The following is a 244,072-nucleotide window of genomic DNA, read 5'->3' as shown; positions in this document are numbered from 1 at the left end:
TGATCACTCCTTAGCTCCTACTGTGTGCAAACCCCACGCTAAGAATATTAATGCTCTCAATCCTTTGAGATAGAAATCACTCCCATTTCACAGATAAGGAAACAGACTCCAAAGCTCTTTGAAGTCCCTTTGCTAAATATGACTAGTCGACTTTCTGGGGTTCAAACTCACACATTCTCGGCTCCAGGGCTGGGGTTCTCAACCGTGGCTGTAATTTCTTTATTGAAACTTAAGCCTCCAGTGGCTGTGTTCTCCTTGGCTAGTCTTTTCCTCACATTCTTCCAATTTCCCTACCCCTTGAGGTAACGACCAGAACCTTGCACTGTCTCTATCCTCTCTGGAGAGGACTCAGCCACTATTCTGGCCAGATTTTTCTGATTGTCTGATGTGCAACACCTGAATGGTCAGTTATTCTCTCTGGAACCAAACAGTCCTCCCCCATCAGTGAGCTCCTTCTCCTGACCCACCCCTTTCTGCCCAGTCACCCTGCCTAGGGATCATCTCTAATGCTATTATTTCCTTACACACACACGCACATACACAACCTGTCGCTAGCTTCCTAGTGCCTGCCTGGAGCATCAGTACCTCAGCCGTGCATTCAAACCCCTACGGTGTGACTTCAAGACTTTCTGGCCTTGTCTCTCCACACCCCTCCCAGTCCACACACTGACCCTAACTGGAACCCACTTGAACCACTCACTGTTCCATATGCTTCTCCAGTGCCTTGAAGTGCCTCTTCTCTTACTTCTGCTTCATGCAAACCTACCAATCAATGCCTCATGGCTCTCCTACTTAGTCCTTCTTGAGCCTCATAGACAGAAATGACAGAAATGATCTTCCTGTCTCCTGGTTCCTCTCAGTATTGGCTTGTTCCACGTCTAGGGATACTGACAACACTCTACCTGGCATTTAGTTTTCTGAGTCCCTGTCCTAGCTCTTCTCCCCCGTTAGACTGTCACCTTGTTGAGAGCAAGACCTGTGTCTTACTCATCTGTTATTGTTGTAGTGCTTAAGAAAATGTCTTGCACATTTATTGTACCAGTGCAATAAATACAACCTGATTTGAGTTCATAAAGAGCCTCTCAGCAGTTGGTGCTGATCCGCATCTCCTGGGTAGGGGCCTCCTGGCGTGGTAGGCATCTGAATTAGCCCCATGACTCACTTACTTTTTAAAAGCGAAACTTTCTGATCAAAACCTAGTTTTGCTTTGTTATGTGTGTGTGTGTGTTTTTTCCATCACCTGCACTTACGTTTCAAAAGTAAAGCTTCCTGGTGAAAACCTAGTTTTGCTTTGTTTTTGTTTTTGTTTTGTTTTGTTTTTTTCCATCTCCTGAAACTGTCTCCTTTCCCTTCTCTGCCAGAGCTCCAGTATCCTCCACTGGTCACTGACTGCTGGCTCCCTTTTTTCATCCATCCCTCTCTCCACATTTTTTCTTTTCTCACTCCTTTTTAGTTCCTGGCCCTTTCCTGCTTCCTCTGACTCCATCTAGTTTCTTTCATTTACCCGTTTAACACATAAGCTCCTGTGGCACACCCAGGCTGCAATGGGCAGACACTCCAAGAACTATGAGATAACAAAAGAGTAAGATAAGTTTACCCATTTTTAAAAGCATCTAAAACAACCTCTATCTTTAAGCAAATTACCTCCAAAAGGACCTCTTATGAAGTAAAATGTTTACATTCTTTCTACCTTTTATCTCAAGGACTACCCATAATCCCTGGCATCCCAGGACCCACCTTAGGGAAGGCCTCTCTAGTTGGATGTGGTTGACCAGTTTGCAGTCAGGAAATGCAGTTCTAGTCCTAGCTCCCTCACTAAGTACCTTTAAGAACTTCAGCCCCTCTTAGGACCTCTATTTTAACACTAGTAAAATTCAGAAATTGGGCTCTGATAAAAGTTCCCAGGATATTTTCCAAAGAACATGAATTTTGTGGAACTTTAGTGGCTATGACTTTTTAAATGGGAGAAGGATGGCTCCATAATCAAATTGACTTGGAAATCCATTGTTTAAACAAAGTTACAGCTGGTTTTCTGTTTTGTTTTGTTGCCCCAACTCATCAGTATATTTAATAAGCTGATGTGGGGTGGGAAGCATGCACAAGGTCCTGAATTCAAGCCCCAGTACTTCCATTAAAATAGATAGACAGACAGACAGACCGACAAAATGACCTTCCCATCCTCAAAAAAATAATAATAATAATAAGCTGATGTGCCTTGAGAATCTGGAGAGACCAGAGTAGGAAGCTCAGTAACGCTTTCCCAATTTATTTAAACACAGAACCTAAGTAGGAGAATCAGTGTTACTTAGAAACCAGTTCAGGAAATATAGATGACAGTTGCTGTACCTTCTGTCCAGATGTATTGAAAAATGACCACCTGTGCCTTTGCTAAACATTTTAAAAGAATAAAAAATCAAAATAAGCTGAAAAATGGAAAAGTATCCAAATGCAAAGAATTTTTGCCCACCAAATCAATCCACAAATATTTATTGTGTGCTAATGCTGTGAAAAAAAATAGAGCTGATCCAGCTGTGTTCTTGGCAAAAGGCACTGTATTCTCTACCTCAGAGTAGGTAACATTTGAAGCGTAGAGCTGCCCAGGCTTCTGGGCCATAATGTACCTTTATATTTCACATTAGAACTGCTCACAAACTGACTTGTTCATTTCTTAAATCCCTGTACCTATGGGTTATGTTAATTTAGCTGTTGGATGAGAGAAAAGGAGAAAGTACTTCCCCTTAATTCATTCTATCCAGAATGATGGAATTACAACTTCCATTTTCTTTAAGAGTGACCCATGCCAGGAGCTTAGGAGATGAAGGCCACCACTGTGGCCTGGGATGAGACAGCTGTTCAGAAGTGGCAACAGAAGCTCTGTGCTGTGTGGTCAGATAGACATTATGTTCCTCGTCTTCCCTGGAACCCTCAGGTTTAAGCACTGTTGATACCTAGAGAGGCACAAGGAGTGTTTAGTTTGTTAGGGTGTATGGGGGCTGAGGGTGGAGGATGGTTTCTGGTCTTTGCCTCTTGAGACAAGTTATTGACTGTGTCCCTAATTAGCTGTGTTGCTTTGGGCGTTTCACTTCCCCTCTGAGTTGATCAAATGTCTTGATTTCTTGCACTGCAAAGGAGTTTGGCCCCAGCAGGGAGACTTTAAGGAGCCATTTCTCTTCTGACAGCCCTTGATGCTGGACAAGGCACTGAAATGACAGCCTGTGGTCCTGGTAGTGGAGGACAAGAGATGTGGGGGATTGCCACTGGTGGCAGGGGAGAACTCTACCAGGTGTGATCAGAGGAATTGTCACGCTCAACCCAGGGGCTTCCTCTGAATGCAAAGCTCAGATAATATCACTTTCCTCTAGCCCAAAGGCTGGTGTAGGGTTGGGAGTGCTAGTGAGTTAATGGGGTAATGTAGAAAATGCACAGAGTTAGGCAAAGGATAAGCACCTCAAATTACTGCTATTGCCTGTGCATTTCTCTAAAGCTTTTTCGTTCTTTGGGCAAAGACCCATTTGAGAACGTGAGTTTCTTAGTAAGCATGGTTTGTGCCTTTGAATGAGATCAAGAAGGGGCCACCTCTGGGGACTGAGGGAGGCCTTAGCCCACTTCCTTCCGAAGAACTATCAGATGCTTGTCACTTGCAACAGCTTTATCTGTTTGCGCTGATGTCTTGCCTCCTCGTCAGTCAAACCAAGGACTGAATTTTAGGAATTCTTGTAAGGCACTGAATTGCTCTTTAGCACAAATGGTAAAAGACATGAAACATGCTCTGAAGAAAGAGAGAACTGCATAAAGAATTCTAATATTAATGACAATCACTGACATTTGTGTTGTTCTGACACTTACTGATCACTTTCACATACACTTTCACCCTTCCCTATGAAGTAAACAAGCAGATATCACTCTCTCTGCTTTAAGGATAAGGAAAATGAGACAAGAAAATCACTGGTAACCAGGGGATTTTTATACTAAAGGGAACTTTGGAGATCTCTGTTCCAAACCCTTCATTTTACAAACGGAGAAACAGAGACTCAGAGAAGTTAAGTGAGTCGCCTAAAGTGACACAGCTAGTTAGAAGCAAAGCCAGAGTACAAATGAGGTCCCAGTGTCTCAGCCTTGCACAGGCTAGGGAGCATGTTGACAGGGAGAGTCCAAGATCTTCTGGTACCCAGGAGTGGGCTGGATTCTCTCTGCCACTTAACTTTGAGTCTCCTGGATAAAAATTAAATATATGAACCCATTTCTGGTCCTCAGAGCCTCCTGCCATGAGATGAGTCCATTTTAAGGTCCTGGAAGTGAGAAAGGAGCGGGAATAGGGCCTGGGGAGTCTTTGTATGATGTTTAGAAGCTGTTGACAGGGGTATTTTCAAGAATGTCTTTCCTAGAGTAAAGAGCATAAAGTAATATGAAGCATAGCACAAAGAAGTATATGCAGTGTTTAAAAATAGTGTGTCCCAGGGTGTACCAAGAAAGGCTAATAAGGTTTTACTTCCCCAATTCAAGTTTTGAGGGGTTTTCTTGGTGCATTCATCATTGTGTTTCCCCCACCACCAAATGACTCCTGCTACCTGAGGATTTAGAACCAAGCTCAATTAGGGTTTAGGAACTCCAGCCAATCATCTTTTCCCAAAGAGCCCATGAATTTTAACACATCTCCAATATCTGGCCTGAGTTCTAAGCCTGTGAAAACTACAACTCTTTAGAATTGTGCAATCACGGGACCGTTCAGCCCAGTGTGTACCAGTGCTTATGACAACTGCCACTCCCTGCATCAAATTAATTGTGTTGGGTCAGGGTAGAGAAGAACTCCTCTAGATGTATCTCTGAAGCTTTCTTTTTTTTTTTTTTTTGCATTCTTCTAGAACACTGGGTTCTCAGTTAGGCTTCACACTTCCCAGAATTCATCTCCTTTTCTCCAATAAGCCCTGAGTGCACATAAGGTGCCATTATGCCCCACTTGTCTATGTCCCCACAGTTTCTGCCTACTTCCCAAATGAGGCAGTGGAGCCCAAGCAGCCTGGTATGGAAATGGTGGACTCTTTGTGCTAGAAAAGAAGGGGAATGAATGGTCATGGGTTGTGATCAAGAGAGCCTAATCTACAAAGAAACCCAACCAGGGAAGGCTGGAGAAGGCTGGAGAGCAGGCTCAGGAGGTCATTGCTGGGCAGAAGGAGACACACTAAGAAAAGGAAGTTGATGGAGGGAACTAATCCAACCTCTGTTTGTTTTGGGAAAAAAGAAATAAAAGAAGTGGAAAGTAAGAATAGGGGTAAGCCAAGAGAGAGATTGCTTTTTATTATGAACTGTTTATAATAAAATGAAGTTAGCTGCACGGAAGGTCGGAAACAGAAAGTCTTAGAAGATGGCCAACTTGTTCAGAATACAAATGAAAAAACTAAGGTCCTGAAACAGGAAATGGTCTGGGTCCAGGCAAGTTATAGACAGCCATAACCCCCCTCCCCGCTGCATGCAGCTGCCCTCCTTTCTCCACATGGGTCTCTGCATTGTCTTGTCCTTTAGCCCATACTCTTTCTTCCTTCCTCTCTTTCCTTTCCTCCCCTCCTTCCCTCCTTCCCCTCTTCCTCCCACCTTCCCTCCCTCCCTCCCTCTCTCTTTCTCTTTCTCTCTTTCTTTCCTCTTTCCTTCATTCTCTTTCCAAAAAGGGCAGCTTCCAGAAAGAAAAACAAGGACTGACATTTTAAAGCAGCTCCAGGAAATCCCCAAACTCCACATTTAACACAGCATGATTGGCAGCCCTCCAGCACAACTGACAAAGCCAGCATCGAAATAGGAACTAGCAGGCAACAAGGCACTAAGAACCAAGAATTCAAAAGAAAGAAAAAAATAACTCCTAAGGGGTCCACTTAAAATCTTACCATTTCTTGTGTTGTGTATGCATATGTGCACACATGTGCATTTGTTTTTAGAAAGGTCTGTTTGACGGGGATGAATCTATGTCAGTGATGTATTAATGAGCTTCAAAGGTTGCAAGAACATTCTAAAATTTTATGCAAATTTTATTATGGATATGTATTTTCTGGCCCAAAGGGTCTGTAACTTATTAAAATAAGATCCCCAAAGGAGTCACATCCCAGGAGGATCAAGAGCTTCTGGAATACAGCATGCTTTTACGTTTAGGCTCATCTTCAGAGTAGATGTTCCACCAAAGAAATGCCAACAGACCTTCCTCTGTATGTCAAACCAAATGCAGAATCAAAGTCACAAAACGTTATGGTAGCTCACAGAGAAAAAAATGTGACAATGAGTGTGTATATGTCCATGTATGACTGAAAAATTGTGCTGAACACTGGAATTTGACACAACATTGTAAAATGATTATAAATCAATAGAAAATGTTAAAAAAAAATTCAGAATCAAAGTGCCTTCAAAGTAACCACAACAGGGAAACAAATCAAAACAAAATTGTTTTTTTAAGATAGCAGTGGTCCTAAAAAGAGCTGGAATGACATTTGGGAACATCCCAATGGTCATTCCAGTCCAGTAGGCAGCTACCTTCCATGATGTTGACCTCAATAGGTCAGATATATAGACTGAACCTCCTAGTATTTCCTAAATGAAGGACATAGTTCCAATACCCATGAATTTATCTCTTAAAAACTCTTGAACTTATTTAAGAGAGGAAGCAGTACATCTTGTCTCTCAAAATATGCTCCACAGATGTTCTACCACGAAAGGGTTCTAAGATGAAGTAAATTGGAGAAAACTGATCATCTCCTCTCTTGTAGGATCACAATAAACAGTGGTATTTTAAAGGTTCGGGGAAATCCTAACAAAAGTCAACCCATTTAATTTTCTTTAACCCAATGTTTGCTGACCTTACTTGACCATGACACTCTTTTTTCACATAATATCTATTCACTCTAATGGCCTACACACAGGAAAGCACTGATACAGTAGAATGGGACCTGGGCTAGAAGGCAAGAGGCCTGGATGCCAATCCTAGTTCTGCTACTAATTGGATGTGGGATCTTAGGCCATTTGACTTCTATAAAGATGTGGAACTTTCAAAAGTCTCCCAGATCCTTTCTGGGTTTGTGATCTATCCAATATGATGTCTTGGGTTCTGCTCATGACCGTTTTCTATGATTATGCATATTTTCATCAATGTGGTACTAAATGGCACCTGCTACCTTTATAAGCCACAGTCTCTTAAGAATCATTTGGAGAGATAAGGTAAATATCTAAGCACTAGAACAGGATGAAACAACACTGCAAAGGTGGGGTGGTTTTATCACTGTGATGAGTGCTTGTGGGAAGCTCAAAGCCATAGACCTCAGTAAACAAGAAGGCCACTGACAGGAGGCCATGTGCGTTTGATGGGGCTGTCTTTTTTTAAACTGTATCACCTCTTTGAAGGCAGCAAGATCTTGCCAAGCATGATCACATGGCCTTAAAAATGAATGCCTCTTTTCAAAGGACTGAAGTTATTCCCCCAGGCGTTATTACCCTCTGGGAGAATGCTCTATCTCAGAGAAAAGGAGTGCTGACTCTAGCTCACTTTCAAAGGTGTTTGAGTCAGTAACAACCTTGATGGCAAGCTTTCCCAGGGACTCCCAGAGGCCTGGGAACACTAAGTACCACCTGTGAAGGTCTTGGGCTCTTGCACAATCAGTGGGGAATTAGCCCAGGGTGATGCATTAAGACTACATGTGCTTTCTGCATCCGAGGCACAGGAAGCTCTATAAAAATTTTGCAGGCATAACATAGGGAAGATGTCATAAAAAGCAGGGGCCCAGGGCTGCAGGGAACAGGGCCAGAGATCAGTTGGAACGTGTTCCACAGAAGGGCTTTCCCCAGCCACCACCGTGGCAGTGTATGTGTCCTTGTATCCAGATAGGGCCACGTGTTCCGGCTCGCCGCACTGTTCCTCTTGCCTCATGTACGGAATCTTTCAAAAATAAACCTATCTCATCACCCCTTTGCTCCTTGGTGCCCCTGGAAATTTAAACAACTTAGCAAAGCACACCCACATCTTCCCAGCTGGGAACACACTGCCTTGTCTTTGAAAGGTTAGGATCAACAAATGGAGAACTCTACAGCTGTAGAAAAGAAGATCTCTATATGCTGCAGTGGAGAATTCTCCAAGACTGCACCAAATGCAGATCAGGGTTAATATATGCCACCTTATGTGACAAGAAAGAGAGAAATAAGAATCTTTATTGACTTGTATAAATTTCCATGAAGAAACACTGAAAGGATATATAAGAAACGAATGTAACTGTTTACAACTATAAGGGCAGTGGGGAGATGGGGTAAACAGGGAACCAGGATGGGGGCAAGATTTCTCAGCATATACCTGTTTGTATTCCTGTAATTTTTGGATGTATTAAAAAGTCTATAAGCCAAGGCTCTGGAATCAGTGGCACTGGGTTCAAATGCTGGCTCTTGTGTTTCCTAGTTTTGAGCAAGTTACCTCATCTTCTCTGACCCTCAGTTTTCTCATCTGTAAAATCACCTGCATCATTACACTGCCTACTGCATTAGGGTCGCTATTCAAAAATAATGTTTATGGCGGAGGGTATAGCTTAGTGGTGAAGTGTGTGCTTAGCATGCACAAGGTCCTGGGCTTAATCTCCAGTACCTCCATTAAAAAAATAACAAATAAACCAATAAATAAACCAACCTAATTACCTCCCCCTCCCCCCAAAAAATTTAAAAAAAATAATTAGACCAAAAAAAAGAATAAGCCTCTGGCAAAAACCAGTGTTTGTAAAGGATGCCTGACATATTGTGAGTACCTAGTTAATAATAATACTTTGGTTGCTGTTGATATTATTTTTACATATTGAATTCTGGCCCATCCTTCAAGACTAAGGTAAAACAGACCTCCTGTGAAACATTTTGCCCAGGCCAGGGCAGAGCGAACTGTTTCTTTCTCCATCACTCCCACGATAGTCCTGTCTGGTTTCGTGCTGGTCTCTCAGGCTCGGCTTTTTGTTTTCACGTTGGCTTCCCACTGGACTGCGGGCTCCTGAGGGGCCGAAACCCTTCTCCTGCACCAGGCACCGAATAAGTGCTTGTCAATAGATGTTTGGTGAAAGAATAAAGGAACAAATACAATTTCGATCTTCTGTGTAAGAGCCCATCTGAGGCTGTCAGGGGGAGTTTCACTTCCCGGTTTGGCCGAGCAGATGCCTGGCTGTCATTCGCTGGGTCTGCAGGGAGTTGCCTGGGAGAATAAACTGTAACAGGCAGCCTTCAGCGCTTGCAGCTGAAGCCTGGCTTTGCTGAGAACGTGCCAAGAAGGGGAACTGTGGCGATTTGTAGGGGCCTCCAGGAATGGCAGGAAGCCGGAGCTCTCCCAGGAGCCCAGGCATGCCGGATCCAGGCAGAACGTGCCGAAGAACACTCCAGCTGTCCCAGGAACACGCTGACCCGATGGGCTGAGGCAGGATTGATGTTTCTGCCTCAGCCCAGGGGCCCAGCCTAACAGCCCCTGAGCTATTTCTGCTCTCACTGAGGCTGCTTCACCAGGGAGAGGGCAACGCAGAGGAAGAACTGACAAAAATAAAACCAGAGTGCTGAAGTCCCATGCAGGAAGTTGCAGGTCTGGGAGCCAGAGCAGAGCACAGGTATTTGGGTGACACACCACAAGAAAGCTACCCAAAGATCAGACCTTACAACCAAACCCCGATTCAATTTGCATCTGGGTGTTTCTTCTTTCAGTAGTCAAGTCGACAACACCCACTGTTGTCAGGCAGATCTGGATGTAGGGTGGGCCTCTGCCACTAACCAGAGGGCTCAGCTTAGTCAGGTGGCCTCTCTGAGCCTCATGTTCCTTGTCTGGGACCCTTTGGGAGACTTAAGCCAAAAACCCATACGAAAGGATTAAGCATTTACATAATAAATATTTCCTTCCTTCGCCATTGAGCACAATTGAAGGTGAAAGACAAGGCCTCCAGTAAAAAGGTGAAATCCTACTGTACAGATAACACATACCCCGCATACACACAAACCATGTATGCACACCACACACATACACATTACACACCACACACATACTCCTGCTAAGTTTAAAACACTCATGAATCAACAATTGTAAATTTTGCAGCTCTTCCGGTGGTTGCTCCCTAATTGGAAACAGCCTGTCTTCCCCCTAACTGTTTCTGGGGCAGAGTTCCTCTAAATGTGGGTCTCCTCCTGGTGATTTGTTTCCTTTTCTCAGTCAACAGTCATTTGACACCACTACCCAGGTATTCTCCACAGCTTTGTCCTTTGATGAGTTTAGAAACCTTGGAACTGAGGGAATGCTTACAAAAACTCACAGACTCCCCCATTTACTGAGTGACTACTGTGTGCCTGGGCATACTTCACGGTGTCTGAGCCTACCCCAGGCCAGCAAGATACTTCTAGAATCCTCTCTCATGGCAGATAAGAAAATTGACGCTCAGAAAGATTTTTTAAATGGTCCGAGGCCTTCTAAGCAGTAAGGGGCCAGATTTGAACCTAAAGACCCATTAGCCTGAGCTGTTGCTACCACCCACTGTAGCCTGGCAACACAAAACCCAATTGGAGCCCTCGAGGACTTCCTACTCCATGGCCCTAAATACCACCCAGGCTGTTTCTTGCCTAAGTTTCTACTTGGGTTCCTCTTGGCCCAAGTTCCCTCTCCTCCTCTCTTCCCTCTTCCTTCTTGGGAGCCGCAGGCTTTGCCTTCTTGGAGCAGTGCCCTGCGGGAAGCAAGCCGGAGGCCTCCACTTCTCTTGCCCCCATCAGCTTGGCCAATGCAAACTTCTCACTGGAAAAAAACACTGCGCCCTCCGGACAAAGGCTCTGTGTGATGTTCTAATACCTGCCTGATGGGTCTTCTGTGAAAAGACCCATCTGGGGTAGCTGGGCTGCCAGGCCTGGGACAAGCAGAGTTCATAAACAGCTTCTCCAGCCAAAGCTCAGACGGGACTACAGCCAGGTGCTGCCCTCAGTGCCTTCACCCTCCCTGGCCTTGACCAGCCCAAGCCCTTTTCTGGGAAACCAGCATATCAGCTGGATTTTCAGGGGCAGAGTCTGGGGGCCCCTTCACAACAGAAAATGATTTTGGAGTCAGGCAGACCCAGGTGTAAATCCCAGCTCTCCCATCTTCTGCCTGACTTTAGGATGGGGGCTTCTGCTGGCTGAACCTCAGCTCTCTTAGCTATAAATGAAATGAATAGTATCCACCATCCTAGCCCAGTGCTTGGGTCCATCTTCCTGCCTCTGAAATGCAAGGGAAGGGCTGGGCCCCATGACTTCGAGGTTTCTGTCTAAAATGCTCTCCATCAGGCTGGGTTGAAGGTGTCCTTCCTGCTCACGGGACAGTAGGGGCTTCGATGTCTTGTTTGTCTCTCTCAGGGTGAACTCAGCCCTGTGGGAGAGTTTTCGGTTTAATTCAACCATTTTTACCGAGCACCCCCACAACATCCTGTACCGTTTTAGGGACTCAGGGTACAAAGATAAGCATAGGCCCTGCCCTTTAGAGGCTCACAGACGAGACCAGTAGGGGTGATAAGACCCATAAAAATAAGTATAATATGTTGTGGAAAGTGATAAGTGTACTAGGAGGGGTACAGATAAAAGACTATGAAGGCTGAGAGCAGGAAGAGGGTGATTCTAGGCTGGGTGGGAGATAAAGCTGTGGACAGTCCAGGAAGGGTATTGAATGGTAGTTTGGATGTTATGGGGCCAGATGGTTGGAAGTCATTAAAGGCTGCTGTCCAGGGCAGATGGCAAATCAAAGCCGTGGCGACTGGAGCCTTTTCTTAGTCCTCTGCCACCTGGAGCAGCCAGTCTATGGAATTTCTAAAAGGGAAAGACTCAAGTTCCACCATTTTCACAAGGGCTTTATTCCTTGAATGAAATAGTTCAGGATTTGCATAAGCTGTGCAGGGCTCAAAAGCTGCCCTTTGTCCCTGGTCCTGAGTGTTCCACAGCCCAATGTCCACTCTCTCTCTGTCCTCTGTGCCCACTTACCCAGGCACCTCCCTGCATGAAAGACATGAGAATGAGACATATGGGGCAGGAGGCCAGCACCCAGCTCAGGGAAATGGTCCTGGCTCAACAGGGAAGGGCCCTGGGACCTTTGCCACCCTACCAGTTTGCCTTGGCTCGGCTCACAGCCTTCTGGGAAGGAGCTGGCCTGTTGAGGAAAGGATGTGTCAGTGAGTTGCTGTTGGCTTAAGTTCCCTGAGAGGTGTGCCTGTGCTCACGTGTGTGTGTGTGTTCAGGGCTGTGTCTGGCAGCTGATTTCAATCTGGGTCAGAAATGTGCAGCCCTCAGCACGTCCCTATCTAGAGACAATAAGCTGGAACAGTCCTCTCCAGGACCAAGCAGCAATCAACTAGCCCTCTGGATGTAAACACAGCTGTTTGCCAGGCTCTAATTTCTAATGATGAAGGGGTCTGCTTCATTACCAAAAGGGTTCCAGGTGGATCACAGGTTTGCTTAAACCTCCCAGAGAGGCCAGAGTCTGCAGCAGGCCCACTCTTCTGGCAGGAAGCAGAAGAGGCCATGATGAATTCTGCCCCAGCCAAGCTCCGGCCCCTTGGCTCATCAAAGAAAGCATGTGCAAGGCTGGGCCTGCTAGGGCCATAGGGCTGAGGACGACATCCAGCATTTATTGCTTGTTCTGCCACTCAGCTACTGTTGTGACCTTGACCCAGAAACCTTGTCTCAGTGGCATTTGTTTCCTCATTTGTAAAGTGGAACTAATGCTTTCATCAATGCGAAAACCAGGAAGAAAATCCCAATGGCTTCTGAGTAATCAAAAGAAATTAATCCATCTGTCAGTCTATTTCATTCGTTACTCAGAGAAAAGCTCCTTAGCTCTTCTCTTGGAGTCTGTGTTTCCTTAGTTCACGTATGCTTGGTTTTCTGGCTCCCTGGCCTACCACAGACAATAAGCTATTGATTAGCAGGGGGTTGGTCTGTTAAAGATAGGCATACTGATGACTGACAGAACACAAAGGGCAGGTGAGGGAGCAAGGAAGGAGAAAGAAAAAATTGTTAGGCAGAAACAAGGTCTTTAAAAGCAACACAAGCCATGTAGTACCAGGGCAAATGAGTTTACACATGTTAATGGCTCCAAAGGCCATCACACCTTTAATCCTTCAAGGACATCCCAAGGAAATTTCTAATGCCTGCACTCTATACTGTTTAAAAAGGGACGGCTTTACAGAATATTATTTTAGAAAAATTTCCTTGCAAGTCTACTTAAAGGGGTAATTCTCCAATATCCTGAACAATCAGACGTCAGAAAAGACACGCATATTCCACAAGTGCTCTGCGGGAAGGAGTCATGTATGGTCTCTGCATATCAGTGTTTGGCCTGAGAAGCAAACCGGAAAATAAGAATGGAGAAACTACTGAAAAGGTAAGGTACTATCCAAATTAATTTTGGGGATAGTGAGGGATGATCCCTTGGCTTCTAATTGTTTTTGGAGACTGTTGAGGAATGATCCTAGTGAGCATGCATGTTGATGAGCTGGCCTGGAAAGTAAGTTTGCTTTGCCTTTGCTCCTGTTTGGACTGTGAACTTTCCCCAAGACGTACGGCATGCCCATGATGGGAGGAGGGACAAGGGAACCAGGAAATAACCTTTCTGACCGGAAGGAATATCCTTTTCAATGAGCCAAGCTGTTGTCTTCATATCTTTGTGGACACTGTGGGCTTGTAGAGAAATTTAACCCACTGAGCTGCACCTTCTGCAGCAGGTCAGGCCCAGTGCCAGATATGGAGGGGGGGGACACCCAAGAAGCCTGGGGTTGCCCTCAAGAAGCCTACAGTCTTGTTGCCTTCCGTGGATAGGGCCTAGATCAATGTGAGGTACTGCGTTAACAGCACTCTTCCTGATGCTTGTTTCTTTAAATACATTTCAGTGCACAAATAACAGTTGTTTATGTAGAAAAACAAGAAAATACAGATGAGAAAAGAAAAAAGAAAAATTAATAGCATCTTCACTCCTATCACACAGCAATAATCAATATTAACTTTTGTGTTAATAACCAGTGTTAAGAAGTCGTAGAATTGTTCATATGAATGAGTGCATTAATAAGAGCACACTGCACCTGGGGGTTTTGCTCAAACAATTATGGCTCCCTTAGTGCATAATATTCAAAATATTAAAGATATAAATGTAAAGAAGCCATAAAAGCATTATGAGGAAACAGAGTAGACTAATTATGTAACATCAGAATGGGGAAGACTTCTTGAGACAGGAAACCCAGAAGCCAGAAAGAAAAGATAACAGATTTGAATACTAAAACATTTAAACACCTACATGATGAAAGACAGCATAAAGTTTAAAAGCAAATGGTAGACTTGGGTGAAATATTTACAGCATTTAACAAACAGAGAATTCATATCCCTAATGTCAAAGACTTCTGGCACCCCATACCAGACACCCTATCCCCATCCTTAGATGCTTAAAAATATAGTGTTTTTTTTAATACAAACAGATGTCCATGTTGAATGTACAAAGAGTGCCTATAAATCAGAACAACTCAAACATCCAAACAGAAAAATGGGCAAGGAGTATAAACAAAGAATTCACAGGAGAAAGGCAGATGGCCAATAAACATAAAAAGATGTTCAACTTCACTGTTGTCAAATAATTGCAAATTTTTTTAATTAATAGAAACTAATGCTTGCAAAGATATGTAGAAGTGAGTATTTTCGTACACCACAAATTCAAGTATAAATTGGCACAACTTTGAGAGGAAGGTCATTTGGTAGAACCTGATACAATTACTTTTTCTGTTCTTTACATTGAAGTATAGTCAGTTTACAATGTTGTGTCAATTTCTGGTGTACAGCGTAACAGTTCAGTCATACATATACATACATACATTCATTTTCATACTTTTTCATTATAGGTTACTACAAGATATTGAATATAGTTCCCTGTGCTATACAGTATAAACTTGTTGTTTATCTATTTTACATATAGTAGTTAGTATCTGCAAATCTCAAACTCCCAATTTATCCCTTCCTACCCCCTTTCCCCTCTAGTAACCATAAGTTTGTTTTCTATGTCTGTAAGTCTGTTTCTATTTTATAAATAAGTTCATTTGTCTTTTTTTTAGATTCACATATAAGCAATATCATATGGTATTTTTCTTTCCCTCTCTGGCTTACTGCACTTAGAATGACAATCTCCAGGTCCATCCATTTTGCTGCAAATGGCATTATTTTATTATTTTTTATGGCTGAGTAATATTCCATTGTGTAAATATACCACAATTTCTTTATCCAGTCATCTGTTAGTGGACATTTAGGTTGTTTCCATGTCTTGGCTATTGTAAATAGTGCTGCTGTGAATATTGGGGTGCATGTATATTTTCAAATTAAAGTTCCCTCTGGATATATGCTTAGGATTGGGATTGTTGGATCATATGGTAAGTCTGTTTTTAGTTTTTTGAGGAATCTCCATACTGTTTTCCATAATGGCTGCACCAACGGTGGGAGGGTTCCCTTTTCTCCACACCCTCTCCAGCACTTATGGTTCATGGACTTTTTAATGATGGCCATTCAGACTGGTGTGAGGTGATACTCATTGCAGTTCTGATTTGCATTTCTCTGATAATTAGTGATATTGAGCATCTTTTCATGTGCCTATTGGCCATTTGTCTGTCTTCATTGGAGAATTGCTTGTTTAGATCTTCTGCCCATTTTTGGATTGGGTTGTTTGTTTTTTTATTATTAAGTTGTATGAGCTGCTTATATATTCTGGAAATTAAGCCCTTGTCAGTCTCATCTTTTGCAAATATTTTCTCCCATTCTATAGGTTGTCTTTTTGTTTTGCTTATGGTTTCCTTTGCTGTGCAAAAGCTTGTAAGTTTAGGTCCCATTTGTTTATTTTTGCTTTTATGTTTATTGCCTGGGTAGACTGCCCTAGGAGAACATTGCTAAGGTTTATGTCAGATAATGTTTGCCTATGTTTTCTTCTAAGAGGTTTATAATGTATTGTCTTATGTTTAAGTCTTTAAGCCATTTTGAGTTTATTTTTGTGTATGATGTGAGGGAGTGTTCTAACTTCATTGATTTACATGCAGCTGTTCATTTTTCTGAACACCGTTTGCTGAAGAGTAATGCAAATACTTCCAATGTGTGCACTTAACCCAGCAAAGACCTCACAGACATAAGAAAAGAGAAATTCTGGATCTAAAGGAAGGGGTGAATCTGTAAATTGCCCAGCCTTCCAAAAGGGCAATCCCTGTGTCCTTGCTGTGCTCTGGAACCCTGAGCCCATAAAAGCTAAGGCACCCCTTCAGCTATGCTCTGCAGAGAATGTATAAGAGCCCTCAGCACAGGCCGCTTAGCTCCAGGCACTGCTCACCTTGTTTTTCATCCACTGGTGCTGCTTTTGACTAACCTCTCTGGCCTCTTGCCTGAACCAATAGGACAGAGCAGCCCTATCCTGGTTGACTTTCCTGGACTTAGCTTCTCCCCGCAGGTCTCATGGTGCTCACCTGATCCTGCCTTCCTCAAACACCCTTCCAGAACTTCTCAGAGCATTTCTGTGCAGCCGTGCCCTGGCCAAGGTGACCCACTGACAAGCTGACACATTTAAAACTCCAGAGATGTGAGGTGTCACTTTCACTTATCATCCTACAGACAGGCACACAAAGGCTGGTGAATTTCCAGTGACCTGACTTTGGAGTGTACCAAGATTTGTACACCAATTCGGTACACTCAGGACTTAGTACGTACAAGGTGCCCACAGGTCCCCATGAGGACTTGTTGATTAAATGAATACTGGGTGAATCTACTTACATTCCCTTCTCCCCTGCCGCATGTGACAGTTTTAGTCATTACAACACAGTGGATAATCCACTTGAGCAGGGATCAGAAAACTTTTCCTATAAAGGGTCAGAGAGTAAACAGTTCAGGCTTTGCAGGGAAAAGGCAAAATCAAGGCTATTACATCTCTCTTAAAAAGCAAAGAGAAAACAAATTTCTATGAGATATTTCTTGATGAAATTCAAAATATAATAATAGTAATTAATAATAATAATACACATTTTTAAAATAACACAGGTCTCCTGATAAGAAGAATAAAATTCCTTTTTGACTTTCACTTAATTGGGGTTCAGAGTTACGCCCTCTATTATCAAAAGCTATAGCAAATATTCATCTGTCAATGCTGATGTGTAATGAGATTTTATGGATTTCATCTTTGAAAATGAAAGTTGAATTTCGTATAATTTTCACATGTCATAAAATACTATTCGTTTCACTTTTTGTTCTATGAAGCTCAGCTCACAGGTAGAACAAAAAGAGACAGGGGGCTGGGTTTAGCTTCAGGCTGTAGCTGATTAACTCCTGCGCAGGAGGATAATACAGAGGAGATTTTCATTCTTTTTCTTACCTCAGCCCCCAAACCTTACATTTTCTAAACCTTGGGGTTTCTAAGACACTTTCATCCCTTTCCTTTTCAAAGAGCACGTAGACTGAGCCTGGCAACTCCCAAGAAGGGGATCTAGGAGCTTCGTTATTGCCCAAGGGCCCCAGAATCACAGAGTGAAGTTGGAGCGGCTGTGGGCCCTTCCTTTTCCAAGCCTGGCGTTAGCTCTTTACCAACCGCCTGAAACCGCGGGGAAGGGCTTGCCTGTGCTTCTTCTCCAGCTCAAACCACAGAGGGAGGGGAGGCCCCAGAGCGGCTGGGTTAATGGGAAACTGTTGTGCTTGCCCAGCCCTGTGCACACAGGGAACAAATTTAAATGCCTAAATCTCTTTGCATCCTGAAAAACATATCATTTGAAAAAGGCAACTGACCACAGCACAGAATTCAAAATGACATAGCTAGCAAAATAACATAGCTAAGGCACTCAAAGGATCTCACTTTATGTAAATATAAAGAGTACCAAAGAGATCAGGAACTTGTGAACGCTTCCATCATTCACTGACTCATTGATTTATTCCACAAATAATTTTCTAGGGTCTACTATGTGCCAGGCACTGTATTAGGAGGCCCTGGCATACTGCAGAAAATAAGACTTGACAGTTTCTGCTCTCAATGGAATTTGCCGTATTGTTCAGTGGCCTTTGCTAAAGTCCAGGATTTCATGGTATATTACTAAGTATTCCTTGAATTAAAGTGATTGCATAGTAAAATAGTTGTGGAAAAAAGTGATTAATTCAAGCCGACTAGGCTACTTTATTGCAAGAATCTTTAGTACACAGCTTTCCGTAGAGACTCTCTGAGCGAAGGATATACGGAACGCAGCCTCCCAAGCCTTATTTTGACTATGGCATCGTTTTGTGAGTTGCATGTTGTGGCACCAAAGTCACATGGAATATAGTTTGGAGAGTATGGCTCTTAGGACAACTGGGTTATGACCATGTAGGTTGTTCACTGAACAGCTTTAGTGGGACCACTCACATAGACTATCAGTCCATGGTGCCCTGGAGTTTTATGACAGTGGACCTGATCTCTGGAACTACAAGGCAAAGCATGGATAACAGGGTTCACATGGCTATCACTTAGCTGCCTGCCATTTAGCTGTTTCGCACAGAATAGGCCAGAGACAGCACGCAGCAGCTGGGAAAACTGACCTGGCTAAAGAGGTAGCCTTAGGGAAGGTCAAAGTATAGCATTCATGTGAGTCTTTGAGTAGAAAGCAAACAGCAGAATAAATTTAAAAAAAAACCACACACACACACACAAAGTTACAATGCAGTTATGTGTAATAGAAGACCCTAAAAACTTACACAGGGCAGGAAAAAACAGGTCACAAACAAAGGAACATTTATAAGAACGGTACAGGAGTTCTCAAAAGAAACACTGGAAACTAGACGACAACGCAGCAATGCTTTCAATATTCCGAATGAAAATGATTTTCCGCCCAGCAATCTCTACCTGACCAGACTCCCAATCAATTTTGAGTAGAATAAAGGCATTTCAAGACTTGCCAAGTCTCAAAACTATTACTTCCCGTGCTTTTCAGGAATTATTTGAATATATGCTCTACTGAAAACAAAAGTAAATAAACAAAGAAGAGGAAGATCTGGGCTCCAGGATGTAGGAGACACGACACAGGAGAGATGCAGGGGCATCTGGGATGATGGCGGTAACAGTCTAAGAACCACAGCTGTGTGGTAAGTCTGGAGGGTAACTGGTTCTGACTGAAACTGAGTGACAAGCAGAAGTGGGGAAGAAGGTCCGGGCAAAAATAATAGATAGATAGATAGATAGATAGATAGATAGATAGATAGATAGATAGATAGATAAATAAATAAATAAAGGAACCAAGAGATTATCTGACCCTGTGAAAAATTCTACTTACAGAACTGGGTTCAAAGGAAACCAACAACAACAACAAGAGGTAATTATTAACTAAAAAATAAGGTGCAAAGCAAGACAATGTGATCACAGCTTACTATTTGACTTGGGAGTGATTCATATCTATTTAGCTTTAATAATAAAAACACAAATATTGATTGAGAATGGGAGGAAGGGAGGTTGGGAAAGGGAAGTATAAACAAGCTAAAATTCTCCTCTACTATACCAAGAAGTCAATGGAGAGTGTCTAAGATCCATTCATCAAGAATGAATGCATATTGGGGGAGGTATAGCCCAGTGATAAAGCATGTGCTTAACATGTGTGAGGCTCTGGGTTCAATCCCCAGTACTTCCAGTAAAATATTTTTAAATTAAAAACAAAGAATGAATGCATTGTATGCATATTATTGAGAAATGTGGAGGAAAATACTAGAAGGACTAGCTGAAACAGTAGGGAAGGGTTAGAAGCTGATTGTAGGTTGTGGAAGGGTAAGCAGGGAACATGCAAAACCACCATTTTTAAAATAAATCTCTTAGTGCTATTTGATTTTTTGTGTTAAGCAAATACATGACTTTGATTTTCAAAATGGGGTTGGTAGGCTATTAACCAGGCTGTCACTGGATAAGCGGCTTACACTGTTTGTCATTTTCAAAGCTTGCCCAATTAAAGTTCATGGATTAATAAAATGACAAACCAATGCATGTTCTGGACCTTTGGGACTCCTAGGGAAGAGTACAAACTGTGAATGTCACACCCAAAAATAGTAAGTGTTTATTGCCCCAATACTTCAAGTGCTACCCACGGACCAGAAGCGTGGGTATCACCTGGAAACTTGTTAAAAATGAACAATCTCAGGTACCATCCCAGACCTGTTGCATTTTGAAAGATCCCTAAGTGATTCATATGCACATTAAATTTTGTCCTGGGAATGATGGATGGTAGCAGAGTAAATGGACTGGGGGCAAGTATATAGACCATGACAAAGTCAGTGGTGATAGATCAAGAGGATAATTTGGGGGATGTTTTAAGGGCCCCCTGCTTTACAGGTCCTAATCCACATTATAACATTCGCACATTGAAATAAAGTGTGTATATCTACATACGAGATGGGATGAAATATAGGAGACTAGTTGACATATGACACATTTTGTAGGCATTTAAAAAATAAACATTTATTGATTACAGTCAGCAAGTACAATGTCCAGAGGCTGTCCAGTATAGGCACGGGCCAAGGACAGAGAACACGGCCAGCTCATCAGGCAGATGAGGCTATTGTCAGTACCCTTGTTGCAAGTGACAGAAACCCAACTCAATTAGGCTGAAGCAAAGAAAATAATTTATTGTCTTTCATAACTGGAAAGTCTTCTTCAGGTTTGCGGGCACCTAGAAATTTAGTCCAAATGTTTGTATATATCTGGACTATGACTCTGTTTCTCAGTTCTGCTTGGCTTCCTTTTCAACAGCTTCTTGCCACCTAAGCTTCTAAGCAGTAGTCCTCTAACAGCTCTTAAAAATAACTGAGGACCCTAAAGGACTTCTTTTTTTTAATGTGCACTATAGCTACCAGTATTTAACTATAGAAAATAAAACTGAGAAATTTTTTTAAATATGTATAATTAATTCATTTCAAATAACAGTAATAAACCTGTTACATGTTAACATAAATAACGTGTTTATATGAGAAAATTGTATTTTCCAGAACAAAGATTATAAGAAGAATGTCCTTGTTTTACATTTTTGTGAATCTCCTTAATCTTAGGCTTAACAGAAGATAGCTGGAGTTGCATTATCTACTTCTGAATTCAATTTGTTGCAATATATTGTTTTTGTTGAAGTATTTGAAGAAAATCTGGCCTCATGAAGACTTGTAGGTAGAAAAGGGAGGAACATTTTAATAACTTTTTCAGATAATTCTGGTTCTGCTTCTTTGATACTACACCAAAATTCAAAACTGGTAATTTCTTAAAAGGTTGTTTCAATGTGGAATCTAAAACTATATCAATGAACTTTTCCCATGCTATTACATTAAAATCCATTCATCTGTCCTGCATTTTGAATGGATCTTTTACCCATGCATGATTTTAAAACATCATGGATTGGTCATTAAGAAAGTATTGGTTCACTGAGTTTTGCAGATCTTCTAATATTAACTCCTTTCATTATACAATATCTCCAGATCACATGCTTTAATGTCACCACCAGTCTCATCAGAAGCCTTTAGGCATTGGGAAGCTGGTAAGCTCAAGGTAGAGAATATGAGTCCAAAATTCCAATTTTTGCTTCAAAGCTCATATTTTATCATCGACAACAAAACCATCACTTGTTTTCCTTGAGATGGCAAGCTCATTTCATTCACTTCTGAGGAAATGTCTGCCAAATACCAAGTCTGAATAACCACAGGTTGCCAGTCAGTCGCTCTTTGCAGTCAAAATGGGATTCCATGAGAACAAGTAGCTAGCTCAGCTCATGGCTCAAACGATCACGAGTGTTTTTCTTGAGACAACCATGAGATTTTGTTATGCAGTAGATGTGCTTTGTGTACATATAGAAGTGCTTTATGTACCTCCCAGAAACAGATTCCAAGACAAGATGAGATGTGCATGATGGGGAAACACCTGTGAAGGAAAAGGGGGAAACAGCTAGAGATGTAAGGAGATCCTTCAGACCACGATGCTGGTCTAACCCCAGGGGCAAAGAGAGGTGAAGAAAGAGGATCCGGTAAGAAAAGTCTTGGACTGCAGAAGAGTTCAATAAAGGCTCAGCCAGGCCAGTGAGGAGTCCTCAAGCCAAAGTCACCCAAGGTAGGAGTCCCATATCTCTCAAGAATGAACCTGCGTTAGTACTCACACCACGATCAATCACTGGCAGTGAGCAGACTGAGGGAAACATGGCCTCAACACAAGTGTGGCGGTGGGTCCAGAGGACAGCAGATGCTCCCCCAGCAGATCTGAGTGGCGCATTTTCATGGCTACCACATGCATTATAGACACTTTCCATTTCATCACATCACACTTTTATACAGATATATACCCAAGGGTTGAGATTTAACAAAAATTAATCATTTTTACTGCCTCATCAAGACATTTCTTAAGTGAAACTGGCTTTGTTTTTTTTTTCCTGCAAGTGTGTGGCAGTGAAGAACATATACAAGTTCAACTTGGTGCCGCTGCCTTAATTCATACCAAGGTGGTAATCATTTTTACCCACCATTGCTTTTGCACTATGGGTGCAAACAGCAACATAGTGAAAAAGACACATGAAATCTCAATATTATTGTAAAAACAGTTTTGCCCTCATGGATCCCCTGAAAAGAACTCAGGTGCCCCAGGGAGCTATATGCCACACTTGGAAAGAACCACTGACTTACAGTAGCAACCCCAGAATTAGAGTGGTTTCTTTTTATTGTTGTTGATAGTTCTGGCAAAAGTCACAGGGAAGATTTTGATGGTCCCATGTCAACCATATTTCTCTCCCTGAATCAATTACTGTGAAGGGGAGGATTAGGCACTCTGATTGGCCAGGCCTGGATCATGTGAACACTTCTCTGAGAAGGAAGGGACAGATTTGTCCAAATCACAAAGGATGGGTTCCCATAAGAAGTGTTTCTCTTGAAGGAAGATGAGGGAAGAGATTCTACACAGGCAATTACAGCCCACCGTACAGTAATCTGGTAAGAGAAGTTGACAATAATCGTGTGGGCTATGGGACTAGGCCTGTTCCTGAGGGAGCCTGAGGCCAGCATCAGGCAGGAGGAGGGATCAAAGCTGAGGAGGAGGTTCCCAGAGAAGGAAGAGTCCTGCCCTTGAGGGCACCAGCTCCTGCAGCCAGTTTGGCAGCACATTAATTCAGCCCAACAGGCAGGACCAAGTGACTTCAGGTTTAGTCAAACTGTGTGTGTGTTTACCAGGGTGGTTGCTTCATTCATTCTGTGGCTCCCTCCAATGACAGTGGAGCTGTAACTGTTTATATGTCTCCTATCTTGGTCAGGCTTGACTCAGGAATTAGAACCCAGTGGGCCCTCAGGGGTAAGGGATGAGGCAAAGCAGAGGGGATTCAGGCATTAGAAGCTGAGGATGGAGAATGACTGTGTAGACTGCCTACAAGTTAAAGGAAACCACGTCACATCAGGCACTGCAGTTCTAAGATGGCATTTGCTCAAATGCAATTCTACCTGTCTTGGTTTTTTCACATTTACCATTTAACACTCTACCTCTTCTACTTGTTTATGCTCAGAATTACTGAAGCACTCAACTAATATAATCTATCAAGATAACAGATGATCAATTCAAGTATTCAACTCTAGTGACCAACTCTTCCCTTTGGAAAGACTCTTGCTTGGGTCTCCTCTATGTCACACTGTCTCAGGTTTCCTCCTGATTCCCTGGCTGCTTTTTCTCAGGCTGCTTTGCACATCTCTTTAGTGACAGTAATCTTTGAGGACTCAGCCATAAAACTTTCTTTCTTCTCAGTAGGCAGTATGATCTGTCCCCGTGCTCTCCATTCCTGCCACATTTCTTTCTTAAAACCCTCCTCCTTTCAACATGCACAAACACATTCTTTGTGTGCTAAATCCTCATCTATAGTTTCTTCAAGAGCCTAGGATAATCAGAGCAATTGGTAGGCTGCTGGCACCAAAGCCGTCATAAACCCACACATATACAGGAGGACTGAAAGCAGGTCATCTGGTTAACCAGATGTCCAGAGTGTGGGAGGGAGGGAGGGAGGGAGGGAGTGTGTGAGTGTGTGTGTGTGTGTGTGTGTGACAGAGAGAGAGACAGAAAGGGACTGTCTGCCTGCCTATTCATCTTTCAGATTGTTGTTTAAGTAAAAAAAAAAAAAAGTGTAAGACATTTGGAGAGGACCTAACTGCAGCTAGCCCCTTGAGAATGTGATTGCTCTATGAAATTTAATTGAGTAAATACATGAGTTCCTATGATGTGCCAGGCACACACAGTAGATGTTGTGAAGGTTATAAGGATGAGAAAGTCAGTGTCCCTCCCTGGGATGGGTTAGGGTGGGGGCACAAACACATACATGACTGTAGTCAGAATAAACCAGAATAAATTTAAGAGCCTCACTCTCCAGTCCCAGCATGTTGGTGAAATTTAAAGAATCTAAAAGTACTGTATTCATAATTTTAATAGGCACAATTTTTCACATTTTAACATTCCTGAAATCAAGCTGCATCTAACAAATGATTTGGTAACAATATACGTGTTAGGATTTAATTGACAGTGTTTTTTTCTTTCCTAGTTGTATGGAAAATAAAGATAAAATTTATAATTGATGCTGTCTTAGATTAGATGAAAAATATTATTTGAGTCAAAGAAATTTGAGAACAAATTTGTTATACACAGCAATGTCTTTAAATGCCTGTTTCTACTGCTTTTGGTTTCCAACTCTCTAATACCCTATAGCCGCCCAGAAGCCTCTCTTTCTCCATCCTGAACACTCTACTCTCCATCAAAACACGATGAAACTTCCCTGACATCTTCCCCAGAGAAAGTGTATTCTCTTTCTTCCTCTCGCTCCTGCTGTCTCTCCCTCCCTCCCCTCCTCTCCCTGGGAGTCAGTCTTACATGGCCCAGCCCCACTCCACTAGTTCTTCCCCAACCCTGCCTACTGACACATTTGTTTCTAATAAGAAGGAGGGCAAATGCCTGGAAGTTAGGATTTTCTTTAGCAAGGAAGGGGAAAGGCAAATTGGCTTTGAATAATTCCACAGAAATCATTCTTGAGGCAGGATCGAGAGCACAGGCAGTTAATCCCAGTGTGGGTTAAAGCAGAGCCGGTGTCCTGGGCTGCAGCAAAGGGCAGGACTGGAGTGTCGCCCAAGACGGAGCATCCTGGAAGGGCTCAGATTTTAGAACCTCCAACTGTGAGTGCTGTTCTCCAGAAGCTTCACGTACACACGCAGGCAGACCGGCACAAACACGTGCACACACGCACGTGGGCTTAAATAACTGCCCAAGGCTCTTCTGTCCCCCCTCACAAAACACCAGGAGGGAGGAAGGTGGGGCCAGGATGGCTGCCTGTTTTCCTGGGATGAAGAGGCCTGGGGAGGGAGGTTAGGCTGGCTGGCCTGAGGCCAGGGCACCCCAGGGGCAAGAGCCCTGACTCCTCCCCACCTCTTCCCAAATAAAAACTAACCACAAAAGGCTGAACAATGCACTAAAAGAGTGGCCTCCACTAGGTGGGAAAGGCCTCTTAGTTCTGGGGAGATGTGGAGCTGGAAGGAGGACGGATGGGCGGGAAGGTGACCTCTGGGGAGGAGATGATGCTTCCTTAGGACCTTGGAAAAAATAAGGGACCAGCTAGGATGATTTGCACGAGGAGTGGGGGGAGAGAATGAAAGGGCACCACTTTGGCCACCTGGCTAAGCTCTGGTATGTGGGTCCTCAGCTTCCAAGTTGTCCAGCAGCCACCCTCAGGGTTCTTGTGGCCAGACAAGGACCACTCGAGAGACTTTAGGAGGCCCTGATGATGAGGGCAGAATGCAACCTGGTGACTGGCTCCCACCTCCCGGAGCTGGATGCTGCTTCTGTGCCAGGATCAGACAAGATGCTGAGTGTGCCCTGCCCTTCGCAGAGCTCTGGGCAGTGGGAGTGTAGATAAGAAATGGGAGAGGCAGCAGAAGTCAAGATGGAATTGAGGAAATCAAGTGTCAACACAGGTGGAGCCAAAGTCCAATCTAATCTGCAAACCCTGAGACAGAGCTGCAGCCTAGGAATGGCCCAAGTCCTGCTCAGAGCTCGGAGCCTGTGGGAAAAGTCAGGGAGGCTTTATTTAGGAGTGGACTTGCAGGACCTTAGGTAGGTGAGAAGGAGGAGCCCTGAGAACCTCCCAAACCCCAAGGGATGGGAGCTGGGCCCATACTGTTTCCAAGCCTCCTTCTCTGCCCCTGATCTCTGCTGATTCCTGGCTGCAGGGTGTGTGTGTGGCTGGGAACAGGTCAGGTTTAATTATTAATCATCTGACCAGCCTAATCAGCCTAGATCAAGGCCTCTCTCTTCCAGGGCTGTGAAATCCCCACCCACTGGCCAGAGCCCCCTGTGCTTTCTAGACGCTAGGAGAGAGGGGTGTTGGAGGCTTCCTGCCGCCCCTGGGTCTTTAGCAGGCATTGATTAGGTGTGGGCACCAGGCAGGCAGGCATGGTTGCCCAGATGCAGGGTGAACCGAGGCCATCCACCCAGTGTTGACACAACCATCATAAATCGTGCTTTGTTCCCAGCTCTGCCCGGGAAGGTCCCTGAGAACTGGGTGGGCCTGGCTAGGTGGGGATGCAGAGTAAGGACAGATCGGTTTGGAGAGGGGATGCCCCTGGGGACACAGAGAGATGAGGCTGGCATAGGAAGCCCCACTCTGCGGCTGTAGAAGAATCCTACTGTTAAAAGGCTGAGCTTTGGGCAACACAAGCAGTCTGTGTCACCAACTCTCAGAGCCACCTCCCAGTCCCAGGTGGGCAGGGGGAAAGAAAAGATGGACAGGGCCAAAAGTGTGGTAGGGGGTTGGGGGAAGTTCTCCCTGGCTCTACACCAAGGACACACCTGCCTCCTACAGCCAGCTGGTGCCTGGACAGACACCTGGGGCTCAGGCCTCTGCTGCTACAGCCTGTCCCAGGGATGGCCAAGGGGGGTGCTTAGTCCTGTGATGGGCACAGGGCAGCAGGACACACTCCGTCTTGGTAGACTCAATGGCTAATGCAGAGACACACCTATAAACAGACCACAACAAGGCAACCTGATAAGGGCCATAAAAGAGAGGCCTCTGTGTGGGTGTATGGGCTGGGGAACTGTGTCCTGGGAGCAGCGTGGGAGCAGTAGCACACCTCTGGGGGGAGAACAAAGAGGGTCAAAGAAGGCTTCATAGAGACGGTAACACTCACCTAGAACGAATGTTTAAAAAAAAAAAGTGATAGTTTCCAAGTAGAAAAGAGAAGGGCGTCCCAGGCAGTGGGAAGACCATGGGCAAAACCTAGGCGCAGAGAAGGGGCCTCTTTGGGGATCAACACGTGGCCCGACCACAAGTGGAGGCCGTGGGGGTGCTGAGGTGGGTGGAGAAGAGGCCGGCGTTGAGAAGGTGCAGCTGATGCCAAGTTAAGGCACCCACACCAGAAGTGGGACCATAGAGGCCAGGATGGCACATGAGTAAGCCTGCTCCACGGACGTACCCATGTTTGCTCCTGAGTAGGGCTTGTCCTCCACAGACGGGCCCCAGCCAGGGTGGGAGGGTGGAAACAGGACCAGACTGCCCTGCAGGCCTGAGGCATGAGCACTGGGGCTGTGGGAAGTGCGGGGACAGAAGCCACCACCCCCGACTGTGACTGACCTAGAGTCCCGGCTCACGTCCCGCTTTCCTCCAACGGCCTCCGGCAAGCACAAGGACAGCTCAAGCACAGAGGGAGAAACGAAGTGGAGGAGGTGGACATTTGCCCAAGCTTGAGTGAGTTCATTGTGGGTTTGACACAGGGACTCAGGGGTTGTGAGGCCCAGCACAAGGACCTGCCCCTAAACAAGAAATTTCTGTCTCTCCTGGCCTGGCAGACTGCGGGCGAGGGTAAGAGATCTCAAGGGCGGGTCCTCTGCTCCCCTCCTCCCCAGGGCTGGTCCTTATCAGACAGGTTCGAGGTGCTTTCCCGGCTCAGCCTGAGGGAGACAGTGCTGCCCCATCTGGCTGGGATCCCTCCTGGCTGCGGTTGGCCCGTGGGGGAACCCCAAAGAGTAAATGCCCTCGAGATTTTCCTAGAACCCAGATTAGCAGGGCCCCCACCCAGAGTGCTCTATTCTCAGGTGGGTATGCCAAGCAGTCAGGTGATAGTGCTGACAGCAGCCTCCTTATCTTTATGGACATGGCTCCTGGAAGCTCAGCCAAATAACCAGAGACAATTTTAAAAGTTTAAAAAAAACTAACCAAAACCCCACCAACTCAAGCCAGTACACCAGCTCAGGTGGGCTAGGCAGGCACGAACAAAGACTGGGCCTTTGGACGCTGGTAGTGTCACCCTGACATCAGGAACCACTTTCACACAGACCAGGAAACACCCTAACGTCCTCTCCACAGGGGTCTCCGCTATGTTCCTCTCCAATATTGGGCTGTCAGCTACCCAAGGGTTTTCTCCAAGTCTCTCAGTGCCCCTGCTCATACCACAGGATAACTCTTCTAAAATATGGAGTCAAGTAGAACGACTTCCCCAGATATACTTGAATGCTCTCTCTCCTAACAAGGAGAGCCAAGTAACACAACAAGCTTCCTATTTTTGCCTTGGCTACCAGGAGGCTCCTGGTCATATCTCATTCTTACTCACCACCACTGTATCAGCCCTTACTGCTCACAGACTTGCTGCCTCCAGCCTTCCTCACCCCTCACTTAAAATTTGTCTGTTGCCTTAATCTGGTCAAACATGTCCTGTATTGCATTATCTCAACTTGTTGTTAAGCAGCGGCAGGTAGATAAAACGATGAGGTTTCACTCTGGAAGGAGGCGTTAAAAGTGCAACGTCTGGCCGGCATTTTGAGGCCGTGGGAAAGCTCCTTTTGATCACGTCCTTACACCTCGAAATTCCCCAAGAACAGAAAACAGGGTGTTGCCCTCCCCCTCCTGGAAGCAGAAGCAGCCCCTCAACCCCTGGCCCCCACCATCCTCTCACCCACTAGATCCAGCTCCCCTGGTGAACTGCTCCTGAGTGAGGAGAAGGAGAAGGAGAATGAGAAGGCCTTTCTCCAGCTGTATTCTAAGGAGGGGAAATGTTGAGATCCCTTTCAGGAACTTAACAATCAGGAGAGTCAGTCAAAAGCACCTGAGTCTGGCTAAATTAGGCTCTCCAATCCTCCCGAGCCAGCTGTTCCTGGCAGACCCAGGGTCTAGAGGTTTTAGGAAGAAGCAGGAAGACCCCAGCCCTGAGACAGACAGTAGAGCACAGTTGTTATAAGTGTGGTTTGAGTGTCACATGGACCTGGGTTTGAATCCCAACTATGCCACTTACTGGCCCGTCTCATCCTGGGCAAACCACTTTGCGTCTCTGAGCCCCGTTTTCCCCAACTATGAAATAGGAGAATAACAGTGCCTGTCTCTCAGGGTGTAAAGAGGCCAAGAGACTGTCCCCATAGAGTGCACACTGAGTGTGGTGTGCAGATGGGTTTAATAATCTGCAGGGCTAATCCTGGTATTCATGGTGGCTCATGGAGAGCAGGAGAGAGAATATGTGTGAACCCCATGGTTCCCTGCTGGCAGTGACATGCCCCTGGGGAATGCCCTTTCCCTGTGACTCCAGTCCCCCCAGAAGACCTGCTGACTGCACAGCGTTCTGCCCCGAGGGACCAGCCCACCACTGGATCTGCAGGAGTCTGCTTAGTAATCACAACGCATTCAGCCATTAATGAGCATAAAGAGACCATTGGAAGACTTTTGCCTAAGCACCGTAAATCTGAATTCAACTAAAAAATCCTGACATGTGTCCCAAACCCAGTCTGATGACCACTCCCCTACCAGCTCCCCCATCTCCATGTGCCACGGCCAGACTGTCTCCTGTCTTTAAGCCTTTTCCACACTGGAGTCTCCCCCACCTTGAATAGTCTCTATTCACATCTGTCCTGCCCTTCCCCCCAGTAAAAATAAATGTCGCTTCTATTCCAGGAGCTGCTGGGGAAGTCCCTGGTTGATTTGACATCTACAGCAGCATTTTTCAAACTGTGAGCAGTGAACTCCACCTGCACTGAGTCACTCACGAGGTTTGCTAAAATGCAAATGCCTCCCGTGACCTACTGAGACACGATCTCCACGGAGGGGGCTGGGAATCTCAAGTTCTGACAAGCTCCCCAGGTCACTCGGATCCACACAAAGCACAAAAACCAATGATTTGTCTTGTGTCTTTGCTGATTGCTGAAGTCCAGCTTGGGCTAGACCTGGAAAATTCATGGAATAATTTAACTGAAAGAATCTAAACTCCCCATGTGTTCTCAGTAGGACCACCCAGGAGACCTGGAACCTGTTCTTATCTTATGCCAATAAGGTGTGTTGCCTTAGGCAAGTCACTTCCTCTCTCTGGGCCTCCGTTTTCTCATCTGTAAAAGAGGAGCCAGGATTTGGGAGTTTGGGGGCCCATCTTGCTCTAATATGCTTGGAAAGCCACTTGGGATAGGCCTCTTTGTAGGACAGGAAGGGCTGGGAAGGAGGATGGGGAGCTGTTGGGGGAGAGCCCAGATGTCCCATCACCACCCAGGTGGACAGCCAACAGTTGCTACTGATGTTCAGAAGGGCACAGAGATCTCAGGCCAGGTGGGGCCAAGGTCGGTATCTAAGTGGCCCCACCTGAGGGGGACTGTGAGGAGCAACACGAGTGTCTAAGCCATGGCAGAGTCAGGCCGGGGCAATCTGGCACTGACCCCCGGGGAGAGGAAGGAGCCTAGAGAGTGGGTCTGAGTGTCAGGGCTCTGGCCGGTGGACTGGCTCAGAACCAGGTTCTAGGGCTCTTAGGAACATCAGAGAGAAATGGGAGTCCCCAGGCATGGCAGGGGACTGCAAGTCAGGGGGCCCCAGTAGGATGCCTCCACTGCACAGTTTCAGGGGTTCCATCTTACAGAATACAATTTGCATGGTGACTCCTGGAGTTGTGCCACATGGCAGGACATGCTGGGACTAGGCACTTAGGGCCACCCCCAGCCATCCTGGATCCTGAACTCAGGGCAGCAGGACACGCTCTAGGCCCACTCCCTGCTTTGGCCAGCTAGGGCGCAGCCCATACTGGCAGGGAAGGATGTTTCTCCACCCCTCCTGGTTGGCAACTGGAGGCCTGAGCTCAGCCCTTGATGGCCACAATAGGCGGGGGTGGGGTGCGGTGAGGGGAGCGGCAACAGGCTTGACGGGAACTTTCCTCAGATCTACAAATCTGCTCCCACTAATTACAGGCAGCCCCACTCACTTTGCCCTCTGGGGCCAGACTGCCCAGCCCCTCTCGGTTGACTCAGGAGCATTGCCAACAGGCGGGGACGGCCCAGAGCAGGTTCCAGGCCAGTCAAAGGACTTGCCAACTGGTCCCAGGAGACTGGCATTGTTTTACCAGAAGAAACGGTTGAGAAAGAATTTAAGAACCACTGAAAATTGGAGGGTCTTTGGCCTGAGCACAGATTCCAAAAACACCAAAAAAAGGTTCAGAGCTGAGCAGCATAGCAAGTACTTTCACCAGCAATTCCCCCTGGAACAACCGAGGAGGCCAATAGCATCACCCACTCTGCGCCCAAGGAAGCAGGACTTCGGAAGTCACAGGGCTAACAAGTGACCAAGCGACGCACTGACCACCTTACAAGGGGTGCAACCACCAGAACCAGCCTGACCCTGGGGCAGGACAACAGGGTTCAGCTACCAGAAGCCCCGGGAGCACTGGGTGGGTGGGCTAGGGGTTTAAAAAGGCCAAGAGATTTTTCTATCTGACCCTTCAAGAGGAGCAGTGGCCCCCCACTTTCCTGGGCCCAGCTCTTCTGGAGGGTCACCCCTGAGAAGCTCTGATCCCCCTAAAGGCCTGAGTGGAAGCTCGTGTCCTCTCTTCTCAATTCTTTAGAAACATTCTAGATTCAGAGAGGGAACCAAACCCCAACGTCTGTGCTTGGGGACATCCCCCAGCCCAACGTCGCGGGATCCCTGCGTGACAGATGGCTACTCGTGCACAGGCTCTCAAATTGTCTTTATTAAAAATCTTCCCCCCCCTTTTGTAAAAACAAACACTTGCGGCCAGTTATACAGATCAGGAAAAGTGGCAATTTATAGGACACTCGACAAATTCCAATACTTTACAAGTTCAAACTTATAGGAACTAATGTTCTTCTTTTTCTCATAAGCTCAAAAATCAAACTGTGGTCCAGTTCAAGTATAATCTAACAGGTCACAGCCTCAGACTGTCAAGGGAAACCCTGACACTAATGGCGGCTGCGCACACCAACATCAAATTTACCAAATTCTTTGGAAATACTCTCTGGATACACTTTATTTCAGGTGTTTACAATAAAAAGAACATGACCCAGGCCTTTTGTTACGTTAACCCAGGGTACAAATCAATCTGTTGCTCAAGGTAGCAGCTGCTCTTAAACAACATTTTTGGGGAGACACTTTGAAATGGTTAACAAACACTGAAGAAAAGCTTTAAAAAATAAATCAATATTTTCCTGGTTGCTTTTAATATTGCATTGTGTATGACACACGTAGGAAGAAGAAGTGCAAATTATGGAGTGGATGAAATTATGCCAATGGAATTGTATAAAAATAAATAAAAATAAATATATATATATACACACAAATATGGGATCTTAGATGAGTTTTTAAACTGAAGGTTCTGATTGAACGCAAAGAGCCTCTTCTCTCTCCTTCCCAGGGCCCTTCTCCAGCTTTAAAATATGGAGAAGATCAATCCATCAGCAACGGAGCCATTACATTACTAGGAAATACTGTTGTTTGAACAGCCATCCTTGGTTTCCATGGAAACACTGTTGAGTGGGGACAAGCTGGTGGGGTCAGGTTCCACTTTGCTGGGAGAAAAAGACTGCCAGCCTCTCTGAAAATGCAGTTTTAGCCTCTAATGGAGGCAGCAGGCTTTTCCCAGCAAGATTCAGTGAAGAGGCCATAGAGCTGGCCCTTGACTTCCCTCTCATGGGAGGAGAGACACAGAGGGTTAAAGGTTTTCCGAGAAATGGAGGAGGCTGGTTTTCAGAACACCAGGTGAAAAAACCGAAGGAGAGGGCCAGGGGATCAGGTCTGGGCTGAGTCACCCTTTTCAACGTCTGCTCTCTTTGAGACACTAACCCTCCTGAGGCTCCCCCTCTGGCCTGATGCCAAGTTCAGGCTTCCCGCTACCTCCAGCCTCTCCGCCCCACACCTGTCCAAGCTGGTCTGCCTGCCTCTGGTGCTTCTCGCTTCTCTCTCACAGGTTCCTGGCAGTTCTCTCCTTGCCGGTGACCACTTGCCCCAAGGCTTAACACCTGATCATTTTCTGTTCTATCTTTCTTTGCTATGCCTCAGTTTCCTCACTGATAAAATGTCAGTGTCGAACTCAGACAATCTCTCTATACTTCTGCCATGAGTGTGGAGAACAAAATGAGCAGTGTAGTCTTATTTACCATAAAAAGAAAAAAAGCAAAGAACTTAAGTAAAATAAACAATCCCGTCCGAATCTACCTTCCTGTGGCCAGGAACAGAAATAACAGGAACCGTCTTCCAGGGGCTGAGCCAGGGAGGCCACCTCCAGGCAGGTGTCTCAGCTTGAGGAAGCAGCACCAGGCTCCCCTCCGACCTTCTCCAGGGCTCCTCCAGGGCTGCAGCTGAGCCTCATTTCCCCAGCACCTTCTCCCAAACTCTTCCAATGGACTTCCGGGGCCCGAGGCCCTGACCTCAGGATCGCACAGCCCGACCGGAATAAGTGCTCTGTGCTTCCTAACATTTGACATCAATGTCTGCACCTGGGGTCAGCTCTGAGCTACCCTGACCTTCTGCCAAATTGAAAAGGGCCCACCTACAAACTCCCGGCAATCCTGAGGTGCTCCTCAGTCCTGCAGCCTTCTCCTTAGCTTCTCTGGCCTCAGACCATTTGAAAGCATCCACTGTGGGGCTGCTGGAGCCCAGAGTGCAGACACCAAGGGTGAGTCAAGGACAGATACCGTTTCCTTGTTTTGGGGTCTCTCAAGCCAACCACGTGCAGCCAACATTCGGCCTAAGCCCTGACCGGACTGCTGTTTTAGCTGGAGGGGGAAGATGCTTCTGTTTTCATTTTTAGTTAAAGTGAATTGAGACCAATTTAATGTCCAGAGTAGAACAAACCCTGGCACCTCCTGCAATCAAGAGGAGGGAAACATCAGAGATTCCAAAATGAAGGGCTCTTCTCTCTGTAAAATTCATTAAACTTTAAGGCATGAATCTGAGAGGATGAAAGAGGTATGACAATCAGGGCTTTTCAAAAAGGTGGTCCAGCTGGAGGAAATCCCAGCCTCTGCTCACTGACTGTCTAGGGTGCTCCCCTCCAGGGCTGTAGGCACCCTGCTCGCCCCACCCACCTTCCCGCACAAGAAGCCAGGCAGAGAAACTGTCTTGGTGCTCTGGGCTCACTGATGTGGTTCTGGACCCAGGAGTCTCCATGAAATCTTTTCCTTGGAAGACTCAGCCTGGCATGGCCTGTCCTATCCCATCAAGAATTTGAACACTGTGAAAATCCCTGAGAAGTTGGATTTTTATGAAAATGAAATGACCCTGGGCACAGAAGGAGGGAGAGGGGAGAGGGAGGAAGAGAGAGAAAGGAATTGAAAGGCTGTCTGAAGGAAACAGGAGTCAACAGGGGGAGAGCAGGTGACCCTCAGCAAACTGGACACACCAGGGTGCTGGCGCTGGAGCGCTCCAGCTCCAGAGGCAGCGCTTCATGAGTGTCTGAGAAAACCAGGCAAGTGGCCTGCCTGGTCTTCCTTCCTCTCTGGCGTTGGTTCCTGTCCGGGAGGTCAGGAAGGCCCCACCTCGGCAGGCCCTCGTCTCCCTGCTTCCAGCAGCGGCAGAGGTGTCAGAGCTTTTTCCTTTCAAAGTGCGGCACGATTCCGCTGTCCTCGGGCCTCGGGCTGCCTGCTCCCTCGGTCTCCTTCAGGCCCTCCTCAGCCAGCTGGGACAAGTACTTCTGTGGTGGGAAGAGGGACAAAGGGAGGGAGAGGGTCAGTGGTGAGCTGGCGGGAGGGGAAGGGGGTGCGTGCCTGGACCGGTGGCTGAGACCCCCTCTTCTCCCTCCCCAGATCCTTCTGAGGCTCCTGGACTCAAGCTGAGCAATGAGCTCCAGCCCCCCCCACCCCATTCTGTCCATTTACAAACAATGCATGAAAGCATGGATCCAAACAATAGCGAACACTTCCAGAGCTCTCATCCTGTGCCAAGCCCTGTTCTAACTGCTTTCCTTACACAAACTAATTTAATCCTCACAGCAACTCTACTTGTTTTCCAGAAAGAGCCCCAGTATCCAGGCAGCACGTCCACATCCACATGTAAGAGGCAGGGGGAGGAGAGGAGACTGGACGGGCGGGGAGGGGAGCAGCTCTGTCCTATAGCGATTGTGAAAGACAAAACTGCAGCCTGACATTGGAGACTCAGGCAGGCTGGCCGGCTGAGTGTCCTGGAGGTCCCATAGTAGGGGGGAGGCGTTCCTCCACCCGGCCCCAGAGCACTTCCTGCTCCCACTGGCCCCCAGCCCAACTCAGCAAGTCTGTAGGGCTGCTCCTGGAATTCTGGATTCAATGCGGTAAGATGGAACTAGAAAAGCCCTCAGGCTCTGTCCTCTGATTGCTAGGGCTGCAAGGAGCAGTGCAAAGAGCACTGGACTAGGAGTCATCAAGGTTAAGTCCCCCGCAGTGGTCAAGTGTGTGGGCTCTGCCATCAGACAACTTGGGTTCAAATGCTAGCTCTCAGCAGACAAATTCCCCACCAAGTCCGACATCTGTATAGTAAGGTAATAATGGTAACTACTGTGTAAGGTTGCCATGAAGTCCAAGAGAGGTACTATAAATAAAGCATTGAGCACGGAGCCTGGAGCCTGGCACGGAATAAACACCCAGCAGAGTTGCCCCTTATCATCAGTGGCACCAGCCCATTGGCTTTTGGGAAAGTCACTCCTTCTCCAGCCTGTAAACTGTTAGATGGGAGAAACCGTGTCTTCCTTCTTCCTCCTCTGGGGTGATTTTGAGGGTCAGACAAGACGATGGTATGAGATGACGTGGTCCACCTGCTCTCTCTAGGAGAGACTGTGGCTGGCTTTGAGAGGTGGGTGAGCCCGCTGGGGCGAGGGGCAGACCGTGAATCCCTGCGGGCCAGGCTGCTAATGGAGGGCGGGTCTCTCCTCCACCTTGTCTCAGGGAAGGAAACGTGCTCAGGAAGGCGAGTGGGTGAACACTGTGTATAGGCCTGATCCTCCCTGGGCCGGGGGCCAGGCAGACGTCTACTTTCCCACCTAGCACCGGCCCCACCTGCTGTTCTGGATCACTCTGGTGGGTTCTCTTGGAACATGACCATCAGTGGGGCACAGCCGGGGTTGCAGAGAGAGAACGAAGCTTCCTTCTACCCTGCCTCAAAGAACAATTCCAACCCCCACCTCAAGGCCTCCTGGGGGTGTTAAGTTTACAAGTGGCCTGACTTGGGTGTCAGCCAGCTCCTGTTACTTGGGTCTGAATTCTTCCCTTTTCACATGTGTAATGTGGAGTGGGGTGGGCACGTCTGTGTGGACAGAGACATTCTGTCAAAGCCACTGGCAGAAACCCTATCTGGGAGGCTCGCCGTGAGGCTCCCAGCTCCCCGACAGGTGCCCCAGGGAAACCTGAACTGAGGCTGGCGGGTGTGAGGGGCTTAGCCAGTGTCTGGACCTGACGTGCCTGGGCCCACAGGAATGGCCCTGGCCTGCTGTGGGGAGGTGAGCCTTCCTGGGGGTTCGGCCCAGAGGCTGGGAACACGGTGCAGTCCACTGCCCTGCAAAAACACAGAGTTTAGAATGAAAGGCCCTGGCAAGTCTGCACTCTTCCTACCTTCCTGGGTGACCTTGAGCTGTGTGGCCTCCTTGGGGGCTACACGATCCAGCTGAGAATGCCGGATGAGATCAAAGTTTCTCATGCTAAGGTGTCAGAATCTGCTACAAAGACTTAAAATGCAGATTCTCAGGCCCTGCCCTAGAGAGAATGGACAGCAAGTATAGGGTAGGTCCAGGAAGCTACATTTTTAAAAGATTCCAGCTGGTATGAAGACCAAGGTTTGGGAAAATCAGGACAAGATGATTATCTCTAAGACTCCTTCCAGCCCTGCCATTCTAGAGGTTTCATCTTGTTGGAGGTAGAGGACGATGGTGTCTTCAGGACAGATGGCTACCCTCAGCTGGCTCTGCGGAGCACAACCTGAACCCTTCCTTGGTCTGGCCAAGTCGGGCCTTCACTGCCCTCTCCCAGGAGCGCCTGTGACCTGGGCCCCAGACTCCCCCGTGGCTGTCTCAGTCACAGAGCAGCTGCTTTCCAGGGGAAATCAAAAGGCTTAAATGACCTGAGTTTGCGCACAGCCAATGGTAGTCCCTTGCAGATGGTAATGCAGGCCAGGGCATGGGTCTCAGTATGCAAGTCCAGCTCAGGAGAGTGAAAACAGAAAAGTGATTAAGAATCAGGCAACCTGGTCCCTGGCCAGGTAACTTAGCATGTGCATGGCCTTGGACAAATCACATGGCTTCTCTGGGCCTCAGTTTCTTCAATTATAAAACAAGAGAGTTGGCCCATATATGAATTTTCTTAACTAGGGGTACACATTCAAGTCATGTGGAGAACTTCCCCAAATCACATATTCCTAGGTCCCTCCCCCGCTAAATTCTACTAAATATCTGACCTAAGTAGTACATACACTTTTAAAACACTGTCTAGAGGATTCTGGTTCACATTGCTGGTTAAGAACCACCAGAGCATCTGTTCTTTAACAATTTAACTGACAGTAATGCCTGCTCTGGAGTTAGGGCACGCTCTACCACAAGGGTCTTCCAGAGTCAAGGCCTTGTGCCTCAAAAAACTAGTCTGATTCACCATAGAAAAAACAGGAGGTGCCTTGATAGACTCACCCCAGGGGGTCTGCCTCCCATGCTTTCTATTACATCACGAGTCCCCAGCTTATACCAGAAGTTAATTAGGAAAATCACATTCCAACACACTATATTCTAGTTAGGTACATGTTATAGAATATATTACTATATCTCATTGATTTTAAAAAGTGTTTTTTCCACACATTAACATCTCTGAAATTGAGATGCATTTTACAGTTGATTTAATTCACCATTTAATTTGCAACATTTTTTTCCCTTTTGGTATCACAAAATAGTGGTGTGCCTTACAATTAATGGCACCTCAGATTGGATGAAATACGGTATACAAAGTATTTTTATACGTCACCTGTTAATATACTATGAAACATACTTATTTTATTACTTATCTCCTATGCTACAATGAAAGCTCTAAGAGGAAAGGAATTTTTGTCTCTTTTTTTGTTGTATCTCCAGTGCCTAGAATACTGTCTAATCCACGGTGTGCCTGTGATGAATAGTTGCAGTATGGACGAACATTTACATAGAACAGAATAGGGGTTTTTCTTCTAGCAAACATGGATACTGCACAGGGAAAGAGACATATAGAGAAATATCTGGAACATCCAGATCTTGTGAAAAGGGGTCAGCCCCAGGCACGGGCCAGGTGAATACTGGCTTGAGTCACTCAGTCTAGATGGACAGGCAGATGCAAAAACAAAGTAAACGTAACCCAAATAGAATGTTTTGTACGAAGGTGGAGACGGATGCTCTGAGAGCACATGGGAGGCAGCCACCACGAGGAGCAGCCTGTTGGAGTCAGGTCGGAGAGAACAGCAGGAGTTTTCCATGCAGTGGAAGGAGATGAAACACATAGAAACAGAGCCTGGGCAGCCCCCTGAGCCTAGGCAGTGAAGGCCGATGGCTACCTGTAAGTTCCTGTAGTGGACGGCACTGCGACAGTGGCTCATCTTCGCCATCTCCTCGCTCGTATAGAACAGCCCACACAGCTTGCAGTAGAAGCCGGTCCTGGGCACCACGAACTCCACCCCTGCAGCAGGATGGGGGGTGGACAGGGAGGCAGTTAGGAAGGTGGAGGGAGGTCCCTGGGGTCCAGACAGCAGTCTGGTAGACAGAGGAGCCATGCCCTCCAGCCCTCGTTTGCTGTTGACTTTGGCTGGTTACCCAGCTTCTCTGGGCCTCAGTTTCCCCATTTGCAAAACAGGGCAGAGAAGACAGCATCAGCTTCCATCACAGGCGGCTGTGAGCGTGAGGGGTGTCCCCCCTGAAGCGAGACGGCATGCTCAGCAATTATACGCCCTGCAACCCACTTCGGGAAGTAGGTCCAGGCTCTACTATGACCAGCCTGCTTCCAGGGAAAGGAGGAGGAAGGAGCTTTCTTACATTTCACTGGGTGGATTTCGTTTCTCCACACTGTACCCGTCCCTGCAGCTGTTGTGGCCAGGACTCTGGAAGGATGCACTCATTTTTGTTTATTTATTCTAGAATTATGTCCATTAAAGAAAATTCTAAAAACAAAAGTGAAGAAAATTCACCCAGGTTCATTCCAATCAAAATATTTCCTTCCATACTATTTACAGAGAGAGCCTTTCTGGGCGGGGAGGGGGCAGTTTTAATCATTCCCTAAGTGTATTTCTGTCTCCTCCCTCTTTTGTGTGATGGTCTGTCATAAATATTTCCCCATCTTTCTCCAGTCTTTACATCGGAACCACCAATTAATAGCATCTTATTTATGATTTGTTAAATAAAAGTCCCAGGATTCTGGGAGGCCTTTTGATTGTAAGGAAAGGAAATAGTGGCCCAACAGCCAGGGAAGTAACACTGTCGCAGCCCCGGGGACTCATCTCTGAAGGCCAGCCTCCACCAAGGTGTTCTGGGGGTCACGGTCTCCTCTGGAAGACAGTCAGCAGAGTGGAAAGAGCCCAGGACCGAGAAGGGTCAGACCAGACACTAAGAATCAGTGGAGCCCGGGGAGAGTCAGCGGAGCCCCTCCTGGGCCTCAGTTTCCCAGGCACCCGATTGTGAAGCCCCAGCTAAAGAGCAGGGTGTAATAAGGGCTATGAAGCCCAGACTCCCTGCAGAAGTAAAGGAGAGGGGCTGGCCATGAGGGATGCCCGGACCCCGCTTTCAGAATGGGGCTACCCCCTGTGTGAGCTGACACACTTCAGCCGGGCTCTGCTGAGGTCCATTTGGTTAGTTCTGCTGGGGGTGGGGGATGTGGGAGAGCTGGCCGCCCAGTGGAAGGGAGAGAGGGGCTGGGGGCCGCACACCAGGCCAACAGCAGCTTCCTGCAGAGAGGGGGGCAGGCAGGGTCTCCACCGAGGCGCTGCGTGCCTGTGACCACGAGTCTGGGCCTCCCTTCACTTGCCTCCTCCCGCCTCCCAAGAGACAGAGCTAAGCACACAGGAGACCCTGTCAGAGAGAAGCAGCTTAGACTTGTAATTACAGCTTTTTTTTTTCCATTTCAAAAGAGCCACTTATCAGTGTGGAGGGGCAGGTCTCGAGGGCGGAGGGGGCCCGGGAGGCCTGCACTGACTGATTGCTCCTCTGTGGTCTGGGGCCTGGGCAGTTCTAACTGCCACGCAGCAAGCCCACCACCGAGCCCTCAGCCGTTTCCAGCAGTCTCCAGAGCCAGGGGGCCTCGCTCAGACCCAGCTGCCCAGGGGGAGGCTGAGCGGCCTTTCCCTCCCCACCCTCCTCCCACCCTCACTGCAAAGGATGGGAAAGCGGCCTGGCTTTGCCTGTGGGTGGCCCGCCCGCCCCGCCACCTCACAACAGGCCCTGGCTCCTGGCTGTGGCTGGCAAACGAACATTAAGTAAGGCCGGCCTTCATCCTCTGTTTCTACAAAATACTTCTCCCCGTTGCTGCTGCTCTGCAGGGAGCGAAGGCCCACACTAGACAAGAGAAGGGCAACCAGGAAAGGAGACGCAGCACCCAGAGGCCACGGGGAGCAGAGGCGGGCCTGCCATCAGAGCCACTCCCTGGTTCCCGTCCAGACCCTGCAGGATCAGCCAACTGGGTGGAATCAGGAAAGAAGTCTTGGGGTTTTCACTGAGACCCCACTAAGGCCTCCAGGGTTCTCCAGGTTTCCCAAGAGGCCTTCTGGCCCCTGTTCTGGGTCCTTCAGAAAGGGTGCAGCTGCCTCAGAAGCCACCACAGAGCATGAGGCAGGGCCTGAGCTGGCAGCTGTGGCCCCTTTCAACCCCAGGGGCACGGCTACCAAAAAACAAAAACAAAAACAAAAAAACCAAAAAAAAAAAAAAAAACCCGAAAACAAAACTTGGAAGCCACAGTATACTGGAATACTGGAGAGAAAATGGGAATATTTAGAGGCAGGTACACCTAGCTCTTTGATGTAACCTCAGGTATGTTACTTAACCTCTCTGAGCTCAGTTTCCTCACCTGTAAAGTAGGAATCATAATATCATAAACAGGGTCACAGGGAAGCACCTATCATTTTGTTTGGTGCCCCGGAAAATATTAGTTTCCAGATATGTATTAAACATTTCTCCACAGAGGCCTTCCCGCCCTCCAGCCTCTCACCAGAGCCCCCTGGAGAACCCAGGTTCCATGGTTTGGCAGCAACTCTCTTCCCTGACCCAGCCTGGCTCGGCCTGCCGGGGGGATAGTCGTGCAGTACCCAGGGGGTCAGAGACAGCACTGAGGAAGGAGAAGCCGGGGGAGGATCCCCAAACACCTGGGAACTCACCCCTGAGTAACTGGGAGTTGCTGGGCACCAGGATGCCAACACCGCCTCAGGACACCTCTGGAACGTGAGGGCTGGGGGAAGTGGCCGTGCCAAGACAAAACTGCCACAGCCCATGAGTTCTGCAGCAACCTGGTCCTCCCGTTTTTTAGCCTCTATTAAGTACAATAATTAAAGCTGCATTTGCCTTCTAATAATAGCTCCTGGCACGGGTAATTACAACCCCATCATCCCAGCAAAGCCTCGGATGGGTGGAGGGGGAGCTCGTGTTTTGCAGGCAGAGCCCTTTGGTTCTGATAAGAGCAGGCCTTGGCAGGCTTGGGCTTGCGGGGGTCACCCAGAGCTGGCCTGAAACGAACGGTGGGGGGTGCCCTTCCCCAGCCCCTGAGCAGCGGGGCTTAGCCTCCCTGCTCTCCATGGGGACCAAGCCGGAGTTGCCCCCCACCTCCCTAGGAGTCTCTCTGCAGTAGCAACAGACCATGGAGGGTGAAGGGTTATGCAGCCCCAGTGAGAGGAAACGCAGTAGGTCTCAATAACTGTTTCATAAACGAATAATAACAATAGACAACCCTTACTTAATACCTCCTACCTTGAAGACACTGAGGCCTGACAAGTGCTCGTTCGTCTGATCCTCAAAATCACCCCACAGGGGAGGCATCTGTTACCATCCCTGATTTACAGATGAAGAAAGCCAGGTAGAGAGGTTAACTAAGCAGCTCTCTGTCCCCTAGACAGCTGGGATTTGAACCCAGAGAGTCAGAGTCCACAATCTGTGCTCTTAATCACTGCACAAAAATTGCCTTTCCTCCACTGTGCTGCCTCAACTGGAGGAACAGGAGGGCGGGGTGGTCTCAGATTAGTAATCCTGAGCTCTGACCTGAGCTTGCTGTGAGACCTGAGGTAATAAGTCTCTGGGCTCCAGTTTCCTTACCTGTCAAATGCAGAAAATAGTGCCATACTCCCTACCCCTCACCGAGATCAATGAGACAATGGGTCTGAAAGCTAATCGGAGACTATAATCAAGCACAAAAGTACAATCTGTAATAGCCCCAAACCAGAAACAACCCAAATGTCCGTCAGCAGCTGAATGAATAAACAAAATGTGATCTATCCACAACCACAAGGCGATCCTCCTCAACAAAAACCAGAAACCAACTATGCACACACCCAACAGTTTGAAAGAATCCCAGAATAATGATGGTGAGTGAAAGAAGCCAGGTAACAAGAGTACATCCTGTATGATCCCCTTTATATAAAATTCTAGAATGCAAACTCATATCAGTGACAGGAAGGAAGGCAGTGGTTACCTGGGGACTAAGGTTGGGAGGGAGGGATTACAAAGGATTTGCAGGAAATATGGGGGATGATGACAATGTTCACTCTCTTGACTGTGGTGGTGGTCTCACAGGTGGATACATATGTCAGAATTGATCCAACTGTGCACTTTAAATATGTGCACTACATTAATGTCAATTATACCTCAACAGAGTTGGGGTTTTTTTTTTTAAATACAATGAGCCACCATTTTTCTCCTAACAGGTTAGTAAAGATTAAAAACTGATAACATCTGATGTTGGCAAGGATGTGGAGAATGAGTACTCTTGAGGTAGCAGTGAAAACTGGTATACTCTTTCTGATGTGTAATTTAGTGGCAATTATGAAAATCTGAAATGCAAATATATATAACCTCACTACCCCCTGGCGAGGACGCTGTCCTCCAGAAACACTGGCTAGCACACAGGTTAGGGTTACAGCATGTTTGGAAGGCTGAGCACAGAGGTCACATGGAGCTAGGGGTCAAAGGGCTGGGGTTTCAATCCCAGCTCCAGCCTGGACATTTCATTCAGTTTGTTACTCTGCATCTCAGATTTCTTAGCTGTAAGATAGGGATAAAAATACTAGCTACCTCACAGGTGTTTTGAGAGTTAAATGAAATATGCACTAGAAATGGTGCCTGCCTGATAAATGATAAAAATAAAAGCTTAACTATTATAGCATTGTTATAATGGGAAAAAAACTGAAAACGTCCCAAATGTTCACCAGTAAAGGAGTAGGTCAGTCATTTACGGTACACCTTTTAAGATGGAATAGTAGTTAAGAAGAATGCATTCTCTATGTACCGACATGAAGAGATCGCTAAGACCCCTGTGAAGTTAGAAAAGCAAATTGCACAGCATTACATACATAATGTGATCTTATTTTTGTGGGAGAAAAATTCTCCATGGGTATGACAGTGGCTACTTCTGAAGTTGAGCAGACACTGGGGGGAAGAGATACAACATTATATGGTTTTAAACATTTGTTATAATAATCTTTTATACTTTTTGTAATAAAAAATAATGAAAAGACAAGAATTATAAGGTAGCAGAATTTATTCTTAATTTTTGCCTGTGTGTGTCATACAGATTCCAAGTTCTTGGATGCCAAGAGACTTGTGTTCCATTTCTAGACTCTCCCCAGTGCCTCGTAAGGTGCCAGTTATCTAGGAAAAGTTGCTGACTGAATGAATGCACGAACAATTCCTAAACGAACTGCCTGGCACCCTTTCCCTGAAAGGCAGCCTTTGCAACTCTTTTCCAGCGTTAAAAAAACCCAGGGCTTTCTTGCAGTCATCTAAGTTCATTCTAAGGTCGGTATGTATTTCCCTTTTTCAGTTTTTGTCCTGAGGCATGCAGCAAACTCAGCCCTTAAAAAAAAAAAGGAAGTTTGCTCTTTGAATCTGACTAAATGGCACACTTGGAGGATAGAAACAGGAAGAAAAATTTAAAAGCAGATGAAAAGGAAAAAAAGAAACTCGTTAGAAAGGGTGAGCCTCCATATTGACTAGCGCCTCCCCCTGGGGAAGGCTTGTTTGAGGACCTGCAGTCACTCAGTATTGGGAGGACAGGGACCCAGGTCTCTCTCTGCTCAGTGCCCCTTTATCAACTATACAGGGCCTGCCCCCTAGTGCAGTCTGTTCAGCATCACTGCCTCAGAGAAGCTGGCCCCTCAAAGAGAAAAAAATGTAGCATGGTTTTGGGAAGGGCTGGGGCTGAGAGGGCAGGGAAGGCATTGGCAGAAGAGGTTCATTTCTGTTGACTTTGTGGCGGCCACTGGGCCTCCGCTTCCCTGGCTGAATAAGGGCTGTGTGGTCATGAATAAAGCATTTCCTGACGGGGAGAACAGTCTCCTTGCTCTGGCTCCCAGGACAGTGCCGTTCAGAGTCTGACCCCATGAGGTGGCTGGTCTACTACAGGAGACCGAAATTGCAAAAAACCTGAAAGTGGCACACAAATCTAGATGACTGTATCAGACACGAAAAGACAACAACCAAATGCCAAAAAGCCCTCTCAAGCTCTTAGATGTTATTACGGAACTATCATTTCCTGGAGCTGAATTTTCAGGAAGGGCTGTGGATTTATTTTACCCACCTAGAGGAATGCTGAGTTCACTGAACACATCCTCTGGTTCCCAGGACGGCAAAGAAAGAGGCTGTTTCAGCTCAACTTCAGCATATTCCGGTGACCTCACGTCCAGAGATTTCATTTCCACGTACCTGGAGTTTTCTGCAAAACATGAGCCAGGGCAAAACTAATGAAACACATCACGCTTCTAAGAATCCCTGCAGTTCTATCCTTGCACTGTGTGATGGCGAATGGTCCCTTGGGCTGCTTCATAACATGGGACTAGGGCGAGGGCTGCTAATCAGAAGCAAAGTGCCATAATGAAGAGCTTTTTCAGCTGCCAGAAGAATGCCACACACAAGAAAACTTGGCAAATCTTTGCATTAGGTCCTTGGGGGTTGGGCTGCTGATGCCTTGCCCACTCCTTTGCCACCCTCCCCATTCAGTATCACACCCTCTCCGCAGGCAGAAGAATTATGGAAGTGCAAAAATTGTGCTGACGTCCGCAGGAGCACTGAGGCAGGCAGAAATGCCATTCTCACCCCAAGCCTGTCGAGCAGTGTTATTAAATGTGAACTCCAAACACTGGGTAAGCTAATAGGCCATTAACACCAGTGCATGTTGAGACTGGTACTGCGAAATGCACGGGGTTCAATCAGAGCAAGGTGAACGACACTTCGCTCCTTCTGCCTTCTTGCCTTCTCCAGACAGCCCAGGCCTCAGCGTTTCTCTAGCAACAAGAAGGAAGCTCGTGGCAGAGTTTCTATGGAGACTCAGATTCACGCAGGTGAAAAACAGCTCAGGTCAGCTTGACATGTGGGGAAGCCCAAGCCGCCAGCTCATCTACCAGCTCGCGCCAAGCACACAGCACTGGGTTGAAAGGTTTCTTTTTAAGCCTTTCATGTATATTTTCCGCCCTCGCCTCTTTTCCCCCGTCCCTTACTTCAAACTCTGCAATGCTGCATGCTTCTGAAAAAATGCATTTTTAGTTATTTTCATTGGGAGAACATTGAGGGCTACTCGTCCTCCCCCCACCCCACCCCCGCCATAGCCCTTGATAGAGCTTAGTTTCCACTTGGCAGAGAAGACAGGGCTTAGCCTATTTTAAACCCTGTCTTTCATGATGTCATAGTACCGGGCACAGACACAACATCACTTATAGTGGAGATGGAGGAGATCTCGGGGAAAGTCTTGTTTCACCATCAGACACTGGAGAAAAGCGGGTCTGAGGCAGTGAGAAGCAGAACAGGCCGGACCCCTTGTGAGCCCCTCATTCTAGCCTCTGCCCACTCCTTTCACTGCCTCCCAGGCTCCCGCCACCTCACTCAGGCCTCACAGAAATAATGCCTGGGTGGTCCTCTGTTGTGAGGGTAAGAGAGGCTGCTTGCTGATCCCTAGGAACCAAAGCTCCTTTGATAGCTCAAAACATTTGCTAATTGAGATATCAGAGTCCGTCTGGGCTCCTGTAAATTCAGAGAAGTCCGTCCTATCTGAGTATGCTTCTCAGAAAACGCGGCGCCTCCTATCTGATTGCCTTTACACCACTTGCCTAAAAGCCCTGACAGTTTAACCAGGCTTTTAGAAGCTTGCCTTCTGCACCAGCTTTAATACTGGTTGAAACCTTACTTTGCTTCGTTCCAGCCTGCTCATGCCCACATGCTGCTCCAGGGGAGCGGTGGTCCCATCTACCCAACCGCCCAGGAGAAAGGGGAGGTAGTTACCCTGGGTCGACACTCCTTGGCAAGCCTGGCTTTGGAGGTCGGTTTCGGTGGTGGGGCTGGCTTTCTCCTCCAGGGGGCTGCCTTCACCAGCCCCATCTTCGGGGGTCTCCCTGGCCTTGCAGTCATCGAGAGAGGGGCTAGGCTGCCAGGCCCTCTCCTCTGCTGGCTTGGGGGAAGACATTTGCTGGTGTGTAGAGGCCAGGCACACATCTGAGCTCTCTGCTGCCTTTGCCTGCTTCTCGTAGCAATCTGAACCCTCCAGTGAGAGGCCTGTCTCACATTCAGCTGGCTTCCGCTCAGCATCCAGATTTAGGCCAGGCGTTTCCACCTCCATGTCACTAGGACAGCTAGTGGAAGCAAAAGGCAGTTCTTTGGGCGACTTGAGGCCGATTTCCACGGCCCCATTACCTATGGTCTTGACTCCCTCCTCGATGAAATCTTTGGCTAAGTCCAGGTCTAAGGTGGTCGTCACACAGGGACACATTTCTGGACAGATTTTGTTCTTCTGGTCAATGGGCACAATTTCTTCCAGTTCTGGGATGTCCGGTTCCATAATAAAATCTTCTTCCTCCCCCACCTCGTCTACTGTAACCAGCTCCTCCATGTTGGTGGGATACCAGCTCTCCCCCTCCGCCTCACTTCCACTCTCCAAGTCTTGCTCCTGAATAAAAATGCAGAATGGAGGTCAGAGGGTGGCTAAGGAGTGGCTCTTCACATTCAACCAGAAAGGGGCACAAACCTTGACCACAGGATCCCTCAAACTAGGAAGATCCTCAACAATCTGACTCCTACTGGGAACATTTACTAGGTAATAGGAGCTGTAAACCATTCAGATCTCTTAGCACTGATTCATCTCTTAGGATGAGGCTCAAAACAGCACAGGATCTGAAATGAGCCCTTACTGCTTAACCAATCATGTTTAACGTGGCACAAAGAATTTCAACTCCTGGTACATAATATGTGCTCAATAAATATTTTTGAATGAATGAGTGATTAAGTTATAAATTCTAAGCACATCAACTTGCTGGAGCTATTTCCTTGCACGCAGGACATCACTAAATGTAACTGCTGCACAGTCTTCACAAAATTCCCCCCAACACCCTCTCCCAGCAAGGGTGCAACCTCCATAGCCACGGCTCACACTTGGCCCCTCCCGACACTTTCATGAACCCAGCAGCCAGATTTAAGAGATCAGCTTCCCTGCCAGCGATACTCATCTCTCCGCCTCTCCTGACCGGAAAGGCATGAAGCTGGCCATGTTCCAGGGACATTTCTTTCTGCTGTGGCGGTCTCAGCCCTGTAACTGGGTTTTTCATTTCAATTAAGTAAAGTAATCTTTACAAGCACAGTAGATGTTTTGTTAATCCCAGGGTCTGGGACTGCCGAGGTCAGGGCCCCAGCTTGAGTCCCCAAAGCCCCCTTCCTCCTCCGGCTCCTCCCACGGGACCTGCCTATTTTGGGAGCCTGGCTCTGAAACCTGACTCTTTTTTGGGCAGCCCATGTTTTCTCTTATAAGCACAGCCAAATTACTGAAGACTGAGGCAGAGCCCAGGCAGGTAGGTGGTAAAGGTCTCCCCAATAAAGACTGTGCAAAGGTCCCAGGCAAAGCCATCCCTCCAAGAAGTGCTGGCTTCATTCACAGACCCACTGGCGCGGTCCCGGACAGTCCCAGACAGCGAGCAGGGCATCACTAGGCAGGCTGGGGACCCCTGTGACTTGGTACCCAATGGCTGTCGTGCCGATGAGGCTACACTGCCAGCATCTGGGACAAACTTTACCTTCCTTGTCCTTGTATTTTCTGCATCAGAGGATTCTGTTTCTTTCTCCTGCCTGCCCACCGATGTGGGGCTATCTTCCATGCTGTCCTGCTCTTCTTTTCCAGCCTTACCAAGGAAAGAACAGAACAAACCAAGCCAACAGTGAGCAGGGACGGAGAAAAGAGGGCACACCAAGAGGAAAACAATGCTGCAGAGCACAGCTAACAGCTGTCGGGCATATTTCACCCACAGCATTTCCCTTATCCTCACAAAAGCTCTCGGAGGCAGGTGCTATTATCATCTTCACTATAGAGGTGAGGAAACTGAAGCTCAGAGAGGGTAAGTCACTTGTTCAAGGTCACACAGACAAACGGAGGCACAGAAATATCTTCACGGCTGGCCTGAATGCTTGAGGGAGACAGAAATCCCTGGCAAATCAGGCACTTTCTGCAGCTGTGAAATCTGTGGACAGTGAGGGTGAGCAAAGGGGCCACGGGGGAAGTGATCCTGGATTTAACAACCATCATGGTGACACCTCCCCAACAGATCGGTCTTGGCCATTAAACAAATCACATCTAGGCTGTTTGTGGGTAGGAAGGGTGTTGTCACCAAGCAGTGCCACTCACCTCTCTTCTGCCTTACTCCTGTCCTGGGGCTACAGCCCAAACCAGCGATCCCTCCCCTTCTTCCTTCCTTCTGTTCCATCCCTCAAGTTAAGCCCCTCATGATACTGCTCGAGTCTGGGAAACTGAACAATTGAAAGCAGGTGTCTGGTTCAAGAATTAGGATTACAACAGAGGTCAGCCAAGTATCGCCCTTGAGCCAAATCCGATCCGGCGCCTCTTTCTGTGCAGTCAGGGAACCAACAATGCTTTTCACCCCTCTAAATGGTTGCATGTTAAATGATTCTCTAAGTACCAACATAATATCCTCAATGCTGCCTCTTGGCCCATACAGCTGAAATAGTTATATCTGGTGCTTTATGGAAAAAAGTTTGCCAGCCCCCAGTTTAGAAGTTTGAGGAGGAGAGTCTCCTGTGACTTAAACTTTGGCCACCAAGTCAATGACCATTCCCAGGCATTCTTGGGAGAAGGCTGCATTTTCTCGACATTTTTGGCTGAGGTTGGCTCAAAGGAAACCACTCCCGCTCTGACTTCTTATGACCAGACACACCCCTCTTTGCTGATGAGGAGCCAGCGGGGGCAGGAGCTCAGGGCTGACGGGTTTAACCAGTTATTACGGGACAGGGAAGGACAATTCAAATCCTCAGATCTTTGCTTTTTCCAGCATCTGGAGCAGAAGCTCTACTCTAGCCTGCTGAGCTAACTTGAGCTCAAGGCAGCTCCAGAGGCCTACTTAGCTTCTACCAGCAGGGGACCGCTTTATTTCTGTCTCCCTGAATGAATAATCCACAGCGCTCCCTTGTCAAAATAAATACCCCTAACCCTTCCCAGGCAGCTCCTGCCGCCACAGTCCCAGCTCAGTATGGTAAACAGACTCCCTCCAGTTCAAGCTGGGAGAGGCAGGGACTGCCTGGCCTGCCGGAAGCCCCCCACCAGGTGGACCCCTGCTCTTCCTCCCTGCAGGCAAAGGAAACAGAGCAGGGCCTTTCAGTGCACTCCTGGCCCTGGGATCATTTCCAGGTGACAGCAGTTTATGGGAACAGACAGATGCAACCAATGCCCCCGGCTCCCCCTACCGGCTCAGGGACCAGTGTATTAAGTCTGGACCGTTCCAGGCAGGGCTGCCACCGCAGGGCTGGGGCTACTGCTAAACAACTTCTTCACTGGTCTCCCCCTTGCGCTCTGTAGCCTCCTCCCAAGTGATCGAGAATAGTGACTCCAAAATGCAAACCTATCACATCCCCACTGCACCTTTTAGCTTGAACATTTCATTTGCTTCCCCTTGCTCTGAGGATAAAGACAAAACTCCATAACCGGCCTACAAGGCCCTGCATGATGTGGCCCCCGTTGATATAAATCAGCTTCACCTCCCATCATTCTAACCCTGGCTCTCTCTGCTCCAGAAACACTGGCCTCCAGCCACAGGGCCTTTGCACAGGATATTTCCTGTGTCTGCTCTCCTTCCTTTTCATCCAGTAAATACTCACCATTCCTTCAATTCTCAACAGCCACATCCTAACTCAGGGAAGCCTCTGATTCGTCATAGGTACTAACAGCCCTATACACCTCCATCTCCTTAGCACTTAATACTCTCACTCATCTACTCACTTAGGGAATTATTTGATTAATATGTTTTCCATTAGACCATGAGCTTCATGAGATCAGGGGTCATTGCAGCTCTGATTCACAACTGTAGCCCCAGTGCCAGGTGCTCCATGAACACCGGTCAAGACAAGAATGGAGATGGGTAGGAAGCGGTGGAGTGAATAACAGGTTCGCAACTGCCTCCCAGTGAGCTTGGGTCTGGGCTTTGAACTGAGCATAAGTGGTTTTTCTATTTCTCTCTCCTATGGCTTGTTTATACTGTGGGCTCATCCTGGGGACCCCTGGGGCTCCATCTGGTCCACAGGCATGTTTTGGTCTCTAAAATGTGGGAAATGTCATACCAATATCTGCATCTGGACGTGGGTCTTGCTCCCAGAAATGGGAGGGCTGACTGCGCAGGGCATGCCTCCCTGAACAGCAGCCACAGAGGGGAGCAGCACGGCGGCTGCCCCAGCAGACAGCCCCCTCCTCCTGGGTCTGCCACGGTCCCAGCTCTCCACTTTGGCCCCACCCGTGCTACCTGGTGGCCTGTGTCACCTGCCTGGCTCCCCTTCTCTAGGCACCTAGGTCTGTCGACCTGATGGCCTGTCTGGGAAAGCAGAGGAGCACCTCTTTCCCAGGTCTCCCTATTCAGGGACTTGATTTCTTTCTTCTTTCTCTGGTCTCGTGGTTGGGGCTGGGTCTCCCGTCTGGCTGCGGCCACCCACGAACACTGAGCGGTGCACACGCTGGCTTCACCAGCACGGGCACCCTCTCCAGATACTTCCCGGGGCTTCCCACTAGCACAAGCTTGTGGAAGTCCTACAGCAGCCTTGGGATCACACCCATTCCACCAACGAGAAAACTGAGCTGAGAAGAACAGCGTGTGACCTGGTTCTCAGAAGCCAAGCCTTTGCCTCCAGAACTGGCTCAGTCATTTATTCTTTCAGCAAATACATACTGAACGCTCACTCAGTTCCATACACTCATCTAGAAACCGGGGGCAGGCAGTGAGCACCGCAGACAGAAATTCCTGCCCTCATGGAGGTTATGTTGGGGGGAGGGCTGAGAGGGAGGGGAGACCAAGTAACATAGAAACATTAGGGGATACGTTAGAAGGAGACAGGTGCCACCAAGACAAGGAAAGCGGGTTTGGGACGTTGTGATTTTATGTGGTGGCCAGGAATAAACTTCGGAGAATGTGACAATGAGTAAAGACAAAGGTTAGGTGAGGAGGGCCACGTGGATTTCGGGGGGAGGGGTTCCCGGGCAGGAGGACACGTGTAAAGGCCCTGCTGTGGTATGCGCAAATGCAAAGACCCTTCCTCAGCCCTGCTGCCTTCATTCCCCAAATTAAGCAGCTGCCTGTTCTCTGACTCCGGGGGCAGCCCTATGGGGTCTGGGTGGTTCTCATGATTGAGATAAGAGTTTGAGATCAGGGAAGAAAACTCGTTATTCTGCTGGGATTCCACCAAATGGCATAGGGCTGCCCGGCTCCAAACCCACAGAAACTATCTGTTGGGGACCCCAACAAGTCCCTAGTGATCCCACTCTAAGGCTATTAAAGGTAGAGCCTCCCAGAACAGAATCGTGGGGAAACCCATGAGGCCTTTCTGGGAATCTTCTTTTGCAACAGGAGCTCGTGAAATGATCCCCAGTGTGTATCACCTTGAATGAACAACGTGTGCAAACCAAGGAAAGCAGCGTGGGTATCACAGAACAAGTGAGGTTACCAAAGAAGAGTCTCAGAAGTGTGGGTAGGAGTGCAGAGGGGCAGCTCCCCTAACCTCGCCATGGGGGACAGAGGGCTGCAGACCAGGGGTACGTGTATGAGGTCCAGCCTTGAGGCCCTGCCAATGCTCGCTCTCAATCCCTCTGTGCCTTTACTCCAGGCACTGACTCCACACCACCCCTTGGACGCCTCTAAGCATAGATGTATATACACAAAGGAATACTACTGCCAAAAAAAAAAAGAATAAAATAATGCCATTTGCAGCAATGTGGATGGACCTGGAGATTGTCATTCTAAGTGAAGTAGGTCAGAAAGAGAAAGAAAGATACCATATGATATTGCTTTTATGTGGAATCTTAAAAAAAAAAGGACACAAATGAACTTATTTACAAAACAGAAACAGCCATAGAGAACAAAGTTATGGTTACCAGCGTGTAAAGAGGGTGGGAAGGGATAAACTGGGAATTCGAAATTTTCACCTCTTGGAGAGTGATGGAAATGTTGGCTGTCTTGATTGTGGTGGTGGTGGTTTCATTGGTGTAAGTTCATCAAATTGTCCATCTGAAATATGTGTAGTTTACTGTACAGGGATCATACCACAAGAAAGGTGTTTAAATAATATTGACTATGTTGTAAACCTGAAACTCACATAATACTGTAAATCAACTATACCTCAATTTAAAAAGTTTTCCTTTCTCACTTTTGCCCTTGCTGCTTCCCAAATTGCTTTTCCCCCGACATTCGATGCTCAGCTCAAATGTCACCCGCTCTGTGCAGCTTTCCTCGTCTCCCTCCGCAGAGCTGACTGCCCAAAGAGCAGCCCGTCCACCATGTGACTGCAGCAGGGGCCCCTATATGTGAATTACTTGTGTAGCCCTGCTTCCACCGTTGGTTAGACCTTGGTCTCTGCCATAACATGACTATGTCCTGTTCATCTTTGGGTCCCCTGTCCCTGGTAATGAGTGTAGAAATAAAGTTCAGGCCAAAAGTGTGGCTCTTCAGTGTTCATGGAGTTGAGCCCTGAGATTCTTATTCGGACTTAGTAATTGGCAACAGCTCCTGGGGCAGACTAGAAGATATGCATCTAGGAGTTTTTATGGATTCTTTACACAGACCACCCCCACCCCCAACCTCCACTGTTCCACTGGTACTTAAATGTAGGCAGTTCTGGCAAGAAGGGAGTGTAAGCCAAGCTAGAATATAAACCTGGTACCCAAAGTCCTGTGTGAACTGAAGTCATGCGGCAGGTTAGAAGCCCTGGATGAGGCACATGGATGAAAGGTGCCAGCCAACTGCCGAGCATTTGTATTCCAGTGGAAGGAAAACACAGTGGACAGTGTCCAGAGAAACACACCAAGGCCTGGGCACCCAGGATAACTTAGTAGGTGGTGGCTGCTTTTCCTTTACCCCATCTCATCAAAGCCCTGGGATCGGTAGGTGCTTTTGGCAGGAGAGAGGAAGCAGTGGACCAAAGATCTAATCTCCCGCGGCTGAGTGTGCGGATGCGAACACCTCGGGGCCACTCCACCCTGGACAAACAGGACCACCGAAGGCTTTTGTATCATGTCCCTGCCTAACTTCTAGTAAAGGCAGCAGGGTGCTGTGGGATTTGGAGCCAGATCACCTAAGTATGACTCCAGCTCTGCCATTGCTTGACTGTGTATCCTTGGGCAACTCACTTAAGCTCTCTGTGCCTCAGTTTCCTCCTCTATAGGAAGAACAGAATTATGACTAGTATTATCTCACAGGGTTGCTGCAAGGTTTAAATGACGAGCTAAGGTGGTCAGCACAGTGGCTGGCTCAGAGCAAACATTCGGTAAGGGTTTCATTGTTCCATAATATGCATCATCCTATGAGTAGCAGTCTCCCGTGGGACCTGCCTCACCTTACCTGCCACCTGGGGAAGGGATTGCATCATTACCTCATCCTCTGCTGTTCTGTTTTCTTTTCTGTCATCTGCTCCTTCTTGGTCTCTCTCGGGTCTCTTGGTTCTGTTTCTCTCACTCTGCTTAGACTTGGTGCTCTCGGGGGGCCTGGTGCCCTTCAGCTCTGGCCCGTCCTCCCTGCCTGAGTCTTCGGGGTGGGGGTGTCTGCTTTCCCGAAGCCTGGCCTCGTCCTTCCTCCTGGACCTCCCGGGGGCATCCTGTGGCTGCTTTACATACTTGTCCGACTTGCCCTTGGCCTCTTTCCGGTAGTAGCCGTCCTCTCGGCTCTTGTAGCCTGACGACGATGTCGCAGAGTGGAGTGGGTTGGGGGACCCCGACCTCGGGTGCTTTTCTCGGTAGCCCCTCCCTCCGTCAAGTCGCTCGTCTGACTCCACTTTGTCTAGTTGCCGGGGGTAGTGTCTGCGGTCGTGTGGCCACGGGTCGGTCCTGTCCCTCTTGTCCTCCCCGTTCTCCCTCCAGGGGGCCGGGCCTCGCTCTTCCTCCCTCCTAGGGTAGGGAGAGGGCTCCCACGAGTCCCGGCCGTTGCCCCAGTCGGCCCGAGAGGGGCCCGGGGGGCTGTGGGAAGAGCTGCAGGAGGTGAAGCTCGGAGTGTGGGACCGCGGGGACAGTGACCGGCTCATTGGACTTCGAGATCTCGGTCTTTCTGGGCCGTATCTGGGAGGTAGCAAGGGAGTCATTTTAGAATCTGCACCCCCCGCAGCCCCCAAACCCAGATACACCCCATCTCTGCAACAGCATCCTGTGCATATGACCCCACCAGGCCACTGACTCTTCATCACAACCGTGCAGACCACACAGGGACTGGTCCAGGGGAGAGGTCTTCCTCCTTCCGGGTTTCTGGGAGAGATTTTCCCTAGGCACAGTTCTGGCCGCTCTCTACCCCTTCACTCATTTTGCTCCCGGTAACTGGGATGAATAATTGGGCTGGTTTGGCCCAGCCTCATCTTTCTTCCTCTTAGAAGTGAGCTACGTTTGGGGAGCAGGAGATGTGGGGTGGACGTGGGGGCAAGGTTGCCCTGGCCCAGCCTGGTGGGCAAGGCTGCCTACCCTTGGGATTCAATCAACTGGCCTCTTGGCTATGAGACTGAAGCCACCCCTCCACCTGGCCACTACCAAAAAAAAGGCCACCTCTTGGCCTCCATTTTTCTAGGAAGGCATTTTGGGGTAGGAAGAGATCTTAGAGCTCTGACCTGCTCGTGTTTCAGATCAAGAAACTGAAACCCAGAAAAGGACCCTGGCCTGTCGAGGTTCAGAGCAAGACCTCCTAGTCACCTGCCCCCCGACTCTGCCGCAGAACTGCAGGGGCACAGTGGGGCTTCACACGCGTCTTTTAAAAACCCAAATAACCATCCTTTTTAAAACAAAGACGCAAACAAAAATTTCAAGCCTAAAGAGCTACATACGCACACACCAAACACTACACACACACAGCACACACACACACACCACACACAAATACCACATACAATACACACACAACACAATCACACCAACACACACCAAACACACACAGACACTTTCAGGCTGTTTCAGCAGAGTGTACCCTTGCCCCTGAGTCATATATCAACAGACCCCCTCCTACATTCCTTTCCAACAGAGGAGGAGGAGCTGAGAGGAAGCTTAGTATCTGGCATTTTCCTGAGCTTTAAGCTGAGCACTGGACTGGACTGATGCACTCCTTGGGGTACGTGGAAGTGTAGGGCCCAGAAAGGCTGAAGGATGGGGCAGGGGCAAGGGCAGGGCCCAGAGGGACTCAAATACCTCAAAGAATGAGAGAGGGAGAATGTCCCAAGGACACAGAATCTGCCCTGAGCCCTAAGGTGGGGTCTCACCTGTCTGCTTCCCGGAACATGTCCCTCTCCCTCTGGGAATGGATGTCCTGGATGATGGCGGCCACGGTTTTCCCAGGTTTCTAGGCAAAGTCAGAGGGGTCACCATCAGACCAGAAACGGCCTTGCAAACACCAGAGGGAAGCAGCTAGGACTCGGGTTCACTGCCCCATCCACCAAGGGGGAAAGTGCTTTTTCAGGGGAAGAAAAAGCTTGATCCAGGGGCTGAGGAGTATGAGCATAACACTGGGTGGCGGTAGGGCTGAGTGGTCCGGGTGCAAGTCATCCAGTGTGCGGGGGAGGAAGGGCTGAGGCTCCCCATCCGCATCCTGGGAAAGAGCAGCGCTTGTTAATAAACACCTACCTCCCCCCTTCTCCAAATAAAAGAAAATATCTGTATGTGAAAGAAGGAAGGGAAAGAGGGAGGGAGAGAGGGAGGAATTACAACCTGGAAAGAGACTTGAAGATCACTGAATGCAGCCTCCTTATTTTATACATGAGAAAACTGAGACCCAGAGAGGTCGAGGCAGAGTTCTGCCTGGAACAGCCCCAGTCACCGGCCATGTGGTATTCGATGGTGGCTCCTGGAGTTGTGCTGGGTTAAGGAATACATTCAAAGTCGTAGAGATCATTAGGGAATCAGGACTTGACAAAAGGCATGCTAGCTCCGAGGTCCTTTCCACGCCCCATGCTCTGCAACACCCGACTCCAGTATGGTCCTGCACGGGGGACATATGGTGCTCAACGTAACTCTGCAAGGTGGGTAGTGCAGGCTGCAAGCCAGACTTCCCAGCTGAGGATGCCAGTCACCCAAAAGCTCTGCCCTTCCCAGAAGTCACTACACGGTGGCTGTGCCAGGACAGGAACAACCCAGCCCGCAAGTCCCAACCAAAGCCCTTTCCTAAACCCAGAATAGACAAACAGTAACAAAACAATCAAAACAGTTGATTTAAAAAAAGAAATTCATGAAAGGGTAGGAGCATTTTCCAAAAGACTACACAGAATTTGTCCATTCAATGAAAATGTACGGGTGAATTTATGGTATGTTAATTATATCTCAATAAAACACGTTTAAAAAAAGACTTATAAACCCTCAGTCCATAAGGTCAATTTCTGACAAAGAATTTTGTTAAGAAAATTAATCAACTGTTCTTTTTATCCTCAATTTTTTTCCTATGGAGTTAACAAAGGCTCATGAAATCTTAGAACTACACAAATGTTAGGTATCATCAAATATGTCATTTTATAGATGTGAAAACCAGGGCCAGTGATCTGCTGGGACCGGAATTCTCTGAGTCCTCTGGCTGCCTGGCTGCTCATCTGTGTTACTGTCGAGACTGAGGGTCAGGCTAGGGAAACAGTCAAGGTTTCAGGGCAAGAGGTCAGAGCTAGGACTTAGGGAAGAAATGAAAATGTTCAAGCCAGGGAGGCGTCTCTTGTCAACTGGAAACGCAAGAGGAAAGAGAGAAGGCAGTGATCGCTACCCTTGTGGTCGTGAAGAAGTGGGAGGTCAAGAAGCCAGCCAATCCCTGTTCAGGGAAAGGCCCGGGAACTGAGCACTGGTCAGGACGCCCACCCGAAAGGAGGTCTTACAGTTTTGGCAAATGGTCCCTTTCACCTCACTATAGCCATAAAGGTTGACCCTCGATAAGTATATGGAAGTGTCACCTACAAGTAACCAAATCAGCCAGGCTGTGCACCACCAACTAGCCCCTCAACTGCTTAAACTGGACCAGAAGCAGAGACCCGGGGCCCAGCAAGGGAGGGAGCTGGGGCTGTGGGCCTGGACTGAGAAGAAGGCTGCTTGCTGCCCAGGATGTTTCCTCACATCTGCCGAGACCACCTGTGCCCTCCCCCAGGGCAGTGGGTCACCACCTGGGGGCAGAACAAGAAGGTTCATTTGGAAGTGATCCCACTGAGAGAGTCTTCTTCCTGCCTGCCCACCTTGGGCCACAGAGAGGAAGTTCCCTACTGTATCAGGGGGAGGCCAGCCCGGGATGGCTGGTCCTCAGAAGACCCACGCAGCACTGCCTCCACTCGGGCCAATGTGTGAGCAAAGAGAGCTTGGGAAAGCTGGTGGGAGCCGTCAGGACCAAGTGCAGGGACATGTGACGAGATCTGCCGGCATCCTGGGTCCTGTCAGGCTGGAATAGGCAACGGCTAGAGAATGCACCCCCAAATTGGGTAAAAGGTACCATGGCAACTTTTCAGAACATATGAATTCCTTGAGGGGGTTGGATGAGGGACTCCTGCAGCAAAAAAGAGTCCCTCGGGTCCCCAACACTTTTCTTCTGTCCCCTGGAACCTCAAATCCTCATGATTTTTCCTTCCAGTCCAGACCCAGGAAAGCCTGGGGTGAGAGGAGGGGGCCTGGTCAGGGAGCCGCTGAGGTTTTGCAGGTTACCCAAGGGCAGCGTGTGGTGGAGCTGAGACCTGCAGGGAGGGGCAGGTCAGGCCAGTGTCAGAGCCAGAGGCATTCCAGGAGCTCGTGGTCCCTTCCGCACGCACCTCCATCACCACAGATGGCAAACCCCCTTGGGCCCTCCCCTCTGGGGTGCCCCCTGATGAGGGGCAGAGCTGGCCAATCAGGCACCCCAGAGGAAAACATCCTCTGGTGGCCCATGCAGTAGATGCAGCTGGAGTTCTCTGGGGGCTAGCAGAGCTGCTTCTTGGCTTAAATATTTCTCTGACTCCTATCTTCCCAACCACAGACCAGCTTCCTGAGGCCACTGTCAGCCTAGAGCCCCCTGAAATTGTTTCTGTTCAGGCCCCACGTTCCCGGCGAGGCAGAGAATGGGGTTACTGATCTTCACACAGCCAGCACCAGCACAGGGCACTCCCTCCTCATATCCTCCCCACCCCCCACCGCATACAAGAGGCGCTCCGCGGTGATTGGCTGGAGAGGTGGAGGGGTGGGGCTGCTGAGAGAGGACACGACAATCTGCAAATACTATATGCTGGGGCTGGCGGTCACAGGCACTGTGACCCCCTCTGAGGACCAGAGGTCAGTTCCTCTATTTCAAATGATAATTCCAAATTGTTGGCACTATCTGGCCCACACGCCCGCCAGCAGCCATCTGAGAAAGGGTCTGAAGTGGCCAAAGGCTTTCAAATAACAGAATCAGCTTTTCAAAGCTCTAAGAAAATCCTCTCAAACTTCCTCTTCAGGCCTGACCTTGTTATCTTGTGGCTAAAGGTGTAAAGAAAGCAGGCAAAATAAAGCTGTAATCACTGCAGATGAGTCGAAATGGAAAGAGAACGGAGTACGCGTACAATGGCACTTTGGGTACTTTTTTATTGTGGAACTTCTCAGACACACACAAAAGTAGAGAGAATGATACACTGAACACCCTTGAAGCCATTTCCACTGTCAACAAGCCCCCACGGGACCAGCCACCACGCTCTCGGTCTACACATCTTGCTGCTTTAAGACAAGGGTGAGATTCTGAGCCCCGTAGACCCCCAGGAAAGTACATTCTCAGAGGGAGGCCCCACGGCTTGAGAATCTCAACCAGGAAGAGCAGCCCCAGCTCTGCCTCCAGCTGGCAGGGTCACCGGGGGTCCTGGCTTGTTGCCTGTGGGAGACTCACTTTCCCCACCTGTAAAGGTGAGATAATGCAGCGCACCCACCAACAGCCTCTGGGCGTAGCAGGCTATCCGGATAAAAGCTGAGGATGCTGGGCCAACATAAAAGGAGCTGCCTTCTGACCTCTCCATGGCTGCTCTACAAGTCTCAAGAGTCCCAGGAAGATACTGAAACGTTCCAGATGAGCCCTGAACTTGTCAGAGCCAGATCCTGCCATAGCCGCTCGGTTTCTGACAACATGGGGCTTTCCAAGCTCTGCACCTCTTCCCTGATCCCTGCCCGGAAGCCCTCTCTCTCTCTCTCTCCCTCTCTCTGTTTAGCTAAGTTGCCTTATCCCTCAAGGCCCTACCCAGGAATCGCTCCCTTTTTTACACAACCAAGTAGCACTGCCTTTTGCCCCTGAACTTCTTGGAGCTCCACATGTAGGCACTTGTGTTTAAATCTTGCATAATTTCACACAAGAACAGCTTCTCTCCCCAGTGAGACAGCAAACTTCCCCCAAGTGAAGACCATTCTCATATTCATTGTAGCTCTCGGCACCACATCTTACACGGAGAAGACCCTCAGGCATCATTTGTGATTCCTAACCAAGAACATCATGGATCACTCACAAGACGGCTTCCCAAGGCCAGAGACCATCTCTGTGGCTAGAAGGCTGGCAGGAACAGTGGCCCTAAAACAGGCCCCTGCCCCCAAACCACCTGGGAGCCTCAGTCCCACCCCAGCCTACTAAATGAGCATCTCTGGGCAAAAGGACCTGAAAATTGCCCTGACAGTTCTCGGATGGAGAGACTGGAACGCACAGGTTTGAACTATTTCAATTTCCTTCTGGTTGGAAGACGCTGTGATTCTGGAGAGGTCTCTATAGAGCAACCGACCTTCTCATGCAGGTCTGCAGGAAGGAAAACACTTGCTTTTTATTGTTTTTTCAGATTTTCTCTTTCTCGTTTCTCTTTCTCCACACATTTGTTGGAAACCTGTTATGTGAAAGTTTCTGCCCCAAATGCCCTGAGGAATAGAATCTCTGTCATCAGGTTATAGGGAGACAAGATTACCGGCATGAGGAAATATTCAAGAGAGGCAATCTTCAAATCTCTCTGTCTCCCTCCACCTTGCTTGGTGAGCAAAAGATAGAGTTAAGGAGAAAGACCAATGCAAATTTCCCCTACCTCTGCAAGCCCTGGTGGGACCCCATGTGGAAGCCCTTTGGCCCAGAGACACGTGTGAATACAGTGGTCTACTGTCTACCCCCCCCTCAGGAACCATACCCTCCTTCCCAGCCTGCTCTCAGGATGCAGAGGTGACACAGGACTGGCCAGTCCCAGCACGGCCACAGAGGTTGGTTCAGGGAAGGGCACATGTTTGAGGCTCGCCCTGAATAACTCTCGGGACTTCCGTGGGAGCTACCAGGTAAAGCGCTGGCTTTCTCTTGAAGGAAATGGATGGCTGAGGAGCCAGAGCGGCTGGAGTCACTGAAGCCATCATGCCACCTAGAGGAGACAGCCGGAGGCAGTCAGGGGCCATCCCAGGGAGACCCCAACCACAATGCCCAGCGAACAGAAGGCAGAGGGGAGAGAGAGCAAGTCCCAATGATATCACTTGGGCCCCAAATCCAGCCGTGCCTGCAGCCAGGGCTCCTCCTGGTCTTTTCAGTTACATGCACAAATACTTTCCTTTTTGTTTTTCTGCTTTAGCCGATATGCTTAATTGAGACAAATTTCTGTTCCTTGCAGGGAAAGTGCTAGCTAATTCATGTCAACACAGGGATCATAATGCACGCATTACTACATAGTTGAAATATGCTTTGAGATGCTTTCACACAGACGCAGTGTGACCGCTTGGGGAGCAGAGAATCCTTACTAAAAGTCAGGGACAGTGTGTTGTTCTAGCCACTCAAAGTGTGCTCTGAGAACCAGAAACATCAGCATTTCCTGGGAGCTTGTGAGAAATGCAGGCACAGCCCTGCCCCAGACCTACGGAATCAGAAATGTTAACAAGATCCACAAGAGATTTGTATGCACAGTAAAGCTGGAGAAGCTCTGTTAGGGTACAGTCTCTGCTGCTTACTGACTGGGTGACTGTAAGCAAATTACCTGATTTCTCTCCTTTTTTTTTTTTCATGTGGACAATGGAGATCATAAAAACACAATACAGAGATACAGATATAGTACAAAACCAAAACAGTCCTGGCTTTTAATCATGGCTCTTCCAGTAACTATAATCTTGGGCAAGTTACTGAATTGCTATGAGCCTCAGTTTTGTTATCTGTAAAACTGGGATAATAATACCTGTGTGACGGGACTGACGTCAGCATTACATCATGTATGGAAGTGCTTGGCACGTTACTTGACCCAGAGTACCTCGACTCAATTAAAGGTACATAGTCTTGTTATTATTGTTGTACTATTATAATTACTGTTATTATCCACCCTGCACACCTCATAGAGGAGGGTGGTTGTGAGACTCAAAGAGATACGTATGAAAAAAAATGTTTAAAACCAAAGAACACAAGGTATAGTCCTTTACTGATCTGGAAACTGAGGTTCACAGAGGTTAAGCAATTTGTCCAAGGTCATCAAAGCAGGAAGGGGTGGAGGCTAGGCTGGTGCTAGCACCCTCCAATCTGGTGTGGGTCACATGGTTGGTGATGGTTCTGTTTGTGTTCTTCTTCCCACTAACCTGTCAGCTCTTCTACAAACTTGCTACCTCCATATCTGTGGGGCCTGGCCCAGCTCCCACCCACAGTGAGAACTCAGTGAACGTCTGCTGAATGCAAACTTTGACCATCTGACCCCTTTAACCCATCAATTTTGCACCACCCCAAACGACCTCCCTTGGTAAGGGACAGCAGTGCCTTGGTCCTTTAAGAAGCAGAGGACTGCTGTTAATCCTAAGTAGAAACTTATGACAGCATCTCATTTGGAGGCCAAAAAGCTCCACTGGGAATTCAGTGTAGAAATTCAATTTTAGCCCCCAGGGCAGAATCCAGGAAAACAAGGATTTTGGGTACAGAATGGGGCAGGATCTTTCACTTGTCTGAGAAAAGCAACATGCTTTCCCGAGTCGGGAAAAAAACAAAATTGTTAAGTTTCTATCTGAAGAAGCAAGCAAAGCAGAATCAGGACTTCGGCAACTGGCGGACACGTTACGGATCTGCCTACGTAGACTTGTCAGAACGCTAGTCCCAGCTAGAAACGACCATGGAGCCTTCATCTTCTGACTTGAACCTTGAAGGCGGATTAAGGGCTATGGGTCTTGGACTAAATGGACCCTAAGAAATGTGGAAAAAGCTGAAGTGAGCTGGAAAATCCCTATTAAACAGGACAGTAGAAAGTACAAAATTAAAAAGTTAGATTTAAGCATAAATATGGCATTAATTATAATAATTCCAAATGGACTAAGTGCTCCAGCCAAGAGGACACCTACAAGCCAACAGGAGGACACAATCCAAAAGAAAAACATGGGCAAATGACTTAAAAAATTTTTCTCAGCAGAGAAGATCTAGATGGATATAACCAATAAACCAATAACCATGTGAATAACTGCTCAACTTCAACCAGTAATATGGAAAACTAAAAAACCACGATAAACCATTACACTCTCTCTAGAAAGGCAAAAATGAAAAAGTTGGACGAGACAAAGTGTTAGCAAGGTGAACCACTGCACACTCTCAGACACCACTAGTAGAAATGCTGTTATCTGGTAAAGTGAAGGGTAAGTATGCCTTGTGATCCAGCAATTCCATTTCTAGTTATGCACGATCCCCTGGTTATATGCTCTTGGCCATGGGTACTGGATTAACATGCTTCAAAATGTCGATAGTAGCATTGTCCACCATAGCCTAAAACTGGAAACAACCCAAACGTCCATCAACAGTGGGACGCAGAAACAAATTTATAGTCATGCAATGGAAATCTATATAATAATGAAAATAAGCAGACACACCCAACATGGGCGGCACAATGCTGAACGAAAGAAGTAATGAAAGAACACAGTGTGATTCCGTTCACATGAATCTCAAAAATAGGCAAAGCTAAACTATAATGTTAAGGAGGGCAGAGAGAGAGGGTAGAATAATAAGGAAAAGCAAGGAAATGCTTGTCCTCAGAGTCAGGAGAGGGGAGGTGGAGGGGCTGAGCATAAGAAAGGACTCACGGGGGCTTCTGGCTGCTGCCTATGTCTTGTTTTTTGACTCTGGTGGTGATTTACAGGATTTATGAGATTTTGCCCATTATTACTTTTTAAACTGTACAATACATAATTAGCCACTTTTCTGTCTCTATGTTATACTTCACAATAAAGCAAAAAAAGAAAGAAAGAAAAGAAGAGAAAACAAGCTAAAACAAACACAAAAGTCCCGTTTGGAATTATCTGAATTCATCCCTGAGTTCAGACAGTGGCCAATTCAGTCATGTGCTGCTTAAAAGGATTTGCAGGGGGATTAAGACATAAAGGACGGAGGAGAGAACAGGAGATCAAGTAGGGTGACGGAGGAAGAAAAAGTTACTGAAGACCTGTCTGGGCAGAGAAGGAGGTTACATTCAGGGGTTCATGCCTGAAACTCTCAACTCTGAAAAGCAACCACTTTTCCCTTCTTGCTGCCTCTTTCAAGATTTCCCTCAAAATTCTCATTGGGTCCCACGTGGTTAGTCATCCTGTCTCAAGGGTCCCTTTGCATTCTGAACTTATCTCAGTGAGCACTTTTCTTGCCATGTTCTAATGATATCTGCCATTCCATGTGATATCCTCATTGACAGTGGATAATTATTGGATCTTTTCCTGTCCTCTCCTTCCCGCCAGCACTTAGCCAGTGGCTGACAAGCTGGAGACACTCAGCTGAAGCTTGCTGAATAACTGAATGAGAGAGAATGCTTTACCTTCAGCTGCAATTCCTTGTATCGCTTGGACATCCGAATGAGCAACTTCTCACCATTGATCATAGCAGATTTTTCTTGGTAATACTGGACCATGGCCTGGGCAGCCTCTGTGTAAGCCATCTCTAAAAAGGCCTGGAAAGCAAGGAAGGATAGACATTAGACTTGACCTGAATGGTTTTAAATAAAATTCCATACAAGGTATGATTCTATGTATATGAAGTTCATGAATAGGCAAAACAAACTGACGGGGATAAAAGTTAGAGTTGAGCTTCCCTCTGGGGTAGGGTTGGGGTATTGCCTGGGAAGGGGAGTGAGGTTCTAGAAATGTTCTATATCTTGACCTGTATGGAAACAACATGAGGGCACACATGTAAAAAATTAATGGAGTTGTACACTTAAGACTAGTGCATTTAGAGTCATGTTTTATGTGTTCAATAAAAAGAAAATTATTCAGTATGAAGAAGAGCTCTCTTTGATCCCATCTGTTCAGAGACCTATTTGTTAACTTCAGCAAAAGAGCTCATAAGATGGCCCTCTCTCCTGATCCCCATGGTTACCAAACATTATTCTTAATTATGTGTGTCTATCCCAGGCTGCATCACGCCACAGGAGCCCCTTGGGGATGGGAGGGTGCATTAACCCACAGTTCTCGGAGGGAAGGGGGCAGGGGAGAGTGAGTCTGTTGCACAAGTGACCCTGGGCTGTTCCCTGCAAAACTTGCCATTTGGTGGTGGCGATGGCAGGAGACAGAGAGGGACACAAGCCCCGGGTATCTCAGCTCTCAATTTCTTTGCAAAGAAAGAAACACACTAAAAAAAAAAATCTCAGGGTCTCCCTAGGCTTGAAGGAAGGCCAGGTCTTTTTGAGCCAGAGAGAGAGGAAAACCCTCAGTTATGTTTCCACAGCAATTCTCCTCTTTATTTAACTGTTCTGATTAAAGAAATTTTTTTAAAAACCAAAAACACAAAGAAACAACCTTTTCCATTCAATCAGTGTCTACAGGGAGTTTCTAAATAGACTGTTTTGATGGACCTGTCAGTTTACCCCAGAAGGTGCTGGGGTGGATTTGTCACTGTCACTGCCTCTTAGATTTGTTTGGTTTGTATCGTACGACGCTGTGCGGACCTGGTCCCTCGGGGTTAAGAAGGAAACACGGCCTGTGACAAGGGAGCCCTCATCTCCCACTTCCTTGAACTCGATGGGCCAAACAAGCTTGTCCTCCCTCCTTCCCTCATATTTGTTTCTAATTTCAGGTGCCTTTCTCTGAGGTCACAGGAATATGGGTCCCACCCTTCCAGAAGCATGGGAGACCATGAAGTCAGGATTCTTTATACTTTTATTTCAAATTCTGCCACTCAACATTCTAAGTGCCTCTTCCTTTTTTTTTTAATTTTTAATTTTTATACAATTTTTAAAGGTTACTTTCCATTTACAGTTATGACAAAATATTGGCTCCACTCTCTGTATTGTACAGTATATCCTTGGGCCTATTTTACACCCAATAGTTTGTATGTCCCACTCCCCCACCCCTATCTTGCCCCTCCTCCTGGCTCATAACCACCAGTTTGTTCTCTATACATCTGTGAGTCTGCTTCTTTTATATTATATTCACTAGTTTGTTGTATTTTTTAAGATTCCAAATATAAGTGATATCATACAGTATTTATCTTTCTCTGCCTGACTTTAAGTGCCTCTTTCTTCCTGCAAACATCTTAGCACTTTCAGTCCACCTGTCACATAGGTATAAAACAAATTCAGTGACTCTCACTGCATTAATGTTGAAGCTGAATTTTGGAAATTTACCCAAAACAGAATTCTGAGAAGGGGGACTGAAAAGATTAAGTGAGCATTCTAAGCCCGGGTTGATGGAGGAAGACCACTGATGACATGAGGTGGCTTTGAGTCTCTAAAGTTCAAGCCTTAATTAAGAAAAGCATCTCTCTTATGCCTGTTTCTCTGATTCTTAAAGTAAAAATATTAAAAATAAAAGACAAAATATTCTTACTTCTGATGAGTCTCTGTATAAACTCCTCCTCTGACTTTAGAAGACAAACATATTAGCCCCCAAAGACTCAGCCGATCCTCGTGGATTCAGGGTTTTTAGTTCCTTGGATTGACCAGGCATCCATTAACTCCTACCTACTCTCCTGCTATGAGAGCCACAAGCCTCAGATGCTAATACCAAGCATGAGTAAAAATAACCATTCCCAGTCAGTTGCTGGCTGGCTCCAAATCCTCACTCTCAGATATGACAAGCTTAGAAGGTGACAGAGAGCAGCATTCGCTCGGGGGATTGGTAACACAACGAAAAGACTCATGCCCATCGGATTTATTTTAAGGGCCAGTTAGCTTTTCCATGCCAATGAGCATCTCCTCACCTCCAGGTAACTCACAAAGGCCTGCACCCATCACAAGAAGGGTAAGGTGAAACAAGAGGAAACAAAACACCACTGCCAACGAAAGCCTCTGTGCGGTACCAGCGGGAGGCCAGCTGTGTACCCACCCCTTTAGGTTATGAACAGCTTCTTTTAAAAAAAAAATTATATGGTTCCTCTCCACCAATATGTGGTCTATCTGGTACACACCAGTGTGAAAGTGCCCAGACCCACCTGATTGGTAGACTTCATGAGGATGTAATTAGTGACCTTTCCAAAGGGCAGCCCCAGGTTAATGACGTCATTCTCAGTGCAGCTTCCCTCAGGCAGATTGCAGATGTGTACCACGCGGCCAGCACCCGTTTTCCGCTGCGCAAACTGACAGGGACAAAGAGCAGTGGTTGGTCATCAAAAGGCGTTTCCTTCTTGCCCCTACTCCAGATGTTCCTAATGGTTATCTTCCCCCAAATAACGACGGTAAGATTGTAATTTACAAAATGAATGCAGAAACAGAATCCATTGGCAGGCAAGTATAAAACACCGATTTTATGCCACCCCTTTACAAAAAAAGATTCATAACACTTTTAATGAGCAATCACGTCCAGGGCTGTAGAAGAGACGAGGAAACGGGCCTTTCCATACGCTGCTGGTGGGAGGTTGTGTATCTACAATATTTGGAGAACATACTTTAGCAACACTGACTAAAACTTAAAACATATATAGCCCATGATCCCACCATCCCACTTTTGGAAATCTAGCATACAGAAATAAATACAGCAATATGTAAACACTTCTGTGCAAGGACATTTATTGCAGTAACTTACCAGGTGGCAAAATTTTTTGGAAACAGCCTCAAATGTCCAAGAATAGGATAGTGATTGAGTAAACGATGGAAAACTACATAGCCATTAAAAGGAGGTGGTAAATTAGCTGATCAGGAATAATTTTTAAGGTAGTTTAAGTTAAAAAAAAAAAAGGTTGCCAATGGTGTAGTATGATGCCATTTTTGTAAAACAAAACCCCAAAAATGAATGGGAAAAAGACAGATGAAGCAAGTGCTGTAAAATTTTGATAATTATTGGAATTGGGGGATGGGTGCACAGGAGTTAATTATACTAGTCTCTACTGTTCTGTATGTTTAAAGTTTTTCACAATAAAAACACTATTTTTTGGCTTTTGGGGGGAGGTAATTAGGTTTATTTATTTACTATTATTATTATTTTATTTGACGGAAGTACTGGGGAACAAACCCAGTACTAAACGTTCACTCTACCACTAAGCTATACCCACCCACCCCACAATAAAAACATTTTAAAGGATGTCAGCACAGACAGAGAAAAGCGTGGGAGGATACACATCCACCTGTCAATACTGGTTATCTTCAAAGAAAAAACAACAACAACAAAGAGCAGAACTGGAAGGGAGTAAGGGGAGAGATGTTTAACCTTTTTCTTATATATCTCATATTGTTTGACTTCTAATTTTTTGAAAATCCAATAAAGAAAAAAGAACATAGGAAAGCTTTGTTGGAGTCTAATACATATACATAGACATTCACAGCAACAACCTTTGGTTTAGGGCAGTGGCTTTCAAAGCTTTGCTAGCCTTAAAAGCCTTTCTTCAAACAAAAGCTTGCCCACCAGCCCAATACATTCAACAAATAAAGGGCTCTAGGCAAACCTTGCAGCCCAGCACCTTGCCGCCACCCTCCCTCCAGCAGTCCCAAAGGCACCTCGAAGAATACAGTTTGGAAATGAAGACCTGGGCCTAATCAAAGCTCCTAGAGGAAGGAAGTGTGTCTGTTTGGTCTGTGCAAACCGTAATCAGTCTGGAGTCTCCAGGAGGTTCAAGAATTAGTAGCCATAAAGCCAACCAACGGGGAAGAAAAGGATGCAATTTTCCAAACCCATACTAATAGCAAAGCTCACATTTGCATAATCACCATTTTCTAGGGTAAAGTGAACTTCAACATCTAATTACATTTGATGTGGGTCCAATAATACAGTGGGGAAGTCTGAGGTCTCATCCCTAACAAGGGCTAATACTTGGGTAATTCTACCACGAAAAGCCCTCATTTGTCTCATTTGGACTGAGGACAATTAGAGTCAATAAGAATTTCCTTGGATGGTGCAGCCTTGAATTGGAGAAACCCAAGTGTCCCTCTCGGCCCTCCCCCTCTGCAGTGTCCAGAGGTCAAGCACTTTTCCAAAGGGGAACAGTCTTCAGTGTATGGGCCAGGCAGCTCCCAGAGCGTCTCCACGCCTCCCTGAAGCGCCAGCAGAGCTCTCCATCAGCTGGGAGACTGAGCGCGAGCCAGGCTAAGGAGTACTGTGCCCTTCTCCAGGGACAATGGGAGGAGGACTTAGAGGCAGCCTCTCTGCCTCGCATTAGGGTGGGGGCCACACGGAGACGCAGACCCAGCTGGGCTTTCAGGCAGGGCAAAGTGGCCGATCCTCCGAGTTTATCAACAGGAGGGCTGAGGCTGGGTGCTCTGCCCCGTTTGTCTCAGCCAGGCACGTTTCTGCCCATGTGACTTTGCTGTGGTCGGTCCGGGCTCATGCGTGCTTGGACCACAGTGCTGCGCACAGGCAGGGAGGTTCTGAGCCGATCCTCACACCCTGCCTGTCCGGTTGCCTAGTGACTGGGCACGAGGGCCAGCGCCTCTCTCACTGTCTATTCCAGATCGAAAGAACAACTCAAGAGGCTTTTATCCAAGCATGAGGGCAGCAACTGCTGCTGAGTGTAGAAAATGTCCCCCAAGGAGTAAATACCTTCACGGGTGCCAGTCACCAAAGAACAAGATGAGGTCACACTGCAGACGAGTTAGAAAGGCACGAAAATGAAGGGCTCTCAATTACGGTTTTCCTTTAAATCTTAAAAATACATTCCTGAGTGCTTTCTTCCCCAAGATATTTTTTTTTCCTGTTAATCCCATACTCCAATTTATCCCTCCCCACCCCCACCTTCAGTAACCGTAAGTTTGTTTTCTATGTCTATGAGTCTGTTTCTGTTTTGTAAATAAGTTCAGTTGTACTATTTTTTAGATTCTACATATCAGTGATAGCATACAATATTTGTCTTTCTCTGCCTGACTTCACTTAGTATGATAATCTCTAGGTCCATCCATATTGCTGCAAATGGCATTATTTCATTCCAAGATTTTAATCAGAAATAGAAGTTGGATTTTATTGTCACTGTTGTTGTCACCTAAAATAACCATGAGATTTTTTAGTAATCTTCCAGCTAATCATATAAATCTGGAGTTTCTTAACTGGTGAACTGCAGGTGGATTACAGGTGTGCCAAGATACTGGCCCAAGCCAACCATCCCTAGTGACCACGAGTAGCCACCTCACTTTAACCAGTTTCCTTCCATTTATCATTTCTGAATGAGCCAGGGAATGAAATCTGGCCAATCTAAATCACGTCTGGCTTCAGAGCGTGTGGTAAATCCTATCCAGTTAGAAACATTTGTTACGTGTCGTGTTCTTGTGCAAATATTTGATTTAGGATAGTTCATTCTACATTCCTTTCTGTCATCGATCTGAAATATCTTTTTGTTAAACTCAGTTAGGTTCAAAGTTATATTTGATTCATAAAGGTATAGAGTTATATGTATAATCACTCTGATCTCTCCTGGAAACAGTTCATATAAATACGGTTATTATTTGCCTGATGTCTTACGGGAGACCTGAAATGATGCGGGAGGAAGGGTGAGAAGAAGGGAGAACACAGTCCAGGTGGTACTCCCAGGATAAAATCTGCTCCCTGGGGTCACAGACAGCCCTGAGTGCTTGGAGCAGACAGCATGATGCCATACACTAATTCCCAAGCTGGGTTCTCCAAGAAGTCCAAGTTCTTAAGGGTCTTTGGAGATAATAATACATCAAGGAAGGATCATTATTTTTGACATTTAAAAAAACCTGAGTTGAGATCATACTTTGAGTTTCTTTACTCTATCAATACGATAACCCTCATTAGATCTGAGGGCTGATGAGAAAGTCTGATCGGTGTGTCTGTGTTTTTGATTAAGAAAAATGGGTAACTAGTTAATTACTCACTCACATGAGTACTTTGCCATACCTGAAATGTACAACAGGGACTGCTTGAGGTAGGAGTAAATAATTTCAAAGGGTTTGGGCTATAAGAAAGGCAGGACTTGCCGATGTAATGAAAGAACCTAATCCTGGAAGACAGAGGACTGGGTTCCAGCCCGAGCTCAGCCACCGATTAGGTGCATGACAAAGACAAACTAGTTTTCTTTTCTGGGCCTTAGTTCCCCGGTGTCTGGAATGAGGGAGATAGTCTATACAGCTTAAGTCCTCTCCAGATGTAAAATATCCGTGCTTATGTGGCTCACAGTCCTAAAATTCCACTCCTCTCAGAAGCCTTGCCAAGCTAAACCCTAAGATCCAGGATAATGATAACTTTCCCCAACTGTATGGGGCATAAACAGGAAATCTGTGTCTTTCCCACCCCCTGCCCCGACGAATGTAACGTCTGCCCTCCCTCTCCGTGTGATCGGCTGTTCCAGCACGCATATGTTCACCAGCATGGCCACCGTTCCGACAGGCCCGTCTGTGCTGGTGGTGGTCTCACCTTCACAGGGCTGAAGATAAGCTCCAAGCAGTGAGCACCTTGCGGATGGGCTCTGCCGTCCCAAAATGACTCTGCTCCCTGAGTGAGCAAGAAGAGCTGACATCACATACTAAAGACAAACCGGCCTGCTGCCCCTCCGAGGACAGACACACCAAGTGTGTGCCTCGTGGTCTCCAGGCACCAGTGCCAGGGCAGTGGGAACATCAGACAGGCCTGGGTCTGTGTCCCTGCTCCCCAGTGACTACCGTGGGCAAGTTACTGAATTTCTCCAAGCCTGAGCTTGCTTGTCTATAAAACAGGGTAAATAAAAATTGATTCCACAGGACTGTTTAGAAGACCAAAATGCCACAATGTATGCAAAGGGCCTTTGTTCAAGGCCTGGCGTCAGCAGGTTTCTATAAACATTTGTCTCCTCACCTCTGACAGTTAAAGGATGTGCTGTGATGATGCTGGACTGGGGTGGGGGGGAAATGTATCTGTACTGTGATTGCGTAAGAGAAAGCTTATGTTCTTGGGAAATTCATGCTGATGTAGTCAGGGGTGAAAGGGTAACATGTCTCCAATGGTTCAGGAAAAACATGCATGGATCTTTAGATGGATGCATGGACAGACAGATAAGACAGACATGAATGGACAGACAGACAAAGATGGAGGTGGATGGACAGACAGACAATAAACGGAAAGAGAGAGAGTCAGAGAGACAGAGAGAGAGAACAATAAAGTAAATGGGCCAAAAGGTACAGGTATCCAGGCAAAAGGTATATGGAGGTTCCTTATACCTTTCTCTTTTTTTAAGTTCTTTTTTTTTAATGGAGGGACTGGGGATTGAACCCAGGACCTTTTGCATGCTAAGCATGTGCTCTATCACTGAGCTGTCTATCCTTCCCCACTTATACTTTTCTTGCAACTTTTCTGTAAGTCTAAATTACATTAAAATTAAATGTTACTAAAATAGTTTAGAAGTTATGCTCTAGGCTGAAGAGCAGAGGGTTTAGAGAGACTCACGAGCCCTGGTGCTGCCGGGCTTCATTACCATCTCACCCGCTGCTCGGCCTCTGGCCTCTCGGGAGGCACACCTGCAACAGGTGCATGTGAAGCTTCCCAGTCTTAGGTCAAGTCTCTAAGATGGCTAAGGTGTCTGGGCCGTAACCAAAGCCCTCATCACTAACCTAACGGGACAATCATCCTTCACCAGCCTGGGGCACAGCTTCAGCCGGCTTGGGGCCATCATGACCTGGGATGCCCCCGCGTGCGACAAGGAGCCTGGACGGTACCTTTTCACATCCTGGGGCCCGCCCTTCACTTAAAACCAGGTGCTGCTTCTAATGGTTCATGCAGCTGAGTCTCAGACCTCTCAAGTCACCCACAGATCTTTTATAGATGGGTGGAAATGTGAAAAGGGCAGACTTATGTAGGAAGATTCTGAGAACTTTCAACGCCCTCTGATGCAGATGAGTTCAAAGAACAGACCCAGTTCAAATAACTCTCAGAGTTGCAATAAAAACGGCTTAGGGCAACAGGCTTGGGGGTGAGAGAAGTCTCTCAAAGTGCATCTTAGAGCTACAAGCATAGATTCAGTCGTCAACAAACAATTTTCCCTGCTCTGGCCTGCTCTCCTTTAGGTGGGACCTAATTTCACCTGGCACACAGTCTGTGGGCCTCTGCCGGTTTTGGGCTAAACATACCTGAGGACACAGGGCAAATGTTTCTTTCCCATGGTGTTGATTTTGAACATACTACACACATAGTGAACAGGCCTGGGTTCCAGATCTATGGATCTTGGTATAACTAGGAGGACAGAAACAGATGTCTCTATTGGCACTTTCAAATATTTTATAAAGCATGTTAGCTGTGACTTAGAGGAAATCCATTTTTATCCATGCCGGATTGCCTACGGGTCTCGGGTGGCTCACCTGCTAAGCAACTTCAACATCACTGTAAACTTTAGAGTCACGGAATCTTAAAACCGGGAGGTCATCTGGTCCACACTCAGCACTGTGTATGTAGACACTGATGTCTGGGAGAAGGTAAGGGACTTAATCTGTGGGCACTTAAGTAGCAGTAGTTTTGTGATTACAACTCAGGTCTCACCGAAAAAAAACAATCAATCGCAGATTTGATAAATTACGGTAACATACACAATAGATGGTGTTACAACATAAGATAATGTTTTATGTTCAGATGTGAGCAGATGTCCAGAAATCAATTAAAATATGTATTGAATTACGTTAAGTGAAAAAGAACCAAGTTGCACAACAGATGCGTTAACCTGATTTCCCCCAAAATATACACTTTTAGTAAGTAAACATGCACCTGTGTGCTGGCTGGAGCGATGTAGTTACAGCCAAAGATGTTTACCTTTGGTTTTCTCTGCAGGGTTGAATTCTCTATTTTTTTACGTTTCTATTACTATTGAAAACTTTTTATACCATTTCACCATTTTTGCAACAAGAAAAAATAATTCAGGTTTGTAAAAGAAAAAGAAAAACCCAGAAGACAGAACCTACCCAAGTCTCCTGTTTCTCCACTCTTCTCTTCAAAAACGTACCAGGTGACCCCTGCCGAGGGGACAAGAGCAATGACAGAGCTGGACTGGTGGGGGAGGGGTCTCATCTGCCACATCAGTTACTACTCTTCATCTCTTTGGAAGTCGGGAGACCAGAGTGCTCTGAGCCACGGGCTTAGAAGGCCAGGGTGGACAGACACATGTTCCAGAAACAACCAGCAATCTGAGAGGCAACCTATGACTTAAACCTCTGGCCTTCCACAAACATTTATATTTTCCCATGCCTCAGTTTCCTTATACACATTTTCTGGTGTGGAGGGTCCTGGTGAGAAAGAAACTATAAAAACAACGCGTATCGTCCCAGGCCAGAGAGGCCCCATCACCAGCACTAAATAAACTCCAAGGTGGCTGTGAAAACTGCAAGGCGGTTTTATGGGGACAGTCAGCAGGCTAAGTGCATCTCAGGCAGGCACAAGAAAGCTATTTACAGCCTGAGAAGGCCCCTCTGGCTCCTTCCAGAAACCTGATTACTCTGTTTATGACGACTCAGGCGGCCAAGGATAAAGTGCCTTTGCCCTGTCAAATGGCAGAAGCTTAAGTGAAAGTGAACACCCCTCTCCTGGGACCTGGGGTCGGAGGGGAGGGGCTGGAGACAACGACAAATCACCCACCCTCAGCAAACATAGCACACAACTGTCACTTCAGTGCCCCATCTCTGTCCGAAATGAACATGGACATGAAAGGCCCACATTCCCACCGAGCTGAGACAAGTGTAAATTCAGCCAAGCTTGGGTGCGGGGGAGGGGGAGGGGGAGGGGGGGTCTTGTCGCTGTTTTGAATCTCGTGGCAGTTCCGTTACTTTCCGAAGGCTTATTCCCGGAGCCCCATGTGGCTGTGTTCTCCTGCTTAAAAAGAGGCAGCTTTGGAGAAAAGGACTGCTCTTTGCTTCACAAACAATAGTGATACCACAATGGTGGAGTCCTGGCTGTTCCTGCTTCTACTCCACAAAACGTGCTTCTGAAAAGATGCACGTAAGTGGAATCAGGCAGAAAAAACCCTGGCACTGGACTGGAAAACACTTCTGGAGGAAAACACATCAAAGCCTTTACGGGTTCTCTGTGGGAGCTGAGAAGGGGTGGAAATGGGAAGAATTTTACTGTCCTCATTAAATATTTCTTCTGTTGAATTTTCACAAAAAGCATAAATCATGTAAGCAGGAAAGCACTAGACACGTACATGCAAAAGGAGCTCGCTGAGCACTCACTGGAGCCTGGAAAAGCATCCTTTGATTACAGAGTAACCACTCCTTGATGTAACTGCTTCTCTTTGGAAGTCAATATTTGTAGGCAGGGGAAAAAAAATCAATAATTTTTTTGAGAGACTCTCCTGCTACTAAAAGAGCCTCACAGAGCAACTTTCAGTAGCAGGTTAGTCAGCCTTTCATTTCTTGGCTTGTCTCCAAAGGTCAGTATTTTTGGATTTCAGGTTTTGCTAAAAAGACATGCCTACATTTGATTCCATTTGTCAGGAATGGCAACAAGAGGACCAGACGCCAACAGAGGGATGTGAACGTCTAGCCACTCACTGATGATGCAAGGACTGGCAGGGGGCAAACTCTGTCCTTGTCCCCTGGGTGCCCTCAGGAAGCTCATGTGACCAACCTTTTTGCACAACTTATAACGATAAAACCAGTCAGATGATGCCGCTTCCCCTCCACCGGGTGTACAGAACTGCCTCCACACGTCTGAGTTCATCTTGGGAGACACTGTCACGGTGCCGAAGAATTCGGCTGCCGGGCTGACGGCCTCTTCACCTTCTGCTCCATGTTCGATGCTGGCCGAGGCCCAAGAAGGCCTCATCACCTCGAGGCAGCCTTGGAGCCTGCTAAGCAGCTTGTGGGGCGGGAGTCGGGAGAGCGGGGTGCTTACCAGGGAGAGAATCATCCCAAGGAAGAGAACTCGGGGACCCTCAAAGAGCGGCAGGAGGGCCTAGTGGTTAAAAGCGAGGCTTCCAGAGCCGGGTTGCACGGGTTCAAATCCAATGCTGCCCTTTACCCGCTGTGTGACCTTAGGCAAGGGACTTCGTCTCCCCATGCCTGAGTTTCCCCACCTCACAGGGCGGTCTGGAGGATTAAACGAGCTAATATGTGCAAAGATGCTAAGCACGTGCTGAGCACTATATAAATGTTAGCGATCATGATCGTCATCCAGCAGCGTCTGGGCTCTCCATCACCTCCTGCCGCTCCCAGTGCAGGAAGAAAAACGTTTCTTATGTTGCTTCTCGGGCTCAAGCCAGATGAAAGCCCCATCTCTAGGCATCTGAAGGAATCTGTACTCACACACGATCATGAGTCAGCAGATTGCTTGTGCCTGCCCTGCGCCTAAGTAAAGCGCTGTGGTGGGAATCCCGCAACATCTCTCAGGGGGAGCAGATACGACCACAAGATTCCTAGACAGATTTGCACACGAGGGACACTGATACTGAGACCTGCCCCCAAATCACACAACTAGCAGCCAGAGGTAACTTTAGGATAGTTAAACCCCGCAACAAGTAAAAGGGACTCGTTACCTGATAACAGCCATTATTATTACTTCTTATGTAGTGCACAGTCATTATCACAGTCATTACCACATACTCGGCTCATTTGATCCCCTCAAGGGCAGGACAACGCTGATCTAGCCTGAGCCCCTCTCCTACCCTCCAGCTCTGACCATCGAATCAGGAGACTGTGCTCAAATGGCCACATACGAAGTCCCAAGATCAGAGCGGTATCATCAGAAGGATCACAAGCCAAGTGAAAACCCAGTTATTTATTTGACCTTCAAAAGTCATTATTAGGGGAGTATTTTCCGCATTTAAGGAAAAGGAGCCTTAGACAAGTAAAGTGACTTGAACAAGGCCACGCAGCCGGGGGACTCTAGAACTGGGACTTGAACGTAGGTGCCTTGCCTCCCTAAGGAAAAGGCCTCTGGTTCACTGGTCAGTGCCGGAGGATGGGGTTGAGGCACAGACAGACGTAGTGTCGTCCCATCCTTGCCTCTCCTCACCCTCCCAGACCCCTCTCCTTCATAAAGGGGCTCAGTTGACAAGGGCTCTCTTTCCTGTGCCCAGACCCCTGGTCCACCTGCCACCCAGCCCTGCCCCCCCCCCCCGTCTGGGTCACAGCCCCCTCCCGTTCATGCTGGGAGCTCAGAGCAGGTTATGGGCAAGAGAGCTGCCTTCCTGGTCCACAGTGTGGGAACAGGCCCTGGGGTAGGGGTGGGGCTGGAGCCGCCTGCACCCCCTCAGACACCAGGTCATGTAATCAGGCGTCTGACTCAAAAGCAAACAACAGGCTCACTGAACCAACCACTCTGCTCCCCTGGAACTGACCCAGAGTTGCCACGGACCAGGCGTGGCTCTCAGCCTGAAGTGTGCAGAGAGGGAAACCACAAAATTCTCTTACACACAGGCTTGCAGACAGGAGCTCCATCCTGAAGCACTTCTCCCCTAAACATAAATAAATAGACATAAAGAAATAGAAATCTCGCCCCAGGCAGGCCTCCCTTCTCATCTCCTCGCCTCCCTATTCACTCGGCCCCCAGGGCCTAAAACCTACACTTCTGGGCTTGCTCTTCTGAAGTTTTGCTCGAATGCCCCAACAAGTGAAGGGATGGCACGTGGAGGCCTGCTCTCCTGAGCTCAAGAAGAGAGAAAGAGGCTGCAGCTGCTCACCTCACGAACTTTACAAAATACAGGCGCGGACAGAAACACCCAGACACGCGCCCTCTAGCAGGGTTCGGCCAAACGCAGTTTGCTCGACAGCTGGTTCTGCATCTCTCACCCACTTCCACGTGTTTCCAGGGGAAGCGGTAGCTCCCGTGGGATGAGGCTACGGTGGGAAAACCGAGCGGGGAGAGGAAGTGGTCACAATCAGTGGGAAAAGGAGGGATAAAACTTTAGAGCTTTGGGGGACCAAAGTGCACGTTGTAGACAGGAAAGGACACAACACAACTAAAAAGGAAGCATTCTGCAGATGTCACCATTTTCCCAAGGGGCCAACAATACCCTTACGGCATGGTCCTTACTTTTCAAACACATTTTCTCTTTCTGTTCAAGTTTCAGAATTACCCACTCAGAGGAAATGGTCCACTTCAATAAAATGGCAAAGTCTTAGAAAACACATACATACACACACAGACTTATTTTATTTTAAATGAGTGCCGAATGCCAGAAAGTCTTTATGTGCTTTCAATGTTAAGAAGTTGTCAGCTTTTCCACCTGTGTTTCCACAGCGGCTGGACTGAACTAAACAGCGCTGGGCCTCTCTGCTTCCTGGCACTGCCCCAAGCCACACCTGCACACTTGGTCCCAACCTTTCCCGCAGCTCTACACCCAGGCAGAGCTGGTGTGTTCAATGCTTTGATGACGACAAAGGACAATGGAGAAAATGCTTCTGTACTCACATTTGTCCCCGGGGAGGCGGAAGGGAATGCGGGATTTGATTGAGTAAATGACCTTGCAGGAATGGCCACATATGACGTCCCGAGATTTGAGGTGTAATCTAAACGGTAAATGACACAAAACTGGGTGAAAACCTAGTAATTCCCTTGACTTTCAAAAGTCATTATGAGGACAGAAGTGGGACAAGAAAAAGGAAAATCCTTTTAACATACGGATTAGTGACTGGGGTGATTATACTTCTGGGCATGTTGATAACCAGCAAAGCTTTACATCTAAAACACGTAGAAAATGTCGAAGAGCCCAGCTAGCCGGCCCAATGCATTTTAGTGTCTTGGGATCTGTTTGCTTTATAGGTGCCTAAAAGGGCACATCGGGGATGTCTGGTTATTAAAATGGGATGTGAGAAGCCTTTGGGAAGCTGATTTCTGCTTCAAGCTGCTGACCCGGGGGACCCTCCTCACCTTCATTCCCAGCAGGGTTGTAAACGGCTGTGCTGCTGGGAGAGGCACATAGCGTTCCCTCTGCCGAACTGAGTGCACACCGGACACCAGCACTGGAGCGGGTGGAAGAGGGGAGCCAGTTACTCAATGAGTTAAACCAAGAATTACCATGTGACCCTGAAATGCCACTCCAAAACAGTAGAAAATAAATGTTCAAACAAACACTTGTATACAGACATTCACAGCTGCCCTATTCACAATAGCTGAGAGGTAGAAATGCCCAAATATATCAAAAGATGTATGGCTAAACAAAATGTTTTATATATACATGAATATTATTCAGCCATAAAAAGAATGCATAAACAACAAGGTACAGCACAGGGAACTATATTCAAATCCTGTAATAAACCATAGTGGAAAAGAACATGAAAAAGAATATATATATATATATATATATATACACACACATACACACACACACACATATTATATATATATAACCAAATCATCATGCTGTACACCAGAAACTAACACAACATTGTAAATCAACTATACTTCAATTTAAAAAAATTATATGCTACAATGTGAGTGAACCTTGAAAATACTATGCTAAGTGAAAAAAGCCAGTTGGAAAAGGTCACATATTACCTGATTCTTTATGTATAAAATGTTTAGAAGAAGCAAATCCATGGAGACAGAAAGCAGATTAGTGGTTGCCAGGGGGTGGGGGATGGGGGGAGTGGGGAGTGCCTGAGAAACGGTTATGGGGTTTCCCCTGAGGGTGATGAAAATGTTCTAGATGGAGAGAGTGGTAGGATTTGCACAACTTTGTGAATGTGCTGAATACCATTGAATTGTACACTTTAAAATGATCAGCATGGTGAGTCATGTGAATTTTACCATAATTAAAAAACTGGGGAACCAGAGAAGAAACACCTTTTAAAAATCATTTTTTAAACTATGGTATAATACACATAACATAAACTTTTCTATCATAACCATTTTTAACTGTACAGTCCAACAGCATTAAGTACATTCACATCGTTTGGCAACCGTCACCACCATCCATCTCCAGAAGAAATTCTTCCACGTTGTAAAACTGAAATTCTGTCCCCATTAAACACTAAGTCCCCAGCCCCGCTCCCCCAGCCCCTGGCAGCCCCCATTCTACTTTGTCTCCATGAACCTGACTACTCTCTACATCTCCTCTAAGTGGAATCATACAGCATTTGTCCTTTTGTGACTGGCTTATCTCACTTAGCATACCGTCCTCAAGGTTCACCCATGTTGTAAACTGTGTCAGAAATTCCTTCCTCTTTAAGGCTGAATAATATTCCATTGTAAGTATAGACCACATATATTTATCTATTCATCTGGCCTGGACATTTGAGTTGTTTTCCATATTTTGGTTTTTGTGAATAAGAAAGGGAAGCCTTTTGAATGCAATCATTTCAAAACACTTAACCCCGTCCTCTGTTCTACATCCCTGGGCCAAGGGTCCTCTTTTCTGTGTATGTATCTGCAGCCCCTCCTCACTGTCTCCAGGTGTCTCCCTTTGCCCCACCCCCATCTATTCTCAGCACAGCAGCCAGGGTCCCAACCAGTGAAGCCAGAGAACATCCCACTTTGCTCAGCCCTCCAGGCTCCAGCCACAATCAAATCAAAAGTGAAAGTCCTCTCAACGAACTGGAGTGCTCAGCGTGGGGCCCTGACAGTTCCCTGGCTCCTCCCCCAAGCACTCCGTGCTGCTCACACTGTCACTGCCTGAGCATCCCGGACCATGCCAGGGCCTTCAAACATGCGGTTTTTCTGCCGGGAGTGCATGTCCCCCAGATGGTCACAGTTCACTCCACCCACTCCTGGGTGTCCTCAGTGAGGCCTCCCGCCACGAGTCCCTGTGAGAAAACACACACTCACACACACACACACACACACACACTTCCTGCCTCTGCCCTGATGCTGTTTTCTGCTTAGCATGTACCACCAGGGATGTTCTATAATTCACTGGTTTATCATCTGACACCCCCCCTACCATGAAGTGTAAGCTATTTGAGAACAGGGATTTGCCTGTTTTGTTCTCTGCTGTTTCCCTAGCACCGAGAACAGGGCAGGCACACTGTAGGTGCTTAATGAATGTTTATCGAGCATGTGCATGAGCTTGTCCTCCTGGACAGCACTTACTTTTCAGAGAAGAGCAGGCATTTCTGAGCATGTAGTTTCCCTTTTACATGCAACTCCCAGTCCTAGGCCAGAAGGAAAGAAAAATGACCGAAGTAGAACTGAAACCTCAGGAAGGCAGGGGTAGTGCGGGCTTTCCCCGTGAGGCAGGGAGCTCAGAGCGCCCAGGTGCTGGACCGGCCCTACAGACACATCTCCCTCCGCTCCTCCTCTCCCTCCCAAACTCCTCCCCGGCTCCTGCCTCCCTGTCCAGCCTTACTCCATCAGCCCCCACCTGCACACCCCGGGCCTGTCTTGGACAGGAGCCCTGGTTCACAAGTCTCAGTGGGCCCTTGGTCCCACTGCCTTTCCATACATTCCCATTTCCACAGGTTAATCTGGCAGGTGGACTCCCAGTGAGTTGCAAAGCCTTAGAAAAGGCTTATGAGAGACTAAATCCTCCAGCATCTCCCATGTCAGTCAGTCCTCTCCTGAGACAGGAGGGTGAGAGGGTGTGTCCCATCCAAGCAACAGGGATGAGTTTGCACAACATGACCCAAGTAGAGGTGAATGACACACTGCAGCGTGATGCCCCCTAAACAGGAATTACTGTACTCTGCAGACAGGATGGGAGACAAGAGGCAGCACAGCCCAGAGTCTGAGAGGCACAGGCTCTGGGAGGGCCAGACCCACATGTGAATCTCCACTGTCACTATCTAGCTGTGGGGCCCTGGACAAGCCATTTCATCTCTCTAGGCCTCAGTCTTTGCATCCGTAAAATGCATCTAATTCCTGAGTCCCTCTTCTGTAACCCAGGTGGGGTCACAATCCACCACTCACCTCAGCCATCTCATCTATAAACATGGGTAAGAATCTTTTACTTGCCTTAAAGCAAGGGACTGGCCCTGATACACTTCTGAAGTTCTTTTGGGTTCTAATTAATTGAGGGTGGGGTAGGTAATTAGGTTTTTTTTTTTAATGGAGGTGCTGGGGGTTGAACCCAGGACCTCGTGCATGCTAAGCATGCGCTCTACCACTGACCTATACCCTCCTCCCTCTTTTTGGTTCTAATACCTAGGATTTTGACCAAAGGTACTGATGACAAAATTCCGTTACCCAATCCCCAAACAGAATAGTTCCTCGCGTGAACTGCCGAGCGTTGGATCGCGGTGGCGGGCGCGCCCAGGCTGTGGCTGTGGCTCGCAGCTGGTCTTGGATGACTCACCTTCAAATCAAACACCTTCTTGTCGCAGATGCTACAGATGTGTGGCAGGTGGAGGGGGGCCACACCATGCAAGTCATTCAGCTCGTGCGCCTGCAAGGGCCGCACGGACAGCACCGCCTGCTCCTCCTTGGCCCGCCGCCGGGCTCCGACGAAACCCGGTTTGCTGTTATTGAGCCGACCCCCAAAGGAAGGAGGGGTCCTGTCTGGGGTGGGCTCCTCGGGGTCATACAGCTCATAGGGCTGGCCGGGGGTTGGAGGCCACAGGCTGGGGGCTGCGGTCAGATCGGGCTTGCTTTGGCCAGAGAATCCGTGGGGGCTCTCCCACTGGCTGTTTGCACCCTGCAGCAGCGGACCTACCTCGCCCTTCAAGCCCCCGGCCGGCTCAGCGGCAAATCCGCCCGCCACCTGCGCCCCTTGGGAGTTGGGTCCGTAGAAGTCCTTGGGGAAGGCAGCTTGGCCATCTTGCCCTGAGTGGCTGTAGTGCCCTTCATAGGTCACGCTGCCCGAGGTAGAGGCCGAGGATGGCAGGAAGCCGGGCTGCCCGTCGGCTTCAGAGCCGTAGGCCTGGCCGGAGCTGGCTTTGCTGTACTCATAGAAGCCCGCGGCCGCGGCGGCGGGCCCAGTCTTGCCAATGCCCAGGATGACTGCTGGCTGGGCGGGGGTCTGAGGCATGACCCCGCTGAAAGGGTGCATCACCATGGCACTGGGGGGCTGGCTGGGAAGGCTCACAGAGGGCCCTGGGCCTCGTGTCTGGCCAGGGGGGGAGAAGGCAATTGCGTTAGAGGGAAACCGGGCACTGGGCACGGTCGTGGCGTGCTGGGGCACCCCGGTGTGGCCGTGGGGGGCACTGATCATGGACGGATGCCTCAGCTGGTTGAAGAGAGGCTGGGACATGGCCACTTTGGAGAGGACCTGGTTCAGGACCGTGGCGGCCGCGGTGTTGTTGGTGACAGCTGTCTGTGCCAGCTTCAGCCGGTGGAGGGTGAGCTGAGCTTGCAGCTGAGCCAGTTGGAGGCTAGCGGGCGAAGGAAGCAGCGGGTTCACGTTACTGACCGAGAACGGCGTCTTGTCCAGCAGCTTGGCGGCACTGCAGGGAGACAAAGGTCTAGATGCACAGCTGGTTTCCACCAAAAGGAGCAACGGGCTGTTTGTGTGCCCATCTGTGGCAACCCCACACCCTCGTACAAACAAGACCCTCCAACACAGTCCCCACAGACAATCGAGGCTGCAAAAACCTGTGATTGTATATATCAATTAAACAATTTTTAAAAACTCCAACAGAAAAATTCTTATGTGACATAATGTTCACTCTCACTGGTAACCAAAGGGGTACAAGTTAAACCATTAGAAACAAATATTTGCCTAGTAAAGCAGCAGATATATGCATATATAGAATAAAGTATATATAAAATATCTATATACGTGTATAACGGCACTGTGTGCTGATGAGATTAAAGTGAGTGGACACAAAGTCAATGATAGTCTAAATTCATGCAACTTTGTCAAAAAGCAATACATACTCATTATAGCCATACTCTTTGACCCAATAATTCAGTTCCATAAACCTGTCCTAAGAAAATGAGCTCATGTGCAGACAAAACTTGATCTCCAAAGATGTTTAATAATACTACATTATTTAAGAGTCCGATGTTGAAAGTCACAAATACCTGATAACAGCAGCAGAGGAGTTTGAAAGTGAGTAAATTATGATACATTTACAGGATGTAATGTTAGGTAACTGTTTGCTACTGATGGATAAGTTTCTACTTTATTATGCAATATTTAAGGCCTTCAAAACAGTGTACCCATCACCAAGCTTAAGGTAGAAAACATTCCACCACACCATATTGCCCTTGGGGATCTGTTGTCCCCATCCTCACTCCACCCTCATCATTAGTGGTAGACATCACCTTGAATTTGGTAAGGCCATTGTTCACAAAGAAAAAGAATAGTGACATGAGAAAAATCCATATGCTAATATTAAGTGAAGTAGGCTTCAAAACTGTATACAGAATTAGTTGTGTATATTTACACCAAACACATTTCCCCCCTTGTCCTCATTTCACACCCAAAAGCAAGAATCATGCTCCCTTCAGTCCATCTTCAAACCCAACTAACATTAAGGAAGAATCTGAACTTGAGATCGGAGGCAGTGGTGGGCTCTCACAGAATCATACAGCAGGGGTCTTCTGTCTGCCGCGTGCCTTTCCTGTGACCTTTGTTGGTAGGTGACGGTGTTTACTGGACCAAAAATCAGCACCCAGGGTCTAGAAAGGGGACAGACTTCCCCAGAAAATCTAGGATATGTGGTTACCATTGTCAGGGCTCTTTTGTAAGACCCCCTATTTTCTGATCTTCAACTCCCCTTCTCGGAAGTGGGTGCTATCAGGAAATGTGTTCCGGATGTTGATGAACTGGAGTTCCCAGGACATTGTAATGGGAAGGATGGGACTGTGCAATTGAGATTGGGATTACCTTGGACAACCCAGGCTGCACGTTCACCGTGCTGACAGAAGTGTGGGGTAGAAAGTGCGAGGCTGGGACACTTTAGGCGAGGTGTCCACTGACAAGGCTCTGTACAGTAAAAGCCTGATGATGATGAGACAAAGGAGAAAAGCCAGGGGGTAGGCATGGGCGAGGACGAAAGGGAAGTGTGTGGCATGTCATACCTCTCCCACTCCGGAGACACTTGGAGGAAAGTTGGCTGGTGCATTGCATTGGTCCGAGAGAATGAGGGGAGGCAGGTGGGGAGGAAGGTGAGTGGGAGAGAGTCTCACATTTACTGTGACACAGTGCTTCACTTATGATACTCCTTGGATCTCTCCGTTAGTCCAGTGGGGTAGGTAAATTCACCCCAATTTTGCAGGGCAAGAATCTAATACTCAGAGATCAGGTGACCTACTTAACAAATACCCACTGTACAGAGCAGTCAAACCCCAGCCAGACTTTACAAAGCAGAGAAAATGCACAGGTGGCTACGTACGCAGCTCCTCAGCCCTCTCTGAGGATGTCTTTGTGGGTTTCTTCATGGTTTAGTCTGAAGGAGTTATCAGAACATGAGGCACAGACATGTTCAAATACAAGTGCAAAACACATTTCAGAGCCAGACAAAAATAACTTTGGGTTACTTTTTCTCATTCTGTGAGAAATTAAGAATTTGCTATAAGTCATTGAAGAGATGGGTTTTGCACCCCAGCCCTGCTGTGCTCCAAGGACAGACAGGACAACTGCATTTTAAGATGGAGGCTGAGGGGGGTCAAGGTGAAAGGTGGTGACAGACCTTTTCTCCCTGGTTGCAGCCAAGCCTTGGTGGCCCCAGTGTGGCCCAGGCAAAAATCATGGCAGGAGCAGAGTGGGGGAGGCGCTAATTGTCCATGTAGGTGAGAATAGGAAAGAAAGAGGAGGACGGGTCAAGAGTCTGGTGATAGATTCCTACTCGTGTAGTATTAAGTGGCTGAGCTTCAGAAGAGCAATTAAGCTTAATTCAAAACCCTGCCCACACAGGGCCAACCCCTCCTACCAGGTTTGTCCCCTACTCAGCCTGCCCTTGCTAACAAGGTGATAACAAGGTGCCAACCTGGTTTCCATGACTCGAGTAAGACAAAGTTGGTTTGTTTTTCCCAGAGAAGTCAGCTGTATTTTCTAAAACTGTGTTCTGGGCATGAGCGAGCTCTTGCAGGAGAGTCCCCTTTGCCTCTGAAAGGACACGCGAGGAAGAAGCTGTCTTTCCAAAGAGGAGAGCCAACATCAAAGGGTGTTTGCAGGTCAGCTATGGGGAATGAGGATGGCCCAGGTTACAGAAATTTACTCATTCACATGCAGCACGAATTGAGCAGACTGATTAGATTTTCTTCCTAACGTCCACTCCACCCCGCAAATTCCTACTGACCCCAACTTGAGTCAAAGTTGAGTCAACCTTGAGTAGAAGGGCCTTAAATTCTTAGCCTATCAGAGTTAATAACTTAAAATTCAGGTGCATATAACAATCATATTTCTCAGCCAAAAACTGGCAGGCATGACACCCTAAAGGATAGAACTGATGTCCACCCTTCTGTCTTCCCACCATTAAGGTCTGTCACTGTTACATCACTGCCTTGTATTGAAAATAATTGTTCATGTGCCCTTCTTCAACCACGAGACATAGGCTCCACCAGGGAAGGGAGCATGTCTTGGAGATTCTCATATTTTCCTGGCGCTCTGCCTCACACTTGGTGAGCATGCAGTAACCACCATAAACAGAATGAAGAAGGAAGATAATGGACCAATTATAGGAAGGAAAATCTAAACATACCCAGAAAGCAAGTGGATTTTGCTGTTGAATTCACCTTAAACTTCAATCAGGCACAGACTCACTGCCTAGGGGACCGTCTAAAATTCCCCATTCCAAAGCAGTTCTCTCCCCGAGCAAGTCTAGGTTTTGAAATCAAATGGATAATCCCTGTGGTAGACTGAAAAATGACCTCCCCCGAAAGATCTCCACATCTTAATCCCCAGAATCTGTAAATCTTAAATAACATGGTAAAGGGGACTGTGCAGATGTAATTAAATTAAGGATCTTGAGATGGAGAGATTATCCTGGATTATCTGAGTAGTCTCAATGTAATCATAAGAGTCCTTATAAAACAGAGGCAGGAGAATCAGAGCCAGAGAGACAAGACACAAGGATGGAAGCAGAGTTAGAGAGGAGAGAAGATGCTATGCTGCTGGCTTTGAAGATGGAGGAAAGGGCCATGAGCCAAGGAAATGCAAATGGTTTCTAGAAACTGGAAAAGGCAAGGAAGCAACATTTCCCCCAGAGCCTCCAGAAGGAACCAACCCTGCTGACACCTTGACTTTGGCCGTCAGTCTGTGAGACTGGCTTTGGACTTCTGATCCCTAGAATAGTAAGAAATCTGCGTTGTTGTAAGCTACTAAATTTGTCATAATATGTTACAAAAGCAATAGAAGACTAATACAATCTACCAAGAAAATTAGACGCAAAAAACGCTTCCACTCAGAGAGGCAGCAGTGGGTGTGGGGACATTAGCTGGATCTGGCCCAGGATCTAAAGACCCTCTGGGAATTTAGCCAGGAGCCAGAAAACCCCAGAGGTTTCTTCCTTTTCCAAGTCAGATTTCTCTAACCAGCTGGAGCAATGGCGACCTGGGAAAGCTGAGACTGCAGACCCTTAGGGAGCATCTCATCCTCCCCCTCATCAACAAAGAAAGTGACTTGCCCAAAGCCACCTAGTTGGGTGATGGCAAAACCTTCATGAGAACCCACATCTTTCACACCAGCTTCTTGCGCCTGGCAGAACAGCCCTGCCACCAAAAGCTCTAAGTTCCAGAACTACCTATTTCATCATCAAATTATCATTTCTACCCACATTTATCTGTGGTCCTCCCCTCTGTTCAGAGAGATACTGACCACCTTCCATATGCAAGGCATCGCTGAGCACTGGCGCCATGCAAAGAGGCAGGCCCTTTCTGGAACCCCTGTCAGCTCCAGTGTTGATAGCTCCCTTGTCTGGGGAGCAGGTAGGTGGCACGGTTCTATGCCACACCCTCTCTTCTCCTAAATCTTGTGTGGCAGCCCTGTTTGCCGAGGTCAAACCTCAGATCTGGGGAGGAGGGAGAACAGCACAGTCAGGCACAGAACCCGGGCATGTGGTGCAGAACTAGAAGACCCACCGCACAGCCCCATGGAGGGCTGGTCCGCATTCCCAGAAGAAACAGCACAGCCACTCTGATTCATCCAGGCCTCACAAGGCTGACTGCCCCCAGGGCTGAGGTTTCCTTTCCGAGGTATTAACTGTTACCAAGAATTCACAGCGCATAATTACATTAAAAACTTGGGTTCCCTACTCACTTAGAAAGTTTTCTTTTCTTTCTTTTTTTTTTTTTTTCAATTAAGGCAGCATTTCTCTGAAGAGTTTTCAAAATAAAATACAATATAAAGGAGAACGGGTTGCCTTTATAATGCCGGGAGATTTAGGAGATCCAGATGAAAACTGTTTCTAATGGTGTAATTCCATAGTGTCGAAAGGATATGCAACATATTGCATCCACTGGGACAGCCAACAGCTGTCCTGGCTTGACAACGCTCACTATTTATTCCAAAGCTCTTTCACATTTTATCCTGAGTCCCCAGCAAGATGTGATGATGGATTAGTATTTGGGCACAAGAATTGAGGGACCGTCCTTCCTCAGTTCGAGTCAGGGTGCTGGAAATTCGGCAAGCCTTTTGTGATCTAATCCATCCCGTTGTGAAAGGAAGGGAGGGGGCCCACGACACAGGCAGGGGCCGTGGGCGTCTGCTTTGAAACAGACTCCACCAAAGGGGTCAACAAGGCGTTTGTGCATTTGATTTAGCCCACACGCATTGGGCATCTACCATGTGCCAGGCAAAGTGGCTAGGTGGGGGGGGGGGCACAGAGATGGAAAAAGAGAAAACTTCCTGAGATCACTTGGGAGACAGATCAACACAAAGTGATGAATGTTCTGACGGAAGTAAGCTCAAAACAGCAAGGCACGCAAGGAAGTGGCTTGAGTTTCAGAGAAATGTAACAAGTGAAAGAAAAGGCCCAGACAAGGGCCGTCCCTGAACTCTGGATAAAAACTCACAAACATTCTGGGCTTATTCATCCACCTACAGATGCAAAGATGCATCAGCTGTTGGTGAAAGGCAGCTGGAGGGTGAGCTGTGGTCAGAGACTCGGTTTCCATCTGCAGGTTACGGGTTGTGTGAAGGGGAAAGTCGCGTAATTTTTTCGACCCTCAAAATTTTCTCACCTATAAAATAGAACAGTGATCTCGATCCAACGTGACCCAGCCCCAGCCCGTTAGAGCCTCCTGGCCACAGCGATTGGCTCAGGAGTGGACACTCCCTGACCTTGTTGGAGCTATCGGGAGGGTGACACTTGTCATCACGTCAGGCCGGGCCTGGGTTGTTAAATTGGTTGAATTTAAGCCACCACTGAAGGAGAGTCTGCCTGAATAAAGCCAACCCAAAGACACTGGCCTGGAGACAGGGGCACAGCCACTCCCGGCCAACTGCACAGGGACGCCTGGAGCTGGCTTTCCCTGGGTCTGCTTGGACTTCTCTGTGCGTGAACTGATGCATTTCCTTTATTGGCTTAATAAAAATAATAACGTAAAAAGAAAGCCAGCCTTCTTCAGCCATCTGCATGTAATTCAGACGGTTCTTTCCACAGCCCCACGTTCCTTGTCGCACCCCAGCTTCCTCTGCTGAGCAGACTGACCGCAGGACCCAGCAGCACTTTGGTGGGGGTCTCTGCTGACCAGAGAGCCTGCTTCCCGGAGGTTCAGGCAACAGAATGCTCCTCCATCCCAGGTGGACTGAGAGCCCCGCACCCTGGTCACGAGGCCAGGGTGTGAATGGGATGCAGGGGGAGAGTCCTGGCCAGGGGGTAGGCTGCACAACTTTTTACAGGTCTGGAGATCTGGCTTGGCCACACAGGTGCTCCTGTGAGAGGGGACAGAGGCCTCAGCCCTCACCTGGGGACAGTTTCTAACCAAAGCCTTTCATTTCTCAGCACCTAACAGGCCATTTTTGCTGTGCTAAGAACTGGCTTTATTATGCAAGGCATGAGTTATCCCCCTAGGAGAAAAAATTCATTAATTATAGATAATAATACTTTAGTCTTCCTTCACCTGGAGGGCTGTGGGCTGCCCTGTACGAACAGGTGCCAGTCTTGACCCAGCGCTGGTCAGCAAGGTCAACATATCTTACCCCTCTGAGCCTCAGTGTCTTTATATAATTGAAAGAGAAGTCACAGTCTTTCCCCATTTAGCCTATAAGGGTTGGTGCTGGGTGAAGTAAGGAGCTGTCAGGACACTCTGTGAACTCTTAGGTGCTGTACAGAGGTACGGGTGCCACATTGGCTGGAAGATTATTGGAAAGAGAACATTTCCTGTGTGGTCACAATACACCCTTCCCTTTCAGAAAACGCTCTTCTACAGAGGAAGTGGTATTCGTCACTCACGTCCTTGGAGATAATCTCACTGCCACTAGGATTCAGGGTAGAAAGAGCTCAAATTGACTTAGCCCTATTTAACAGAGGACCAAGCGTGCCAGTGTGACGGTGCTCTGCACGGCAGATGGGCACAGGGATGGAAGAAGCGCTGCCCGGAGGCTAAGGGCATACTTTTCAGAGTTCGTACCAACCTGGGTGTGAATTCCAGCTTGTCACACATCACCTGGTGACTGTGAGCAAATACTGACCCTCTCTCAGCCTGAGTCCTTGTCACAAAGCAATAACGGTGTATCTAAGCTATAGTCTGTTCTGAGAGTTACATGACAGGGTCCACATAAATTGTTCCGCACAGCTCCACGTGCACGGCCAGCACTCACTGAACAAAGGCAGTAGCGACCATCTCTGCTCCTGGTCTTACCAGTATCATTACCGTTACGACTACTATCATCAACACCACCGTAGTTCTCATCGGGGCAACTGGCAGGTGAGCTCTGCCAAGGCAGAGAGACAAATCTCCCTTAGAGACAGAGAGAGATGGATGACAGAAAATTCAAAGAGATGTAGTCACAGACAGAAGGGAAGTAAAAAATAAGGGTGGACATCTGCTGAGAGTGGAGGGAGCAGGAGTGGGGACTGGGACTTAGGGGGGAACAGAGAGTTGTAACTGCTGCTTGGTGAACAGGATAAGTAATCAACAAACAACAGACTTAAAGGCCATGGGATAACACAGGGACACAGCTGAAGTTCAGTGGTATGAACGTGTGCGGACTCACAGTAAGCTTTTCCCTGGTAATGTCTGGCCATCCAGAAGCAGAAGCCAGGAACTGCAGCCCAGAGCACGGTGGTACCTACAGCAAGCGGACCAGCCCCATTTTCAGTAAGCACCATACCTTCCAAGATAACCAGTCAGGAACTTAAATTCACTTCCAGTTCAAGTCAGTCCCCCTTTCAGGCCAAGCAATGAATATGACATTTGCTAAGATATGAAATATAATCCCTGCGAGAGAGCAAGATAATGTTTTCCAGGTTTGCTGTCACCTTACAGAGTAACCAAATCAAATCAAGTGTAAGGGTCGGGGTCAGGATCAGGCCTTTCCTGCCCTCTGTTGCCTCCTGGGAGCCAAATCTCAAGTCATAGATTGTCAGCTCTGCTCTAACGCTCTTAGAAGCCAAGTCAGGACGTGAACCACAGGGAATAGTCCCCAAATATCAGGTTAGAAGATGACAATGATGATGCCACAGTAATACTGGGGCTGAAGGTCCAACTGTAGCTGATTATCACAAATGTTAAGAGCAAAAAGAGATCTTAGAGACCACTTAGTTTAACCCACTCATTCTACAGATTTAAAAAAGCGAAACCCGAAGAAGTTGGTATAATGTGTGAATCAACCCAATCACACAGCCAGACAGCCAGATAGAGGAGAGCTGGGAATGGACCCCATCCTCATTCCCTGGGGCTAATGCAGCTGCTACAGTGGACACAACCCCATCAACACTCACCAGGGGAGTCTTCTCCTTTGTGAGAGGAGTGAGATCACACGCTTTTTCGGTAGTGCTATCTTCCTGGTAACAATAGGGCTCCTGGATTATCACTAGACAGTCCTCTGTGACTACTTTTGAGATGACTAGGTCAACACTGGCGTTATCCCATGGTTGGGTTTTAGCCATGGCATTACTGTATGATGATTCATATCACCATGACACCTCTTGGAATGATTTGTAACAGCAATGACAATCCTATCATCTCTCTTTTGTTTCACGTTTTTCAGTTGGAGTGTTAATAAGTGTTTTCACCTCATTAGCCATCTGACCTCCAGGACAACCATATGTGTAAGTAAATCAAATGTGTCCATTTTCAGTATCTATTAAGAAGACTGAGGGAGCCCAAGAAAGGTCAGATACATCACTTGAGGGCATCCAGAGAAGAAGGGACTTGACTGGGACTTGAATAAGGGTCTTTTTACTGAAAGGCCAGTATTCTATCTTCTGTTTACCCATTCTCTAAAGGGAACTTCTAAAACCACACTCCTGGACCTATTTCCTGGGTGCAGTTATTTTGTTTTGGGGTTTTTCTGTTTGTTTGTTTACAGGTACTAAAATATAAAGCTATTTCCTTTATTTTGTGGTTTTTCCTCCAGTTTGTCATAGTGTTTTATTTTATTTTCTTCCCCAGCTTTATGGATATATAATTAGGATCTAACATTGAATAATGATCTGATATATGTATATATTGCAAAATGATTACCACAATAAGTTTAGTTAACACATCCAGGACGTGATTTTAAATAACACAGTTGACATTAAAAAATCACCAGTCTTGGTCCATCTTCTCTGTACCACTTTCATCCATCAGGAAAGATTCTCGGAACCAGGGGGACATACAGTCATGAAGCGGCAGCTAGCTACTTTATAACTGACAAGAGAGGGCCTGCCCCTCCTGCTGGAGTTATTAGAAGTGCTCAGAATGTGCAAAAGAGAGCTGATAATGCAGCAAACACAGAGATAAGATGACACATCCTGCTAGTGTCATAACAGGAAAAGACTTAAAGCAAACAGAGAATTAATGTCACCCTAACCACCAAGAACTGTATATTAGCTTTGTTTGTTCTCTTCCTTCCTTCTGTACCAATTTTCTTTCTTTAAAAATCCTTTATTTTATAAAATGATGGTACTGTAGGTGGTAGTTTAATTTTCATATTTCCATTTGTTTTGAATTTTTATTTTTCTTTTTTGAGCATTTTTTTTACAATTTCACATTTTAAAATTATTCATTTATCTATTTATGAGGGGGGAGGAATTAGGTTATTTATTTATTTCGTTTTAATGGAGGTCCTGGGGATTGAACCCAGGACCCTGTGCATGCTGGGCACCCACCCACCACTGAGCTATACCCTCCCCCACCATTTTGAATTTTAAAACCACAAAAATATAACAACTATAACAAATACTGATGAATTAACTGCAAATTACTCCAAATTAGTAAATGCTACTATTAAAGTCATTTTTGCCTCATTTTTTTAATTAAAAAAAATTATACAGATAAAGCTGAAGTTCCCTTTGAGACTCTGCCCAGTCTAGCTCCACCTTCATCTCCCCGGTAACATCCACAGATGGTGTGTGTATATCTGTGTATCTGTTTACCTATCTACCTAGAGAAGAAGAAGAAGAGGCTTTTTCTATCCCTGTGTGAGCTCATAAAACAGCAGGCTGAGGCTGGTTTCAACAATTTTTCTCTTAAAGAAACAAATGCCTGTCCTCCCAAGTTTCCTTTCACACACTGAAGCCCTGAGGCAGCATAGTGGAGTGAAACACTTGACGAGCTAGGCATCAGAAGACCCAGGCCTGGTCCCACGGCCACTGTTTACTCCCTGTGGGACTACATGTCAGTCAATTTCCCTTTTTTTGGTAAAATGAGAAAGCTGGATGAAAGGATCTCCAAGGCCTCTTCCACCTTTGAAAGCTGATGACTCTAAGGTTTAATTTCCTCATCTGTCAAATGGAGATAATCATGTCCGCCCTGCTAGCTGTTATAAAGGTCAAACACCACGCACAGGTGTTCTGCAAAGCAGGGTAGTGATAATAATAACAATAACTGAATAATACTGAATAATAATCATTATTATTATTACTCACAAATTAGGCTATTTTTAAGCTCCTGGGAATGCTTTCAAAGAAACTACTGTAGTAAATACGGCTTGGTTCTGACAGATATGTTGCAGTCCAGGCAGCATGAAATAATTTAATTTCTTCTAGTCCAGTTCTCTTGGACAGGCAGTTCAGCACAAGGAGGCTCCCAATTCCAGCCACGAGGACAGAGTGAATGAAATACCAACAGTGCCTCACAATGCCATGCTCTCCTCTACAAAGGCATGTCACGGCAGAACCAAGCGTTCACAGTAAAATGCAGCTCAGATCCACGCAGGGTTGGAGTTGGTTTGCCAACTCTACAGAGTTTCACTGGTTCTGTGCAGGTTAAAATTGAGGGAGGTAGTTTGACTTCTAGGGGTAGGAGAGATCTTTCCATTTTCTCAGTAACATAAGATATGCTGACCTCTCAACCCACAAACTTTTCTGGAGAACACTGGGGTCTTTTGAGATGGGAAAAACAAGCTGCTTGAAATGTGTATTTAAAAACTGCTATACAAGTTCTCTAGGAAGCCGAATACTATTGTTTATACAAGCAAATGAAATATTTAGGGGTTTATAAGCCAAAACAGCCCCAGTGAAGGACAATGTACACACAAACATGAATGCCTTTGCATACACTGTTCCCTCTCCCTGGACAACCTCCTCCCTACCCTCCTCACTCAGGTAACTACTAACCTTCAACATGCAACTTAGATGGCACCTCCTCCAGGCAGCCTTCCCTGATTCCTGCCCGTGTGTGCTGGTGCCCCTTCTGTGATCCCCCATGATGCCTCGCTGCTCCATTAAGCCTCAGTTACACTCTCTTCTAACTCCTACCACTCTTGCTAATAACTATCTACTCCATCACTCATCTGATATTCTCACATTCGTGATCATTTTGAAGGCAGGAATTACACATGCATTTCATGTCATAGTGCTGGCATATGGTAGATGTGTGCAACCAATAAATCATATCTATACGCATATCTGTACACACCTACTCCGTGTGTATGTGTGCAGTGAGAGTAGCTGTACATCACATTCTCAGTGTGATTTCCTGGCTAAATGTTCCATGTGTATGTTGCTACAAGGCTTTGAAGATGAAGCTCTATGGAGAATGTGAATTAGATTCAGTCTTTGAACACTGTCAAAGTTATGTAAATACCACCAAACACATCAAGTGTAAGTTTCTAAAATATTCAACAGACTTGCTTCCACATTTTTCCTTTTAACTAAATCTGAAGAAAATGCAATTTCAGTGTGTGATCTGAGGAGATATGCGTCTAATTTACATGATTCTGAGATGAAACACATGCTCCAGAAATGGTCGCTGTGTTGTCTAAACTTTCTTCTCAGTGGTTTATATCACTGAAATTTTTCTGGTAAATATACAAGGATGGTTACAAAACTCAAGCCAATTTTAGAGCAAAATAAAATTTTTGATTCATTTCAAAGAATTCAAATTCTCAATCAATAAAGCTGGTCTTTTCTTAGAGTTGCCTATTACCTGGACATTTTAACTAACATGATTTAAGCCAAACATTGGGAAGCCATATGACACTGAAGGGTGGGGTGGGGTACCTGGGGGAGGAGGCCAGGAGAGATAGTGTTGTTTGTAAGTAGATCCACTTCTTACACAGGCTCTCCTGTGCATCTTATTGCAGTCAGTTCATGCTGCAGACCTTAGTTTTCCCATCTGGGAAATGGAAAGGTCGGAAGAGACAACATTTAAGGTTCCTTTATGCCTTGTGATTTTAGGATGGTGGGTATTTTCCTAAAGCTGTTATCTATGACCCATGGAAAAGTCAGGATGATCTGGTCACAGTGTAGAGATAGATTTTAGCCCCGAGAGATCTGAGTTTCTAGCCTCTACTGCTCCTCTAGTCCTGAGTGACTTCATAGGCACCTAATCTCCACTTAACAGATCTGTCTGTAAAATGACAAGGTGAAACCAGAGCAGTGATGTTCAAGTGCTGGTGGGCATCGGGAGAGCTTTAAACCATGCATGCTGGGCTCACCCCCAGTTTCTGTCTTAGGAGGTCTGGGTTGGGGCCTGAGAATTTGCATTTCTAATGAGTCCAGGAGATACTGATACTGCACTTCAAGAACCACTAAACTAGACAATCTTTTTCAAATTTTTTTAAATTGAAGTACAGTCCGTTTACGTTGTGTTGATTCTTGATGGACAGCATAGTGATTCTGTTATAATATAAATATTTCTTTTCATATTCTTTTTCATCATGGGCTATTACAAGGTACTGAATATAGTCCCCTGTGCTATATAGTAGGGCCTTGCTGTTTATCTATTTTATACGTAGTAGTTAGTATCTGCAAATCCCAAACTCTCAGTTTATCCCTCCACCTCTCCTTTTCCCCTGGTAACCACAAGTTTGTTTTCTATGTCTGTGAGTCTGTTCCTATTTTGTGAGTAATGAACTAGATGATCTTGAACCTACCTTCCAACTCTAAGCATCACAGTAAGTTGTAAGGAATTTAGTAACAGCCGTGTTTTTTTACAAGCCACCTCTGCTAGCCCCACGGTACCCCAGGAAGGGGCTTCCTTTTCTGGGGGGGGGGGGGTTCAGACACTGCAAAAATGTGGTTATTCTTATACCTGCCTTCCTTGAAGAGACTCAGTCGACATATTCAACACTTGGCCTCCTGGAATCAACATTCAAGGTTCAGAAACCTCAGGTAATTTGTTTGACTGACTGGCTCAGTGTCATGTTATCTTTGTTTAACAAAAAGAAAGCACAGCTCTGTTCACACTGAGTTCACTAACGCAGAGAACAGAAGAGTCAGATTCCAGAATGTCAAAAGTTCTTTAGTCAAGCAACTTCACCATAATGAGAAAGTCCACCTTCCAAACTCACCCCAGGCTTAAAAAAAAAAAAGTTTTGATAAAACCATCTATATCACTAGATTTCAAACTTGGTGGCACTGCAATGACGGGTTGTTTTTTTAAAATACTGACGCTTGGGTCCATTTCCAGAGATTCTTTTTCACCCGAGGCATTGGAATTTTTAATAGCTACTCAGGAGAAATATTGTGAAGTGAAGTTTGAGATTGACCAATCTCTAAAAAAACAGAATCAATCTATTATTCTTCACTTTGATCCCCACAAGCCATTTTTGTCACTACAAACAGCACGACCATTTGTCTTAAATTGCACGTAAGAATAAACACTGAAATTTTGATAAGCCCACAAGGGGTCACAAACACAGCGGGCAATCAATCAGTATTAGCTATACTGAAGCCTTTCACACAGTCCAGTAACTATTTTTTTGTGGCAAGACGTGCCCCAGATAGACAGTGTCTGCTGCAGAAAGCCAGAAGAGGTTTGCTGGAGGATGACTCCTGTCTTCTAAATTATAAGCACCTTGCAGACATCATCCATGTCCTAAAATCTTTCAAATTCCTGAGTGTCTGTCTGGCTCGGTGCCGGACAAATGAGAGGCACCAAACAAACAGTTATTCAGCTCACTTGAATTTACGACTATCTCTAAGCCTACGGGAGGGAGAACTTACAGAGTACGCTAAGTGATTCATTGCGTGGTACGAGGTATATGTTTCCGTGTGTGTGCTGGGAATGTACACTGTTTAATTCTTTTCAATTCCTTAGAGTAAATGAGAATATTATGGTTGGGGCTTTATAAACATACCATACAACTGTTTATTTCAGAAAGTGGATGGAAGTTTCTGGTGCCTTAAGAAACAGACCTTCCTGATGACAGCCAACAAAACACAGGTGCCACCCAAAGCAGAGAACATGCTACGTAGGCGACTTCGGACTTTTGCCTCTATTTTACAAAGCTGTGGCCGTCCAAAAGTTACCGTGAAGAGGAGACAACAGACGGAAAGCAACAACAGGGGGACAGGCCCCTCTCGGTTACAAGTGCACATGCCCTGGTGGAGCTTTTCTCACATCACCACAAACCAAATGTGTGGTCAGGATCCAAGCAGACTGAGAACTCAGGCAAGGAAGAAGGGTTAAAACCCAATAGCTGGCTTTTCACTCAAAACTGCCCTCCAGCCCTCCTCCCGGCTTCCCCATCCATTGCTAATTAGGGGCAGCCAAGGCTTGACATGTACACAGCTCTCTGTGGTAAAACTGATTATTATATTACTATGGAAAATAAGGAAGTCATTTCGTTCAAAATATCAAATTCCACAAAATCATACGTGACAGCTGTGAGCGTATGCACGTGGGGGAGGGGGTGAGTGTGTGAAAATATTAACCCTCTCCCCTTCAGTTTTCTGACATCTTCGCAAAGACGTGCAAAAGAGAAAGGGGGCGGAGAAAAGGGGATTCCAACACGTAAGGCCGAAACCAATGGCGAAGTTACATATGGATTTTTTTAAGGTTAAAAAAATCCCCCTGATAAGATATGGCACGCACGCCATTTTACGAGTGTGTGGATTTGCTCTGACGCCCTGGCGAGCAGAAAACCGGTATTCCTCTCCCGAACGTGGTGAAGTAACTTTTAATGGCATCAGATAAAGAAACGAGGTGAGTCATGTTTGGTTGTGCATGAGCCTGCTAACAGATCATCACATCCATATCTAAATATGTCCCCTGAACCTCGCAACAGAAGTTTATATATTTGCTTGCTTGCGGACTATTAACATAGCTTTGCTTTGAAATTTAATTTACTTCAAGACACCTAATAGTTGCTGAAATGCTTATCGCGCTTTCGACAGAGGTGCTCAGAAGCAACTTTCAAACATTCTTTTCTGCCAAAATATCCCTGTTCATGAATCCTAACACAGCACTCCCCTCCAGTTCACGAGCCTGACTCTTCTCTTAACAGATATGAGACACTTCCAAAGCCTTCACGTTCATCTTCCATCATTGACAAATTAGAGCAATTAACACAAAACACCTCAACCTTAGAAGACCCCCATCATTCAAAAGGTTTCAGGGTTTTGAAACATCCCCTTCCATTCCCTCCGATCTGGTGATAACGCAATCTGTTTTCCCGCAGCCACACAACTTTATAAAAGAGTTTGGTAACCAGCGTAAAAAGAGCATCTCAACTTCCTTGACATTGGGATCGCTGATTTCACTGGGGTCATGAGGAGCTGGTTTAGGTCACATGTTACCCTGCCGTTATGAATCATTTATTACAACTTTTTTAAACAGGCGGGGGTTGGGTACAGACAAATCGCATACTCATGCACAAATGCTTAGCGCCAAGAACATGGTCAGAAGTGCTGCCCGGAGAATTTAAAAAAAAAAAAAAAGGAAAGAAAGAAAAGAAACCCTTGATTTCCCTCTCGGGCGGGGGAAAGGTAGGATGGCGTCATGCAACCTTACCTTTCTGAAAAAGACCAGCGCTCCAGGCACGGAGCGCTCACCTGAGGCCACCAAAGCCGGGAGTCATTTTGGGTGTCGCACATGTGCCTCCCTAGAAAATTCCAACGACATTCTACCAGCTTCCTGCACGCCAATCATGACAGGCGTCCACGGAAACTCTCCCGAGTCTGGGAAGGGGCAGAGGAGGGGGAACGTGAGCGAGGGAGCCAGCGAAAGAGAAAGAGCGGTCCCAGGCACCGCGCGCCCGGCTGGAAGGGGAGTCACATGCCGCCAGGAGCCATTCCTGCTGCATTACACACGCTGAGTGTAAATGGCAAACAATATCAGTCCATGTTTATACCACATGTTCTCAGCCTCTTCACATATCAACACCCAGGCCAGCTCTTTGCAGACAGCCCCCTGAGACCGCCTCTGAACAAGGGAGTCTTGCGCTAATCCTGAGGCCATTTTTAATAAAATTCCAAAGCTTCCACTCCTACTTAATTTCCCATTTTTTGTGGTTGGTGGCAATGGTGACAGTGGTTGGTTGGTTGGTTGGTTGATTTGCTTGGTTTTGAGTCTGGATTTTCAAGGAGAGCAATCTAGTCCTGAAGGTCCCCAAAAGGACCCCATAAGGACCCTAGCAATGTAGCCACATCACACAGCACGGTCATACTGACCCCCTACCCACAAGCTTCCTGAAAAGCTGGCCCCTCTTTTTTTATTTTTGTGGAGCGGGAGGAGATGGAGTGAGGTGGGGACCCACCGTTTCACCTGTCCAGCAGTAACTGCAACACTTTTCAGCCAGAAAAATGGACTGTCCTCTGCCCTAAGCAGAGGCTTTTAACGGGGTGAGGGGGGTGACATTCCCCCAGGGTATGCTGGAGACATTTTGCTTCAGAACTGGGTGCACTACTGGCGTCTACTGGGCAGAGACCAGTGATGCTGCTAAAATCCTACAACGCTCAGGACAGCCCCATACACAAGGATTACCAGCCCAAGATACTTAACAGTGCCACTGTTAAGAAAATGCTCTACAGGTAAGTAAGTACTTCCAAGAGTCTTGCCAAAAAAAAAAAAAAAAAACCCACAAAAAAAAAAAAAAAAAAAGAAAGAAAGGAAAGAAGGAAGACAACAAAGCCAAGAAGGCCCTCTGAGAGGCACTGACTGAAGGCCCTGGTCCCGTGACGGGCTTGGCCTGACTATGGTTTGATTACTTAGGAACCTGCTCACTTTTCTCCCCAGGAGTCACTATCCTCCTGCCACTTTTCTTCCTCTTCTCGTTCCAAATCTCACACTGTTATACTTAAATAATCAAACCAAATTGAACCTTCACGTGATTTTCTAAATCAAAATCTGCTGTCCACAGGTACCTCGTTGCCAGGTTACATAAAGCAGCCATCACCCCAGTGTGTCCTGTCTGGACAGCCTGATGTTCATCCAGGATCCCCAGGATCCAGTATAATCCCCTCCCAAAACTATTCAGGACGGCACACGTTTAATAGGGTAAAACCTTCCTAAAAGAGCTTAGAAAGGACTAGGGATTAAAGCTCACTGGGTTCTCCTATTTTACTGAGACTTCCTGGGGGGCGTTGGGGTGGTCGCAGGCATCGGGGAGACTCCCCTCCTGCTAGGACTCAGGGTGGGACGTTCCTGCAGTCACTGAAAAGCTGACGCGAAGGCCGCTCATGCCTGTCTGAACAGCCCGTTTTCAGCCGCCCACCAGAGGCGCGTCCACCGCCCACTTGCCCAGTGAGCTCCCGGAGAGCTCCAGGGCTCTTTCTTCCTAATTTAGTCATAGCCCACAGGCTGCCTCTGGCTCTCTGCCGCTCACTCAGTCACAGACACCTAAAGGCGCCGGTCCCAGATCCTGACCTACGGGATCCAGCCAAGCTGGCCATGGCCACATTTCTGCTCAGACCTTGGGTCCCTCCCATAGTCTACTAAGTTTCCCCAACGCACAAGACTCAGCTCTGACCAGTACATTTTGTCCTTCCTTTGTCTCTGTCTCATTTCATTACACTCAGGACTTTCCTAGGGTAAGAGTTTCCTGAAAAGCACTCCACCACACACATCCCCCCAGACCCATATGTGAGGCTCTGCCCTCGCTTCCCCGTGTAGCCCTGGAGCCAGGCAGCCCAGGCAGACCCGGGAAGTGAGGAGGGACCATGCCTACCTCCAGGATTGTGGTAGAAGGTGTGTGTCCAGTAGCCCAGTTCGGCGTAGTCGGCGCTGGCTGAGGATCTGCTATCATGGGCACCACAGAGTGAGACACTGATGGTGAACTTAATTATTAAGAAAAAAGGATGCCTGATACAGGGCCTGAAATGTAATTCCCAGGAGAAGAAAAGTCAGTCCCTAGAATAAGCCCTTGTTCTTTTTCATTCTCTTTTTATTGAGGTATAGTCAGTTTACAATGTTGTGTCAATTTCTGGTATAAAGCATAATGTTTCCATCACACATATACATGCATATGTTCGTTTTCATATTCTTTGGAAATTGTGTGGTTAGAAGGTCCCAGCTCTTACCCAGGGATTAGTACACAAACCCTGTCCCCACTTGGAAATGAAGACGACCATCACAAACTGAAATGTAGTGAGCATATGTTGAACACCTGCTGTACACCAGCACTGTGCCAGGCAAAGAGGGAGGGAGGAACAAGAGGTAATACTGAGGGTGGATGTGCAAGGCATTATGCTACCCACATATTTTCTCGATCTTCAGACTCTTAAAAAAACTAAGATCACTAGCCCCACTTTATAGATAAGAACACTGAGGCTCCAAATGACTGAGTAACTTACCCAAGTCTCAAAGTCAGTCTGTGGTCACTTGAAAAAGATCTGCTTGATTCCAAAGACCTTGTGCTTCCACTAAAACACCCCCCAGTGTGCAAGATAAGTCATAAGTGTGAATAACAGAGTAAAATGACATGAATATTGCAGGTAAGGCATGTTCCGAGTGTCATAAGAGCAAGCCTGGCTCATAATCTGTGGGGCCCACTGCAAAATAAAAATGCAGGGTCACTGTTCAGCAATCACTAAGAATTTCAAGATGGCAACGGAAGAGCATTAAACCTTCTAAGCAAAGGGCCCTATGTGAACACAGACCCACAAAACCTGTCCTGAAAATAGGGAAAAGCTCAAAGAGGGAGGGGGATGGGGTGGGAGCCTCACCATCCCCTCACTAAGAGGACGCAGTTCCCAGAGCAGCACAGCCCAGGGCTGTTTGCTGGACATCCAAGCCTTTGACTGTGAAGGTCAAAGTGCATGATCCAGGTGTGTTTTCACACTTGTATGCCTGAAAAAGCAGGTGGAGCAGCCAGCACGTTGTTCGGGGGTCAAAAAAGGTGCATTTTATGACCTCAGACTTCTCCCCAGAGAGATCAAGGCTGTTAACATCAAGACAGCTTTGTGGTAGGTGCCGTGCAGTTCAAGGTTGGCAGTCTCTTTCCCTTTCCCACTGCTGGTCGTGGGACGAGGATGAGGAATTCTGAGTTAACCGCAGACAGGCTGGACCAAGGGGAAAAGGCAGGGTCACAGCTCAACCCCTGGAAGTGGGCTTGGGTCCTCGGTCTCAGCCTTATATACCTATCAGGGTGGTGCTAAGTAATTCTGCAATTCTTTGGGGTATGGAAGGACAAAAAGAGTGGTCACCAGTGACTAATCCAGGCTAGTCCTGGACTAGAGACAATAGCTGGGCCTCCTCTAACCTTCAGCACACTGAGCCCAGAGTGGCCGCCTCATCTCTGTTTTTGGTTGAGACTTTTGCTGGAGTTGAAATCTCTACCCGTGCTGGAGGGGCAGAGCCGGTCCCCACCCTGGCCGTTCCCTTCCCAGGAGCTGCTTGGAAAAGTCCAATTCTTGGCCAAGAGGTACAGAGGCTTTCACGGCCTAAGAGATCCCAGTGCACATGTGGCATGTGAAAAAACCGTTGCAAACATTCCCGGGGCCTTTCTTTTTCCCTCATCTCCTCTCCTCTTTTCTTTTCTTTTTTAACCCTTTCAACAGAAGCGGCAACTCACGATGATACTATCCCCAAACACCAGGTTCTCTTTATAACCCGGGCTGACTATGCCATTTTTAGCAATGGGGAGAAAAGCTAAGCCAGAAAAGATGGGGTCCCAGGCCCTAGGATGAATGGGAGGCAGTGAGAAGAGGGCAGAGGGACCCCTTAAAGTGCAATAGTAGAGGTTCCAGCCTCTTGTTACAAAAAGATGCAATGAAAGAACAAAGACAGGATTCGTTCCCAGAATGAACAGGCGAGGCCTGTGTAAGGGCCACATCCTACACAGACAAAGGCCAGCCCCAGCGCGGGAGCAGAGGAAACCGGGCAAGAATCGTGAGTCAGACAATGTGGGAATGGGCAGGGGTTTTTAATTCCCATCTGGGTAACTGTTGTTCCTCTGTAGGTTCTCCAAGGACCCACAAAACAGAGGCAGGAAGCAATTTTATGTTTTCCAGATTTGCTTTTTAAAGACTGAGCCCAGCTTCCAGACACAGATCCCATGCTGGGTTCCCAGGGAGACCATGTCCTCAGGACCTTTGCACAATCTGTTCCCTCTCCCTGGAAGTCCTTCCTCCAGATCTGCACTGTCCAACAGGGTAGCTATTAACACATGAAGCTATTATAAGTCGTTAATATTAAATACAACTTAAAACTCAGTTGCTCAGTTGCACTAGCCATAGTTCAAGTATCCAACAGCCACATGGGGTTAGTGGCTACCACGCTGGACAGCACAGCATGTAACATCTCCAGCACTGAGAATGTTCTACAGGAGAGCACTGCTTCAGATCTTCATGTGACTGGCCCCTTCTCAACCTCAGGTTCCTGTGCTACTGTCACCTTCCCAAAGAGGCCATCTCAGACCCAGGAACCTAAAGGACATATGGTCACTCTCTGTCCCGTATCCTATCTTTGTCAATATCTGAAATTATCCTGTTTATTTCGTGCTTTATCGCCTGTCCCCTGCCCCGGAATATCAGCTCTGTGAGAACAGGGAGTTTATCTGCTTCGTCCGTTGCCGCCTGCCCAGTGCCCACACCCAGCACAAGCAGCAGCTCGGTACATGGTACTGACTCACAGCAGGGTCTGCCCCAGCGCTCTGGGATCAGAGGGCGCCGGCCACCAAGTCGGCTGCAGCTTATTTTCCTGTGGTCCAAGATAACGTCTAAGCATGGGCCCATCAAGAGCACCAGGGGAGACTGTCGTAGGAGTGCCCAGGCGGTACGAGAGTAGCTGGAACCCAGCCTTGCCCTGATTCTCCTCCAGGAGCACTGGTTACTTTCCTCACCTCTGTCACTCAGTCAACAGCGCTGTGCCCGCACTTCCACTGTCTTCCTTCTCTGCTTTTGCAAAACATCAAAATAACCTCTAACATTGTATTAGACACCCTCCAACATGTGATCACTTTTCCTCTACATGTATATACAAAAGCAAGGGATAGGACAGGACTTAACCTTAGTTTAAGGAGTTAGCATTTTAATGCTCTGCATACGCTATGTGTGCTTTCGGATGCCTTCTCTGGGAGAAGAGGAAGAAGAGAGGGAGGAGGAGAGGGAGGAGGAGGTGAGGGAGGAATCAGTCTACTACAGTTGTGTTTTACTATTTATTTCACTTAAAATTTGAATGGCAGGAGTATCACATTCAGCAAAACTTGATCCCCACAGCCAAACACCAGAGGAGTATGAAGATATAAAAGTTGAAAAACATACCACGTGTCACATGTTACTGAAATTTCATAACAAGCTGACTACAAAAGTCATCCTTGTTCTCGATCCAAACACTCAGCAGTCAGAGGGGCAGGACATGGAAAAAGAGCACTGAAAGGAGAGTAATAAGAAGGCAAAAATAAAAGCAGGCAGAATCTGTGCTCAGACTCAAACTAGGAAGGAATCCTCAGAGTCAAGGAAGTCGGGGGGCTGGAGGCTAACAGCCTGCTTGCCAAGAAAGAGAGGGGCAGCTTGGAGAAGCGTTTGCCGTGGACCCTCTACTTCCTGCTGAGGAAACAAGCCTCATTTTAAGCTGCTTTCCCCTTCAAGGCACCCGCGGCAACTGTCTGCTGAAGCTCTGCCTGCTCTCTCGGTGGCATTAATAAGCTCACCAAGCTTACTGGCGCAGAGCACGAGTTTTAAACCAACTGGCAATGAGAACACATCTTTCACTCCAGCCATGTTTTATTAATCAAATTCCAATAACCGTTCTAAGATGATTTCCAGGAAACTGAGTCTATTCTGATGCATAAATCATGAATTAATTTTTGTTTCTTTGCCCAAGGTTGTGTGAAGCCTGGTGACAGGCAGTAAGATCAGCCTCACCTCCAGGCTTTCCCCACTCTGCCTTTTGCTGTGTCTTAGAAAGAGAAGGACAGCCACCTTTATACCTCGACCAAGGGCTGGCCCTCCTCCCCTCATGGATATGAGCCCGGATTCGCGAGGGACGCTCACTGAGGTGTGGGGAAGAAAAAAAACACGAGCCCACCACACCAGCCAAATCAATGGGATGACAAACGTCACAGCTCACTCTTACAATCAGCCTCAAGGGTCCCCCTAAATCTCAGTTTCTCTCTTTGAGTTCTGTGCAAGATGATAAGCATTCTGGGGGAGGGAACACCACAATACCAGCACGGTGCTTTCTAGTAGAAGAAACAGTAGAAGTCTATGAAATGTTTTCTGAATGAACAAATGATTTACAGGCTTTTCCTCATGCTGATTATCATTTCAGAGGCTTCCATCCAAACTGGGGACTGGAGGACTGAGGGGTCAAAAATTCACTCTTGACATTTGGGATTTTAAGTTTCAAAAGCTTGATCCAAGACCAACTGGTCAAAGCGTGATGTTGAGGGTGGGCCAGAGACTGGACTCACAAACCTGGCCCAAGCATAACCCCTTATCCATGGCCAGAGTCAGGAATCCGCCTTCACCGTCACAGCCACACGCTGGAGTGCTAAGGCATCGGGGCATGAGACAGGAAGCCGCTGACTAATGCTGTCTCCACCATCGATCTGAACCACAGCCAGCTGCCCTCAGAGCCACCCTGAACTTGAAGAGGCTGGACCTGGCCACTCCAGGGCAGCTCAGGACCAGGCCAACATGGCAGGGAAACCAGCTAAGAGTGGTCTCCCTTTGGTGGTTATTTTTCCAAGGCAAGGATGCAACTTACTGGTCAACCAACTGAAGTTACCCCCTGAGAAAAAAATAAGTGTTATCAAGCAAGATGGGTTCTTCAATTTCGTGATGTCACTGGGACAATCCATTGAAGTCTCACACCGTCTTCCCCCCAAAGTCTGCACCAGATCAGTTTTCCATGATGACTACTTGTCTCTAAACACAAATAAAAACTTGTGGGCCTCCATTCCCTTGATTTTTCTGCACTATAAATTTCCTAAAGGCAAATACCATAATCGTTAAACACAAATGCGTAATTTTTATATTTGAAAATGTAATTGCTATTTCCCAAAAGGGCAAGTTAGGCAGTGGGTTACTGAGATAAACCCTCTGGCTGGGGGAAAAAAAAATTAACAAACTCTGGATAAATCACCTTTCAGCATTCAGGAGTTGAAAAGATAGCATAGGCCTGCCAGGCCAATTTTGGGGGCAAGCTTGAACCCAAAGAGACTAGGAGATTATCTGAGTGCCCAAGTTGCTTTCGCCTTGAAGACACTGGAGGGGTAAAGGTGACGGATGTCCAGGCAAAGAGCACACTCAGAGCAAAGACTGACAGGATTCTTCTTCCAGCATTAAGCAGGGCCCCAGAGGGCTGCACTCTCAGGGTTCGGATGAGCCAGAACTGATCTGCCACCTCCTATTCCTCCCCAACCTCACAGGCCAAGAGGCCCCCAAGGCCTGCACCCAAGCAGAGCAAGAGAAGGAAAAGGAAGGGGGATAAAATAATCTTGAGACGATGTGGCCCTAGACCTGCCCTCATGCACACTGCACCCCAGGAAGGTACAGCATAGATGGGCAATGAATTTGGTTTGATGTGGTCACCAACTTGTAGTGCCCCCAAAAGGCAGCCGGAAGGAGGAAAGTACATTTATTCCAAGCCTCAGAGAATCTCCATTAATAATTTCTTAAGGGCAATAACCAGCACAACAGTTAAAGAAAATCAGACACACAGGGAAATAAGGCAACATGAGTGAGAACCAGTATAAACAAGCGAGAGCAGGAACAGACCTGGACAGGCTTCAGATACAGATGTATTAAGTTTATATAAGTTTACCACATAAATAAAGCAAACATTTGCAAGGAAAAAAATTGAAAAAAATGACTTAGATCTGGAAGAGGGTCCAACAGAACTTCTGGAAAGGAGAAATTCAGTAACAAATTAAAATTTCAATAGAAGTGTTTGGCAGCAGATTAAAAACAGTAGAAGAGAGAATTATAAACCAGAGGTTAGATCAGAGGAAAATGTCCAGAAGGTAGCGGAGAAAAGCAAAAATATGGAAATCACAGAAGAGTGGATTTACAACATGGAGGATACAGTAAAAAAAAGTCCAACATACACTTCACTGGAGTCCCAGAAGAGGAAGAGAGTGAGGATGGGGCTGAGATAATTTTGAGGAGAAAACAGCTGAGGATCTTCCAGAACTACTGAAAGACACCATAGATTGAAGAGACCCAGAGAATTCCAAACAGAATTAATATAAAGAAATGTAGACACATCATGGTGGTCAGCAGTCACAGTCATCAAAACCAAGATTAAAATCTTAAAGAAAAATTACAGATTACCTTAAAACAAATGATGGTTAGACTGAAAGATGATGCCTCAACATTAAAAAAATGGAAGCTGGCTGGGAGGGTATAGCTCAAGGGTAGAGCACATGCTTAGCGTGCACAAGGTCCTGGGTTTAATCCCCAGTACTTCCTTTAAAAATAAATAAATAAACCTAATTAACTCTCTCCCTGCCACCAAAAAAAGAAGAAGAAAGAAGAAAGAAGAAAGAAGAAAGAAGAAAGAAGAAAGAAGAAAGAAGAAGGAGAAGGAGAAGAAGGAGAAGAAGAAGAAGAAGAAGAAGAAGAAGAAGAAGAAGAAGAAGAAGAAGAAGAAGAAGAAGAAGAAGAAGAAGGAGAAGGAGAAGGAGAAGGAGAAGGAGAAGGAGAAGGAGTAGGAGGAGAAGGAGAAGGAGAAGGGGAAAGAGAAAGAGAAAGAGAAGGAGAGGAAGGAGAGGAAGAAGGAGAGGAAGAGGAGGAAGAGGAGGAAGAGGAGGAGGAGGAAGAGGAGGAGGAAGAGGAGGAGGAAGAGGAGGAGGAAGAGGAGGAGGAAGAAGAGGAAGAGGAAGAGGAAGAAGAAGAAGAAGAAGAAGAAGAAGAAGAAGAAGAAGAAGAAGAAGAAGAAGAAGAAGAAGAAGAAGAAGAAGAAGAAGAAAGGAGAAGAAGAAAGGAGAAGAAGGAGAAGAAGGGGAAGAAGAGGAGGAAGAGGAAGAGGAAGAGGAAGGAGAAGGAGAAGAAGGAGAAGAGAAGCAGCAGCCAGCTGAATCATCTTTAACATGCTGAAAGAAAATAATGACCAATCTAGAGTTTCACACACTCCTATGCAAAGATGAATAATGGCCCCCCAAAGATATCCAGGTCATAGCTCCTGGAACCTGTCACGTTACCTTATATGGCAAAAAAGACTTTGCAGACATGATCTCCAGATGGGTGGATTAGCCTGGATTACCTGGGTTGGCCCTCAATGCAATCACAAGTGTTACTACAAGGGAGAGGCAGAGGGAGATCTGACACAGAGGAGAAGGGGACGTGAGAGGAGAAGATGGAGATTTGAAGATGCTACAATGCTGGCTCTGAAGATGGAGGAAGGAGTCAGGAGCCAAAGTATACAAGGAATACAGCTCTAGAAGCTGGAAAAGGCAAGGAAACTGATTCTCCCCTAGAGCCTCTGGAGAGAGCATAGCTCTGCTGACACCTAGCTGTTAGCCCAGTGAATCTGGGTTCAGGTACCTGGCCTCCAGAACCATAGAAGAATAAATTCTTATTGTTTTCAGTCACCAAGTTTGCTACAGCAGTCATAGGAAACTAACACAACTGCCAAAACTATCCTTCCATAATGAAGGTGAAATGCAGGAGTTTTCAGGCTTACAAAACCTGAGAGCGTTCATTACCAGCAAAGGAAACTCTACAAGGTGTACGTCAGGCAGAAGGACAGGGATCCCAGATGGAAGACTGGAAACACAAAAAGAAATGAAGAGCAAAAACAGTGATAAATGCACGAATAAATCTAAATGAAGGCTGACTCTGTAGAACAATATATTGTGTGGTGTTCTTAAAAGTATACAGAATTAGAACACACAGCAATGAGAGGGAAAAAGCAAGGAGAGGGTAAATGCTTTAGAGTGATCCAAGGAGCTCGTATTACCCAGTGAGAAAGTAAAGTTTTGATAAACTTTATATTCCAAGTACAAATATTATACATTTTTGAATACAAAGAGCAGGTAACTTTCAAAGTAGGAGAGGGAAACACAGGTGGTAAGACTATAGGGAAAAGCAGGAAGTTACCGTAAAAGTGTCAGTGAGGGAGGAGGCTGGATGGGTCAGGGGCAATCAGAGGCTCTAGGAGCCAACAGCACCGCCTTCATCACCATCCTGGTGATAGTTACATACACAGGTGTTTGCCTTATTTATTAAACTCTGCCTATGTGCTTTAAGTATTTTGGTTGTGTGCGCAATGTTTTACAATGGAAAATAACTGAAAACAGCAACAATCCCATCTGTATCCCTTTCAACTACACTCTACATCCAGACTCTTTTATCTCAGCTCAGTGCTTAGCAAATCAAAAATCCATAGGTGAGTTCTCCAGAGGCCATCTCATCCAGCCTTCTGTCTACAGACAAGAAAATTCCTATTTTATCTAGTTTATAGATGATGCAACTGCAGTCTAATGAAGTTGAATGATTTATCCAAGGCCATAGTGATTTCACCCAGTTAAATGAGAGTAACTTTTACTTCTTCTCTTCCAAAAAAAATTTAAAAAGCAAATTCTAATTTTCACTTGCCTCTCCTCATACACACACTCCATATGTCACAAATACATCTGAAAGATTTCCCAGGGTTATATGTGTTGCGTGGAGAGAGCCCCAGAACTGAGCCTGCATCCTCTCGCCTCTAACTATTCTGCATATCTAAGAAAGACATGCTAGTGGCCAGAAATGTGTGAGTGCCTGTAATTAACAGTGCTTTTGCAAGACTCTTCTGTAGTATAGATGCCATGGTACAATTCAAATGGTGCAAGATCAGGGATTAAAAAAACAGGACATGTAATCAAGCCTGGACTTGAGGTGGCTTCCCAATGAGATGCTTGCCAGAAACAATGCTGCTAAAACCGCAAATCATGCATCATACTGAAAGGAAACAGCACACACTAGGAGGGAGCCACCAACGCCCCAGACCAAGGATCTCGCTCGGAGAGGAGCCATCACACAGCCCGGGGGCAGGGCAGGGCTGGTGGTGAAGAAGCACAAATAGTAATAGTGGCTTAAGAAATAAATCTGCACAGTTTTTAAGAAATCAATTTCATCTTAATACAAAGAGTTAGTTCATTGATAGTTTTTAACTATAATCTCCTAACAGATCAAAACAACTGCCATAAAGCCCAAGATTTTCAACACTGGTCCCTGAAAAAATAGGAACTTCACATTTGCCTCTGGGCAATGCCCACCTTTCCCACGTCCCTCTTACTCTCAGCTTCTGCACTGCAAACACCATCACTTCAACAAACTCGCTCAAAAGAGGGCACTTTCCTCACGGACATCAACAAGCTAATGATGAAGTTTAAAAGTTGCAAAGTCAAATCACAGCCAGTGCTTTGTGAACCGTGGGTTTCAAAAAGCATGGCCGTTTTTACTCCAATCGGTCAGGTCACAGACAGCCACAGTGGATTCGCGTTAGGGCATCTCCAGAGCACATCCTACAAAACAAAACACTGTTGTGATGACAGAGTGGAGCCTCCCTGAAGGATTTCTCAAACCACTCTGCAGGGAAAGAACCCAGAAGATGCAAAGAGGAGACAGCTAAGTGAAGTGAAGCATGGGAGAAACAGAGAAGAGAGAGGAAAAGACAAGGAGTTAGGCTGTGACAGAAAGGAAATGAATGTCTTCAGTGCATGCAGTGGAAAGATAGAGATGAATGGAGGGAGGGCGTGTGTCTACACTGCCAGTCTGATCCTGCTACAACCAGTTCTCCATTTAGATTCTCAGCTGAGTCTCAACATTCATTCCTGCGGCAAAGAGGGGCCATTAGAGGATGCCTTGCCTCTCCACTCTGATTTCCTTGTCATCAAGCACCCAGACCGGTTTTACAAGGACATCATGTAAAGTTTAAAGAACGTGTCCACACACACACACACACAAATTACTTAAGATGACTGAGACTGTGGTCACACTCCCTGCTGGGATTGAAGGCAGCGATAACTGTAATTGTAAATACTCAGCCCGTAGAAAACTGCGCCGCCACCCCTCCCCTTCTTTTTGTTTTCAAAGCGCCCCCCACTGCAGTTAAAAAGGAAATGATCCCCTACATCACTCTGGTCTCATTCGGTCAGTCCCATTTCACAGATGAGAAAACTCAGACAGGACAGGCCGGCAGATCCGTAAGTGAGAGCAAGGATTCCAAGACTCCTGCTTCTTAATGACCAGCCCACAGACAACTGCCTCGATCAAAACACTAGTACGTCCTTGGAGACCCTTGACATTCTTCCTCGACCCGCCCCACCATGCCCGGGGGGAATTTCTTGGCTCTTGTTCAGGCTATGACTCTAGAGCAATCATGGAGACCAATTACGTGGGGACGTCATTGTCAGCAGCGTGCCGCTCCTACCAGTTCCAGCTAATTAAGAATCTCTGCCACTTGGCAGGGAGCACACTTATCACTACAGGGCACCCCAATCCACCCTGTCAAGGAAAACAGCAAGGTCAAGGGTTTAACAGGCAGGGCCCAGGAATTAGGAGGTCAGGCACACAGGAACTGAGTGCAGTGATGATGACTTCCCTGGGCTCGCTCCTATAAAATTGATGCCTGTGAGAACGTTCTACTCCCCTGCATTCTTCCTTCCCAGTTCCTCCAGCAGCTGTAACCTCTCCCAGGGCACGAAGAGAAAACGTGAGAGCTGGCAAGGGAGAGGACGTTAGCAGGCAGGCAGTCCACTCCTCCTCTTTTCCAGAAATGGAAGGTTCTTACCCATAGACACAGCCTGCTGATGGCAGTACAGGGACCAGAACTGGACTTCTGAGGCCAGGCAATTTCCCTAAAACAACTGTAGCTTCCACATTACTTTATGATTTGGTTTGGTAGCTGCTTTGTGTTTTCTCAAAAACTGTTTTAAATACAGAAATATTTATATATGGAGGTGGGGGAGAGGAACCGGGTAACAGCAGTCAAAAGGTACAAACTTTCAGTTATAAGATAAATAAGTACCAGGGATGTAACATGATAAATATAATTAACACTGTTGTACGTTATATATGGAAGTTGTTAAGAGAGTAAATTCTAAGAGTTCTCATCAAATGGAAAAAAATTTTTTTCTATTTCTTTAATTTTTGCATCTGGATGAGATGATGGATAATAAAGTTTATTATTAAAGCTTACTAACTTCATTGTGATAATCATTTCATGATGTATGTAAGCCAAATCATCATGCGGCACACATTAAACTCATACAGTGCAGTATGCCAATTATATCTTGATAAAACTGGAAAAAGAAAATTAAATTAAAAACTTCATGAAAAATATTTATAAATGTAACAAGCTTTGTGTTCCCACCATCCTAACTAATGTTAACATTTCCTCGCTTTTTACATTATGGATAAAGTTGAGTCCCCTGTCTCATTCTCTCCTCTCCCTCACTGTCCAGAGGCAACATTTATGTGCCCACTTCTAAGCCATATCCTTACACTGTACATCCATAAATAATAAAGTTTTAACGTAGTCAAACTTAACAACCGTTTCCCTTCGGAGTTGTGTGGTTTGGTTCTTTTCTAAGACATTCGTTTTAACCCCTGAGGTCATAATAAGGAAATTCTCCTGGGAATAGCGTCTAACAATGACTTCTAAAGTTTCAATTTTCACATTTAGCGTTGGCTAAAATGTATCTTTGTGTATGTTGTGTGATAAAGATCTAATATTTTCTACAGAAACCCAGTTAGCTCAGCATGAGTCACTGCAGAACACAGCCTTTCCCACTGACTTACAATGCACTGCTACCCCACGCCAAGTTCACAAGGATGCTTGGGTCTGTTTCTTTGCTCTCTAATCTGTTTTATTGATCTCCTTGGGTTTTTTTTCCCAGAAACATCAGACTTATTTATGTACCTTACTCTTTCAAATAAATTTTAGAATTAGTTTTTGAAGTTCTAAGAGCAATTCTGTTGGGATTTTTATTAGAAGTGTCTTAAAGGAGATGCTTTTATGCTAATAAGTTGTCCCGTCTATAAACACATCATTGTCTGTTTATTACATACCCTGATAATGTTTTACGATTTCTCCATTAATGCCGTAAACATGTCTTATTTAATTGATTCCTAGGTGTCATACAATTTTTGTTATTATGAACAATATCTTTTTTCTATAGCATTTTCTATAGTTTACTGGTTATACCGAAATGCTACTGCTGTTTGTATGTTGATACGGTACTCAGCAACTATGCTTACCTCTTTTATTGTATACAGTACTTTTCCAAATTCTTGAATATTGAAGGTACACAATCATAGAATCTTCATATAGCAAAAACTTTGTCTGTTATTTTCCACTCTTAGGCTTCATTTATTTTTCTTGTCTTGTTGCATTGGCTAGGTCCTCCAACACATTGCTGAGCAGTGGTGATATCTAGTATCCTTATCTTATTTCTGACTCTAGTTGGGAATGCTTCCAAGGTCACTCTATACTCTAGTAAGCATGATGTTGGCTATAGGATGGCAGTTGTCTTTCTTATGTTCTCAGATGGCATTTTCCCAACCTAGTAAGCTCCATCAGAGCAAGGCATAAATCACATACATCTTTCCATCCACTTTAGCACAGTGCTTATCACATAGTAAGGTGCACAATACATGCTTGCTGTTGCTTTTATACTTTTAAACTCTACTAGTTGGTGTTTATTTTGCCACTTCCTGTTTCTCTAACCCTAGTGAATGTGGTAGATATTATGGCAACATTTGGCTAGATGGTTTTATGACGAGTGAGTGTGTGTATATGTGTACATACTTAACTTCATGGAGATGACAGATTAAGTAGTGAGCTCTGTGGGTTCATGAAGAAAAGAAAATATTCTGGTTTTTAAAAAGTGAATTCTTTCAAGGATTTGGGATTTGATTACCCTCTGGAGATTGTCTATCCACTCCCTCCTTATTCAGCCCATATGAATGAGGATTAACTGGAGAGACCAACTAGCCTCTGAATGGGTCACTGACTTTTTCGGACACACAGGACCTATTCCTTTTGTAAAGCAGCAACCCCACAGGGAGGAGGAGGCTGCTCACACAGTTCACTTGGAGCAATGCCACACACCTCTGGCTTCCCAGCAAAGATGCAATTCCTGGGAATGTGGCCAGCACAGTCCCCCTGAGGCTGTGCACACAAAACCACCAGGAACTCCATTCAGTGCTGACGAGAATATGCCTGTGGTGGGCAAGACAGAAACAGAAGTGCAGTCCACGCTTTCTTCTCATGCTCAAGTTCCTGCTCCCTTTGCCCCTGGCGGAGCCACTGGCGGTGTCCCCGAGTCATCTCCCCCAACTCTTAGCTCACTTGCCTGAGGTCCCTGAAGGAACATGAATGTCAGGAGATGTGATGTCTGTCACCTCCAACTCAAACTCTCCTCAGCCTCGTCCAAGCAAACAGCTGGAAAGGGAGACGTGGAGTAATGCTGTACCTCTGGGGCAAAATCAGAATGACTGAAGGCAGGGCCACCCCTCAGCCAAGGACAGAGTGGGGGCAGGCATGGGCGGTGGAGAGGAGCGTGCTCCTCTGGAAGCCAGCAGCCTGGGTTGCGGTCTCAGCCCCACCGCTTACTTGCCATTATTACCAGAGGCAACCTTTGGGACTCTAAGTACCTCATCTGTAAAATGGGGACAGGCACGATGGTCCCAAGTTCCACTGCACCATGGGCCTGGGATAAAGGACAGTCTGCTTAGTCCCTGAAACATCCAAAGCCCCTGATGGAAGTTTGCACTGAGGACAGAGATTTAAAAACTCTGAACGGTTGGGTTGTAGGACCAGGCCAAGCTGAGAAGACTGAGGATAAGCTAGTAGCGGGGCTCTGTCAGGAGGACCCATCAAGCCTTCCCTTGCGGTGTCATTAAAACTCCTTAATTACTTAGCGACCTGTCTCAGGACACACCCAGCTCAATGCATAACAAAGCAGAAATGAGAGGCTGAACTGGCTGGCTGGACCAAGGGCCTCCTTGGGCCCGTCTTCACCTCCTCACCTCCCTCAGCCCCCACAGCCACATGCTTTTGAGTCAAACTCTGCTAAGAATGGCAAATTCATCTACTCCTCGCTGTTCCCACTGCCAATTGGGTTTATTCGTTTATTTCTATTTGGAGGAGGTGTGGGGATTGAACCTGGGACCGCGTGCATGTCAAGCATGCGCTCTACCACTTGAGCTATGCCCTCCCTCACCACTGCCAATTTACGGGTCAGTATTCTTGCCTGAATTGTTCTAACACCCCTTCCCATCACTCTCACCCCAAATGATGCTCCACAATGCCGCTGCAGCTATCTTTTTAAAGAGCACGGGGCGACTTCACCTTGGCGCAAAGCCCTCAATGGCTCCTCCCTGTCACTGAGTAGGTCCAGACTTCCCAGAAAGGCATTCAGCTCTGAGCTGGGTTCATCTCCCACCCTGTCTCCCTGCAGGCCCCACCCGTCAGCCACCCAGACCACAGGCATTTACCCAAACACACCTACACCTTTTCACCCCTGAACTTGGCTGCTCTCTCCTGTATCACTTGTGTCAGAATGAGCCACACACATACTTCTCTTCTCCAGCAGACAAGCACCCTTAAGGGCATGAACTGTTTTATTCTTCTAGCCATGCCCCACAGTGCCTTTTACTGGGTCATTTTTCAGGATGTAAAACTGAGGCTAAACAACATGGATGACCCTTGAAAATACTGCAGAGTGAAGAAGCCAGACACAAAAGGCTGCATATGGTATGACTCCATTTACATGAACTATCTTGGAGGGACAGAAAATAGATCAGTGGTTATCAGGGGCTGGGGGAGGAGGGAGTAACTATTTCATCGGTGCAGGGTCTCCTTTGTGGGTGATAAGAAAGTTCTGGAACTGGACAGTGACGATGTTGCATGATCTTATAACACTGAATTGTATACCCTAGAACGGTAAATGTTACGCTATGGGTATTTTACCACACATACACAAAACTGAGACTGAAAGAGGGAAATGCTAATTTGAAAAGATACATGCACTCCAATGCTCGGAGCAGCACTATTTACAATAGCCAAGACATGGAAGCAGCCTAAATGTCCATCAACAGACAAATGAATGAAGAAAATGTGATACACACACACGCACATGCACACACACACAATGGAATATTACTCAGCCATAAAAAAGAATGAAATATTGCCATTTGCAGCAACATGGGTGGACCTAGAGATTATCATACTAAGTGAAGTAAGTGGGACAGAGAAAGGCAAGTATTACATGATATCACTTATACATGGAATCTAAAAAATAATACAAATGAATTTATCTACAAAACAGAAACAGACTCACAGACATAGAAGGAGAAACTTATCAAAGGGGAAAGTGGAGATAAATTATGAGTGTGGAACCAACAGATACACACCACTATATAGAAAATAAACAACAGGATTTACTGTATAGCACAGGGAGCAATATTTAATATCTTGTAATAACCTATAATGGAACAGAATCTGAAAAAAATAAATGTGTATATTTATGTACATAGTAGAATCACTTTGCTGTACACCTTAAACTAACACAATATTATAAAACAGCTATACTTCAATAAAAAAAAAATAACAAACCTGAGGCTGAAAAGATGATTATTCTGGGGACACACAGTTAGTAAGTATGATTAGAAGAGTTGATTTTTAAGAGCCCAGTTTTTCACTGCAATTTTAAGAGTCAATTTTAAGGTGACTCTCCACATCCAGCCCAAGTTAGGGCATTCTCCCTGAAGCCTCCTCTCGGTGACCTAGGCCTCAGGAGTCCTCATTTCCAGAATCGCCGGTGGTATCCATCGCAGCACAAAAGCATCATTGCTCCGTGTTACTCTCTGGCAGCTTCACGCACGCTGGTCTGGTCTCCACAGCTGGACCACGAGGTCTTTGAGAGCCGGACCCATGGTACAGCCTTCTCACCCGGCTTACTGACTTCCCTGGTGTGGAGGCCACTGACAAGCATGCTGGGTGCTATTATATTTTTCAGAGTTTTGACTTGCATTTTAACAGAATCATTCCCATGTTCTTTGCTCAGCTAAGAACCACAGTCTCCTTTCGCCATGGATTCAATCTCAGGAAATACCATTTTGCCACAGAACTACTAAGCCAATAGCTACCTATTGTCTTCTCGTTGGTGGGAAAAAAAAAAGTTAACACCACTTTCTCCACTTATTCATAAGAGAAAGTTCCATTTCTCTACTTCAAACAATGTGTGAACATCATAGGGTGTATTTTTACAGAGCAAGCCAATAAATAAAAACATGTGAAATAATGGCTTAGTGTTTAAACACGGAAACTTCAAAACAAGTTTTATTACTCCACTTGAAAAAGTTTTGTCTCTTTTTACCCTATTTAGAAATTGGCAAGGAAAATCTAGGTTAAAGGTCAAGACACGCATGCTAGCCTTGGGTTCATCAGTTATTTATGAACTTGGGCAAGTCCCTTATCCCTAAGAGTTAGTTTTCCTGACTCTAGGACTAAAAGTGCCTTCCTGTGAGTTCCTCTCCTGGAAGAGCATTGTAAGACACCATTATGATCGTAAACGGAAAGTGCTTATTAAAAGGCAGAGCCCTGGATGTAGGAGGCACCTGGAACTGGACCTGAGTCCAGCGGGGAGGAAGGGAGGTAGCAGCACCTCCATGCCCTTGGCGCCAGCTCCTCTGCACAGCTGGTCAGCTGGTCTAGCAGGGGCTCTGGGTCGCCTGGGCACTGAGGAAGTGGCAGTGGATCTGAAGAGGGAGGAGAGGGTGCTACTCTGGCAGAACAATAAAAAAAAAAAAGAACTTCTTTTAAAATCAAGGCTCAACTATCTTCTCTCAACCAATAATGCAAATACCAGTAATACACAAGCAGGTGGGGGTTATTTATAGAGAGGATATTTTTCACTTTCTATTCTGAAATAATTATAGGCTCACAAGAAGTGGCAAAAATAGCACAGAGAGGTCTATGTCCCTATTACTCACCTTCCCCCAGTGGTAACAGCTTATGTAACTGTATTGCATTATCAAAACCAGGACCTGACACTGGCACAATATGACGAACCAGACTACAGAACTTAATCAGATGTCCCTGGTTTTTGCATACACTGTTGCTTTTAAGTTTACAAAATGGTAAACTTGATGATGGTAGAGGACAGAGAAGGCACTGGTGTAGAATAATTTACAACACTGTAATGAAATCAATACACTGTAATTTTGATAGGTAGCTCATGAGTACAAAAACTTTACAAACAATACTTCTTTGTGATTGTGTCTATTGTGATGGGATATCTGCAGTGTTTCATTTGTTTACATTTGCAGAATCTCCCCTCCCAGGAGGTAAAGAGGCTTCACTGATCTTTATTTCCATCACAGTTCTATAAGAATAAGGAAAACACAAGAGACATGTCCCTTTCCAGAGGGGCAGCCAATGCCCATTACAGTCCTCATCCCAAGACTCCTCTGTGATCAGCACCACCCAGCCCTGATCCCCCAACGCGGAATCACAGGAATCCTTCAGCTTTAACAGCATGCCCACGTGGAATTTGGTACTGACCTTGAAATACTCCAGGTTGACTTAGCAATGCTGCCACCTGGTGGTCAGACAAAGAACTAAAAAAATCAGTGACAAAGGGTCGCTCTCTGGGGACCTTGAGTTACTGAATCCTCTTTTAAATCTCCTCCAAGAAGCTGTTCTTAAGTCACTGAATATTCTAATAAGGAATGTTTTGTAATGAGAATTACTTTACTGTAGATTAAATATGGCCACAAATTCTCTGAAGCCCTTTCAAGACTTCAAAGAGGTGGAGTCTATCTCTCGGATCTGGGCTGGTGACTTGCTTTGGAATAGGCCACACAGCAAGTGATGCTGCTTGACTTCTAAGCCTCTGCCTCAAGAGGCCCCAGGGCTTCCCACCTCCCCCTCTTGGAACACGGCTGCTTGTTGAACAAGCCTGGGCTAGCCTCCTTGAGGCTGAGGCTCCACATGGAAAGGGAGAGGACAAACTATCCCAGCCATTTCTTCTAAGGCCCCAGACATGTGAGTGAGGCCACCCAAGACCAGGCAGCCCCAGCCAAACCACTACCAAGTGTAGTGAGCCCAGGCAAGACTGGGTGAAGCCAACTCAATCCTCGGGTACTAACCCACGGAATCATGAGAAACAGTAAATTGTCGTGTTAAGCCACTAAATTGTGGGGCAGCTTGTAAAATATCAGTTGATAACTAACACAGCCTCAAATTTATGTTTTAAAAATATGTATTCTGGGCTACAAGCTTAACGCTTATTTTGTGATTTTAAATTGAGGGGAGCAACATACATCAGTATTTCCACATGATGAATCTTGACTACTGTACAAATTTTGAATGTTGCATACTTTGATTTTATGCATTTTTGGGCCCTGCCACGTGTTAATCATTCATTCATTCATCAAACATTAACTGAGCATGTCACAAGTAATAACTACTGGGGAAACACTAAAGACTTGGCACTGAATTAGATATGATGCATCCCCTTAAGAAGATCCCGGCTACTGGAGAAGACACGTATGCAAACACATCATCACAACACTGTGGTGTGTGTTCGGTTAGAACAGAGGAGCAACTATCTGGGCAGGGACTGGGGGGTGGTAAGATGCATGTATTTGTCAGGATCCAATCAGGAAAAGAGAAACCACTTCAAGTATTTTGAACAAAGAGAATTTGTTATACAGGTGAGAAGGCAAACAAAAGATGGTGGGGACAGGAGACAGTGTATAGAGCCCTGGGAGACAGTCAGTCACTGCCAAAGATGCCATCAGCCACGGAGAAGGAGGAGCAGAAATGCCCGGGCACCTCCCTTCCTCCACCCTCCAATCTCCCACCGGCGACTGGCACTGGTCAAACCCAGTAGACACCTAGGAGATGCTGCCTGCAGGGTCAGCACCCTGGGATGTGGAGCACAGAATGGGAAGAATGACAGCAAACCGGCTTAGGACTTGCCATGGGGGTGCTGTGGGCTAGAAAAAAGGCTTTACAACTGAGAAGATAACCAGATTATCTCCTGCCATCCATACATTTCTCTACCACAGTGCTCCTGCCTCTCCCACCCCCAGAGCAGTATCAAGGTCTCTGACTCTTCCATCCTGTGCAATTCCAGCTCTGCCATGAAAGATGGCCAAAGGCCATCAAAGCAGAGATGACATGATTCCCTGTGGGCCTCCATGGACTCTTCTCAAAGAAGAATCTCAATGAATAGTTAAATTAAAAGCATTAAACTACTTGGGATAAAGGACAGAGCACTTGGCTGAGTCAAGATCTCAGCCACAGGAGAAACCCTGGAGAAACGCGGGCCGCTCCCTGAACCATGGGGGGCTGGGCTGAGGGCCCAGGGCTCTTCCGGGTGTCAGGTTCTTAAACAACCTGGAAGAGACCCCGAGCACCTCCACAGCCCACGCAGCCCGTGAGATCCAGGACGGCTCGATGGTGGGCAGTGGCTACCAGGGCTGCGGGTTCAAACCCGAGCTCTGCTGCTCGCAATCCATGACTTGCAGCAAGTTGTTCTCTCTCATTGCCTTTGTTTCCTTGTCTGTAAAATGGGGTGCTTTTTCCTAATTTAGAGAGTACTGTGAGGATACAGTTAACCCCTTGAGCACCTGTCAGATGAGCCAGGGCTATGGCTTTCAGAGTGGGGTCCCTGGCCCAGGAACATCAGCATCACCTGTGCACCTGGCAGAACTGAAACTTCTGGGGCCCCACCCAAGACTTACTGAGTCAGAAACTCTGGGCAAGCCCAGCAATCCGTCTTTGAATACGCCCTCTAGGGATTCTGATGCCTGCTAAAGTCTGAGAACCCATGAGCTACCTAGAACCTAATGGACCCTCGATATACAGCAGCTATCACTGCTGTTTTTACAGCTTTAAGGAATGATTTTGGGAAAGGAACATCCTCGTTTATTACCAACAGCTGGAGTCATTAAGGAGGCTCTGGAACGTGAGGACACCCAAGGCTCTGAGCTCCAACGCCAACTGTGAGAGTTATGGGCTAACCCCCTGTCACCCCACAGACCAGCCCCAGCACCCAGATAACCCCCAGAGCCTCCCCTCCCGGGGCCCCAGCTCTGACAGGCCTGCCCAGGGCTGCTACTGATCCTACCGAGATAAGATGTTCTTCCACATCCCAAAGGAGTCTGGGAATATCTCAAATGGGGTGAGGGGGAAAAGGTACAGAGAGGCTTTCCAAGAGAGGGAGAAGATACAAAAGAAAGTAAGAAAGAAATAATCAGCTCTAATAAAATAGAAGAAAATCCAGGCAGAGAAAAATCTCAGCTCCGAGATTTGGGGGAGAAGAACGCTGACAGAAGAGGAAGACGACAACGAGAACAACTAGTCTAAGATTCGCGACACCCAGAGAAAGTACAAAAGGGTGATGTGCCGGCTTCAGAGAAGCAGGAAGCAGCAGAAGCAACACAGGAGTTAGAGGAAATAATGCTCCATTCCTTATGGCCCCTTTCTTGCCGATGCTGTATTAGGAGGGTCTTTTCTTCCACAGACAGCATTGTGATATTTGCTCTGTAACAGGTACATGCAGGCTGAGTCCGCCAAGGCGAAGCTACACTCATGGGTGCTCAGACAGCCCCCTGCCACTAGATGGGGATATTTTGCTGAACTGGGTGGGAGATACTTTTAAAATGTGACTATTTTGAGATATTCTGCATCACCGCTGGGGTTTGCTCAGGAGGAACAAGGATGAGAAGGCAGAGGGACTACAACAGAGCAGCTGCTCACACCACTGACCCCAACAACAATGACAATGACAGACAGGATGCAGGAGACGGATGCTGGTACACCCACGAAGCACAAAGAACTTCTCTTGTTGGCACTGGGAAGAGGTGAGGTTGAGGCCACTGTTCAGCGTTCCGACCATGGCTTCTCTGGTCCACATGCCAGCCACTGTGTTTCACCATGAGACCAGCAAAGGATCCAGATGGACTCACCACCTTTGCCAGAAACTTTTTCTCTTCTTTGTACAAGTAAAAGTATCTTTAGATTTCTTCCTCAATTGCTATGTGCACATCTAAACTTATTTGAAATGAAGTAACAGACTGGTTTTAATTCTAAAGCATGGCTAACAAACTTCAGCAGGCTTCAGAATCACCTGGAGGGTGTGTTAAAGCACGATATTGCCCACATCCACCCCTAGACTTTGTGTGTCTGCAAGTCTGGAGTAAGGTCCGAGAACTTGCACTCTACCAGGTTCCCAGGTGACGCTGCTGCTGGTCTAGGACCACGTTTTGAAAAATAATGTTCAAAGTTAATAACTTTCCTCCAAGTTCTTTATATTTCACATCACCTTATATTCTCATCACATTGGTAGCCATCCCTGCCATCCCAATAATAAGCATCGGCTAGTGGCTGCGGAGACTACAGTTTCCCTGCCGCTTCCTCCTCACAAGAGGATCTAAGGGTCTGGAATGCCATCCTCGCGGGCTCCGGGTGAAGTGCATCAGGACCACAGGAACCACTGGCATCCTGCAAGTCTGCCGTGTCTCAGGCACTGGGCTAAGGGCTCGATAGGTGCTACACCATTTAATTCTCCTTGTACTTCTAATAGCATTTCCTCCTCTATGGATGAGATCTGTGAGGCTCAGAGAGGTGAAGTAACTTGCCCAAAGTCACACAGCTAGCAGGTGGAGGAGCTGGAATTCACACCCAGGATATGTGACACTGTCCTGGTCCTGTGTTCTTAATCATCCTGTTCTATTTTCCTCCAAATTGAAAGGGGTCTGGAGCTCCCATTGTTGGAGATCTGGATCACTAATAAATCTCTCTGGTGAAGGGAAGCTATTTCTTCCAATAAGGAACACCTAATAAAAAGACAGCAAAGGGCCAATGCAGGCATTGAGAGTGTGCACGTAGGTAGGGGTGTGCGGGTGTCTGTGTGGCTCTGTGTAGACTCTGGGTCTGCAGACCATGAGAAGGTAGGAAGACGGAAAAACCTGGAAGCAAAGCTAACGAGAAGTTGAAAGCCCAGTTAGTTCATTGACACCCTCACGCCTTCCAGCAAGCCACGGAACCCCTCTGAGCCTTGACTTAATGATGTGTAAAAGGGAGATTCTTTTTCCCCACTGGAGGTTGAGAGACTCAGTGAGCTTGCCTTAACAGCTCCAGAAAATGTCCAGGAGAGCACACACTGCGAGGGAACTGACCCAGGCCCCACCCTCCAGACCAAGGTCCAGGGGTCCTGTTGAGGAGATAGATTCATAAAAATTGAAGACAAAAAGCTGGCAGAACCTGATGACTGGACATGGAGGGTAGGGGCAGAGATGAGATAAAGGAAGAGTCCAGGATGACTTACAGATCTCTGGCTTTCCAAATCAGGGGTGGTGTCGTACAGAACAGGAGGAGCCGGGGCAAGAGGAGGATGAGTTCAGATTCAGACACATGGAGTTTCTGGCGCCAGGGCATATAGTATGAAAATGGCCGGAGGTCCCTGGATTCCCAAATCAGAAGCTTGGGAAAATGACAGAGCCGGAGACCTGTATTTCCTTAATATTTATGCTTCCTGCGGTACCTCTGCAGGCAGTTTCTTCTCATTCGTAACCACTATAAGGTATCTTAAATACCTGTGCTTATATGATCCAACAATCCGCTTCTGGGTGCATACTCAAAGGAAATGGAAGCAGGGTAGTGAAGAGATTCTGCACTCCCATGTTCACTGCAGCATTTTTCACAATAGCCAAGAACAGGTACCCACTAACCTAAGTACCCACCAATGTGAACAGATTCAACACAATCATTTTAGAAGCCCAGTTGGCTTCTTTGTAGAAATTGACAGGCTGAACTTAAAATTCATATGGAAATGAATATTTCAACAAAGCTTTTACAAAAAAAAATTTTAAGAAGTACTCATCAATGGATGAATGGAAAAAGATGTGATATACATAGTGGTATATACATATGTGAATACTATTCAGCCATAAGAAAGGACATCCTGCCATTTACAACATGGATGGACCTTGAGCACATTATGTTAAGTGAGAGATTAGTCAGACAGAGAAAGTAAGTACTATATGGTATCACTTATATGTGGAATCTAAAGAATCCAAACTCATAAAAACAGAGAGTAAAATGGTGGCTGGGGTTGAGGGGATAGGACAACTGTTGTGCAAAGGTACAAACTCGCAGTGAGTGGTAAGTAATCTCCAGAGATCTAATAAGCAGTACAGTGAAAATAGACAATAATACTGTATTATAATCATTAACTTGCTGAGAGACTAGGACTTAGTGATTCCAACCACTAAAAGGAAAGGATAGTTTACGTAACGTGATAGAGGTGCTAACTATCACTACTGTGGTCATGATATCACAACATATAAATGCATCAAATTAACATGTTGTGTACCTTAGGTTTACACAGCGTTACATGTCAAATTTATTTCAATTAAAAAAATTTAACGTGTGCTTTTCAGCTCATCCACAGGAGCCTCTGGCATGGGGAGCGGGGGAGAAGAGGCCACAGAGAAAAAATGGAACAGAAGGCAAAGACAAAGAGCGTGCAGAGCGGGGCGGAAGACAAGAAGTGTGGGGAGCTGCCGAGGGGAGCACAGCCCACCTGGAGGGGTCTGCCGTCTTGAATGGTCAGGAAGTGAAGGGAAGCCCTGCTGAACCCCACAGAATCAGAGGAAAAGACAAAGACAGGCAGTAAGGCAGGGAGGGACCTGGGCCCCAGATACAGGAGCTGCGCGTTACCCTGGGCAGAAGCGCCCAACACGCAGGATCGCTGAGGCTGCAGCTCGCTTCTGAGCCCTCTCTCTGGACTCACAGGAGCTCTCGTGGATGTCCTGCGCGTCTGCTGAGCCCTGTCTCCTGGAAGAAGGTGAAGAAACCAAGTCACCTTAACCCAGGAAGGCGCCCCCAGCACATTCCCAGTGGAGGTCAAGGTGGCCACAAATTGCGCCCCCTCCCCGATATGCCCCATGTCCCACGGGAGAGGAAGCTGTGGGTAGACAGGAGGGAAAGTGGGCTCTTCTCTCTGGCGGGTCCGTAGCCTGGCTCTGAAGAAGGCAGCTCCCCGCCCTGGGCTCCCACCAGCTCCCCTGAGGCCTCCCTCTCCAGCTGGACTTGGCCAACCTTCTCTTCCCAGACCCTCCCTCATCCATGAAGCACGCACACCAGCTGGTACTAACGCAGGGGCCCAGGTCTACCGAGCCATTCAGGTCTGGCTGGTGCCAAAACACCCAACCTCAAAAAAAAATTCCATTTTCTCTCCACCACACAAGCCTGGTGACCTACACTAAGCAAGTCCATTAGAAACAAAAGCGTCCCAACTTTCCAGAGTCAACAGTACCCCACCCAACCCACAGCCAAGGCCACCAAACACACACCCAAGCAGCCGATTTTATAAAAATCCTGAACAGCCATCTTTCCAGAACTCTGAGGCGAGCAGCCCTGGGGCCTCCGACCAGACTTCCTCCTTGGCCAGGCATTGACCATGAACCTGTCTCAGCTCAGCAGTTGGCCGGAAATGCCAAGCTGCTTTAGCGCCTGAGTTCCCAGACAAGTCTGCATTGCTGGGGATCAGGGAAGGCTGCAGCAGGTCTGGCACCAGGGCAGGGAGCAGGGGCGACCGCCCAGCCGGGGCTGAGAACACCCAGAATAGGTGGGCCCGCTGCGAGAGGCTTTCTTGCTGCTGTGCGGGGTGCGCTTGGGAAGCCTCGTACCTTGATGGCCAAGACAGCCCCCTACCAATGTTCAAGCCAGAGCCTTGACCTATGAAATCTCAGTTCGTCTTCACAACAATCCTGCCAGAGGGGATTATTTTAACGTTTCACAGATCAAAGGTGCCTAAAGTCATCCCTCCAGGAAGTCGCCCCCCCACCCCCGCTCCCGCCTGAGGTTCAAACTGATGTTGAAGTTCTTTCACCCTCCATTCTGCCTCCCCCAACCAGATCAGTCCTCAGATTGAGCTCTATATGGAAGGCTTCCCAAATTTCTTCCCTGCCTTCTTTCTTCCTTATGTCTACACACGAGCACTTTTCCTAATGTAAAATTCTCTGAGGTGTTAAGAAATCAGGCAGCTCAACGAAACAACCCTATTTTGAGAAAAGACTGCAGATGAATGCAGCATCATGAAGACGGGAATTCTGTCTCTTTTGTTCACTTCAGAATGTCCAGGGTCTAGGACAGCGCCAGGCATATGCTGACACGGAGAAGGCACCCAATCACTGTTTGTTACACAAACACCCTTCCAGACTGCAGATTCTTGCAAAGGTATCTTGGTTTCCTAGTCGAACCCCTTCCTAAAAACAAAGCAAGGTTTCGAGTGCCTTCAGCTGGTCTGCAGCAGCTACACTGACACTCAGATGTGTGCAGACAGCAGTTCCAGGAGACCAGCCGACACTCAACACAGTAAGACACCCCTCTGACTTCCCTTGTCCAGCTAGAAAGCCCCCTGCAACAGCAGCCTCCTGGAAGGAAACCAACAAGCCCCACCCACTTTCCGTTCCGTACCAGCTCCCCGAAGGATTCTGAGTAGTTGGGGAACATTTCAAACACCTGCCACTAATGCTGCAGCAAATGGGCCCTTCCCACCCAGTCAGTGCTGCCAGCCTGGGCTCCCAACACAGGTCTCCTGAGTTCCACAGAAGAATGACACACAGATCAGCCCCTCCACGTCGCACCAAGCCCCTCACCAGGTTCCCTGCAGGGAAGGCTGTGTCTGAAGACCCTGAGGCACCATTTACTTCCTTTGGGAGGAGAGCAGACTGATTGCAGTGGCCCTCCTGAGACTGGGCAAGGTCCCCTGGCCCCCATTTTATTTCTGCTGACGTGAAGGAAAACCGCAGCCGAGGAGCGGAGCCTTCCGTCCGCTTGGGAATGGCCCCCAGACAGGGATGAACAAGGTCTCTGTCTCCAGGAGCTGACAACTAGGATATAATTTTTAAATTGGTTTTCAAATGTTTTAAATTCAATTAAATGTTTAAAATATATATTTAAAGATAATTTAAAATTTTTCATAGAATAAAATTTGGTTTTTTTAATCATGAAATAAATAAATGTACTGTAAAGTGCACAGAGGGTTGTGTGCACTTTGTTGTTGTTAACATACACATATATCCATCCAACCACCATGCAGATCAGGATATATAAAATATTTCCAGCCCCTCAAAAGGTTCTCTCATATATCTCCCTCCCAGTCTATTCCTCCCCAACAAGGTAACCATTTTTCTAGTACCAAGTGTTAGTTTTGCCTGATTTTGAACTTCATTATCACTAGAATTATGTCACACATATTCTTTTGTATCTGGCTTCTTCCATTTAACCTATTGGTGAGATTCATTCATATTAAGTGTGTGCCAGTAGTCTGTTCTTTTACGTTACTGAGTGGTATTCCATCGTATGAATATACTACAATTTCTTTATCCATTTGCCAGTTGATGGAAACCACTAAGTTGCTTCCAGAATGGAACTATTATGAATAAAGTTGCCATAAACATCCTTGCACAGTCTTTCTGTGGACGTACATACTCAGTGCTCCTGATCTATGACTAGCAGTAGACTAGCATGGTTAGAGGGTAGACACATATTTAACTTCAGTACACACTATCTGTGTCTCAAAATTGGAACATTTTACCATCCCACAGGCAGCATATGAGAGTTTCAGCTGTGTGTATGAATACTTCATTTCTTTTTATGGCCAAATAATATTCCAGTGTATGGACAGACTGCATTGTGTTCATGCATTCATCAGTTGACATACATTTGAGCTGTTTTTACTTCAGGGCTATTATGAATAATGCTACTGTGAACACTCATGTATGAGTCTTTGTGTGGACATATGTTTTCTTTTCTCTTGGGACACACCTAGGGGTAGAACTGCTGGGCCATATGGTAAACCTGTGTGTAACCTCTTGAGAAACTGGCAAGGCTGTTTTCCAAAGTGGCTGCACCATTTTACAATCTCACCACCAAGGAATGATGCTTCCAATTTCTCCACATCCTTATCAACGCTTGGTATTGTCAGTCTTTCTAAATTTTAGACATTCTGGTGGGTGTGTAGTCGTATCTCATATACGGCTGTCATCTGCATTTTCAGCATCTTTTCAGACTCTACCCTCTCCACCTCCAGCTCCCGTAATGCCCCACACATAGGGGCTAACACCGCCCACCCCACTGAGAAGCACTAAACAAGCACACCTGCCTGCTTTTAATTCCTTACAGGCTCTATTACAAAAGTGGGAGTTATGTCACCATCAGAATTTATGTTAAAATATTAAATAGGTTTTTTCTCCAAATCTCCCTTAGGAAATTCAAGTAACCACCCATGCAAAGAAATGTTGCCATACTGCTCTGTCCACAGGAACAACAGGAGTGGTGAAAAATAGGAAAGGGGCAAGTAAGTTTTGACTGGGAAGTAATCAGGTTACCTCCCCGTGGAAGAGGTAACGTGAAGAACAGGTTAAATGAATAATCAGGGACATCTTCTATGCAAGGGGAACATTGGGAAGGAAGGTGGAAGGTAGACTCTGGGAATGCTGGGGCCAGGAAGGAGCCTCGCCCGGGCAGGAATGCTGCAGGTCGGGTGTGGGGCCAGGTAAGGTTGAAGGGCTTTATTCGGGTGAGAGCTATAAGAGCTCTTCATGTCACAGGTGACACGAGGGTTTTAGGATGGAAGTCAGTTGCCTTTTTTACGGGGAAAGTACCAGAACAAAACACACAAATAAACAAAAACCAGTGGGAGAGGTAAGAGACAGAAGAATGACAAAAGGTGTCTTGATGATGTCCGCAGGGTGGCACATAAAGCCCACACAGACCTAAACGGGCCATTACCGGATGCCTGGTCCAGATGAGCAGATCAGCCCAAGAGGTCATCCATGTGGCCGATGGCCCCTTCTGAGAGCTGTCATTCTTACACTCAGTGCTGCCAGCCCAGCCCCACCTTGTTTCACAGGAGGATGAACAGAAGAATTAAGGGAGAGCTCCTCCTGGTTCCTACAGCATCATGCGACCACATTCTCAAACACCTCAATGGCTTCCTACTGTTCTAAGAAAAGGCCTGCAACCCCCATCTTGGCCCCAATGTCCACCTCACTACTCTCTCTACCCCCTGATCCCAGCTCTTTGCTCTGGGACCCTGGCATCCCTTCAGCTTCAAGAATGTGCCCCACATGCTTCCCCAACTGCGTGGAACACTTCGTCCATCCCCTGGCTTACTCCTCTTCATCCTTCAAATCTCAGCTAGTGTCGATTCTTCAGGGAACCCTTCCCTTAGGTACCACTCCTTCTCTGAGTCCAGATCCATTTCCCATGTCCCTGCTTCTCTCCTCTTTAACACTTATCTCTGTTGCAATTACACCTCCTCATCTTGGTGTTTGATTAATGTCTGCACCAGAGCAGAAACCACATCTGTTTCTTTTCATTACCATATTCTAATGTCTTGTACAGTGCCCAGCACATGAATGAATGAATGAATGAATGAAAGCATGCATGACCACAGAGAGTCTAGTAATAGGCAAGATCTGATCCTATAGCCCCTACTAAGACTCCCAAAGACCCAGCAAGTCTACCACCTGGCACAAAAGCGTACATATGTTCTCCAAAAGGCATGTACAAAAATGGTCGTGACAGCATTACCTATAATAGCCAGAAACTAGAACAACCTAAATATCTATGAACAGTAAAATAAATAGACTGTGCTATGCTCATTTAATGGAATACTATATTGCAGTCAAAATTAACAAAGTATCATTACTTGCTACAATGAGATGAATGGCACAGACATAACAGTGAGCAAAAGAAAGACACAAAAGAGAACACCCTGTATAATTCCAATTCTGTGAAATTCAAAATCAGACAAACTAATGACCTTTGGAGAGAAGGATGGACTGGAAGGGTTCTGGGGTGCTGGTAACATTCTGTTTCTTGATCTGCAAATGGGTTTTTAGGGATGTGTTCAGTGCATGAAGAAGCATCAAATGTTCACTTACTATTTCTGGAGGTATGTGATACTTTGGTAAAAAGCTTACTGAAAAAGAAGGAAGGACAACTCCTTCGTTAGCTGGTACTGGATCTCCACAAGCCACGAGGGTGTCTCAGTGGTTTAGGAGCACAGCCTCAGGGCTGCTGGTATTTCCGTGCTCCCAGCTCACGCAGGTACTTGCAGCCACCGTGCTCCTCTCTGCTTCTGTCATCTGGATTGGCTCTTCCTTTTGTTTCCTTTTTAAAGATGGGGGTAAGTGTTTAAACCTGCTCTCCCAAGAAACACAGACTAGAAACAAGATTATTTGTTGAGCAACCTAATCCAAAAATGTAAGAAATTTAATGCAAAGAATAAAACACAACACTTTCTTCTACACAGCTGTAAATGTGTTGACAAACACACACAGTGTGTGATTGGGAGAGGAGCAAGTAATGGAATTCAGTGCGAACTGGGTATATTTTGTGCAAACCAGATTGTAGAGAAGTAAGCAAGTGACAGAATGTAATTTGGGAAGATGGACTTTCATCTCGTTAATTTTTATAAAAAATGCATTATGATCTTCTTGGTTTAAGCAACTTCTTCCCAAGGCCCATGGTTATGAAGAAGTTGTGACTTTGTAATCCTAAATGCATGTTATTTAGTATTTGCTGCCAAAAGACTGAGTTTCATCGTCTCCGGGTCTGAAAGTGTGAATGTTTTGTGCAAATGCATTTGTGCTCTGAGGCAGACCAGCTGGCACCGGGAAGGGACAGGTCTGCCCACTGCTCTATTTATCAGCAGTCAGGACAAAAGGGCAGGAAAAAATGTTTCTTCATAGCTGTGGTAATTGTGACTTATAACAAATGTTTATTTGGTCTTCACACTGTTCCTAGCACAGAACTCCTAAAACTCTGAGAATTTCCCGTGCTGAGAGTGATAAAGGTGTCTTTTGTTACGCTAATGAGGTGACTTTTGGTGGACTGCACAAACGGATGGAGACTAGTTGCCAGGAGAACCAGCCATGTGATTGGAGGGTTGGGACCTCCCGGGAGGGGAGAGGGGCTGGAGGCTGACTCGATCACCACGGCCAACAATTAAATCAATCAGGCCTATGTTATGAAGCCTCCTTAAAAATCCAAAAAGGACAGCGTTTGGAGAGCTTCCAGGCTGGAGATTCACGGAGAGCACAGCCTGGAGAGGGCATGGCAGCCCCTCACCCTTTCTCCATAACTTGCACTATGCATCTCTTCCATCTGGTTGTTTCTTGTATAATAAACCAGTGATACAGTAAGATGTTTCTCTCAGTTCTGTGAGCCATGCTAGGAAATTAAAAGAACCTAAGGAGGGGGTTGGTGAAACCGTCCATCTATAGCTGGTCAGTCAGAAGCACAGGTGACAACCTGGCCTCTGAAGGTGGGGGGCAGGGTGAGGGGACAGTCTTGTGGGACTAAGCTCTTCACCTGTGGTATCTGACACTATCTCCAAGTCATAGTGTCAGAACTGAGTTGAATTATAAAACACTCAGCTGGTGCCAGAGAACCACACACACACACACACACACACACACACACATTGTGCAGAATCTTTAATAGCTTGAGCTTGTGGTTAACTCCTAAGCCTTTCACTCCTTGGGCTGAACGCTCAAGCCATAAAACTGGCGATCTCGGGCAAATATTCTAAACTACTAAGATGCATGTTAATTAGCAACTTTGCTTACATATGTTTTGTTTGTGGGGCAGTGTCCTGGGTTCTGTGAGTGGTAGCAGGTGTTTAACTAAAAGGTATGAAATCTAGAGATGATGGCAGACTAGTGGGGCAGAAAGGCACTCTCCTGCCCTGAATAGTTATTTTTTTATCAAAACAAAGACTCATATACTTTCCACCCAGCAATCCTACTTACAGAGATGCATCCTTCCAGTGGACTCGTACATGCATGTAACAATATATGTGTCAGGATGCCTCCTGCGGCACCGTCAGTAACAGCAAACTATTAGAAACAACCCAGATCAAAAGGGACTGTGCAAATAAATCATGGTAATTCATACAGTGGAATGAGATTCAAATAAGACAAGAGCACAAGGTGGTTTTCTATGTGTTCACAGGCAATAATCTCTTCAGAGACACATTGTTAAAACAAGTTCAATAACTCAGCTAAATAGTGTGCACGTGTTCCTTTTTGCATTAAAAAAGAGATTCATATAAGTTGGGAATATCTCTGGAAAGAGACCCAAGAAACTGAAGAGGGGGAAACAAAATAAAAAAGAATGTTTCCGAAAGAAGAGAGATTTACTGATTATTATATATACCTTTATACCATTTGCATTTTTATCATGTGCATGCAATTTTTTCAAATAATAAATTTAGTTTTATTCACTGGAAAAATATACATACAGAAAACAGAAACTTAATTTTTTCGCAAATCCATATGAGCCAAGTAACAGCATAGAAACACAGCTTACGAGGAGGTATCAAAACAAAAGTTTGAACCAAGCGGTGTTATTTGAATTATTTGGGGATGACTCCACCAGCAAGTCAGCAGTGAGGAGGAGCCAGACAGATAAGTCAAAATAAGACACCCTTCTCCCAGAAAAATGATACTAAATCTCTAAAATGTTTTATCTCTTTGGTCAGCCTGTGAAAGAGTTTAATCCACTTTCTCCCCTGGCCTCAGATATCTTGGTGTGATTATTATATTCATCAAATAGACATTTCTCTAGGGACAGTTAAGATCACACCTTTAAGGCCAGATGGGCTCAGGTTAAAATCCTAGCTTGGCCACTTACTTGCCATGTGTCATCGGGCAGATAACCGTTTCTGTCTCCTCATCTGTAAAATGCAGAGTAACACTTCCTCATAGGGTCCACGGTGATGGTTAAATGAGGTCCTGCAGGTAAACTTGCTTAGCCCACTGTTAGCACTCAGTGCGTAGGGAGCGGTCATCACCACATTTCCCCATCTGCCTCTCGCTGAACCAGCCGCCCCTGAGGATCGTGGTGATCAAAATGGAAGCGTGTTAATGAAAAAAGGGAAAGAATGAATCTAATGAATGTGGTATATTCTCAAGTATACTGAAAAGACAAGACACCACACAAGCTGATTAGTTGAAGTCACAGGTGAGACCACTCTTTTGATAGAGCACTCCAGAAGGGAAAACCAAATTACTGAGTATAAATTACAACCATCACCTTGTCTTAATAATCTTCAACATGAGAGTGAAGGTAGCTGAATGAGCAGCTCTTATTCATTCTGCAAAGTCACAGGCATCAGAGAGCTGGAAAGTGCTGAGTCACAAAAGTCTGGGCAAAGTGTAGCCAGAACAACACCAGTATTTCTTGGGCTAAATTGAAACCCCAGACAAGATCCCCAGGGACCAAGGCACCATGACATTAATCAAGGCGCACACACCAAAGAACTTGCCGTGCACAGGCAACTCTATTCATAGTAACCCTGTGGTTACTATGTCATAGCATTGGCCTCCTCTGTTTTCTCTGGAGAGCATTCGTCCAGAGGTAGCCTCCTCCAAAAGACACACACCTGGGTAGATATTTGGAAGCCATACGGACAATCCTCTCATCTGTACACCTGGCTCTGTGCTTCATGGTTTCATGCCATAGTTCTGCTCGTCCCCAGATAAGAAGCATCCCCAGAAAAGGGCGAGGGGGGTGGGGGGGTGTCACTGATTCTGCCCTAGAAGAAATGTAAGGGTGGGACAATATGGTCAGGACTGAGACACCATGAACCAAGCTCTGGGGCTAGAAGGGTGGAAAGAGGTCCCAAGAGTGACTTCAAAAAGAACTCCATTTGCCAACAGGGCATTGTTTGTCAACAGTGCATCGTTTTGGAGCCTTACCAGTGACACAGGAGACATGGGGGTCTCAGGCAAGCCCCTGGGATGCATCCTGCCAAGTGAGGGTCCTTGGCTTTGTGCGCAATAGAATTCAAGAGTGAGCCACAGTAGAGTGAAGGTAGATATTCAGAGAGATACACACTCCATAGACAAGGCCAGACAAGGCCATCTCCGAAGGCCAGAGAGGCCACAAGGCATTACAATTAAAGTAGATGCACACTGCACAGACAGAACGTGGGCCGTCTCAGAAGAGGGAGCCTCCACGAGGTGTGGGGTTGGTAGTTTTTATGGGCTCGGTAACTTCATATGTTAACAAGTGAAAGGATTATTCTAACTACTTTGGGGAAGGGGCTGGGGATTCCCAGAAATTGGGCCACACCCACTTTCTGACCTTTTATGGTTAGCCTCAGAACCTTCATGGCCCCTGCCGGTGTGTCATTTGTCATGCTAATATATTACAGTGAGCCCATAATGAGGCTCCAGGTCTACTGGGAGTTGCATCTTCTACCATCTGGGTGCTAACTGCTGTGTCATTCTTCTAATGTTTGTGCCCTGCCCCCTTCCCTCCTGTCTCATCAGCTTCCCTCTTGCAGTTTTTTTAAGTGCTGATGATGCAAAGACAGAGACAGGAAGGGAGCAAAGAATCTTGACGAACGTAGGACGTAGGACGTCCAGCAGGGATCTTGGTATCCATGAGAATTGATTCCATAAAGACTGACAAAAAAGAAAGGAGGTTTTCTGAGTCTGGTGAGCCGCCCTGATAATACAGGTAACTGAGATTGGTCATTACTGATTTCAGGCCAAATTCTGCTGCCTGAGAAGGTGTCCTAGGGTTTCCTGGGGCCTATTATGGGGAACTAGGTACTGGGGGCTGGGTGCTGCTGGTGGTTCCAGGGGTCAGCAGAGCCAGAGGTTTTCAGCAAAGTTCTCAATTCTCCTACACTCAGAAGGCCAAACCGGGTCCTCACCCTTAATACCATCTCAGTCTTCTCAGGGCAAGAAAAAAAGTGAGCTTCCCCACAGATTTATGCTCTGGAATCAGCAAGGACAGTGTCAGTGATTCACACTCAGCCCAGAAGGCCCCACGGCCCCAGGATGGAAAAACTGGAGTTTGGGAAAGAAAAGAAATTTCGGGATTGATTTCAGACCCTACCAAAGAATGACCCCCAATTCTTGAGGACAAAAGTGAACTGCACATGCCCTTGAAAACCCAGTGTTACCTTTGTTAGAAGTCAGGGTCAGTGGGGTAAGTGACACTGTTTATACCTGATGGAGAAATGAAAGCTTCCCCCAAATTCTTAAAAGAAATCTGAGAGAGGAAACTAAGGGCAGAGATGTCTGTCAACATGAGCAATATTTCTTGCAGAAGAAAGCACAAAGGAATCTGGAAAGAAATACGACTAACAGTGGGTCAGGGAAAGAAAGGTGATGCTAACTTCTCAAACAACACTGGAAAGGGAAGAGCAGAGAGAAGAGGAAAAGGCAGAGATAACAACCAATAAAAAAAATAAGCAAACAAAGTTGCAATATAGAAATACTGGAGGCTGCTACATAAAAGAAAATCCTTGGAGAAAAGGCAGAAGCGGATGGGGGGGCACTGTCAGAATCAGAAATAAAGTGTGATCATTATCACATCAAAAGTGGCAGTATTTTGAGACATACTGTCCTTTTAGGAAAAAATAGGTGGGAAGATTAAGGAGACAAGAAATGGGTCTAGATGTGATGAACCGATCTTCGTGTGAGATGAAGAGGCATCTAACGCCAAGTGCAATGAGTGAGAATTCACCGGGTGAGAAAAGACCAGATTTATACCCTGAATCTTACATTCTGCAAACTCAGCTGAAGAGAACACTCTACTCAGTATAAAAACTGAGAAAAATTCCTGCAGAAGGTCCAAACCCTAAGGAAGTAATGTGAGGTGGACAAATAAAGATAACTTTTGCCCTTGGAAGCCTCTTTTACCATAAAGATTTCTATCTTCATTAGCATATTCGCAGCAAATTCTGAGGTCATCCAGCCTAGACAGCAAAACAAAGGGGGAAAAATACTACCTGCAAACGTGTGAGATAAAGGGATGCTGAAATATCGTTTTAAGGATCAGAGTGACAGCACATATAAAAATGATAGAATTGTAACTAAAACAGATTTATGAATTCAGTAAAAAAGCGTGGATTCCTGGAGTTTTCAGAGATAATGGGATATGACAGAGGGAATCTGTGGCCTGGAGAACAAGTGTAAGGTAATACGGAGAGGCCATCACTGCTCCGGCTGAAATTCCAAACATGGTTTCAATTCCCTCCCTACCCCACCACTGCACTCATCCCATCCTTTTATTGTTAACCGAGAAATCAAATGAGATACCCCCCTCTTCCTTCTTTCATTCCCTCCAGGAAAAGAAATAAAGCAGGGAGATTAGCAGCTTCGTTGCTTGCTTGTTTGTTTTGTGTTTGAGTCTGAGGACAGGCATGGAGGAGGGGAGAGAAGAGGAGGAAGGAGCCTGGCTGTTTTCCAACAGAGATAATAACCAGCCCCTGAATATGAGAACTGGCCTCACACAGAGTAACGAAGGGATGACCTTCCATACTAAGCAAGGATAAAACAAAACAGTTTCACACCTAAAATTACCTTGGTCATTGAATGAAACACTGGAATACTTAGAAACAGCTCAACGTCAAGCACGTATGTTACACGAACATAAAGAACAGCTCTAGCATCCTGGTTTATCGGGACAGTATCCCACATGCCCACCCAAAGCAGGATGGGCGGGGGGATTGGCACTTGAAATGCAAGTGTGGGGAGGAAGGAAGAAACTAAAAAGGATGCCTTCTTTCTCCTTTCCTCCTGTTTCCCTGCCTGCCAGCCTCTTTCGCGCGATTCTGCCCTTGCATTGTTGTTAAATAGCAAAAGGAGAGAAGAAAGAGAAAGTAGGAACTGAGCACAGGGTCCCAGAGCTCTTGGTCCTGGCTCAGGAAAGACCGGAGAGGGAGCTCTCCACCCCACCTGATAAGCTTTGGAGAGGAGGATATGCTGACATGGCCCTTGGGCCAGCATGGACGGGGCAATTTTACAGACGAAGTCCTAACAGCTTAGACCTTATTCAAGGCACAGAATTACCAGCACAGCCAGAAGGGAACCCCACCCTGTCTGAATCCAAAGTCTGCCCAGCACTGTCTCCCCCTCCCAGGCTGGAGAAGGTCCGCTCAAGACCGGGACGGTGTTCTTTCTGCCAGAGGACTTGCAGAAGGGGTGGGAGTGTTACAGAGTCAGACACCCAGGGAAGGGAATTGGGTGGACAAGACAGGATTAATGAGGTTAAAACTGGGAGCCTACCACGTGGATGTTCTTAAATCTTAGCCGTAGAGGCTTTGCCTGGAGGCTGCTATGTTAATGCACAAGCGAGAGGCAGCCAGTCCTAGGAAACCGTGTCCAACGTGGTCCGAGCAACCACCTAGCTGCTGCCTCCCATCCAGGGCGCCACTCCTCCCAGGCAGCACGCAGAGCTAAGAGCCAGCACAGACGAGCACCTGGCACTTGGGACTCCTCGAAAAGGAAAGGAAATGACAACATTCCCCAGAGAGAGGAGGTCAGCGAGCATTCCAACATCCAACAAGGGGCATAGAGGGGTGTAGGCCCCCTGAGGCTGTGGGCACTGCAGCCAGGGCAGTGAGGGCAGTGTCTCCAAAGTGGGAACCCAGCCCTGGAGGCAGGAAGAGACCGCAGCCCCACTTGCTGTTACGATTATAAAGCGTGCAGTGCATCATGCTGGATGTGGGAGATCACATCCCAGTTTCCACCCTCGAGGGGCTCAGGGCCCAGCAGGAGAGACAGATATTAATCAAATTGTCGAAGAAAGATGAAACTATGACTGGATTAGGCTTCAAAGGAAAGCATGAAATGGGGTTGGGGGTGAGCATCCACTGGGACAGAGTTGGGCTGAGGAGATGTAGGCTTCCCAGGAGAGAGGAGAGGCCAGTGCCAGGAGCTGAAGGCAGAGACTAGCTGAAGGCTAGAAGGTGGGAGGTTTGGAAGCAACAAGTATGGTTTTATCATTTATTTAGCTAATTATTTGGCAATTATCTAAAAAGAAGGAATGATTCACCATGAACTACCTTCTTTATATTCGAGGAATTTTCTCATTCTGAATTCCTTACACGCCTAGCAGAACGGCTTACATGTTACATGTTACAGTAGCAGAGTCACAGTGCGAAGCTGGGACTAACACTCCACGTCAGCTGCCAGTATTATGAGCCCCCCCTTTACTGCTTGATCTCACGTGATTCTGACAACAATCCTACAGGGAAAGGGAACAGTGAAGGAATCTGCCCAAGATCACGGAGACTGAATGTGGCGGGGACAAGATCTGAACCCAGGTGGGTCTGGTCCAAGGCTGAGAACATAAGCCAGAGCGGCATGGCCCCGGGGAGCAACAGAGGGAGCTGACAGATACCTAGGACTGCCACTCTTATCAGTCCTGAGTCCTGGCAACTCAGCAAGCCACCTATGACGTCACTGCCTCACCTGTAAAACCAGAATAATAACACCTGTCTACCCATCTCATCAAGTCGTTGTGAGATTTAAACAGGCACAGGCGAACCTGAGAGGTTCAAAGCACCACACGGACAAGAGGCCTTATTATCTGCAAAAACATACCCCACATTAACTTCAAACAGGCAAGGTGAGTGACCCCCTCCCAAGACAACAAACGTAATTAAAGAGAAGGGAGAAAGGAGGACAATGGAGGCCACACTCCCTCCCCTTGACCCTGGGGCATAAAAATAAGAACTGAGAGCAATTCCCTGAAGTCTACTGCATACCAGGCACTGGGTCTGTGTAGCAAAAAATCCATCTTCACAGAAAGAGGTCTGGCCTTTGCCTTGCTCTTGGTTCTGGGAGGTGATCCAAAGCCCTCGGACTGTCCTGCCTGATACGAGTGTCTGTTTACCTGGGCGCCTAGGGCCACACCAGACAGTCTAACGATGTGATTTATGTGGGCGCTCTGAGCCACGTGGTATCAGCCTGACCTCCAGACGGGCTGGAGACTGAGGTCAGCTGCGCAGGGCACCTGACTGTGTCTGCAGTGGGAAAGGACAATCAGGAGCTCCATGCATAGAATTCTCCTAGACTCGGCCCTGTGTACCTCTTCCCTGGGCTCATTTTAATCTGTATTCTTTCTTCAATAAGTTTTTTAAGTCTTTCCTAATGAAGTATAGCACCTGAGGGTGATCATGGAAACCACTGAATTTGCCGTTGGTATCAGAAGTGATGATGGTCTTGGGGACACTCAGACTTGCAACTGGTGTCAGAGTGAGGGTAGGATAGCACAGGGAACTATACTCAACATCTCGTAATAACCTTTAATGAAAAAGAATATGAAAATGAATATATGTATGTATATGCATGACTGGGACATTGTGCTGTGCACCAAAAACTGACACATTGTAACTGGCTGTACTTCAATAAAAATAAATAAATACATAAATAAATAAAGTGTTGTAGACAACAACAACAAGTGAGGGTAGGGTCTCGGGGACCCTGAACTTCACAGTCCCTCCGCCTTGTCATTTAATCCCCACATAAACCAAGGAAATAGGTGTTATTATTCCCACCTCACAGACAAGGGGACTAAGTAGCCGAGGGAGGCCATCACTTGCCCATGATCCCATATCCAGGTGGGGAACCTGGGGCTGATCACTAAGCCACAGCACCAGTGAAACTCTCACCCAGGCACGTGTGGTCCTGCCACCATCTGCCAGACCACATCTTAGTCCACCCAGAGAGATGCGGACCAGTGAACAGAGGGCCTCATTTTGAATAGCAGGCCGTGCAGTGGGTGGATAAGGGGAGATCTCAGAAAGTGCTTTGGTAGGAAAAAAAAATACTATGCCATATATAGATGCCGGGTGGTATTGTGACCTTACCATTCCAACCTCAAGACATGCCACCTAGGACAGAGAGATACCACAGCAGCCCTGAAACCCAAACCTCAGCCCTTTCATGGTCAGAGTCACACCAGCCCTGAGGACTAGGAGCCCCAGCAGCAGTGATGTAATGTCTCCCAGGACAGGACATTCCACCAGGAGGCCGGTCGAGGGGCTGCGTCAGGGGAGCAGAGAGGAGGGTGTGCGAGAGAGGACTCCGGCAGGAGGGGGCAGACGGGGCAGCCAAAGGTGGCACCGCCGCCTGCCAGCACGGGGAGGGGCAGGAAGGAGGCTGCACACGCAGCAGATTCCCCCCCAGCACCAAGACCAAGCTGTGCCTGTCAATCCTGCCTCTGCCTCTCAGGAAGCCTGGCGTGGCCAATGCCGTCCTACGCACACGCCACCCCAGCTCTGTGCCACAGCATCAGGTTTACAAGAGCAGTGGATTTAACACTGTCACCCACAAAACAGGTCTGTGGGCTCTGTAGCCCCCAAAATACACAACCAAACAGGATGTTGTACCTGAAATCCAGAGTTATGTGCTTTGTTTGAATATTTTTTAAAAGTGTGCTCCTATGCCACTGTTTTCTGTTTTATTTTATACAAGTACACCAGAACAGGAGAAAAGTCTGGTCAACCACATTACCTTGTTTTTGCTTTCTCCTTGGGGTTCAAGAATCTAAATAATCCCTAGTCATAAGGAACATTTAGCAAATGATTTTTTTAAGGAGAGAAGTTTTTGACATAGAAATGACTGAGAAGCAGTATTCTTAATAACAGGAATATGAATTACCATCTGGGATTTTAAAAACACCGTTTAGGTGATAAGCTCTGAAACAGGTGTTATGACCAGCCGCCGTGGGAGTCCATGGATGGGTTTCAGGATGTCCATAAAAACCATGAAATTGAAATTGTCTGCAAAATCATATGGGTGTGCGCCCCAGAGTAATTTTTCTGAGGTGAAAGTCCAAAGCTTTCATCAGCTCTTTAAAGGGATCTCTGACCCCAACATGTCAGAGCTACAAGCACAGTCAGGGCTGGCACATTCTCATTTACTCTCAAGACATTCCTGTAAATTAAACTGGGGGAGAATGATTATCCCGCTGAGCAGGAGGGAAAGGGCAGTGAGGGGCCAAGTTCACGAGGCGTGCCTGTCACTTTATCAGCAGCTCACTATCACAGTGCACCTTACAGAAACGCCGTGGTCCACAGATGTTTGTCCAACCCAAAGACTTAAAACTTCTTGAGGATGGAGACTGGGCCTCAGTCCCGGAACACCCAGCACATGCTAAGTGTGTGATCAAGGTCCGATGGGTCAGGTTCCTGGGGTGGGATTCCAGGTACCACCATCGTAAACCGGTGCCCGCAGTCAGCGCCTGATAAATGTTTTTCTGTGATAATGAGGATCCTGTCTTCCTTGCCTGCTATTCTCACTCCTCAGATGATTCACACGCAGCAAAAATATCTGCTTTGGCTACAAAAAAAGAATGTCAACTCTCTCGGTCTCAAAGTGCCAGGCTGCCGGCAGGGCGACAGAATGACCCAGCACACTGGCAGCTGCAGGGACGCCACTGGGCACTGCACCGCAACTGTCTGGGACGAAAAGCCCAGGATTCAGTGGAAGAACACTGGGCAGTCTGAATACTGACCCTTCGCTCCACTCACAACTATAAAGTGAGTCTGTGATCCAGTGACCCCCTCTTCTGCCCCAGAAACAGAGCTGAGGACACCCTGAGGAAGCCCTCCCGCAGGGCAGCCCAGAAGCATTTCACACTCTCCCTCCTTCAACAAAGAGGTGGCAACCGGCTGTAAAGCCACCTCAGAGATGCAGCTCCCAGCTTTGAGCAGTTTCAACTGGAACAGCCTGCAACCCGTGGGAACAGAGGTTGTACTGGCAGGAACCGGGAGGGGCTGCCAGCAGATGTGCAATGTCCCTCTGGGTATGAAAATGTTCCAGAATGAGACAGTGGTGATAGACGTACAATTCAGTGAATACACACACACACACAAACCCAGAGAATGTCGAGCTTCAAGAGGGTGAATTTCACAGCATGTGACTTACTTACCTCAGTAGAGTTGTTATTAACCATAGGGTAACCACCTCCTACCTCACAGGGTGGCTGGGTCTATTATGTGGGTCTGTTGCAGTGTCGCCCCTGGAACCCGGGCCCTGGGGCTCCTCTGTGAACAGTGCTTGAGGTGGCTTTCCTCTGGTGATAACAGGATTGATTCTGGGACAGGATCTGAGATTGCAGGTGGTGCCCAAAAAAAGACACTAGCTTTGTATGTACTGTTTTAATTAAAATCTTAAAAGCAGAATGTATTCACATATGACCTGTGTAATTAAAACTTAATTTTTCAAATGCCTGCTATCATGCTTGAAATAACTCTGTCCATTAATCATGTCAAATCATCTGACCAAACAACCATTTAAACACTAATAGCAACTAAGAGAAGAAACGCTGCCTTCAAAAGAGTCATTTCTAATACAATTAACTTCATTATTCCAAACTACAACTGACAGTCCTTCTCCCAGAAAATTAACCAAAGGTCAGAGGTTGGGGGGAGAGGCAGGGCCCAATGGGGAGCCCTCCCTTCCCTGACTGGGAGGGGAGGTGAGACTCTGCCCCGGCAAGCCTCATTCCGCAACATCTGAGGTCTCAGGATGTACAGGGCACTGGAGCTATAGGTGCCGTGGGTTGGCGAGCTCTGGAATAAATCACTGTGATCTGCTTATCACACCTATTTTTAGGTCTTCGTTTTATAGCTTGGTGAACTGAGATGGTGTGGGGAGAGCCAAAAGCCGGCTACATTAAGGTGTCTCCTGAGAAGCAGGGAGACGCTTTCACAAGCAAAACTGGAGTCGGAAGCCACAGGGCATTTTTGAAGATGACACCAATTAGGGAGGTTGCTGAAGAGTTGGCTGATTTGCCCTTCGGTCATGTGCAAACGCATGGTCTGCGCAGCGATGATTTACTGCTGGGAGGACTCTGCCTGGATGGATCCAAACATGGGTAGACACATGCAAACACTGACCTCTCCTGTCCTGGCTGGGCTTACCTGAGCCCAGAGCCCATGGGAAACGGCATTCCCACAGCCCTCATCCCCAAGCTGACCGATGAGAAGGCAGCCAGGGTTCCAACAGCAGGCTCAGCCCTCATCAGGAAGAGTCCAGGTGGGACATTTCTACGTTCTTCAACAAACAGGTGAGGGACTTGAATACGGCAGGTATTGCTCTGGGTACTAGAGATTCGTTCAACAGGAAATAAAATCTCTCTTTTCAAGGACGTTACATACCAGTACAGAAAAATTGATAAATGTATAACATACCGGGCATTGTTAAGAGCTAAGAGAAAAACTGAAAAAGGAAAAAGGGTCTCAGGAGAAGGGAACAGCTGAGCAGGTGCTGCATGAAAGCAGGGGCAGGAGCTCTGCAGGCATCCGGAAACACAGGGCTCTGGACAGCAAGCGCAAAGGCCCTGGGGCAGTGGAGGAAGAACAAGACATCCAGGGGCAAAGTGTCAGAGAGAGGACAGGAAGGAAAGAAGAGGACCCAAGGGTAAAAACCCAAGACCTCCAGGTTCTATTCTGAGTCCCACAGGGAGGGTCTGGAGGGTTTGGAGCAGAAGAAGGAGGTGACTGGACTTGCATCTCGAAGGGCCACTTTGGCTGTGTGGGAGAGCAGACCGCTGAGGGTGAAGATGAGGACACTGCAGTGTCCAAGTGAGAGGCCACGGTGGCCTGGCCCTGACAGTGGCAGAGGAGGTGGTGAGAAGTGGTAAATTCTGAGTGTGTTTTCAGGGAAAGCTGATGGGAGCTGCTGATGGATTGGATATGGACAGTGAGAAAGATGAAAGTCCCAAAGGACTTTCAGGCTGTGGGTCTGAGAATATGTTCGAGTCTCAAAGTTACAGTGCAAACTGTGCACTAAGATAGCAGATATGAGAGGAGTTTTGCTCTTCCAGGACAGCAAGTGAGGTCCAAGGCACTTCCTGAAAGCATTCAGTCACCTGCTGGTGGAAGGATAGACACCAGATTCCCAAACACTGTGCCCAAACTCCCTGGCATCAAAGATACAGCCCTGAAGACACAACTCAGAGGAAGCAGGCTCTGATGCAACGCTTAGAGAGGGACGAGGCTGGAGGGGAGGCAGGACCCTCACACACGTTAGCTCACTCAGTCCTCAGGAGGTACATATACCTTCATCTAGAGGTGGAGAAAACAAGATGAAGATGACAATGCTGGCTGAAAAAGCTAACACTTTAAAAAAGACACTCACAGGAGAAACCCTTTATGATCTGGGATAGGAAAGGCTTTCCCAAAGAAGATGCAAACCCAGGAGCCATAAAGAAAAAGAGTGACAGATTTGAATTCATAAAAATGTACAATGTTTGCCTGATCAAAGATAAACAAAGATGAGGGGAGCGTATAGCTCAGGGGTAGAGCGCACACTTAGCATGCACAAAGTCCTGGGTTCAAGCCCCAGTACTTCCATTCAAAAATAGTAATAAATGAACAAATAAACTAATTACCTCTCCCCCGGCAAAAAAAAAAAAAAAAAACTAAACAAAAATTAAATTAAATTCAATTTAAAAAAAGATAAAGACAAAACCTAAAACTACATACACCCAAGAAACAAAAACAAAAATAAAATCAAACCCACTGATAAACAAACCTAATACCCAGGAGAAAATATTTATAACACCAGTAGCATGGGGTTATCTGTGACATGCAAAAAATTTATTCAAATCAATAAGAAAAAGACGAAGAACTGCATTTTTAAGAAGTAAAAACTATGAGCATCAACTAACACACAAGAGAAATTCAGGACCCCTGTGAAAGGATGCTCATCTCACCGGCGTTCAGAGGAACACATGTGAACAGGGACCTGGTGTTTTCACTCTGGGGACTAGGAAAACTAAAGGGCCTTCACATTGGTGCCGGGGAGCAGGGGGGACACTCTACTCTGAGTCGTCAATCCAGCCTTATCAGAACATGATTTGGCAGAATCTATCAAAACGTTTCATGTGTATGCCCTACAACTCAGCCATTCTAGAAGGCTCTACCTACAGACATATCTCCACATGCCTACAAGAAAACACATCAGATTATGCACTGCAGGAGTGCTGCAACAGCAAGAAAAAGGCATGACAATGACAACCAAATGTCCAGCAACATGGCCATGCTATCAAATACAATGAATTCTTTAAAAGAAGAATGAAGTAGAACTATATGATAGTAGCATCAAAGATTTAAAAAAAAAAACTAAAAAAGTTACAGACCAAAATACATGTTACTCTAGATGTTAAAAAAAGAAAACACATATATATATATGTGTGTGTATACATATACGTGGATGTAAATGCAAAGAAAAAAAGCTGTAAGTATATACCCCAAACTGTCCCAGCAGTCAGACCTCTGGGGAGGGGATTTATATTGGACAGGGGTGGGGAAGGACGAGCCTTCCACTTACTACTCAGGGCTTCTAAGGAAACACTAAGCTGTCCAAATGTCTCTGATTATGAATTCATATACTGATTATAATTTTTTTTTTAAAAACTAGAGGATGATGATACTTATTCAAACTCTTTTAATTGCACATAATAGGGATGCAACCCAAAGTCACTGAAATTAAAAAAAAGGAAGTGATGGTTCCCAGACTCGGGCAGCTGGGGGTAGCACTGACCCCAGGCCCCACTGCACACAGGGGCTAAGACAATGTGGCCAAACGTCTGTCTTCTGCCCCAGTTCTCACTCTGCTCATCTTGGTTTCTCATCCTTCTCAAAGGGTATCACCACATGGCAGACAAGAGGGCTGCCTGAAGCCCCAGACACAAATCCTCTCTGCAGAGCAGCCCTAGTGCAAAAGGAACTATTTCTCTCCATTGATCAGTCCCAGGGGAAACGCTCTTGGCGGTCAATTGACACCGGAGCACAGTGGAATATTCTGGGTCACCTGCCCATGCCAGCGAGTAAGGAAGGCCCCCCACCTTCCAGAGTCCGTGATTGACAGTCCCACTAGGACCATGTGGAATGGGAGACGAATGTCCCCAAGGGAACTTAAGGAAGAGGAAAGTGTGACAGGTAGACCAAGAAACAGACAACACAATCCACCACAGACCATCAATGAACAAGATCTGAAATTACCGCCCAGTGTCGCACAGCTGGTCAATGGCCAGGGGACGCCAATTTCAATAAGCCTTGTGTCTGTGAAGGGGATGCTGGGGGCCTGTCATCCAAGAACTTAAGTAAACCCATCACATTCCTTAAAGCCCCCTCGACATTATCATCCCTAGAACAAAATGAAATTTGCACAGAATTTTGCTGGAGAAAGGGAAGCAAAGGGCTAGAGAGGGCAGCAGAATATTTACAAGCTGTGAGGAAAAAAGATGAGATGGGTCCCAAAAGTAATTCAAAAGAATAGGAAAGTATGGGGGTGTAGTGAATTAAACGTGAAGACTGTTCCTACAGACCATCTTCACCAGCTTCATCATTTAATAAACACTGTGTTTTGCACTGTGGAAGCAGCTGTGTAAAGAAAATAGAACAGGCATGTCACCGCTGTGTCCCCGGAAGCTTGCACTGAAGATGGTCACACTGATGCAAGTGCCCATCACGGGATACACAGACAAGATAAACGTGACATCAATACAGCCAACTTTTCTTTATATAGAGGCATAAGGAAGAAAGCTCAGTTAACAGATAATTTAATAAACAGGCACAGTTGTCAATTCAAATTTTCCATATTGTTTAATCCTTTCACTCCCACACTCAGCCATTTCTACAACAAGTATTTGCTTACTCAAGTACCCACTGCCTTCTGAATCCCTGATCACTCTTGTGCCTCATTCTATGTTACAATATCATCTACATCTTGCATTACTGAATCAACCAGTTTACCCCAATCCCAAACCACACTCTTTCAATGGTGGTTAAATATATAAAGGTAGACAATGCGTGTTTTTAATTATGTTGGCTGCGGCATAATTAAGACGGTGTTCACCCAGGTCTGGAGAGCAAGAGAAGCCAGCATTCTGGTGCTCAGGGGCGGGGTCACCACTGCAGTGCTTGCTCCTGTCCCATGGTAGGAAACAAGGTCAAACCTTGCCTTGGACCAAGGAATCTGGGCCTGCTCTAATCACCTGCATCTCTGTTAGTGGGAAAGGAAAAGACAGACACAGTCACACAGAGGATGCTAAACTACTTATTCCTGGTCTTTTCCAAGCTGGGCAACCAACAATATGCACTTCATTCTTGCTTATGTCTCACCCCTTCTGAAAATGAAAAATGTTAGACTTCCACAGACAGCTTTGCTTCAAGTCAGTGAGAGAACCGAGAACGTAATGAAAGCCTGTATACAGAAGCTGGTGCTCACCCATAGCCGGTCCTCTCCTTCTGGCACAAAGGAGGATGACACTTCTGGCTCCCCCTAAAGTGGGTGAGTCCATGTGATCAGTTCTGGCCAATGGGCTGCAAGTAGCAGTGATGCCACCTCCAGCAGAAGCACTTAATTGCTAGTGTGAGACCCTTCAGTACTCACGTCCTATCTCAGGTACCAAGAAGGCCATGTTCCAGGTAGTGAAGCTATGAGGTAGCTAAGTCTCTGTCATCCTGGGACCCTGAGGGACAGTATGGAGCAATCCCTCCTATCTACATAGGTCACAGGAATGAGTGAAAAGTAAATTTTCATCATATTATTTCATAGTCTCTGGGATTTTGTGGCCGTAGCATAAGTCCACTATGACTTAACAAAAAGTTCTCAGTCTAGTGGAAGGCTGAGATATGTACACAAGTAAGTGAAACAACAAGAAAGGAAGGCTGATGCTGGCCCTGCCCATCAAAGGTCCTGGAAGGATGTTTGGAGGAGTGAATGCATGACTAACATAAAAGTGGTGTAGACAGTGATGATGCGACGCTAAGATAGGAAACATGCACTTCTATTTGGGAGTTAATCAGTAAAGAAGATGGAGCAGAGGAAATGTAACTATTAACATAACTACTGAAAAAAACTGCTGGATTATGGATGTTTTTTTAAATTCATCATCCTCACAAGATGACTAACACTTTTCCTCTGAGCCATCCCTCTACCAAGAACCTTAGGGCTAGATGATAATCCAAGCCGGGGAGCCCCGCCCTGAGCTGCTGGGTCTCCATCTGGGCCACCTAATGGAGAATAATTCTTCCCCCTTCTCACTGAGAAGTCTGTTGGAAGATGGACCACGTTGTCCTTCCTCAAGAATTCCAAGGGGCTGGGGACCACTGGGAGGACTCCCCAGCCTGGCACTCTAGCTGCTGCTCCCACTGGTGGCTCCCATTGGTCACAGGCCACCCACAGCTCCCAGTGGCTATTCTTGCTCTCTGGGGGTTGCAGCTCTTTCGGACAGTGGCCAGCAACCACTCTCATCAGCAGGTCACTCAACTATCCTGGAGGCAAAACTTCCAGCTCTCAAGGAAAGTGACCTTTCAGGTGTGCCTTGGGTTGGCCTCTCTTGGGGTCCTCAATGTCTTGCTCAGCCAGCAGCTCCCAGGACAGCTAGCCCAGCATGCCCACAAGCACTGCAAAGCACAACTTCAGACAAGACTGTGCTCAGCCAGCCTTTTTAATTGGAGGAATGGTATGGGAGACATCTGCCAACAAACTCCTCTTTTACAAAATCTTTCCACTGCCCTCCAAAGACTTAAGATACAGTTACATTTCTAGCTGTCCAGAATGGGCAAGACCCAGGCTTAGGAGCCTCCTGAATCATAGAACACTCTATCTCCCTTAAGAGGAGATATCTCCTACTATTCCTCAATCCCAAGTGTGCCAAGGCTCAAGTGTCAACTCAGTGGGTTTGGTTGAAGTCTGACTTCTTCTTCCTGTACCCCATCTGCAGGAATGAGATCACCTCTGAAACCAACCTCAGACCTGCTCAACCCAGGACCTCACCACTGATGGGTAAGCTTCATCCTAGGATATTCCTGGGTTATGGTTCTGCAAGACACACATCTTCTAGGGATTAAGAAAACAGCAAAATATCATCAATCTTCACGAGCAAGTATTTCTTACTGTTCCCAACAGTCAACGACAACCCAGAAACAGCCCTTTGGAAAATGCACTGGCACAGGAATAAGGAACCCTAGGCTCTGGTTCCACACTTACCGCTCAATAGATGGGAAACCTGAAAAAATGACTACATCCCTAAGCCTCAGTTTCTTGACTTGTAAACTGGAGTTAGACCTGCTCTCCCTACCTTAGGGAACAATTGTGAGCATTAAATTGATGAATGTGAAACCCCCACTTCTCGCCCTGTGCCAGGAGCCCAGAGCAGGTAGCAGTTCCTGACAAAGCAGACATCCAACTGGGAAGCCAGTCGCTGCGGTGTCCAGTCTCCACAAGAGACTTTGGGAAGAGAAACCGGGGAGAGAAAAGGGACCAGCCTCTTTTTAAGAAAACTGCACTCCCCCAAATGTGAGCTTCTCTCTCTCTCCTCAGCCCTCTCCATGTTGGGGGTGAGGGGCTCCGGTGGGGCTGGGGGTCCAATTGGGAGGGTGAGGACTGAAGGAGGAGAACGGCTCCCAGGAGGCCCAGTGCGGCAGCCCCGATACTCAGTTATCCTCTAAACCTAGAGCTGGAGGTGCTGTAAAAGGGGATAAAAACAGTATTTGCCTCGTGGGGTTGTTGAGAAGATTAAATGAGCGAACATGGGGGCTGCCTAGGCCAGTGCAGGGCACACGCAGTCCGGACAGACGTGTCTGCATCACTGTTGTTATAACTGGAGTCTTGGCTACGTTTCTAGATTACTGGGGAATATTCCGCTCAGTTTGACCATCAACCTGTCATGCCAAAAACTACCTCACATTCAAAGCGCAATGTTCAACATGGTCACAGCCCAACTCTTGGTATCTGTTTTCACTCATCAGCACAAATGTTAACGCAAGACATGGCAGGTGCTAAGGGTCCAACAGTGTGGTAAGAGATGGGTTGAATTCCGTGGTTTTCACACTTCCTGCTTTTTAGCAATGAACTCTTTCTTCACATGAAACAGTGGAAAACTAAAACATAAAATGCGGATATGACTGACAGAGTTCTGGGAGACGTAAGGGTAGGGGGGACGTAGAGGGGACCCTCACCCTATCCTGCCCCTTTGCAGCAGCCACTGGGGCTCCAAGGGACACAAGTTAAAAAAATAAACTGGTTGAATAAATTGAACATTACACTCTCTTAACCTCAAATGAGTTTCCATTCTGTTCTACTTGGAGCCTTACAATATTTGAAATTATAATTTATCTTTAAATTTATATTTCAGATCTGCCAGAGTCTCTGACCAAAGCATTTCTGCCCACAGACAGAAAAATAAAAGGTGACCACCCCCCCCCCCGCCCGGCGTCAGGGCAGAACTTCCCTTCAGCAGAGGGACTGGGCAGAGGCTGGCTGGAGTGGGGCTTGTCCCGGACTGGCCTGGTGCTGGTCCAGTGCGCCCTGCACGCCTGCAGGGTTGCCCTCTTGGAGGCAGGCGTCCAGCAGGACACCAGGGTCACCCCCTAGTTCCTTTACTCTCCACCCAGCATTTAATTCCTGGCTATTTCACAAGCAGCAGGAGGGCTTTAGTGGTGCCACCGTGCACAGCAGCGGGGTGAGATGTCAACAAGAGTTTTGAGGCCAAAGCTGTTTATCTCACACTGAACCTGACCTCACATCAGAAGGACAGCCCTGTCCCAGTTCAAAGGCCAGCTGCAGCTTTGGCCAAAAGCAACTCATTTCTGAACTGCTGTTGAAGGGTGAGAGGAGCATTTTAAACAAGGAAAACATAAACAAATCCATAGTTGATATATATACATACACAAACACACCACACAAAGAAAAACAACGAAATACAACATTGACAGCCAAGGACTTAAAATGAAATAAGATTCCATTAGCGCCTCATGTAAAACTGGACACCAGGCCCAGATTATCCCCAAGTTTACAAACACCCACTGAACGTTTCTGCCAAAATAATGCCACCCACTCTCAGCCACACTCACTCCAAGTCATTTCTTGACCCCTGCTGACATTTCTGTGACTGCCCTGCAGAAATGGGAACCCCAGCACCCCAACTCTGCAAGGCTGACTGCTAGAATTAAAAGGACTTGTTCCTCTTTCCAAAGCCACAACAAAGGAAGAGGGTTGCATTTTTTTCCAGTCCTTGTTGTTTCTTCCTCCTCACCCCCCATTACAAAAATAATTCCTGCTGGGGGTCGGTACAGTTCAGTGGTAGGGCAAATGCTTAACACACACGGGGTCTGGGTTCAATCCCCAGTACCTCCATTAAAAACAAACAAATAAATAAATAAATCTAATTACTTCCCCACCAAAAAAGAAAATAATTATTATTTATCATCATCATCATCATCATCATCATTATTATTATTATTATTATTATTATTATTAATTATTCCTGCTGGTTGTAGAAACTTGAATTCAGAGCCATAAAAGAGAAAAAGTGAAAATCCTCTGAAATCTCAGCCTCGGGCAACAGCCACTATGAATAATTTGAGAAACAAGAATTTCATTTCACTTCTTCTTCTCTAGCAAAAATACATGGAACCTACATATTTTAATAGACAGTAGTAAAGAAATGGGATTTTAGTTTTATTTCATATACAACAATATTAAAATGTTCAAAAACACAGCATTATCCATTACTCAGAACTCAGAAAATAGTTGAAAAGAAATATATCTAAATAAAGGGCCACTAGACTGGTCCTCACAAATTCACATGCAGGGAAAAAGCTGATAAATGTCTGATTAGGATCAGGCTGGAAATTCAAAAGCCCAAAGCTGGTTTAAAGTGAGTTACCAGGCGGCTGATTCATGGGACCAGCTACCTAATTTGCAGAGCCCAGTGTAAAATAAAAATGTGGGGCCCATTATTCAAAAATTAAGAATTTCACAACAATGACAAAGGAGCATTAAACCACACATAGGACCCTTCTAAGCATGGCGCCCTGTGGGACTGCAAGTGTCACTTGCCAGTGAAGCCCGTCTTGCCTATGCAGGTTAATTTAACCATATGATCACTGAGTGTTTACTTTGTATTTTTAAGGCTTCAGATCTATCATGTTTGCCTTTAAGGCCATTCATTCTGTTTTCCGAAAGTGTTTACCATCCTCTAAGGAATAAATTGGCAGGATGAGAATACAGCCAGGAAGATGTTTAAACTCAAAATTTTTAGCTTGACCTTGATTAAATTATGTTTCCTAATGTATTTTCCAGTTGAAATGCATTTGCTCTGCAGCTAATACTGGTGAAACACAAAACACTGTGAAATACCACGTTAGCAAAAATAAAATCTCAAGCTCCATTTCACATCCAAAAATCTACATCTGAGATTATTTACAACATGAGATTGTTTTCTAGGATAAATTTTATAATATGCTTTCAATTTGTTTAAATAACAAGGCATGTGCTTCCTTCCCTATATTCCAATAAGCCATCACTAAATAGGCTTTCCTTAAAAGCAAAAGAAAGTAAAATCTTATTACTTGGCAGATTAAACTGTATAAAATTAAGAATTCTCTTTAGCCCCTTTCAAGTGAAACAGGTTCACTTTACAACAACAACAAAATTGCTACATAAAATAGTCATCCTGGCATTTCTATGTTTAACATGAGCTCGGTCATGAGTAAGAATATCTTGATCTTCAATACATGATAAGAATACCAAGAATTCCTTCTAAACTTCTATAAAAGGCTCACAAAAGCCAACCAAAGGCCTGGACCACATTCCTTGGCAACTATCAGTATGAAGAGGAGGCAGAGAAAGAGGGGGAAAGTGGTTTATCAGAGGCCTTGACCACACCCAAGGCTCTTCAATGAGGACAAACGGCTGCAAAGCCTCTTCTCTCCCCAGCAGCAGAGAATTGCTTTGTTCCCGAGTTTTACCTTTCACACAGACAAGCTGGACAAATCATGCTGAGAGTTCCCAGCTTCAGCCCAGGAGAGACCAGAATAGCTGTCCCCAGGCAAGCCCACGTTCTGGCGGACACATCTCGGAACCCCGGGGAGTGTGTTCAAGCTTCTCCTGGGCTTCAACAGAGCCACCCAATAAACATGGCTTAACCAGAACTGTGGCTTTTTCAGGGGTCGTCGGAAAGAGGATGTAAAGGGAGGCAGCTCTGTGACTGGTCGGCCTGAGCTCCCTTCTCGGGGTCCCGGGCTAGTCCCAGAGACACACAGATGTTGCCCATTCCAGACAGGAGGGAAGACAACTCACGTTTCTCAAGAACCTACTCCAGGTGTTCAGGGCCGGTAATACCTCAACCCACACAAAACCTCACCATTTTGCAGATTAGCAAGCTGACTGTATGGTGAGTAAGGTGACTTGCTTGAAGTCACAGGGCTACAGTCAAATTCTGGTCAATTGAACTCACAAAGCTTTTCATCGGTGCTGAAACCCAGTGTGGGGCTTCCCCAGTGCAGGCAGTAAGGCAGGGCTTTGCCTCTGCAGAATTTAAAACAAAAACCACTAAAAGTCATCTTTTTCTCACCAGCTGTCATCAGCAATTCTAAACAATGTCAGTGAGAAGCCATTCCTCTGGGAAAACAAATATTTGGTTTGCTTAAGTTCTAAAATCTCCCTGCAGTAACTGTTGAGTTTGAGTGATATATATGCAAGCTTCAAATTAGCATATTCGTATTAGTTATCCTTTGATAAACATTGTATGTACATGAAAGGTAACTGGAGCACTTCTAGCTTTAAAGTTGGGCCCCACCCATGCAAACCAGACTTCTACTGATTTCAAAAATAATTCATAATACATCAGAATCTTTTAATCCACTGCAGACACAGTCTGTGTCTCCAATCCCTGCAGTACTATATATTCCTGTGATTAAACAGATTTGAAATAACAGCGATAATATAAAATAGACAAACAGGAAGGTCCTACTGTATAGCATAAGGAACTATATTCAATACCTTGTAATGGCTTATGCTGAAAAAAGAACATGAAAAGGAATACATGTGTATGTGTAAATAAATCACTATGCTGTACACCAGAAATTAATACAACATTGTAAATCAACTATACCTCAATAAAAAATTAAATAAAATAACCAGTGACAGCACAGTGACTGTAAAAGCAAAGAAACAGAACTTGAGTTACTTTAGTCATGCTATGGGACCACGTGGAGCTTTTATTTTTTGTGTTTAAATTTTAAAAGAGTAAAACAGCAAACTGCAACAGATAATGATTTTGCTTGGTAAGCAGAAACTTAAATTCAGATGTGAAATATTTTCTTAAATTTGAGTAGTATCTTTAAACCTTAAATGTATTCTTTCTCAGCCCTTCATTGTTTACACACTAAAGAAAAAAGTCAAGCAAATACTGACTACCGATTACATGGTTTTTACTGAAAATACTTTTGTCATTCAGAGGATAAGAATGCGAGAAATTATCTGCCCCAGGTGTCAAACATGCCAGGTGAGCTTTCACTGCACTCCATCAAACTGAGCCCACTCCAAAGGAAGAACCAGCACCTTCTAGGGCTGGGGAAACCAGAGCGTGACCTGGCCAGGAGTCCAGCTTTGTCCACAATGGTGAAATGTTAAATCCAGCTGGTTTTCCAGCAATGCCATGCTTCTGTTCTCTACTTGTACGTAAAGAATGCCCTTCTGAAGGAGTTTATAATTCTCCAATAATCCTTACCTTTTACCAAAACACATATTTCATGCAAAATGAATGTTTTTTTTTCCCAAATGCAGATATTCTCAAAATTTTCCCAAACACAAAGGACCATCAAATTCTTAATCTCAGGCACTGGTGGCGCTAACATTAACGACTCCTTCCCAAACCTCCACTCTCTCACTTTCCTGCACTTCCCACCTCCCTACCTATCCACTGGGCTTTTTTAAGCCATCTATAATCTGACAGCACACAACTTTTATATCAGGCTCTTATTTGCAACTACTCAGTTCCCACACCCAAGATGAAACATTCCCTGAAGGCAAGAACCATCACCATCCATTTGAATCTCTTTCCCTCGCCTAGCTCTTACACAGTCCTAGACACATTGAAGAAAGCCAGTGGCTCATTTTAGTTTATTTAACAAATACTAACACAGCGCTTGCTCTAAGTCAAAGAACTGAACGTAAATTTATTGCTGGCAGGTACAAATTCAAATGCCTAAGTGCTATGTCTATTACAGTGAACCCAAACATGCCATTACTGTACAGCCCGACAACTGCACTCTCCGGCACTCACCCCAGAGAAATGAAAACTCATGCTCACACAATAACCTGTACACAAATGTTCGCAGCAGCTTCACTTGTAACAGCCAAAAGCTGGGGAAAGCCTAGATGTCCTTCATGAGATGAATGCTTAAACAAAGTGGTACATCCATCCCACGGAACACCATTCAGCAAGAAACAGGGGTGAACTATGGAAGCACTCAAGACCTTGGGTCAGTCTCCAGGAAATTAATGCTGAGTGAATCAAACTAATCCAAAAAGGTTGCGAATGATATGATTCCCTTTACATAACATTCCTGAAGTGACAAAATTTTAGAAACAGAGAACAGACTGGTCTTTGCCAGGGGTTTGTGGAAGAAGGGGAGATGTGGGTAGAGTTAACAAAAGGGCAACATGAAGAACCCTTGTGATGATGGAGCCGTTCGGTAGCTTGACTGTGGTGGTACAAACATGAACCTACACACGTGATAAAACTGTACGGAACTAAATGCATACACACATACAAATGAGTGCCCATAACACTGGGGAAATCTGAGTAAGACAAGTGGATTGCGTCAATGTTAATATCCAGGTTTTAATATTGTACCACAGGTTTGCAAAATGTTACCATTGGGGGAAACCAGATAAATGGACCATGAGACTTAAAAGCTCTGCATTATTTCTTACATCTGAGTCTATAATCATCTCAGTTGGAAAAGTGGTAAGCCAAAACAGACAAACAAACAAAAAACCTCAAACTAATAAGATTTATTTATTTACCACTTATAAGGTGCTTATTAATTGCCAGGTAACAATTTATGCACTTAAATGTTAACTCATTGACTCCCCCTAACCACCGTATGTAGCATGTACTACTATTCCCATTTTGAAGATGGAAAAACTGAAATAACTTGTCCAAAGGACATACAGCAGGTAAGTTAACTGATGGAATCGATTCTAAGAGAGGCAATCTAGATCCAGAATCCTCTCCTCAGAAATCTCTGCATTTCACCTTTGAAGTTTGGGGGCCACCAAGCAGCCTAGACCCTGAATCCTCACAACTCTTCTAGAAGATTCCCCAAATTCAAGTGCAAGCTATGACAAAATCCCTCTGCCCTTAAAGCCAATCATAAACTTCACATGCTGTCAACTTCAAAGGAAGTAAACAGATTCTAGTGTAAAAACCTTTCACCAGGTGAGAGGATGAATATTTTTAACACAAGAAAAACCTGCCACAGGGTAAAGTCTACTCTTCCCTTTGTCACTCTTGCCAGTAGAGGCTGGAAAATGGAGAGAAGATTAGGGCACATTTCAGAGGGAAAGAGTGAGAAGCCATAAAAAGCAAAATGCATCTGGGAGTAGGTGGAAGGGGAAAGCCGAAACGAGACCATGTAATCGCGTCATGGCCCCTGCTGCCATCCGCAGCACTGTGTCTTTCCTGGCACTCTGGGCCTGCATGAGCTCCCCGTCTTATCAGCCTCAAACCCACTGGCTCTTACAAATGCAAGCCAACGTGGGCCCTGGGGACTGAAACCCAGAACCTATGTGGCATTCCAGCATTGCAGGCCTATAGAAAGGCAATCCAGCTCGGAAGATTTTCAGATTTTCAAGTGGGGGAAGGCAGGAATGTCATGGCCTCTGTGGGTAGACATGGGGGCATTCATCAAAAAGACAGCTACCATGAAACTGCAGTCCCCCTTTCCCACTAGAGTGGCGCAGAGCTGGGGTATGTGCCTATGTATGTCTGCGTGGGCATCCACGCTTGTGTACAAAACAAAATTATTTTAGCAGAGAAATCATTTCCCAAGATTCAATGCTAGAAGGGGCAAAGGGAGAGCTAGACCCAAACTCTTCAAGATTCCCAGCCAGAGGGCACGGTAACACTAATTGTGAGAGCTTCGGCTCAGAGTTTCCACTGCGTAAACGATGTGAACAGCGTGTTTCCCGTGGTCCAGGCTGATATGATGTACCAATCAGAAAGGGGGAAATGGGTACCAGACAGTAGGGTACCAGGGGGACCAGACTTTACTGGTTTCTAAGGCGGGAGCTGGTAGATTCTCTCAGGTGATCCTTGGCTCCTCAGCTGATGAAAATTAAGCCCAACTGTGAACTCAGGGCTGGAAGAAACAAGGAGGAAATAAAGTTCTTCTCAGTCTGTGATTTTGAGAAAGAACAACTGGGGATGGAGTTGGAAATGGGCACCAGAAAAACAGAATCTCAGCTCACTCTGTCACAGATAGCCCCAAATGACTCAGGTCCCGGTGTCAGTTTTCACACCGACACAGGATCCTTTGCAACAAGGATCCAAAAATTTCTGCTTCCAGATAAGAGAGAGGTAGACAAAGAGATTGTTCTGTGGCCCATCCTCCATCCCCCACTTCCTGCTTTGGTTGCTGGCATGAAAGTACATGATACTTGGAATCTGTGTCATCTACTCTCAGAAGAGGAGGCCACAGACACGGAAACAAAAACATCACTGCACGTGGCGAGGTGGAGGGATGGAAAGACTGTGGGGTCCCTGAAGGTCCCGCTGAACCACTAAACCAACCCTGGGCCACTAGGCTTCTCATTAGGAAGATGATTAAACGTCCGTCTGGTTTAACCCACTGTTTGTCGGGTTTGTCGGGTACCATTTGTTAATCGGTACAACGCTCCCATAATGATTTTGCTCAACAACTCTATTATAGCTGCCAGCGTGACATTCCCTAAGTGGCCCATGGCTGAAACTTGGATGAAGGGTGTAGATCTCTTTATCTTTGTATCTAAATCTGAAGCTCCCAAGTTACAGAAAGTAGCACCTATAAACCTAGCCAGCCTTGTCACCTGCACATTGGGGGTGAATGCTAAAGACACAACAAATAAACACAAAGACACGGAAAGGAGGGAGAAAAGAAGGGTGGAAAAAAAAAAAAAACACCAGGAAGGAGGAAGTATAAGAAAAAAGAGAGACGGGAAACAAGTGCCCTTTAAGAATGTGCATTATTTTTGTTGGAGGGATGCCCTCAGGCTTTCAAAATCAGCAGCTCTGAGTAAAAGGCTGCTGTGTGCCTGATCTCCATCATCACAGAGCTCTGGAAAGGCCAGATCCCATCAGCGGAGCCCCTCGGCCACATGGTGCAGACATGTGAATGATCGATGGGCTTCTTGCATTGCCTGTGCATGACTTGGCGGGGCAAAGCATATTTTACATTAGCTTAGGTCCTGACATTCTATCATGTTCCCTGTCAAGAGGCCAAGTAGTTCTTGGAACCCTGCACACCAAGTGACATATAACAGAAACTTAGCAAAGGAGATGGCTCTTTGCCAAGCACCCTTAAATTAAAGGCTCTTCTTACCTCTCCCACCTCCACTGCAGTGGTCTGGCCAGCTGGGCTGGGCTCAGAAGTCCACCAAAGAAAGGTTTTCATCCTTTGCCAACCTCTAAGGTACTTTCAAGGAGGCAACGTTAGAAGGTGAGGGGCTATTGTGCAATAGGTTGCATTAGTGATCGGTATCGCCCAGTTAGGAACAGAGCAAGGTACCCAGGTCCGGTGGAGCACAGCTGAGGGAACAGCCATTAAAATGACATCTTCCCTTTCCAGCCACTGGCCGTCTTCAGTGTACCTCCTCCTGCCACCCCCTCCCCCCAGGGACACTCTGTCAGGCTGTAAGGAGAGAACCTCAAAGGCCACCTCACATGACACAGCCCAGAATGCCTGAGGCCCGATGGCCAGAGTGTCTGTCCCTCCATGCGGGTATCAACGCTCTCACAAGGACAACAGATCCTCACAGACAGGCCGAATTCCTCCCGGGCAACCACCAGCAAGGGCCACTTATGGCGAGAGGCAGGCGCTTCCCCACCCAGGGGCTGCCATCCGCAGCCTCTTCTTTTAGGGCTCCATTTACTGTCCCAGCCCAGCCCCTGGATTTACAGGGCACCTGCTGTATGCTCAGAACTGTGCAGAGCATTATGCAGCCACATCAGGAACTATAAGGCAAAGTCTTTGCCCACAAGGCATGCCATCTCTAGATTAAGAAACAAGGCCTTTCTTTTTTAATGTGAGAGTATCAATGACAGAGCCCACTGTTCGGTGGCATGAGAAATACACTGATAGGATTTCAGAGAAGGGAGTTGTCACAGGAGAAAGGCATGGTCAGCAAAGACCATCTTGGAAGAGATAGGACTTGAGCAGATGCTTGAGGGAGAGATGAGGGCCAGACAGGGAGGAAAGACAGATGGAGGATAGTGATGGCAGAAGTTTGACAGTTATAAGAGACAGTGTAGGCTCAGGGACCAGGGAACAGCCAGCATGGGGGGCACCCAAAGGGGCAGTGAGAAGTAAACTCACAAAGACAGGACATGCCACGTGTCTGCTTAGCCGCACAGCAAGCTAACAAACAAGGCACCACCTTTCTGCCCGAGAACACCTCCGTAATCCCAACACCCGGCATATGCCTGACTCATCGTCTGTGCTCAATAAATGTTGACGAATCAACGAATAAAAAATTATTAAGTACCCTCCGCCATGCTAAAGAACCTCAAACCAAGAAACCAAACAATACTTAACAACAGGGACTGCAAACTCAAATGCCCACAGGACCAGGCAGGAAACAAGCACAGACGGCTAGGAGTGAGCAGCAGGGAGCAGTAGGAGCTACTGAAGAGGGGATGCGCATCAGTCCCCACCCAACCGCAGCCCAACAGAGCCGCTAAGGTACATGAGCCCAGTGTGGCCAGATTTTTAGATTGTTATATGAAATCCCCCAAATTTTAAATGTTAGCAATGAATTTTTAAAAATACTGTGCAGGCCAAACAGAACATAATTTGGAGCCACATCCAGCTTGTTAGTAACATTTGGCTAATCCAGGATCAACGTTTCTGCTCAAGAAGTTTATACTCTAAAAAATGCCTCAGTGAAAACTCATCTATGGTGACAGAGGTGAGAATGGGGTTTCCTTTGGGGACAGGGGCCTGTGGACTAGAATGAGTCCAGGGAGGCTAGCAATGTTCATATTTTGATCTGGGTTGGTGGGTTACAAAGAGTGAAGGACATATTTAAAAAATTCATTGAGTTGCAAACCAAAGAGCTTACCTTTTATTATATGTAGGTTATAAGTCAACTTAAAATTTTTAGCAAAAATGGTAAGTAAATATAGAGTCCTCAAAAGCTGAATAAAGGATGCTTTCAGTGGCGCTGCTCCTGCCATCTGAAATCCCCCTCTACCCCTCCCTCTTTGCACCCTGCTGCCACCCTACTTATCCAATGAAAGGCGCCCAGGCAGCACTTCATCCAGGAAGCCTCTCCCACCCGCCTCTCCCACCCGAAGTGAGCCCACGTCTGAGCCTGGCCTGTCTGGCTGCTCCCAGACATGACCCCGTGAGTGTCATCTTTGCCCCCCAACACCTGTCACCTCCTTGTCTGCCTCCCTCGGAGCTCCTGAGGTCCTGGAGACAAGGGCTGTGTGCTCTTCACTGTGGTCCAGGCCTAGCATATAGTGAGCGTTCAGTAAGTGTCTGACTGATAGCTCAAACTTCTTCTAGAAATCAGCAAACACAAGGATGCCTCCCAGTTCACCCCATCTCTATTTTCCTAGAAGACTGAGCATAGAATCTGGAAACATGAGATCTGGAAAAAAAAAAAGCCAGAAGACTAGATATATAAGGGTTTAAAATGTGTGACTTCCTACTGAGAGAGGAAGTGAGTAAGTGTAAGATTCTTCATTCACCTCTCTGGGTGAAGCATTCAAACTGTAGTGGGCATCAGAATCACTGGACGGTTTGTTAAGAACAGATTCCTGGGTCCAAGATATCTGGATCAGTAGGTCTGGAACGGGGTCTGAGAATGTTCATTCCTAATTAGCTCCCAGCTGGTACTGCTTGGTCCAGGGACCTCGCTGGGAGTGGTACCAGACAAGGCCACAGCTAGGAAGTGTGAAACATCACGATGCATCAGTGTTCTTCCCTTTTTCTCACCCAGAAACTTCCATTAAGTCTCTACCACGTGCAGAGCCATATAAAAGATGCTGACGTAATTAGAATCAGCACTTGTACTCTCACCTTTGGTCATCAGAAAATGGATTGCTACTCCTCTGTGCCCTTCACGAGATTTGCTGTTGAAGCTGAAAATGACACCAACTTTCAGCCACTCTCCAATGCTCAAATGGTCTCCAGCTCAAACTCCTGACTCTGAGAATAAAGTTTTCAAGGTCCACTACCATCAGCAAACTCATCTGTTTCTCCAAGCGTCTCCAATTAAATGAGCGACTTTTCCTGGGTCTTCTTTCAATACGTCACCTCCTTCATTTAGCCAGAAGAGAAGTCGGTTATAGTTTTTTGTACTCAGGGTAAACGCCGGAAAGATGAATTTCCCTGGAGACCAAGCCAGCAAAGGGTCTCCAGAAGAGTCAGAGGGTGGAGGCAGCCTTCCAGCAGTCAGGCAAGCACACTTCTCCGAAATAGCACCCTCTCCCTGTCCCAGGCAGGAGCCGCATTCTGACATATTCATATTACGAGTGAGTGCCTGGGCAGTAAATCGAAATGGCCCATGGTATGGAATGCTCGGGCAGCAAGCGGGTGGATTATTTATGCCCTCTGTACTTGTGGAAGCCGAGATTTAATTATTTATCTCATATTAAATTTCCAGTCCTGGGTTTCCAGCCTGCAGATGAATAAAGCACCTCAATTAAACCTGCAGGGGACTTTGGGTCACCACACAGCAGCGGCCGGAAAACTTAAGTGATTTCAGCACCTCAGCATATCATCTCACTCTCTAGCTAAGGATGTCCTAAGGAAATTCAATCGTGTGTGGAAGAGTTTTAAGAATGCTTCGAAACGACAACACCTGAAAAATTCAGCTCTGCCCTCTCAATGACCATGTAACCCGAGGTAAAGGCAGAGCCTTTGAACTGTGGACACGGTTCTCTGCTAGCATCTCTCCCGACACACACCTGACTTGAGGGAGGATTTGCCCCGACTGGTCAGATTTGCCCCGACTCCTTGGGATATTTCAAAATTGTCAGAATTCTTAAGTTAAACACCAGTCAGCTTCTCATGGGGGTGTGATTAAAGTTCAAAACGAAGATATGTTCTACCAGAATTAGCTCCCCTCTTATGGTAAGATCCAGTTTGCTGTTGTCAAAAGGCCTATGGCTTGGAAATTACTATTTTAACCCAAACCATGATAAGCTCTTCACTTCAAGCAGAGTAACTCAGAATTCAAACCTCAACTCTTTTCCATCTGTCTCTCCCTGCACTGACAGTCTGAATCCAATCTTCTGTTTCAGTGAAATGGTTAGCCTCTCACTTTGCCATTCTTCCCCTGTGGCAACAATATTGCTTCTCACATATAATTGTAGAAGGCTTCCAAGGCCCTGCACAAATTTACCTACTGCTTCATCACAGTCCCCTTCCCCTCAAAGGGGCTACTCAAGCTTCCAACACAAGGGCCAACCCAGCACCAGTCAAGATGACAGCACCTGGGAATGGAGTCACCCCATTAATAGGAACAGGACACCAATGCTGTCTTTTGGTTTTGGTTCCATCCCTTGGTTCTCCCAACGCACAGGAAGTTGCCCTTTTTGTGTGCTCCTGTGTTTTGCATCATTGTGAGATCTATGGTTACAAGAGTGTTTGGCACACGGCAGGTACTTGGTAAATACCTGTTGAAGAAATGACTTTTCTACCAGGAAACACTCAGCCTGAGGACCAGGTGGAAACACGGAGAAAGTCACAAAGCTCTCACACCACACAGATGGGAGCTGCTTCTCTTGGCTCTGTCTGCCCCAATCACTGAGAAGAAACTTGAGAAATATAAACCTGAGCCAAATATATCACTGGTTCATTCTGTTGTATCAATTAAATGGGCTAATGATCATAAAAAAACAAAGTCGGTTTACAAGAGTAAGAATAATTGTTAGTTAATCATGATATCTTACCAAAAACTCCACAAAAGCCCTGTAATCTAAACTATAACTAATTAGTATGTTGGAAGCATTTTTATGTAGCCTGATAATCTTATTGTTACTTTCCCACTTTTAACAGGTCATGAGACACACAGGAAAGTATTGTATTAAATATCTGACAAAAATAGAATATACATCAACAATCATATATACAAGCAAAACTCTCACAATTTTTGTACTTTGTAAAGAAACAACATGTCATTTAAAATGAGAGTTTCACTCTTAGACAAGAAAGCAATAAAATCAAACAAGTAACTAATTTTCCAAAAGTTCAGTTTTTAATGTTCATAAAAGAGATGGACCAATGCCTAGCAACACAGTTTGCCAAAACTGACCCATGAAGAAACAGAAAAATCTGAGAAGACCTATAACAAGTAGGAGGTTGAATCATTAACCAAAAACCTTTCAACAAAGAAAACCCCAGGACCAGATGGCTTCAGTGGTGAATTCTACCAAATATTTAAAGAATTAACACCAATGCTTCTCAAACTCTTCCCAACAAACGATGAGAAAGGACTCCTTCCTAACTCATTCTATGAGGTAAGCATGACCCTGATACCAAAAGCCAAAGACCAAGACACTACAAGAAAACTACAGACCAATATCCCTTATGAATACTGATATAAAATCCTCAGTAAAACAGAAGCAAACTGAATTCAGTAGTACAATTAAAAAAAAATTATACATCATGACCAAATGGGATTTAGTGCCAGAATGCAAAACTGGTTTCTCATACAAAAATCAATATAATACATCACATTAACAGAATAAAGGGAAAAAAATCACATCAAATCACATCAAAGGATCATCTCAACTGATGTAAAAAATTTGACAAAATTCAACATCCTTTCATGATAAAAACACTCAATAAACTATGAATAGAAGAAAACTTCCTTTGCATGATAAAGGCATTTATGAAAAACCCATAGCTAATGGTGAAAGACTGAAAGCTTTTTCCGTAAGTTGTGGAATAAGATGAGGACGCCTGCTTTCACCATTTCTATTTAACATAGTAGTGGAAGTTATAGCCTGAACAATTAGGCAAGAATAAGAAATAAAAGGCATTCAAATTGGAAAGGAAGAAATAAAATTATTTCTGTTTGCAGATGGCATGATCTTACATGTAGAAAACACCAAACAACCCATGAACAAAACTGTTAGTGCTAATCATCAAATCAGCAAAGTTGCAAAATACAAAACCAACACATAAAATCATTTGCATTTCTATACAGTAGCAATGAACAAATCATAAAGGAAATTATTAAAACAATTCAATTCACAATAGTATCAAAAAGAATGAGACACTTAAGAATAAACTTAGCTAAGAAAGTGAAAATTTTGTATACTGAAAGGTACAAAGCATTGCTGAAAGAAATTAACATGTTGATCGCCACATCACCCAAATATGGGTGACAGTCGTGTTTCCTCAGGGGCAACCAATTCACAGTGGGTGATCAACGTGTTAAAGAAGGTGTAAATAAATAGAAAGATATTCTATGTTCATGGATTGGAAAACTTAATAATATTGTTAAGATGTCAATACTACCCAAAGCAGTCTATAGATTCAAAGCAATTTCTAGCAAAATCCCAATGAAATTTTTGGTAGAAGTAGAAAAATTCATCCTAAAATTCTTATGGAATCTCAAGTGACCCTAAATAGTAAAAAAAAAAAAAAGAAAGAAAGAAAGAAAGAAAGAAAGAAAAGAAAAAAAAATCTTTAAAAAGAAGAACAAAGTTGGCAGACTAATACTGATTTTAAAACTTACTACAAAGCTATAGTAATCAAAACAGTGTGGTACTGGCATAAGGATGGACATATATACCAAAGGAATAAAACAGAGAATCCAGGGGTAAAAGACCCTCATCTATGGGGGAAAGGTCATCTTTTCAACAAATGGTGCTGGGAAAACTGGATATTCACATGCAAAAGAATGAAGCTGGAACCTCACCTTATACAACATACAAAAATGAACTCAAAATGGATCAAAGATCTAAACTCTTATAAAGAGCTAAAAATATAAAACTCTTAGAAGAAAAACACAGGTGAAAGTTTCATGACATTGAATTTGGCAATGATTTCTTGGATATGACACCAAAAAGCACAAGTAACAAAAGAAAAACAAGTGGACTTTAAAATTTTTAAATTTTGTACATTAAAGGACATCATCAAAAGAGTGAAGAGATAACCCAAGGAATGGGAGAAAATATATGCAAATCATGTATCTGGTAAGTGATTAATATGCAGAATACATAAAGAAATCCTACAATTAAACAACAAAACACAAACAACCCAATTCAAAACTGGGCAAAGGAAAAAGGACTTGAATTAGACATTTTTCCAAAGGAGATATACAGGTAGCCAATAAGTATACAAAAAAATGCTCAACATCATAAGTCACTAGAGAAATGCAAATCCAAACCATAATGAGATATCACTTCATACTCACAAGGATGGCCATAATAAAAACAAACTACAAACAGACTCACATACATAGAAAACAAACTTATGGTTACTGCGGTGGGGTGGGGGGTGGAAAGGGATAGATTGGGAGTTCGAGATTTGCAGATACTAACTAGTACATATAAAACTCTAACTAGCATATATAAAATAGATAGACAACAAGTTTATACTGTACAGCACAGGGAACCATATTCAATATCTTGTAGTAACCTATGGTAAAGAATATGAGAACAAATGTATGTATGTTTCTATGTGCTGTACACCAGAAACTGACCACTATAAACTGACTGTACTTCAATAAAAATACATTAAAGTTAAAAACCAAACAAACAAAACAAAAAAAGAAAAAAGAAAAGAAAAAATCTGTCTGGAAGTAAACCTTATAATTGATGCAGCCATACATAAAATGTAACCAGCTATGGCTTGACTTTCCAGCATAAAAATCAGGGTGGAGAGGTTGCTTGGAAGCTTCTTGAAGACCACAGTATTTTAAATTTCCAGTCATGATCCACTTGCAACTTTGAGGTTTAGAGAAGAAAGATTAAATGCTGGTTTCCCTGTGTTGTAACTGCTAATTCTTTTTTTAAGACTAATTAGTAAGTTCTGTTCCAGGACTTATTTACTACTTTTTAAGAACCACTTATAGCATTCTCTGTGTTAGGCAAATACAGTTGTCACCTTCAATGAAGCTGTTCAGTGGGTTCACACTAAAGTAATTTAACCACTTGGCACTTCATTCATCCTGCTGGCAAGAAGAACAAATAAAGAATAAAAGTTGAATAAAAAAACTAGCAAGCAAAATAACAAGCATTTTTGAGGATGTGGAGAAACTGGAACCCTTGTTCACTGCAGGTGGGAATGTAAAATGGTACAGCCTCTGCAGAAAACAGCTGTGCAGTTCCTCAAAAGCCTATCCATAGAATTATCATATGATCCAGCAATTACACTCCTAGGTTTACCCTCAAAAGAACTGAAAGCAGGGACCCAAACAGATGCTTTTACAACGGTCATGGCGGCATTACTCACAATAACCAAAAGGTGGAAACAACTCATGTGTCTACCTACAGATTAACAGATAAACAAAATACATACAATGTGCATATAATGGAATATCGCTCAGCCATAAAATGGAATGATATTCTGATACATGCTACAGTATGGCTAAACCTTGAAAACATTATGAAATAAAATAAGCAAGACACAAAAGGACAAATATTTTATGATTCCACTTACATGAGACAGCTAAAATAGGCAAATTCACAGAGACAGAAAGTAGACCGGAGGTCACTGGGGTTGGAGGAAGAAAGGAACAGAGAGTTATTGTTTAATGAGTCCAGACTTTCTATTAGGGATGATGAAAAAGTCCAGGAAGTAGAGCATAGATAGTTATACAACATTATAAATGTATCTAATGCCACTGAATCATACACTTAAAAATAGTTATCCATATTTTACCACAATAAAAAAAATGGCCTTAGTTGTTCATTGGGGATCATTCATGTCCAGGGTTTTAAAATAACTGATATCATTCAATATATTGATCTGAAACCCTATTTATTTTTTAACATCCGTCATCTGGAAGCACTTAAAGTAATGAAATCCCTTTTATGAGTGACACAATTTGACGATCAGATGAAAAGCCCATTCATTCTAAATATTTGCAATCTAAAACCTCCTCCCCTCCTTCCCTTTGATCGTGTCACAGCTTCTTCAGGATACCAAGAATACTAATAAAAACACTGTAGGGGGAGGGTAATAGCTCAGTGGTAGAGCACCGGCTTAGCATGCACAAGGTCCTGGGTTCAATCTCCAGCACCTCCATTAAAAAAAAAAAGATTTTAAAAAAACACTGTAAAAGGCTTTATACACTACGTCTGTTGTCATTAAATGCACAATACGCCATCACTGTGAGGGCAGACCTTACAGTGAGGTACCAGAAGCAGCGGCTCTCCACGGAATGTCACTTTTTAAACACCTCCGATGTTTAAAGACCCACCACCAGCACAGAACAACACCATGGATTTCCAATCAGTGGGGTGTAAAATAGTCACACGTGATTTCAACGTGAAACACAGATTAAAACAGTTCCCCTGTCAAAAGCAAGCAGCTGCTCTGAGGTTCCCACCCAAAGTGCACAGATGCTCGAATTCTGGATTTCTTCCCCTCTAAGTCCAGTATCTTGATGTTTCTCCATAGCTATGATTGGCTGCCATACTATCATCTCTACACGTGTTTCCCTGTTCATGTCTGTCTCCAGGAAGCTAAGCTCCAAGAGGACAGGTTTGTCTCTCTTGTTCACCCGTTTCCTCAGGACTCAAGCAGAGTCTGACCCATAGGAGACCCCAGTCAACATGCACTGAAGCAAGAGGGTCCAAAAGCTGGGCTGGATGACAGATCCTTGTGGTGGGAATGTTTTATATCTTGACTGTATCAACATCAATATCCCGGTTGTAAGATCAGACTGTAGTTTTCAACATGTTACCTTCAGGGAAAACTGGGTAAAGGGTCTCTGTATATTTCACACAACTGCATGTGAATCTACAGTGATTTCAAAATAAAAAGTGTAATTTTAAGCTTACAAAAATGTAAGCAAATAAATAAATGCCAGAAGACATTCTACGAAATACCTGACCAGTATTCTTCAAAGCTGTCGGGGTTATGAAAAATAAGGAAAGACTAAGAAACTGTTGCAGACTGGAGGAGATCAGAGAGATGACAAATATATGCCATGTGGAATCCTGGATTGGATCCTGGAGCAGACAAAGGATATTACTGGAAAAACTGGGGAAATTTGACTAATGTCTATAATTTAGTCAATTCTATGGTATCCAATGTTAATTTCTTAGTTTTGACAAATGTAAGGTGGTTAACAGAGGGAGCTGGATGAGGGACAAATGGGAACTCTCTGTATTATCTTTGCAACTTTTTATTAAATCTAAAATTATTTCAACATAAAAGTTGATTTAAAAAAAAAAGTAGCATTGGAAGAGAAATGTCCAGTAATGTACCAGGTAGTTAACTAGAGCTGCACCTGCTTACTTTTCAGCGAAAAATTATGTAAATCTAAGCAGTAAGAAAGTTGAGGTATCCACTGTTGTAAACAATTATGCTGTGGTTTGAATTCACAATCTGTCATCCAAATCCCTGGGGCCAAATCTGTTTTGGAATTTAGAATCTATTTGATTTCAAAGAAGAAACATGACATAGTGGCTGTGCACGAAACCCCAGCAGGGTCCAGGCTGCAGTTTATTATCAAATACGTGAACATTTCTTCAGCAAGATACATGAAGAGTCATACCATGTAGGGTCACTAAAAACTGCAAACAGCTGCCATTCTTTCAGGTAAGATTGTGCTGTTAAATAATTTTGCTAAAAACTTTCAGTTTTCAAGGCTATTTGGATTTCAAAATAGCACATAGGGGATTACGGACTGGATTAACAGGATTCCAAATGAATAAAGTTTTGACTATTAATGTGAGACTTCCAAATTTCTAAAAATTACCACCTCAATTTTTTTTTCTTTTCTCTATTTCTTCTCCATTTAGGAATAGCACTCAAGACCCAGAGACGACAAGGGTGGCTTCTAGAATGCTGATAACGTTACCATTTTATCTCTTAATCCAGGGCTGGTTAGAAGTATGAAAATTTAATGAGCCATCACGTACAATTTGGCCACTCTTCTATGTGTGCGTTAAATGTTGACAGGACTTTTTTTTCAAATGCAGCAATCACAGAATTAAATTCAAAGTTACAAAATGTCAACACTGCAAGAAATCTTCTCTCATGTAATATATGTGGTCCCATTTCCTGTGTGCCACAGAGGAAGAGTGGTGAAGTGAGCTGCCCGTGGTCACACAGCAATCTAGCGGGAGAGCTAAGACTCTCAGCTTGACTCCAAGTGCAGGGTTCTTTCTGTTACGCAAAAACATGAGATTTCTGTTTCGAACAATTGTTCTCCAATATGTGTTACTAATTAACTGGGAAGACTTGTAATATCATCACATTGGAGTTAATACCAAAACATTTTTTTGCTCATTTAGATTTATTTTTTCCCATGAAATTACTGAACTGATGTCTGGATCAGATGTCCCCATCTAATTTGGTGTAACTGTGCTTCTCGCTAACAATGTGTAAAACCATCAATGACCATAAATATGATTTAAGTGTTCTGTCACATCATCCAACTTAATTATTTGGCTATAAATATATCATGGATGACTTAAATCACACTGATTGGGCTCGTCCTTAAAAAAAAAAAAGATCCTCTGATTAGCGATGACATTTTAAGGGTGGAAAGGGAAACATGATTTGGGGGCCTTTAATTTATGTATCTTACAACTTTCCCAGTCGGTGCCATTGACTCAGCTTCTCCTTTTGCAGCATTTACAATCTTGGCTTTTGACAGTTTACAATCTTGCTGTAAGCACCTGAACTGGGGCAGCCCTAGAAAAAGCACTGAGCTTATACCAAGGACACAACTGAATGATTTCCTCCCTTAGAAAAAGAAACGATCTAGAAAGACGCACAGATGCAGAAAATTCCAAACGGCAGGCGTCTGTAAAAGCCTACTTCTCCCAGATGGAATTATAATTTCCATGAAAGAAAACCAAACTCAAAGCACAGATTCTCAGTTGGGCTACAGGCTGTGAACCTCTGACACTGATGCTAAATTGTGTGTGTGTGTGTTTCTGGAAAGGAGGTCCACACATCAAAATCTCATAGGGAGCCATGATCTTAAATAAAGAAGTGGTGAGGGGAAGACTCACTGGCTACTATAAATAAATGGAGGAAAGTGAGGTCCGGATATGAAACCCCTAGTTTCTATTGCAGGTTTTACAAAATATCTAAACTGTCTTGACCACATAGTACAGCACCATATCGTGGACCCTCTAACAGCCCTGTGAGGCAGGCAGGTAGACCTGGCTCCATTTTGCAGATGAGGAAAATAAAGAACTTTGATTAGCTATATGGCTAATAAATGTGGATGCAAGATGATGGGAAATCAGACAGCATTTAAACTGGTTCCCATCAAAGCAACATGCACATTTATGTTAAAGTACAACTGAGAATTTAAGAGTGTTCCCATCACATCAGCCTGCACCATTGTTTTTAAAACAAAATCTTACATTATGTAAAAAGTATTACAGATATGTAATTTTCAATGCAGGAGTTTCATGTTTTATACAGTATACCAAAAAAAAAAAAAAGTCCTGCCTTTCTCACCATCTCCATCCCACCTCCATCCCCTCCCACTACCCAAGGCTACCTCAAATCCAACCTTTATTTCCCATTTTCCTTTCAGCCATCCCCTTTCCAGGCACTAAATCCACCAATGGTAGAAATGTCTCTCTGTGCTTTCCAAACCAGAGGTGGGGTGTCTTTCCCTGCCCAGCCTCCCAGAGGTCTCCTCTCATTTCTCCACCTCTCATTATGGATGACTAGGGACTTGCTAACCAAAATAAAAAAGGAAAATACATTCCACAGCCCCTTCCTATCTAGGTGTTTAAATGCCAGAGCTATCTTCCAACTACCCTATGACCATTCTGCACACGGACACAGCTGTCAACAGAAGAACAGAAAACAAGAAAGTCCCTGCGAGTTTGACCTGACAGAAGACAGGTTTGTCACCAGTCTCCAAGTCGAAAATAGATCACCCACTGCTCAGAAGGGCACAAGGCACTTTTCCACTCTTATCTCAGCGGCCTCCAGCAGTTAGGTGAAGTGCACTGAGCGCTTGATGGAATGAAATGTACAATCAGCGATATGCTTTCGAAATCACCTCCCTTTGACGGGCCCGCCAAGGACAAGAGGACAATGAATCCGAAAGGTCGCATGTGAAAGTGCTGAGCTTCCACTGGATCACAAACCCCAGAAAGGCCAGGAGGGGCCCACACAATGCCTTTCCCAAGCCTACAGCTGGTCCAATCACCTCATTTTACAAATGCACGTACTCTGTCGGCATCTCATCTCAGGCTTTAAGAGGCAGATTCGGGAACCCATGGTAGAGCTTCTGTGAGTCTATTCAGTTCCCAAGATGTCAGGATCCACCACAACCATCCACAGATGTCACCCACCGTTCTCTTTGTCTCCTTTACGTTATTTGGGGGGAGTGATTGTTTTGATGGCCCTAAGCTTCAAGAGATCTCTATCTGACTCAAGCATGTAACTTTATTAGGCTGCCTCACAGACAGTGACAAGAACACATGGAGACAAGGTCTATGATTCTCTTCTGTAAATTTTTTTAAGTATTAATATCTTGGCTTTTCATCCAATCCTATAATCAGGCAAGATGAACAACTTACAGAGAAACAGCATGCCAGAGTTTGAATGCATTTTCTCAGTACGAGTAGGAACCTCCCTGAATTTCCCCAGGACTCTGGAACACAAACCTTTCTCCCTTAAAGAAAGCAGAAATTAAGTGGCAGTTTTCGAGGCTTTGGCTTTTAGCGACTTCTGTCCAGGACAATATTAGAAGCTCCCCAATTTTTGTCTTTCTCTTGACTCTAACAATGTCTGGGGCAAATGAAAATTCTTTTCTTTCTGGTTTTTGTTTTTTTAACTGATACTGTAGGAGAATTCTTTCTGTAAATGTCTTTAAAAGCTGAGTTACTTACTTTTTCCCCCCAAAAAATAGTTAAAAAAATATTTCAAAGTGAGGAATGCAACCCTGTTCCTAGTCACACGATGTGCCCTGATTTTCTTCTCTTCCTTCTATTATCACTGACCAAAGAGCCCTAAGTAAAGAACGTTTTCTGAAGTCATCTAAAGGGCTGCAAAAATAGAAGGGCCACACTCACTACTGTTCACCTAATCTTCCATATGGTTAACTAAATGAATAACTTTAATTATAGAGAGAAAGAGAAGTTTCTCCTATTTTAGAAAGCTGACTCAACATATTCATTTTGTGTTTAAAGCAGATCAGATGGTTTACATTTTGGAAAACTGTTTGGCTTTCTAACTGAGGAAAAATCATTTAAAATGACATTTTCCTTTAATCCAATGTGCATACAAAAGCAATGAAACTCTATTTACCTTATACTCTGCACCTAAGCCAGGTTTTTTACCCTTAAAGTTTCCCAACAAATAGAATTACAAGAAAGCTCTTAAAGAGCAAGAAGGGAGGGGGAACTAGTAACTTGGACCACACACACATGATTCAAATCTGATCTAAAATACACCAGAAAATACTACAAACTCCTCCTCCACCCAACAAGATTAATGAAAACCAATTACTGGCTCCAATCGCCTGAAGGCTGACACTCCCACTGCAACTCAGCCAGCTGTGTGGTATAGACTCAGAGTGTAAACTTGGCCAGTGCTTTGGGCTGAAAAATAAAACTGCCTCTGTCATTAACAAGTTAATGAAGTGCAAACCTATTAGTTCTGAGGCCACCGGATGCCCACAAAGTGGAAATTAGATAGAATAAAGCCAACTATGAAATCAAGAGGGTGGTCAAGAATTAGACCAGACCAAAGAAGTCTGAAAGAGGTGGTATCTGCAGTCACTTCAAAACCTGTGATCCTCATAATCCAAAATATAAAAGAAATAACTACGAGTCCATACGGATATAAATAAAGGAATAGCTCTTCCTTACAGAAGAATTCCAATTAACAAATGTAGGAGAAATGAGTGAAATAGAAACTCACCATTAGAACATCACAATAAGAACTGTTACAGGCAAGAGCCACCAAGGGATGCTAAAGTTAGCAGGTGCAAGTTTGAGGACAAATAGGATATTTGCATAATCTTAGGCTGTCTCCCTCAAGATACTCTTAATTATACAGGGTGGGGGGGAGGAGACAACTTTTAACTTTACAGTTAACACTACCTTAACCAAGAGATTTAGTGGGGCACTGAGATGGACAAGTCCCTTCCGTGGGTTTCCTACTTAAAAGTGCATAACCCCAACCCGATCATGAGAACACACCAAACTCAAATCTAAGGTCCTTTTACAACAGGGGTTGCAAACCTCAATGTGAGGGCCAAATCGAGACCTCTGCCTACTTTCATAAATGAAGTGATACTGGACCACGGCTGGGCTCGCTCATTTATATACTGTCTAAGGCTGTTTTTGTGTTACAACTGGAAAGCTATGGAGTTGTAACAGCGCCCATACAACCTGCAAAGAAGAAAACATTTACTACTTGACCCGTGACAGAAAAAGTTGGCTGATCACTGTTTTTGAAAAAATAACTGATACTTCAAAAGTGTTGAGGTCACGAAAGGCAAGGCAGGAGTGAGGATGTGTCACACACTGGAGCAGATGATAAAAACATCACAAGTAAATGCCACGTGGGACCCTGGACTGTATCCTGGAACAGAAAATAAACATTTGTGGAAAAGATGCTAAAATCCGAAACAAAGCAAAACAAAACCCTCTGTAATTTAACTTCAAATATTGTACCCATAGTCCTTCCTTGGTTTTGATAAACGGCTTGGGCTTATGTGAGATGTTAACACTAGGGGAAGCTAGGTGAAATGTACACAGGTACTCTCTGTGCTATTTGCTATTTTTGCAAATTTTCTGTAAGTCTAAAATTATTTCAAAATAAAAAGTTAAGAAAGAATTGTGATGAACTCCTCAACCTGGTCTGAGGCAGGCTGAGGGAGCAGCAGCAGCCGTCTCTAGACCAGCATCACCTCCCAAAGTTTGTCTATATGGGGCTCAAAGGCAACTGTGAAAATAATTCCAATGTCATTGACACTTCATGCCAGGGGCCTGAGGGTAGACAGGATTAGCAAAAAGTATTCCCTACTTCAACTAACACTGCCTTTAAAAATACACTACACCTTGAGGATTCCTGTACTTAAATATAAAGTACTTAATAAAAGGATGAAGTTAGACATCTAACTCTCTCCTATGCCATCTGTCGAAGCCTAAACCAACCCTAAGACGCAGGTGGATGGGAATATTGTCTTGGAAGAGTTGCCAGGGAGGTTCCGTGCAGACCCCATCGCAGAGGACACTGGTCTGACAGCAGAGGGAGACAGCGTGTTCCTAGGATGCAGGGCCAGTTCTGTCACCCGCTTCTCACGCAGCCCTGACAAGGGAGTGAAATGCCTTCGGCAGAAGTGTCCCTTCTTCGTTTACTCAAGGGCTTATCTCTGGATGGTCGGCGAGGAGCGTGATAGTAGGTACCTCTGCTACTCTCCCATCAAGCCACTGATTCCAGGCAGAAGCAAGCTGCCCAGAGTCAAGATTTGTCATGAATTTTAACAAATCATATCTCTAATTATACCAGAATAGAGAAAGAGAATCAGAGACAGAGATTGCAAGAAAGATGTAGAAAGAAACAGAGGGGAGCAGGGGTGGAGGGCAGGGGGGGCACATAGGAGGAGCGGGAAGGAAAAGTGTGGGTGCAGCTGTTCCCCGCAAGAAGCAGACGAAAAAAATGAACCCTCAAGAGCCACTGTTTCCCCACAATCAGCCCTCACCTAAGTGGACTAAGGCAGGTGAAGGGGGAGGTCCAGACAAGCCAGGGCAGGTCGCTCCAGCCGCCCCCAAGCGCCCACCGCCCCAGGCGCCCAGGTGAGCTGTTGCTGTGACAAGCACCATGGAACAGAATCCCGGAGCCCGGGCCGGTGAACCGTGTGTGTTAGTCCCAGAGCTAGCCAAGCACCCTTGGCAGATCCTGGTTCGCAGCTGAACCGGCGACCCAGCGAGGCGAGCCATCTATCAACAGCGAGCGGATGGTGAAACGGTGGAGCTTGGAGACGAGGCTCTGGCTGCCTTTTGAGCTGACAGTGTTCCTCCTCCTCCTCCCTTGGAGAGAAATGAACCCCTGAGGTGGGGAAAAAGCAAGCAGCGGTCGGTGCCATTTGGAGAAGGAAGAGGAGGCGTTTTATGAATGGGCCATCTGGACAGGAAAGCAGCCCTCGGGCCTTCCCGGGGCGGGGCCGCCCTCCTCCCTCTGGAAATTCTTTCAGCCCCATCTGCTCTGAAGGAGGCAACACACCCAAGAAGCAAACCCACCACCCACTCCCCAGCTTCCGCCCCTACCGGGAACATTCCAGTGGATTTGCCAAACAAACTAATTGCTCTCCCCTGGGGCAGCCTGCGTGACAACAGGTGCCCAGCTCCAATGCCACCACTCACAGCTTTGGATTTTATTGTTGTTAACTAGCCTATATAACCATTCCTAAAATCATTTCAAAACAGTGCTGTCCTACTATGTCCTTCTCTGGAAGCTGCAGACGAAGAGGCTAGAGGGGACAGGGTCAGGCTGGAGAAGAAACCGAGATGGAGGTGCCCTCCGACTACCTCTGGCATGAGGCGGCAGGAGCTGTGAATGACAGTCACCAAGTGAACAGCTCCGTGGCCATCTGCGGTCTGAGCCCGTCTGTCTAGATGGGAAGTGCATCTGCACGTGCCCTGGTCTGTCAGGGCTGGAGGAAGACAGACCTGCCTTCCAGCCTCAGCCTAGCCCTCCCTCAGAAAACAGCCACGCTGCAGACGGACAGACTTCCAGCCTTCTGCTTTCACCTGCCCGGTCCTACTACCTGGCCCTTGGAGAAGACCTGAGGGCTCACAAAACACTCTCACATAATCACATTTGACTTTCAAAACAATCCTGGGAGGCAGGCACCACAGGTAGGACACAAGACATCGGGGGTCATGCGACGTGCCCAGCTGAAGAACCACAATAACTGAAGCCATAATAACGATTAATAAGAAAAATGACAGCAATAATGGACATTTACCGGGAGGAACATTTATGAGGAGAAGAAGAGTATTTACAGATGAGAAATGGAGGCTCCGGTTCGTTGATGCAAAAACCAAGGCTCAAGAAGGCCCAGTTTCCTGCCCAAGTCCTCAGGGCTACTCTGTGGGATCTGAAGCCTGCACGCTCACCCACTACGGAGCCCCCTTGCCTCTGAACGTGGGCTGCAGCCAACTATGAGCTCAGCTGTGCTCTGGGCCTGAATGAGTATGAACTAGGTCATTTCAGGAGTCATTGTTGAGCCTGGAACTTTCAGATTTCTGGTCCAGGGCTCCCTCTACTGCATCGCACCGTGAAAACATCAGGTCTTGATAAAGCACAAAGTGATTCTACCCCAAACATTCTCCTACTGTCCATTTCTTCTAAAATAAAAGTTGGACCTAGAAAAACCCTTTAAGGTCACCAAGCTCCATCCCTCCATATGCCAATTCTGCCAGTCTCAGGGAAGGCAAGCTCCATGACCAAAGGAGGTGGCAACAGAAAGGAAAGGCAAAGCCGCATCTCCCTGGCCTGGTAAACTCCAGGGTGCTTTCCAGAACCAAATGGCCTCTTTTCCTGAAATTAACAATGTGGGAGAAGTCACCCAGCCAGACGTCTTCCATGGTGGCCCTGACTCAGGGGGTCCCTTCTTAGTGACACTGCAATGGGTTCAATGCTGCTTTAACTACAGTGAACCAGATTTCTGGAAGATTCACTGCTCATGGTCTCAGCATCGCCATGGGCTCAAACGTGTCTTGAAACAGAATTCCACTTAGTGATACATTCATGGCCAATAAATGGCAACCTGATGTATTTAAACACCTTGACACTCACATCTTTTGCATATTCATTTTTTAATCTTTGCTATTTGTTTAGGCTTTTATAAGAAACTTTTTAATACAAATAAACTTTTTAGTATTCCAACAGTTCTATTTTCCCACCATGGGTAGAAAGAACTCCTTTCTTCTTCAAATTATTTATCTCATTTTATGTTTTTATAGTTATCTGTATTTTTTTGGGGGGTTATATTTGTTTTCTCCATTAGACTGTAGTCTCCACTACACAAAGACCACAGCCGTTCTGTTCATCACTCAGCACCCATGACAGCACCTAGCACATAGTAGGTGGTCGATAAACACTTCTCTTAGTTGAATTAACTAGGAATTAAGTTTTCCATGGGTTAGACAGACAAGCGGCAGTCTCTGGAGTTTGTGAACCCCCTTTACCTAAAGCAAATCAATTCAGAAAGCCATTATTTTACCAGCCAGGTTGATAGCATTACCTCTGGATAATCATCCACTGCATGAAGACAAGTAACATGAGATATACCCATCAAAATCACCAACTATTTAAGACTCCCTGTCTTTTTTTTCATTTTTAATAAACTTTATTCTTTTAGAGCAGTTTCAGGTTCACAACAGAATTGAGCAGAAAATACAAGGTTCGCACATAGCCCTCCCCACCCACACATATATACTCCCCTATCCTCAACATCCCTCATCAGTGTGGCATATTGGGTACAATCGACGGACCAACATGGACACATATCAACCAAAGTCCATAGTTTAGAGTTCACTCTTGATGTTGTACATTCTGTGGCTTTTGGCAAATGCATAATGATATGTAGCTACCACTATAGTATCATACAGAATAATTTCATTGCCCTAAAAATCCCTTGTGCTCCATCTGTTCATCCCTCCCTTCCTCCCTCTCCCCAAACCCCTGGAAATCACGATCTTTTTATTGTTTCTGTAGCTATGCTTACCCCCCCTGTCTTAAAATTCATCTGTTAGAATATTTGGAAAATGAAACAACTGGCAATACTTCAGTTTTTCCAAAATACCACTTAGCACCAAACAGATCTAGCAAGTAGCAATCTGACTCTAGCCTCATTCGGAAAAACAAAAATTCTACAGTGACCCTGGAATTTTAACAAAATTTTCACATTTTTCAGACACACTAAATTTTTTACATTTATTTTTCTCTATACCTTCTTGCATCCCCAAATTTCAAGACCAATAGTGAATTAAGAGCAACAAAGAACATTTGGTAGTTCCAAAGAAGCCAACTGGACACAGAGTAAGGACACAGAGACAAGAACAAATAGGTTTGTCACAACCAAGGAGACTGAAAATCAGAAAAAAACTAGAAATTGGTTTTTTGTAGACCCTTGAATTGTCACTTTTGAAATTCTTAGAGGAAGTAACGTTAAGAAAAAGTACAGCCACAGAATATCAGAGAGAAAAACTACCACGTAAACAGTTTGACATACGCAAGGACTCAAGCATGAGAAGCTCTAAATGCTGTCTCTCCATCAATTCTGAGATTCCTAAATAGTGTTTCATCTGAGTGAATGGTTTTTCTTCCAATTTTTCTTTCTTTTAAATATTTTGTTTAAATGTCTCTGTCTTGGTTATAATTATTCCATGCATCATCATTTAACTTTACAGACAATTAAATGTGCTACTTTCAAATATCTATTGTTCTTTCTAAGATGCAGGGTCATTATCTGCAGTCAGCACCATCAGGAAACAGGAAGCCGCAGAGTGAGGACGCCAATAATTTCAGCGGATCCCAATTTCAGCCCCTGGAATGCACAACTGGCACCAGACCCTGTGCTGAATTTCAGTACAATGGCAATGTCCTGGTTTTACCCTCCATGTTTTGGAGGGCAAAGAGAATGCAGTCAGTTCACGGAGCAATGCAGAACCACATCTGGAATTTATAGCCCATTCCTGGAATGCTCCAGAAGAAGGAATCCAGCATCTGGTCTCTGTGGTGGCTAATTATTATTGCAAGTGACACCAAATAAATTCTACCTGAATCATGTCTTACCCTCATTCCTTCTCCTTCCCAGAGACCTCTTTATAGCCATAGGTATATCTGAGAAATAAAAGATCATAGTAGCTACACTTTCCTGCCGGCTTACTCCCTGCTGGGAATTCTGCTAGGTGATTTATGCATAGTAGTAACTCATTTAATCTTCCCAGCAACCCTGAAGTAAGTATTATTATCCCTCTTTCATAAATGACAAACTCAATGTTCAGAGAAATAACTTGCAAGGTTTTAGCTATTGTGAGCCCAGGTCTGCCTGACTTGAAAGGCTGGGATCCTACAGAACCCAAGGCAGGTGGGGGCACCATATTAACCTCATCAAGAGCTCTCCACTACACCAAGTAGTAATACACTGTGGTAAAAACATAGCCTCGGAAACCAGACTGCCTGATTCAGTCCATCTGAACCCCAACTCTGCCACATACCAGCTGGAGGTTACTTAACTGCTTTATGTCTCAGTTCCTTTGCTGTAATGTGGACATATTAATTGTTTTATAAGGTTGTTTGAGGATTAAGTAAGATAACATATGTAAAGCCCTTAGAACCACGTAGTAATAAGCTCAAAATAAAGGCTAGTTGCTAACACTATGCTGTTGATGATGATTATATGGGGGTTTCAGGGATCAGTCGCTATTCTTGACTTTGGGCTCTTCCCAACTAGACCCACCATCCTATCTAACCTTTCACCCACCACACCTAACAGAAATCTTATTCTCCTAACCAGGCTCTTGTCTCCTTTATTTCCCCACAGTCTCCTTTGCATGTAACTTTGATAACTTTGCTCCCACCTATCCAAAACTTGCTCATTCTTTCAAGGCTTCTCATAATCCCTCCCAGTCCAGGAAGTCTTCCCTAAACACTGAGGCCCCACTGTTCTTCTCTTTTCAGACCATTTGCACCCCACAATGTTGGCACCTAGAATATCATCATCAATCAGCAGCACACCACGAATACAGAATCATATCCTGTCTTGAAACATTCATTAAATATTTCAGCTTTGTTTCCCACGACTTGGTTGCAAGCTCCTTGAGGACAGTATGTGAGATACTTTCATATCCTCTACAAGCAATGACACGGAGCTAGTGTACACATAGACAGAGCCATACAAAACAGTCACATCCCTGCTAGGGGAATCCTAAAACTACTGGCTTAAATTATTTTAAGATACTTAACATAATTACTTGAGATAATTAAATTATCTCCAAAAGTAGAGAATGAACTCAAGAAAGAGTCTAAAGAATATAGTGTATCAGAAAAGGGAACCCCACTGCCCTCTTGGTGGGAATGTTAACTGGTACAGCCACTGTGAAGAACAGTATAGAGGTTCCTTAAAAAAGGAAAAACAGAGTTATCATATGATCCAGAAATCCCACTCCTGGACATATATCTGGAAAAGATGAAACTTGAATTAAAAAAGATACATGCACCCCAATGTTCACAGCAGCACTATTTACAATAGCCAAGACATGGAAGCAACCTACATGTCCATTGACAGATGACTGGATAAAGAAGTTGTGGTACATATATATACACACAATGAATACTACTCAGCCATAAAAAAGAATGAAATGATGCCATTTGTAGCAACAATGAATGGACCTAGAAATTATCATACTAAGTGAAGTAAATCAGACAGAGCAAGACTAATATATGATATCACTTATATGTGGAATCTAAAAAAATGATACAAAGGAACTTATTTACAAAACAGAAATAGACTCATAGACACAGAAAACAAACTTATGGTTAGCAAAGGAGAAAGTAGGGGGAGGATAAATTAGGGATTTGGGATTAACATATACACACTACTATACATAAAATAGATAAACAACAAGGACCTACTGTATAGCATAGGGAACTATATTCAATATTTTGTAATAACCTATAGTGGAAAAGAGTCTGCAAAAGAATATATATATGTCATATATATATATAAAACTGAACCACTTTGCTGGACACCTGAAATGTTGTTAATCAACTATACTTCAATTTAAAAAATAAATTACAAAAAAAAGAATATAGTCCATCGACAGCCTCCAAAACACCAGACCCTATGTTTGACCTCAAAGACTAAGCAGGATCAGTCCTAATACCTTCACTTACTAAGAGCCTGTTAATATGCAGGCTTCCTTTATGCAATTAAAATCATTTGGATTAAAAAAAACTTCAACATTATTAATCCAGTAAGCTTCTAAGTGATCCACAAAGACTTGGGAGATCCTAGTGAGCTTGTGTAGTCATGACACAGATGTCCAGCTAAAGGTAATGTAATTCAAGTATGCCCGTCATCTGGACATGAGCTGGGAACTGAGAATAATTCTAGGCAGATACTCAAAACTTGTTTAAACTGCATAACCTTGAACTCCTGTTCTAACTCAAAAGCAGGGCAAATACAGCAGTCTTGGATTTAAGAGCTCACAGTTATAAGCAAAGCCCCAGGAACATGAGAACCAGGCATCGAATATGTGAACTGGTGATACAGTTACAGGTTTCCTAATGGATTTTACAGAAAATAAAAGAACTGACCATGAACAACTCAAACATGAACACCGTCCTACACTGTCCACTTGTTATTAAAACCCAGCCCTTCCAATACTTTTGCAGACTAGGTGCTATGAGTGACTTCCGCAGTTCTTCCCATTCATCTGACACACAAAAGAACTGAACGCACAGTTGAAGATAGACCCTCTCTCTCCAGGCAACAATCTTAACAAGCAATTGCAGTACAAGTGTCCGGAGATGGAGGGTGAAGTGCACACAGCAATGTCAGCTCTAGTCCCTGCCCCAAGAAGACACACCCTCAGATTGCCTCTCCACTGTGGACTCATTCTGCTTAAAATGGAAGTCAACCCCCAAAAAGTGTGTCACACGTAGGATACAATATTCTCTTCATATGTGACTCAAGCGCCTGTATTTTCAAGCTGTGACAATTTCAGACAGCACTCTATTTTAAACACATCAACTCAAGAAGACCTCTAGAACCACCTCAATCCCTGACACATAACTAAACCTCATTTCCTCGGGTTCATTACAGGCCAATGTCCTCAAAATGCAGGAAGCTGGAAATAAGTGGGTTACAGAATTCGGGCTTCCACGGTCAGTACCTCCTAACACTCTTGACCTGTGACCTTGGCCTCCGTCTCTTAACAAGGATTTTCATAAAACCCAGAGCTGGCGAGGCCAGCACAGATCATACACTCAGGCATAGCTAGCAGGAGTAAACACTAATACAAACTCTTTGGAAAGCTATTTGAAATACACACACACGCACACACAGATAAAGACTTAAAAATATTCCCACATTTTGTTTTCAAAAATTACAATAATGAGACTACAACCTAAAACAGAGAAAACTTTATGCAAAAAGATGTTTACCACAGAATTATTTATTTTTGAAGAATAAGAAAACGCCAACTATCCAAATACCCAACCAGAGAATGGCTGTTTTGCAGCCAGTATTCATGTTTGTAACTAATGTGAGAAAAGCAGACTTCAAAACTGAACATTGCAGTACAATTAAAACCAGGAAAAAGGGAACAACGAATCTATGGACAGAAAAAGAAGGCAAAGGGACTATCCCAAACAGCAGCTAATTTTGGAAAGTGGACCCAGAAGGGTTTTTTCCTACTTTTCTACGGTTCTATAATAAAGTGTTAAGTCCTATTTGAAAAACTGGTAAGGTACTGATCTATGGTACGTCCCAGCATGTTGGGGGCACTGGCATCCGAAGAGAAAGAAGCTGCTTCCCCAATCCAGCAGTTAAGACCACCTCTCCAGGGCCTCTATGCCCGCCCAGGCCTAGAAAGGTCTCCAAGCAGGGGACGGAAGCTGCGGATGGAGCAGTTTTGGGGGCGCTGGCGAACCAAGCGGGCGTGCGCGCACACCTCCCCGCACCCTTCCGGGAAGATGTCACGGGGCTTTCGGCCGACGACCCCCGAAAGCTCGGCGGGTCTGAGAGAGGACTGTGGCCAGCCGGGAGAGGCAGTCTCGGCGGAGCGAGGACGCAGGGTCCCCGCGCAGATGACACGGGGTCGCGGGAAGCCTCCCCTTCGACCGGCTCGCGGAGATTTCTCAGGTTTCTAGAGTTTTTAAACACACACAAGGATTGAATTATTCGGCGAGCTCAGTAGAAACAACCAGGATTAAAGAGAGGAAAGCTGATCGAGTCAAAAAGTGACACGTTCTGCCACCTCTCGCCCTCCGACCCGGCCGCCCCCGGGTTGGGCTGAAGCCTCACCACTGCCCGCACCCGCCGAGTCCCCAGCATCGCGCGGCCAGCACCTGGCGCCTAAGAGCCCGCGCTCCAAGTGCGTGCGCCAAGAGACCAAGAGACCGAGAAGCAACGAGGAGGGTCCCCTGCATTCTCCCAGGTGAACGCAGTCTCTCGGACACCCAAACCCCGATGCTACATAACAGCCAAACAACAAGAGAGGAAGACGATCCCCTAACACAGGCCCTAAAATATCCACATGCTTGTCCACCCCTCCCCACCCCCAGCGTGACGGGGGGGAGGCCTTATTTAAGCACTCCAGTTCCTCAGAGATGGATGACTGATTGTCAGCTGACATCTGACCTTCAGACCGGAACCTAAAGGGATATTTGCTCTCTGTTTCAAAAGCCTGAGGACTCCTAAATAATGTGAATAATCCCACCAGAAAGGATCTGTTCTGTAAATCAACATTATCGAATCTACCTTTTCAAAAGAGAGACTTTAAAGGGGGAGTTACTTAGAAATACTTGTCACTTTATGGCTGGATCAGCTTTCCTCTCCTTAGACCTGGTTATTTCCGCTGAGATCTCCGAATAATTCAGGAATGTTAATAAACAATAAAAATACAAAAAGCAAACTGTCACTTTATTTCTATTAAATTAATTTTTTTAAATCTTGAACTGGAGAGATGTGTTTAACAAACACAGTGCATAATATTTGCATACTCTTTCCTAGGTACTATATAAATATTAACTTATTCTTAATAATAGCCCCATGAGGTAAGTACTATGGTTATCTCCATACATGGTTATATAGAGGATGTACCTGAGGCACAGAGAGGTTAAATAACTTGCCCAAGGACTCACAGCTGGTGAGTGGCGAGTGGTGAAACTGGGATTCAACCCCAGGCAAAGTGGTTCACCTATCCTCTCATGAAACTCATGAGTTTCATAGAGCAGCTCAAACCCTCATAAGTTACTGCTGACTCTGTAAACTGGGTACAACTTTATTATATAGCAACAGGGCAAATCTATCAAGAACAATAAAGATATTCATACCCTCTGACCTAGTAATCCCATTCCTGAGAAATATTCCAAAGCTCCATGCATGAAGATATCCATTACTATAGTATTAAAAGTGAAAAACTGAAACCATAATTGTCAATCAGTTGGTGAATAATTAGACAAATTTTGGTAGCTCAGCTCAATGAAGTACCAAGCCGTTGTGGAAAATTAAATTATGAAAATGATGCAGCTGCAAAAACAAATATTTTTACGATATCTCGTTAAGTAGAAAAAACAACATAAAGTCGCATGTAATATGTCAAAGTATATGCACATGACCAACCGTTAAAGGAATGAAGACAAAGCAGTCAAATAACTGAGCCTGACAAAGAGATCACTGGTAATTATTTTTCTTTCAAAAATGTCCCTTTATATCGTTACAGTAGAGCTGTTATAAATAAAATCTGGAGAAAGGGAAGTATGTCTTCAAGTATCTAGGAGAACAAGCCAGATTTTTTACAAGCCATGAGCATCCAGAAGGAAACTTGCAAAGGGCTGGTTCTACTGCACTTAAATGTTCCCTGAGCTGGGCTCCCCCTCACCAGACAAGGGGGGGGATCCTGCTGGCAGCTGGAATTAGCACCCCTCTGAGCCACTGTGCTAGGAACTCCAGCTGAGACAACACTGTGGATTCCAGGCCCAGTCTCAATCCCACAAGTCATGATAACAGTGAAAACCCAACTAATGCCAGAGGCTTTTCACATACAAGCACACGATCTAAAGAAACACAGTCCAGTCACGAGAAATTTCAGCCCAGATCTCGCCTCAGAGGACAATTTCAGAATATGCCACATTCTTCATTTCCTTATCTGTCTACCTGTGCCAGGCACCAACCGACAGTCCCTGGGAAACAGATAAGAGTGATTTTGAGTGTTTCTTGGACCCGCCTCTGAAATCCTTAGATTTTTTTTTTTAAGGAATCGAGTTGAGGCAAGGAAAAAACAAGGCAAAAATGCTCTCCTTAACAGAAACAACCAAAAGATTTCATAGGATGAATCATTAAATATACCAAGGAATAAAGTTAAGTCAAGGTCAAAAGTAAGACAAAAATATCTGGAACTGAAGAGGGTAAAATTGAATGGTTTCAAACAAATGGCATATTATTCTGAGTTCAGCCAGTCTGTTTATGAGGGGTTTGTCCCTTCACCAAGTCCCAGGCAACTGCCTTATCCAGACCAGGAGAGCATCTTTCAGTCACTGTGCTTAAGGACTGTGGCAATGTACACCTTTGTCCCACTCCTACACTTAACCGCCTTTTACTAACTGAACAGACCCCAAAATATCAATCTGGCTAAGAGAGCCTGTCCCTTAAAAAAATTTTTTTAATTAAAGTATACTCAGTTATAATCTGTCAATTTCTGGTGTACAGTATAATGTTTCAGTCATACATGTACATACATATATTTGTTTTCATATTCTTTTTCATTATAGGTTACTACAAGACATTGAATATAGCTCCCTGTGCTATACAGAAGTAATCTGGTTTTTATCTATTTTTATATATAGTATGTCCCTTAAAATTTACTGCAACCAAGTGAAGGTGCAAAGTTTTCAGAACTGAAAACAACCTTCTGGGCCTAAAAGTGTTGCAATTTAATCATTAAAGCAAGCAAGTGGTTTATCAAACTGCAGGCAAAAACCCAGAGATTTTTTTTTTGACAGATTGTAGTGATCTATCATGTGACCTATCATACTTCATTTTGATTGATTTTAACAGAAAATGCAAGTAAGAGATGGAAGAAGCTCATTGTTCAAATATCTTTCCCATTCCCAAAAAGTAAAATGACCACACACAGACACCTTTCCCAAACTCCCCTCTCAGACTCCCCACGGAAACATTTTCAAAGTTCTCTAGCCATAAACAACCTCACTATCAGCGGATTAGCAAAAAAAAAAAATTGACATTTTAAATTAATCTTCCACTTATCCTCAGCAATGGCTTTGCTGCCATCCCCAAAAAAGAGAAGGAAGTTTCCTCCCTGCTCAAAAATGAACCCCTTAAAAAAAGGAATTCAGGACAACAGGTGCTGAACACACATTCATGTAAAAGCGCAGAGAGAAATGACACAACTTGAACAAACTGTCAATATTTTTCACATAAAATCACCATTTAAAAAAAAACACTTTTCAGAGGAAAAAAAAGGCAAGAGACAGGATTTATCCTGATGAACAGGCTTTTCAAAAAAGTGTCTTACTCAAAAAATATCCACAGAGAACTGCCCCAGAGAGAAGTCCAAAAAAGGGCCTTTGTCAGTCCCTGCCTTCAAGTGAAACTTTAGGCCAAAGAATCTTAAGAGTTAGGATCAACTCTGCCCTCTGCCCTCCCCTCCCTTCACAGTCCTCAAAGAGCAGACATTAAACAGATTTCAAAGACGGGATTTAAGAGGGTTTCTGAACATTTTCCCTAGCACTCTCATCACTCATCATGAACCCTCTGGACAGGAATGACACTTGTTAAGTTTTTTCCCCTCTGCCTCTCTCCACCTGTCGTCCCCAGTCTCTGGTGGTATGCCAGGGCCCTTCGCACTTTCTGCTTGAATGACAAAGTCTCCCCTACAACCCCTGTCTCCCCTTCCACCAAGTGGCCCCTTCTAAATTGGAGCCCCTAGAAAAATATGGACCAGTTAGGGGCTACCTGATATCTAAGCATCACAGAACGGCCACAGGTCAGCTGGTGGGTTTGTCCCTTTGTTTTATTTTTTCCAGTATAATGACTAGCTCCACCTCCGCCTTCCAGAATAACCTTTCCTGAAGTTGGGATAGGCGAAGACACACAAACTCAGATAGCAGGGGGTCAGCGAGGTGTCCCTAACTTCCCTCTGGGCCTCCCACTGTAGGTAGAGACAGCCACAGCTCAGGAATTCCAGGCGGGATGCTTGGCATAAGTAAGTAATTGAGTTAAGGGAGATCTAAAGAAAGACTTCACGTTCACATTCATATGCTAAACTCAGTTAAAAATAGGCTTAAGAAGGGCCTGACTTCATTTTTAATTTTAGCCCGGTGATGAACATGCCCTAAAGACAGAAAGTCACCAGGCATTTTCATGAGGGCAGCGATCTTCATATTTTTATAAAAAGGAAATGCAGCATGTTCTATTAATAAAAGTGCTGTAGCCTCAGTTAAATCTGGACAGTCCGTAAATCAGGGCTCCCTCTGGCTGAGCTTCCCCAGGCCGGCAGCTCCCTCACACCCAAGCCCCCGGCAAGTGGGCAGGTCACATGCAGTGGGGGAAAGTGAGTGGGACGCCCAGGGGTCAGAGGCCACAAGGTATGGCTCCTGGACACTTCCCAGGTGACCAAGAGACTCAACCAAGGGCATTCGCCAGGAACTCGTAGAGGACTCATGGAAAGAGCCACACTGCCAGGATGGAGACCCATGTGCTATGAGATTTAGTGTGGAAAGGCAGGCGGGCGGTGTGGTTGTGGGGGGTACCCAGGGTAGATGAGAGAGCCAATGTGATACCTCCTTCAGAAAGGACAAGCAATTTCACCTTTTCCTTCCAATCTCAAAGACGATGAAGTTAAAACTGGCCTCCAGCTATCCAGCTGGACTTTTCCATGGACTCACCTAAGAAGGATCTACTCCAGCTGACCTTGGCTATCAAGTCACATAGCAAAATAAAACGTGGCCAGGTGGGAACATTACCACCCTTAGAGCACAGAGCCTCCTCAACCAGGCTACACAGTCCTTCCACACTTGGGCAAGGCTGCCCCAGGTCCTGGAGAAAGTACTAGGGCTGCGGGGTGGGGGTGGGGGTGGGGGTGTCCAGGTCACAAGGCACTTCCAGCACACAATGCCCAGCCCAGCTTTGAGATTCTTAGGTAGGATCTCATGTGAACTGTGCTTCTGCTTTCTTTTCTGAGTAAATATATGAGGACTTACAAACTCACATAATTCTCCCAACAACCATATAAGGTTGACTGAAGAAACAAAGGCACAGAACAGTGAGGTCACATAGCCAGTAAGGAATGGGCCACACTGCTTTAGCTAAGTCTCTCTCAATTCAAATCCCAGGGTAGTTAGTGCAACAGAAAAAGCCCAACAAGGTCAGGGTGGTCGATGCAATCTTTTTCCACCTTCTTGCGTTTCACTTGGGTAAATTTCCCTCACTCAAAGGAAGACAACTCTGATTTTTTCGTTCTGATTTTTGGTTCTCAATTTGCCCCCCATTTTTCCATGTTTATATTACAGCCACTTGTAAAACCGTATAAATCCTCATTCTAAACAATGCCACAATAGTCTGAGCCATAGAAGGGCATAAATTACAGAGTAAGATGGAGAGACCTGGAGCTTTGAGGCTAGACAGATGTGAGTTTGAATCCCAGCCCTCAACACTAGACAGCTGATTTCAAGAAGAGTATACCCCATAGCTCAAAATTAAATTCAGGAACAGCTGAAATCAGAATTGGTCAACTGACTGAGCTGGCAGTTTTTTTTTAACTTTTATTATGGAAATTTTCTAACTATACAAAAGTGGAGAGAACAGTATGATGAAGTCCCATGTACTCATCACCCAGTTTCAATAATGATTAACTTTTAGCCAATCTTGTTTATTACTCTGTATGCCTACCCAACCTCACCCTCCACGCTATTATTTTTAAGCCAATCCCAGCTACATCACTTCATCTATAAATTAGTGTTTATCTCTAAAATATAATAATGTTTTAATTTTAACATAATTTCAGTATCATTATCACAACTATAAAGAAATAAGTAATTCTTTAGCTTCAATGTCCAGTCTGTTCAAACGTCCTAAGTCATCTCATAAATTGTTTTGTTTTGTTTTGTTTTGGATACTACTTTATTCATACATGTAGACTGCACTTAAAGACTTAATTTCCATCCCATAGCAAACACGAACCAAAACTAAAAACTGCAGAAATCAAAGTCAGTTCTACAACCTGTAAAAATACGGGCCTTTATTTAATCGAGCTTAATGAGCAGCTCCCGTGAGAGGATACTCTAACTACTTGAGAATTTTTACTTTTAGATCTTGTGTTTCCCTAGTGTAGCGATTTTTAAAATATTTATTAAATGCTTACTATGTGTTAGGTATTCAAGATGTGGGGCACAGTTTGTTTTTAATAGTTGGCTTGGTTGAGCTCAGATCCAAAGATTATAGACTGCATTTTGCTGATAAATATTCCTAGTCTTCTTTTAATTCATAGATAACCCCTCCTGAGGTTCTTACTCTTGTAATTTATCTGTTGAAGATCTTCTGGCCTAAAGACTGTCCCACATTCCAATTGGTGGATTTTTACCTCCATGGTGTTGTTTTGACATGTTCCTCTATCCCCCGTATTTTCTATAAACTCATAGTTCGATCTCGAGCCTGGCATAGATTCAGGTTCTATTTTTGATGGTGCTGTATACTTCCTATGGCATCAGTAGGCAAATGATGCCTGGAAGTCTTTCTTTTTTGTAACACTGATTGATCAGTGGGTTTGAATGTCATCAGCCTGGTCTGTCCATTATAAAGTTTCCCATCGGCTTCACCTAATGTTTCAGCAGCCATTTAATAACCATGTGATCTAAATTCATTATTTCACTAGGGACTGCAAAATGCTAATGTTCCAATTCTATAATTCCTTCTGCATTTATTAGATAGAATTCTACAAAAAAGAACTTATCCTCATCTTCAATTTGCATTCCCTAAGGTAATAAAAAAGGAGAAAATGAATGCCTGATTCTTTCCCTTTCTTGGCCAGTGTTCAGAATGAGTTGGTTCCCTAACCTCCTCCAGTGAAAACCACTGAATTTTTAACTCACGGATTTTACACACTGGAACATATTTGATATATGTGGATCCACTATAGTTATTCTTTTCAATGCTCAAATTATTCCATATTTGGGCACTAGAGGCCCTTCAACTTGGTTCCTGAGTCCTTTCGGCCTTTGATAGCTCCTTTGCTTTCTGATACAAGATATGCCAACTCATTTGGTACATTTCCTGTCCCAGACCTGGAATCAGCCATTTTTTTCTGAGCCTTCTTAGTCCATTTTGGTGGGAAACCGTATTTAGAAGCCACAATCTGGATGCTACAGGTGCTTATTGCTACTAAGTTGGTTATTATTTCTAGGCTTTTCAGTGGACAGAGTTAGGAAACACTTTTTCATTTGTTAAAGAAAAATTTTTCAGGAGTTCATACTGATATTTTCAATTCAAATTTAGGATTCCAGGATTTTTACTTAACATCTTCGACTACAAAATTGCTGTCTCTTCTCTATCATACTAAAAATATTGGTTTCTGATGATTTTAACATAATTACTTTATATATATATACACATATTATTACTGATGCATGCACCCCAATGTTCATAGAAGCACTACATACAAAAGCCAAGACATGGAAACAACCTAAATGTCCATCAACAGATGACTGGATAAAGAAGTAGTGGTATATTTATACAATGGAACACTACTCAGACATAAAAAAGAATAAAATAATGTCATTTGCAGCAACATGGATAGACCTGGAGGTCATCATTCTAAGTGAAGTGAGCCAGAAAAAGGAAGAAAAATACCATGTGATATCACTCATACGTTGAATCTAAAAGACAAAAAAAAGGAAAAGAAAAAAGAAGACACTAATGAACTCATCCACAAAACAGAAACAGACTCACAGACATAGTAAATAATCAAATGGTTACTTAGGGAAAAGGTGGTAGGAAGGGTAAATTGGGAGTTTGAGATTTGCAAATGTTAACTACTATAGATAAAAACTGACAAAAAACAAATTTCTTCTGTATAGCACAGAGAACTGTATTTAATATCTTATAGTAACCTTTAATGAAAAAGAATATGAAAATGAATATACGTATGTATATGTATGACTGAAACATGCTGTACACCAGAAATTGACACATTATAACTGACTATACTTCAATTAAGAAAAAAAGTCAAAAAATATTATTACTAACAATATTACTGAAAACAGCTTAAGATTTCTTTGGAATTTGTTTTGACCTTAAGATACATTCCACTGGAGATGTATTATCAAATTACTGCATTTTAAAGTTATGTGAAATAATTCTATGTGTGATTAAGCTACCAACTTGATATATAAATTTGTTTCATTTTAATCTTGGTTTGGGGGGATTATTTTTTCTATTTTAATTAATTTTTTTTTATACTTAAGAAGAACATCCATAGTGTTCCAAAGCCAGATCTACAAAACACATTCAGAAAGGTCTAGCTTCTATCCCTCATCCATCCACCCATTTCCTCCCTCCCTGTACAGGTAATCAGCAAATGTTATTTGTTTACTCTTGCATTTCCCTTATTTACAAGCAAATACATATGTATTTCTCAGATAAAGGGTAACATGCTATCTATTATTTCTGCACCCTGCTCTTTTTCACTTAACAATATATCCTGGAGATCATCCCACAGCTATGCAGAGAGATCACCCTCCTTCCTTTTTTATAGCTCTAAGGAAACTCACTGTATGAATGTCCCATAGCTTACTCAACCCACTCCCTATCGATAGACACTTGGGCTGTGTCCAGTCTTCTGCTATCACAAACAATGCCACCACAGAAAGTCTCCTGCATATGTCTTTTCTTATTTTTGCCTATGTATTTTGGGGATGGATCTTATAAATAGGATTGTGTGGTCAAAAGAAAATGCACAGCTAATTTTGCTAAATATTGTCAAATTCCCCTCTTTAGAAGTGGCAGTATATTATATTCCCACCATGAGTGATAAGTTTTACATGCTGACTTTAATTTTTTAAAAAAATCTCTGAGATCTCAGGGGCCTTAATTAAAAATCCCTGAAAAAGATTTTAATGAAAGCCATCTAATTCAATTCTCCACGTTCTGGACAAAGGAAATTTCTTTTGAGAAAGGGCAGTGATGGGCTCAAGGAACTGCCTTTATCCCTTGCCTTTTCTGACTTCAATACACACTTTACACATAATTCTTTCTCTGTCAGAGAAATTAGGCACAGTTTTAAATATTTAGATTGAAAATACCATAGGTTAGTTTAGGTCTGTGTGCTAACAAGTGGTTCCCTGAATTGAAATGTCAAAGTTCACGGTGGGGCCGGGGCTGGGATGGTACTTGTCAGTGCTCTCTCCTCTCCTAGTCTCCTTTCCTCCTTTTAAGAAATCACAGATTTGATGTGGATTGTGATGGTACCAAAGCCGGGTACTGGCTCCTATCTGCACACACACCACTGAAGAGCATCTCCCCTGAGCGTCCCTTTCCCCACAGTATCCTCCCAGTGTCTGAGATTAAGCTCTTTCACATGTATAATCTCATTTACTTCTCACAATAACAGTATGACATGGATGCCCTATCAGCCCCATTTTACAACTGAAGAAATGAAAGAGCAGAGAAGTTAAGTAACTTGTCCAGAGTCACACAGCTAGCAAGCAAGTAGGGATCCAAGATGCACACCCAGCTATTCCAACTGCAATCCCCACCTTCAACTGTTGTGCCGCGGTGCTTCCATGTTTCAGACCCTCATCACCTCTCATCCGACTAGTGCTGGAGCTGACATCCGCACCCCCAGGGGCACTCCTACACATATGCAAACACACGCACACAACTCTGCCAATTATCCTCTCTTCTCCAATACCCATGTAATCTTTCCAGAATACCCATCTCAGGACATCAGACTGCTGCTTACAAGTGGCTACTCAAAAGATACCAGCCAAATTCCTCACCTTGAGAAACATGGTTCTGCATCACCAGCATCTTGCCTTTTTAACATCCTCAGCTCTCACCATTCCCAGCCACCTCATCCCATATCCATGCTCCTTAACTATAGAAACACACTCCGACCTCCAATCAACTGGAATTACTCTGAGGCTCCCAGTTCGCCGCGGTCTTTCTCACTTCTGCAAATGCATCTCTTCTCCTCCCTCCATCGAGACCCTCCCCTCCCCCAACCACATGCAAGCCCCCAGGCACAGATTCAGAATCAGCTTAGAATGACCTCCTCAGACAGCTGGATTGGCCCTTCATGGAGCCTCCTGCCCCATCCTCCATCACGTGTACATCACCTGATATCACATGGGCCTCACATTCACACCTTCTGCCCCTCAACCATATTCTCCACCTGCACTCATGGCTAAACATTTTATTAGGTTTTCTTTTTGTTTATCCTTCCATTACTTTAATGAAACAAAGGGAAATGTGAATACATATTCAAGTCTATATATCTTATGTATAATACACACATATATTTTACATATACATGCCATATAATGTACATACATATATTCCTATTCTTCCCTTTTCTTGCACAAAAGCTAGGCAACTACACACACTTTCTGCACTCTGCTTTTTTTCCCTTGCTATATCCTTGGGATTTCTCCATTACAGCACACAGAGATGGTCTCATAGTGTGGGAGGATATAGCCACATTTATTTACCAATCCCTGGTTGCTGGACACAAGGTTGTTCCAGTCTTTTGGACCTTCAAGGGACTGAGTGAGACCTAGCCCTGCTGCTCTTCGTCCAACATCAAGATCCCACCAAATGCACAGGTCAGATCTCTGCCAAAGAGAATTTGACAGGACTGGCCACTGCCAAAGCCAGGACACAAGAAGAACACCAAGTCATGGATGCCAGGTCCCGGGGGAGCAGCCCAGGTTTTATGCCTGCTTTTACCCCCTAGAATCACACAGGAGCAGACGCTGAGGTCCTCCAACATCCTGCACTTTCACTGCAGTTTCCTGAATCACAAAACTCAGCCCCTGCAGCCCATGTAGTTCATATCTTAGGTGGGCTCGGAGAGGAAACGAATGCCACCTTGTATCTGTGACTAACCTGGTCATGTCGTCTAGTCATTCAACAAATATACAGTGAGCTGCTTCTAGGTGCCACGTGTTGTTCTTAGGTGCCGGGGGGGGGGGAGTGGAGGGAAATCACTGAATAGAACTCCCCGGCACAGGCTGGGTGGGAGGTGATATAATAGACAACAAAAACATAATAAGTAAAATAAGTAAGCTGTATAATCTGTTAGATGATAACAAGTGCTATGAAAAAAAGAACGAAATAAGGGGGTTTGGACTGGAAGATACAGGATTCAATTTAAATAGGGTGGTCGGAGTAGAGCTCAGCGGGAAATCACAGCAGATAACTTATTTTCTGGGCAACTCCTTTTTGCAGCTGCCACAGGTCAACTCTCACAACCATTTCCACAATTAAATTGTCATCATCGCCATGTCAAGGTAATAAAGAAATATCCTACTGTGGCAGTTGTCTTGAGTTGTACTGTTTTAGAAATTGCTTAAAATAAGTAGTGTTCACTTTGGGCTTAAAAACCTTTTCTGTGATCTATAAATTTCTGTTGTTAAAAGCTCTGAGGCAACGGGGCTTAAGGAAGGGATGTTCCAAGTAGTCATGTCCACCTTTTCTCCTATTTGACCCAAATCTCACAGACGAAATTCAGCCTGGAAATTGCCTGTACTTTTAAAGGCACAATCAGGTTCCCAGCTGGAGATGATGGAGTGAAACAAAAAGTCAGGTTACATGATGACACACGTGTATTCAGCACCTCATTCCTATATTCCAGTCCATGTGTCATGTCACTGATTGTTACAACCAACCCCACATCCTGTAAGAAGCCCATACTTCTGCTCACCCAGTGGCTTGATGGTGGAGCTCAGACCAAAGCTTCCATCCACACTTACACACCTCTCCAAACACAAAAGCAGAGTATTTGTGTCCCTCCAGCCCTTTCAGACAGGCAGCCCAAACAAAATGTAAGTTGGAGAAAACCAAGCTTGGGTCTCATATCAATTCTCAGCCGTGGGACCCTCCTGAGTAGTTTTCCTCATCACAAAGTCAGTGAGATCAAAAGTCAGGTTGCACTTAAGTTGTTCCTTCTCTCATGTATTCAACAAACTCTGTGCCAGGGACCCTGCCGGATGCAGAGGACACCAAGATGAACAACAGGGGCCCTGGCTGCAAGGACTCGGCAGGGTCCTCGGGGGAGATCAACAAGAGGTAAGTGTGGGGTAAACGCTACAGTGGAGGCCACCAACCCCCACTTGCTGCCTGGGGCCAGGGAGAGCTCCCTAGAAGATGTGAGTCCTAAGCAGAATCCAGGAATCAAAAGGAATGTCTGAGTTGAGGAGAGAGAAGGTGCTACAGGTAGAGGGGGCAGGAGGGCAGCCAAGACGGCAAGTCCAGGGCGGTACAGCTACTCGCGGGCAGATCCAGAAGGGGCTTCGACGCATCGGAATCTCAACCTACAGGCAACGAGAAGCTTCCGGAGGGCTGTAAGCCAACAGGTGACAAGGTTAAGGCTGTGGCGCTGGTCTGGAGAAAAGATCTGAGGACAGACCCAGCTGGAGGCAAGGGAGGGAGAAGCTGGGAGGCCTGAGGCAGTGGCTGTGGGCCCGGAAAGTAGGAAGGGGCAGCAGAAGGAAGGAGGCAGCGCAGGCTGGACCAGGTCAGAGGGCCTGGCGCCGAGCCTGGGCTCTCCAACCATTGGCTAGGGGGCCCTGAACTACTAGTACTTACTTAATCCCTACCTACTTCACACGGTTGTTGGCGGATTAAATGGGATAATCTAGGAGTACAAACCCTAGTGCCTTGTGAACCATACAGCATGGCAGGGATACAGAGCTGCCACTCCCCCCTGCACTGTGGCATCTGTGGACCCCTCATTGCTAGGAGACTTAAAATGACCCTCATGGGCACGTACACTTTCTCTGCTCACTTAGATTCTCTGATAGCTGAGTGGCGTTTGGTAAATCTGGTCTTCCTTCTGGATCTGACTTCCTTTTCTACAAAACAAGAAAATTGAATTAGATGATCTCCAGGGTCCCTTTCAGCTTGAAGCTTTGTTTTCTTGTTCATCTTGTGCCTCAATTTCCAGGGTAAAAATTATTTGCCAAAAGAAAAATTATTGAAGGAAGAGTCTTCCATAGAAGGAAAAAAAAAAAAACACTAAGCTAATGAGTGACTAGCACCAAAAAGGAAGATGAAGAAGTGTTTGTTCTTTAAAAGCCTTGAAGACTCATATTAATAAATTCCATTCAAAGACACAGTAATAAAAATGCAGAGGTGTTTTCACCGGAACAATGATTCTAATGCATAACATCTGTGCTTTCAAAAGATTAAATTATCATTGGTCTAGATATTTAGCCAAGAAAACTAAAAGATATGTCCACATTAAAACTTGCAAAGGAATGTTCATGCAGCTTTATTTGTAATAGCCAAAAAAATTGGAAGCAACCTAAATGTCCATCAACAGGTGAATAGATGAACAATTTATGATATATTCATAAAATGGAATACCACTCACCAATAAAAGGGACCGTACTTTCAAAATATGCAGAAGACTAGATGAATATTAAAATCATATGCTGAAAGAAAACCGACAGGATGGGAGAAAATACTTGCAAATTGTATGTCTGACAAGGGTCTAGTATTCAGAATTTGTAAAGAACTTTTACAATTTCACATCGAAAAGATAAACAACTCAAAAATTAGGTAAAGGACTTGATAGACATTTCTCTAAAGAAGATGTAAACACAACAAACACATGAAAAGATGCTCAAGTCATTAGTCATTAGGGAAATGCAAATCAAAACCACCATGAGATACCATGTCACATTCACTAGGATAGCCAAAATTTTTTAAAAAGGAAAACAAGTGTTGGCAAGGTTGTGGAGAAACTGGAACTCATTCATCGCTGGCGGGAATGTGAAATGGTGCAGCCACTTGGGAAAACAGCGTGGAAATCTCGTCAAGAAATTAAACACAGAGTTACCATATGACTCAGCAATTCCACTTCAAGATACATAACCAAAAGAATCAGAAACAGACGTTCAAACAAAAACCTGCACACAAGTTTCATAGTGGCGTTATTCACAACAGCCAAAATACTGAAACAACCCAAATCCATCAACTGACTGGATGGAAAAACAAAATACTGTCTATCCACACAATGGAATATTATTTGGCAATAAAAAGGAATGAAGTACTGATACACATTACAACATAGATGAACTACATATTATATGATTCCATTGATATGAACTGTCCAGAACAGGTAAGTCCATAGAGACAGAAAAAGCAGACTGCTGGTTGCCAGAGGCCTGGGAGAGGAGAAAATGGTGAATAACTGCTCACTGGGGACAGGGTTTCCCTTCGGGGTGATGCAAATGTTCTGGAACTAGACAGCAGTAGCGGTTAAACAACATTGTGAATGTACTCAATACCACTAAATCACACTTTAAAATAGTTAAGATGGTTAATGTTACATGTATTTTATCACAGTTTTTTAAAGTAGTATTTCCAAAAACTCATGCTGAGTGAGTCAGGCAACAAAAGGAGTATGTACTATTTCATTTGTAAAATTCTAAAAAATGCAACCTCATCTATAATGATGAAAACAGAGCACTAGTAGCCTGAGGGGGAGGGGGTTAAGGGAAAGAGAGAAGGAAAAATAATTAAAAGTATGAAGAAACTCTTGGGGTGCTAAAGACATTTACTATCTTGATTGTTTGATGTATACGTTAAACATGTGCTGCTGCGGACATACTTCAATTACACTGCTGTAAAATTGAAAAAAGACCAAAAAATGTTTTAAAAATTACCACTGGACCTCTAAATTCTTAGGCTTATTAAATTTCTATTTGAAATAAACCGAGGAACTCACAGTTTAAAGGGTCTTTACTGTAAACCCTTTAGAAGGTCAAAAGCAAACCAGCCTGCCCTGATTTATTGATCCTATTAAGTCTGCTTTTTACATTCAATGGTTTCTTAAAGCAAAAGAACAGACTGTAACAATGTCTGCTAAAACCGCTCAAGAGTATGTCTGGTGGAGACTAAGCGAACTTGATGTGGCCACATTTCAAGTCAGAAATTCTTTCTGCTATTTATAGGAGCCTACGACACTTTTTAATCATTGCTGAATCCTGATTTTTTGAATTGGTTCAAAACTGGTCTGGTAGAATTTGGCAGGGGCTCACTTTGCAAATCAGTATCTGTTATTATTTTAGCACATGCTGAGAGGATTATAAGTGTTTATATACTCTCTGTAAGCATCAAATTCAGATCTAGCCTAACATGCACAGCAAGTAGAATAAGACAGTGAATCAAATGCCAGAGTCAGATTTGCTCAAGGAATTTAGACTGGGATATGGACTTCACCTTAAACCAAAAGGAATACTTAAAGCTACAAGAAACAGAAGGAATAAAAAAGTGTTTTTAATTGGATTGCTTAGTTTGTCTCAAATTAAATTTGACTGACTTTCAAATTTCAGCAATTTTTAAAATATTTTCTCTGTACTTGACGGGTTTTCTATAAATTATTTTGAGGATGTAGATATTCACATAGAGATGATATGACCACCTGAATTTACATAACATTCTCTCATCCCGGCCCCACGTGCCAGTTCTTTCATAGACACTATTTTTCTTAGCTTTTGCTGAGTCCTTTTAAGTTTGCGACTTGATTTCCTCATCTATACAATGAAGAGAATAACTTCACAGGACTACTGTTGAATTAAATGATTGAATGGATTGAACATACATAAAGTGCTTACATAGTAGCTGACACACGGGAAGCACTCAATGTTAGTTGTTCACTTCATTATTACTATTCTGTTTTACAGATGAGAATACTGAGGCTCAGGGTTAGTAGTGGCAAAGCTGAGTCTAGAACATAGGGCATGCCTGTTCCTGATTCTTTTCGCTAGCCCCCACACCACTTTCCCCACTCATACATATTTTGCGCATGAAAATAAGAGTACCAATCTGGAAGAGGCAAAAATAGCTGTGTAACTTAAATCTAAAAAGCATGAACAAACCAGTAGTCACAGACCAGCTCCAGGGCAAGTCATCGGTAATTTTTAAAGTTGGCTTCATACAGTGATTTTGAAAAGGGAGATAAAAGGTTTCTTCAAAGCGTCAACAGAGCTTTGAGGATACCCCCAAAATTGTGCGAGCTAGCAGAAATTACATTACCATCCATTCACTGCCATCAACATTAAAAGCGATTTATATTCAATTTGTATGGACATTAAAAAGTACTGCAGCCTGGGAAAGAATATTTGCTGGGGGAGGGGGAGCTAAATGGGAAGGAAGTGGCAGGCCCACCAGTCACGTTTCTATCAAGAAAAATCCGGAGGCTCCAGATAATATCTAAGGGCTGGTACAATGCAAACATATTTGCAAGGCTGTCTGATATAACCAATCTATCCAAACTAATTTATTCTAAAGCGATATTTAGTTATCATTCCAGTTCCATATATTTCACTGAAGGGCTTTTTAAAAAATAAGGTCAAACTAAAAGATAAAACCACTAGACATAAGTTTGTTGGGAAACAGGATATTCAGAGAGTCTCATGGTATCACTGCACAGACAACTTACTCACCACAAAAAGAAAAATGTCTCATTATGATGGAGATCTGGCGGTAGCCAGGTCAACCAAGAGAATCAAACTTAGTGGAACATACATCAACCTGTTGCATATCCTTGCCAGAATGCTTAACCTGGATCTGGTCATGAGGAAACAACAGACATATCCAGATGATGGCTCATTCTACAAGACAACTAGCCGCAATCTTCAGTCATGAAGAACAGCAAAGGGCATATACACTTGCTAACTTGAAAGAGACATCATAAACAAATGTACTGTGAACCTGAACGAGGGGGGTTTAAAAATCGCTATATGAGACATTTTTCTGACAACTGGAAAAAGTTTATTTCCGACAACTGGAAAAAGTGTTTATTAGAAAAAATTATTTAAGTAAGGCTAATTTTCTTAGATATGACAACAGAATTATGGTTATGAAGTTTACTTTCCAATAGTTCAGGACAGAAAATGTGACACTCAGCTTCCATTTAAAAGGATGGAAAAGAGCATGAGATGCCCTGGAGAGACCCAGTCTACTGCCACGAGCCAAAAAAGCCTTTGGGGGCAGAGTAGGAGGAAGTAACATATCCAAAGATGCCCTCAAAATCTGCTTGGGGGATTTGAGCAGACTAGAGCCAGAAAAAAGTGGTTAGTTTATGAATGTTCCCCATTTCTTTCTCCCCCACTACCAAGCAGACAAAAGGGCAGCTAGCAGAAAATGCAACAGATGGAAAGCTGAGGATTCCTATCCCAGCCAGACCACTACCTAGCTGTGTAACCCGAACAATTCACTTGATTTCTCTGATCCTTACTTGCCTTACCTAGAAAAACAGGAGGGCTGGGCGAAAGCAGCTCTCAGATGCCTTCCAAGTCTAAAATCTAAGACGGTAATGGCCCAGTCAGTCTCACAATGCAATACCAACATGAATGGTCTAGTCCTATTTTCATTTTTAAAAATGGGAATAGTTTTTTTCCCTCTGGTTATAAAACTAACACATGCTCATTGAGAAAAAAAAAGGAAAAGGAAAGGCATAGAAAAGCATAGAAAAGGAAAAAAAAGACAAACCACTATAAATGCACCACCTACAGTTAGAACAACTGTTAACATCTTTATATTTGTTCTTTAGATGATTTTCAGGCTTGCAGGTACCCACACACACTCATACACATTTTTTTTTTAAAAAATGAGATCCCTCTATACACTGTAATTTTCTTAGTTAACAATATTGTATGGTTTATATCCCATATTAATAAATATAAAACATGGCATCATTCTAATGGCTGAGTGGCACATATTATACATGCACATGATTTATTTTCTCAATGAGAAACACAGAGGTGGTTTCTAATTTTTTGTTCTTCTAGACAATGCTGCAGTAGATATCCTTATGTTCATTCTCATTATGTAAATAACTTAAAGTCTGTAAATCAAGATTTAATCACACAAGCCTTATGCCTTTTCTGCAGAAAGTTTAAAAATACCTTTTCAAGTGTTAAATAAAGGCGCTCCGTAACTCCAGGCTATCAGTGACCCCGCGAGCCCCGGAGGACGCAGGGCCCCAAGGAGACGCTGTCTTTAGAAGGCTCTGGAAACAACATTTGGTTTCTTTGATTCAAGGAGGCCCCACGGAAACCTGAGGCCCAGCTTTTGGAGAACCGTGATCTCTTCTCAAAATGTTTTTTTCCGCCAAGCGTTCTGGGCGACTAGCTGCAGCCCACGCTGTGGCCGCCTGAACACGCGGCACCGCTCACCGAGTCCGCGTCCAGCAGCCGGCTCGCGCCTGGAAGCGTCTGTCGGGCCCATGCTTACGTTTTCTCCCTCTAAAAACAATAATGTCACCAAACACACTCCCACCTGCCTGTATTTAATACAACCTAATTCACACACATGAAAATGATTGGATCTGTCTCCTGACTTAAGAACAGTACTCGTTTTGCAAACATTCACTTCAACATTTCAAAATAATTAACGTTCCAAAATAATTGTTTTTATTTTTAAAAGTTCTTTTTTTCCTAAATTCTTTTTTTGGGGGGGTGGAGATAATTAGGTTTGTTTGTTTATTTACTGATGGAGGTTCTGGAGATTGAACCCAGGACCTCGTGCATGCTAGGCAGGCACTCTGCCACTGAGCTATACCCTCCTCCCCTCTTATTTTTAAAAGTTTGTGGCCATAAGAAGACAGTATGAAACACCCTCCTTTTCACTGACATTACGGTCTACTTTTCTGTCTTAAAATTATGAAACTGATCCAAATATACTTTGCAGGTGTTGGAGAAAGCAATTAATTCTCTTTTTGTGGTTACTGCAGTTTCCGTGAGTGATCTCACACACAGGTACCTGTGCCGTGACTGAAATGTACCTGATAAGGGATACATTCCCCAGCAGATGTCCAAGAGGAGAGGGGAGACATTCTACAGTGATGATCACTCAGCAATATTTCAGGGGATCCACGTAATTTTATTTTTGGAGGGAACTGACATTGATCATTTCCAATCCCTGGAGAAGCTGGAATTAGGAAGGTTAATTGTCTTGTCCAGGTCACCCATTCCCAATCTGGAGTTTCCTTTTTCTCTCTGACCCTCTTTGTCAGAAACCCAATAATTAGTTTAGAGCAAAGATTCTCATTTTACAGTTGACAACCCTGGGAACATCCTAACTATCTATGGTTCTATTCAATAATGAACTCAAAATAAAGCAAAAGAAGAAATTAGTGAAATTAATGTGTTTGAAATATATATCACCTTGTCTACTCCATCAGCATCATGATGCTAGAGGTCAGGTTTAAGGATAGGTCTAATAAGAACCAGAAATATACCTGGAAGACAATCTATAGGCAAGCTGCAAAACTGAAAAGTATTTAAGATGTTCAGACAGCCATGAATGGAGGTTTCCAGGTTGGGGCCTGAGTGGAAGTGGCAACTGGGAACTGATGGGTCATTACCATGATCGAGAGAAAGCAGGTGCAAAGAAAGGGCAGCAGCAAATGGCCCTGGTGCATCCTTAAAGAAAATACCCACATTAAAGAAGGGAAAAGTGGTGTGAAAACTATCTTCATGGAGTGAAAATCACTCCCCAAATGCAGGCATGACCCTTTTGTTTCTGAACACATGGAAAGGTTTATTTGGCAAACTGAGCTACAAGTTATTAACACGTCCTCATACAACTTGCTTAACAGCTCCCTTTTTGCTCATAAAATACATTCACATCAATATGTACCCTCCCCCTGATGGAGCTGCTGTCAGCGAGCTGGAAAAGTTGCCTTGTAAACTATCAAGGGACTTATTCATCTTACAAAACCCAGGAGGAATTGTAGGAAAGGGGAGGATCAATTAACTTGGCTGTAACTTCTGCCGCTGTAAAGACTTACCATATTAGATGGATATATGCATTAAATCCAAAATACCCCCAAAATTGCTGTCTTGTAAATGTCGAAAACTGAAACCTTAGTTGGATGGAATTTAAACAGTGACCACCCATTGAGCCAGGCGCAGTATCAGCCCACCGCCAACAGCCCCTTGGTGGTGTTGGAAACCAAATTCACATTCCTGATTCAAAAATGTGTCTTCTTAATTAAAGTCAAGATTTCCCAGTCTTCTCACTGGTGGGAACAAGCAATATGAGGCTTCCAGGGTAACATACACACATCACCAAGATCCAGCCAGGCTCATTAACCAGAAAGGGAATTGCCATGTGCTCCCTTCTGCAAGCCACTAATTACCATCTTTGCCCTGATTCTGGAATACGGATCACTTTACTCTCTGCAAAACTTTTCAACACGCTATTCTAAACACAGCTACCAGTCACTCACACCAGCTGTGGATCCACAGAAACTTTCCCTGTTAAAATACACAAAATCGTATCAGTTAGACCATCACAAACAAGATAATTACTGTAGCAGGAAATAAAAATCGGATTAAGTGGGATTTTGTGGCACAGGAGACTCCTTCAAGCTTTTGCCTGACAGGGGTACCAGGGAGGATGGGGGTGGGTGGGGAGAGTCCTGCCTCTGAATTTGTCTTTCGAGTTTTAACTCCACTATCTCAAACTCCTTCCATTCGTGCTTTCCAAGTTGAGTTCAGTCCATTTTAATTCCATCCCTTGGTGAGACCTCAGTTCCTAACATTTTGTAGATTCTTGTTTATCAAAGCTGTGAATTGAGTTGTATTGGTTTGTTTACTTGAGGATTAGCTATTGTCAGCAGGGAAGAAATATCAGTTTATAACTGGAGTCAAGAACCTACAGCCACAAGAAAAATAAATCAGAGAGAGAGAAATAAACTGGATAATGTGGGATCATTTCACTGTGAGTCAATCCTGGTGGGGGTTTTTCCCCTTCCCTGGTAGCTATTCCCATAAGCAAAGAGATCTTAACAGATCAGAGTCCACATTCCAACTGACAAACATGAGCTTTTAAAATTATTAATTTGATAAAGTGCTAAAGCGGCAGCAAGAGAATAAGTGGATAGAAGAATAAAGTGGGTGATAAAATTTGTCTTATTTTTTCCCCTGCAGCACCGGCCTCAGAACAGCTCTGTGTGCACCACATGTATAGTCATTTACTGTGACTAATGGGAATAATGTACTACATTTCATAATACTGATCTCTTTGGCAATTTGAGAATAACTCATAACTGGATGGCTGTACTTACTACCTAAAAATACTTACCACAACAAACCCTCATGCAAAATTTCTTTAAAAAAAAATTCGCTTAATAGGCTTTCTAGTAAAGCAAAGAAACTTTTTAGAATGCTAAGAAAAGAACCCACCCTCTTTCCTCCCCTGTTTTGGGTAAACGATTAACCCTCTCAGATGTTTTCTCCTGCTGAATGCTTGTCTTATATGCAGTTTAATTTGGTGTTTAAAATTTTCAAAATTCCTTCTACAAGTGTATCCTTGTTTCCCCTAAAAATGGATTCAAACTGATGTTAGAAACTGACACAGATGTTACAAATTCCATCCTCTTTCCAGAAAAGGACCAAGTATGAGTTGATGTAATGTCCCTTTTTGGCAAATTTTTATTTCCTCTCTGATTCTGAATGTAATTGTCAGTAAGCCCATCAAAATGGGTGGACATCACACACAACTTGCCCATGTACCACTCTCTGAGAGTTACATGGAGATCCTTCCAAATGCAAAACGTTTGTAAAATTATCTGCAATCCGAGTGACTACTTGTAACATTTTCTAGGCTGAATCGAGGAGCACTTTGCTCTGATAACACAGTCGGCCAGCGTCCTAACACTATGCAGAAGACCATAAACTTTAGCAATCAAAGCTGGACTTATATCTTTATAAGTCACAAACATATGCTGGTGACACTAACTACCAAATGCTAAACCAAAACTTTTTCTATTTTCATATTTTATTTTTATTCATTGCTTACCAAAAGAATCTGGAAAGGAAAAAATAAGTCATCTATACACAAATTAAATATTCAACCTGATATCACGCCTTAACTAGGAATATTTCACTGCAAATCAAATAATTTAGGAAAATCACTTATGTGCTCACCTCATAGAAGATGTGTGTGCTTGTTTGGATCACTCTCACCAGGACTGGTGTCACACTTTGTAGCCACATCTGACAGCTGGCTTCAACATTGCACGCAGAACTAAATGGCCCTGTTTTCATTCTGAAGAGTTTTAAACTTAGCACCTAAAATTTTAATTTCTGATATTCATCAAGGTTAACAAATAACTTCTTATAAATTAAGAATTAGGTTTGGTTACAAAGCACAAATTTAAAATATAAAATACTTTTGGAAATGAAATACTGTGAATATTCGAGGAGATAAATTCTGGTAAAACATTCAATGATGTACATTAATGTTGTCTTACTTCTGCTTATATGAAGATATATATTTTTAAGTCCTCAAATTATTCTGACTTCCTAAACTCATCCTAAATCTCCTCTTAAGGTGTTATTCCTATTTCTTGCTGCCCAAATGGCTTACATAATGTTTCACATTTTATCCAATAATATCTCCATGTTGGCCAGCTTAGAGCATGCATGTTTAAAACAAAAATCTTACAAGATATTAGTTATATGTGTCTAAACATAAATGATAATCTCTATCGGTAAGGGGAATAATTGGCCAGGAGTCAGGGGTAAAACAAGATGTTAATAAGAGCAGAGAGGTCATGGACAATTCCTGACTGAAGCTAACAATGCAATAATGAGAAAACTAAATATACCTGAAGAAGACAAAAGTACTCCACAGTAGTTAACTTTTGGCACAATCTTCACAAACACCGAGACTGGCTTCCATAAAACAAACACCAAAATCAGTCACATTCACTGTGACACTGCATTCTCTTAAGACCAAATATAACATAGGTGACTAGGACTCGGTTTTTATTATGATCATGACTGTTACTTTACCAAAGTTACTGACTTTACCCAAAATGAAAACTATCATTAATGAAACTGAGTAAACGTAGACATTAAGAAGTGAAAAAAATCCTTGTAATCTTTACACACTATGCAACATGAAGACTGAATCTTCATCATTTTGAAAGCAATCAAATTATATAATAACCCTACTCAAATAACTAAAAAAGAAATACAGGTTCCCCCATAAAATGTATTTAACATGCCATCCACTAGAGGAGAATTTCATCCAAAGCTCTAGCTCACAAATTTTTCAAATCAAGAGGCGGACAGCTCACTTTGTGGCTGAGGGCAATCACCCCACTATATTTTCTCGAAGATGGCTGATGCAAACAGCGCCTCATAACTACATAAAAATGGTCGCTCAGATTAAATTATGCAAACACAGTTTCAAAATAACCTGCTCAAGTTTCAGCGCTTTAAAGACGGACCTGGAAAGCATTTGCCATGTTATGCCTGGTTCCAGCAGAATTTCAGTGGGTACTGAGGGGAGCCCAAACCCCAAATCATCCATATAAAGAGAAACTTTGAAACTTAAGTGCGCAAACATCAAATCCCATGGGCACATTCACTGGCCTTGGACCTAGCGCCTGAACACTGATCCGTCACCAACGCAAAACAAGGCAGAGCCATCAGGCACTTCTTTGAGATCTCCGTCCTGGACTACTAGCAAAAGGGGCCATCTTTAAATAGCTCAGTCTTATCTATTAAAATAAAATATTCCAGAGATGGAATTTTCTAAATTATTATGCGGAAATAATAAATTATTTATTACTTGAGGTAACTGAAATACAATTGAAATGACCCATTTCCCACAAAATGGCCTTTATTTCAACCTGGTAACATTTCATAATCAGACATCTATTTACAAAGGTTTTTCTGTGAACATAAAGGTCTTAGTTTTTTTCCTAAATTGAAAGTAAATAATAGGAAAATGCAGGGTGATTACAATACCAAAGCAAACTCAACAAACTTAATGGCTGGTAATAAGCATATCAGATGTTTCCCAATTAATCATCAGTCAATTAGGGGTTCTTTTTCTCTCTTTTACTAAATAAACTTTAGGTTTTGAATATTTTTTCTCTGTTAGTTTAATTTATATTAAGGACTAAAGAGAAATTTTAAGTAATGATGTACTTAAATTGTCTATCCTATTTAGTAAATCTTCACTGAAATTATTTGCAGAACAATAGGAACACAAAAACAATATAAAATATTTTCAGTTTCAAATAGTTAGCTACTTGTAAATAGTTGCAAGTGATATAAAATCAAACCACAGCAAAAAGTTGTCATAAATGGAGCTTTTAGTATCCTACCAGTCAAAAAAAAGGGGGAACCATTTTGTTCTGAAATATGATACCAGCCTTCTTTGATGTCAAACTTAAAATTTCACTATTCTTTCTATTACATGTCAGTCTTTAAAAACAATATTTACTTCCATTTATGCCCCATCAGTGGTTATTTGGCTCACTACATTTTAATAAGTTTAAATAACGCAAAGAAAGCATCAATACAAGAGCGCTGGAAAACCTCTGCTCGGTCCCACGAGATAGATTTTGCTGTATTTGTGTGTATTTCTCGTTTTCATCAGTCTCGCCCAAGCACTCATCATTCAGACTTTCCTACACTTCTTAAACTAGTTTTGAGGACTTCATTACAAGCTGAGGGAAACCTTTAGGAGAATAAAGATCCTTCAAACAAACCAACATTCTAGGCCTTAAACTGTCAAAATCTCTAAAGAACGAACGAAACCTCACCGTTTTACTTTTATGTCCCTCAAATGGGCTGAAAGAGCCTCTGAGAGCCTATTGACAACCCCCAAGCTACTCACGCATTGGGACGGCTGACCCAGAAAATTTGCGACCCAAGTCGCACAGTTCGCCGGAATCACAAGACGGTAACATTAATGGAAAACGGTTGCGCGGCTGAGAACTCTGCAAGGGCCTTCTTGGAAAATGTAAACACTTCTTTCAGGACAAAGCAAAATATGTTGTCTGCGAACCCTCACCGCCCTTTTCACCCAGTGTCACTGGTTGACTTCAGGGGCACCATTAAGGGTTGCTTCTTCCGGCGGCATTTTACTTCCATACCCTCCCACGCGCGTACACACTCACGCACGGCTCTCCATACATTCCAGTGGCCTCTTAGGACAAGAAAAATAAAATATAGTCTCTGGGCCATTTCCCCCAATTTGAGCTATTTTAGTTCTAAATATCTAGTTACATCCCTGAAAAGAGAAAGGGGTGAGAAGAGCAAAATTATTTTCCCCAAATAGCTTGGCTTTCCTCTCCCCAACCTCACAAGCAGCCAGAATGACACCGATTCTGTTGAGAGGGAGGACAAGAAAACTTCAAACGCAAGGCAGCCAAGCGAAGTTGAACAGGAACAGGAGAGATGAAGCCACGAAACGGGGCGCCCGGGGCGTATTCCCCAAGCGCTCCCGGATCCCCGCTCCCCTTTTCCCCTCCCCTTACTTTTGGATGATCTGGGGTAGGCCGGCTTGGTGCGGAGGCGGTGGCGGCGGAGGCGGCTGCATCCCTCGCGGGCCTGGGGGTGCTGGGGCACCGGGCACGCTGCGGGCATCTCTGTCGGGTTGCTCGGGGCAGCTGGGCTCGGCGTCCTGGCTCATGGCTGAGGCCAGCACCATGCGAGGCGAGACCGGCCCGAGCTCGCGGCCGGAAAGCGCGCGCGAGGGGCGGCCCTGGGACACGGACGCTCACTGGCCGGGGTCCCCGTACCCAGTCCCCTTGTCCTTCCCGGCGGCGCGGGGAGGAGACGCGAGGGGCGGGGAGGAGGCAGTCCCGCCAGCGCCGCCTCTGCCTCCTCCTCCCGCCGGTCCCGCTCGCCCGGCCGGGCCACCCAGTGGGTGGGGGCCAGGGGGCGTCTCCCGGCCGGCTGGAGCCTCTCGGCGCCGGGGTGGTCCGCGGAGCTCTGTCCGCCGCTCCCGGGAACGGCGCGCGCCACCCGCCACCGTGCGCCCTCAGAGTCCGGGGCCCGGCGCTCAGCAGCGCAGCGCAAACGCGCGAGGCGGCGAGACGCACGCCAGCCCGCCGCCCGACGCCGAGCTCTTGCCTCTGCCCAAGCCCGGCCGCCTCCGGGTTGTCCCTGGGGACGGCGCGCGCGGCGTCGCGCGCTCCTGCCAAGCGGGGCGGACCAAGCGTGCCCCGGGCGTCCGCGCGCATCGCCAGCGAAAAGTGCGCGGGGCTTGGCACCTTCCTGCGACTGGAGCCCGGCCAGTGCCACTCGTGCCTGAGGGACCCGACCCCGCGGGGGGAAAGCCCAGACCCTCCCCCAGGCCGGTGGGACTTGTAACCCCAGGTCTTTTTAGATGACCAGGCCCGAGAGCTCTCCAAATTATCAGTTCCAGATCCTGATTTCAGGGGTCCCCAGACCCAACGGGTAGCGCTGCCGTGGTTTCTCTTCATTTATTTCCTCTCTTCTCTAAGAGACCTGCCACGATCCCGCGAGTGCAAAGACAAAACCATGTACACGTTTTATTCTTGTTATTTATTGGCAAATCTCAGTGGAAATGTAAAGGATAAAAAGGACAACGCACCGCCTAGATCACCGCCTCTGAAGCTGTGTTGGTTGCCCGGAGCCAGTGTGCGCCAGTTCACCTGCACACGCTGGATCGCAGCTATGGAGGAGGGCATCCTGCACTGAGGAGCCTTCCCTTCCCGCAAGGTGCGGTGTGTAGTCCTGGCGCGCGGGCAGAGGTCTGGGGAGGCGCCTGATGCTGCCGAAACATCTAGAAGCTGGGCAGAGACCCCAGAGAGTGGTTACCAGAAGATTCTCCCCGGCGCACGGCTTTCTAAATCGTGGCAGGGGCAGCCCCAGGAAGCGAGGAAAAGCGTCCCTTGGGTGCCTTGGAAGCCAGAGCACACAGGTGCTCCACGCCCTGGAGAGAAGTTTGCTGAGGGTCTCAAGCCAACCCATGCTCCTCCCGCGGCCGCGCGGAGGACAGTTCTGGAGATGGGTTCTCCAGGACCCGGCAACTAATTGAACTCCCTGAATGATGCTTTCTTCTCCCCCTGGACTGTGAGTTTCTGTCAACTTGCCCACCAGTCCCAGGAAACTAAGCCCCCCTGGATTTGTCATCCTTACCTAGAGCTTCCCCTCCCCACCCTCTCCTGCAGATAAAATGTCCTGTCCACTCTCTGCCTTCCTCCTTTTCTCTCCCTCCTTCCTCTTATAGATAAAACGATACATCAGTTCCTTGTATTCATGAAAGTAACCACAATTCGCAAAATGAGCCTCACAAAAGAACCCAGGTAAAGAGGTATAGATTGTTTCCTCATTTCACAATTAAGGAGGCGAGTCACGGTAATTTGTCCAACTACATACAGCTCCTAAGAATCTGTACCAGTCTTCTTGGGCTCTGTGAGTGGTTAGTTCATCATCTTTAGTTTCTATTACTAAAGTCTTAACTATGGTTTCCATAAAACTCCACCTTCCACTGCCCTCCTATCTCTTTGGTCGAGGGAAATTACCTGAAAGTAACACTGCAACTCTCCCAGAAACTAAAATTAGAACTTTCCATATGCTTGCATTAAAATTTCCCCTGAGAATCCCAGAAAATCTTTGTGAAAAAAGCTTTGTAGTCAAAAAGACAGATCAGTTTTTACCAGAGAGGTTGAGTGACTCAATAATCTCTCTGAGTGTCAGTTACCAAATATGTAAACTGGCAGTGATGAGACCCTGATTTGCACAGTCACTGTTAGGATTAGAGATAATGTATCTTGCACATTTGGTGCTGGAGGTATTCAATCTGGCAGTTATCACAAACATGATTCCTTATGTTCCAACCCTGTAGCCAAATAGAACAAGGGGTCTCAAATTCCAGGAAGCTGAGTACCTGGAAGTCACACTATTGATACAACTTAATCCATCCACATAATATTTTTACTGGCAAAAAACAAAGGAAGAAAGGAAAGAAGGAAGGGAGGGAGGGAAATTCATATCATACGAATGTAGCTCTCTATATCTCAAAAATAACGCATTGGCTTATGTGACAAAATAATAACAGTGGGTACATCTTGGGTATTCATTGGGCATTTCTTTCATCCTTTCTGTAAGTTGAAATTCCCCCCCCCCAAGTTGAAAAACATTAGTAATTCACAAGATGTTTTTCAGAAACCCCATTTCCATGATTATAGCTTAACATTTGCAATTTAGTTGTTATAGAAAAACAGATTTGAATTGAAGGGAGAGGGGAACACTGAAGCAAAAAACCTAAAGCTAGTTCAAGTCCTACCTCACATCCCCTCAAAATGTTGTCCACGATAATAGTGAGCAAGCCTTTCCATTTTGCAAGTCAAACATTAAGTATACTAAGCAGTTGCCATGAAAAATACTTATTAACTTAATATCTTTTCACTCTTTTCCAGGAAGAATGAGAAAGATCCCGCTGGCGTTGCAGACGTTTAAGAAAGCATAGCAGTCTTGCTTTTGCCTGCCCTGAGCCCTCACACCAGGGTGTGCTTCACAGTTACTGAGGTGAGAGAAAGGCTGTGGAGGTCACCTGGCTTGACAAATGAGGAGGATATCTAGGGTAGGGGGAGGGCTGGTAACATCTCTGTTCCACCCTTCAGAAGCATCCTGTCCCTCCTGACATACCAGTAAACTATGATCAGGCAGTGAGGCTTTTGCTTGTCTCTGACTATATTGAACATTTCACAGAAGTCAGCTGCTAAATGCTTTCATAGATTATTACACACTTTGTACTCACAATAATCCCTGAGATAGATACTGTTATCCATGTTTTAGAATTGAGGAAACTGAGGCTTCGGTAGCTATAAGAACTTGCTCCAGGTCACCTGGGTTTTAAGGGTCAGAAACAAGACTGCAATTAGGTCGATCTGACCCCAAACCTCTCCACTTCCTCAGTGGCAGACGTAGACCTGAGATGCCACCTGTCTTCTTTTGCTGTAATGCTGCTTGCATCTTCCAGTGAGTATAAAATGCCACCTGCGTTGTGATTCAACTCTGCCACTCATATCTATCCAGATCAGTAAATTAATAGATGGGATCCAGATTGGCATCTTATAAACAAGAAAATTCAAAGAAATTAAGCAGCCTAGCGGCAGTAGGAAGCAGTGGAAAACAGAACCCAAGTCTCTGTTACTACTAGAGTCATTCTCAAACTTGCCAGGGACTCTGGTTTATTTTGTAATATTAATAAATGTTTACTGAGTTCCAGACAGTGGTTCTAGGAGGTTTCTCATGCCTTATTTCATTTAATATCACCATTTTGCAGACAGAGGAGATTGATGAACCCGTCTAAGGTGACACAGATAATAAACACTGAAGCCAAAGGTCAGACCCTGGACTGCCTCCATGCAACTCCCTGCCCTCCGTTCTAGGTGATTATGAGCATTCATCTCTGCAGATGAGATCATTTCATATGTACTGATATTCCACACATGTATATTATTACCGTAATTTTGAAATAACTGTTTCCTTAGTAGACTGTAAAGTTTTATAATACCCAGAACTGGTGAAACTGCAGGACACAGACTTTCTCATATACTGTGGGTGAAAGTGGTAGCCACTGCAACCTCTTTCGAAGTGGGTTGGCACTGTCTAATACAGTTGCAACAAAGGAAACTGACTCAGCAGTTACCCTGCTAGGAATTTATCCTATGGGATTATTGGTAGCAACAACCAGAGCTCCATGTGCAAGGAAGTATATTGTGGCATTGTTCATAGTAGCAAAACCTGGCAGCAACCAGAATGCTAAGCAAAGGGGAACTGGTTACAAAAAGGATGGCCCCTTTGCACAAAGGAATACAATGCAGCCCTGAAAAAGGAGGGGTAGATGGGCTAAAGAGAGATTTCCAAGATGTGTTACTAAGGAGAAAATGCAAGTTCCTCAACAATATTGCAGTATGATTAAATTTGTATAAAACCAAAAAGTGTAAAACATTTCTGGAATATTATATAAGTAATTAAATATTAACACTGATTACACCCTGGAAATTGAGATGGGGCAGGAAACTTTTTCTTTTATGACCTTTTCTGTTGTTTGAATATTTGAAATACAATTTTATTGGGGTATATGTAGTGTTTGAAATTATTTTCCTATGAACATGTGTTATTTTTTATTAACTAACAATAAAATAATTATTTCTTTCTTCAAGTAGTAATTCTTAACAACACTTAGCACAAAAACAGTATTCTATTTTTAAAGCAAAAATTCATCTGGAAAAATGAAGGAGAAACATGCTGGACAATGTATTGTCCAGAGTGGCCTTTTTTTCATCCTTAATGACCTCAATAGAGACAATTAAATAATTAACACATTAAGTTGCCGGCAGTATGTTGATACGGTTACAATCTACTCATTTGACAATCATGGATAAGTATTAAGCAACCTATTGACATTAGCCATAACATATCAACTGTTATCTAGGTGTTAATAATAACAGTTATCATTTCTTGAGTATTACTCTATACCAAGCTATCTTGAGAACATAATATTTCTCATTTAATCCTTACTACCATCTTATTAGGTGGTAGTGTTTATGCCCATTTTACAGATGAAAACTAAGGCTGAGAGATGTTCAGCCACTCACCAGCTAGTAAGTGGAGGAACTGCAAACTAACCCTAGTCTGTATTACTTCTAGGATAAAGCTTTTAACTGCTCCACATGATGGCTTAGTGTTTCCTGGTGCAATGGGGCTTTAGAGACCAGAAGTTCCTCTAGTAAGCACTGGCTGGTTTGACCCTCTCTTCTGCCTCCAGTACCTCATCCTTTGTTTTCCCTTTTCTCTACAAGACCTGGCTTCTCTTTTCAATCCCCCTGAGGTGAGCTTTTCCTGTTTGTTATCTCCTCCCTCACAGCTACAGCTTAATCTTTTACTTGAACTCCATGGAATCCCTGCAGGTGTTTTAAAACAATTTTAGAATAAAATCCTCTGCTAGCTTCACAAAGGATTGTCTCTGAAAACCCGGGAGAGGCAGCGGCTGAAGGATGCTGTTTAAAAATAATATGGTTACTCATGGTACTGGATGCATAACTGAATTTGAAGGAGACAGTCAGGGAACTTTAGCTGAGGAAAAGTGAGGACATGACCCACGAGGTTCTTTTCTGCCTAACAACTCACCGAGAACTTCCCTCATTGGCTGCAGGAAAAGGCTTAGCCTCCATCTCTCTGGTTGTCTACCTATCAGCCAGGCCCCTTGTGACCGGCACAGGGGTTGTGCTATAATCAAAATAACAGTTGGTTGGGAGTCAGAAAATCTGGGTTCTGGACCACTAGGTGTATCCAGTGTTCCTGAACAGAAAAGCAGTTATCCCAAACCAGGAGTGACACCAACATCTTTGCCTCCACCAAAAGCATCAGTGCCCTAAGCCCAGGTGACTTGAGCTCTGCCCTTCCACCCTTGCTCAGTCCCTGGCCACAAACCAGCTGTGGATAGAGTTAGAATCCTAGCGGGCTCAGAGTAGGGTAGGGCAGGGTTACCTTGGCCTGGCTTCTAGAAAAGGGAAATTTTGAGCTGTGCGTTGAAGGAGCCAGAAAATGGCTTTATCTTCTTTGCTATTACCAAGAGCAAGCAACGCAGCAGGGTACAATACGGGCGGGCGGGGAGTTATAAAACAAGTTACAGCTGAATTTTCTTGGTGGGGGGATGGGAAGTGATGGAGGCACGAAATGAATGTGGGAGAAATGTCAGCTGGTGGCTAATTGCATGATTTAAGTTCCATAGGGCTCGGCACCCCCGTGGAGACCCAGCTCCTATACTGCTTTTTAATCCCTGGGGAATGTCACTGTCATTCAGAGGCTGGTAGTGTGACTCGGCCCTGGCCAAGCAAAACAACACTTCTTGGAGGCAGGGGATTCCTTTTTCCGGCCCCTCCCCCCAGTCGCCTCCTCCGTCTTCTCTTATCACCAGGGCTGTCTGTCTGTCAGGCCAGTTGGTCATGAGGGAATAAACATCTCAGGCTGTTTGCCCACCAGCTCAGGGATCAGGTGACCATTATGGAAGGCAACACCAGAGGCCTTTGCATGCCAGCGTGACGCCAGGAACAGTGAGAGCCTGTGATGTGCTGACCTCACTAAGTGGGCACCCATGCAGCTGGCCTGGGGTGGATAGACCAGTGCCACTCCCTGATGTGGCACCTTTGGTCCTCCCAGGGCCACCCAATGAAGGACGCCCTGCCAGCCCCCTCTCAGCATAGTCTGGAGGCAGAATAGCTGGATTAGAAACCCAGCCCTGTGATCTGTTGGCTGCATGACGTTAGGCTACTTTATCTCTCGGAACCTCAGTGTTCCCATCTGAAACATGGGAATAACAGTGCCACCATCATAAGGTTATTGGCACTTAGGAAGCTGGTAAAAGGTGCAAACTTTCAGCTTGAAGATGAGTAGGTCTGTGGATCTAGTGTAAAGCGTGGTGACCATAGTTGACAACACTGTATTGTATAATTGACATCTGCTGAGTGTAGAATTTATGTGATCTCACACATACACAAAAGATAACTATGTGAGGTGATGGTGTGTTCATTTACCAGATAGGGGAACTCTTTCACAATGTATATGTACGTATATCAATCAAATCACCATGATACATTTGAAATATCATATAATTTTTCACCCCCTCCGCTCTTGGGCATCCTGTTCTTACTGAATTCAAGTTTTTTGAGCTGCCTGGTATTGTGTTACAAAGTAAGTCATTTATACCTTAAGAAAGCTGATTTAAAAAATATATGTAAAGCACTTCAATCAGTGTCACCTGGCATATGATTAAGGCTCAGCAAGCTGTTGTTAGCTGTTTTTAATATTGTGATTACAGGACTTCCCACTGGAGAATCAGTAATCATAATACGTAGACTTCTCTTGGAAAAGGGAAGGGGCTCTGAGTCGGGATGTCTGTCACCTTCTGCATGTAAAAGTCCCAGAGTGAAAGGATGTAACTGTAAGAACCGTCTGGGAGGTAAACAGGGAAAAGAGCGTGTTGTCAGAACACACTGGATAAGAGACTCACAGACCTGAGTTGGGGTCCCGGTTCTGCCCTGCCAGCCTCGTCAACTTGGACTTGCTTTGTGAGCTCTCTGCCCTCAGTTTGCTCGTTTGTGAGATGCGATAACAAACATTTCCTTCCTGTTGTTGTGAGGCTGAACACAAGGCTGGCCCAGAGTCACCTCTCAGTCCAAGTGGCTGGAATGATGACCTGCTTGGTAGCACAACAGCAGGCAGCTCAGAAAACTGGAATCCAGTTGAAAGCAGGATTCCCGAGAGAGTGTAGGGGTGAAAAGTGAAAGGTGTGTTTGGGTCTGGCTTGGGGAGGTGACAGTTCGTTGGGGATGGAGATTTCTGGGGGACTGCCTGTTCCTTGGAATGTTTCCCCCAGGAACTTGAGTTCTGATGATTTAAAGAATCCCAAAGAAGGCCTGCTAGGATTGGGGAGGGGTAGGGTTTTAACATACCTCCTTTCACTCTCCTCTCCTTTCCCCAAGGAAGGGTAAATACGCATGTTTAGAATGTCTAAGGGAGTGTTGTGGGTTGAATTGTGTTCCCTGAAAAGATCTGTTGAAGCCCTAACCCCTGGCACCTGTGAATGTGACCTTATTTGGAAATAGGATTTTTGTGGACGTAATCAAGTTAAGATGCAGTCGTTAGAGTGGGCCCTACTCCAGTATGACTGGTGTCTTACAAGAAGAGGGAAATTTAGACAAGGATTACACAGGGAGAACGCCGTGTGACGACAGAGGCAGAGATTGGCATGATGCAGCTGCAAGTCTTGGAACGCCAAAGATTGGCAGCCACCACCAGAAGCTGGGAGACGCAAGGGAGGATTCTCCCCAGAGGCTCAGATGGCCCTGCTCACACCCAGATTGCTGACTTCTGGCCTCCAGAACTGTGGCAGGATAAATCGTTGTTTTAAGTGACCTAGCTTCTGGTGCTTTGTTACAGCAGCCCGAGGAAAGTAACACAAGGAGCAACGGGACTGGGGGAGAGTGAGGAGCTGAGGGGTTTTGTTCCCTTGGTCCGAGAGCCCAGGAAAGCAGGTGAAGGGGTGCACAGCCAGAGAGGACTCAGGGGGACCCCCCAACCTGTGAGGGCTTGAGCTCAATCCAATCCCAAGGCCACCAAGGAAGGCAAGGTGTTTGAAGCCAGTGAGAAGAGGAGGCAGGGGAGGAGCCAGGAGACAAGCATCATGGTCCAAGAAGGAAGGACTCAGACACCCAGAAACACTCACAGCCTCCTCCTGGTCCAGCCTCCAGACTCAGCTCCTTTCACCCTTAAGTCTGGCCAGGCTGGTCTAATCCTTTCCCTGGAAAACACCGCAAGCATTACCCGCCCCCCTCACCCCTCCCCACCCTGTGCCCCTTCTTGTCTGCCCTTTTCCCTCTGCGCCCTGCCTGACTGAGCCCACTGCCACCCCAGGAGCACCTTCTAGCCCAGGAATGCCTCCCTTCTTGGAGAGCATATTGCTAGTCTGCACATCTCACTTGACAGATAATCATGTCCTCCCTGGTAAACTGTGAGTGTTTTGTATTTGATAATGTGATCCCTTTTTGGCTGTTTCGTGGTTTAATTTTTCTTGGGTCATGCCTTGCTCTCCTGACTCTATCAGGAATGCCTGGGCTGCAGGGACTGGGCGTGCCTCCCCTCATAGCCCTTTCATCCTCAAGCAAGGAGATCTGCCCAGCAGAGTGTGTGTTTCTTTGATTCAGCACAAGAACGCTGGCTATAAAGATCTGGAAGTCTGGAGTGGTTTTGAGTTCTGCTATAGGCTTGTTCGCAGCGGTATCAGTAGGGACATGGCCTTTAGTATCAGACTCTTGTCACTTAGTAGCTATGTGACCTCGGGTTAAGTTACCTAATATCTGTGTGCCTCAATTTCCTCACCTCTAAAATGAGGTTCATAGGTTGAGTCACAACGCTGCGTGTTTGGCGCATAGTATGCCTTCACAACTCATCTGTGGAATGAATAATTTATGGAAATGCTTGGCACCATGCCTGCCAAGGTTCCCTAGGAAGCAGGCTCTGAGACAGAGATGGTTTCTTAGGGGCTGCTTGTGGGACCAATACATGCGGAAGGGAAGAGAAGGGAGCAGGGTTGGGCAGGAAGTGAAGTTAGGCTGTGACAAAGTCTCAGTGGAGACCTCAGCCAACCCCTTGGAAATTCTGAGGCTGGGGTGACCCATCCTAAGTGGCAAATGGGTGCCTCTCCCAGTCATCCTAACAAAATCCTTGTTACTTTTCTTTGGCTCTGCCAGGTGCCTGTGCCTATTCATGAACTAATCTATAGCTCACCCTTGGTGCCAGATGCCACATCAGCTCCACATGAAGCAGATATATTGAAATTTGGAGAAGACGGGAGGGGTAGAGCCCAGTGGTAGAGCACATGCTTAGCATTTGGGAGGTCCTGGGTTCAATCCCCAGTACCTCCATTAAGAAAAAAAAAACAACATCCAACAAAAACATCAGTCTATAGTACTTTCATTCCCCTAAGACGCAGTGGGGAGGAAAAAACAATCTCAAAAATGAGGGTAGTAATATCAATGTAGATTAAGGGTATATTAAATGGCAAGATTACTGGATAGAGCTCCAATCAAAAGATACCATTATCCATCTAGCACAGCCAGTTTCCTATAGACTGCCAACCTCAGATGTCTTCAAAAATCTTTTGAGCAGGCCACAACCATCCTAACTAATCCGAGGTGAAGGATATAGCCACACTGCTGAATGTTTTAAAACCCAGGATTGACTCTCAAGTAAGTCTACAGCTGATTCCCTATGAATTAGACCCTCTCCGAAAAACAAAAAAACACCCACCTTCCCCGCTAAAAACCATCCAACCCTCTCCCTACAAGAAAAGAAAATTGGAGAGCCTGTGACTCCCCCAGTGGAAAATCTGAGGGTGCCAGGAATGGATGGATGCTGGACCACAAAAGCCTGACCAACGTCTGTTCTTTAACCAAGGATGTTAACACAGGAGCCGCACACTGAAAATGAAGGACATGATGATGTAGAATGCAGCATGCATTGCGGGGTGTCTGACAGAGGAAGGTTCTAAAAAAATAATCTGTTGAAAAAAATTAAATAAATATTCCAAGTAAATAGGGGGCAAAAAACATCCGCTGAGTGATCCTCAAGTTGAGTTTTAATTCTTAGTCCCAGAGAGGCTTCTGAGCTGTTGGATATTGTGTGTCTTGATCTGGATGGTGGATTCATGGATGTATTCACATAGAAATTCAACAAGCTCTCCACTTATGATTTGTGTCTCTTTCTGTATACATGTGTTATATTTGAATGAAAAATTTCCTTAGAGAGTAAAAGAAAAAAACCTCACACAGTCTACAACATAGATAATAAGGTATATTCTTTCTTCATGTTTTAGTCTTTTCTTTCTGTCCATAATCTTGGACAGGTTACAAACTCTCCATTGCTAGGTGTTCATACCCTGAAGCACAATTTCATCCAGGATGATTTTTATAATTACCGAGTGTCCCTACAACCTTCACCTCCGACCTCTGACGGTTAAGATTTAGGTGCTTAAGGGTGTGTCATGAAGATCATTACTAAAGCAATAGTGGTTTACATGTTTCCTATTAAGCTTTAAGGATTCAGGGGGAGGGTATAGCTCAGGGGCAGAGTGTAGGCCTAGCATGCACAATGTCCTGGGCTCAATCCCCAGTACCTCCATCAAAGATAAATAAATAAAAGCCGAATTACTTCTCCCCCAAAATAAAAATAAGTAAGTAATCTTAAAAAGCTTTAAGGATTTAGATAACTAATATTTTGTTGTTGCTGAGCTGGTTAAAAATAAGTGGTAGATACCATGACAGTCCACTCCTAAATAACAAATATTCACAAAGAACAAGGATATTCTACTCTTTAACCACAATATCATTAAGACAGCCAAGAAATATAATGTATATGTTGATACAATAATACATAATTTTTGGTTCATATACAAGTTTTTCCAACTGTCTAAATAATGTCTTTTATGCTTGCTTTTTTGTCTAAATATAAGATTCAACCAAATTTTATGCGTTGTCTTTGTGATTTTTTTTTTTTTTTGGCAGGGGAGATAATTAGGGTTTTTTTAAATTGTATTTATTCATTTTTTTGGAGGAGGTACCGGGGATTGAACCTAGGACCATCACACTTACTAAGCATGCGCTCTACCTTTTGAACTATACCCTCCCTGACTATGCATTGTATTTGTTTGTTTTTCTCCTTAGTCTGCTTTATCCTGGGAGTTTCCACACCTTCTTTTTTTTTTTTTTGGCATTCTTGACATTGACATTTTTAAAGGGTCCAGCTGAACTGATTTGTAGAATTCATATTCTATATTCTGAATTTATCTTATCATTTTCTCATTGCTAGATTCAGGTTAAGACTTTTTAGCAAGAAGACTACATGTGTGATGTGTATTTTCCGTTCCTCGCATGAGAAGGCCCATTTTGCTGGCTTGTTCCATTACTAAGTTGTCTCCACTGGTTAAAGGAGAAAGTGTCTCTTTCCCATTGTAATGAGAACTCATCTTTGGACTGAAACTTTGAGGCTATAAGTGTCTTCACCAATAGTCATTCACCCAATAGTTTTAGCATCCACTGAAGATCCTTGCCAGAACCTGTTATAAATGAAGGTTTTCTAATTAAATCAATCCTTCTACCTTTATTGGTTGATTTCTTTTGTAAGGAACACACCCTGTTTTCTCCTCTCTCCTTTCCCTCTTCTTTCTCTCTCCCCTTCTCCTCCCCTCTTTTCTTCTCTCTTTCCCTCCATGCCCCCTCCTTTCTCTTTCAAGTGTGTGTGTGTGATATACACATATTTTTATTTCCCTTTCTTTCATAAAATTTATTTAAGGAACATCATCTACTTTTTGACAGACTGTCTCTTTTGCCTCTTTTTAATATGGGATTTTCAGTCTCTTTTCCCCCTCAGTTTTAAGTCCTCTTCATATGTTAGGGAAATTATATCTTTATCTCTGATCTAGGTGGCAAATATTTCCTCCTGGGTTATTGTCTTTTGATTTCATTATAGTCTTTGCCCTGCTAATGTTGATTTATTTTTATGTACAAAAATTTATCAATCTTTTTTTGCTGTTGCTGCGTCTGGGTTTTGAGACAGAGTTAGAAAAGTTCCCCCACATTGAGGTTATCTTTTAAATTCTGTTTTCTTCTAGTAGCTGTATTATTTTATTTTTTTACACTTAGACCTCTGATCCATGGAGTTTATTCTGGTGTACAGCATAAAGCATAGATCCAATTTTATCCTTCTCGAAATGGCCATCCAGTTGCTCCAACATCACTTACTGAAAGAACACAGCTTTTCCTCAGTGAGTTGAGATATTAGCTTTATCATATGCTAAATTTCCTTATGCACTTAGGTCTATTCCTGGAACTTTCTATTTTATTCTTATAGAATGTGTATTAATTTATCAATTTTAATTATAGATCTTTTATGAGATCATTTATTATTCAACAAGCCTAGTCTCTTCCCACCACTCTTTTGGGAGGTTTTTAAATCTATTCTTTTAAAAAAAATGTGTTTGTTTATTATTACTTTATTTGGGGGTAGGAGGTAACAGAGTTTTTATTTATGTTTTAATGGAGGTATTTGGGATCGAACCCAGACCTCGTGCTTGCGAGGCACGCACTCTGCCACTGAGCTATACGCTCCCCCCTTAAATCTGTTCTTGCATGTTTATTTTTCTACATGATTTCCGGAGTCACCTCACCTAGAAAAATATGTGGTATTTTTGTTAGGATCATATTGAAATTATATATTAACTTGAGGAGAATTGGATCTTTATGATGTTGAGTGGTCCTGTCAAAGAACACTTGCTTTGTTCAAGTTTCCTTGTATGCCTTTTGGGAGCATTTTAAAGTTTTCCTCAGAGAGGTTTTGATGATTTTAGTGGTAGCATATAAGACACTTGACACTCCAGCAGATCAAAGTAGAAGTTTTATTACAGAAAAAGTGATACCAGAAGAGAGGACAGAGCCAAGAAAATCACCACATTGACACCAGCTGCCAGTCTCGTAGCCCAGAGGCACAAGAGACCTGGAGCCAGATGGGTAACCAGCCAAGGTAGAAAGTGCAGCTGTGACACCTCTCCTGAGGCTGGACACCGCCCTCCTGATGCCTGGGCTTGTAATAACCTAGGGATTCGTACTTACTCACATTGGTGGCTACTTTCGAGCCAAATAAACTGCCTGTTATAAATTCTGTTTTCTTGTTTATGACCGTGTAACTCATTTTCTAGATTCCTAGTGCCACAATATTAGGTAAAAAGTCCCTAACAGATTATGTTAGAATTTCCACATAGTTCACACGTGTTTATTGTTAGTTTATTCTTTACTATTTTATGCTTTTTTTTGTTTCTATAGTCAATAGGGGTTTCTCCTTCATTATCTCCTGTAACTGGTTATTTACATAAATATAAATATATTTGCATATTTTGCCATCTAAAGTTGTGCATTTATATGTATATCTCACAGAGTCATTTGGTTGTGTTAGTTTTATCATTAAAACTTTTGAGTTTTCCAACTATACTATCCTCTTGTCTACAAATAGAGACAGTTTCATTTTTTCATTTTCATTTCTTATGCCTCTAATAGTTTTCCCTTGTCTGGTTGCACTGATTAATATCTTCAATGTCAGCAACAACATGGATGGCCTTGGGAGGATATTACGCTCAGTAAAATAAGTCAGAGAAAGACAAATACTATATGATATCATTTATATGTGGAGTCTAAAAAATAGAATAAAAATAAAAAATAAAACTAGTAAATATAACAAAAAAGAAAGAGACTCACAGATACAGAGAACAGACTGGTGGTTACAAGTGGAGAGAGGAGAGCAGGGAAGTGACAAGATCGGGATAGGAAAATAAGGGATACAAACTACTACATATAAAATAAATAAGCTACAGGATACGTTGTACAGCATAGAGAATAAAGCCAATATTTTACAAGAACCATAAATGGAGTATAACCTTTAAAAATTTTGAATCACTACGTTGTATGCGTGAAACTTATATAATACTATACCTTAATAAAAAAAAAAAATCTATCTATCTATCTATCGCCAATATCCTGTTAAATAATAGTGGGCATAACAGGCATCCTTGCCTTGTTCCTGACCTCATGTATTTATCCATTAAATAAGATGCTGACTTTAGGAATGAGTTATAAATTCCCCATATATACATTTATTATATAATATACATATATATTTATTATGTTAAAATTAATTCATTAATTCCTGTTTTTATTTAATGTTTTGGTCATAAATGGGTATTTACTTTTGTCAAAGATTTGCAATATCTATATACATACTCATTTTTTTCCACAAATTTATTATTATGCTGAATTATATTAATGAATAATATCAAACCATCCTTTTGTTCCTGGAATAAATCCCACTTAATCATGGTGTATTGTTTTTAATGTCCTCTTAGAATATCTGTTTGCTAACACTTTATTTGGGATTTTTGCCTAAATCTTTTTTTTTTTAATTTGGATTCTTTTTTATTGAAGTATAGTCAGTTTACAATGTCATGTCAATTTTTGGTGTACAGTGTAATGTTTCAGTCATACATGCATATACATATATTTGTTTTCATATTCTTTTTCATTATAGGTTACTATAAGATGTTGAATACAGTTCCCAGTACTATACAGTAGGTATGATTCTTTATAGGTAAAAATTATCTATACGTTTTCCTTTTGTGTGTTTATTGCATTTAGGTATCAATGTTAAATTTACTTCAGAAGAAGAGTTTGGAAGTTTTCTTTCTTTTTCTATGCTCTAACGTTAGGATTATCTGGTCTCTGAAGGATTGGAAGAAATCACAGAAGTTAAATACTTCATGTATGTGTGTGTGTTGTGGGGGGATAGATCTTTGACAACTTTGTTTCTTCTGTGGAACTGCTTCTCAAATAAGTGGACTGAGGACACCCAGGGATCCCTATAAGCCTTTCAGGGTGACTGAAAAATCTTATTTTACAGCTAAATATTTGCGTGAGGTTAAATTTTCTTTATATTCTTCAAACCAAACATACAGGAAGAGATTAAATGCAGAAGCAACCATGAGGATCCAGCTGTCTTTGTTAAGCCAAACAGTAAAGAGATTTGCAAAAATGTAAAATAATACCATTATTCTCACTAAATTTTTTTGTGGAAAATATAGTTGTTTTTCATAAAGTAGTGTTATTTGTGTAAACACATAATGGGCTTGTTTCTTAAATATTATTTCAATGTTCTCATTTTTAGTATCTAATATGGTAAATAGTAATAAACATCACCCACATAAACAAAAGCTCTTGGGTGTCTGCAGATTTTTTTAAGAGTATAAAAAAAAGTGTCCTGAAGCCAGTAATAATACGGACCTGCTATTTTATGGGAATCGTATTGTTTAACTTTTCTATCTTTATTGTGGACCATTTTGATAAATTATATTTTCCACGAAATTATGGATTTCATCTATATCTTCAAGTCTTTTCACAAAGAGTTGTGTAACACGAACTCATTTTAAAAATTTTCCTCTTTTTTATGGTTATATTGTTCTGTCATTTTGTTGTTGTTGTTTATTTTGCTTTGCTCTTTTTTTGTTACTAGGTTAACTAGACATTTATGTATTTTGTTGCTTTTTCAAAGAACCAGCATTTGGATATGTTTACTATTTCTGCTGTCTTTCCACTTTTTAAACTCATTAATTTCTCCTTTAATAGTTGCACTTTTGATGTGCTGGACTAAGCCCACTGTAGCCTATTAAAAGTAGTTTACATTCACATGGGCAGTCAGCAGTGTACATCAATGCTCTTGCCCTCAGAACTTTGTTAATTCTCCCGTCATCTGTCATAAAGTAGTCCAAAGGGACTTGGACAAGCTGGACATTCTACGGGGTATCACAATAGTCCTCTATTTTGATAGTATCACATTAATAATAGTAGATGAGCAAGAAATATGTTAAGATATTAAAACTTACAAAGATTCGGGGATCTGCCACATTAGTGAATTAATAAGGATCCAGTGGTCTGGGGCCTTCCAGGACATTCCCTCCAAACAGACAGATTATTGCATCTTGCATCATCCGCCACCAGAAAGGAAACACAACACTTGCTTGACCTCTTTGGGTTCGGGAGGCAGCATATTTATTTCACACTTGGGATACTGCTTGACCCATCTGTCAAGTGACTCAGAAGCCTGCCAGCTTTGACTGAGGCACCAACTAGGAATGGATTCTGCAGTGGGTCCAGGCAGTGGTGCCAGTCACCCTGCTGCTTGGGCCATGTGACACAGAAGACTCTGTGGTGCTAGAAGGGTTTTTGGGATGAGAAGATGCTGTGTAGGATTCACAACAAGTCCCAGTAGAAGAATCACAGTGTATACACCTGAGTTCTAGAACAAGCCATGACATGTATAGCAGAGAATTATATACACATGCAAAATAGCTGTGGCCTGGTAGAGACAGACTCTCTGATGTTGCTGATCGTGGAATATCAAGTGCCTATGTGGCCAGGAACGCTGTGTTATATTTCTATTGATGTGTAACAGATTACCTCAAAGGTAACAGCTTAGCACGTCACAAGGCCAAATCCAGGTGCTGACCAGGCTGAACACTTATCTGGAGGCTCTAGGTAAGAATCTGCTTCCAGCCTCATTCAGGTTGTTGGCCAAATTCAGTTCCTTGTGGTTGTAGGACTGCTCTTGTTGGCTGTCAACTGAGGGTCTTTCTCAGCTCCTTAAGGCCTCTGCATTCCTTCTAACATGGTCCCCATAATCCTCAAGCCAGTAATAGTACACCTAATTCTTCTCCCACTTCAAAAAGGAACCTTCCTAAAATAGAGAAACAAGTTTATACTGTATAGCACAGGGAACTATATTCAATACCTTGTAGTAGCTTATGGTGAAAAAGAATATGAAAACAAATATATGTATATTCATGTATGACTGAAGCATTGTGCTGTACACCAGAAATTGACACAACATTGTAAACTGACTATACTTCAATAAAAAAAAATACAAAAAAAAAAAGGAACCCTCCTATACTGTTGTTGGGAATGTAAACTGGTGCAGCCACTACAGTGGACAGTATGGAGGTTCCTTAAAAAACTAAATATAGGGTTCCCATATAATCCAGCAATCCCACTCCTGGGTGTATATCTGGAGAAAACTATAATTCGAAAAGACACACGCACCCCAATGTTCACAGCAGCACTATTTACAATAGCCAAGACACGGAAACAACCTAAATGTCCATCGACAGATGACTGGATAAAGAAGATGTGGTATATATATACCATGGAATACTACTCAGCCATAAAAAATAAAATAACGCCATTTGCAGCAACATGGATGGAACTGGACATCATCATTCTAAGTGAAGTAAGCCAGAAAAAGAAAGAAAAATGCCATATATCACTTACATGTGAAATGAACTTACCTACAAAACAGAAACAGACTCACAGACATAGAGAACAGATTTATGGTTATCAGGGGTTAAAGCGGGTGGGAAGGGGTAAATTGGGAATTCAAAAATTGCACCTCTTGGGGAGTGACAGAAATGTTAGCTATCTTGATTGTGGTAGTGGTTTCATTGGTGTATACATCTACCAAAATTCATCAAATTGTACATCTGAAATATGTGTAGTTTACTGTACAGGAATCATACCACAGTAAAGGCGTTAAAAAAAAAAAAGGAAAGGATACAAACCAGATATAGATCACAGATATAGAAAACAAACTGTGGTTACCAGAGTGAGGAAGGAAAGGGGAGGGAGAGATGGATTAACAGATACACACTACTATATATAAAATAGATAAACAACAAGGACCTACTTACTGTGCAGCACAGGGAATTCTATTCAATTTCTTGTAATGAGCTGTAATGGAAAAGAAACTGAAAATATATGTATGTATATGTGCAATGAAAAGAAAAAAAGAAATGAGCTATCAAGCCATGAAAGACATGGAAGAAAATTAAAAGACATATTACTAAATGAAAGAAGCCAGTCTAAAAAGGTTTCCAGGGCTTTGGGGAGAGGGAGGGAGGAATGAATAGATGGAGCACAAGGGATTTTTAGGGAGATGAAATTATTCTGGATGATACTACAGTGGTGGCTATATGTCATTATGCATTTGTCAAAACCCATAGAATGTACATCAAGAGTAAACCCTAACATAAACTATGGACTTTGGTTGATAATAATGTGTCCATGTTGGTTCATGGATTGTATCAAATATGCCACACTGATGAGGGATGGTGAGGGTAGGGGAGTATATATGCATGGGTGGGGAGGGCTATGTGCAAACTCTGTATTTTCTGCTCAATTTTGTTGTGAACCTGAAACTGCTCTAAAAAATAAAGCCTTACTAAAACAAAAAGTCACACTGAAAGATTTAAATATATATATATAAAAGATTTTCAAAAAAAAGAAAGAAAATATACATATGCATATGTATAACTGAATCACTTTGCTGCACACTGTAAATCAGCTACACATCCATAAAAGAAATGGTAAATAATAACAATAATAATAATGATTCTTCTCCCACTTCAAATCTCTGACTTCCTATTTTGCTACCAGCCAGAGAAAGCTCTCCACTTTGAAAGGCTTGTGTGATTAGATCAGGCCCGCCTGGCTAATCTTCTTATCTTAAGGTTAAATGTGCCAGATAACATAACAATCACAGCAAGGATAGCTCATCATATTCACAAGTTCTGAGGATTTAGGACATTTGTTGGGGGAGCCATTGTAGAAATGGTCCCTACCATAGCCGCCCATCATGACCTGGACTATCTTAGACCTACTAAGTCATAAGCTCAGGTAGCTCCACCAGCAATCCATTGCACGATGGAAGCAGGATGTCAGGTTTGGGCACGAGCAACACCAGAGCACACAAGTAAGCCGCATCAGCAGGTGGCTGAGATCCCTCGTCATCCATCACTGCTCTACCAGTGCCTCTCCCTCAGCTCATTTCTATGTTCACAAGGGAGTTTTTTATGACCAGCTGACAGGAGGAAAAGGCCTCAGAGATGGGTCATTTGGCACATGGAGCCAAAAATGAACTGCTGTCCATGCAGCTCCACTCTGGTGTAGCACTATAAGAGGGCTGAGAGGGAATCCTCCCAATGGGGAGAGCTTCGAGTGGTATACTTGGTCATCCACTTTGTGTAGAAACAGAAGTAGCGCAGGAGAAGAATATGCATAGATTCAGGGGCAGTGGAGAGTGACTTGGCTGATTTGACAGGGTCCTGAAAAGAGGAGGATCGGAATATTAGGCACAGGGAAGTATAGGGTAGGGGCAGATGGGTGGTGCTATGGAAGTGGGCGTAAAGTGTAGAGATCATTGTGTCACATGTAAGTGCTCACCAGAAAGCATTCACATGGAAGAGGCACTAAACATCCAAGTACCCAGAATTACTTAGCCAGTTAGTATCAGTCAGCCTCTGTCATCAGCCACCCTGGTACTATCACAAAGAGCGTTTCAATGAAATATCTAGAGTGCCATGAATGGAAGTCATTTATGAACTCGACAGCACAGGCTCCTAATCATTAAGGCTGATCTAGCTACCGTGTTGCTGAATATCCCACCTGACAACAACAGAGCCCAAACCTGAGTCCCTGACACAGCACCATCTCTCAAAAAGAACCATCACTGCAGGCAAATCACCTTTTGTGGGGACATTATTCTACCTACCATAGATGATGTGTATTGGTCTCAGCAGCAGGGTCTGTACTTTGTCTCACCAACATTCCTCTTGTAAATTTTTACCCCAGAGAAACCACTAGAAACTTGGAGGAGCTGTTCCATGATGGGATAAGTTTGTTATACAAAGCAAGTGGAACTGAGAGAGACAAGGGGTGGGCTGTGATGGTTGCTATGTACACCACCCACATCTCCCTTTCAGGACCAAGTCATGCATTCCCTAACCTGCCAAGATGTTGCCTTCTGATGGCTCACAACTGATTCCCTTTCTGGAAATTTCCCTTAACTAAAAGAAGTGTCCTGCCCTGGAGAACCCCATATTCAACAAATGAAGGATGCAGGAGTAAAGTTCTGGCCCCCTTGACTTAGTGTGGAGCGTCTCTGAAAGGCCACACAAATTCCAGTGTTTCCTATAGGATCAGAAGGATGAGGCCTCTGTGGCAAGCACACTGAAGTTTAACTTCCCCTCAGTACAATCCTGCTACTCTCACTCCTCACAGATGTTGTTCCTGAGAGCACTCTCCTGTACATGAATCTCAGTCTTAGAGTCTTCTCTTCGGGAAACCCAAATGAGCATTTCTGCCTTTGATTTCTGTAGACGCTATGTAGAAAAATACAGCCAAAGGGAATCATCTGGTTTTTCAAAAAAAAATTATTGAGGATATTATTCTTTACATAACTTAGTGCCATCATAAAAAAAATTACTTTTCTAAATTAGTGCAAGGAAAAACATGCACTGTAGCTCCACAATAATAGCTTTGCAAATTACAATACTTCCATTTTCACCATGGCTACCAGGAAGCTCACAGCCTGTCTGAGCAATCACAGCAACAGTTAGCGCATTGGCTTTAATTCCTACTCAATAGTATCTATTTTTCAGTGATGTTGTAATGCTTTTATTGTAAGCTACCTCAAGCACTTTATTAAAAGTAGCGGGTGTATATAATCTAAACACAACAACCCACAACTAGCACCTTTAGGGTAAAACCAGCACATTCTCACTGCTCTTAACAATCTGAATGGTATAACTCTCATGGTTAGAAAATTGGTTCCTTCTGTTTATTAGGAAGCTGAGCTTGAGCAGTTACCTAACATCTCTGGTTTAGTTTCTGACCTAAAAAAGGTCCTACCTATAGGAGTACTGTGAAGATCAATGAAATAACATTTATAAAGTGAGCACATAGATTCTCAGTTATTGAAAGCTGTCAAAACCAGCACCAACACCAGCACCAGCACTGTTGTCATCATCAACATCACCGCCACAAGGACAGAGGAGGCATGAACACTGCTATTTTAGGCCCCTTTGGCTGAGGGAATGGTGAACAAGACTTTGATCATATTACCACGGAATGAAAATAGTTTGGGGGCTCCAAATCCTACAGTATCTGAACCCACGAGATCCCTGAATTTCCAAGTTCTATCAAAGGGGCATGGATGGCTCGTGTCTGGTGGCCATAATGGTTTGGCAGATGGTAACTTGGTGGCCATTCAACTCACACTAGTCTTCTTTTTTTGTTTTGTTTTTTTGGGGAGAGGGTAATTAGGTTTATTTATTTATTTATTTTTAATGGAGGTACTGGGGATTGAACCCAGGGCCTTGTGCAAACTAGGCATGTACTTTACACTGACCTATACCCTCCCTGCCTGAACTCACGCTAGTCTTCTTGAAGTGACTTGACCTTAACTGGCAGCTGTTCTTCTGACCTTGCCCCCTGCGCTGTGCTCCCACAGCAACCAGCACTTCCCCCATCACCACCCTGCCTTGTAATTGCCTCTTGCTGGCTACTTTCTGCAGGAAGCTGTGAGCTGTTCTGTGAAGGCAAACATTTCTGTCTTTCCTTTGTACCCCCTGGATCTAACATGGACCCTGACAACACAGGAGGAGCTAATTAAATATTTGCTCAATAAATACATGAATAATGCCCCCCAGGTCTTTTTACCATCATACTTAACAAGGGAAAAGGAACTAAGTGAATTAGGAAACATTATTAGCATGTAGCAATTACCAACAACAATCATGAACATTATATGGGGATTTAGGAAAATAATTATGTGAGAATGCTAAGGGATGGACAAGTTAAGTTCCTTTTGGCCTCACCCGGAAAATGGGGCTATTAATATCTACTATATGGGCTTGTTGTGATGACTAAATAAGATAAAATTGGTAAGATATTTAGCATAGTGCCTATTATGAATGTGTGTTTGGTAAATGATATTTTGTTGTCATTATCACTTACAGTAATAGTAAGTGAAAGAAAAAACTAAAATGCAAATAATTCTTTTAGGCTGATTTTGACTAATAAAACAACAATTTTAACCATTTCTTTTGATGTAGCAAAATAATTATTTTTTCTATAATTTCAAAAGTTTTGTGATTAAAAGTGACCAGGGTTTATCACCAGCTCCCTGAACCTCATTAATAAAGTAAAAATAAGTATTATGTCCTCCTTACTTTATAAGGTTTCAATGACTTAAATGAATTTCCAAATATGAAGGTGCCTTGAATATAGTCACATACCTTTTTCAGTTCTTTCTCTCTTACCTTAATTTCCCTCTCTGGCGTCCTTGTGAAGGATGTACTGGCCATGAGGCAGACCCTGAAAAGAAGGGAGAGTCAGTAATTCAAGTGAAAATCTGTGTATGGCTGGCCATGACTTCAGGAATCAGGGTGCCAGGCTGGAGGGGATCTAATGAGCACCACCAGGGGAAAGGGGACCCACAAAAAGAAACTTGGAACATCTGGGAAGTGGAGACAAATCCCCCATGCTGGGTCCTGGGTTTGGAAGGGCTCCAGAAAAATGCTATCAAGAATCAGGAATTTAATTTTTAAAAATGCCAAAGGAAGACAGCCTCAGACCCTCACCAGGCCCTGTCTGTGGCATTTCTTCACAAAACTAGCTCTAGCTTCCCACTTCCCATACCTAAATCTCCAATATCCTCCAGCCTGTTATTACTACTGGCAGTTTGGAACTGAAAGACAGGACTCTTTGACTCTATTCCTGAGAAAGACATAGGTCCTGCCTAGTTAATTTCTGCAAGTTATCAGAGTGCCAGAAACTGATCAGTACCAGAGAGATGATTCCGGCAATTGGATTTTTCACTTTCTGGCTCCAGAAATGACACACATTCTGATGTCTTTGTGTTCTACTTACTTCCTCTGAGAACACACAGAGAGAAATTGGAATAAAGGATCACTCAGTGCAAATTAAGGGACACCTCCCTTAATGTAAACAGTAACATATAAGGAGTCCTTTTGTTTTTAAAAGTCCAGCAGCCTCCTTTGCACCTGTTGGCAGAATATCAAATTGCTCTGTTTCATTCATGTTCTATGGAAGAGTCAATCATAGTTTCAACTACAAAGTCAACGACATCTGGGAAGCTCGGCCAGCCACTTTCACTTAATCCTCACAAAAAACTCTGCAAGGTAGGTGTTATTATGCCCATTTGTTGGATGACAGAACTGGGTCTCAAAGTGCAGAAACATGAACAAGATCAGACAGCAGAGCCAGGATTCAAAAGTAGGGCTCTGGCCTGCTGAGAGCTTTGTTCTTTCTATTGCACCAGAGTATAGACAGAATGTTGGGCTTTAAAGAGTGGTCTGTAAGTTCATACTCTGAGGCACTACTGCTGCTCCTAGCACAAAAGAGTTAATAGACAAAATATGAAAAACATTAATTCTTGCTTCAAAGCACACTGAACATCTCCATGGACTACTCAAAATGAGCCTGAAAAACCAAAAATTTTAAGCACATGAAGAAATCTAACCCTAAGAAAGCTAATAAAATCAAACAATAAAAAGGAAATTATAATACAGATTAAATTAAAATAACAGGATTGTCTGACAAAAAATTTTAAATGATATGTTTAGGTTGCATTTTTCTCATTGCATCTTAACAAGTGATGCATGGTTTCAGTTTGTCCCCTTAGCACTGATTCATTTTGACCACTTAGTTAAGATGGCATCTGCCATGTTTATCTCCTGTACAGTCACTCTTTTCTCCTTTGTAACTAAGAAGAATTTGGGGGGGAAGCCATTAGGATGCTGTTGCATGTGTGCAAACCAGAGTCAACGGTGTCTTCTACTGAGAGAATACCAAAGGAGGTGGGCATATTTCACAAAACTCAGGAAATAAAAGTCACAAGCCATGGTAGTTATTTGAGTATGAAGAATGAGGGAGAAGCTAATGATGTAGAAGTATTCTGGTCTAGGCAGGTAGATGGATGGAGGTGAGCACACAAGAGAAAGAGCAGCGAGGGGAAGATGGAAAGTTCAGTCTGTGGGTCTCACTCCCAACTTGAGAGTCATTATTTTAAATTTATTTAAATTTAACTTTTGAATAGGTAATATATTCATGAAATATTATGAAAATATTAAAAATAAACAGAATATTTGGAAATTAAACAACATACTTCTAAATAATCCATGGGTCAAAGTAGAAATAACAAGGGAAATTAGAATGTATTTGGAACGGAATGAAAATAAAAGGACCACATATTAAAATTTGTGGGATGCAGTGAAAGTGGTACATAGAGGGATATTTATAGCTTTAAATGCTTATATTAGGAAAGGAAGAAAGATCTGATATCAATTATCTCAGCTTCCATCTTAAGAACCTACTGAAAAAGGAGCAAATTAAATTCAAGGTAAATAAACAGAAGGAAGGAAATAATAAAGAACAGAAATCAAAGAAATAAAAATTGGACAAATGGATAAAAATCAATTAAACCAAAGCTACTACTTTTAAAGAATCAATAAAATTTATCCCAGGGATTCAAGGATGATTCACTATCCACAAATCAAACAATGTGATACACCACATTAACAAACTGAAGAATAAAAATTATATGATCATCTCAATAGATGCAGAAAAAGCTTCTGACTAAATTCAATGTGCATTTATGATAAAAACTCACCACAAAGTGGGTAGAGGGAATACACCTTAACATAATAAAGGCCATATATGAAAAGCCTATAGCTAACATCATACTCAAAGGTGAAAAGCTGAAAGCATTTCCTCCAAGATTAGGAACAAGGATGCCTACCCTTGCCACTTTTATTCAACATAGTATTGGAAGTCCTAGACACAGCAATCAGACAAGGAAAAAAATAAAAAGAATCCAAATTGGAAAGGAGGAAGTAAAACTGTCACTGTTTGCAGATGACATGTATACATAGAAAATCCTAAAGATGCCACCAAAAAACTACTAGAACTTATCAATGAAATTTGGTAAAGTTGCAGGATACAAAATATACAGAAATCTATTACATTTCTACATAGTAAAATGAACTATCAGAAAGAGAAAATCAGAAAACAATTCCATTTATAATCACATCAAAAAGAATAAAATACTTAGGAATAAATCTAAGATTAAAGACCTGTACTCAGAAAATGATAAGATTCTGATGAAAGAAATTGAAAACAATACAAACAGATGGAAAGATATACCATGTTAATAGACTGGAAGAACTAATATTGTTAAAATGACCGTACTACCCAAGGCAATCTACAGAATCAATGTAATCCCTATCAAAATACCAATGGTATTTTTTTCACAGAACTAGAATAAATAATTATAACATGTGTATGGAAACAAAAAAGACCCTGAATAGCCAAAATAATCTTAAGAAGAACAAAGCTAGAAGTATCAGACTCTCTGATTTCAAACCATCCTATGAAGCTACAGTAATCAAAACAGTATGGTACTGGCACAAATATAGATACGTGGATCAGTGGAACAGAATAGAGAGCCCAGAAAGGAACCCATACTTATATGGGCAATTAATCTATGACATATGAGTTTGAAATATACAGTGAGGAATATATGCAATAACTGTATAATATCTTTGTATGGTGACAGATCATAACTAGACTTACTGTGGTGATCATTTTGAAATGGATAGAAATAGCAAATCACTATGTTGTCTAACAGGAATTGGCATAGTGTTGTAGGTCAATTATACTTCAAAAACAAACATGCAAATAAGCTCACAGAAGAAGAGATCAGATTTGTTGTTACCTAAGAAGAAGAGTAAAGAGAGAGTGATTTGGATGAAGGCAGTCAAAAGGTACAAACTCCCAGTTATAAGATAACTAACCACTAGGGATGTAATGTACAACATGGAAAATAAAATTAACACTGTTGTATGTTATATATGAAAGCTGTTAAGAGAATAAATCCTAAGAATTTTCATCACAAGGAAAAATGTATTTTTCTATTTCTTTGAGTATCTATATGAGATGATGGGTGTTCATTGAACTTATTGTGATAATCATTTCAATCATTTCATGATATATAAGTCAAATCATTATGCTATATTCCTTAAAGTTATACAGTACTGTATGTCAGTTATATCTCTATAAAGTTGAAAGAGAAAAACAAACAAAAGTTAAAACAATATTAGGTTATAACCCATACAATTCAGCAATTGCTCACCTAGAGAAATTAAATTTCTTCAGAAGAATTTAAAATATATCTGTACAAAGATTAGTACATAAATGCTCATAGCAGCTTTATTCATGACATTCAAAACGTGGAAAAAATCCAAATATCCATGAATAGTAAATAAATTTTGGTATGTCCACACAATGGAATATTACTTAGCAATAAAAAGGGACACATGACAATGACAAAGATGAATCTCAGAAACGTTGTGCTGATCAAAAGAAACCAGGTTTCAATGAATACATAAAGTGTGATTCAGTCTACTTAAAAATCTAGAAAAGGCAAATATAATTTATAGTGGCAAAAAGTAGATTAGTGGTTTCCTGGTATCCAGGTTTGGAGGACAGACTACAAAGGAGCATGAGCGAACTCTTTGGTAATATTTATTTGTTTCTGAGGGGTATATCAGTTATAAGTAGAATTACTAATCATTGGATGGCTTCTGTTTTAGTTATATTAGACCATCAAGCATTTTTCCAGAGCGGTGATGCCAGCTCCACTGCCATCAGCAATATATGAGAATCTCAGTTCCTCTTCATCCTTACCAACACTTGGTATTGTTGAGTCGTTCTCATTTTAGCCATACTGGTGGGTGTGTAGTGGTAACTCTTTCAGTGATTTTTATTTACAGTCTCTGAAGATGTTTCAATGTGTCTTGACTTCTGTGAAGTGCCTGTTGAAGTGTTTTGCCCATTTTTAATATTAAAATTGGGTTATCTGTCTGATTATATTATAGGATTTCTTTGTCTATTGGAATTGAGTCATTTGTTGGACATAAATATCAGTATTTCTTAAATTTGTATTTTTTTTTATAAGTGAGGTTGAGCATCTTTTCATATGCTTAAGATCCGTTTATATTTCCTCTTTTGTGAATAGTCTTCATCTTTGCCCATTTTAAAATTAGGTTTTGGCCTTTTCTTATAAATGACCAGTAACTTTTTATATATTATAGAGATTAACCTTTTGCCATAATATCTGGAGCAATTTTCCTCCTAGCTTGCCATTTGTCTTCGTCTTTGCTTATGGTATGTTTTTTGGCCACATAGAGTTTTTGGGTTTTTTTTTTTTTAAATGCAGTTGAACTTATCGAAATTTCCTTTTATGATATATGGTCATTTTTAAGTTCGGTTTCTCCATTCATACCAGAAAGAGATGATTTCAGGCAAGGTCTTGGACTGAGCAGCCTTAGACTGAGCCTGGGAAGGGCTTGGGCTGGTGGGGAGGGAAAAGGTCTCAAGTCCTTTCTCTGCTACTTATTAGCTGTGGATTCTTGGGAAAGTCACCTTACCTCTCCCTGGCTCAGCCAGTTCACTTTTCTGCAAAATGAGGATAAGTGAGGCCCGGCTTAAAGAGTTGTCCAAATTAAGTAAGAGAGCAGATGAAAAGCACTTGGCACACGCCTAGCACCAAGGACAAACCCTCCATACAAGGTCTTTCTCCTCCTGTCTCTCCGAATGATGTGTGTGCAGGTGTGTGTGTGTAACAGGTGGAAGTAGATTTGTGTGTTTGTGAGTGGGAGGAGACAGGGCCGGCTGTGGGATACAGCACACAGTTGGCTCAATTACTCATGGCCTCAAAATAAAAAAGCCACTCCAAGCATTTATAGGCCCCAGGATGATTGTAAATCCCACAGCCCTGGACCCCAGCCAGAACACTTCTTGCCCACCCTCCCCCACCTCCTCCGCTGGTGGCCAGAGCCCTGCTGCCTTCCTCTCTCCCCACATAGCTCGGCCCATGGATACCCAGGCCCTGGAGGCCTCAGAGCATCCCGGCTCCAGGGTGGTCCTGAAGGGTCTGGTGTGGAGGCCAGGACCCCGGCAGTCCACTGGGGTTCTTAGAGACCCCTCCTCTGGACTGCCTGCCTGCCCTGGGAACCTCTTCAGGAAGGAGATCCCTCTAGAACCAGTGAGTGGAGGGGTGAACAGGCTGGGCCTCTCTCCCTTCCACCCTGGCTGAGCCAGGGGTGCAGATCCCAGCCCCTCCCACGTGGGGGCTGGAAAGCAGGTGGGCGCACTTTAGCCACAGAATTTCTGAGGAGCCAGGAATTCCCCGCTGTTGTGCACCCCTTCCTGTTCTTGAGCTTGGGAGAGGTGGCCATTCAAAGGACTCCTGCTGTGACTAGACAGCCACCTGCTCCCTGTTGAGCTCTGTAAAGCTGTTTTCCTGTGGCTTTGCTAAAGGTGAGAGGCACATAGACAGCTCTGGAAGGTCAGCGTGAAGTCAGCAGGCCTCTCAGTTTCCCCAGTAGTGCCGGTTAGTCCTGGTTGGGGTGGGGGTGATCCTGGGGAAAGAGTCAGTGGGCAAGCTCTTCTCATTCCACTGGGTGGGAAAGTGGGGTGCCAAAAAGGGACAGGACTTGCCTGAGGTCACTCACAGTAGGTGTGTGCAGGTGAGGTCTAGAACCCAGGAATACTCTTGCTGACTCTGTTCCCAGCATCGGATCTAAAGCCTGGAGTGAAACAGTGGCTCAAAGAGATGGTGGACTGGACTCAAACCCAGGTTTCCTGGTGGCCGGCCCAGGACCCTTCCTACTCCCCCAAGATGCCACTAGAAAAGTTCTACACAAAGAAATAAACATTTTATAAGCCCCTACTTGAGGGTAACTGCAGTAGGTTAGAGATGGCTGTAATATCTTGGCTATTCCTCCCATGAAAAGGGGCCCAATTCTTACCTTGGGGCTAGGCTGGGCTTCGTGACTTGCTTGAAAAATGAATGATGTGGGAGTGATGCTCTGGGACTTCCACGGCTAGTTTTCTTTAACATCATACCAGATACAAGAAAGACACTCCCTTGGGCCCTCCAGGTGAGCCCATCTGCCAGCTGAATCCCACTCAGGTGACTACCATTGGTGCCACATGGAGCAAACCATCACCTAGCTCAGCCGTGCCTGAATTCCTGACCGACAAAACCATGAGATATAATAAAATGGCGGTTGTTTTAATCTGCTGAGTTTTAGTGTAGTTTGTTACCTGGCACTAGATCACTATAAGTTAACTTTCCATCTTGAACATACCAGAAAATAGAGCAGCTGGCTGTTGAGTCCTTTCTAAAGTGAGTACACACGCCCCTGAATTGCATATATGTAAGCATGCATTTCTTTCAAGATTTTCTCAAAGCTAATCTTGGCCCCCAATATTACAAACATAACTTAGATGCCAACTGGCATAAAAAAATTATAACTAAGGGAGGGGGTGTTCTAGAACAGTGCCTGGCACATAATAGGCGCTCAGTAAATACCTGCTTGTTGAAAAAAAAAATTAAACCTAATACTTAAGGAGTAACCACTGTGTGCAAAAGCACTCTGTTCTCATTTAATTCTAGAACCAGCTTTTCACATAGTTCACATAGTATTTCCATTTTACTGGAGAGGAAATGGAAACAGGTTAACAAACCTGCCTGAGACCATACAACTAGCAAGTGCCAGGGCTGGGATTCAAAACCCTTTTTTTCCAGAGTCTACATGTACCGCCTCTGTCGATGGAGGGCTTCCCTGGGGCCTCCCCATGTGTGAGACAACACACCTGGCCAGGCTGCTTTGGTGGCAGTAGGGACTCTGGGTAGATGCAGGAGTGAGGGTCCCAGTGCCCCAGGAGAGCCGCGTCCGGGATGATAAATGAGCACAAACCCCAGGCCCAGCTTTTCTCCACCTGCCCAAGCCCCTTCCTCAGGCCCCTGCCGCAGCTGTCACCATCACAGCCTCCGATCCGATTACAGACCCGGAGCCCCGGCTGCCTCCTCTCCTCCTCCTGCCAGTGCGCAGGAAGGCAGAGACCCATCCTGCCTGGGAACAGGGCTGAAGCTCTGTCAGCGGCACCGCCAGTTGCCATCATCCCTGTGGCCCCGTCCTCGGAGCTCCTTCTCTGGGGTATTAGGCGGCTGGTGCTGAAGAGGGACAGGAATGAGGGCCCTGCAGTTGTCTTTGTTCAGACATGGGATATTGCACCAGGCTCAGGCTCTGCACCTGCTGCCGGAGGAAGTCACTGCCCACCTCCTACCTCCCATCCCGGGCACTTGCAACTGTACACGTGGACACACAGAGGAAGCCACCTCCACCTTCCACCCAGTGACCTCCCACACACTACTAGCTCAGGAGGCCCAGGCCTGGATTAACTGTGGGCTTCACCAGTGATTAATTTGTTGACTCTGGGCCTAGTCCTAATCCAAGCTTCAGTTTCCTCATCCGTAAAATGGGTTCATCATAGCAACTAACTCGTAGGTTTTTATATCCCAGGTCCTCACTAAATGCTTGCTAAATAAACCCAGCAAAACCCACATCTATCCTTCTATTCCCCGTGGTGTGGGTCCCGGACCTCATACTCCTCCGCACTTCCTTCCTTCCCATCAAACCCCACATCTACTCAACCGGCCTTGACCCGCTGCTCTTCACTGGGCCTCCCCCTTCCAACCCTGCGAGCCCGTGAGCTACTTTCCTCAGGGTCTGAGGGCCGGAGTGGGTGGTCCGAGAAGCTTCAGACGTTTAGAAAATGTATCCAGTTCTTGGAAATAAGGCAACTAGCCTACTGAACACTTTCAAATCACACTACTGCACATCTGACTCCAAGGGAGGGTCATTTTGTCTTACACACTATGTTCTACTGATTAGAACGCAGACTGCAAATTAGACGCTAACTTACAAAGAAACAGAGGGTTGAGAAGTTGGAAATGATTCTCGTGGCTAGAAAAAGAACCCCAAAGATGATGGTTTTATTGACCTATAGAGCTTTTGTCATCCTGCTGCTTGCCTCATTAATGAGATAAATAAATCTCTTAACACATCCCCACTATATTGTGTATGAGAATCATGTTTTCAACTTTTCAAAAATGATGCTTCAACAGAGACCTCAGGTTTTTAGGAACAAGCCAGGATTGGAGTGGGAGGACCCCTGAGGGTGGACACTGGAAAGAACAAAGCTGCTGTGGATGATGATGGGGATAGAAAGGAAGGCTGAGCTCAAGGCCAAGTGCACCCGTGTCCTGAGAGGTAATGCCTAGGACACTGGTGGTGGTGTGTGACGCAGGGGGGAGTAGGAGAAGGGGTGGATGCAGCTACAGAGGGGTGATTGCTGGATGATAGTGGTGACACAAGGTGGCAACGGAGAGTCAGGAGTTCACTGGGCTCGCCTCCTAAGCCTGAGAGAAGAGGTAGATGAGAAAATGTTGTCTTCAACGAAAAGGTCTCAAAGATGAGAGACCTCAGGGGAAGTCATCAGGAGGTAACAGGAAAATTTCAGGTGTTGAGATTGAGGCTGAAGGTTCCAGAAGCCTTAGGCATGTAAGAGGTTTGGGGAGGACATGGAGCAGGTATGGAAGATGGCCAGCTGTAAGGACCTCTCCTCAGGTCCAGGGATGAGGGCAGCGGGAGGGTGGGAAGTGTCTGGAAGGAAGCTGTGTCATAGTGAGGCCAGGGACAGACTGTGCAAACCTGAGGCTTCCACCAGAGCAAGGCCTGGGGCAGATCAGCGGTCAGAGTTGATCCAGGTGGGGATTCCAGCTGATGGGCACCAGGCATTAGGGGTTTTCCTGGTGGCCAGACTCACTCACTGGCTGGGCAAGAGGAGACCCTGAGTTGGTCACACTCATCTTGGATTCTGGCTCTTGGGCTTCAACTAAAGCTCCCTAGAAACCACAGGTGTGCAAGGAAGCTATCAGGGCGGCAGGGAGAGCTGTATACACTGTAACACTAGGGCTGTGATTACCCCCGAATCTTACCTTAGAACTGCTGGCAGGCACGAACCCTCAGCTGGGAGCCTCCAGGTCCCTTCTACTGAGAAGCCCCATGAACCAAGCTGCTAAGTTTAAAGCCACTCTTTCCTAAAGACAGGAATTAGCTTAAAGTCCCCAATTAAAATGGGTAAGGGCGTGCGTTTCTGTGACTGGCCAAGACGGAGGCAGCTATGGTTTGCTCATCTTTGTAATCCTAACCCTCTGGCTTGGAGGTCTTTCTGTCTAAAGTTCTGCCCGTTGCAGGGACCTCCCTCCCACCCACCCCACTGTATCCAGCTGCCACTCACTGTTTACCTCAGTTCAGATGAAAATTTCACTTTCCTCTCTGGTAAAAGCATAGGCAAAAAAGCCTTGTGCTTTCCTTTGCATAGACATCTCAGAAAGGCCCTCTCCCAGGTTCACAGATGATTCTTTGTTCAAAGGTTTCAAGAGGCCTGAGCCCACTCTCTGAGGCCTATAGATTTCCCTGGTTAGTAGACATTATCCGTGGCCTTCCTGGGCCCTGCCCCAGACCTGCTGATTTACAATCTCTGGGGCAAAAATCATGAGAAACTGCACCTTCAACAACCACTCCAAGTGAACTTGACGATGAGGCAAAGCCTTGGGTCACGTAGGTTTAATTAGAAGCCCTCTAGTATATGGGGTATCATACACTTCTCATCAAACTTGTAGCCATAGATGCATCCCTAGGGTGGGACAGAGTGGTCCCCACAGAGCTTCTCTCTAGCCTCCACACCCTCTTCTCTATGGGGAGAACCTGGTCAGAGAACCATGGCCATGACAGAAAGTCTGTGGGGGAAGTCAGAATGGGGAACTAGCCTGGAGTGTCACAGATGGCCTGTGGTGTTACAGGGCAGGTGGAAGTGAAAGGAAGCAGGACCCTGTGCCCCCCCTCCTCCAAACCCTGCCTGCCTCTTATTTATAGAAAAGTTTAAGTCTCCCAGGCCTCCCTGAGTCATAGAAGAGCAGGCTCGACACTTGATTAGGTGAAGCCTGCAGGCACTGGGGGGTGGCAATGACCATGACTCTGACCACCTATCTCAATGATTAACTGAGATTATTCCCTCATTTCCCTTTAAACCTTTCATGGCTGAACAGAATCTTTGGAGATGGTTTTTTTGGGGGGATGCTGGGTCCACCAGATTGTAGGCATTCTGGTTAAAAGCAGCTTTCAACAAGTTACTTCACCCTCATGGAAGCTCAAATTCCTTTTCTGCACACTGGTTACCACCACCCACGTCCAAGTTGTTGCCCTTAAGTAGGATGATAAAAGGGTCTGTCTGGTATTTAGTAAGCAATTATTTACCATTAACTCACTTACACAAGGTTAACCTGTGTAAATCAAAGCACGGCCAAGAAGCTATCTCCAAAAGACTGTAATTCTCATGCTTCTGCCCCAAGGGATCAAAATGACCATCCAAAATCAAAGTTTCTTCTTTCTACCCAGCCAAGGGCAGAGTTTAGACAGACACCCCAGGAATGTGTCCACAAGAAAAAGAGAACAAAGGGGCACTGGGAAGAACTCTTTGGCAGGCAGCTTCAGTAGTTTCTCTTTCTTGGAGATTCCAGAGCTTTAATTTCACACCTGAGATGAAAGACAGACACTCTCATCTCAGAACTGAGACACCATGTTGCTTATTTCTCTGCTGTACCTCAAACCCCAGTACATCAGAAGGCCATCTCGATGCCAGTGATCACATCAGTGTCACAGATACAGCATTAGGGAGGACGAGATTTAGGCCACTATGTGGCCCCAGCTGAGGAACAGAAGGCAGGGCAGTGCGTGTCCGCAGGCACACACAGACACACACACACTTCCACATACCTGCTCACCAAGAGGATGAACGCTTTATTCTTACGCAGTACAGAAACTGGACTTCCGGGAAAATCCTAATGAGGATCGTAGCGCTTTCTTCAAGGCTACAGGGGTAATAACATTTTCTAATAAGAAAACAAATCAGCAAGTATTGTCATCACTCTGTGAGAGGATGTAAGAGACCCTAATTCTGACTCAGGGTCGTGTTGGGGAGATGATGTTGAAATGGCAAACGGAGAAGCAACGTAGTAAGTGAAGCTGTTTCCACTGAGGTATGCTAGGTTAGAGTCCGAAACTGGAAACAGGGAAAATGAAGGCAGTATCTTCTGTGTCCATGTAAGGATTCAGAAGTCACAGGCAGAAAAAATTACTCTGAGAAGGAACAAGTAGGCTGTTGCAAGAAAGGGCTGCCGTGTCGTTACCAAGAGCCCATTAAACAGCTGCTGCATAGCTTTCTAAATAGCAATCCAACCTGTTAAAAGCACCTTGGCTAAAAGCATCCAATTTTTGACTGAGCCGCAAGCAATTAACACTTAGCTCATAAACTCCTGCAACAGGGAAGTCTGAAGAATATCACACCTCGACCTTCTCACTGCTCCTGGAACTCTACTAATAAGGAATTAGAGAGGAAACTAGTTTGAACACTAGACTGAAGAAATGGAGAGGTTAGCATGGGTCAAGAGCCCCCTCTAGTGGGTCTGGAAATAAATGAAGTTAACTTGGGATTTAGAATATTGGGAGGAAAAACAGCTGCACAAAGTTGAAGCAAGCCTCAACTTTATCAGCCTCTGCAGTCATCATTTCTAATTCTGAGGTGGTATGATAGATTCCTGTTTGAAAAACCTTTGCTAGCAGAAGCTTCTGCCTTAGAAGTGACATGGCCCTTTATTATGTTACACATTAACTGACTCTGTGAACTTAGTTCCAAATGATTTGGCCTTACACCCATGTCCTTCAAGTT

The 244,072-nt window shown here is 44.8% G+C and overlaps 1 protein-coding gene and 1 long non-coding RNA gene across 5 annotated transcripts; both read right to left on the bottom strand.

Annotated features, from left to right (window-relative positions):
* Positions 1 to 31,936: 31,936 nt before the first annotated feature.
* On the bottom strand, positions 31,937 to 209,180 carry RBM20 (RNA binding motif protein 20). Of its 4 annotated transcripts, none has more exons than XM_015235959.3 (14): positions 208,922 to 209,180; positions 82,332 to 83,418; positions 81,131 to 81,192; positions 78,971 to 79,062; positions 78,512 to 78,609; positions 67,197 to 67,340; positions 64,588 to 64,719; positions 56,128 to 56,207; positions 54,271 to 54,949; positions 48,432 to 48,536; positions 46,654 to 47,314; positions 44,960 to 45,094; positions 38,751 to 38,872; positions 31,937 to 34,914 (listed from the first exon to the last, which is right to left on the bottom strand). In XM_015235959.3, exons 1-14 carry the CDS (start codon positions 209,092 to 209,094, stop codon positions 34,804 to 34,806), a joined length of 3,681 nt encoding a protein of 1,226 aa, XP_015091445.2. In that variant the 5' UTR covers positions 209,095 to 209,180; the 3' UTR covers positions 31,937 to 34,803. The 4 variants fall into 4 exon arrangements, with proteins under 4 accessions (XP_015091445.2, XP_072827966.1, XP_072827965.1 ...); XM_072971865.1 differs by lacking the exon at positions 208,922 to 209,180 and adding an exon at positions 188,295 to 188,399; XM_072971864.1 differs by lacking the exon at positions 208,922 to 209,180 and adding an exon at positions 133,343 to 133,392.
* A 16,176-nt stretch (positions 209,181 to 225,356) lies between these two features.
* On the bottom strand, positions 225,357 to 238,469 carry LOC140699430 (uncharacterized). The gene is made up of 4 exons (XR_012077591.1): positions 238,243 to 238,469; positions 231,670 to 231,724; positions 227,260 to 227,299; positions 225,357 to 226,253 (listed from the first exon to the last, which is right to left on the bottom strand). It is a non-coding gene; the product is annotated as an uncharacterized lncRNA (long non-coding RNA).
* Between the last annotated feature and the right edge of the window lie 5,603 nt (positions 238,470 to 244,072).

This window comes from Vicugna pacos, chromosome 11 (assembly GCF_048564905.1).
Source record: "Vicugna pacos chromosome 11, VicPac4, whole genome shotgun sequence".
Taxonomy (NCBI): domain Eukaryota; kingdom Metazoa; phylum Chordata; class Mammalia; order Artiodactyla; family Camelidae; genus Vicugna; species Vicugna pacos.
The sequence above is the reverse complement of the archived record's forward strand: the minus strand, read 5'-3'. Positions and strand labels throughout refer to the sequence as shown.

Coding starts and splice junctions, on each gene's coding strand:
- RBM20 (XM_015235959.3), bottom strand. CDS start 209,094: ATGGTGCTGGCCTCAGCCATGAGCCAGGACGCCGAGCCCAGCTGCCCC. Junction 79,063..81,130: donor TGCCTGCTCTTCTCTGAAAA/GTAAGTGCTGTC, acceptor CACCCGCTCCAG/TGCTGGTGTCCGGTGTGCAC. Junction 34,915..38,750: donor TCCACTACAGGAACTTACAG/GTAGCCATCGGC, acceptor TTCCCACCACAG/AAGTACTTGTCCCAGCTGGC.